This window comes from Sminthopsis crassicaudata, chromosome 5 (assembly GCF_048593235.1).
Source record: "Sminthopsis crassicaudata isolate SCR6 chromosome 5, ASM4859323v1, whole genome shotgun sequence".
Lineage (NCBI taxonomy): Eukaryota > Metazoa > Chordata > Mammalia > Dasyuromorphia > Dasyuridae > Sminthopsis > Sminthopsis crassicaudata.
Genome location: NC_133621.1, coordinates 128,393,943 through 128,645,487, shown reverse-complemented (window position 1 = coordinate 128,645,487; position 251,545 = coordinate 128,393,943). Strand labels below are relative to the sequence as shown.

At 33.7% G+C, this 251,545-nt stretch overlaps 1 protein-coding gene across 5 annotated transcripts; it reads right to left on the bottom strand.

The window, feature by feature from the left end:
• Nucleotides 1-8,458: 8,458 nt before the first annotated feature.
• CTTNBP2 (cortactin binding protein 2) lies at nt 8,459-185,062 on the bottom strand. 5 transcript variants are annotated; one of them, XM_074268203.1, is made up of 23 exons: nt 184,931-185,062; nt 167,405-167,512; nt 114,157-114,378; nt 93,154-94,810; nt 86,603-86,806; nt 84,341-84,440; nt 82,065-82,215; nt 76,807-77,061; nt 70,622-70,739; nt 66,884-67,159; nt 65,963-66,058; nt 65,382-65,461; nt 62,114-62,200; nt 61,907-62,006; nt 48,359-48,511; nt 48,009-48,196; nt 43,658-43,836; nt 40,912-41,117; nt 40,269-40,454; nt 36,492-36,555; nt 33,616-33,748; nt 32,295-32,396; nt 8,459-8,836 (listed from the first exon to the last, which is right to left on the bottom strand). In XM_074268203.1, the coding sequence occupies exons 1-23, from the start codon at nt 185,045-185,047 to the stop codon at nt 8,585-8,587; spliced, it is 5,034 nt and encodes a 1,677-aa protein (XP_074124304.1). In that variant the 5' UTR covers nt 185,048-185,062; the 3' UTR covers nt 8,459-8,584. The 5 variants fall into 5 exon arrangements, with proteins under 5 accessions (XP_074124304.1, XP_074124305.1, XP_074124306.1 ...); XM_074268204.1 differs by lacking the exon at nt 184,931-185,062 and adding an exon at nt 184,498-184,768; XM_074268205.1 differs by lacking the exon at nt 184,931-185,062 and adding an exon at nt 182,791-182,887.
• Between the last annotated feature and the right edge of the window lie 66,483 nt (nt 185,063-251,545).

Below are 251,545 nucleotides of genomic sequence, written 5' to 3'. Positions count from 1 at the left end.
TAATACATATTGATTATTCTTTGTTACTTTTAGTTTTATTGTGATTTTACCTTGCTCTTTTGCTATTTTATTGCTGTGATTTTCTAATCTTTTAAAAACAGTTTGGCTAAAGATTTAACAATTTTATTAATCTTTTCAGAGAACCATTTTTAGGTTTTTTTTGTCATTTCTATGGATTTTTTTTTCTTCTAGTTGATCTATTTCTCCTCTTAGTTTTCATATCTCCTATTTTGTGATTACTTTAAGTTTATTTTTTGGCTTAAAAATAAAAATGGATATTTAGTTCATTCATTCACTCTTTCTATTTTGTTAATAGATGTTGGTAGGGATATGTTTCCTCACCCCCACTCCCAGAACTGATTTAGCTACATCTTAGAAATTTTGTGGTTTTTGTCATTTTCACTCATAATTATTTGTTGTTTCTATGATTTGGTCTTTGATCCTCAATATATAGAATTTTACTGTTAAGTTTCTATTTGACTTGGGTCTTTTTAGTGATTCCTGAACATGTTGTTTTGTTTTTGTTTTTGATATGTGTGTTACTTTTGAATGAGATGATATATCTAGTAATTTTGACATCTACTATAATTGCCAGATTTGCTGGTCTTTCAAAATCCCTTGTTAAATTGCACATGGATACCACTTTGGTAACTTTGGATTTGGAGGATACCACTTTAAGTCACTAGAAGAGATCTTGTTCTCATTAGAACAAGAATGAGAAAAAGAATGGGTATTAAGAAGGGGGAAGGAAGAGGTAGAGGTAAAGAGACAAGGGGAAAGGGAAAGAGGAAGGTAAAAAGAGAGAAGGGCAGTGAGGGAGGTGGAGAAGGTGGGAAAGAGGGAGATAGACATATACCATAATGAGAAAGAAAGGCACTGAGAAGGAAATAGGAGGGCACCAATGATGAAAACACTTATTCATGATTTTACCTAGGGCTCATACTGAATTCTATGCAGAAAAGGAGTATTCATTTATTTAAATCATAAACATAGGTGATTAAACATATTTCAGTGATAGATAAAAAAGCCAGACTTCTTCCTGTATAAGCACTTTTACTTTTTATTTGGGCAAGAATTAGTGGACTCTACAGTTATTCCTTTGGGTTCCTAAAGCTGAAGAATAAGTCTCTCTTTTTTTTTCCTATAAACATAAAAGTATTAGAATTCAGTGTCCATAACATTAAATGAACCAACTTCATCCCATATCTTGGGATTTCAATTACTTTATTCTACTTTTAATGGAAATGGAGCAAAGTCCAAAGTCATTATAGCAACCAGAAATCTGATGACTTCTCTTTAATCTGCCTCCAAAGTCTTTGGGAGCACATAAAAATCATTGACCCTCTCTGCAAATCAGTTTTCAGAAATGTAGGATAAAAGTAAATGTAGCAGGGATGATTCGAGGATCTACTTCAAAAAGAACCAAGTTGGCCCAGGGCCAATGGGGAAGTGGATACTTCTGAGTTTAAGAAGGTGTAGGGCTGTTGTGAGACAGGAGAAAAATGTACTTCCTCCCCCTGACTGCCATGACTTCCCAATAGTCCTCTTTACACAAAGGATTATGTGGTACTGTAAGTACATTAGGCAAATATTAGCTTGAACACCAGAGTTAGTGTGAAATTATTTACAAGATTAAATGAGGTATCACTCAATTTTTAAAGACTTCAAAGTGAAAAGGAAAAGAAGATGGTATCCTACTGTTTAGGAATCTGGCAAAAATCCTTGTGATCTTACTTTTAGAGAAAACTCGTGGTTAGTTGGCTGGATAGATTAGAGATATAGTAGAGAGTGTTGGAATAATTATGCTGTTCATTTATTGCAAGAATGGCTAATGAAACTGGTAATGGTATAGGAGATGGAGTCTATGTGCCTTGATTCCTGGAGAGATAATTGAGGAAATCAATATCTTTAGCTTCCAAATCTCCTTCCTTTTTTCTCTTTCCCCCAATGTTCAGTGTCTTCAGAACCTGTATCTTGGACGTCTGAGAAAAGGGTTGATGTTAGATCTCTCTCCATGCATTTGACAAGGAAAATAGGAACCTATACAATAGAGCTTCCAGACAGTTAGTAGCTGTGAGAACATGGGCAATTCACTTAATATATCTGTCTGCCTCAGTTTCCTTATATATAAAATGAATATAGGAGCATTTTCTTCCCAGATTATGAGATAAAATAAGAAGATGATTGTAAAGCAATTGACAAAGCTTAAAGTACTATATGAGCTAACTATTATTATGCTATCTATTGTACCTTGACACTCTTGGTGGAAGCTAGGTGCTATACAGCTAGCTCTCTTACCATTCTGGAAAAGATCCTGATTGTTGTGACACCTGAGAAAGGAAAACTTTTAGACCAACCTATTGACTACTCCCAGTCTCTGCTCTTGATATTGGCCATGATGCTTCCTGTTCTTGTTCTCACAGGAAGCTGATCCCTGGTTAATGATAACATTCTACCCCATTGATGTCATCTCTCAAAAACTTCCTACTATCAGGATGCTTGTGTTCCCTTGCCTTTGGTAAAAATTTTTGTGAAATCTGAAAAAAAAGCTGAAATCTTCCTCCAGTATTGGCTGGCTTCGGAGGCAGTTGTGGTGGAAACCTGGAAAGAGGCACTTAGAGAAAAGAGCTACTCACAGAGCAAAAAGGAACAAGCAGAGTAGAGAGATTGAGTCCACTTGTCTTAATAGGACCATATCCTGTGCAGTTGACATGTGAAATAGCCAGTGAGCAGTTCTCAAAGATGCTGGTTGTAAATGTCTCAATGAGACAGCCCCAAAAAATGAACCCAGGGGAAATCTTGAGGAAAAGAGATAGGGATTGGCAAAAATCTCAACTTGCAGCTTCAAGTTATCCCTGCCTTCCTGGCTAGCTGGTGTGCAAAAATGTAAACTTGAGATACAGTACCTGAATTCAGACTATATTTTACAAACTGATGCTCTAAGGGACCACAGGGGTTGAGTCTTGTTACATTTTTTTTTACTATTAAAGTATCTTTCTAATATTTTTTTCTTTCTGTACTTTCACCTACTATTAGGTTTACTCAAAGAAGGATAGAACCTAGGACAAAAGGAATATATGGCCTAATCTCCAAAAAAAGGACATTATTTCACATTTCTATTGTATTTTGACATTTATAAAAGCACTTTTCTTAAAACTATGGAGGATATTGATCAGATACTCCATTTCCCAGATGAAGAGATGATTCAGAGAGGAAGGTGTCATAAGAGGTGGCAAAGTAGAAAGAGTGGGTCTAGAATGAGGATGACCTAAATTCAATTCTGGCCTCAGATACTGGTTGAATGACATTGAGCAAGTCGCTTAATCCCATCTGTAAAATGGGGTTAATAATTACACCTACCTAGAGCTTTTATGAGAATCAAATGAGATATTTGTAAATTGTTTTGCAAGCCTTGAAACTGTTTTAAATACTTACCTACTACTGTTACCCAGAAGTTGCCTAGCCAGACATTCAAACTCAAACCTTTCCTAATGACAAAGTCTAGTTCTCTCTCTCCTAGGTCATATTGTTTCTTATCATGTTCAAAAATGGGCATCAGAGACTCTGGATTCAAATTGTTATTTGTTCAAATTTACAAGTGGTACAACTTTGGTAAGGCATGGAAGCTGTCTGGGTTTTGATTCTCTCATTTGTAAAATGAGGATAATAATCCTTGTGAGTACCTCTTCTCAAAGGATGATTGGATAACATTTTTAAGGTATATTGGCATGTAAATATCAAGGACAATTGCCAAATATTTAACTAAAACTTGAACTAAAACTTCTGCTCACTAGAAGCCTTTGCAGATCTTGGGGATTCTGTCTGTTTGAAGCCTTAGGAGGATTTAGGGGAAGAGCCAGTCGTTTTCAGACATGGTCATTGTGGCCCATTTAGGATTTCCTTGGCAAAGATACTTAAATGGTTTGCTGTTTTCTTCTCTATCTCATTTTACAGGTTAGGAAACTGAGGCAAACAGGGTTAAGTGACTTACCCAGAGTGTGGCAATTAATAATAACTGAGAGGGGGAAAAAGGGTCATACAACTGGCACCTGAGGCCAGATTTGAACTCAGGAAAATTATTCTTCCTTAATAGGCTCAGAACTCTATGTCACGCAGTTGCCCTTTGTTACTAATATGCCCTTAATACATTTATAATTTCATCAGAAGTTTTACTTAGAGTGTCAAATGGGGAAGATGAATTAAAGCACAAAAATCCTTTCCAATAGCCCCTGAAATCTTACCATATTTCCTATTCTCAAGGCCAAACTTGGATATGGCACTCACAGGAGGGAGGATTTTTCTTAGTTCTGACTTTCAATATTGTTACATCCATGGGTAGCTTTTTTTTTAGAGTATCTTTCAAACACAAAGAAAGAATTTGAAGAAGAGTTTGGAAAATTTTGGTAGAAAACCAACAGTGGGAATCTGCAAGGCAAGTTGTTTTGGCAAAGCTGAACAGTGCTGGCTCTGCTTTAAAAAAATCAATGAAAATATTATTATATTTGGACTTAAACATCCCCTGAAGGATTTGTCAGGCAAACACTGAAGCATTGTCTGGACTTTCCACCATGAGGAAGTCTGGGGCCCTCTAAACAAAAGGAACTTGATCAGTCTGTTTTTACTACCCAAGAAGAGTGAAGTACCCAAAATATATGAAATGATACCAGAGGGATGCCAGGTTTTGAACCAGGATAGCTGGCTAAGTATCCCTGTGTTCAATTCAAGATTTTTCTAATTCCTCCTGAATTAAGTGGAAGTCAGGTGTGGTGAACCATTGTCCTCAGAGACCATCATCCATTCCTTAGGTAAGAGGCTACTCAAATGGACAAAAGACTCCTGTCCACTCATCTGCTTTGGAATATGGAATCACTGTGAGAAGAGGTTCAGTGTTTGTCAACCTGAAACTCTTAGCTAGCAAACTCTAATTTCTCCAATTCTGCTGCTACTATTACCCCATTATATCCAATTACTCTTATTTGGAGAGGTAATTAAAAACTCTAGAATAAATATTAAAAACACCTTTATAGAAAACAATTTAAAGTGTCAGAATACTTTGATAGATGATGGTCTCAAGATCGAGAATGTGATAAATGTAAATCTTTCTTAACTATGCCCCTTTGTTTATAAGGCTTTTTTTAATAGCAAGGATATGGTTGTGGGAGGTAAGAGAGAAAATAAATGCTTATTAATTGAAAAAAAAAGATACCCTTCCTCCTTGCTAGAGGATGGGATTAGTGTCTTAATAATAGAAAAGTACTTAAGCACAGGCAGGCAGGTGGTAAAGTGGATAGAGCACTGAATTTGGAATCAGGAAGACTTATCCTTATGAGTTCAATTCAGGCCTCTAACACTAGCTGTGTGATACTGGGCAAGTCATTTAATTTCGCCAGAGCTCTTTATCTCAGGAAATGATAAACATTTCAGTATCTTTGTCAAAGAAACCCAAATGAAGTTATGAAGAATTGGAAATGACTTATAAAGACCAGAACTTCTTTCTAGAATAAAATTTGGAACTACTTTCCAAAGATTTATTTTTAATTAGTCTTTAAAAGTTTATAAGAAAAGGAATAAAGTCTTAGGTTAAACTCTTCATAGTTTTTAATGCCCTTTCATTAACAACTGTTATTCTTTTTAATAAGGAAGTCTAGTTCTCTCCCTGAAGACAGCATTAGAAAGAGAAAGGAATTCAAAATATAAAATATTGAACTTCTAGATGCTTTGATAGGTTTTTCCTATAATGATGAAATTTTCTATTCTTCTCTAGACATTACTCATTGCTAAATATCAGTAAAGGAGGCTGGAGGAAATCTCTTGATAGTTATGATAATTATTATTTTATTATATGATAATTATTATTTTATTTTAAAAAGGAGCAGTTGAGGGATTGCAGAGGTACTGAATCTAATGGTCTATTGAGGGATCTCTATGCATATTATTCCATTATAAAATTGCGTAGGAGTCAGGGTCTTCCTCTGACACATTGATATCACCTTGGGCCTAAGATATTTTTCTAAGATTAAATTGGTAAAAGTTGCCCATATAAAAGAATTTATATACTGGGAGTTTCCTATACCATTATGTGTTTAGGGAGATCCTCAATAGTTGCTAGATATAATTATGTATATATTCAGTCACATAAATTATTATAGCTGATCACTTTGTACATTGAAAACAATAGATTTTACTCTATAATCCTGTGATCTAAATTCATCAAAGATCTATAGCTTTGCCTAAGGGCCAAATGTTAATTTTACTGATCAACAATATTTTGAAATGTCATTAGATCAAACATATGTCTTTGAATTCCTAGTGAAAAGTGCTTGTATCATCTTTATCAAAATACAGTGGGTTACTTGATTTAGATAAAGATGTTATTGAAAGTGCTTTTCTTTGTGGTAGCATCTGAAGGATACAGGTGCTCTGTCTGGAACACATAGATTCCTTTATCTACAGTAAGGGGGATGCTATTTGCAAGCCTTGGGTCCTCCCCAACACTTCATCTCTTTTTGCCCTTTTCCATAACCTTCAATGACTTTGGCAGAGAGTTAGGTGTTGTATTTTTGCAAACTAGTAAGGCTTCAATTATTAAGATGTTGAGGTGGTACTTCTGGGCCCAAAGAGAGACCCTTTTTTGCTTCAGCCTTTCTAATGAACATTTATTAAGTAAATATTTTTGTTCGATGTACGGATGATGAGTCTTTGTAAAGGTCAATCCAATATCAATGAAGCTATATGTGTTTAAATATAAACAATTTGTCTATGTTTTATATCTGTATTAACATTTTAACAATAACTTGACATACAGTTCATTCTTTGAAATTAATTTTATAACTGAAATGCAGAAACCAAGCATGAGAAAATAAACTAGGTAATGAGTTTTCTATCTGCACAGAAAACAGAAAAAAATATGGTTAGTAGAGACATATTAAAACTGAACATGTGCTTGATTAAATGCATCAATGAGAACAGAATTAAATGTTTCTTAATAAATAAATATAAAATCATGAAAGTGGTTCACCTTCTACATTTTATATTCAGAAAATTGATATTTATTGGGAGGAAACTCATGGAAAGCTTTGTTCTTCTAAGAAAAGGCATTAAAAACCCAGGCAAAGCAAGGAAATTAACTTGTCCATTTGTTTCCTAAATAACTAGTGAAGTACCATTAGAAGAACAAAAAGAAATAATAATAATCATATTAGTAATAGTAACTTGCATTTATATAGCACTCAAAAATCTGCAAAGAGCTTTATAACTACTATCTCATTTTATCTTTATGCCAAATTTAAAAAATTAAATATAGTTTTTAATGTTCTTTTATCAAGCAGGGGAAGGTTAAACGATTTACTCTGATCACTCAACTTAAGTTTCTGAGGCTAGATTTGATTTGGGTTTTCTGCTTTGAAGTCCTAAGCTTTATTTACTGAGCCAACTAGTTTCCTCAATAAAAATGCAAATAGGTACAAAGGATTTTTACATATGTATTAAATGGCAGAAAAGTAAAGTTTGGTATGAAATGACTCAAGATGAGCAATTGATTATTTGCATTGGAACAAACATGGTGTCTAATTCATTTTTGTATTTCTCACTGCTGATGCTGAAAAAGTTGGTGAATAAATGAACTAAGAGTAGCATGTTTAAAGCAGGAAAATAATTTAACTTAATAAATGGATATAAGTAAAACTTTTATTGTAATTTTTATGCAATAGATATTTCATTAGTAATTCCAGAGGGGGAAAAAAGCTAGCATATATTCTTTATGTTTCCAAGAGTTTTCCTTTTACTAGATCTAATGTAGATACTTCAAATCATTTCTAGAGTTATTTATTAAATTGCTTTTTAAAATATACCGGGGAAATATAGGCATTTTTCATGTCCATTTAAGAGCAGAAATTTTATAAAAAAGATAACATATTTATTGCATTAGAATTTCATTCTTTACAGGAGGCATAATGCTAACTCAAAGAACTAATTTACATGATACAACCAAATAGCAATGTAAGCAATATAAGAAAATCACAAAATCAGAATTGAACAGGCAGAGGTTGTGGTTAATCAAAATATTTAATATGGCTTGTAATGGAAAGAAATTGTGGTATTTTCAAATAGCTTGTTATTGCCACATTCCATTCACTCCCCATCAAGTAAAGATAAAATCAGGATCTCCAGCTTTAAATTGCATGTACATTTGCTCTACACTAATGCTATACATATTTTGCACCACATAGTATGCAATGATATATAATTTCATTGAGTATATATATACAGTATACAGATAATTCTGTGGCAATACCCCTGAATATCTTCAAATTTAACGATTACAATTTTCATAATAGAAAACTACTTGAAAAGTTGGTGTAACTTCTTGATATTGAAGTTCAATCCTATAGAATTTCCAGAAAAAAAAAGCAATAAAACATTGGCTATAAACAAGTTCTTTACATAAAAATTGAACTGTGGTCCCATACGCATACAATATGTTACAATGAAGCAATTTTTTTTAAAAAAAGCTATTTACATTCTTTTCCCTTGGTTTTTATATGAAATATACAGTTAGTAAATGGTGAGAAAGTTGTAGGCAGATCTATTTGTTTGTTTTTTCTATTTGCACATTTTTGCGTAAGTTCCAAATCTCTTCTTTTGAGTTATTTGCTTCTATTTGCCTTGTATTACTGCTGCTGCTGCTGCTGCTGTTTCTTTTGGTGTTCTGAGTACACTGGGTGACTTTATTTTTAGGTACAGGGAGAAAAGATTTTACTCTTGAAACAGCCAACTCAGTTTTTGGTTTGCTGTTGCTGCATTCTCCAGTTGGACTGCTGCTGAGAGGACAGACATCCTATTGGGAATAGAGAAAGTGAGACAGGTTGATTTAGAAACTCAGCTGTGAACAGGTACAGATGTAAAGAAAAAATTAACTAACATTCACCAGAAGCATTTTGTTTTACATTTATGCTTAATTTATTTTTCAGTTTCTGATTTCTGCTTCCCCTTTGAGAAAACAAGAAAAGCAAAACCTGTTACAAATTGGTATAGGCAAGCAAAACAAATCCCCATATTGGTCATATTCAAAGGGTGGGGGAAGCTTCTATCCACTATGAGTGCGAGACCCTCTAGAGTTGGTGACAGAGAGAATATGCTTTATCATGAGTCCTCTGGAACTGTGGTTAGTCAATTTTTTTGGATCAGAGTTCTAATTCTTTCCAAAATTTTTGTCTCTAGAATATTTTTGTTATTGTATTAAGTATCATCCTTTCTACTCCTTTTCCTTTCACATTTCATAACTTATTCAACCATTCTTCAATTGATGGGCACTCCCTAAGTTTTCAGGTTTTTGCCACCATGAAAAGAGCTGCTATGAACATTTTTGTACATATGGGTTCTTCTTTTTTTTTCTTTGATAACTTTGAGGTTAGTTTCTTGAGCATTTGTCATTTTCTTTTTTTGTAATGTTAACCAATCAGATGGATGTGAAGTGATATCTCAGACCCATTGTCTGGTACTTCAGACACCATTTCTTCTATTAGTGATATAGATAATTTTTTAAAATGGATATTGGTGACTTAAATTTATTTCTCTAAAATTTGCCTATTCATATCCTTTGACCATTTACTACTTGGGAAAGAGCTCTTACAAATTTGACTTGGTTCCTTCCTTATATATCTTAGAAATGAGACTTTTTTTTTTCAGAAAAACTTCATATAAAGACTCCCCTATCCCATACATGCCAATTTTCTGCTTGTCTCTAATTTTACCTTTAGTGGTTTTGTTTGTGCAAACATTTTCGAATTTTATGTAATAAAAATTGTCCATTTTATCTCTTGTGAACTTTTCTATCTATGATTGGCCATGAACACTTCCCTTATCCACAAATCTAATTAGTAATTTCTTCCATACTTCTTTAATGCTGTTATCCTTTAAGTGTAAATCACTGTAATTATTTGGCTTTTATCTTAGTATATGATATAAGGTGTTGTACTATAGCTAGTTTCTTGCAGATTGCTTTCTAATTTTCCTAAGAATTTTTTGTCAAATAATGAGTATTTACAGCAATAGCTGGGATCTTGGGGTTTATGAAACACTAAGGCTACTAGCTACTACATGCATTTGTTTCTGTATACTCTGGACCTTCTTACTCCATTTCATTGATCAATCTATTTCTTAGCCAGTATCAAACTGTTTGGATAATTACAGCCCTGTACTATAACTTGAGATCTGGCCAGGACCCCTTCCCTCCTACTTTAAAATACAATTTCCTTGATATTCCTGATCTTTGTTAGATTATCCAGATCATAATATCTAAATGTAGGTTTTCTTTTCTTTTATCTCTCTATACTATTTCACTTGATGATCTCATCAGCTCCCGTGGATTTAATGACCATTTTAAAAATGATGACTTTCAAATTTACCTGACCTTTCTGCTGATGTCCAATCTTTTTTTTTTAATGTTAAACATGACAGAAATGTTAAATCTAATATATGTATACATATTTATACAATTACCATACTACACACACAAAAAGAGAAGCAAAATAAAATGCAAGCAAACAATAACAAAAAGAGTGAAACATAAGTGGTTCTGAAAGTTGAGGATGGTGGGGTGAATGTCCCAAGATCCCTTTCAGAGGTAAGTTTCTTTCTTGTTTTCCTTATGTAAGTGGTCTCAGCTGGGTCTCCAGTTACTAACTTAAGGTTCTTTCAATTGATATAGAACCTACATTTTCCTAATCATAATCTCAACTATGTTAAAGATGCATTATCTTTTGGAGGCTGTTTATAAAAAAAAATAAGTATATAAATGAATGATAGCTCTTAAGCTTTAAATATGTACCAGACCCTGTTAAGCACTTTACAAATATTATTTCACTTTGTGTTTTACAACAACCAGTGGAGGTAGATGCTACTTATAGTGAAGAAAACTGAGGTATACAGGGGTTTGTCCAAGCTCATGAAGCTGATAATTTATTTTAGGCCAGAATTTAATCAGATAGTGATAGCGGGTGTTTTGTATTGCTCCCTTCTTATATTGGCTTAAGTGCAATGTCCCTTACCCAGCTCATCACCACCAAGGAAGCTTTCAACAGAATAGAACCTAAGCTTTTTATGTTCACCATATTATGAAAATATTTGGTATCTTAAAAGAGTTGCCTCCTTCTTTTATTGACGAATATAAATAAGATTTGTTTGGTGGTTCTTCTATTCTGTGAAATAGGACTTAAATGAGGCTCCTTGAAGGTCCAGGGGCTGTTTTAGTGTGTCTTAATCTCAAATAAGTAGCACAGTTTCTGTTACATAGGAGTGTAGTAAATGCTTATTTGTTGGATTTTCTGCACACTTTTAGGTGAAATTTGAGTTGTGGATATATCTGTTCAAAATGTTATGTTAAGTTAACTGTCTAAAGGAGGAAATTAGTGGCTGACAAGGAAAAAAATTCTCCTGCTACAGAGAAACCCTGTGCCTCTGGTAGGAGATAGCTATGTCTCAAGAGTTCCACATGATTCAGTAGATACCACTGGCTTTGGTATCAGAAACATGGGTCTCAATTTCCTTCTCTGTTTAATGAAGGGGTTGAACTAGACAACCTCTGAAGTCTCTGCCAACACTAGATGGCCTATCACACTGAGCCTGGAATTTAGGAATGTCTGAGTTGGCTGGGTGACCCTACTAAGCAAATCATCTGTAAAATGGGGATAACACCTATGTCACAAGGTTATTGGGAGACTCAAATGGGATTTTATTTGTTCATATACTCTTTCTTCAAACTGCTACATAAATGTTAACTATTATCATAATTTGATTCAAAAAAGAAAAACAATTTTAGATCAATAATTAGGGTGATTTTTCTTAAAGAAATGGAAAACATTTATCTGGAAGTTTTATTAATCCTTAAAATGCGGCAGGATGGGGAGCAGTCTATTCTGCACACCCTTTTAAGGGGATGGTTCTAAAGTAGAACCCAATTCTCATTGTAAAGATAATGAGTTCCTTTTCTGGGCAGAGCAGAGGAGGAAATGGGTAAGAGGCCTTCAGATTGTGAATCTAGGAAGGTCATAGATACTGTGAAGTACTTTGGCTAAAGGAAAGCACTTTGCTCTGAAAGAGCACACCTCAGTCAAATAAACAGCTTTCAGAACAATACCTAAGATAGACTGATTATCTTGTAGGAGGCATAAAGTTGTGAAAATTGAGCCTCTGTTGTAATATAAGTGTGCATTATTGCTCTCAATAGCTTGCCAATTCTGGCCAATTGAGTTTCAAAGTTCAGGAGGTAATGATAATCCTACTCCTTTACACTTGTACAGTGACTTAGAGGCTTCCAAAGCATTTTAATAAACATTTTCTCTTTTTTTTCCTTCACAGTTATGCTATGAAGTAGGCAGGGCTCATATTTATAATCTCAGATTATAGCCAACAAGTGTTATATGTGACATAAAGGACTTATCCAAAGGTATACAGCTAACAAGGACTAAAACATAGTACCCAGGTCAAGGGAAGAGATAGTCTTTACTGGTCACACGATATGGTGTATCCTATTCAGTTCTGGGAAGTATTTTATGGGAGTATTAAGTTGAAGCTTGTTAAGAGGGGTAGAGATATGATGAAAAAAGTTTCAGAATACAATTCATGTGAGGAACTAGGATGTTTAATCTGCAGAGGAATCTACTTGAGGTAGAACATGACTGTTGTTGTAGAGTCATTATTTCAGATGTGTTTGACTCTTTATAACCCCATTTGGGATTTTCTTGGCAAAGATATTGGAATGGTTTGCCATTTTTTTTTCTTGAGCACACTTTATAGATGAGGAAACTGAACAAACAAGATAAAGTGACTTGAACAGGGTCATTCAGCTAGCATCTGAGGCTAGATTTGAACATAAACTCTCTGGGCCTCAGTTTCTTCATCTGTAAATTGAGGGGATTAGAACATTTCTTCTTGAGCTAAACCTATGATAACTCTCATAATAAAAACCACAATCAATCTATGTCTGCCCTTCCTGGTTATTCTTGCTCACATCCTCCTATAAAATAGGCTGCAGGTGGTTCACCCACTAAGCTAAGAACTACACACAAGTACCCTTCAACTTGAGCAGAAATCAACAGCTCATAGGCAATATAAGGATCATCTCTAACTTGCTATATTACTCTCTGGCTTCCCCCCCACCCCAGTTTCCAGAAAGACAACCCCAGGAGACAACCCCTCTTTTAACATTCCCATTGTCCAGAGAGCAGAATAAAAGAAAACCGGCAAAGATTATCTGATATAGGAAATATGTTGTCTTCAATATATCTGAAAACAGCTATCATGAGATCCCAGAGTGCTTAAGTAATAAATCACTTAGGTCACAGAGCTATTAAGCATTGGAAGTAGTATTTGAATTTCTATATTACAGAATCCAAGTTCAATGTTTGTCAACTACATTAAATTTCTTCTTGAAGGTATATCAACATGGATGGAATGATAGTCATAAAGATTATTGGAATTATGGGGAGCTTCATACCATAGAATTAGTTCTACTTACTAGTTAAAGAAGGCAAATTGGATTATATTGAGCCCTTAACCAAAGCCTAAGATCCCAGAAACTAACTTCCTAAAACCAGTCTAGGACCAGAGAGCACATAAGTGACACAGAACTGCCGGCTCCCTTTCCTTTCTGCCTCTCATCCACAACCATATCAGCCATACCTTTTCCCAGACTCCATCAGACTCTTTGCTTTCCCCTTTCCATTTTGTCTTCTGGAAGCTTCATTTAACTATTATTTTTCTCTTCATCACAGACCTTTATTTTCTTGCACATATTCCATTGATTCATTCATTTATATAGAATCAGCTCCCACAAAAGACATTACTTCTCCGCTCATCTTGATCTGCCTTCAATGTGCATTTGTGCACGTCACCTCAACAATTCGGCCTTAGAGGAGGAGAAAGCACATTTCTTTCCCTTCATTGTCTCTTCTTGCTCCTCAGTTTCCCTCACTCAACAAATTTTCCTTCTTGTTCAAGTTTTAGTGAAATGGAAGTATTCAGTGAGTACTGTCAAGTAGTTTAGTGCCTGGATTATAATCTATCTTCCTCTTCATCCCAAACCCTGCCTTTTATTGGAGGATAGCAGTTTTCACTTTAACAATGTCCCTTCAAACACTCTGGACTTCCAGTTCAAATTCTTCATCTCCCTTCACTTAATTCTTTACTCTACCTCAGTAAACACAACATGGAGAATCATGACTTTATCCTCACCACTGTCTACATGTATTCCACTTCCATTATTAAGAACTCATCAATTATAAACCCACATACTGAGTCTTTCCTAATTAACTCTAATATTGAAGGTCAAACACAGCACCCAATATCCTAGTGTGTCCCAAACCAGATTAAAAAGTAATTGGAAAATATTTAACAAAACATATAAAAATACAATAACATAGATAATATTATATTCAGGAACCATTTTAAAGGAAGTCTTAAGCTGGAGTTTGTCCCAGATGAATATATCTAGCCCTAATCTCTCTCCTGATGGACATTTGAAATCAGAGTCTCTACTGACATTTTAAATTTAGCATATCTAAAAACAGAACTCATCTTTCTCCTGAACCCTTCCCTCCTTCTAACTTCCTTACTTCTGCTGAGGGTACCCCCATCCTTCCAAACATCCAGTTTCATAGGCTCCAAACCATCCTCCATACTTCCATGTGCCTTATTTCCTTTCCACATCAAACTAAATGCCTGATATCCTTGGATCTGCCAGATGTATGCATAGAGCATGGACTTGCTCCACATTCAATGTATACCTCTACCCAGCTCCATAACATTGCTTGAATCTGTCTCCTTAGTTCCTGTAATTTTCTAGTTGAGCTCCTCATCAATGTCTTGTCTCTAGTTCAAGTTTCTCCTCCAACCCCTATGTAGCTGGCAAATGAATATTCTTAATATTCTTAAACTATAAGACTCTGGAAGCTCCCAATTGCCTCTAGTAGAAAACAATCCTGTGTTTGACATTGAAAGCCCTTCAAAACTGGCTCCAGCTTCCCTTTTCATACTTATTGCTCCTTAATCCCCTTTACAATCTACTTTCTAGCTAACCTGGCCAAATTGCTATACCTTTCTCTAAGACTATTACAAGATGTTGTTCCAGAGCATGAACACACTGGCTTTTTGTTGTTGTTGTGTTGTGATGGTGGTGTGTGTGTGTGTGTTTTTTTTTTTTTTAATTCCACTATTTGGTAGAAATCAATCCTAGCAGCTTTCAAGGCTTTGCTTGGTTGTCATTTCCTATATGAAAGGCTTTCTGGACTTTTCACTAGTACCTCTGCACATACTTTCGTTTATATTTAATGGCATATATTTAAATTTACTTATTTGCATCTGTTACCTCTTAATAGAACATAGTCTTTGCTCTCAAAATGTGTTCTATTTAATTTTTTTTTCTTTTTAGACTCAGAGCCTAACATGGTGCCCATAATAGATGGTTAAAAAAGATTTACTGAATGAATTTCTAACCATTAGAACTGATTATAAATCAGAGTAAGTACCACATCATTAGAAATATTCTAGAAATTCCACAATGATAATCGGTTAGGGATATTTGGAAGGCCTTTTCATAGGAAGGAAGGAAGTTGTAATAAGATGAATTTTAAAATAATTTATAAATACATGTTTTTTTTTCCTTTCTCTCTAGCTTCATGTATGGTTTTTATAATTTTCCAATTAAATGAAGATTAAGTACTTCTTATGACTTTCCCTGCCTTAGACAATTACTAGCTATGTAAACATGAACAGTCATTTAAGTTTTAAAATAGAGATAAAATAGAGTTTTTAAAATAGAGGTTTTATGAGGATCAAATGATAACATGTAGAATATTTTATAAATCTTAAAATGCTATGTAAATGATGGCTATTATTATTTCTAAGAAATGTTTTATTTCCTTTAAACAGTAAAAGCTAGGTTCAACAGATTCCAAACTTAGGGGGAAAGCAGTTATATCCTCAAGTTTATATCCTCCACCACAGAGAAAGTCATTTAAACAAATCATCCCAGCTCTTCCTTCAATTATGAGACCAGCCAAGGAAAATAACCATATTGCATCAAACTTGGAAAAAGTTGGACTCTGACCTTACCTAAACTCACACTATCGGAAATGTGAGCTGGCGTGAACATTTAACCGGAAAGCTCCTGAAGGCTAAGCTGTCTTATAGACATCTGAGATGGATAGATCAGTCAACAGGATATATGGCAGATCCAGAAGGGAGCTAAAGATGGACACTAGGATATTTACCTGTCCTATATCTCTAATAGTGAATAAAAAGCAAAACAAAATATGGCAGTTATGTCAACCAAAATACAGGATGTCTGGCATGGCCCTAGGTATTGTAAAGTTTGCTTCTAAATCAAGAATGAAACTAATACTTTCCCCCAAGAAGTTTATAATCCAGATAGAGAGACCAAATTAATATAAAACAATTATTTGAGAGCCATGAAACACTAGACTGGATGGTACCGCACAGGAGAGAGGCACAGTTGCCCACAGAGGTCAAAGTCCTCCTGAGGGGCTAAAACTTGGTTTTGGATGCCCAAAGTATAAGGAGAGCCATGAAGGAAATGAGAACCCCCTGCAGAAATACAACTGTGAGTTGAGGAGAAACTTCTCTGGCACTTTGAAAATAGGTTGGGGATATAAAAAAATCCTAAAGACACACAAATCAAAAGGTATCCTGCAAAACCCAAGATGTCTTTGCCTAATAGCAAAAACGAGGAAATTGTTCTCCGGTACTATGAGAACGGTACAATCAAAAAACTTTGAAAGAATAAAAATCAGTCGGCTAAGGAAATTTGGTGGCTAGTCCTTTTTTGTATGTCAATTTCAAGGAATAGAAAGAGCTTTTTCATTTCCACCCTAGCCATGTCACAATACCTAGCCCAAGGGTAACTCTAGGATTTATAGTGAAGATGCAGGAGAATTTATTTTCCACTCTTGGTTTCTTTAGCTTGCTCTGGTTTTTCTCATTTGTAAAGCAGACATGTTATAGCAAATTAAGTTATAGAGGAGGTGTGTGATCTGTGTCACTGGAGAAAATATTTTAAAACTATGAGTAATATCCTTGATATACTTCTTTAATATATTAAGTACTTAAAATAAACTAGGAATGAATATGACATTGAATTCCTTTGCCCAAATAAAGCTCAAGATTACTGATTTCACAATCAGTAGTTGAGATATCAAAGAAGAGTTCAAAGATTTATCCAAAATTTTCACTCTATCTTTTTTGCTTTTGCCTTTATGATTTGAGCACATTTATTCAACATTTTTGGGACTTAGTTTTCTCATCCCTCAAATGAGTCTTTGACACTTGATCTTTAAGGACTTCTAGCTCTAAAACTTATGAGTTGGCATCTTAATGATCTGGAAAGATGAGTGCAGGGTTTCTCTTATTAAATATCTATGTTATGGTAAAGTCTATCTTTCTGTGAATGCTTGGAGTCACTCCAGCAGAACTGAACATATTCTGGGTGAATTGTTTTAAGGTAAAGGAATTTCCCATTGAAGGAATTCTACTCTTTACTTAAAAAAACCCAAAATGATTTTTAGCTTCTAATAGTTAAGTAATTTAGCTATAGACACAAATACACACTCTCCCTTTACCTAGAACAAAGTTTCTTAGTCTGGGGACTATGTACCTATTTTTATAAATATTTCAATAACCATTTCAATGAAATTGATCATTGTTGTAATCTATGTATTTATTTTATTCACAAACATTATTCTAAAAAGGAGTCTTCAGACTTTGTGGGACTGTCAACAAGGTCTATATAAAAATTTTTAAAAACTACTGAATTTGAGTCAGTTCCTGTGTCTTATATGCAAGACAGATTTTTCATGCATAATGAAATAGGTTCCATGCACACCAAGATCACTGAGAATAGAGGAATCCAAAGATTACTCATGAAAGACAAAGTTTCCAGTCTTTAGTAACTGTGAGTTTAAAGGAAGAAGACAGTATACACGATCAAAGAATTTAGAGTTATAAAAACATTTTAAATAGTCTAGTACCACCCTACTTTCCCTGCACTTTCCCCCATGTTTTATAGTTAAGAAAACTAAGAGCAAAGAAGGCAAAATGATTTACCTATAGTCTTAGATGTAGGGGCAAGGTCCAGTGAAATTTAAGGGAAAAAACTTAAAGGGATAGCCAATATTGAAGGAATATACATCAAGGAATGTTAGGTAGGGTATTGTGGAATACAGAAAAGAAGCAGAAAAAATTGATGGCCTTTAGAAAGCTAGAGTCTAAAGAAAGGGGTATGTTTATATGATTGGCATGTTTGCCTTTCAGTTATTGTCCAGTAACTGCTATGCACATACAATGTCATAAAAGAGAAAGTAGAAGGTTAAGGGGGACGTCACCACTTTATCAGAGAGGATGAAATATTCCTTGAAAAAAAAGCTTTAAGGTAAACACAAGAAAGTGGGGTGATAGAAGGATCTAATGATACACTTGGTTGGCAGAGGAAGAAGGTCCACAGAACAGTCTGGGGTGGCTGTACCAGCATTTGAGCAATGGGATGTCTTAAACTTTTCATTTTGTCCAATTATTCATACCAATTTGGAGTTTTCTTGACAAAGATACTAGAGTTGTTTGCCATTTCCAGATCATTCTGCAGATGAGGAAACTGAAGCAAATAGAGTTATATGACTTGACCAGGGTCAGACAGCTAGTGTCTTGAGCCCAGATTTAAACTTGTTTTCATGACTCCAGGCCTGCCACTCTATCTCTTGCACCACCTAAATAGCATTCAGTAATGCAGCAAACAGTAATACATAAACATTAAATGAAACAGTAAATGAAAAAGTATGCAAAAAACATTTCCAAAAGAATTGTGAACAATGCACACTGGGAAAAACAACAACAACAGAGCCAGCTGTATATTTATAGCCTAAAACAAAGTGGAAAAAAATGGCTATTTGTTCTAGTGGATCCTAGAGCAAAACATTCCTCCAAGGTAATATCAATCATTAAGGGTTAATTTTTATTTCCAGTCAGCATTTGCCTATGTGGAAAATTGTTCCAGAGGGTCCCTATAGGTGCTAAAGGCCAATTCTAGTATAGCAAGCCCCAAATGTTGTCAGTACTCTGTCCTCACTCTCTCAGAGGCTAAGGTAATGTAGAGAATATTGTGCCTCTAAGTATTAAAAGTAGGTTTCTATACCTTTGAACTAACTCGCCTATTATAAAAGATAAGATCATTCACTAGAATTAGTTTGTTAATCATTAGCAGTTGGTAGGGGAAACAAAACAAGAGTACAGTAGAGAAATATATCTCATCTTCTCAGACATATCCCTAGACATTTAAATTCTGAGATAGTATTTTTATGTGGCTTATTATAATAGGGAAACCAAATAAACAATGTTTTTTTAGAACCCAGGAGAACTGGGTTTGATTCTCATGATCTTTATGACATTACACAAGTTATAACCTTTCTGGGTTTCAATTCTCTCATTTGCATAACTAAGATATTGGATTATATGACCTTTGAGGCCCCTTTCCATCGTTAGACATACCTAGATTTCAGCAAAGAATTTGACAAAAACTCATATATCTTTATGGACAAAATAGAGATATATATGCTAAGAAAGTCGGTGAATTCTAGGACTTACTGATTATAGTTATAACACATGTGGTCCATTTTATGTTTTTCCCTTCTTTTTTTTTTAAATACTTTCAATAGCCTTTAGTTATTCATGAGACTGTGATATTAGAATGTAAGTGGTCACACCCCTGTTCACAAAGAAAATTTGTTAAAATGATTTTTATAAGTAACTTCTATTTCCCTTCTTAATTCTGTTGGAAATAATTTGTTTAGCTGATTATATTGCCAAGCTTTCTTTAAATTCATTTTACCCTCCACTGCTTCTGTCTGCTTTGATTCAGCACTACCAATCATTCATCATCTTTTTATAAGATTAAAGATAAATTACACCCTTTTGTAGTATTGCTTTTGACAATCATTTCTTTTTGTTGGACTATCTAGGCTTTTTTGATGACCTTGTTTTGACAATTAATTTACATTAGTTTAACTTCTGGATGAAATTTTTAGCATTACTGTTGTAATTTCTATTATTCATATCTAATTTTTGATTTTTAGTAACTTTTAAAAATAATTCAAAATTGTTTTGTTATATGGATAACTATGTTTAAGTTGATACACTTGTGAGGGAGTTTATGGATATAAAAAGTATCTGAAGAAGAAGATATAAAAGGCATATAAAAAGGCTTGGATCTCATTAAGGGAAAAAGTGACCTAGAGGACACCAATAACTACCAACCTATATACTTTTTTCCAAACTGTTCAAAATCTTTGACAATTATATATATATATATATACATTAAGAGCAACTTCATTGAAGGTGTTAGGGAACAAATAAGGACTTGCAAATAATAATCAACAATGGACTATGTCTTTATCACTAGAAAAAAGTAGAGAATAGAAAATCTTTTGATTGCAAAACAAAAAACAAACCAAAAAACTCCACCTTGATTTGGTAGAACAAAATACCATCTTACACCTTTCATAGCAAGGCATTTCCACACTAATTCAGAATTTCTTTGGGGTTCTCTAAGTATACCATCATGTCATCTGCAAAAAGTGATAGTTTGATTTCCTCATTTCCTACTCTAATTCCTTGAATCTCTTTCTCGGTTCTTATTGCCGAGGCTAGCGTTTCTAGTACTATATTGAATAGTAATGGTGATAGTGGGCAACCTTGTTTCACTCCTGATCTTACTGGGAAAGGTTGCAGTTTATTTCTATTGCATATTATGCTTACTGAAGGTCTTAAATATATGCTCCTGATTATTCTAAGGAATAGTCCATTTATTCCTATACTCTCAAGAGTTTTTAGTAGGAATGGATGTTGGATTTTGTCAAATGCTTTTTCTGCATCTATTGAGATGATCATATGGTTCTTATTAATTTGATTATTAATATGGTCAATTATATTAATAGTTTTCCTAATATTGAACCAGCCCTGCATTCCTGGAATAAATCCTACTTGATCATAGTGTATTATCCTGGAGATGATTTTCTGAAGTCTTTTTGCTAATATCTTATTTAAGATTTTAGCATCAATATTCATTAAGGAGATTGGTCTATAATTTTCTTTCTCAGTTTTCGATCTACCTGGTTTAGGTATCAGTACCATGTCTGTGTCATAAAAGGAGTTTGGTAGGACTCCTTCATCCCCTATTTTTTCAAATAATTTATATAACATTGGGGCTAATTGTTCTTTAAATGTTTGGTAGAATTCACATGTGAATCCATCTGGCCCTGGGGATTTTTTCCTGGGGAGTTGATTAATAGCTTGTTCTATTTCTTTTTCTGAAATGGGACTATTTAAGCAATTTATCTCCTCCTCTGTTAATCTAGGGAGCCTATATTTTTGGAGGAAGTCATCCATTTCACTTAAGTTATCAAATTTATTGGCATAAAGTTGGGCAAAGTAACTCCTTATTATTTCTCTAATTTCCTCTTCATTGGTGGAAAGATCCCCCTTTTCATTTGTAAGACTATCAATTTGATTTTCCTCTTTCTTTTTTTTGATCAAATTTACCAAAGGTTTATCTATTTTATTGGCTTTTTCATAAAACCAACTCTTGGTTTTATTTATTAATTCAATAGTTTTTTTACTTTCAATATTATTGATTTCTCCTTTTAATTTTTGTATTTCAAGTTTAATTTTTGGTTGGGGGTTAATTCAGAATTTCTTGGAAGATATAACACTAGAAATTATCCTGTTCAATAATCCTCTGATTCCAAACAAAGACATATGTCAGTGTGATGGAGGAAATCTAGCATAGATTCTAAGTCAAAGAGGAATACTTTATGTGAGATCTTCTAGATGCTTCTCCTTGTAACTGGCATTCTGTAAGTTATATCAAGCCTCAAGACATTGCAGAGCATTTGGAAGAAATATATAATTATTCTAAGGAATTCAACATCTCCATCCTAAAAAGAAAGGCCAAATTGATGAAGGATATCTATTGCCCCAATTTCAACATGTATTTAGAAGGCCATTCTCCAGAGTCCATCCAAATATATGGAGAGATAATATTAATGAGGAAGGAGATGGGCCCAGACTTGAATAAGATGAATAAATGGGCTAGATTGTTTTAATAAGTCCCATAGTTTTTATTAACATCAAGTTTTTCATCAAAGTAAAATTTTATTTTTATACCCTAACATCTTATCTTACATAGCAGAAAAACATGGCAAAGCTATAGTATTATCTTTGTTGAAGAGCTAAAGAAAAATACACACATACAGAGGGACTCATTATGAGTTGCAATACACAAATGACATGTAGCTCCTTAGAAGAACAGGAGCAAAATATATCACCATACAATGGTATGGCGGGAAGACAAGATAGCTTGGTCACAAGACGAGAACAACATATGACAAAATATACAACTAGAGTGCTCCATGAGCACCTGCAAGATTTTGACAGGAGTACTTCCAGCATGATTGCTATTGATGAACTTTTTCAAGAATATAGATAGGATTCAAGGAGGATGCATTCTTTTTGTATCACTGGAGAGCACTTGCAAATCAACAAGAATCATAAATGGGTTATCTACTGGGAGAGTAATTTATATATTTTTTTAATTTTTAATTTTTCTCACAATTTTTTACCTTTTCTGAATTTGGGAATTGACAGTAATATAGTTTTATACAGAGTGCCTAAGACAAAAAGTACAAGAACCTTTGTGAGTAAAACAAAACAAAATATGGCTTAATCTATCAATTAGGAGGAAAAGTTATACCCCAGGTTTTTATGTTCATATGAAAATAAAATCATAGATTTGCATCTACAAGATGTAAATCACCCTCTCATTTTAGAGATAAAGAAACTAAGGCCCAAAAGATAAAATTGTTTGCCTGATGGCATATTAGTAGTAGGTAGCAGCAGCAGTATTGGCCCAAGTTGTTAAACTGCAAACACTGCTTCAACATACTTCTGCTAACTTAGAACAAAGTCTGCTAGGGTGTGGCTGGGATGTCTTCTGATTTATACTGTAACTACAGATGAAAACTGATAACGAGGATGGAACAATACGGAAAATGAAGTGTTGAAGCACTGGCTATTTAATTTATGTGTTCATAAGAAAGTTACTCATAAACATTGAGGCAAGAACTATGTAATATAAAATGCTAAATATGCATTTCATTGAAACTTTTTTTTCAGGCAATTGCGGTTAAGTGTCTGAGAACAAATTTGAACTTGGTTCCTCCTGACTCCAGGGCCAGTACTCTATGTACTGTACCATGTAACTGTCCCAAAGCATTTTTCTTTAAAGGATGATATTCATTACTTTATTCCACACTCCAACCCACTGAACAACACAAAACATGACTTGTGGGTCCTTTTTAATATTTTTCAAATATCTGTAGAAAATTAAGCTAGCTGCATGAAAAAAGGGAATTGATTTGTTATAGAGTCTTAGTTTGCATGCAGACATTAGGGAGACACAGTAGTGAATATATGAAAGGAGGTATTTATTATGTGTCTTGTGATTATCTGGTCATGGTGAATAATTGAGTTAAAGTGAAGGGAATGACCCATCTGCTAAGGCATTATTGAAAAACAGATGGTACAGAAACTGAGAACAGTTAAATTCCCTCCATGCTTGAATTCCCATATGAAATTACAGCTTTTAAAAATGTAACTAGCCTATTGGACTTATCAGCATCACCCCAACTTGCAATTCTACTGGGGAAAGTAGCAAATAAAAATGATCATAAAAACCTTTGAAAATATCATGGGCTACAAAATGACAGATTGAGAAGGATATTCATCATTGAGAACAACAGGGAGGAAGGATGATGAGTCTTAGATTAAAAAAAAATCTTGCCATTATGTGTAAATGGGAATTGGTATGTGTGATGATGAGGAAACGTGTCAAAGAAAGGAAAACAAAGCGTTCTGTACATATTGCTCATCAGGCAGAAATTGTTTATATCAAAGAAAACATACAAAAATCTCCTTCTTCAACAGATTTATGATCTTTTCAATGTAGGTATTCCCTCTTCTGAGACATGTTTCCATAACACATCCATGCTTTCCCATCCTGGGTAATTTGTGTCCATGTTCTCCAACAAATCCTCAAAAGCATCCACTTAAAAGGTTTTGTATATTTCATGGATACAATGTACCCAACACCCTTTTTGGTTAAATAACTAGTTTAAAGACTAGCATCTGTGTTATAGTCCTGATTCATATTCATAGCATCCCGAAGATAAGTGGTGGGTAAAAGACTGTCACCCCCTCTGCCTGAAACACACTTTCCTTTCACTTCCATTTTGTAGAATCCTTTGTTTCATTGTTACTCAAGGCTCAGGTCAGATGAAATCTTTCTGGATCTTCCAGCTTCTATTTTTCCATGCCTTACAAAAATTACCTTACATTCACTCTATATATTTTATATACATTTAAATGTATACATGTTGTTTCTCCCAAGAGAAATAGATTCCTTGAAGGCAGGGTCCATTTTATTTTCATTGTGGTCTTAGTACTCTGTACTTGACAGAAAATGCTTCCTGATTGATTACAATGGGAACAGACTGGACCTAGGTCAGTGAGATACAGAATGTGACCAGTGTACTCTCCATGCAGTAAGGAGAACTAATTACTGAAAAGTAAAAAACAGTCGAAATTATTCTTTCAGGAATGGTGTATCATTAGACAATTCAGAAATTGGAGAAGTAAATAACAATGTTTCTTAAAATTCCTATTAGTATTTAAACCTAAGACTCAAATGTTACTAGAACCATAAAATCATAAGATTATAGATTAAGAGCCAGGAGGAATCTTAGAGGCCTTCTAGATCAGAGGTTTCCCAAGTATAGCTGCACCCAGATGAAAATGTTACTGAGATATTAAACAAAAATAAAAATATAAAACAATACAATTCAGGTTAATTTATCAGTATGTAGCTCTATTTAATTATCTGTTTATATTTGATATCACTGATCTAGACTATTTCATTTTACAGAGGAAGAAATTAAGGCACAGAGAGTTAGTGACTAGTCACATGGATATGCTGTAGAATTAAGATATAAACTTGAATTTTAAATTCTAAATCCTGTTGTTTCCTTCATCCTTTGCTATTTTTTGGGGGGAAAGAACTTGTGATTTTGTTGGTGGAGAAAAATTTAAATGAAGAAGCTCCTTATGATGAAAGGAAAAAAACATTTATTTTATATGTTTACTATAGGAAGATCATTGTATAAAGCACTAGGAATACAAACAGAAAAGCAAAACAAAGAGCTTATATTCTGCTCTGTCACTTAATAGTCCAAGACAGTTGCTTAGGGATATTCCAAGGGCAACTTAGATGAGTTACCCAACTTAGAGCCAGTGCTTCCTAACTTTGAGGCGGGCTTTCCATCCAGAATGCTGAATCCACCCTTCTCCCTTCCTAATAGTCTTCTTAAAAGTATAAGATCACAATATTTATGAAATCATAAACAGATGTGAGTTTCAGCAGCAGCTTTTGCTAAGAAATGTAGATGGGAGATATAATTATTTGTAGGAGAAACAGCAAATAAGCCAGATTAGCTTGAAGTACAGCGTGTGAAGACAAATAATATTGTGTGATAAGTCTAGAGATGTAAACTAGCCAACCAGTCTATGGGAAGGATATCAGGTCAAGGTATAAGAGATTCAAGTATGATAACATAGGAACATTTTTATAAATACTGACCATGGTGTACAGACAGTAGATAGAGTTAAAGAAATTCAGAAAAGGATTGGCAAAGAATACAGTGATGGAGGGACTGAAGTTTCTATGAAAAGAGAGAGAAAGTACAGAGTGTAGAATAGTGTAAATGTGTTTAAAGGGTAATTTCATTTAATTATTTTGGATGCAAAACATTTCTGAATGATAAATTCTCAGGTATGGCTATATCTATGAAAGACTAATATGAAGAACAGATGGATGTCATTGGGGAGTTGAAGAGGTTTAAGAATTATGAAGCCAGGAATGAGCATCAAAGAAGATGCTGATCTTATAAAAGATGAAGTTGAGAAAAGAAATGTGAGCAAAGTGTTACAATAACTGAGGAAACTGATGAACTGACCTACAAGATGGAAAATAGAAGCACAAAGTGGAATATCATTTTAGTTCAATCATCCAACCTTTGATTCTCACAGAACTTCCCCCCCGCTCAAACCTTGTGATTTGAATTTTTAAGTTTTCTTTCTGCCCTACAAAACTAGGGTTAGCTGTGGGGTGGAGATAAGGAAAGTGAATTCCCCTGTGAAATCTAATAGTATTTCCAAAGTTGTTTTCTAGTCAAGAACAAAAAGGAAGATAATATAATTCCAATGAAATCAAGTCTTTGATTTGAAGGAGAAGGACAAAGGGGGGGGGGGAAGCATTCAACCAAGAAGATGCTGGTTTAGTCATAGTTACCTCCACTTTCTGAAAAAAAGAAAAGCAAAGGTATAATAACTTTTGCCCTTACACACAAGAAAAGATGACAAAAGTGTCACTTTGCCACCTGCTGGTTGGTGATATTATAAGTTCCTATAGTATGGATCACGACACAGGGGAAAACCCATGCTGTAATCTTTTTTGGAGGAGAGAGAAAGGAATACAATGGACATTTATTCATTTATTATTGCCTCAGTTTACATTTTCAATTTCCCTCTTATGTCGGTAAAATGAAGAACTGAAAGTTGTAAAGTGAAAGGTTATTATTATGAATTTCCTTTTAAGGCAAAGTAAGCTGACTTGAAATGCAATGAGTTTAGCCCACTTCCAATAATGTTCTATTTAGACAATATATTATTGTAACAAGTCCAAGATAAAGCTCAAAAGGAACTTACAGCACGAGGAATCAATACTAGATTGTCAAACAAGGTCACCCAGTCTTTCACAATCAATATTGTGGGTGGGGCATTGAAGTGTCTCCCCCACATAAATCAAGGGTTTACAAAGAGATGTCTCAGGCTAATCTAAATTTTCAAAGCTAGGGCCTCAGATACTGCTGTCTTAAGCTACCAGTTTGCTTATCTAGACAATGGAAGTGAAACAGATCTTAGAAACCATCAAACTTAACTGCCTTGATTTCCAGGTGAGAAAAAGAAGGACCAAAAAAACTTGCCTATGGTCCCATACCAAGTTGAGAGAACAATTAGTACTAGAATTTAGATTACTTTCTACTGCCTCAGCTTGACATCTTATACAGGATAGCTTTTCTATGCTACAAAAACAGCAAGTGTTAATAGCTCTTGTTAGATGGAGTTTCACATTGTAAACCTTGTGGTTTTAAATCCATTCCAAATGCTGGTTAGAGACTCCAGAATTTTCATATCATCTGAAATCATCTTGCCTAAATCACTTTATTTTTTAATATGCCCTTAGTCAAAATTTTGCTCATACAAAAATAAAAACACAAAATATGATAAAACATTATGGAATATCACCAAATAGCATTTAAAGAAAGAAAAAGTCTACATTTAAAAGAGAGAAAAAAAACCTTCTTCATGCTCTGATACTAAAAATAACTCATTTAAATCATTTCAGTTGTATCCCACTGGGACATAAGACTAATGAGGGAGTGAGAAAACTTTGGAGTCATGGTGATGTTATGGGGACAGATAAGCATTAATAAATGATTTTTCTCTCAATGTCCACTTCATATCCTGGTTGATTACACTGCTTCATATTGTTCTTTGTGTGACCTAGGGGGATGTAAAAAAAATTAGAACAGGGTGTAAACTGAAACCAGCAAAACCCAGTGTGTAATCCAAATATAGTGGGTGATTCTTAAGGCTCTTCTCCCACAAGTAATTTTGTATAATGTTCATAAATTGTTTCTATAAGAAATCACATCTAACTTTCAGTAAGTAAATCCAAAAGCTTCCCAACACTTCAGTCATGGAAACTATCAAAAATTAATTCTACTTAAATCTTTAATTTGCCTGATTTTCATTCAAGCCTCCATTATTAATGCACATTAATATATGCTTTTATATTTAGTAATTTCAATGTAAAATTGTAGATGGATGGTGTTGGAAAATATGGTTCAGAATTAATAAAGAAGGCTTGTAGAGTACACAGAAGCCTTGTATATCATGAATACATCTAGGAAAGATTCAGAAAAGATTGGCGGTGCCAAAGACCAAATAACTAAATGTGAAATTGATATATTTTAATAAAGAAGAAACAGCTTATTACTGATGGGGATAATCATTCTTCAACTAACTGTCCACTTAGAGTCAGGTTACCAATACATTAGAACAAAGATCAGAATTAATGAAAAATTTGAGGGAAAACCAAAAATGACAAAAGAAATGAGATAAGAAATTAGGACGGGAAAAAAGGCAAGAAATGAGAATGAAATTAAAATTATATATTTCATGAATGTAAAAGAAAAACAATGATCTCACTCTTAAGTACAGTTTTTTGTTATCTCCAGCCTCACATAATTTTAAGAAGACTACATTCCAAAAAAGGAGCAACTGAGAACATAATAATGACAGCTATATTTCCCACTCTGAAGTCTATCACTTAATCCATTTGCTTTTTAAAGCTCCATTAAATGTCTCTAAAACATCAGAAACAATTATCCAAAACAAAAACATAAACCAGAGCTAAAGTTCTCTCGCCTTCCTTTGATTATAGGAAAGATAAATTGTTCTCCTTGTTCTACTCTCACCACTTTGCATCATCAGTTCATACAAGTCTTCCTAGGTAAACTGTTATAAATATTGTTTATACATATGGGTCCTTTTTTCCCTCTGATGTCTCTAGGGTTAAGGCCTAGTAGTGCTGTTAATGGATATCAATTGGGGAATGGTTGAGTAAGTTGTGGTGTATGAATGTAATGGAATGCTATTGTTCTATAAGAAATGCTGAGTAGGCTAATTTCAGAAAAGCCTGGAAAAGCTTACATTAAATGATGCTGAGTGAAGTGATCAGAACCAGAGAATAGCAAGATTATGTGATAATCAACTGTGATTGGCTCTTCTCTGCAACACAATGATCCAGGACAAATAGATTTGGAATGAAAAATGCCATCTAAGTTCAGAGAGAGAACTATAGAGACTGAATTGAAGCATAGTATTTTTACCTTTTGTTTTTTTTCTCTCTCATGGTTTTTCCCTTTTGTTTAGATTTTTTTGTATGACATGCCAAATATAGAAATATGTTTAAAAGGATTGCATATGTTTAACCAATTTCAAATTGCTTGCTGTCTTGAGGAAGAAGGAAGTAAAGAAGGGAGGAAGAAAAATCTTACAAAAATGAATGTTGAAGAACTATCTTTACATGTATTTGGAAAAGTAAAATACTATTGAGGGGAAAAAAGAGAAAAAAAATCTTCTTGCAAAGACTTTTTCATAGTTGACTGTTCCCCTCCTAATTTTAGTTGTATTTATTTTGTTTGTGTTCAAATGTTTTAATATTGTATGGTCAAAATTAACTATTTTATCTTCAGTGATCTCTATCATTGACTGGATAGAGCATTGGACCTGGAGTCAGGAATACCTAAGTTCAAATTTAGCCTTAGATACTATCTGTGATTGATGTGGCCAGTCATACCTGAACTATTCTTTTTTTTTTATGTTTTAAAATTTTGTCAGCTCTTGTGAACATGTGTATAAGCTTTGTGAAATTATTTAGCTGTTAACTATATTGTGAATCTTTTTGAAGAAAAAGAAAACAAAGGAAAGTAGAGAAGAGGTGATTTTGCATATAAGGGACAACAAGAACTGATTTGCAGAAATATCTACTTAGAATATCATATGGAAAAATATTGATTTTGTTTAAATAATTTTAATTGGTGTGTATGTTAAAATTTGAAATGACTGTAAATTTCATAAGATTCCTATCCATTTTTGATAGGTTATATTATGTTTATGTGGCTATCAAATGTGAAAATTGTAAAATTGATCATTAAATAGGAGCTATGGTTATATTGAAATCTAAAAAAAATTAAGGATTATTAATTTGATAGATTATCGGAGAGAGAGAAACAGTACGTTGTAGTCAGAAAGAAAAGAGAGATAGAATTTGTTATTCCTTTCCCTTTCAGTTGAGTACAGCTGGTGTCCATTCCTAAGCATGTCCTTTCACTTTGATTTATTTAACTAATTTTATTGCTCATAAACATTTGTGTTTGCCTCGGGCCTGTAATCAGGAAAATCTGAAGGTTTGAATCTAGTCTCAAACACAAGTATGTGACCCTGGACAAGTAACCAACCTGGTTTTACCTCAGTTTCATGAACTATAAAATTGGAATAATAATAGCACCATCTTCCTTCCCTGGTTGTTGTGAGATATATGTAAGGTACTTAATCCAATGCCTAATATCTAAGTACATACTTAACAAAGCTTTACTTACTTCTCTCCCTTTTACAACTCAAGTTAAGTAATGAACTCTTCCCCTTTCTAGAAATATGAATAATTCATTCCTTTGATATGTTTACTTTGTGACTATATATATATATATATGCGTGTGTGTGTGTGTATATATATATATATATATATATACATATGTATATATACACACACACACACACACACACACACACATATATATATATATATATATATATATATATATATATATATATATATATAATCCTGCTTCAAAACATTCACTTAAGCAGCCCCCCCCCCCCCAGGCCTGGCACACATTTCCTTCTCAACCCTTTACCTCCAAAACCTTATCTTTCTTTGAATATTATTTCAAGAGCCATCTCTTCTTTTGAAAATTTCCCTAGTCTTCTTCCATATTTGTCTTTATATTTCTAGTACCTAACAAAATAAATCTTTGGGAATTCTAGGTATATAACATTTTTGAAAATTAAACTGAAATTATTAGTCTTCTTCATATCATTCTCCTTTCTATTCCCTACTCAATAGTAGGCAGTATAAATGGAAATAAAATGCTAGATTCAGAAATAAGAAAAACTGACTCTAAATCTTACTACAGATATTTTTCTAGTTGTGGGACTCCCAGCCTCCATTTCCTCATGTAAATGATAATAATAGCTCTCAAAGTGTTCTTTTGAGGATCAAATGAGATTTTGTGTATGAAGTATTTTTGCAAACCTTTAAAAGGCAGTTGGTAAAACTGGTTCCTAGGCCACCAGATTTTTATGCACTATTCCACATTTCACTTCTAATTGCTGTGTCAAAGGAAAATATATAAAATATGCAACTGCTTCCTATGTAAACCATGACTCAAATCATCATCCAAAAATTATCACCATACAATGATGTTTCCTGACAAGTTGGTCATTTTATGGTGTAGCATTGCTTCAACTTCTTGCCTAAAGCTTCCAAAGATTTTATATTTTTTTGTCAGCCAATAATATACATGATTATATGCTATTTGTCAGGTACTGGAATATGTCACGGAGACATATAAGTAAGGGAAAAACAGGTCCTGCCTTCAGCGAGCTCATTTTCTAACAGAGAATATAACATAAAAATAAATAACTAGTAAAATCTCTCAAGTAAATGATATGTAATTATGTAATTTCAGAAGTGAAGGCATGAGTAGTTGGGGGTACTGAGAAAAAAAATAATTTAGAAAACAGGACTTGAGCTGAGTTTTGAAGGAAGCCAGGGACATGAAGAGGCAGAGATGAGGAAGGAGAAAATTTCAGCCAAGGCAGACATTTGGGAACAAAGACATTAGATGCAATATTGGCTGTAAGGACTGGTTCAGGAGGCTGGTACGGCTGGTTCAGGGAATTTGTGTTGGGGAATAAATGATAAAAAGACTGGAAAGGTAGAAATGGGCCAGATTGTGAACAAATTTAAATATCAGAAGACTTTACATGAAATGCTGGATATAAGAAGGAGCTACTCAAGTTTACTGAATGTGTGGGTGAGGTGGGGGATGACAGTCATATTTGTACATTAAGAAAATCACTTTTGCAACTGAGTGGGGAGAAACCAATTAGGAAGCTTTTGAAACAGCTCAAGCAAGATGTTGGGTGCCTTACTGGGAGCCTGTATGAATGAGAAGAATAGGATGGGTAAACATGTAAAGATAAAAAGGATAAAGTTTAGAAAACAGATGCAAAACTGGAAATATAATAATGCTTTCAGCACTAATAGAAAAGATAGGAAGAACATTTAGAGGGGAAATAATGAATTCTTATTTGGACATGTTGAGTTTGAGATGTCTATATGTCATCCATTTCAAAATTGTGATCCAAAGCTAAGGATAACCTTTAAAATCATTCTCAAGGTGATTAAGTGGTAGAGGCAAAGGGCTCCTTACCTTTTGTGACACTGGCATTCTTGGATTAGTAATGACTGCTGAAAATCCAGGATTATTTCGTGAGCAGCCAAATATCCGCAAGTCATCCCTGGAATCTGCAATCTGGAAAAAATATACTGCCAGTTGAAGCATATAGCGTACATGCCTCAGTATAAAATAATAGAATTAAAAGAAGGGTAATTGAACTGATCCAGTAGATTGTACAATAAAAAGAGCCCACATTTCCAATAAGGCCAACTCCAATTTGCATTACAGATTGCATCTAATAAAAGGATGTAGCTATTTTTGTATAACCTAGCAAAGTCTCAGTTTTATCTACCTACCTACAATTTCCTCCCTGGCTTAAAGACTTTTTTTTTTTTTTGATAGTCTGGCAGATGGAAAATCTTAGGCTCTAGAAATAATGGCAAATGTGGTACTTACATACTTTCTCAAGATTTCGGGATCAAAAATGATAATTTTTGTATGTCAAATTTTGTGATGATTAAAAAGATTAGAGACATAGTTTTGGAGTAATTTAATTTTTTATTAATAAGGCCAGCATGTTGTCAATAAAAGGATGCATAAAAATTTTTTTTAAAAAAGGATGGCCATTTGATCTTCTTTCTTAGACCAAAGACAATCATGAAGGTGGCTCACATTTTATATATATTTCCAAAAGAGATTGATGTCATATCACTCTTGGACAGAGAAAATATTTCTATATCAGACCATTCCCAGCCTTGGATTATTTAGACAAAAGGACCTGTCTCTACTCAAATTTGAGTAGAACACTATGGGCTTCCCCACACTAGCAAGGTTGGGGAGGAATCTGATCAAGATCATATAGTCAATGCAATCGCATTACCAGTAATGCTTTTGAAGAAAATTGAACATTTTGCAATGAAGAATTTAGAAAATGGGGGATATCTCTTTGTAATAATCACCACCTTGGTTATTAATAATCATTGCTTTCATATCCTCATTTGATTCTCAAGAGTCATGGCCTCCTAAATGAATCACTAATTGATATCAAGGATTTCTAATTATGGAACTTATGTGAGGAGAAAATATGAGAGAAAAAAAGGACAGAAACTAATTTATGCACTGATAAAAAAAAAGGCCAATCCCCTTTAGCAAATAGATCTTACAGATAAAAGAGACAAAGGGAAAAAATAAACAGCAAAATCCCCACAAAACTATAGCTGTTATAATTAATGGAATATAGCTCGTCTGCCTATAAAATGATGTTCCAGAAGAAAAGGACTAATGTCATATCACATGATTCCATAATCTTTTAGCTTCATGAAATCTTAGTAATTCAGATCCATTCACTACTTACCTTACTGATATCAGATTCAGATTTGCTAGAACACATACTTTGAAGTTCTCTCACAAGGTCTACCTCATCATCCGAGCCAAGAGACAATCTCTGATCCAGATTCATTCCTTGTGGCTGATCATTTTCTACAGACCTATTAGAAATTAAATCAAAACCAAAATAAAATCAGTAATTAGTTTGGATATGTAATACATGTTATGAAAAACTGTACCACTTTTTAGTATTTGGTGGAAAACTTTAATACATTATTTACAATAATCTAAAAAATTTATTACCTGTCAACCTATTCTTAAGCCTTTAGGCTTGTCCAAAGAAATACAGCAAAAAGTTAGAACAAAATCAAGTAGGATGGTGATCTACAGCCCTATCACTTATTCTTGGTAGCAGTATCAACTGAATTTCAAACTGGTTTGGACACAATTCAGTTTGAAGGCAACATGATAGGAGTTTTTTAATAGAATGTATCAAGAATCTATTATTGGTCTTGTGTTAATCTTTTTATCAATAGCTTGAATAAAGGCAAAAATAGCACACATACTGAATTTTCAAATTAAACAAAACTATGAGGGATAGGTAATAAGTTATACAATAAAAGTCAAGAACTAAAAAGATAATGTGGCACTTTATTTTTCTTGAGAATTTATAGTTGTTACAAAGTCATCCAAAAAAATTTAATATAAATCTTAAGCTCCATTAAGAAGCATAGTATCTAGGACAGGGGAGGCTATAATTACTCTGTTTTCTGCCCTGGTCAGACCACATTTGGAGAATTTTGTTCAGTTCTGGAAGCCACATTTAAATAATGATATCAACAAGCTGAAGAACAGCCACAGGAAGGTGATCAGGATGGTGAAGAGCCCCAAGATCATGCATAGTAAAAATTTTAAAGAGAATTTAGGATGTCAACTGAGAATTTAAGGAAGAATATTATATCTTCATTAAAATATTTGAAGAATGGTGAAAGAGAAATTAGACATAGTCTACTTGGTCCAGTATGGCAGACTAATGCTACTATGTTTGAATTGTAGAGAAGATTTAGGATTGATCAAAAGGAACTCTACTGGACCAAAATTAGAATGGGCTACTATAGTTAGTGGGTCACTCCTTAATATAAGTTTTCAAGCAAGGCCTGAATTTTTGGAGATATAGAGGAGATTTTGTTTCAGACAATTTCCTATTCAGACGCTATAATTGAGATTCTTCCTTTCATGATTATTTCCAAATAAATTTTTTTCCTCTGACAAGCTAGAATTTCTCCCCATAGACATCATTGTTACAACATGTCTACTTTTTCCTCTTCTGATTTGCCCTTTGTGGTATCCATAAAACAAACAAATTAAACATATCTGCTCTCTAAAGTTATTCACACCAAAAAAAGGAAAATGTTGGATGTTGGAGAGGATATGGGAAAACTAGGACACTAATGCATCACTGGTATATCAAATCATTTTGGAGAAAATTTGGAATTATGTCCAAAGGGCTATAAAACTGCATACCCTAGCAATATATCTTAAAGACATCTAAAAAAGGGGAGAGGAAAGCCTATATGTACAAAAATCTTTACAGCAGTTCCTTTTGTGTTAACTAAGAACTGGAATGTATTGTAATATTATTGTGCTATAAGAAATGACAAAGCAGGCTGATTTCAGAAAAACCTGGAAAGATTTACATGAACTGATACATAGTGAAGCAAACAGAATGAGGACAATGTTGTTCACAGTAGCAGTAATATTGTTTGATGAAGAACTGTGAATGATTTAGCTCTTTTCAGCAATAAAAGGATCCAAGACAATCCCAAAGAATTAATTATGATGCATACTATCCACTTTTAGAGAATGAACTGATATTGATTGAATACAAACTAAAGTAGGCTATTTTCTACTTTCTTTCTTTTCTTCCTTTTTTATTGTGTCTTCTTTATAAAATGACTAATAGGGAAATATTTTATATATTTGCACATATATAACCTATATCTGATTACTTAACATCTCAAGGAGGAGAGAAGGAAGAGAAAAATGGAATCTGGAACTCAAAACTTTAAAGAAAGATGTTTAAAAAATTGGAAAAAAAATAAAGTTGATCATAATTCCAAATTGTATCTGCTATGTGATATGAAACCAAAAGTACCACTATTAGGAAATAAGATGGTACAATAATTTGCTTGTAAAAGGTTCATTTATTTAGATTGCAAAAAACAAATATACATTCCCTAATGTCCTGAAAAAAACATCTTTTTGAGGAGAAAAGACACTATTCTTAAATTCTGAACTTTCTGTGTAGCATGAGAAAACCCTAAGAACCATCCATCTTTATATCTTCAGGAAAATAACATCAAGAAACCCTCTCACCTATGCTGAAAGGACTTTAACTCTTAAGCAAATATGATACAATTTTATATCATCATTTCATAATATATTAAGAATCTTTCCCAAATTTAATATTAAAAATGAAGTCAATGCTAGTTAATATATCTCTAGGAAATTAGCAATAAGAAAAGCAATTGTCCAAAACCCACTTTAACTCTTAGGCAATGATAACACAATTTTTATATTATCCTTTAAAAAGGCATTAAGATTATTTTTCAAATTTGGAATAAAAAATAAGGCCAATGCCATTTCTGATCTGGTTGAAATGTACTAAATGCAATAATATTCAATTATATTAACTATTAAGAAATTTTTGAATGCTTCATACTGCATTTGTACAAATGCAGAATTATTAGTTCAATGAAATAAAATCACAAAATGAATTATAACAAGAAAGAACACAGTCCATCCAGCCATGTCCTTTTTTTTTTATCTTGCTAACAAACTCTATCACAAACCAGGTTAATCTTTCATCTTTGCTAAAGGTCTACAATTTAACAATGTACTTACTTTTGTTTCATTAGAGAAGTAATTCGATTGCGATTTGGCTGCAATGTGTTCTTAATTTTTGTACCTGTGAATAAAAAAAAAATTACTAATCTTCCACAGCATCTCAGTTTTACTTTACCACCAAAAATATATAATAGTGACCTTGGTGGCTAAGGAAAAGCTCATAGAGAAGGAATATTATTGTTCTTTAGGAAACAATGAGCAGCATGCAATCAGAAAAAGTTCTGGAAAATTCTTTGTAAAGTGAAACGTACTGTGTACATAGTGATAGTAAAGTTGTGGGATGATCAGCTATGAATAACTTTGCTACTGATGATCCAAGATATTAAAATTCTTACTCTAAAGGTCTTAAAATGAAAAATGCTATCCATACTCAGAGAAAGAACTAATCGTGTCTGAATATAGACTGAAGCATGGTTCCTTTTACTTTTTTTTTCTTGAGATTATTTTTTTTGGGGGGGAAGGAAATCTGTTTTCTTTTGCAATATGATTTTTATGGAAATGTTTTGCACAACTTTGCATCCAGAGAGAAAACTATAGAGTGTTTCCTCCCCTTTTTCTTCTTTTGTGATTTTCCCCTTTTGTTCTGATTTTTCTCTCCCAACATGCTTCATAAGGAAACATGTCAAAAAAAAAAGAATGGACACATATAACCAAAAAAAAAAATGTAACTGGGAAATAAAAGCAAACAAACAAAAAGAATCATAGCATCATAGATTTAGTAGTAGAAGGAACTTTGGGGCCATATTGGTCAACAACTTCATTTCACAGATGAGGAACTTAAGTGACTTGTCCATCATTATGTCTGGCTCGGGAATTAGATTAGATTGACAGCATTATGAAGAATGAGTGGCAGAAGGAATAAAGTTGCAGAAAATTCTTGCTTTTAAAGTCCCCCAGATTCTTTGTGCATACTGTACTAACCTAGACTAAAAAGGACAGACCAAAAGTTGATCACCAAGATTCATTTCAATCACATCATATTGCCTTTTCTAATCTTCTAAGCTGCTATTGCTTTTCCTAGCCCTTTCCTTAATTTTTTTCTTATGTTTCCTTATACATGTACTTATACATGTACATATTTTCTTTCTGGACAGAATGTAAGCTCTTTGAAGATTTTTTGGGTCTTTTCAGAACTTAGCATGGTATCTGCCATAAAGTAGGCTGGTCTGGTCATGGAGTTTAAGGATGTAAAAGATGAAGGTAGCTATAACTGACTGACATGATTAAAATATTAAACATAAAAGAAAAAAACGGATACCTGGGTCACTATTCTGAGAACATCAAGAAAATATTGATATTGTCTGAAAACACTTTGGAATTCTGAATGTAACTCTTATCCTTCCAAGTCAGCAGGGAACATAGTATCATTAGAACATAATCACAAAGGGGCATGAGAAGGGACACTGGATTTGGAACAAGAAGATGTGGCCTTGAATTTGAACTCTGCCACATGAGCCTTTCCTAATATTTTTGGCTGTTAAACATCCTATTTGTAAGTAATTTGTTTATATTTTATGTGCATTTGAGATTTCCCCCAATAGAATATAAGCTTCTTGAGAGCAGGAACAAGTTTTTTGGTTTGTTTATTTGTTTGTTTGTTTTTTTAATATCTCTATGTCCTCAACACCTAGACCAGTGCGTGGGATATAATAGATAAAAATAAGTTGTTTCACTTCCTTTGACCTCAGTCTTCTTGTATATAAAATGGAAGAAATGGAGCAGGCAAAAAACCCAACCAAACAAACATTAAACATCTCTGTGTTGAGCACTATATAAAGTTGAAATCAAGATATAATCCCTTTCCTTTAAGGATCCTCATCAGAAGGGGATAAAGGCTTTAATGGGAGAAAGTTAATAATTAATGTTATTACAAGTCAAGATTATTAGAGTTAAGAAACAAAGTTCTGAGTGAAGTCATAAGAAGAAGAAATGTTAAAATATTTCTGAGGTCTTTTACAGTTCTACCATTCTCAGCTTCTATGACTCTAAGCTTATCTTCAAATATATTATAAGACAAAAAATTCCACAGAAGTCATTTTGGTTCTGAGATCTAATAGTCTACCCCCTCTTACTAAAGTTGTTAGTAAAGAGTTCTTAAACTCACACACACACACACACACACACACACACACACACACACACACACACACACACACACGCATGTATATATACACATATATACACATATGTGTAAATATGTATGTATACATGTTTGTGCATATATACACATATGTAAAACCACATGCGATATATAATATGTCAGCTATTATATAATTGATATTTAAGTTTTATGATTAATTTTTCACAATGTATCAATTTCAGTGTGAGCATTTAGTAAGAACCACGTTTCATCAATAGAAATAGCTAAATTAATGATGCTTAGAGGAGTTTAACATTTTAAAAGCATCACCACTATTGTAATTGTTTTAGCATGACTGATATGTTTATTAAAATGAAATAATTATCTGGAATTTGTATTGGATGTTTTAGATTTTTTATTTTTTATTTGGCAAGAATGTATTGTTCTGAATTTCTCAATTTATATATCCATTTAATTAACTTGTGTCCCTTTTTTGCTTTTCTTTTTTTTTCTTTAAAACAATGTGTTATAGTAAATAAAAATAGCTATTACTATAAAGCCTGATATAGACTAAATATAACCTTGATAACTTCACAGTGAATTTACCTATATTGTGTTTTGGATAGAACAATCTCTTGTACATAATATGTGCTTAAATTATTAGTTTTTGTGCCCTTTCTCATCTAGGAGAACTGAGAAATTGTGAAAATTGTACACTATACCTGGTAGTCTGTTATTATCCAAATAATAGGATTCAAAGACAAAAAAAAATTTTCATTTTTAATCCCTGCTGCCTACCCTAGTTAGTAAAGAAAAACCTCTAAAATTTCAAAATAGTTAGCCAATAGCATATCTGCAAGGATAAAAAATTTCTCCTCTATTATAGATACTTAAATAGATTTTTATGAAAATTTATGAATATATCTTATTGTAAGTTCTTTAAAGGCAGAGCCTATTTTTTCCTTCTATCTGTAACCCCAGCATAATGCTTGCACATAGTAAGCACTTAATAAATATTTATTGATCATTTTATTGTTTGTTATTGATTGAAACTGGCTATTTTGAATGCATTACAAAATGACTTCTTCTATGTGACTATGTATCATCATTTCAATATGAAAAGAAATCAGTTTAATTGCTATCATTTTTTTTTGTCAAGCTTCCACTTTCCCCTAGGAATATATGTTCATGTACAGAGCTTTACACTATTAAAAAGGATCTTTGGGTCTTTATCTTCTTTCACAACATGACTAATATGGTAATATATTTTGCATGACTGAACATGATGTATAATCTATATCAAATTGCTTACTGCTTTAGAGAGAGGGATGGTGAGGAAAAGAAGAAAAAATTGGAACTCAAAAAATTGAGACATTTTTTAAAAACAAACATTAAAAATTGACTTTCCATGTAATTGGGGAAGAAGAACATATTAAAAATTGAACAAAAATGTAAAAATTTCTGTATAATATAGGCTCTACATAGAAGATGAAAATTAAAGAAAAAAGATGGGAAATTGTACAATGTTGTCTAAGTTGATATATAACATATCAACTTATATATAGTAATATAGTACTATATAATAATAATAGTAATAGTAATAATAAGATATATAGTAATAAAGGAATGTTTTTATTCAGAGAAAAAAGTTCTTTGCCACGCATCAAGTCACACTTCCAAAGGAAGCTTCTTACCTTCTGGACTTATCTCTTGTTTGCTCCAGGCTTGTGATGTGGAATAGCCAGACTTCTTTCGTGGACTAGTATTCACCTTTCTCCAGGAGTTGCTATCCCCCTTCTTCTTAATACAATTGTTGTAACTTGAAACCATGGAGAGAGGGAAGCTTCCTCCTTTGAAATCAGCTATATATTGATCTAGCTCTGAAACAGCACATTTTGCAATGTGAAGGATTCTGCACAACAAATGTATAGTATTCTGAAAAATTTCTTGAAGAACTTGATTCCTTAAATCATAGGTACAGATATTATCCAGATAGTAAGAGGTTCCCAAAAGTACATGAAAGGGAAGTGATTTAAAAATTGGCTAAATGGATAAAAAAGATAAGGAGGTTGAAAGACAGATTAGGAAGGAATTTGTTCCTTCCTAATAGAGAACAGTTTCCAAAAGTTTGCTTTTATATCCAGAAGCTAAATTAAACTTTTGCCACAGGTCAAAATGTCATTTCTTTTTATGAACTGGCTGACCATGAAGACAAACAATGAGATCAAAGAGTAATGAAAATGGTGAGTACAAGTATGTCTGTGATCAGATTTGGTAACTGGGAACTATTGTGACCTGTGATTCATTTAATAAGAACAAATGAATGAGAACTTGTACCTGCTCTGGGGAGAGGACAGCCATGAAGAACTGCTTTATTTAGCAAAATACTGAGAGCAGCCTTCACCACAGCTTGCTGTCCTTGGCTGGGATGCTTTCGAGCAGTTGCCTGTCCCAGACCAAGCTGCCTTTTCACAGATGCTCTTGACAATATTGCTTCTTGAACTCTGGGAGCAATGACAGCATTCCACAATTTGGACATCCACCTGGGAAAACAGAGAGAAGTCACCATTTGGCTTTGGCTAAGATAGAAAACACAATTTTTTATTCACATGACTAGGATTGTTCTAGGCCACTGAAGTAAAAAAGAATAATATTTAAGGAAACAAAAGTATTTAGGTTGTTCTGGAGATTTTGCCACCTTTTCCAGAGTGTTGCTTTCATTTTGGAGTGAGTGGGAATATTTAACATTTTAAAGTGCACATTTTTATAATCAGTGTACAGACAGGAAGATAATGGCATAATGAGCTGTTAATTTCCATAATTTCAAATAATGTGTTGATGTCAAAGAGTAATTATGTTTGCTTAAATGTCAATATTCCCCAGAACGTTAAAACACTGTGTTTATATTTTTACTTACAGATGAATATGACAATCACATCATGATAATTTTCTTCTTCAGCTCATCAGTGAGGAAAAAGAGCTGCTCTTATTCATGAGGCAGCTAGGTGGTGCAGTGGATAGACCTCTGGGCCCAGAGTCAGGAACATTTGAGTTCACTTCCCTCCTCAGACAATTAATAGCTGTGTGACTTATGGCAAATCATTTAACATTTATTTGCCTTACCTGCCTCAAATGGGGATAATAATAGTACCTACTTCTTAGGGTATCAAAGAAATCAGGACAAAATGAGATAATATTTGTAAATATTAGTGTAATATCTACCACATAATACATACTATATGAAAGCTAGCTGCTATTGTTGTTCTTACTGTTTTCCAAATATTCTACATGTAAGTAGGTTAAACAGTGTTTTGCACTATGTAGAAGTACATCATGGTACAAAAATATGCACAAACATGTATACATACATATTGAAAAATTGTGTAAATAATGTCATAGAAAGAGAATTTAATAAGCATTTATTATGTGCCAAGCACTATAGACATTTGCATAATTGTAAAATAAATGAATTAAACTGGGAACTTAATTGCAGATCAAAACCCTTTAAAAAAACAAACCCAAGAATATTTTTGCAAGGTGACTAATTATACTATAATTTCCTTTTTTCTGTTTAGGATTTTCATATATTTGATTTTACAAATGTAGAATATGCTTATGGTTCTAATCATAACTTGAAAATGGAAAATGTACCTTCTTCCACGGAGCCAAATTTAAAGGGTACCAAAGCACAGAAATAACTATCTAAGCAAAATTAATTAGTTCAAAAGTAGGAAGCTAGTGGGTAGTGAGCTCATTTACTACTACTGGGATAGTAAGTGTAACACACCACTATCCCAAAATCTTTGGCTCCTGCATCACAAGTTCCTCACTCCATGATCTTTTACAGACAGTGCATTTTGTGCATTTCCTGTAAGATGAGTATATAATGGTTGCCCAAAGTGAAACAATTCCTAGTTATGGCTCTGCACATAGTTGTATATTCCCAAGAATGAGAACATTTTGCTTAGTTCAATTGTCCATGGTATCGGAGGATACAGAATTAATGAATAAAGTAAGTCCGGAGATCATTTATAGCTTCATTTTAGCCAATATCTATTTCCTTCTCAATCAAATATTTTGTGAGAGACTTTTATAACTAACATGAATTTTGCTTTCTATATTTTTTCTGTGTACAAAGCAAGAGATGTTCATAAGTAGGTGGAAAGTAGAAGAGAAATAAAAGGGTCTATACAATGAGATTTTTAATTAGTGTTTTTTAAAATAATGTAAATATCTTTAACCTTAACTACAGTGGGAGAAGAATCCCTTTTATGAAATTTAAAATTATTTTAACTATTTTCCAAGCTTTAAAAATTATGTTATTAGTTTTTGCTAATAAATATTTTTCCAATATTTAAATGCAAGCTGAATAGCTTCCAAAAATACCTTTAATCATAATTTATTATTATTATTATAATTATAAATATATTATAAATAATTATAAATATGAATAAATATAAAAAATTATAATAATAATAATAAGGATAGCAGTTAGATGACGTAGTGGATAGTACACCAGCCCTGAAGTCAGGAGGACCTGAGTTCAAATCCAGTTTCAGACCCTTAACACATACTAGCTGTATGACCCTGGGCAAGTCACTTAATCCTAATTGTCTCACATAAATAAATAGATAATGATTGCAGAGTAGGTTTTTTGAAAGACAGGATCGTGTACCAGATAAAATGCTGGACTTGGAATCAGAGCCACAACTCTTCACTCCTAAGCAAACCGTATTATTCATTTAGGCTTCATCTAAACTCTCTCCTACTTCAATCTCCAGCTCCTATGACTGTTCAAAATTCCAATAAAAAAAGAAGTAGGTTCCTACTGACACATTTCCCCTAAATCCTTTGATTTAACAAAACTTATTTAATTCATTAAAATCGTTCTTTTTGAATATATGAAGAGTCTGAAATTCCAAATTCAGCAAGTAAAAAAAAAGTAGTTATAAGATTCTCCAACAAATATATCTCCACATAGACTTCAAATTACCTACAATTCCCCAATCTTCAATATGATTTTTTTGTTAGAAGCATTCATATTCACACTTTTGAACTTAAAACAAATAAAGAAGTCACGTACTTTACTGTCACCTGGGCATGTCCTGGAACTACTGGACAAGAGAGGAAATATTTTGGTCCAATCAGTGCTTCAGGTGTGCCTAATCGGGACAAGCAGGAATTTAGCTGATGCCAGACGGTAAGAGTCCAGTCTATGATCTTGCACACAGGGTCACAGGGTGAGGGCACTTTACCTCTGAACTGAAAACAAAGGAAAAGAAGATAGGTTTTAGTCTAGTCTTATTGGCTTTGGAAGGGTCCTTTTCACCTATTTAACAAGATATTTGTAAAACTATTAGTTAAAAAAAAGGTAACCAATAAAAATGTGTCTAATACTTTTTGATTTAGTGATACCTTTATTGGATCTATGCCCAAAAGAGAACAAAAAAAGAATAATGACACATGTATATAAAAATATTTATAGTAACTGTTTTTCTTTTTAGTAATAACAAAGAAATGGAAGCCAAGAGTAGTTTTATCAACTGAGGGAATCATTGAAGAAATTGCGGTATATGAATGTGATGGTAAGATATTGTGCTATTAAAAAAATGTTTAGAGAAACATGGGAAGACTTGCATGAATTGGTATAGAGTAAAATGAACAGAAGTAGGAAAACAATGTATAGCATAGCAAGACAAAGACCAACAACTTTTTAGAAATATTTAAAAAAAATTTTCTCAATAGTATTTTATTTTCCCACATACATGTAATATATTTCAACATTCATTTTTATAAGCCTTTGTTTTCTAAATTTTTCTTTCTCCCTCCTTTACCTTCCCCTTCCCCAAGACAGCAAGCAATCTGATATAGGTAAAATATGTGCTATCCTTTTAAACTCATTTCCATGTTTGTCATAAGACCAACAACTTTAAAAGATTTTTGAAACTTGGATCAATGCAATGGCCCAGCCACAATGTTAGGAGATTGGGATTGATGTTATAGATTTTGTTACAGAAAAGTTTTTGATTCAAAATGGAGAATAAGACTTATTTTTAAACATGTCCCATGTAGAATTTTTTAAATAAATAGATATAAATTTATATATAATATATATGTGTGTGTGTTTGTGTGCCTATGTTTATATTTTTTAAAATCCTTGTATTTACTTTGTTTCATTTTAAATTGGAGTTAGGGAAGGGTTTTAGAGATGGAAAATAAATATTTGTTAATTGAAAAAAAATGAAAACAAAACAAATTTTTTAAAAAATGGCCAAGTTTCAATTTACATATCACCAGACTGAAAGTGTACTAAGTACAGCAGAGATAAGAAAGATGGTAGAAGGCAGGTGACAGAAAACATTTATTAAGTCTTTTACTGTGTCTAGAACTTGGTGCTAGCTATAAAGGGAGGTATACATTTTAAATAATACATAGCCCCTGTTTTTATACAAGTTAAAGAGTCTATAAGGGATGGATAGGAAAACATATATAGAACAATACTGCAAAATATTATGACAACTATTTGAGAGAAGTAGAAAATGAAGTTTTATGGAAACTCTTAGAAGACTTGTACATTAGATGAATACCTCCCCTTTCAATCTGAAATGAATGCTAAGTGATGATACTTCTTCCAATAATAAACTACTGTTGGACAAGATTGAATGATAATCAATTCTGATGGAATGAAATCTCTGTGATGCCAAATAACCAGGATTAAATTTTGAAAAGAAAATGTGAAATAGAGTTATGGAATAAAAGAAAGTAAAGCAAATTGGAGGACCTGGGAGTCTGGGGGAAGTTATCCAGGAACACAGGTGCCATGAAAACTAGTTTTCATAGCTTATAAATATTTTTGTTTCTATTACTTCAATGAACAGCTACTCTGACTCTTTTCATATCTTTCTCATGGAAATATTCTCATGTGAATTCTGAGATCAAGATCTGAAGATGAGGAATATTATAACATCTAGACATTGCTGAAAATCAATTTATTTTTAAATTCCCACTCTATGGTATGGAGGTGACTTGAGGTTCTCAAAGGCCAGGCCAGTAAAATAACAACTTTGGCAAATAGTTGGCAAATAACAAATCCAGAAAATCTAGTTTAAATACCATACTAGTTAGCTTGAAAAAAGCTAATCACCAAAAAGTTGGCTGCTGATATATTTTTGGGGGGGGTGGTGAAGAGGAGGGCATTAACAACTCATGAAATCATCTATCAAGGTGAGGTGCATTAAGTATTAATGATGATGATGATGTAAACACTTATGTTGCATTTTGTTTTATAAAGTTCTTTATAAATATCTCATTCTATGGTCACAACCTGTAAGATATATATTTCTTATTTATCCTCATTGCACATTATTATTCTCATGATTATCCAGATAAGGAAAATGAGGCAAACAGAAGTTAAATAACTTTCCCAGTCTCACACAACTAATACATTTCTGAAACTGCATTTAAATTTAGATCTTTCTGACTAATGTCTGGTGCTCTATTCATTGTGCCAGTTAGTTGTTTCTGCTGATATGCTGAAAGGACTTCCAGAAACCAATGAGATTAAAAATCACGAGGAGTACCAAACTATGAAGAACAAATAAACTGAAAAATTTTAAAGAATTGCAGGGGGAAATAACCTTAAAAAAAACTCCAGCTTTCTTACATGATAGTAAGGTGAAAAAAGAAATTAAATCCAAGAGGCAGTTAAATGCTATGAAGATTCGTTCCATTTATTTTACGGTAGAGTTCTTAAATTTAAGTCTGTGAAATTATGTTTTTAAAAAATTTAATAACTTTATTTCAATATAATTGTTTTTCCTTTGTAATGCTATATGTTTTATGTTATGCAGGTAAAAACATGATTTACAATATCCAGTCATTGATGAAAATCAGTTTATGATTTAAGTCATACATATGGTGTGGAGGTGACTTGGGGTTCTTGAAGGCTAGGTCAGTAGAGAAACAAATCTAGCAGATAGTCAACTCTACTTAGAGACCAGACTAGTCACCTTTAGAAAAGCTTATCACCCAAAAGTTGGCCTCCTTCAGAGTCCTTACCAGACTACCAATGGGGAATCAAGAAATTTTTAAGAAGCCCTGAACCTCCAACCCATCCCAGCTAACATTGTTGATATGCTACGTTGCCATTTATTCTTATATGTTTTCCTCCAGGATGAATTATATTAATCTATCTGATCTGCTTCTTTTGTCAATGAAAAATACTGCTTGTCTCTTCTTTCCCTATTACTCATTCATAATAGAAAAGCCAACATTTTATGAAGTTCAGAATTGTCTTTTCCAAATAACAACAAAACAAAACAAAAAGCCAGCATTTTGCCCATTGCCTAAAATAATACCAATATTGCAGGATGAAATCTGGCTTATTCTCTATGTGGGCATGTGATTTGAAGCAATGTAATTTATATTTAAGTCATAATGAGGCTATAAGAATATCAATAATAGGAGGAGTTCAGACACATATTACTGATCTCTGCAACCTGGTTTGTAGGTTTGTAGTGCCTTTAGTTATAAACAATAAAATCCTGCTTGGGCAATCAATTTTCTGATGGAAAGAACTTTTTAATAAAAATTCTAATTTTCAACCAGCAACTCTATCTTTTTCATGATGCATGAGACTAAGAGAACTGAAAAAATCTTACACTAAAAAAATCTTACTTTCATTTTTTATATAGCTGAATACTAACCTGTACCCTTAGACTAAGCTTCAAGGGTATAATATAGCCCTTTCCTAAACATTTAGTGGCATTTTTTTATGGAATACTAAAATATAACATTCTATAAAACATGGATTTCATATAACTTCCAGTCATATTATTGCAAAACTCAACTTAACCAAATCTAACAAAACTATTGGATTTAATGAAGAATTTTAAATGGACAATCATAAGGACATGGTAAAAAATTTATTTTAAAAAACAAGCCATACATGTAATATATATTTTAAAAATTTTGGTCCAAATCTGTGATTTTAACAATGTATGAGACTCCCAGTGTGTAAACTTTATTAAGTGATGCAGATAGGCAATTTCTTTGCAACTTACAGTTTAACAAATCTGCCTGGAGCACTGAGGACTTAAGTGAATGATAAGTGCCCATAATCACTCAGTAAGTTTGTATTAGCATCTAAATTTGAACCCAAGTCCTCTTATCTCCAAGACTGGTTCTCTATGCTATCATGCTTCTCGTGTAAAGTGTGTGTGTGTGTGTGTGTGTGTGTGTGTGTGTGTGTATTTTATCATATGTAAAAATCTATATGAATGCATATATGTACTTGGCACAATTGATATATTAAAATAAATATGGTAACACTTTTAATGATTTGGTCAATATTAGAGATCACAAGCCTCAATAAATAAGCTTCATTAGAACACTGGACAGATAGGCTATTGTGTTAGTTGCTCCTTCTCCATTACCTTATTCATAACTTTCTTTCTTAAAAACCTCTGCAATAAGCCATGCATTGGTTCTCCATCCCATCTTAACTGAACCCAGCGGAAATGTTGCTGGACTAACAAATCAGAGCCCTGGAGACGGGATTTCGCAATTGTCCCCATCAGAAAGCAGTTCTCATGAAAGTAATAGGATTCAGAGGTTCCATTTCCTAAAAATGAACCAAAAGTAACAGGGATATAAGTTTCACAATATAAGTCACAATGTGGAACAAATGCAAGCTTAGCCATTAAAATAAGAACAGACATTTAAATTAACACATACACTGTTAGGAACCAAATGCAAGGAAATACAGGATTTGTTCTCCTTTTACCTTTTTGAAAAGTACAGGGGTTTTCAGTGCCACGATTTTCAAGTGGTGCCAGAAAATCTCCCAATAGCTCAGATAATGAAGCTTTTTCCAAATTTTCCAAGATAATGATCATTTTCTTACTCACAGGAGGCTGTTTCACTGGGATAAGACAAGCTATGAGAAAGAACAATAAAGGAATTAAAGATTTAATAAATTGGAGAGAAAAATTAAAAGAATCTAAAAGAAGAAAAATGATACAAAAATGCAACCATTTGTCCTCCTTCACATAAAATAAACAACTATTATGGTAAGCTAAGTAGCATAGTGGATATAGTAGTGACCTTGGAATCAGAAAGACTCACCTTTCTGATCTCAAAACTGGGGTAACTTTGTTACCCTGGAAAAGTCATATTTAATCCTGCTTACCCTGGCTTTTCATCTATAAAATAAGCTGGAAAAGCAAATGGTAAACCACTCCAGTATCTCTGCCCCCCAAAACCCCCCAAAACCCAAATGGGGTCATAAAGAGTTGGATATGACTAAAATGGCTCAACAACAAAGTGTAGTAGAAAGAATATTGAGTTCTGAATCTTAAATTCAATACCTAACTCTTCTACTATATATGTAACATGAGACTTCGGTGAGTTGCATAACCAGTCTAGCATCAATTTCCTTATTTGTAAAATGAATAGAGTTCAGAGCCAATTAATTTTTAAAAATGATAAAACATTTACTATGTGCTTTGTAAATGTGATCTCATTTAATCCTTACAACCATCTTGGGAGATATGGGATGTTACTATCCTTATTTTACAGGTGAGGAAATTGAGGCAAACTTATGTTAAGTGACTTACTGAGTATCACAGGGATAGTATTTGACATTGGCTTTGATCTCAGGTGTTCTTGACTTCAGAATCAGCACTGGGATATTTACTTGTGCTTTAGGAAAATCACTTTAGCAGTTGAGTGGAACTTGGTTCAAGGAGGGGAAGTATTTGAGATAGGCAGACCAACAAGATGTTATTGCAATGATCCAGGTGAGATATGATGAAGGCCTTTTGAATGGAGAAAAGGGGACATAGATAAAAACTAGATTTAGGGCTAGAAAGGAGCTCCAAGGTCATTAGCTTCAGTCTTGTTTTATAATGGGGTAGAGAATTTAGTAATTCTCCTTCCCCCCTCAAAAAAAAAAATCTGTGTTGATAGTAAGTGGCAGAGCTAGCATTGAAATCTCAGGAAGTCCTCTGACTTTGAATCCATCACTGAGTTGAATGAGACACAATCCATTTTAATCTATGATTTTTTTCAACATGTCTGGTTAAATTCACCAAGCACTGACTATGGAAAAGGCACTATGCTAGGCATTAGGGGGCAAAGTATCAATGTAGAAATAAATTAGCACATAGAATTTAAGTTCCTTGAAGCCAGAAGCTGTTTGCTTTTTGATTTTGTGCTTTGTATCCCAGGGAACTAAGAGTCAGAGAAATTGAAAGATCTCCATCAAGCCATACAACTAGCTTTAGTGGAGACAGGATTTTGTATTCCAGTGGTATTCTAACTATTGTTTGCATTAATAAACATATATATTTGTACACATATGCATGTTTGTGTATATATACAATTCAACAGACAGAGGGAAGATAAACCTGTTACATATTAATTCAAAATGAAAGTCAAATAATTACAAAATTAATATTATATGTAAGAAATGGATTAGTTGAAAATGTCACATGTAATTTTATTATTTATGCAATAAGGTAGCTTTCTTTTCAATGAAAGATTCTGAAAAACAGAAATTAAAAAAAAAAAGATAGAAAGATCCATTTGAAGATCTTCACCTAACATAGGATTTCATCCTGTGTTATTCCAAGAAGCCAATGGCTACCTATTCTCTGTTTTAATAATTCACTTTCACATTCAGAAGAATTCCTAGGATGCTTTTAATGCCTACCCCTGAGCCTGAAATAGCTTTATGAATTTTATCAAACTCCCGGGGGGGAAAAAAAACAACTTTCTGTGATCTCAAAAAATGCTTGACTGCTCCCAAATTTGATTTGTATCCTGTAGTGGGCCATTGCATGAGTGTCTGCTATGTGCCTGACTAAATTATTTTCATCATAAACACTACAGAAGTGAGGCTGCTCCAGGATTCTAATTTTCAAGAGACCATGATATTTTCCAAAGATAGCATTCATTACCTAGATGCAATGAACCTGTTGGTATAAATAAACTATTAATTTTAATATTAATAATTAATTAATTATTAGTAATTAATTAATTAATAATAAAATAATTAATAAGAGTATATATCTGTTTATTTAGTCATTTATTTACTTATTCCTGGCAGCTGGAGGTCTTTATGTGGATTCCTTTCTCTATCCCATGTATATGTGTGATTCTCCTGGCTCATTTCAAATGAGAATGGAGCTGCTGGAAGTTAGTTGAATAAGCCCAGCTTTTAATATCTGTTTAATGGTGACCACAATCAATCTAGAAGCATCTATAGAAGGCTTACTTTGTGCCAAGTGCTATAAATAAATAGACGCACCAACAATAGATAATAGGTCAGAAAATAGATAACCTTAGATTAGGGAGTTTTTATTTGTATCATGGACACAAATTGTTTGTCATTCTTTACTTGTGTCACAGACTCCTTGGGCAGCCTGGTAACAATTCCAAACCCATTCACTGCATAAGGTTTTAAATGCATTAAATAAAATATATGGGATTAGAAAGAAAATCAATTATACTGTGAAAGGGTTTTCAAATTTTTTTTTTCAAAACAGCTCACAGACCCCAATTTAAGAACCCCTGACTTGACCATTGCCAATGACCTACAAGCTTCTAAATTAAATTTTTTCTCTTCTCACCCTCAGGAACGCATCTCAACTTCTCACATCTTTATAAGATATTATTTAAGAAAACACTGATGTGGTTTGACCTGAACACCCTCAGCTCCTAATCTCAATTCCTCAATCCCTTCTCATCCCCCTCTTTTTATCTATGTCTTTTTTTCCTTCCCTTCTTCTCTCCTTCCTTTCTATCTTTCCTCCCTCTTTTCTTCCTTCCCCTCTCCATATGTTCCTTCCTTCCTTCCTCTCTTTCTTTCTTGTCTTTGAAGAGATAGCCTTTATGCAGGCAGCCTTAAGGTGATTTTTTTTCCCCTGGGCCCTTCATTCTCTACCCTCCCATTTCCTGGTCATGCTCCAGCAATCAAATAAACCATTCTCTTGCTCTCTGGAATCTTTGTTTTCTTTCTTTTTATTGGTTCCTTTTAGCTGCCTATAAGTACCTTCATGTCCCCAATGCCCCCTCCCCCAAAATAAAAACATTCTCTTGAACCTAATGAGTGATCCTCATTACCATATGCCTAGATTGAATTAATAGACCTTGATGTTTTCATTCTCTCCTTTCCAATTCATCTTTGAAAGTTCTGTTAGCTTGAATTTTTCATATTGAGATCTGGTCAAACCATTCCTCTGTTCAAAACTCTTCAATTGCTACCTATTATGTCAAGACTTATTTAGCTTTATATCCTCCATTAATAATTGGTTATTCCATTTTTTTAGCATCATCTAAAATTATTCTATGCTCAGATGGACCAGACTACTCTCCTGCTCCAACTTTCCACTCTGATACCTTTTGAATTTTTCTTCCTGAAATCCTAGGATGATATTCAGAACAAGAAGGAATCCCTAGGAGTCAAATATAATCCAAGCTTTTAATTTTATAGATCAAAAATATGCTTAACAAGGTGAAGAGAACTTGTTCAAGATGAAAGAAGAAAGACTGGCAGATTTGAGGTCTAATCCAAGTCTTCTAACTCCAAATGCACAATTCTTTACCCATAAGTACTTTTGTATTATGGCAAAGACATCTCTATTAGTTGCCTCCTTGGCATGTTATATTTTTCCTGTCAAATTTTCAGGCTTCTACACATCTATCTTTATGCCTTTCTTTTTTTTAAGTATATGCTATAGCAAGCACATATCTTTATACATTCCTCAATGGACTTAATATCGTTTCTATTTGTAGAAAAAATGACCTGGGCTCATAAATGATGCACACCCATTCACTCCACATATTTAAAAGTTATTTTCTTTATGATATATCCTTAATGAATTACATCTTGATATTTCAAAAACAACTGTTATTGGCTTGGTGGGCACCTTTAAAAATACTGATCATGATAGCACAGTTATAGATGACGAGAAAACTTTTTCCCTCTTATGTCTGGGGTGTCATCCATAGGTTCACTTGTACTGGGGGAGATGACATTTTTTTAAACCCATACTCTAGAAATGGAGTCACTGAATTTAGGGTGCTAAGTATGTGAACTAATTTTTGAGGGATAGACTTAAAAATTAAGGAAAATCAAAGATCTATTCATGTAGAATTAAAAACTGCAGTATTACTCTACATTAATCCTAACAATCTAATTATTCACAATTAAAAGTTATTATTCTTATAAAATATATAATTGTTTTATAAGTTCAAATTCAAATTTTTACTTGTTCTTTTACCTCTTGTCTTTTTCTACTTACTTCCACAACTCCCCTACTCTGTATGCACACAGTTAGCATTTCACCAAAATAAAGTTGTCATTCACTCCTTGCTATAGTTCAGACATTCAGTCATGTTGGATTCTTTCTGATCCCATGAACTATTTTGTTTATCCATGAGATTTTCTTGGCAAAGATGCTGGAGTGCTCTGCCATTTTCCTTCTCCAATCAATTAAAATGAATTGGCCAGAATCACACAGATAATTTTAAAGCCAGATTTGAATTAAGGTCTCTCAGCATTGTATTCCTTGAGCTACATGGCTGTCCTTTATAATTTACTGTTGTATTTGATTTTTTAAAAATTGTCATTCACTTTTGCATTTGAATTTTTACCAAAAAAAAATCTGTTTTACTAACCCAGTTCCTTACTTAGACTTGGGTAGAAATTTGAATCTATCCTGCTAGCATCTTACTCAAAATGACAGAGCCATATGATTATCTCCAGATAATAGCAATGTGAGAAATCAGTGGTATTAAAAAACTGAATCTCATTAAATGCTAAATTCATTTTACATTTTCTTAAATTTTAGCTTTTCCATTTTTAGCTTTTTCTTCTCATTTTCTCAATTTTTCACTCCATTTGTTTTAGATTTTTTTTAAAAAGTATATTTCCTTTTCTTACCCCGTAAAACAGGCAGACAAGCCTCAAGGGGTTCTCATTTCAAATGCTAGGATCCCAGCATATTTGTATTCCTACAAGCTGTCTCCCATACCTGGAATGTACTACTTTCTCATATACCTGTCAGTCCTTGTCTATGTCCAAAGCTCAGCTAGGAGTCTATAAATTTCATGCTGTACTTGTTATACTCCTTAGATACATATATAACCTTCAAATATATGTATAAAATTTAATCCTATGCCCATTAAAATTAAGATCCTCGAGGGAAAGGATAGTGTCATTTTTGTCTGTGTCCTCAGTATACTGAACATAATAGGTACAATATTTGTTGAACTGAATTCCTAAAATAGTTACTTACTAGCTGCTTCCCCCCTCCTAATTTTCTCCCAGTCTCTTTCTCCTTCTTTCTTCCTTACTTCTTCCCTTCCTCTCCCCTCCTTTCATTCCTAAGGCCCTCTCTTTAGAAGTATTAAAACTAAAGGCCAGATGTTTTACAAATAGGTTTCAAATATAACCATCTGTATTCACAATTCTAATTACTGTTGAGCTTTACCATGCTAAGTGAGAGGGGACAAGCTCTTTTTTTCTGAAGTACAATTTAAAATTAAAGTGGTCCATTTGCAGTGCTTCACTGTCTTGTATACCATCTCCTCCTAATAAATACATTTGATGGGAAAGTAAAGTTTAAGATCAATCAAGTCAACCAGCATTTACTAAGTACCTACTAGGTGACAGGTATTTTCCTGAACATAAACCAGCACTTAATTAGTAAAAGGGAATGTTTAGTTAGATGACCACAGAATCACAAGAAGGCACCTCCACAAACCAAGATATGAAGCCAAATAAACTGATTTTAAGTAAACAGTTAACCAATTAATTAAGCAACTACTATGTGCCAGGAACTGTGCTAAGCACTGTAAGTAGTACACATTTTTAGGAAAACTACACCAGGATTATTCTTTTCTCCTTAAGATCCTGCTCAAATGCCACCATTCTACATGAGTCCTTTTCTGATCTATCCAAGAGGATGGATTCCCTCCATCCTAAATCATCATGTATATACATGATACATGATATCATACCATATCAGATGGTAGCATACATATTTTCTTTCCTAGTAGAATGTAAACTCCTTGAGGGTAGGAACTGTTTACTGTCTGTATCCCCAATATTCAGCTCAGAACAGACATACAATAAATGCTTGTTGAATGTTTGAAAATTAGTTGGGTTCTTGTTTACCAAAGGATTTGATCATTTACCATAATACTAGAAAGAAATTAAAATGGGGCAACTCATTGAGGTTTTTCTGTCTCTGTTATTATCCAGGATGGATTAGGAAATCTGGAGTCCCCCTTTTCAGAATAAAGTTCAGATACTAACTAGCTATTGGCCCTTAGCAAATCATTTAACTTCACCTTCTTCATTTGTAAAATGGGGCTAATAATACATAATAACAGAGATAATACTAAGATCTACTTCATAGAGTTGTGAAGATGAAAGGAAATAACATGAATGGCAGTTTGCCAACTTTAAAGCGCTATGTTAATTGTACCTATTATTTTATTTTCATTATAGTTTTAAGAAATTATTTTTATCACTAAGCTGACATTATTATTCTTTAGCATGTTGTTTCCTTACACTTTGAGCCTGTGCTCAATAGGATCTAGGAAGAATAAGGCAATTTCAATTCTCTTATTAGTTTTGAACTCAGCTTCCTCTGAAGAATCCCTCAGATTTAACTGACTTGCAATATTCTCAAGACTCCAGCCTTTAGCATTTGTTTTCTTGCCTTTTTTTTCTTTCAATTTTCCTGTTACTATTTTGCATACTTTATTATTGCTTCATGGTGGGACCCCTGACAGCAATGGGTCCCTGACACCTACTCTTGTGGTTCACTTAATAAAGCAAGGGAGTCAATGATCTGTTCCTGTATCTCATAGCCCTTGGAAGTATTTTCCTAAATTATTCCCTTTTTTCTTCAGCGTAGGAAGGTAAAAGAAGGTATACTGAGTATTTCATCAAGTCTATGCTAGAGCCTCAATTAAAATTTATAGCCCCTAAAATTCCAGGCTGTGGTTTCATCACTCTTGGTTTCTTTGCTTTGCAGTTAACTTTAATGCACAAAGGGCTAACTTGCTGAAGTTTCCTTTATAGATGAAAAAAAAAGAATGGTGATTTGGCACTTGTTATATTATTGAAATAAATGTAAGAAGCACAGCAGATAAAATTTGAACTTGGAGTCATGAAACATCAGAGTTCAAATCATATCTTTAACATTTATCAGTTATATGATTCTGAACAAGTTACTTAATCTCCTTAAATCTCAGTTTCTCTTTATGTAAAATGGAGACAACAGTAGTATTTACAACATAAGATTGCTATGAAATTCAGATGATATATTTAAAGTCCTTCACAATCTTAAGGATCAATTTTTAAAAGATCTCTATTATTATTATTATTAATAGAAACTAACTTATGTAATGTTCTCTGGTTCAGTTTTCCTAAAGGTCTATGGGAGCAATCTTCCTTTCAGTTCAGTAATCACTACAAGAGTAGCCAGGTGTTAAAGTCCAAATCCTTTATTATCTCCTTCCTAGGGCTGGGCAGCTTTCTGGAGAGCCTTTCAGATGGGTCTTGGTCTCAGTGGGGGAAGTGCAGGAGGCCAGGCCAGCCACCAGGAGCCTGACTGAAGGTGAAATTAATGTCTATCTTCTTTGTTCTAAGAGCTTCTCCTCTGCGCTTGTCCTCTGTGGCTCTCAGTCCCTACTTATATGCTCCACACTGAGTATAAACCAATCATTATATCACTAGGAAACCATTATTTGTTACAAGATTATATTAATCATACTGAACAATGCTAAACTAGATAACCATTGTCTCATCCATTCCACTTAGTACCTTGTAAGCATCCTTGTTTCAAGTTCAGAGTTCTGACAAAACAAACTTATGTCTTTTCCTTGTATGTAAAATATATAATTTTACTGCATCAATAATAAAGTCATAGATTGGGAATTTTTCCCATTATGTTACTCCTCTCCTAAAAAAAAAAACAAAAAAACAAAACAAAAAACAAACATACAAACAAAAAAACCACTAAATCAAATCCATGCAGGTCTCCATAAACCACAAGGCTTTCCATCAGTTTTTCCATAAGAGGCTGCATGGTTCATTGGAAAGAACATTGAATTTGGAATCAGAAGCTCAGTTCTGCTACTCAATTAGTTCTCTGACCTTGGGGAAAGGACACCTCTTTGGGTCTTAGTTATCTAGCTGTAGAATGAGGAGGTTTGAACTAGATGCGTTCTAAGGACTTTTCCAACTCTTACTCTATGTTCTTATGATTGTTCCTCACAGATTTCTCAAGTATTATTTCTCATTATCTTTCCATATGATTCCTCTACTCTACTCAGGCTTACTATATCATCAGAACACCATCAGCTGATTCTTTTTCTGGAAAGTCCTTTCTTCCACTCTCTTGACTGATATTGTCCATTGAATCTGTTATAACCCAGCTTATTAGTCAAATGCCCCAGCACACTCTCCAATTAACTCTATCCCAAAGAAAGACAAATTCATTTGCATGTTGTTTTACTTTATAATTGTTCTTAAGTTCATAGAATCATAGCTAGAAAGCTGGAAAGAACATTACAGGCTTTAGACTCTTTCTATAGTTTAATAACAGAATGGATCCATGATCTCATCATTCAACAAGCACTTATTTAATGCCTAATATGGGCCAAACACTAAACTAGGTGCTGGGAATACAAAATAAACAAACAAACAAACAAACAAACAAACAAACAAACAAATCCCATCAAAAAGTACTTCCAGCAGGGCATTCAAAAACATATTTTTGTATTATATCATCTCAACCATGTGATATTCTCAATATATTTGGTCTTCCTCTAAAACTTTTAATATGAAGATACCAATATACCATTAGGGCAGTCTATTTATTATTGACCATTCTCAAAACATGGTTAATCTCCTTTTCCAATCATAAAATACAGTAACTATTATTGGTCATATATTTCAGGCTGATCCCACAATACTTTCCTCCAATTACTTTTGGGTCCTCTGCAATTTTAATCTTAAACTAATTGCAAAGTACTATGACTAATAGTTATATAAAGTCATCAAACAACAGTAGTGTTAAAAAGATAGTTTGTTTTACATAAGCAACTTAAGATTGTTCTCTTCTTCCTATCCAGAGGAGAAGTATGACGCAGAAGAAAAAACACTCAAATTCTGAGTCAAAAAATCTAAGTGTGAATTCTGCCTTTGCTTTTGGGCCTCAATTTCCATGTATGTACAATCATATTGCTAAGTTTCCTATTCATTCTAGATTTATGATCTGATTGATCTGATTGAAAATTGTCTATCTGAAGTGTTTTTTTCAATCATCAGTGGCCATCCCCATGCAACTACATATCCTAGACTGGATAGTAAGAATACAAGGTCAAAGTATACTATTTTTTACTTTATTTTTTCATTTTTTTTTCTGTTGGTCTCTTTCTTCTTTCAGAACATGACTAATATGAAAATATGTTTTACATGATTGCATATCTATAAGCTATATCAAACTGCTTACCATCTTAGAGAGGGGAGAGATACAAAAGGGAGAGGAAAAAATAGAACTTAATTTTTTAACATGAATGTTAAAATTGTCTTTACATGTAACTGAAAAAAAATACTATTTAAAAAGAAAAAAAATATAGCATTGTTTTTGCTTAAACTGCTGAATTACTAGAAAAGGTTAAGGAAGGCCCAACTTGCTAAAAATTGGAGTGAGAGATATGCAATAAAGCTGAATACTAAATAAGAGATGGCAAGTGTAAAAGTGATAGCAAGGGTCGCAAGATCATGGAAAAAAGACTTATTAATGGACAAATTCTGCTTAAGAGTATTGGTTCAGTGGTGATCAAAAGATAATCAAATTTAATTGTATGTGGAAAACAGAAGTCTCATTTGAAATGGGGTGTTTGCTTTTTTCTTCTAAGTTTGCTTGAACTTTTTGAACTTCCAGGGAAGTTAACATATATTATGTACAGATGATTATTTCTAACTGGAATAAGCAAGAATTAGTGAGGAGTTAGCTGTGATGAGATATACACAAGGATGTAAGACAAAGTCTTATATGATGTTGAAACCTGAGGAGAGTTTTTAGATTCAAATTCATTTTGGGGAAGGTACATAAATTGAGAGGTATCCAGAGTAAGATAATCAGGATGTTGAAGGGCCTTGAGATCACATGAAGGAAAAATTGTTTGAATTAATTAGTAATATTCAACTTAAGAAATAGAAGACTTAGATGAACAAAAGATAGCATCTTAAAATATTGGAAGGACTATGAATGAGGAATCATTGGTTTGCAGTAACAAAATACACCACACTCTTACTAATCCAAACAGAGTAGGCTATTCCTCAGTGGAGTTCTTTGAACAAAGTTTGGATGGACATTTATTATGAATGTTAGAGTTTGGAATTCTTATTCAGATCTTAGTTGGATTAGAGGTCATCTGAAGTCCTTTACAACTCAGACTGCGATTTACTCATCATTTACTTGAAATATATTAGACAAGTATAATATTATGTATCTTCCTCTAAAAGTAGCAGAAAAATAAAATAACATGTTTCCTATATAGAAATTAAAACATTTTTTAAAAAGTTGAAACTTAAAATTTTGCTCTCTTATTGTACCATCCATCAGTCATATCAAGTAAAAGTATAACCCCAGATTAAATAGCCCTTATCACATAAATACTGGAGATATATTTTGCTATAATTTTTAAAAAATGGAATCTAGGAACTGACAATTATTTGTCATCTTTGGAGAGATCTTTGAGAGTCACTGAGAAAGAAAAGAAACTCAACTAATTCATTAAGAAACCTAGACAGTTAATTGTCATGAAGAAAGAGCATGTGAAACACTTGAGCAGTTAACTTTCTCAGAGAAAAGGTTTGTGAGAGACTGATAGTCAACTAACATTGGAGAACAAGTCTATTGGGCAATTGGAAAGTTTACTGTCATTCTTGAACAAGTCTGAAAAAGCATTTTGAAGAAAGTAAATGCAAGTGATTTTTTTTCATTTCTGATGAAAACTATACTGTTAATTTTTATTCTTTAGAGAAAGAAGACATTTTTATAAAAAAGATATTCTGAGGGGAATTTCTGAAATGAATTCAAACATATTAACATCTATTCAGACCCAAACAAACTTAAATGTCATATTCTTCAGAGAGATGTGCAATTAACTGACAATTTCTAAGCAAAACTGAGTATAACAACATTTTGAGAGGACACAAATTAACTATAATTTAAAGAGAATGAATTATTTGATTGTAGTTCCAGTGTCTGAGAGGAATCAGTAATGATAATGGTGAGAGAATTCTAGTCAACAACTTCTTTTGCCTATTTTCCAAGGCACAAAAGTGACTCTGGTTATGATTTTTCTTATATGTGCTAAATTATTTCAATATTTATTTCTGTTTTTGTATTATTTATGACATTGCTGCAATCAAACTGTGCAAACTCTTTAATATAGCAATACCAATACTAGGTCTGTATCCCAAAGAGATCATAAAAAAGGAAAAAGGACCCACCTATACAAACACATTTACAGGAATTCTTTTTGTGGTGAGGAAGAATTGGAAATAGAGGGGATACCCATCAATTGGGAAGTGGTTGGATCAAGTTATGGTAATGGAATAGTATTTTGCTATAAGAAATAATGAGTGGAGGATTTCACAAAAGCCTAAAAAAAGACTTACATGAACTAATGCAAAATAAAATGAACAGAACCAGGATAATAATAATGAAGAGGTACAGCAACGTAGTGTGATGATCAACTAAAAAGGACTTAGCTCTTCTCAGCACTACAATGATCTAAGACAATTCCAAAGGATTCACAACGGAAAATTCTATCCACTTCAAAAGAAAAAAGTGATGGAATGCAGGTAGAATTATACTATTTTCACTGTATCTTTTTCATGATTTGGGCAAGAGGAAGCTTGTTTCTTCTTTTATAACAAGACTAATATAGTTATGTGTTTTATATGCTTGCACATATAGAACCTATTTCAAATTGCTTAACATGCTATGTTAACGAAGGGAGAAAATATGGAAGTCAAAGTCTTTTTTTTTTTAAATGTGTTAAAAACTGTCTTTATATGTAATTGGAAAAATAATATGCTATTTAAATATTTATGTTATTGCTTTTGCATTTTCTTCATATCCCCAATACTTAGCACAATGTTTAGCACATAAGTGCTTTGTTATTTTTTGCTGATTGATACATTTATCTAAACTTTGGCATTTGCAATTTGAGTTTGGGAAAGGGGATAGTTTACAGGAAAAGAACATTCTACAGTCTTATTAGGGTAGGAAACTGGGGCTAAATAATTAATTGGAGATCTTAAGAAATTTCTGGGATAATGTTATATCTTATTTACTAGGAATTTAAGACAAAAAGAATATCTAAGGTAATATATCAGTCAGAATGGAGGGAATATATTTGGCATATGTAAACTAGAAGATATCAGAAAGGTTTTGATCACACTCTATATCATAATACTCTCACACTTCCAAAAAATCTCTCACCTATGAAATCTTTAGGTGGTAGTATTAAGAGTATCTGTTCTGACAGCAAATACTTTAATTATTTAAGAAATGCATCTACTAAAAAAAGAATTAAACAACTAACAAGAGAATAAATGAAGCATTTTTCTTCATAAAAAGGAATCCAAGTTCAATTTTCAAATAAACAACCTATTTCTGAAGCCAAATGCAATAATGAGTATTGCATGTATCAGAATTATTAGATTTAAGAGGCAACAATATCCAGGGGGAAAAGGACTGATTTAGAAGTAGAAGGTGTGGGTTTGAATTCTAACTTTACTTAATAACTATATTAATTATATATATAAAAACTATATATAATAACTTAATAACAATAACTCTGAAGAAGTCCCCAATCCACTGAAGTCTTAGTTTTTCAGTCTCAAAATGGAGTTTACCTATTTGCTCTACATATGTTTTAGCATGATTTAATCAAATAAGATTAAAAAATATAACTTATTTCAATAGAATAGAAATTACATAGGAAAACATGCCACCTAACCTGAATAAGATTAATCAGCAAGATTTGATAAGGCCTAAGATAAAGGAAAGGAAAATAGACTTTTAACTGGTAAACAAAATTATATTTACATAGATCTGGTCTGTCATTTTTCTTAAGAGCTTACTTGATTCAGTTATCTTCATCTCAAGAGCCTCTGAATAGGTAAAAATGTTATTAAAATCTGCTGGGGGCTACAAAAGTTTTTTTTTTCTAAACAGTCATTAAAAAACAAACAAACAAACATTGAAATCTATTAAAATGGTCTTACCACTACTGATGAATAATTCTATGAGCTGATGCTTGGAGAAATCAGCATCCACTTCAGCTCTCACTATTTCACAGGTGAATCCTGCAGCTGTTTGTTTTTGCTATGTTAAAAAACAAACAAACAAAAAAACCCAACAAATCAAATTTCACTAAACCTATATACTTTCTAATCTCTAAAAAAAGATGGCAGTATATGAACTGTCAGTACCTTTATGCATAGTGCAATCTGATGTGTTATGTAGTCTTGCAAGCTTCCTTCTGGGCCATGAAAGATAACATTATGATATTGCTCAACCTGTTGAGAAATTAAGGAAAGACGATTTATGAATATATTACATTGGTAGCAAATATATATACATATATATGTATATATGTAAATGAAACATTTTGTGTTTTATATATATATTTTTTTTTGATTTATTTTTTTGCAAGGCAATTGGGGTTTAAGTGACTTGCCCAGCATCACACAGCTAGTAAATGTTAAGTGTTAAGTGTCTGAGGTTGCTTTTGAATTCAGGTCCTCCTGACTCCAGGGTCGGTACTCTATCCACTGCACCATCTAGCTGTTCCACTATCTATCTAATTTTTTTATGTAATACTGGTCCATTGTAGTCTTTAGCTCTGAATGAGAACAGAAAGAAAATAAAGTTTGCCTCATTTTTTTTCCTCTACCCTATTTCTAAGAATAAAAGATGAGTCCTAGCTCAATCCAATGTCCTTTTCAGGTGCTAAACAAATGTTTATTGAATTAATACCAAAATAATATTAAGAAATTCTATTTTGGTGTCCTACATGTATAAAGTAGACATAGTAAAAATAATGTCAAGCTAGTGAAATCCAGCACAGATTTCCAGGACTTGCTAAATAGGTTGGCCCTGAGGTTTACAAATATATTGCTTAGTTTCTCTTGGTTCCCCTTTATCTGAATTGATGAGGGTGTCTCAGTACAGAAAACAAGAGTGTTCCATTCATTATCATCATCCTGTCACATTGCTTTCAGAGTCTGAAGATTGATGTTAGAATGATATAACATCAAGGCATCCAATCTCCGAGATAAAGAGTCTTCAATTTCAACACCTCATTTGTTCTCAGATTGTACATTGACTGGCATAGCTGGCTGGCAACATTCAATTCAGATTTTCAATAAAAGGGTCATTGAGGAACAGCAAGCCTTTTGTGTTTACTACATAAAGGGTGTACACTTCCAGAACACTCACTAAGTCACATAAACTATTATTGGACATTTTCTTCAACTGAGTACAACTGTGGTACACAGCAGTATCTTCTCTCTTATCAAACACATATGTATGTATGTTGGAGAGTGTTCAAGCTCTGACTTCAAGCCTTCTAATTACTTATGGGCAGTTACTTTTCTACAACAAAAATGGTACTGACCAGGGAATAGATCCATAATTACCACATTACTTCCAAAAGACTGATATACTGGGCATACAGAATACCAAAAGTTCATGCTGACAGCAGGGGGAAATCTTATGATTAAGCATCGGGATTCCTTAATTGCATCTTCAAATCTATCTTTTTGTAAATGATCATGTCAAAAAAAGCTGAATTGCTATTGTTCCACTGTCCCATCATGTTTATAGGTCTGTAATGCTGCATGTATTTTCAATTTATTCTGCACAGAATGGTTAGATTCATTGTCACAATCTGTACTGATTACTTTTACATGAATATCTTTAGAGTCTATTCATAAATATGATCACATTTCAGTTGGTTTTATGAGCCAAGTGGCTTCTGGAATAAAAGAAATTGGTTGACACCAACACTATGTTCTCTTTAGTTAGTTTTTTCTCATTCCCTACAATCAATGGCTTTCTTTTGAATAGATGTTATTAGAGAACATAACACATTTACAACTATTTTGGATTTCATGTTCACAATGTTTCAGCAGTACAGATTTTTTTTCTAACAGAAATACTTCTTTTAAAACTTTTGCTGTTCAAGAGGCAGATTTAGGTGAAGTTTTGATGACCAAGTAAGCTTGAAAAATAATAACAGAAAATGGATTTTATAAAGCTAATAAAAGTGAGATAACTCTAAATTAAGTCTCATGTTTCACAGCTAGTAATTTCATTCCAAACATGTCTGAAATTCCATTTAAAGAACTAATTTATTCATTATTTGAAATCTACACATAGATGCAAAAATATAATGGATTCATGTAAAATTCCTCAATGAGAAATTGGAACAGCTAGAGCTTAGGAAATAAACAAGCAGAATGCCTTACATTTCAAAAACCCGAAGCTTCTGAGAATCCAATTTCATCCAACAAGCATTTATTATTTATTCATGCAAGGCACTATTCTAAGTCTTTGAGATAAAAAGACAAATACTGAATGATATATATTTTCAAGAAGCTTACAATTCATTAAGCAACCATGCAGGCAAAACTGTGAAGTGGTAACATGGAAAGGGAGTTTCTACCTTGGAAGCTTACGCCTTTGAATTTTGGAATTTCAAAATAAAAAATATTACAAGCTACATAATGGGAGATTCTCTCACTTTTTTGCCATCTCCCATCTCCCTACCACCTCAGTTGCATTTGCCATAGGTAGTTATAGCACTGCCAACAACATCCTGGGGCAAAATAGAATTGTCAATTAAAAATTTGACAATTATTGTAGCTAAAATTGCACTCTTTGAAGTACTTGCTATAGTGTAAAAAAGTACTGGGCTTAAAGTCAGGAAAACTCATCTCCTCTAGTTCAAATCTGGCTTCAGACACTATCTGTGCAAGGCACTTAAACCTGCTGGCTCAGTTTCCTCATCTGTAAAATTAGCTGGAGAAGAAAATGGCAAATCAGTACAGTTTATGGGTCAAGAAAACTCCAAAGGGGATCATGAAAAGTCAGATACAACTGAAAATGACTGAACAACAATCATCATTATTTGACAAGTCACTTTTTAAAAGATGTTTTTCATTCTCTATACATTTTATGTAGAGGTAGAGTGACATTATAAAGTAAGCCTTTCCTAATTCCTCTTAATTCTACTGCTTTGCTTCTATTGATTACATGCAACTTTTCCTGTCTGTAAGTTGTTTGTACACAGCTGTCTTTATGTCATCTCTCCTATTAGAGCGTGAAGCCTTTTGCCTTTATTTGTATCCCAGAGCTTAGTACAAGATCTAGAACATGATTGACTATGTAATAACTGTATGAAAATAATAACTCACATTTTTGCAACACTTTAAAGTTTATCAAACAAGTTCCTTAAAATAACCTAGTGGTGTAGGCCATACATGTCTTAGTATCCCTTTTTTACAGAAGAGGAAACTGAGACTCTGAAACATGAAGTAACTTTCCTTAGATCATACAGCTACTAAATGTTGGTCCTGGAATTCAACACCAAGTCTTCTAATGCTCTCCAGAAGCCAAGGAGCCTCTTAACATAATAATAGTACAGCAGAAGCTAAGTACATGAACTATGTACATGATATTGCTGACCATACTTACCAGTCGGAGGTAGTTCTGTAGCATCTGGAGAGGGATCATAGACGCATAAGTCACACTGCTGAGGCAGCCTTCTTGAGGTCCTTTGGGAAATAATACATAGCCAGAATATTAGATGACGTCTTTACCTTCCCTGCCTTCTTCCTTCCTTATTCCCTTTCTAAAAATATGTACTATGATTCATTTTTTGCTAGATCTTATTGGCCAAATAAAAGAGGTTTTTCTGTATTCTGATGCCAAAAGATAAAACATCATGTCAGGTTTCAGGACTGCAGGTTTTTCCTTTTTTCTTTCTTTAAACTAAGTATCTCAGATTTCCGCTTTCCACATGTCAGATATATCCAGCACATATCAGATATAATATAAAAACTCAGATTAAAATCTTTATAAGAAAGATTTTAATCAAGAAGTATAATAAGCTCCCTGAGGGCAAAAACTATCTTACTTTTGTATTTATATTTCTAGTCAGTTCTTGGTACATAATTGGCAATTAATGAATGCTTTTTAATTATTAAAAGATTGTTGCAAAAACAGTCACGTAAGAAATATTTTTCAACCATTCAATTTGTGGGAAGAGCCTTTACCTGACAAAAACACAGTTATATGGTCAGCTTTATTTTTCCTTATAAAATCCCATGGTGATTGAGGCAAAATCTGGCCCGTTGACCATGATATATTTCCTGGTTGAAAAAAATTAAAATAAATGTTAAAGGGAAAGTGTATAATTAAACATCATCATTATCATTATTATTATTTACCATGTGGTCAAATTTATGAATCCATTTGACATGTGAAGGCAGGTTAATAGTCAAGTTTTTAGTCATATAAAAATAAACTATGTTAAGTGCCAGAGAAATGGTATCCCCACCTAACAAGATTTGGTCACAGAGTTTGACTGCATAACTCAAGACTCATTATTCACTGAATGAGCTGTCCCTCAAGTCTTAGATAACGCTTTAAGTAAAGCACTATATTTTCTGTCACATCAACCATTACTGGGTGACACCATAACTTCATTTAGATGGAATATAATTCAAAATGGTTGTGGGCTAGAGTTAATAGCCAGAAGTAAGGGGCTCAACAGAGCACTCACTCTGTGTGATTGGTTATATAAGAATACAGGCAATCCAAAAGAAGTACTTAGAGGCAGATTTTGAACCCAGGTGTTTCTGACTCCAATGTAGTGTTCTACTTCTGCCATAAGTCTCCTTAAAATCTAAAATTAGAACTAGGCTTTAAGACTTCGTTCTCAGGTTTATAAGATGGGACCTGTAATATCATCACTTGATTTACAATCAGCTAGAAAAACAAAGCCTCAAAAAGTATTACTTTTTGATACTTAATACAAAAACGTCTTTAATATGAAAAGGCTATAATACAAGCTTAGACAACTCGGAGTCAGCAGCTGCCCTAAAGAGGCACTGAATGTGCTTAATCAACAAATCATGCATTATACTTCCCACCCCACAGAGACAAAGAAGATCCCAAATTTAATTTTTTTCTACCTAGTTTGATGGATCCGATACTGTTCAGATTTAGGCCAATACTGGATTCAGTAGTGTTATTAAGTGTCAAGTCCTCTGGACTTCTCCATCCATCAGAAGAGATTGCCTGGAAATGGTTTGTCAGAGCCTGACTCACTGCTTTTGAAAGATCATCCCATGTTGTCTGTTTGCGGATATTTAAAGCACATATTGTGTTTTCAGTTTCAAAGTCATCAGAACCATAGTTGGCTAGCTGTTTTTCACTAATTGAGATCCTTAAGGGTATTTTAAGAGCATCTGTTAAGACAATCAGAATTTAAAGACAAAATGTGAGAGGAAAAAAGTAACAGTGAAAAAGATTGTCTTAAAACTAGTTATTGAAAAAATAGCTATCACAAGATTTTAAATATTGTTCAATAAAATTTATGTGCAACTGTTTGTATTGTCGTTTTCTTCTTCCCTTTAAATCTGTCTTTCTAGAGTTACTTTTCTTATACTTAAATCTGGAGAACACAACCACTGCTGCTACTGAATACCACAATCCTCCCATCTCCAAACCCTCCACCTTCTACCCCCACAAACAATTTATATTCTCATCCTTATCATTTCATACTTGTTCTGGTAATAGCATCATAGATCTGAGAACTGGAAAGGGTTTCAAAAGAGAATCTAGAATAGGTCTTAGGATTCAGACAAATATTATCTCCCCCCCCTTTTTTTTTAAAGATGAGAATTTAAATTGCTTGCCAAGATTGCACAGAGGAAGGGAACAAGGATTCCAGTCTCCTTCCTTCTTTTTTGGTGTTTTCTGATATAATGATCTCTTTTTGTTATTCTCAAACCCTCTTAATTTTGTCTTCTTTCTGAAAATTATTTCCTATTTATCTTGTATATTTGTTTGTATATTGTTTCCATTGTTATATTGTAAACCCTTTGAGGGTAGGAACCGTCATTTATCTCTTTTCTCTTGCTTTTAGCATGGTATCTAGCACTAAGTAGGTACTTAATATTTACTGAATGATTACATTGTTATTTGACTTATAGTTGCCTACAAAAGTCTACATTGGATTATCTTGTGATATTTTCAAAACTAAATCATCACCTCTCACAATTTCATATCCTTGTTTTTTCTATTTCCACTCATTCTTCTGATCTCAATAGTTCATAAACTGAGGCAGCTAGGTGGCACAGTAGATAGAGCACCAGCCCTGAATTCAGGAGGAGCCAAGTTCAAATCTGGTCTCAGACACTTAACACTTCCTAGCTTTGTGACCCTGAGCCTCAAGGGGAAAAAATAGTTCATAAACTTAGGGAATTTGTCTGATTCTTTTCTTGCTATAGCTGATGTCATTATTTATACAGATTTTTTTTCCTCTCAGATTTGCTTTGTTTTCACTTTACTTCCTAAATCTCACATCTGAACTGCTATAATAACTTCTTGATAATCTATCTTTGCTTTCAATCTCTCCTCATTCCAATCCATCCTTCAGAGATGTCTAATTTTCTTCAAACACCATCTTCATCATATACTTTTCCTGTTCAATATATGGGTCCTTTGATGTTCATTTTAAATCTAGGATTCTAAACCTGTAGTTCTCATTTTTCTACCAACTAGTCCCTTTCACCTCATATAATTTATTATTCTTCAACAGCTTTTCAACAATCCCCCTTCTCCTATATTTCCAAACTAAATCACTTGCCACCTTCCATATAAACAACTAGTTAATAATTACTTCTTTTGCTCACTCTTGTTTCCTTACTCAGAATTCACTTTCTCCTCTGTTCCATTGAACCATTTGTATGATCTCATTCAAAATCCACTTCAGAATCCCAGTTTCACTCTATCATAATCTTGGATCAATGCCTGTTTCTGCAATTTCCTTAATCTTAATTTAGTTTTTACTGTATTGCACTAAACATAACTATTATTTGTTTTATGTTTTAATTGCCATATTTTTAATTTTTCCCAAATAGATTGTATGTGTTGAGATCAAAAGTTTCCTGCCCTTCCTTTTTTGTAATTCTCCCTCAATACATCATATAAATATGGGAAATGTTCAGTGAATACTGAAATGACTTAAATTGTTTTTCATCTGGCATAATTTAAATATAAGTTATTAAATAGCCAAATGGCAATTTCCCTACTTTTCATTTTCTTTCTTAGGTGAACTATTGACTACTTTTATTAAAAAGTTGAAATATGAATAGAGAGCCATTGTTTCTGAATAGAAGCTACTATTTATAAAAAAGGCTTACTCAGCTTTTGAGGATGAACAATGACAAATGTGTAGGATCTAGAAATCTTGATTTCAAAAACATTTTAAGGAAAGTTTTTCTAATAGCAAAACTAAGGATTTAAAAAAAAAAAAGAAACTTGCATTTTCTCCCCATTATGAATCCACAAGTAGCTTATTTTTATGTATTATGTACAATTTTTCTTTAATAAGACAAAATCCTCTTCTTTTTGAAATGTTTTACAACATACTTTACACTGGAATATAAATCTTGAAAAATAAACAAAAGAAATTAAAAACCATATTTAAAAATCAAATTTTCACCATTTATACCTTAATGAAACTGAAAAGTAACTTCAGCAAAGTACTATCTTACTTGATTATATGTTTTCTTATTTTCTAAGTATTTTATTGATTTTGTTAGTCATTGTGGTTATTATTTATATGGTTATAATTTGTAATAATATACTTTCAAATAAGCTTTCTTCATTCTGCATTACTTTATAGTTATAGCCTTATCACCTTGAACATGTTCAACCTCATCTCTTATTCTCTAAAAGAATAAAAATTTATGCTTATAGAAAAGATGAAAACATGAGATCATTAATTTGGGCTGCTGCTAAATTACTGAATTTAGAGAAAAATTACAAATGCTTATGATTGATAGGAAAATGAGAAACATTCCTAGGAGGGCAGTTAAAAAATTAAGATCATCTTCCATATTGTGTAGATTAATGAAAAAAATTATGGAACCAAGCAATCCAGAAAATCGCTATGTACTGATATGCCAAAGAGCCTAAATAAATAAGTTGAATAAAATTAAATAATTAAAATTTTGAGATTTGGTCATTTGAGATCCTGGTCATTTAGCTTCTTATTTTTAAAGGCTAGGATATATTTTGAGATTTGAGAAACCACTGGTCAACTCACTTAGGGTCTTACTTTTGCAATAAATTCCCTAGGATATATTTACTAAATCAAAGAGCGGGTATGAGGTATATAGATGGAGGGAGTTTCCATACTGGGACTCTGCTTGCTGAGATGACAGTTCCTTAATGTATTCCTATTTGAGACTTTAGAGATCATTTAGTTCATTCTAAAGATAAGGAAACAGAGCAAGCTGTCACATTACAAATACAAACATTTATTAAGAAATCTGAATGGGAAAAAGAAATAAAGAGCAGTAGTTACTTATGGTGATGTCCATTTTTAGATTGTTTAAAAAAAAAGAAAAAAAAAAAAAAAGAAGAAGAAGACCCAGCCTTGCCTGAACAGCAGGAACTTATTCTTATAGAGCTATTTCATAATATTCTAATAGAGTCATTTTATAATTTCAAAATGGAAAGCAATTGCTGTATTTAAAAATCAATGAAATAGTTTCATATTACTTAGGATTCAAACAACCTATTCAGACATTAAGAAGCAAATGAGAAAACTGTGGTTAAATCAATATCCTTTCCATTCTCCCCTAGGCTCCAGGATTGTAAATATTTCATTGTGAGAAGGCTATAAAAGTGTCACTCACTCAAGTTCTCTAGGAGATGTTTGCAGTCATCAGTAGCAACATCATGCACAGTCCGATTGCACTTATCTCTCTTTTCAGCCTCAAGTCCACCGTGACTACATAAGATTTCTAGGCAGTTCTGGAATGATAAGAGCTCAATTACTTGCTAGTCTAATGAAATTAGCTTGAGTTACATTCCCAAGAGGAAGGCTATTGCTTTCAAGAAGTCACTGTGATAATCTTTCATTTCTAGCTTGCCAAAATACGCAGAATAAGTCAGTGTCAACAAAGGCTGGAGGTGAGAAAGTAAAGAATACTTCACTGGGATGTGAATTATTGTCTCAAATGAATTTCACAAGAAAAGTCTCTCATTTTCAAGTGATTAATGCTTATTAATTCATTTGTGAGAAAACTAAAGTGAAGAAAGCAACCAAACAGAACTCTCTATTACTGTAGCAGCAAAAAGCAAAGGCTGGAGGCAGCAGCATATGTCCCTATTGAGACTTTCTGTTACTTGATAATTCTTTATGCCAAAGCTTCTTAAACTGTGGATTGTGACCCAATATGGAGTCTCATAATGGAATGTGGGAGTCACAAAATTATGCTTTATTATCAGTACATGTTTGATTTGTATACCTATATGCCTATATACCCAAGATTGCATGAAAATTTCTCAAGCAAAAAAGGGTTACCAGGGAGAAAAGTTTAAGAAGTCCTGTTCTATACAACATTATAAAAATATCTATATTTGTCAGACAAAATCCCACAACACTATGCTTCATATTCACATGTCTTTTGAAGGCTACAACAAACTTGGAAACAAAAGACATTAGTTGTACTCATGAAGTACATGAGTCTTACTGAATAAATTGGTTGTGCTCCCCATCACTTGTAAGAATATTCTCTGTAGAGGCAGCTAGGTAGTGCAGTGGATAGAGCACCAGCCCTGAAGTCAGGGGGGCCTGAGTTCAAATCTGGTCTTAGATACTTAACACTTCCTAGCTATGTGACCCTGGGCAAATCACTTAACCCCAATTGCCTCAAAAAAGAATTTTTCTGTAAAGTGTATTGATGTTCAGTTATTTAAATCGTGTCTGACTTTTCATAAATCTATTTGGGTTTTTTTTTTGGCAAAGAACTGGTGTGGTTTTCCATTTCTTTCTCCAACATTTTTACAGATGAGGAAATTGAGGCAAGTAGAGGTAAGAGTCACAAAGGTAGTTAAGTGTTGGTTTGAACTCAGGAAGATGAGTTTTCCTGAGTCCAGGCTCAGTACTTTATCCACTACACATTACCTAGCTGCCCAAAGATACCATAGCAGTTTACCATTTCCTTCTCCACCTCATTTTACAAATGAGGAAACTGAAGCAAATAGGGGACACGCAAGTTGGATTCGAACTGCTAGAGCTTATCCTTTAAAGTTATATTTTATCTGCTCTCTATTTATCTCCTATGTGCTTTCTATTTAAATATCTTTTCTCCCTCTTTCCCCCCTCTCTCTCTCTGTCTCTGTCTCTCTCTCAAAAAATCTAAATTCTTAGAGAGTAGGGGCTATTTTTGCCTTTCTTTGTACCCCTAGAGCTTAGTTTGATATTGGGCATATAATGAGTTAATTTATAATAAGTTGCTTGCTAAAATACTGACTGATCAAATACAGTTTGAGAAATCAGCGGTAGAGATGGAAACATCCAAATTTCAAAACCTGTTATTGTCAACTGTCATCTACCAACTGTAGTATTTCAGCCACATCCAACTCTTTGTGATCACATTGAGGTTTTCTTGGCAAGAAGGCTAAAGTGGGGTCTGCAGCAAGAATTGAACACAGGAAAATGAATCTTCCTAACTTTTATCCCAGTGCTCTATCCATTTTATCACCTAGGTGTTCACCAAATATTTCTTGACTGACATAGCAGTAATGTACCCAGCAATTCTCCTGGCTCTACTAGATATCTAAATATATCACAGGATATCTATTTGTTCTCACATTATGATCTGGTTGGAAAAAACCAATGCTAATACATAAAACAGAAAAAAATCATGGGATAAAATTCAGACATTAATTTATAAAAAGACTCTGAGGAAGTGAGAGGAAGTCAGTACAGACTCAAATAGTCAATGACTGTTACATAGTAGGAAAGGTAGAATTTGAATTACAGATAGGATTTCAGTGCACAGTTAGGAAGGGGTAGCATTCCAGGTGGTGACAGATTATAAACCAAGTCATGGATATGGAAATGAGCATAAGCAGGTAGATTTTTTTTTCTTTTCTCTTTTTTTCTCAGCAAAGATGCATTTGAGTTAAGGATCACTGCTAATCAAAGGTTATACAAGCTGCTATGTGATAATCAGCCAGAAATACTTTATATTTGAAAAGAATGCATAGTGATGATGATGATGTTAATAACAATCTCTAATTTTATAAAGTGTTAAAGTTTGAAAAGTCCTTTATAACTACTATTTCATTTTATTCTCACAACTACTCCGAGAAGTGGATGTTATTTTCCCTATTTTTACATATGAGGAAATTGATGAAGAAAGAGGTTATTTGACGTGTCCAGGGTCATACATCTAGTGAGACTCCAAAGATTGCAATTCAGGGCTTCTTGACTCCAGGTATACAATCTGTCCATTGTACAGTAGAGAGAAATAAGTTTAGATAAAGTATGGGGACAATTTATAGAGTATTTTTGGAGACTACACAAAGAAATGTGGATTTAGTACACAAAGCAACTGGGAAAAATAGACTTGATTTAAAAAAAAATTATTGAATGCATGCTAGGAGATGGTTCTAGAATAGAAGAACAAGATAAGAAAACAATGGTTAATAAATCTTAGGTTATCAATGGTCATTCTGGAGGACAGGTGGAAGACAGAAGACAAAAATCCTTTGAGGTCAGGATTGCTCTAAAAATTTAGGGATATAGTGAAAGACTTGATGATGTTAGTTGATTCAATTCAATTTGCTAAGTATCTGATAATTATTTATTAAATGCCTACCTACTGTGCTAAACACTGTGTTTGGTCCTAGGGATAAAAAGATAAAAAGAAAATAAAAAAGTGTGTCCATATCATCAGGAACTTTGCATTCTACCAGGAGATATAAGAAAGTGAAAAGATATAAGATAGGAACATCTAATATATATGGTGAGGGAACAATAAGGACATTTGGAGATGAGGCTGAAGATAAAGGATAAAAGACAGAGGAAAAAGTCAAAAGATACAAAGCTAGTGAAGTAGAAGGAGCATTTGCCATGGAGTCAGAAAATGCGAATTTGAAACCTGTCTCTGCCACTTACTAGTGGTATCTTTCCCCATTATAAACACCTACTACTCCATCTACTAGGGATGGGGGAAGTAGCAATGAAACTCTTAAAGAGCTTACATTTTTGGGGGTGGGGAAACAGTGTGTTATATAAGTATTTAAAAATGTTTGCACAATAAATATATGGAATTTTTTTTAGGGAAAGATGCCAGTCACTAAGATGAATCAGAGAAAACTTCATGTAGAGGATACCATTTAAACTTTCTTTTCAGGGAAATTAGGGAGTACAAAAGTTGGTGATGAGGAGGGAGTACCCTCTAGGCACAGAACCTCTTTGTGCCTCAGTTTCCATATCTGCAGAATCCAAAACTATGGATTCATAGTTTTTTAGAACTAGAAAGAACCTTAGAGTCATCCAGTCTAACCCCTGAATTTTTCAGAAAAGTAAACTGGTGGCTAGTTAGTAACAGAGCTAAAATCCAAACTCAAATTCCAGAACCCTAGTTTGGCTACTCCTTCTATCATATCAGACTACCTCTGCTTACAGAATTGAGTGAAATGAAGTAAGTAATATAAAACATTTTGTATGTCATCTAAAATGCTATTATTAATTCTTCAAGATTTCTAACTAGGACGGCTGGAAGAATATACCTCTGGCAGAAAGGTGAAAGTTAGAGTAGAACTCTAACTTTGTTGGATAGGGGTTTTGAAAAATGATGATTTTATTTTGGACATATTGAATCTGAGGTAACAACAGGCTAAGCAAAATGGAATCTTAAAGAACTCCAATCCACGGTTCAACATCAGGAAATATATTTGCAAATCAGAAAGTACAGAATTTCTCTTGAGGGAGAAATTAAAACTCAAAAGCATCTGCCCAATCTGTTTCTCTAGCTAAAAACGATGTATCAGAGTACGGGTAATTAAATATATAATCACCAGCTAGGCCTCCTTTCCATTTATGCTAAATGTCTGTAAGTGACAGGGAGGATACCATTACCAGATCAGTAATCTCTCTTCAATAATAATAGTCAAGATATTAGGAGAATACTCCTATTGCCAAATATCAGGTTATTATTATATAGCTTTACCCCAAGAATTGCAACAATGGCTCAATAGAGAAAAAAAGCTAGAGACTAAATCACCTAAAAATCTGGTTTGGGGGTTTAAAGGATGAGACCTGATGGATTTAAAAACATATGCTACATAAAAATATATGTTCAACTTGCTCATGCTATTCAACTAAAATATTTTAGTTTTTCCCAGTAGAAATGTAAGATACTTAATTTTTCCAGAAGAGTGACACTTAGTTCTAGATAAATTATTCTTGAGCTGATGAAGCTTCTTACTTCAACCCAGTCAGGTTTTTTCCCTAAGAAAGGTAGTATATTTATATTTTCCCCCTAAGAGATTAAATCAACATGGAAGGCAGTGGAAATCCATGGAAATAGTCATGGAATAAGCCATGGTTTTAGCTCTACCTCTTTCACTAACTGGGATCTCAGACAAGACAGAACCTTGTTGGATTTTAGCTTTCCCATATGTGAAAGGATCATCAAGGTCCCTGTCAAATGTGTAATTTTATGATGCTTCAAACTTTTATGCTTTATTGTCTTCGAATTTTATCATTTCATCTTGCCTCTTTCTTTTACAAAATTGTGTTACATAACTATTACAAAGTAGATATATCTTATAATAGTATTTCATTTAATACTTCCATGCATTCAAAACAATGCTCTGAGAGAGGGCTTACAGCTTTCAGCAGATTGTGAAATGGGTTCAGGACCTCCTCCTCCCCAATTCCCCTAAAAGAATAAAAATCTCTAATGTTGAAGGAAAAATATTTCACAATAAAAGTGTTATTATGTACTACTATCTGAAAATTTACACAATGGTAAAGGGAAATAACTACTCAGTGAATAGAATACATGGCAGAACAGGAAGATTCATCTTCCTTAATTCAAACCTGGTCTCAGATACTTACTAGTTGTGTGACTCTGGACAAATCATGTTAACCCTATTTCCTCATCTGTAAAATGAGCTGGAAAAAGAAATGGCAAACCACTCCAGTATCTTTATCAAAAAACTTCCAAATAAGATAACAAAAGAGTTAGACACAACTAAAAGTACTAAAAACACACAAATAGTTTTAAAATTTTGCCTCCAAGATGACAAGTTCTGTATGAAGGAGCATTCACAAACTTGTAGAAAATGTCAAATGCAGGAAGAACTGGTAATTATTATTTAATAAATATACATTTTCATAATAATTTCTTCCTCTAAAGATTAAACTTGGATCTCCTGACATTTATATAGTTGAATTATATTGCATTCAATTCTTTGGGCATTTACTATTTACCATTTCCATGAATGATTTTAAAGAATGCATGAAGAATGGCCTGCTCTCAAACAATATCAACACCTTAATCTTCATATTGCTCACGGAGTTTCCCCATAATAACACCAATTCAACTGGGAGAAGAGATTATCTACATTTTAACTGAATGCTGGTAAAGACATATATATGCTCATAAACACACAGGGAATGATGAAATGAGAAGGAAGGAAAACATAAGCCTCTAACCCAAGTGGAATCTTTCTACTTGGCCATGTTCTAAAAATCAACTTCAGTCTGATTTTGATATTTTTTCTATGTTGTGAACATTAGGAAACTTTTCCAAAAAACCCACACATTTCCTACTGAAAACTCTATCCACAGATTCCAAGAAAAGGAGGAGATTTAAGGAAGAGTTCTGCTCCTTATTCCCTTTTCTCCATGCTCTTATCTCTATAAATATCTGTTGGAGGCTAAGAAGGGAATTTTTTTTAAACTTCTATTAGTAGCCTACAAAAAACTCTTCTTTAATTGTTCAATATCAACATGTAGAACTATTTTATTCCCAAGTCACTTGGGTCTACAAGAAGCAGGCTTAAATGAACAAACCTTAAGACCTTTTGATGCAGCTATGTGGGCAGCAGTCCAGCCTTCCTCATCAGCATGGTTGATGAGCTCTGTAGGAACAACAGGCTTGGCTCTACAGTCGGAATTCTCCTCTCTGCAATCCAAGTCAAAAAAGCCTGAATCTGGCTCTATATCATTCATAAGGTTTCCATTATCGGGTACCCTATAGAACATAAGGAGCTTCAGGCCATCCACATTACCAGAATCTACAGCAGCATGAATTGGAGTCCAACCATCCTGCAAATAAAAATTCAAAGTGTGGAAAAACGTATAAAATAGTGTATTATTTTATTTATCACAGCTTTGTTCCAATTTCACTGTCAATGAGCTTTTAGGATGAGTTTGCAAGCTGAACAAAGCATGAGTTCCAATCATGCCTAGTAGGATGGGTTGAAGGAAAGTGATTTGAGCTTGGTTAGTTATATTTCCCATTTTGCTATCACACATATTGACAAACAGGCCTACTAGAGAACAATCTGATAGGCAAAGTCATTTTTTCAGACACTGTGTATTTCAGGTCTATGTTGAATCTGGCATACTGGAATCTCATTCTATTTAGAAAACAAAATTTGATATAAAGCTGAATTATTAAGTTCTACCCCAGGGATATTTATATCATTTGCTGATGCAAGAAATGCTCCATTGTTACAAGCTAGTCCCCTCTATAAATAGTATTGAGTGACAGGGAAGGAATCCCAAGATAATTTTATAGTAAAGTTAAAAAGCATTTGATTTATTTATTTACATACATTTATATATTCAATTTCCTTTGTAATGATAAATTTCACAAACTAAACGCAACCCAAAGGGCAAAGGAAAAATATACCATCTTGTGAGTGATTATTTGTATGTCAGAATAGGAATAAAATATTTCTTTGAGGCATGACAAGAAAAGGAGGTATAGTCTCAATGAAAGTAAAGATTATAGTCATATCATCCACTTATTTAAGTAGTACATACACAATATTAAAAGGTCTAGATAAAGGACATTAGGGTTATATTAAGTGGATCTTCTATGGAACGTTGAGGAGAAGATGTGGATAATAACTGCTCAGGAGTAGAAGATATCCTTCTTATGGGCTTTGATCTTACTTTGTTGATGGAAAGAGCAACCATGAGATTACTCATTTAACATGTCAAACTTCTAGGGGACAAGTATTGGTTTGCTTTCTCATGACAATTTAAGAAGAACCTCTGACATGATATGCTAGAATTTAGGGGGATAAACCGACCCATATAAGAAAAATAGATACTCTCTTAAGAAAACAATGAATCTGAATTAACAATACTATATTGTATTAAGAGTAACTAGGTGATGCAGTAGACAGAGTGCTAGACCTGTCAGAAAGACTCATCTTTCAAATTTCAAATCCAGCCCCAGACACCTACTAGCTGTGTAATTTTTGGTGAGACCCTTGTGAAAAATGGATTTATTTATTTGATTTCCACAGTTATGAAAATCAAATTGGAGAAATGAAAATTGAAACCCACAAGGACATCAAGGAATAATTAGGGATGGCCTAAGAAGCTGTTAAAAGAACCATGGAAGTTGAACCTGAACAAAAGATAGTATTCATGTGGATAGGGGGATCTTGATAGCTATCTTGCCCCAAAAGAATGTAAGCTCCTTGGGGTCGGGAACTGAGATTTGAAAAGAATCTTTTATTCTATTACCTTAGCTGTCCTCTGTTACCCTTTTTCCTACTAGAATATATCCTTTGGGGCAGGAATGCTTTGTAATGAGGGTGGATTTATGTTCTTTAACTTCGGAATCAACCAATTAATGGAGAATCAAGGGAGAGACTTGTATTTCAGGATAAGATATAACTGCTTTTGGAGTTTCAAAGGTGTGATTACTAACTTAGGCATCCATTCTTGCATTCAACAGTGAGTCAGTAGATTCCTTGATATTTTTTTCTTACACCTTCAATCCTGCCTGCCTCAATTTCCTCATTTGGAAAATGAGCTAGAGAAAGAAGTGACAAACCATTCTAATATCTCTATCCCAAAATGGGGTCAAAAAGAGTTGGACATGACTGAAATAACCAGACAATAACAACTACATTCATACTATGAACACTTTCAAATGAGAACACAACCAGGATGCTAAAAGATTGGAAACTATGCAGCCTAAGAAGGCATTAAAGAACCATGAAAGTTGAACCTGAACAAATGATAGTATTCATGTGTGATAGGGGCAATCATGATAGCTATCTTCAAGTATTTAAGGGTAGGTAAGAAGGATTTGACTGATTTTATTTTACCTCAGAAGGCAGAATTAAGAGCAACGAATGGACGTTGCTTAGAATTATATCTTTAAAAAAAACCATTAAAAAGCCCCCTAAGAATGAGAGCTATAGATAATTGGAATGAGCTGCTGGAAAAAGGAATGAGTTCTCCATCTGTGAATGTCTTTAAGCAGAAGCCCCTTCCAAAACTCTAGACTGCTGTGATTCACCTTCACCTTATTGTTTATCTGGATATATCTTGTATTCTTCCCCAAAGTAAAATTTAAGTTCTTTGAGAGAAAGGATCTTTAAAATAAATAAATAAATCTCTACCATCCAATACAGCATTTAGCCCATATTAGGTACTTAATTAATGCTTGCTAATAAAAACTGAAAATAGATGCTTTTTACCTCTCCTAGTCCTTTCAGCTGCTAATGTTGGATAAATTCAGTAGATAAGAAAAGAGGAAAGCTAGGGGGGAACTAAATAAATGAGTCAACCTCCCTCATGCTTCAGGCAAGTTAATAAAACTTCATGACTCAATTTTTGTCAAGTTGCACAATGTTCTCAGCAGTGCAGCACAATGCAGAGTTCAGTATCCGACATCTGGAGTGACATGGTCTGAAGGCCTGCCCTTATGGCAACGTGAACTACAGCAAGGTGTGTCCTTTCTTGGAGCCTGTTTCCTCATCTACATATAAAACACGGGTAGTATCTGCAGCATCTACCTCAGCAGAGAGTTGTTATATGAGCAAACTCTCAAGATATATAGAAAGATAAGCTTATATTTTTGGGGGGGAAGGAGAAGAGATCAGTCCTTATTCATTTGTAGTTCTCTTTCAGAAAAGATACAATGTTAACTATTCCTTGAATTATCATATCAAAGGCAACACCATTGCTCCTAAAAAAAATTCCATCTTCCAATATCCTTTGACATCTTTATATTAAAGGGTCAAAATAAAAATTCATCATTCCCTTCAGCCACATTGTATTGTCTCATTTCTCTGGATGCTTCAACTTCTTTACCTTCAAACTGCTCAATACCTCATTAATATCTTCTTATTGTATAGGTGGACACCCTGCTCTTCAAACATAAGAAAGTTTGATAATTTTTCACATAATCATCATATAATTCATTTACTTTCCCTTTGTAAAGCAGAATTAACGGTGCATTTAGAGTTGTTTGTTATTGTGACTCATTGTAAACTCATTTGGGTTTTCTTTGCAAAAATAATGGAATGAGGCAATAGGGTAAAGTGACTTGCCTAGGGTCACACAAGAAGATTCATCTCTCTGAGTTCAAATCTGATTTCAGATACTTACCAGTTATGTAATCACAGGCAAGTCACTTAATTCTGTTTAATTTCTGTTTGCCTCAGATTCCTCATCTGTAAAATGAGCTGGAGAAGGAAATGGCCAAACACTCCAATATCTCTGCCAAGGAAAATCCCAAATGGGGTGACAAAGACTGAAATGATTGAACAACAACAATCTCCTGATGTAAACAACAAATACTGAATTACAAAAGAAAAAGAATTAGATGACGTGAAATCACCAAAATTCTATTTTAAAAAAAGCTATTGAAAAAAGTCTACAGAATATGTGAAATAGACAGTTTAGTCCTGACCTCTCCCTAGCATTATCCACTTCCCATTTGCTTAGAACTTGATACCATAGAATCTCTTTGGACTCTCCTTTATCCCTCACTTCCTACATTCAATCCGCTATCAAGACTTGTTAATTCTACCTTTGATGTTTCATTTCTGCTCTACTGCCCATTTCCCTTTACTACTTCATTAGATTAGGGTTTCATCACTTGTACTACTGTAATTGTTTCCTAATTAGCCTCCTTTTCTTTAGTTCATCCTTCATGAACAGTTACCAAAATCATCTTACCAAATGTACATACATGATCATGTAACATCATAGGACCATAGGGTTAGGGTTTGAGACCACTGAGTGTGATTCTTTCATTTTACAGATAAGGAAATTGAAGCCCAGAGAGATGAAATAACTTGCTCAGTGTGGGGTATGTAATAAGCATCTGACAAAGGATCTGAATCCAGGCTCTACATCCATTGCCTAAACCAACACATATCATGCTTATACATTCCATTCTTGGTTTCTTTTTTGGCTATAAACAAAATCCTTAAGCTAAGCAATGTTTAATCACTTTTTCAGTCTTTCTCCAACAACAATTCTCATCTTATTTCACATTCTATGGGCACTTTTCATTCCAGTAAGAATGAGCTTCTTTCTAGTAGCTGCTTCTCTATCTCATTCTGCCTCCTCTTTTCTTTGTGTATTTTGGGAAGTTAATCTTCACACCTGGAAATCATTCCTTCCATATTTTTTCAAACGGACAGCTCAGACCAGCTCCTTCATGAAATCTTCCCTGATTCCCTCACCTGAAGTGTCCACTGAGTTTTCTTACAATAATTAATAACACCGCTACTGTCACTACTCTTCATATCCCTCCTTTGCCTCTATCATATGTGACCTTATTTCATACTTAGATGTATTCATATTGCACTCCCAATTGTGTAGAGTGTTGGTTTTATTAATGGAGGGGAGTATTGTTGATTTTGTGCACATTGCCTTGCATGTAGAAGAGATCTCAAATATTTTCATATTGGAATTAGTATAGCACAAGGATATCCTTCTAGGATTGAGGTACCCAAGACATATTACTACTCTTGGTAAGGGGAATGGTGGTCATCCTACAACTCAAAAAGTTTTTCTAACACTCATCCCATGAACAGCTGAGCAGTACAGTGGATAGAGTGCTGGGCCTGGGGTCAGGGAGACCTGAATTCAAACACAGCTTCATACACTTACTAGCTTCATGGACTCTGGGCAAATCACTTAACTTCTATTCACGTCAGTTGCCTCATCTGCAAAGTGAGGAGAATAATATTTGTACCACTCACCTTCTTATTAAAAAAGAACTTTGTAAACCCTATATATTATTAAATGAGAATAATATATATATATATATAATATTTACTTACACTGGTTTTTACATTTCGATCTGTTCCAGCTTCCAACAACAGTTTAATACATTCATTATTTCCATTTTTACAGGCCAGGTATAGAGGTGTTTGTCCTCTTTCAGCAGCATGGTTAATGTCAGCATGATAAGCAATTAGTAATTCTGCACACCTAAACACAAAAATGGAATTAAAAAAAAAAACTTCTGTCTTTGAAAGCAAATGCAATATATGGTAATGATATTCAAATGAAAAGGCAATGTCATGTAATGTGTTCATTATTAATATGATATTTATGATCAGATATGCCACATGGTAAAATTCATACTACCAGTTAATAGGCACAAAATAGTTATAAAGAAAAATGCATTTTATTGAGGCTGGACAAAAAAATCTCAAAAAAAAAAGTTAGAACTGTGAAAATTTAAAAAAACTGTTAAATTAGCAGCTTTGATAAAGTATGAAGATCTGGCCAATAACTTTAGGATCATAACTTTTTTTCATTTTTTCAATATTTAAAATAGCAGTCTTGGGAAGAAAAAACTCTTTTAGCTTTTGAAATATTTTATGGTTTGTAATTCAAAATAGTATGCTGATTATATCTTTTGAGAGATGGGGATGGCTCCCCATGACTCCACTATAATAGGGGGGAAAAAAGGCATTTGCTCCATAAAGAATAAGGCTGAGTTCTGAGAATGAAGAGAAAATAAGACCAATTATAGAAAGGGATGGCTCTTATTAAGTTGAAAAGATCTACATTAAATCTTTTTTGAACCCAACCTTTCCCCTAACAAACCTCTTTACTTGCTTGTCACTGTTCATTGATTAATGCTTGACATGTAAGATGTTTAGCATCCTATTATAAATATATTTCTTTCCTTAACAATGGCATATATTTGTGCTCTGGTCCTAAATGTAATTGCACCAAGGCTTCTACGTCTGGCACGGAGATCACAGGCTACTTGGAACTAGGGGTAAGAACAAAATCAGGAGGAGAGTAGAAAGTCCAATTTGGGACACAAATCTTAGCTTTTTTCCACACACAGATAAGGTGAAACCTCACCAAGGGCTTTTTCCTAGATCTCCCCAATAACAATTGGGTACTCTTTCTCCTTGAAAATTGTTTTCTACTTTCATGCCCTGCTGTATCCCTTTCTGTAAAATGTATACTCTTTGAAGATAGGAACCATTTCACTTTTTGTCTTTGTACTCCCAGAGATCTAGGAGTCTTTTACAAATAGTAGGAATTTTAAAAATATTTGTTAAATTGTGTTGGATTTTTATGCCCCCAAAATCACTGTGACCTTTCTCTGTGACTTTATTTTTCAAAGTATCTTTAAGTAAGACAGGATATATTAGAAGATCTGAAAAATTATTGAAAATGTACTTTAAAGGAACTACCTTTTGAAATTTTCATGAAGTTAAAATATTATCCAATATACATAGGAAATAAGAATTTGTGCATTAAATTCAAATTTTCAAGTTGCACAAACAAAATGGTTCTAAAGTAATCTTTACCAAACTTAAAGGATAGAAAAGTTTGTTACCATTATTTCTTATAATAAGGATCATCAGCTTATATGCCAGAATATACATAAAAAGATGGGTGAATAATTGAATTCTATTTTCAATATAAAAGTATTGTACCCTAAATTACACCAGTTATTCAACTGGCCTCATAAGCTTAGAGAGGCAGTCACTCCTAAGGTCATATGTATTTTGGGGAATGCATGATTATTGCTTCTGGCTTTATGTTGACATCCTTTCAGAACAGTCAAGTTCCCGTTTCATGGTTTAAAAGTAAAAGCTCAAAATAGGATTTGTATTTGGAACATAATTCTGAACAAAATATCTATTACCATAAGTGTTCATTCATCAACTATAGCTCCACCATCACAACTACTTTGAAGGTCAAGCTCAATGCAAATATCCTTCTTTTTCTTTAAAAAAAATGATACTGCAAGAAATTTTAATCTGATGAGTTCTTTCAACATTGTGCGTAATCACTATAAAACAGAACATGCTAACATAAGATACCTTTAAAAGTATGGTTTTAGTCATGTTAAATTCTGAACTAAGACAAGTATGTGCTCTGTTCATAACAGTATTATTTAAATACTATAATAGAAGGAGTTTCAGTTCCATTGAATATATATATTTTTTAATTTATGGCCTCATTTATAAAGTTAACATATTTGTTTGGTATTGATTCACATTTGGACAGAACTCAAATGTGTATGTAAATTAAAGAAAGGGGCTCTTTTCATAAAAAAGAGAAATTTTAGAATATCACTTACTTGAAATGTCCCTGAGCAGCTGCTGAACACAAGGGTGTGAAGCCATTTTTATCAGCAGTATTAACTTGTGCTTCTGCATTCAGCAGCAATCTCACACAGTCTAAGGATTTTAACAGAAAACCACTTTAATGCCTCTAATTTGGTATTTAAAAAAAACACATCCCCAAATGATATTCAAGCTAAAGATATTTTCTAAAACCCACAGGGCCTATGGATGGGCTATTTGATCTGATAAACATGTTACAATGGATTTCTCATAATACTTAGCAGTAGTTTCCAGGGACACTCAAATTCTTTTTTCTAATATGACAACAGATTTAAGAATTTAAATCAAAATGGGAGTGTTCTGTTTAAGTCTGAAACAATTCAAGTTTTAATTGCTTTTTTTGGAAGATTATGATGATAACTGAAAGTACTAAGGGCTCATAAAAAAGGCTCAACTACAAAATCTTGCCTCCCCCTTCTCTACCTCCCACCTCCATTTAGACATAATTTTCTGCTTGCTTTGGGAAGGATTGGGTATAGACAGCTGTCACCTAAATTGGAAAGTCATCCTTTTACATAGTGGTTTACCAGATTTTATCACAATCATTTTGTTGAAAATGTTTTAGTATTCACAACTAAACCTCTACACTAAGTATTATGTATACTTTTGTATTGCGGCATTCTTTGAAGTATTTGAGATTTATCTTGAAAACACTTAAAATATGTTTTTTTTTAAATTTTTATTTATAATGTGTCTTATTTCCCTACCAGATTATAGATTTCCTAAAGTCAGAGATTGGCTTCTTAAATTTCTAACTCCCTAGGGCCCACAAAGAACATTTAATAAATATTTGTTGTCACATATATATCCTGTATCAAAGTGCATTCCTTTTAAAGGAGTGGAGAAGACATGGAGGGAAGAATTTTCAACTCAAAAATTATAAAAAAAAAAAAAAAGAAAACCATGTAAAAAGTTTTTACATGTAATTAAGGAAAAAATAAAAACATTCTTTATATAAATATTTATTGATTATTACATTGCAATAAAGTCCTTGGCACTGTTAAAATAGTTCAACATTAGAAGCCAATGAGATTTTATCAGTAAAAAAGATATTAAAGATGCTACTGCATCCTAAGGACACTGGGTGTCCATCCAACTTGTAGCTGAAAGCTTCCATTTCTTCCCTTAAGAGCAGAGACAATCTTGCTTTTTTATTTCCCATTAGTACTTTACATACTGTCAATGCTTAATAAAATATTTTATTAATTAATTTATTTATAACAAAAGAAAGTATAAGAGAATCAACTGGGTTAGACACAACTAAAATATTGGGTATCGTGTTCTTCAAGGTTAAAGCTCTGTTTAATAACAACACTATTATTCTGGGAAGTCTCTCAGATCAGTTTATGATGTATAGAGGAGCTCTAACAAAAACTTTCTCCTGATTGCTCTAATGTGTTGGGAGGAAAAAACTTTTAAAAATATCTTTCAGTTATCTAAATTATATCATAATCATTTGAACTGGATATTTAATGCTAATTTAAATGTCTATAAAGGCTGCCTCAGTAACCCCATGCTGTTTTCCCGCCTATATTAGCATAATGCTTGGTTATGGCATTCTTAAGAAAGAACAAAAATAATTCACAGATTTTATCACTATAGCATTTTGATTAATCATCACATTCAATCCTCTTAAAAACAAACAAACAAACATCTAATTAACTTTCCCTTTTGCCAAGTTGCCCTAAGACTCTAGGTCTTAGGACATTTTCTAACTTTTAAAAATAATGTAATTGAATTAGAAATTAGTGAGAGCCTAAAGCCTCTTCTTTAGTACATATCAGTTTCCTATTTTGTAGAATAAATAAAAGGCCATTTATTCAGGCTAAACCAAAGACATCTCAGGTAGAATGATTTATTGAACTAGAAACATACTTTGCACTGACGAGGTACTAATTAGTCTTACAGAAGTCATTAGTGCTGGGAATTAAGAATTAAGTTTTTTGTTAACTAATGAAAGGAGACATGTATGTATATGTATATGCACATATACATATATACACATACATGTATATGTGTATATATACACACATATATACACACACATTGTATATTCAGTTTGATTCTCACAGAATTTATTACAAGGATCAAGTAATAACTGTACACTGAATTAACAATATGACAGTAATAACAAAGTATTCTTTTATATCTAAGTTGTTTCATCCCTTTAGAGATATGAGTGGCAGAGGGAAATATTGAGATATCACATTCTTTACCTGTATGTCCATTCATAGCAGCAGAATACAAGGCAGAAGAGCCATCTTCACAGGAGTAATTAATGTCCAGTCCTTCTTCATTAAGCAGCATTGATAATAAAGTGACATTTCCCTGGGCAGCAGCTTGCTGAAGAAGGGTGGACCTGCCAGCCAGGGAGGCAGGACCACCACTCATTAGCAAAGGGGTTAGGGAGGGTGACCGGCCTGTGAGTTAAAGTGACCCAAGTTAGATGGGGAGGTGAAAGAAAATGAATATTATCCTCTTCTCTTTTAAACACACACACACACACACACACACACACACACACACACACTCCTCCAAAATAGGGATATTCAATTTCTGACCCTAATTTGTTTGTTAAGATTTATTTAGTTTCTATTGTTATTTCACTCCTATCTATCAGTCATTAATTTAATCTGTACACAGTGGTGATAGGTTATTTTTAGTTAAGACAGTCTCTCAGTTTATTATTATCACAGGTTAATGCAATGAGCAATTTTAGAAAATATCACAGATGCTAATTCTAAAATTCCTTTTCCAAATTCCAGTGCTAGTCAAATATATAAAAAAAAGAACATTTGTGTCTGTTCTATTTTTTTAACTCAAGATTTTAAAATAAAGTGATATTGCAGATATCAAAATATAATTTTGATATAAAATGAAGGGCATTTTTCCTCCCTTTAATTTAGCCCTTCACAATAATGAGAAATGTGATATTATTCATGAAAAGTCACCAAGCACTACTAAGGACTTCAAATATATACCTTTAAATTCTGTTTGGAAATAAGATCTAATTAATGTAGGATATGATATCATAGCAATGATCAATGGAATACAAATAACCTACAATTTACTAGAACATACATTCAGTATATCTCAAAAAATATATATATATATATATATAAGAATTACTTTATCAGTTGATCACTGTATGGAAAAAGCTTAAGTTACCCAACAAAATAAGACAGAGTATAGAAAAGAGTTTTAATAGAAATTTCAAGAGTTATTTTAGTTAGATAGTTTTTATCAGTATTTCGCAGCCTTAGAGAAGAATCTGTTGAGTGTGTGAAGCCTGCTATAAATGGTATGGAAAACTTTCTGAATTCTTCCTTGGTCAAAAGGCTGTAAAAAAAAAAGGGGGGGGGGAGTATAAATGTTTCATAAATGCCAGCATTTATGAATTCTGTTCAAACTTCCAAATGAATAATTTGTTATTCTCCTAGAAAACTCAATGAACCACACCCCTAACTAATGTGTTTTTGTAATATATTGTTTTCATATGTAAGACTGTGGTACTCTGACAAAACTCAAAATATAGTAGCAAATTTTATGCTTCTATTATATTATCAGGATAATGGTATGCCTATATATGTAGACATTATATTTATTTGGTTCTTATACTTGACTGGTTGATTTAACTAGCTTCCCAGGTAGAATTTTTTTGTTAAACATAGCTTCTGTTTTCAAAAGAAAATAGCAAAGCTGAAACTAAATTATTTTCCCAGCTAGAAAAGAGAAAGAAACAGAAGCTATATGTATAATTTAAGCTACTGTATTGCTTCAAATTAAAATCTGGGTATTAATTTAGGTACATTAATTATGTATGACTTTAATCTTCACTAGATTATAATGCCATACAGAACCCATGTATTTATACAATTAAATATTTATGAAAACATTACAGTCCTTTCTCCATATAAATACTTTAAATATTTTGCCCTTCAGGATTTTCTCTCCATGGAGCTATATAATTTTTTAAATCACAAAATTAAATCAGAATTTTTACTCATTCACAAAAAGTTTGCAGAGATGAAAATTACATATTAGAGAATTAACTAGAAAACAGGATAAAAATAATAGCAGGAGTATAGTTGGTCCCAAATGAGATTCCTTGGACTATCTTACTATAATCATCTTTAAAAATCTGTAGAATTTAGTCCAAGCTCTCTTGGACCTAATGCAAAGGGCTTTCATTACTGAAGTCCTGTTATGAACTGGAAAGCTCCTCAAGAGCACTAACATTTGCCTTTTACCTTAATATTAAACTTTTTTTGAACTATTACAAGACAAACATTTTAACAATGGTCTTTTAATGTAAACTACTGTGTCTTTTAGTTGTGGTTTCTTGAAAATATAGTGTATTTCAAATGTAAGCATCAGAAAGATAAAAGGTGTTTTTTAAAAAATAAAAGCAGTGTTTTGTTGTTGTTGTTGTTGTTTTAAATGAGTCCTTGGATAAATGAACAGTCTCACAATTAGCAGCCAGGCAGGTTTGAAAGATTAATATATTTTAATCAAACTCTCTAATTTTTTTTGAAGGTAGAAGCACATTTTCAAGACCTTTTTACAAAGTTATTAAAAATATCCAGGCTGACTATGGTGTTTTAACACAAGGTAAAATTTCATACCTTTACTAATTTTTTTGAGAAAGTAGATAAATGTTTTAGTTATTTTGATGAAACCCATTAAAACATAATAGATGGAACCCTTCTAAAGAATAAAATCAAAGACCACCACAGAAAGTTTATTTTTCATTTAAAATTCCTATATACATTGATTAAAAATGGTAGGCCTTTATTGATTTGTAAATAATATCTAGAAAATAACAAAACAGGACTTTGTTCATCCAGGATATTTTAGTAGTGTTAGGAAAGGTCAGTTTCATATCGAAAAGTTAGTAAATGTGAAGCCACTGTGAAAGCTTGCAAAGCATGCAACGAGGAAGGGCATGAGGACAGAAAACAGCTTCTGGCACCAGCTTCAGAATGTGGAGGTGGTTAATTCATAGCCCACATTGATTCCCTTTTTTCTGATTTAGTCCCTAAGCCAATCACATACAAAGAATAGAGAAATTATAATGAACTAAATTGAGATATAGAAAAAATACCAAACAAAGAAAATAGAAAGAAAAGAAAAAAACACCAAGGGTATGGAAATTCAGCTTCCTGAAGTAATTTCTATTTTGAACATTTGTTCATCTGTCAGATGAAATATGGTTATTGGAGGGGCCTCAACCATAAGAATTTTCATTCTCCTCAGAAGTACTTCAATTATTTTCCCCTGAGAATATTGCTAATAAAGAATTACAATTAATTTTCAGTACACTGTGCTTATTATGAATGTTGTAGTTTTATTTCATCTGGCCATATGATAAATATGACTGTATCGTCTTGTAAAAATGGCCTTCTGAAGTTAAAAAAATATTAATTAGAGTCAAAATATAATAGAATGCAGTGGAACAGCTTTTATCAGTAATGATATTATAAACAATATTTAGCAGGTTTATGATTACTATCTGGGAAAGAGAAGGAAAAAAGGCAGATTGTTTCCTACTTAAAACAGTAGGCTGGAGGAAGGTAGTTATGCTACCTTGTTTCCTGAAGCAATAAGAAAAGAATTGACCTATATGAGTAGTATGTGAGAAAACTTGGATTTTATACAGAAAATTTCAAGTAAGCCTACATACAAGGGATGATTTATATCTTGTAATACATGGTAGCAAGAAGAATAATTCCTGGCAAGGAATTATTTCAGAACTGAACACAATAAAAGATTGTTATTTTGTGCCTTGCAATCCAGTTTTTCTGGGGGAAAACAAGGGCACTGATAGAGAAACTAGTTCAGTTAATCTTGGGCTGCTGTTGTTGCTGCTCTGTTCTTAAGCTATATGACGTAGTTTTTCAAAGGATGGAGGACTGAAGCAAGGCAGGTGATATCTACAAACCAGGACTGCATCCTATCATTTATAAAAGCCCTTCTTAAAGACTAATGCCCATTTGTTGAAAGTTAACACTTTTAGAGAGCCAGTTACTAAAGATTTATAGCTCTTGAGAGCTATAACAAAAACAAAAATTTACAATGCAAGGTTGGATCATGGACCACTTGGACCCATTGTTCCTATCCCCCAGGGCCACAGGAGTAATATGGGAGACACCAGGCTAAAATGTGACTAGAGAAAATGTATTATTTCTATAGCATAGTGGTAAGAACACTGGCTTTAATATCTGATATCTGGAAAATCAAGTTCTAAAGATCTCATATCCTTCCTGTAACTGTTGGACAAGATGCTCCCTTAGGCATCTATTACCTCATACTCATAGGTATCTTCTAACCATAATGTTGGGAAGCTTAGCAACTTTTTCTACGGTGAAGGGTGCTGTTAAGTATTATAAATGTAAAAACACAAATATTTTAACATACAAAGAAGACAAGGGAGAAGTTCTATTACCACCTTGGTAAATAAATTTGGTAAACATATAGGATCATGATTCTAAAATTGGAAAGGATCCTAAGCCTTCTAAATAAATCCTGTTATTTTACAGATCAACACACTGAGACCTAAGGAGGTAAGATAATTTGTTGTAGGTCATTCAGCTAATAACTGTAAGATGTGGAATTTGAACTTAGGTTCTCTGACTCTTACAATGCGCTTTCTATTATATCGCACTGTTTTCTGAAACAGCCACACACTTCTGGGGCAGCTAGATGGGGCAGTGGATAGAACCCTAGCTCTGGTCCTGGAGTCAGGAGGACTGAATTCAAATCTAACTTCAGACACTTAACACTTACTAGTTATGTGTTCCTGGGTAAGTCCTTAACCCCAATTGTCACACCAAAAAAAAAAGAAAAAGGAAAAGAAAGGAGAGGAGAGGGGAAAGGAATGGAATGGGCAAAAGAGTGGAGAGGATAGGAGAAGACAGAAGAGGAGAAGAAAAGAAGAGAGGACCGAAGAGAAGAGAGGAGAAGAGGTGGAAGGAAGAGGAGAGAGTAAAGAGGAAAGGAAAGGGGAAAAGGAAGAGGGAAGGGGAAAGGGAAAGGAAAAGAAAGAAAAGGAAAGGAAAAAGGAAAAAGAAATGAAAGAGAAAAAGAAAAGAAAAAGAAGCTATGTATTTCTTTCAAAACTGCTATTAACCAATGCTCAAAGTATCTTCTTCATAAAGTTTCTTTGGTACTTTAGTACTTTATTTTTGTATCTCATTGGTGGCAAATTCTCATGCTCAAGATCTGGGGAAAGTAGGGGTTCAATATAAAGAAACATCAAAATGGCAACTAGAACCATATCTAACACACATATATGTGATCAAGCTAGGCAGTATAGACTGGGGCCAAAAATGGGATATGCTTTCATAAAAAGAGATGAATTTTCTTATGTGGATTAGCAGACATTTTTTTCCCAAAGAGTCAGTCCAAAAAGCCCTATGAACAACATATTACCACCCAAGATCTGAAAGGGGGTAATATTCATTTGATGTACAAATTCTGATATACTTTTTAGAAAGCAATAGCTCATTACCTTTTCATTAATTAAAGGATCATCATAGGACACCATAAACTTAGAGTGAGAAGGACTCTTGGAGGAAAATCAATCCAGTTCCCTTATTTTACAGACAGGAAAACTGAGGCCCAGAGAGATTAGCTGATTTGCTCAAGACCAAACAAAGGACAGCTAGAAAGTATCTAAGGAAAGATTTGAGCATAAGTCTTTTGGATTCCAAATCTAGCATTGCATCTGGTTATCCCTGTTTTTTTCTCCAAAGTCCCCATAATAATCTATAATGAATTTGGAAGGGATCAGATAGAATTATAATTTTCTTTTAACTTCACATATTTTCCAGAAAGTAGAATTTTCTTAATATATTCCAAAGTATTAAGAAGTCCATATGTGATAAATGATTAGGAAGAATTAAGATAAACAGCAATTAAAATAATCTAATTTAAACCAAGAGTGTGTAAGTATGTTGCATTTCTCTTTTTAAAAGAAACATAAAGTTATCATAAAGAAGTAAACAGTGAAACTTAAGTATTTAAAGACATTAATACCACTTCTTCTCCAAATAAATTATGCAGAATTGACCTCAGAGTTTGGAAAAACTGAGTTCACACTTTGCCTTTAACACAAGCTTGGGATCTTGGACAAATCTCATAACTCTCATTTCCCCCATGTAACTTTTTAATACTATTATTTGTTGATCTGCATCAGTAAAAAGAATTTCCTTATCATAAGATCCCTAAAGTGAATACATTAAAGGCTTCAATTAAAGATAAATAAATAAAAAAAGAATTATTTAAATTTCTAAACAAGTCTAGTTGGTACTTTCTAATCGGTAATAGTGGAAAGTGCCATGATAATCCACTTTTAGAATTCAAAGAAATGAGAATATATTAATTTAAGGTATCTTACTAAAATTCAAGGCTTACAAAATAAATGTGTTAAAGGAAAACTTTTCATTTTTCCTGCTGTTTCAAGTGACCCAAACAAGCATCTCTGTGTGCTTTATTTTTAGATCTCTATTTTTAAAGAAAAGAAAGTTTATGAGAATGCTAGATTTTATTTGGCAAGATGAATTACCATATCCTTGAAACTTCAAGGAATAAAAGAAGAAAAAATAAGAAAGGGAAAAGGAAAGAAAGAAAAAATATCACAAATGTCAACTGAAATCAAAAAGGAAAGATTTCAAGACATTGTAAAGGAAGTTGAAGCAACTGAGAGACCAATTGTACAGGACAGAAAACATTCTCAGGAGAGGTTGCAATATTTCAATCCCTTTACCTGATGCTGTTACCAGGAGGCTGTCTGAGGCACATGGTCTACAGGATGAGGCACTAACGGGGTTTATGGAGGAACTACAGGCAATGGTGGTGGGAATGACAAGGGGATTTTCTGAACATGCAGGTTGGCTCAGTCCAGGGGTTTCGGAAGGCCAGGCACCCACCTGAGAAGTGGCCATGGCTGAAATGGCACAGCCTGCAGGTGCCACAGTTAAATCTATGGTTGGTTTTGGTGGCAGCTGAGGGGAGGGTGATTTAGAGAGGTTTTCCTCATTTATTACCCTAATTCCTTGTGGTGAACTGGAAGGAGATGAAGCTGTGGTTTTGTTATCAACTTTGGCCCCTGAATTAGAGGATCTGCTGCTATCCATAATAACTTTGATCTGAGGGTGTGGTGGTGAAGGAGTTTGGGAAAGCCCTGGCTTTTTTGGAGGGATAGGAGGAGGATTTCCTCGGTCAACTCTTGGTACATTGGGAGTCTTTAAACTCATTCTACCAACAGGGGGACAGGTGCCAGCTTCTACTGGATGGGGTGCTCCAGGTCTCACTGGAGTCCCTGCTTGAGGGCTTGTAAATCTTGACAGTGCTTGGGTTACAGTATTCCGGGCTAGCTGTTTGGCTACTAGGTTGTCACGACTCGTGGGAGAGACATCTCTTGATGGAGGGCTTTGGGTAGTATTTCCATTTTGGTCCTGGTCATTGGCATTGCCCTGAAATCTAAATCTAGCTGCTTGGACACGTGGGTTTGGACCTGGATGCAAAGATGCATTGGCACATGGTGAATGTGAACTGTGCATAGATGAAGCTAGTGAATAGTTCTGAGAAGCTATGCTTGGTGCTGGAGAGGTGGAAGGGGCAGCATTACTGGGAAGTGGGGATGTGCTACTTGGTAAAACTGGTGTTGAGCCAGTACTTGGTCCATTTTCCTCGATTCTGTTTGTACTCGGAGATGGGATAGTAGGTGTAAGGGGAGCAATCAAATCACTGTAGGAAGACTGCCTGTCAATAACTGGCTTTACAAAAGTGGCATTGGTGCAAGCGCTCCCTTTTGCACTGCCAGAAACGAGAGGACTTGCTGTTGAAGGCTTTATGGGTACAGTCAAAGGCAACTTCTTAACATGGTCAGTACTATCCACCACTGTGTCGGTTTGGCAAGCAACCGACCTTGATGTAGGTCCTTCTGTTCCCACAGATATAGAAACCAAACGTTTGTCTTTTGTCTTGCGGGGAAGAGAAAGGCTCGGTTTGCTGTCATTCCCCCTCTTCAGTTGCTCGATCATTTTTTTCATCTTGTCTATCTCTTCTTTGAGGTCAGTCGTGTGTGCTTCCTCTCTGTTAAGCTTGGCCCGGAGTTGCTCCCTCTCTGTGTCAAATTCAGAGAGTTGTTTCTCCATCTGTGCTTCCATCTCGGCACTTCTTTGTTTCTCCAGAGAAAGTGCTTCCTCTAATTGATTTGTCTTTTTCTTTTCCTCTTCAAGACTGGCCATGACTTCTTCCAGCTTCTGGGCTTCTTCTATGATTTTTCCAGATAACTGTTTGCATTCCTTGACCAGCATTAAGACTACATGCTTATTTTTGCCACGTTCATCCTCAAGGCGAGCAGATAACTTTTTGTGCTCCTGCTCCAGGGTCTGTAATTGCAGCTTTTCCATTTCCAGCTGAAAGAGAATGAAAAGGAGATTTTTAATTAAGGTATAGGAAACTGTACAGAATGTATAGGAAGGACTACATACTAGTATATGTGTGTATTGTATCTGAATAATTATTTTGGTTTCTGGTATCCTGGAGAATTGTGGGGGTTTTTGCCATTGGAGTGACTCCTGAAAAAATTACAAGATTAATTTGCAACTTCAAAACAAAAAATTGAGGTCAGGAATGTATTTCCCAATCCTAATTTAAGTGACTATCTGCATATGATTTTTCTGTCTTACTTTAACATAACTGACATTGTCTAACTGTTCATTTTCGACTACAGAATATTCTCAATATAGATGTAGGCTGTTTCACTGTATTAGCATGTATGCATGCAAACAAATAACTGATTCAAAGGCAAACATTTTAAGTAAAACTGATTAAACAAATATAAAAAAGTTTCTTTGTTAACTATACATATATATGTTCTAAATGTATATATGATGTGTATTCTATAGCCATCTGTAGAGGAAAATATTGATATGGAAAATGTGGAACAATTTATTCAGCTGGTTAAGAGTGTAGCTCTATGATTAACAACAGCAAAAATAAAGAAGCTTTCAGATTTCCATAGCTTTAGATTTTTTACATTTTAAATGTCAATAATTTTTTAAAAATTTTTACAATTTAAAATTGTAAATTATTTTTTAAAATTTACAAAGCATTTTCTTCACAACATCCCCTATAAGAAAGTGGCATGAATATTATTATCCCATTTTATGGATGAGGAAACACACTCGGAGAGATCTTTTTGATTCACACATTGTCACATAACAAGGAAACAAAATCTGGGACAAAAACTCAGATTTTCTGAAATGGTGTGTTCTTTCCACCACACTATAAATCAAAGTTAGGTATATGGTAATTGACTGATAATTCAACCACAAGGAGTACTGGATTTACTCAAAAGTAGTGATTAATGGTTTCATGTCAAATTATTCTTGGGGGACAAGTCCTCAGTGGATTCATCAGCAATTTATGCTTGACACTGTGCAGTTTTAAACTTTTCATCAATTACCTGGATAAAAATATAAATGGCATGCTTATCAAATGTCTACAAACAACAGAAAATTAGGAGAGACAGCTGACAATCAGAAGAACAAAATCTGGACACAAAAAGATCACTGAGCTAGATCTTAAATAGGGACAAATATAAAGCATTGAATTAACTACATTTAAACTTGAGTTTTAAAACTAAACTATAATATAAGATGGGAGGAGACATGGCTTGCTTGATACATCTGTTAAAAAAAAAAAAAGCTGGGTGAAGTGAGAAAGGGAACAAGATTATTGAATTTATGTCTTAACTTAGTGAGTCAACAGACAGTCAATTTGATAAATTTAGTTCAACTCAAAAGTCACCTGTCTGTTGTTCCTGTTTAGTTGTTATTCAGCTGTATCTACTTCTTCCTGATCCCTTTGGGGGTTTCTTAGCAAGAAAAATTGAAATGGTTTGCCATTTCTTTCTCCAGATTATTTTATAGATGTGAAAACTGAAGCAAACAGGGTGAAGTAAGTTGCCCAAAATTATATGGCTAATAAGCATCTGAGAAGAGATTTGAACTCATAAAAATGAGTCTTCCTGACTCCAGGCTCAACCTTAAGCCAGGGATTTTACAAGCCACATATAAATATAATCTTCCTTATCTTTAAAAAAAAAAAAAAAAAAAAAAAAAAGCAGGAATTGCCCAGCACATTGAAAGGAGACCTTCATGGAAAACTCATGGAAAAATATTTCTACAGTATATATAAAGAATAAATTACATATTTTTAAATTATTGTGTAAAAACAAGCATTCTGATTTGAAAACTATTTGGAAAGAGAGAGGAGGGAAGGGAGAAAAGCAGACAGTATATTTGCAGAACAGTGCTGATAATCAATTTTGCCTTTTTAATTTTGACAAGGTAGCTAATTTCCTGCAAGTTTGTCTACCATAGTGCTATGTATATATTAGTCCTTTAAGACATTCTCCAATTTCACCATTTCTAGCACTGTTTTTTTTAATGTGTATGCATTTTTTTCCTGAATACAAAATGCCACCATTTTAAGATATTATTTATATTTAGCCTAATTAATGAAGGCCAATTTTCCTGGTATTTAAGGAGCTGATCCCTTTATAAGCACCTTAGGACAGTTTTAATATATATGAACTCTTCCAAGTTTCTAATTGTTAATCTGAATACAGAAAAATGAAAAAAAAAAAACAGTCAAAAACTTTGCATCATTGCAGCACTGAGCAAACATTTAAAGGAACAGCTTGGTTTGTGAAGTAGAAAGAAGGATGTATTATTCATGGTTTCTTTTCACTTTTTTTAGCATTAAAGTTACAGAATTATATAGAAAAAAGACAAGGCTGGGAGAGTAGAGCAGAGCTGTAGTCCTGGTTCAAACATTAATTAGCTACATAAATTAGACAAGTGAATTTGATCCTTTGGGCTTTGGTTCCCTCTTCTATTAAATGATGAGATTGGCCTAATTCAAATCAAAGATTCTTAAATTGTGGGTTGCAACCTGTATGGGTTCTCTTAATTGAATATAGGGATCACAAAATTATGATTTGTTATCAGCAAATGTTTGATTTGTATGCCTATTTTATATACCTATGTCTCCAGGGTCATGTAAAAATTCCTCAGAAAAAAAAAGGGGTCACAAGTGAAAAAAGTTTAAGAAGTTCTTGCCTGGTGTTACTACTGGGCTTATATCCCAAAGAGATCTTAAAGAAGGGAAAGGGACCTGTATGTGCAAGAATGTTTGTGGCAGCCCTTTTTATAGTGGCTAGAAACTGGAAAATGAATGGATGCCCATCAATTGGAGAATGGTTGGGTAAATTATGGTATATGAATGCTATGGAATATTATTGTTCTGTAAGAAATGACCAGTAGGATGATTTCAGAAAGGCCTGGAGAGACTTACATGAACTGATGCTGAGTGAAAAGAGCAGGACCAGGAGATCATTATATACTTCAACAACAATACTATATGATGATCAATTCTGATGAACGTGGCCCTCTTCAACAATGAGATGAATCAGATCAGTTCCAATAGAGCAGTAATGAACTGAACCAGCTACACCCAGTGAAAGAACTCTGGGAGATGACTATGAACCACAACATAGAATTCCCAATCCCTCTATTTTTGTCCATCTGCATTTTTTATTTCCTTCACAGGCTAATTGTACACTATTTCAAAAGCCGATTCTTTTTGTACAGCAAATGCATTGTATTTAATTTATACCCTAACATATTTAACATGTATTGGTCAACCTGCCATCTGGGGGAGGGGGGGAAGGAGGAGAAAAATTAGAACAAAAGGTTTGGCAATTGTCAATGCTATAAAATTACCCATGCACATATCTGGTAAATAAAAACTATATATATATACATATATATATATATGTAAAAGTTCTTGCCTGGATAATCAATAAGATTTCCTCCAATTCTCAAAGTCCATGACTTTGACTGTTAAGATCCTCCCTACCTTTGACATTCAATGATTTTATGAACAGTTATTTCATCTTTCCTAGAAATAATCAATCAGCACTCAAGACACCCAACATGTATTAAGTGCCTATTATGTACAAAGAACCCTGTTGGCACTGAGTGTATCAAAATCAAAATGTCATGCAGTTCCTACCTGCAAATAACTTGAATTCAGGGGTGGGGAGGAGGTGAGATCCCAGAAGACAAGTAGCAGGACAAAGGCACAATAAACTAAATAAAGGAAGGGAGCACAGGAGACAAAAGATCCAAGTGCTCTCATTTCACAAGATTAGAACATTTTTTTTTGTAATGTTCAGGTAAAATATTAGAAGATTATCTACATTTGCATCAAATCAAATAATTTCAGTATAATGTTTGTGTACATTCTCTGAATGATGTTTAAAAGGAACAATTTTCCCATTCATTCAATACATTTTTTCTCATCTCAAGTCAGGAGATTTTATTTCAATTCAACAAGCACAATTGATGGTGACAATGATAACAACTATGATCTTAACAACTAGCATTTAAAGAACATTTCTAAATTTGCAAAATGATTAACAAATAGTATCTCTCTTGATCCTCACAATCACCCTAGAAGGTCAATGCTATTATTCTTATTTTCAATTGAAGTGACTAAGACAGTTTTTTTTTTTTAAGTGACTTGCCATGGGTAACATAACTAGTAAATCTGAGGACAGATCTGAATTCATGTATTCCTTATTTCAGATCTAGTAGTCTCTCCACTAATTAGATTAGCAGTTCATCCACTATCCATTATGTGCAAAATGAAAGGCAGTGTAGCATAATCAATAGAGAGCTGGCCTCAGACCTGGGTTCTATGGGTGTGGGTTCCAGTTTTATCTTTCCTATATGCTGAATGTGTGACCCTAAGAAAGTCATTTAATTTTTTTTCAATGTCCAGGTAAAAACCAGTAAGATTTTAAATTATGGAGAAAGTGCAAATCTATATTGGCAGAGGGTATGATATTTATCTTTACACTGTAATAATCACAGGTCTAATTTTTAAAAAATGTGTAAAGCACTTTGGACACTGGGTATATAAAAACACAAAGGAGAACACTGCTGGAATATAGCAATGAATAAAACATGGTCAGTATTCTCCAGGGGTATTAAAATCTAGTTGAGAGAATGAAACACAAACTCAAGTACAGATTGGAGCAGTACAATGCGGTAAGTCAGTAAGAATTCAATCCTATATTTGAGGGAGATGGTAAAGGGGATTTTAGAAGAACTACCTAGGCTTTTTTATGTGCTTACTATCTATTTTCAAAGAGCCAGAACTATTGAGCTTGATATGGATTACTGCTAACAGCTCTACCTCATGATAGTATCTTTTTTGCATAGTTTGTGCTATCTAGCAGATCTATCAAATAAGCATTCTGTGGGATAAATGAAGCCTTCCACACTCCAAAATATAATGTGAACCAGATTAAAATGTAATTGGAAAATATTTAACAAAATTAAAAATATAGTAGAACATAAAAATCATTATTAATTCAATATATGGCATGCAGGAATCCTTATATAGATTAATGGCCCCAATTTCTATTTGAATTTGATACTACTACTAAAAAAGTACTTTGAAAAAACTTTCACTATAAAAGGATACTTGAAGGAAGAGAGGGAGCAAGAAAAGTGATAACATTGACAATGGGAAGCACTGGTTTTTTAAATATGCAGGGAAAAAAATTCTTTCATATATATGCAGAATGTCATTAAGTATGGTTATAATGAGATTACAGCTTGGACATACAACTGCCTGTGAAGTCAGGTCAAATCAACAAACATTTATTAAGCACCTACTTTATGCCATTTATGTATAGAACTGGAGATAAAAAGGCAAAAGCAAAACAAAACAAAAACAGGGACTATTTTCAGGGATTCTCAAGCAATTCACTTCAACAGGAGAGACAACATACCAAAATTACATACGGACAAAGTGCACACATATACATACAGACAAGATACACAAATACACAAGATACATTGAAAAGTATCTCAGAAAGAAGATACTAGCATTAAGGAGGATAGGGAGGAAAGGGTTCTTTTAGAAAATGAAATATTAACTAGGATTTGAAGGAAATTGAGAAGGAATTAAAAACTGCTTTTGTTATATTTATTGTTAATGTCTCACTGATATATGTGTAGCCACAACCACTTCTATGTAGTGGTTTGAGGTGGGTTTTATTTTTTGCAGTATGGGCCTTCACAAAAGAAAGATATTTTGCAGAAGGATTTGAGAGAATAATTGTTAAGTCGGTTGGAAGGGACCAAGTGGGTGGTTGTTTCAAGAATAGCTCACAAAGCTAAAGTGGGAGAAATGAATGAAGAGGAACACTGAACACGTGCTGTTGCAAATCCAGGAAAGAAAACTACGTAGGTGGATATATAGCAGCAAATGTAAAGCCAATTAATTTCAACTCAATGTGGAATACAAAGGAGAAGTCACAAACAAACTAAAGAATGTGAAATGATGTGGCCATTAATAGACTAGAAAAACATGACAAATACTCATAAAAGCAAGTCATAACTGTAAAAGATTCTTAATAATTACACAAACTCATTTTATTATTCACATGTATTTTATGTTATAACTATGGTTCTTTCTTGCTGTCCAACAATTTCCCCGTAGTCTGCATAAGTACTGTGGCCAATCTGGTCAAAGTTCTGCATTCCCAGGCTTCCTACTGCTATTATTGAGGAATTTCAGGGATGGAAAGGAAAGATACAGAAGAAAGGATCAGGAGGAGGTAGAAAAAAACTGTTCTTTCTTCATTTACATAGCATATGTCACTGTTTAGAACTATAAGCTAATGTCTCTGCTGCACCCTCAAAGGAACGATCCTCAATTTTAGAAAGTCTGATTTATAACAATGAATTGCACAAAAAAAAAAAAAAATCTTAAGAATGAGCAAAAAACAATTGCAAATGTAAAACATACCACAAATACACAAATACACACACACACATCTCATTGTTACACAAGATTTTATGTCATGCTATTTCTCCATATAAATCTCTATGGTAATCTTTATAAGATGTTTTAAGGTCAATATCATAAGGAGACTACAATGAATCCAAATATAATGGAATAAAACATTTATTTAAACGAAGTGACAAAACATGTTATATAAATAGAAAAAATTGAATCTGTCATGCAAGTGACCTAATTACACAGAGCTATCACTGAGGAAAAAGCTATATTTGATACACTAGGCTATTGTTAGCTCTTTCCTTGCAGAAAAAGAATGCTGGTTTTGGCTTCTTACTTTAAAATATTGCTCTCAAGGCCTTTTACTTTGTATAGGATAAAAAGAAGGCTAGATATTTTTCACATATTTTGGGAAAATACATAGGCCAGTTTTAACTTCAAATTAAAGTAAGAAATATATTAAAGAAGGGGACAAAATGAATGGCAAAGCTTTAGGTTATTGATAACTCCTTAGTTGGTTAAGAGAGACAAAGTTCCCAGGTAATTAAGACTTAATTCATTTCTAAATTGACTGCTGTACAAATTTTAGCACTATACAAAAAAATTGTTACCCTTCTTAGGAATCTCAGCAAAAATGAGTACATGGATGAGAGTTTGAGGTAAATATCCTAGAATTTTAGCAGAAGGATGCAAAGCTTTAGCTAAGAAGATTCTTCATTAGTACATTAAGAGGTCTTTACTGTCATAGTCATTCATTTTGTTACTGGCTACAAGAAGGGAATTAATGTACAATTATGTTTTCCTAATTCAAGCATTCCAGAATAGTAAGGAAAGACTTTATCTAAAACTCAAATAAAAATGAAAATGTATAGGTTAGGTATTTATTTTCAGGGAAAAAATGAGTAGGCAAATTTGGTTGATTTTTTAAAAAGACTCTCCTTTATCCCCATCCAATCAGTTCTTTTCTTATAGCTCTCTCGTTTTCCAGACATTTTATATTCTTTCTCTTTCTCTTGAAAGAATACTTCATTCTTCTTGGTTCTATATCTTCCATCAACATCATCCAAATCAGTCTTCAACTCAATGCAATTTGGTTTCGGTCCCCACCACTACAGAAATTTCTCTCTCCAATGTCACCAATGACCTGATCTCCATCCTCATCTTCTTGGATACTCCTATAATGTTTGTCACAGATCACCACCACTTTCTGCTGGTTATTCTATTTTCCACTGCCTTACTTCTCTCTTGCTTGTCCTTCTACGATGAACCACTACTTAATCTCCTTTGTTGTCAGCCTAAATGTGGGCTCTATCAGGCTCTTCCTCTTTTTGCTATACTTTCTTTTATCCATTTTCAAATAAAATTTCTATTCAGATGACTCCCACATATATGTAAGAAGTCCATTTATTTCCACTTAGCTCAAATTCCCTATCTTTAGTTCTACTAGGGTGCCCTGGTATGACCTCAAACTCAGAAAGTCCAAAACTATACTAAGCATCTCCCTCTCCCTCATCCCCAAATCTGCTGCTTTTGCTAATATCTTTATGTTACTTGAAGGCAGTCTCACTTTTAGTCATGCAAATGTGAAAGTGTCTTCTTCAGTTTTTCATGTCCCTTCCTTTCAATCATGCTCAAACACAATACTTTGGCCCCTCATTACTTTTCTGACTTAGGGGGCTGTGAAAACATCCTATCTGATCTCCTTACCTCAGTCTCTTCAATCTTTATTTCACTTCAATAGATTGGTGATCTTATCAATGTAGGTATGATTTCCCTTAGTACAAGAAAGCCCATGTATGTATCTTTAAAAATTTTTATCTTTGACTTTCAATAAATCCTACAAAGAGGACCTATTTATTCAATATAATGAGGGCTATCTTGAAAGGTTTTTTTAGTATTTTATAGATATATTGTTCATCATTCATTTTCACTGCATCACTGGCCATCTTCTTTTAATTCTCCAGTGATAACAATGTTGCACTATTGCTTCCATATAGCACCACTAGGAAGACACCAGTGTTAAAAAGATAGATTTTTTTGGAGCAGAGAAAATTTTGGATTATTAAAAGTACTGTGCAATTTTCCAAATGCAACCCAATCATATAATTTCTTCCAAAGTCAGGTCCTACCTAATAGTCAAAATGCTGTGCTTTTCCAAGATACATGGACTAAAATCTGATAGACTAAAATCATTGGGTTGTCCATTAATCTGCATGCCACAATCTCAGAATTATGAAATATTCTATTTAGTTTTACTGGGGCTAGAGGAGAAATTAACATTTTGATTTCAACAATATCTATTTCTTGCCAAAATCTTTACCATCCTTTGGTAAGCCATGGTTAGTTAATATAAAAACCAATTTAAAAATTAAAGATCAAAAACAAAGAATTCAATATCATAAATATTTATCAGAATTTGTATTCTAGGGTTCAATGTAATCAGCAAGATATTAACTATAAATAGGAAACTTGTTAACCAAAGGAAGTTTTCTACAATTTAGAATTTGCACAGGATAGCAACCGAATAATAAACATTAATAAATACCCACTATGTACCAGACACTATGGTAGGTATACTATGACAGTAGTCAACAACTCTGGCAAGAATATGTTTCACTATTTTGTGCCCTGCTCAATACTCATAAACAGAGGTTCTCTGAATAAAGTTATCTCTCCATTTGTATAGCTCCAAGAATCTTGAAAATCCTTACAAATACTAGGGAAACATTTTGTTAAAGGAGAAATCTCACTGTCCTCTGTTCATTCAAAACCAAAATGAGTTGCAAAAAAAAAAAAAAAAAAAAAAAAGAGTGGGAACTTGACTTTACTACAAATTTTTGATCACTCATATGACTGTGAAGAGAATGGTTTGAGAACCTCCTTAATATATGAATAGATGGTTTTTATTAAGAATTCATATAGATGGAAAAAAGGACAAAAAGGTAAGTGGTTATTGATGTTGTCTAGGTCAACTTATTCTCTCCATCTATGATTATTTAAAAAAAAACAGCTTTGCTCTGATTCAAAATTGTGTTGCTTCTACAATTTAATTATGATACATATATATGATCTGGTCTAGCAATTTTGATTTAAAATTGAGTTACTTATAGAATTTAATTATGCTACATGTATATGATCTGGTCTAGCAATTTTTCTGGAATTGAATGGCACTTCTATTTGTTATACATGCAAATGACAACCAATCCATGTTTGCCCATCCCTTACAACTTTTGTCAATGTGCTCCAAGCGTCACCACAGAAGGCTCACTCAATGGGCCTACTCATAGTTTCAGTTACAGAGTTTATAGTGACAAATTTGCTGATCTTATTCTCATTACTGATGAAAAAAATTAATATGGAAATGCTGTTAGAACTGTTTAATTTTATATCTCCTTGTTACTCTTCAAGTTTCATTTACAAATGCTCTTCAGATGTTCTAGTATTATTAAATCTTGTACCTAGCTACCTTATGACGTCTTATATTCTCACTACTTTCCCTATTTTGTGAAATGTTGTTTGTAATTCTCAAAACTCTTCTTCCTTAATTTTTTTAATGAGCATGCATTGTAAAACACTTAAAATGCACAAAACAGTTCTAAAACATGTTATATCAACTAAACAGTTCAAATAGTTGACTAAGAGATCAAGTATTTGTTTTATGTGGTCATTTCTAGATTCTTTTGAGGACCTGGTGGTAATAGCTGTTTTTAGATATGCTAAATATATCAAGGAATTTGAATTCTTTGAATTTGGCCAAAAATCAGTCAATGTATTTAATTACATATACTTGTCATCTGTCAGGATTGAGAACTAATTCAAATCTTAGTAAGAGAGCTATAATTAAGTCAGAGTTGTAACTAACTTACAGTGTCATTTTCTGGAAAATAATATGCTTTTTGGCTTTGTTTTGCATCATCATTATTTCCCAGTAACATTTCTTATTTCCAAGGAATCTTCTCTGATAATATAGAGAAACAGTTCAGCCAAAGAAATTAATACCACCAGTTCTACATGAGAACATGAGAACAACAACATTCCTCATTCTTTGCCAACTACACAACTGGAGAAGAGAAATCTTTCATTACCAGATCTCTGAAATCAATATTAGTCACTTATCTAAATTATGATGGCTTTTGGAATAGTTTTCCTTTATATGTTATGATTTCTGACTATATTATTCCTCTTGTATTTCTTTTCTTCATTCTGTATCAGTCTCTAAGTATATTTTTGTCCAACTGAATTTTTCACTGAAAAATCCTGTCCACTAATACATTGTGGGCTATCAAACTGTGCATACTCTTTGATCCAGCAATGTTTCTACCAAACCTGTATCCCAAAGAGTTCTTAAAGGAGGGAAAGGGACTTTGTAGGAACAATAAGTAGAAAGTCAATAAAATATCTACGTAGGGCTCTCCTGAACCCTGGAAGGCCAGACAAAAACAATAGAGAATACTGCTGTATCTTTTACTCATTCATAGGAATTACCTTGTGAGGGATTCCCCCCTTCCCATATTACTTTTGTGAATATTGATCTTTTCATTCATTGATCATCTTAAAAAGTACTGAAATGCTGAATGGATCTGTGATCTCACAAACTCAAGCGTTCTTACCAAATATGCAAAAATCAGTCAATCTATGTCTGCCTATTCCTTACAACTTTTATCAATGTCCTTCCAACTGTCACCACAAAGGCCCCACTCAATGTAACTGCAGTCTTCATCACTTACTCTCAATATTGTAAGAATACCAGGGGAATACCACTTAATTCAGCTACCTGTCATTCTTCCTTCTTACCACATGACTGCCTCATCTTCTTTTTCTGTCATTCAGTGGGAAGGGAAAGGAATAAGCACTTACTATTTCATTCAAATTCTTTTATGACATCCTTTATTTTTATTTTTCAGAATTCTTCATTAATTACATGTCACAGTCTTTTCACACCCATCATATATCTTTCCACTGCCTTCTGGATATTGCTCCATCTTTAAAATGTCAAAGGTAGAAGTGTTTAGTTTTCACTGTCATAAAGTAAAATTGGTAAAAATGATTTTATGTATATATGTGTGTATACATATATTTAAAATATATGTTAAGAAAAAATTGAGGTTCATTAAAGTGCTTTGTCATTTCTAGGAAACAATCCAAGCTATTCATCTCCTCATTTTCAACTCTGGGCCCAGAGTACTGACCATCTATTGGAAAACTCTGGAAGATATTTATCCATATATATGTGAGATATGGGCAAAAGACATTCTGCATCCATTTGGTTTTTTTTGTGTGGATAGAAAGACAGGTGAAACTATTTTAAAATCTCTTCCAAGTGGTTTTACAATGCCTTGGCGTTTGATGCCATTAACATAATGTCATCTACAAATAAGAACATTTAGAAATCCTTACAATCCACTGGAAATCCCCCCTTGTCTTGAATTTGACATTGGATTACCACAATCTCAGTGGTAAATACCCTTGATGAGTAAATATTTTTCTTTTCTTTTTTTTTTTTTTTTTTTGCTTTGCCAGACTTAAGGCAGGAATAATGTTGCATTTTTGGATCCTTGCATCCTGCACAGTGCTTTGTACAACTTAAAAAGTCAGTAAAAATAAATTATTATAAAACAGTATATTTTAAAAGTTTTAAGAACATAATTGAAATGCACTAAATCCAAGAAATACAAAATAAATTTCAATGACATCAGCTGAAATGCACTGGATCTTGTCAATGTGGTTTGTGGGTTGTTTAAAAAAACAAAAACAAAAAAACTCTGGAGACTTTAGTGATTTCTTACAAGGTTTTGTAGAGGTTTTGAAGACTAGAGTAAAATTTGTATGAATCTACCAAATTTCATTGGATAGAATTTCATGATATCATTGCATTACATGTTTTTTTTTTAAAGTTCCTAGGATCCTTCTTATGGCAGAAGTGTCCCCTTTCTTATCTTTACTCAGTCCTAAACTAAACAATACTTCGTGCTTTCTTTTAAATATATTTCTAAATGTTTTTGTATATATACAAACATGACAATAGAAGCTAACTGAATCAAAGTCCTTAATATTCAGTGTAGTGGTCAAATCAATCTTTTCTTAGATGTTAAAGATGAGATGTTAAAATCCTCTGAAAAGGAAAAATAGAAGAATTATTTCCTGGGAGGCAGGTACTACTATGATCCTCAATTTACAGATAAGGTAACTGAAGCATTCAAAGGTTAAGTGACTTATGGGAAATATACAGCTGATAAATGCCTAAGACCACATTTGAAATCGGATTTCCCTGACTTCAGGGCCAATGCTCTATCCATTACATTTGCCAAACTGTCATGAGGAAGCATCATAGTATAACAGTTTAATAATTTCTAAAAAATTAAAGGAAGCACATTTAGCTTCTTGGGTTGGGAAAGTTTGGAATTATTATGTTGCATGTATTATATTAGAATATTAATATATTACATTACTATATTGATTCCTTGTAAAATTCTGTCACTATTATAGTTTGTAGCCTTTTCAGTCCATTTAAAATAAGTTTTTGATTGACAGTTGTTTGACAGTCCCTGATGCTTTGCTCTAATTCCTAAATAGATATTCTAAGGTCAATGATCGGCAGTAGAACTTTAATGAGAATATTTTATATTTAACATCTAGGAATAGATTGACCTTATTACATTACTGAGCAGTTGGGTGGCATAATAAATATTATACTAAACTCAGTTAAAAAGACCCAAGTACAAATCCTGCCTCATTCATTTACCAGCTATATAACCCACAGCATATATCTTAAACTCTAAACCTCAGTTTTTTCTCATTTGTAAAGTGTAGATAATCTAATTATCTATTCCATAGGGTTATTCTGAGAAATAAAATTAAATAATATAGGTAAAGCACTTTACAAAATGTAAACTGTTTCAGTATTAATGAAGATTGTTTTTTCTCATAAAGTCAATAAATAATTCAGCAGCCTATTGGAATGCCAAAACCTGTTTTCTTAGGTTGTAAAATAATTAAAGGGCAGCTAGATAGCACAGTAAATAAAGTTTTGGGCTTGGAATCAGGAAGACTCATCTTTATTAATTCAAATCTGATCTCAAACTACTAGCTGTGTGATCCAGAGCAAGTCTTAACCCAGTTTGCTTCAGTTCCTCATATATAAAATGAGCTTGAAAAGACAAACCACTCCAGAATCTCTGCTACAGAAAGGGAACATGAAGAGTCATATAGGACTTAACTAAACAGAAAGACCAAAACAATACATAGTTTATATATGTAATAAGTTTATAGGCCCCAAAGAAGACCATGTCCAAAAACTCAAGCAGATGGAGAAAAGAAAAAGTTTTTGTTAAAGTTAAAAGGAGAGGTGAGAAGAAGAGAGAGAAGGGAAGGGAAGGAAAAAAAGAGGAGAGGACAGGAAGGAAAAGAGAGAGGGGATGGAAGGGGAAGGCAGGAAAGGAGAAAGGAAAGGAGGGAGAGAAGAAAGAAAAAAGCATAAGATTAAAGCTTTAACGAGGCTCAAATGTAACTCAGCAATCTTTCTCCTTTCAGATTTCCTTGAAGTATCCTTTTCCTTTCATTGATGATCTTACTATTAAAATTTTAAACAAAGTATTTCCCTTGTGTGTGTGTGTGTGTGTGTGTGTGTGTGTGTGTGTGTGTGTGTTGCTACACTAAATTCACTCTCTCTTCCAATGAAGTTACACTGCAGATCACTGATCTTAGAATATTTACCTAGGAATTAGAGCAAAGCACAGGGGACTGTCAGACAATTGCCAACCAAAAACTTAATTTCAGTGGGCTAAAAAGACTACTCATCACAGTAGCAAGCGAATCTTACCAGGAAACTATGTGCTAATATATGTAATATAATAATTCTAAACTTTTACAACACATCAATGACAACCTTGACTGAATGTTGGCTATGCATCAAGTATTATATCAGACTCTTTAAAAGTGATGAAGGAACTTCGATACTTGGTTCTTGTACTTGAAGGAACTTAACCTTGCATAAGAATGAGACATCAAACATCTAAAATTTTTATAACAATATTCACATATTAATAATTTCAGCCCAAAATGTACAAGTACATAAGAGGACTAGAGATTTCTTTCTAGAATAGTGAGATTAAGAAGAAAATTAGTGAAGAGAAGAGAAGAACAGTATTGCACTGGTGCTATTTTTGTAGACAACTAGTGGGAGGGAGGCCATGTTTGGCAGTGTAGCATGGCAGACATAGAACAGTTGGATTTTAGTGACAATCTACTGCTTTTATCTGAGGAATTCTGGGCAAGGCATTTAATTTCTATTCATCTATAAAATGACCATTATAACAATATTTGCTTGAAAGGAGAAGATGGACTGGATTACTTAATTAATCAAGAAAGCAGGTAGTCAGAAGAATGAAATAGAAATAAAGAAATAGAAATAAAAGAGCCAGACAATTATGAGGGTACCAAAAACTTTTAGTAAACTTATATACATTTGATTGATAATTGTACAATGTAAGAAAATAGTTTGGGGATGAAAGATTTTTTTCATTTCCTTAAATATGGGATAAGGCAGTAGATCTCACTATTACTCATAGAGGCATTTTACCTTGTTGGAAAGGTAACCGAGAGCTAGATGATAGCTAGGTGTACAGTGGATAGAATGATAGACCTGGAGTTAGAAAGATTCATCTTTGTGATTCCAAATTTGGTTTCCTATTTCAATTTACTCACCTATAAAATGGTTATAATAGCACCTAAAGAATCTACATCACAGGGAGGGTATGATGCTTATATGATTCTGTGTATTATTAAGTTGCAAGCTTAGTTAGCCACATAAATGTCAGTGAGGAGGTGAAATTGTGGTGAAAATAGAGCCAACCTCTGTCCATGTTCTAGTCCTGCCTCTGACCCATCCCACATTGGGTGACCCCTGGGCAAGTCAACCAGTCTCTTAGTATCCCTAAAAACTCTCTTAAATACTTTTAAGTTTCAGAAAGGTGAAGTTCTGCCCTTGCAGAGGCAAACTCCTTACTGTAAGATCTCTGCATTAGCAAAACCTTACATCTAGTAAAAAAATAATTAATTAATTGAAATTGCTACTAACATAGCAACAATGCAGAGAAGAGGAAAAGAGTAAATGAGAACCAAATTTGGGTACAGATTGGTAAAAATCTAGAAAAGGAAAAAAAAAGAGATACCCTAAATCCTTATACACTTTAAAAATCCATAACTTTATCAGTATAGGTATTCCTTTTACCTTCTGTATTTTAAAATAATGAACTTCTTTATGAACTTCTAGGGACAAAACAAGGAAATAGGCCTCTCTGAATCTAGCAAATATGGTTATTAATGCCCACCAGATCATCTATCACTAACATACCCATTTCCTAATTAATATCCTGTTGACATCATTTTTAAGAGGCCAGGGTTATTCTCCTTGTTGTGATTGAACACTGGAGCAGGACTTTATTGGAGTATCATAGAAGAAAAATGCCAGAAATTGAAAATGGAAGAGCTGATGAAGAAGGAGTGAAAGGGAAAAAAATGATGACAATAACTTAAGACTAGAAAGCAACAGCTGAAGCAATAAGCTTAGGGAGTTAGTTAAAATTATGCAAGCAGATGAACCACCACCAGAAGAATATCAGGAGAAAAAAGAATTCAAAACTAAATCACAGAGACTCAAAGTTAATCTTTAGAGGAAAAAAAAAACAACAAATGAAGGACAAATGAGCATATTTGAAATCAAGACATAAAGGGTTTTAAAGAAGAAATGGAATGACAGACCTTGTGGAAATCAGGTAATTCAATGCATTTGTCCAGTAGTGATTAAATGCTTGTTGTCCTTTGTTTTCAAAGAGGACCAAAATGACATCACTGTGTTAGAATTGAGTTACAGGGGGGTCCCACTGTGGCTAATCAGATCAACCTGAGCTCAGAATGCTCTGCCATAGATTGGACACAAATAGTCCATATGAAGCATTTGAAGAATGCATAATTTTGCATATTTCTTATTTCCTTTGGGTTAATTCCATTCTCCTTTGCTCATAGAGCATAACACCTTCACTGATAGACTTAAAAGTACAATATGCTGGGAGTTCCTGTGTCAGTGTCTCCAATGTCAAAAATTAATGCTAAAGTTCTTAAGAGATACCTTGAAAGTGTCCTTGTATCACTTTTTTCTGGTTACCTTGTGAGTTCTTGCCCTGTGTGAGTTCTCCATTAAATATTTTTTTGGTAAAAGTACATTTGGCATTTGAACAGTGTTGCCAGCTTGACAGAGTTGTGTTCTCTGCAGTAGAACTGGATTGCTTGGCAATTTAGTTCGAGAAACAATCTCAGTGTCTGGTATCTTTTCCTGCTAGGTGAGCTTTAGAATCTTCTTAAAATTTCAAAGAAAGATGGGAAGGAGGAAATGGAATGAAAAGATGCCATAAATAGTTGGGATAGAGGGCAAGGAGAAAGAAGAGACATTCAAAATTGGAGATATTCTTAAAGGAATAAGTCTGAAAAACAATGTAAGATATAAGGTCAGGGAAGATAAAGATAAAGTAGGGCATGGTTTCCCTCAGGTGGCAGAAAATACATTTTTAGTGTGTAGCTACTGACTATTCCCATGAAGGTAATGAAAGAAATATTCTGACCTGAAGCTCTTGGGAAATAAGACCAGTTGATATAATAAGATGGGGGTGGGGAAAGGAAGAAGATGAGAATTCAGAGACTTAAAGGCAGAGGAATTTATGTCTCATGGTCTCCATTTTTTCCAAGAATTAGTTACCAGCTGTGAAGGAAATGAGTTTAAAAGCAATTATAAAGCAGTTAGGGTGAACTGCAGACTAGAGAATCAATGATGCAGAAATGGTAGTAGTTCAAATCAATGTATATATTAGAGATGTTTCATGAGTATTCATTCAGTTCAACAAATATTAAACATGTGCATGACATATAGGAGCTGGAGAAATAGAGATGGAAGAAGACCCCAAACCTATCCTCTGGATCTTGTAAATCAAATAAATCTTCATCTTATTGGAATGGGATAAGTAGCAGAGAGTGATAAGAACAAAGGAAATGCTTATCAGATCCCAAACAATAACCCACTTCAGATACCATGACATCTGTTGCAACTTGTACCCTTTTCTCTCCCATCTAAATCAGTGACCCTTAAGATCAGACTTCTAGACCATTCCCCTAGTACTACTCCTTGTTTCAGACAATCCACTTAGTGTTGGTGCTTTTCACTGGGGCCACAAAGTCCTGAAGGAGTATGAACTCATCCTACCCACTTTATCCAGCTTACCTAAGACCATTCTTCACATTCCACCCACCCAACCTGTCATCCTCTCTGCTATTCACACATAACTTCCAAAAGTGTTCCTTTTTCCACTTTTTTATTTGAATGGTAATAGAATAAATACCATCACTGACTACTTTATGTCTTTACTTACCATTCACATAACTCCCTAGATTAGACTCCTTTTTCTATTACCCTTCCCTTATATGTATTCTCTTCTCTTATTAAAATATACATGTTATAATGGAAGAGTTTGCTTCATTTTTGTATTTATATACCACCTACAATACCTAGCACAGTGTTTGGTATATTGTAGGTACTTAATAATTGCTTTTTATTCATTCATTCATATATTGTAATTCATATGAGTAATCATTCAGTCAGCCACATAACACAATGTAAAAGCATGTTTCTTGGATTTGTCCCATAACACAGCAGGGACAGGAATAGAAGTAGCAAATGGGTGGGGAGTGGGGGTGGGAAGGATATAAGATTAAAAACTAGGATAGAAGGTGGGTAGTGAGTCCAGGGGCCTAGCTAGTTACTGTGAAGATAAGTTATTTAAATCAGAAAGGCAAAGCAAAGAAAGTAGTAAGAAATAGAACTGCAACTCAAAATATAACTACTTCAGCAGTTATATAATTTCTGTATAAAAAAGGCATTTCATGAAATTTGAATTTGCAAAAATGTCTCCAGGATTTCTATTTCACTCTTACCATTCATCTAAAAATACATACTGCTTGCTTTCAGTTTTAGTTACCTCAGGGAATAGACCAGGAGGGACCTAAAAGTGATCCTAATGAATAATCCTAAAGAAACTTTGAGTCCTTGGCTGCCAGCATTTGTCAGTTAACAAGAAAAACTATTAGCAGCTGTATCATATTTTAGTATTATTGGAGTATTTGGGCACAAAGCGGAATTGACTCTGGCCTATTATATATTCCTTTCTACATGAATAAATACAACCAAGGTAGGAAGTTGCATTTAAATGACAGAATAGCAGCAGTATTTCAGAAGATAAGGGTCAATTCTTCCATATCCACATGAAAGCTTTGTATATTGTAGTTTTTAAATCAAAGTTTCTTCTATTCCAATATTATTATAGTTTATAAATGCATTTTGTAAGTGTTAATTTAAAAATAAATTGAGAAATCCTCTAGAAACATTGAGATATGGATTTTGTCAGTAAATGACATTTATGAAAATAAATCAAAAGACGATTATATGAAAGTAATTTCTAACATATGTTAGAGCAGAAAGAAATTACTTAAGAATTGATTTTTGAAAACAAAGCATATCACTCAAAGGTTTCTCTATCTTGATACTAATGCTACATCTGAACTATATAAATGATGGTATGAGAGACTTCACTTTTATTTAATCAATTCTTATTCTCACTGCCCAGACACACAATACTGCCATCTGTTACCTTTCAGGAGTGGTAACATTTGGAGTTTTATCTCTACCACTTTGGGTTTACTAGAGCAGACCTGGAAAGACACTCACCTGCATGAACACAAAAGAACTAGCAGTTGGAAGTGAGTATTTCGACTAAGAAATAGGGGGGGAATGAAAATGAAAATTTTAAAAAGAGTAACTTAGCACTTAAAGTACCTTCTTTTGTCTGTTTTCAGCAGCAGCCAGCTGTGTGGACATTCTCGCCTGCATTTTCCTGCAATGAGCCATGACAGCATCCAAAATGGACAGGGGGTTGGTACAAACTGGCTTCTCTGCATCCCCGACACCTGCTTCATAGTCCCTCTGCAGAGCCAGGAATGGGTCATTTAGGTTAAACCTTCCATATCGTTCCTGAACAAACACCTCCTTCCTTCGTGCCTGAAAGAAAAATAGGATCAATTAAATAAATTACTTGTTTTCTGTTAAACATTATTAACAAGCAGATGTCTGGTGGTTTTTCTCTCCCATCTTCAAATGCTATTCCAAATGAATGCTGTTAGTAACGTCAGTGGTTTTTGTCTTTGACACATTCATGGTCTCCTACTTGCTCTGGGTCCAGTGTTTCTGGAAAATAAGGCAACTCAAAGATACAAATTCAGAGGATCCCTTCCTTAGCTCTTAAGATCATTAGTTCCAGATTACCCCAGAAGGAAACTAAGAAACATGTAATGTTAGGTGTTTAGGATCTGGAAGTATTATCTCACTTATTCTGTCCTTGAGTTTTACTTACTTAAGGAAAAAAAAAATCATTATTTAAGTGGCTTATTTTTGCCTTGACTTTTCATAGTCTTATAGTACTCTTTGAAGAGGACATTGTGGTTCAATTAGGACTATTGATTATAAGCATTTACTAAATGCTTGCTATGGGCCAGGCACTTTATAGAAGTGTAAAAGGCACAAAGAAAGGCAAAAATAGCTATTTCCCTTTTAATTAATCAAAAATATCAATTTAAAACATTGGACTTTGTAAAGGACTTTTTAAAGCAATTGTTTCTTTGAAATTAATAGAAAAGTAAAAACAAAAACACATTAAGAGCAAAGAAAAATGAGGTGCATACTTATTACACAGAGATATAAAATTATTTGATCGTACTTTAAAGCTCAAAACAAATTGTGTACATCAATGGCAGGAAATAAATCCAGACTGGAATTCCAAGCATTTTCATTTTTTTTAATTAAGGAAAAAAAAGCTTTTTAAAAAAATATAGTTTAGAAAGAACATTATTCATATTCACTAGTTCAGTACTTCCAAGAATGTCAAGATTCTGAGAAAAAGTTCTCTAAATTAAAAGAAAGAACACACTCCATTTGACTTGAAAGATGACAAGCCATCAGTGTCAAAGCCCATTTCATGCCCACTCAAATCACCAAATGCAATCTTCTCTAGTTAATCCAGAATAGTTACTGCATCACATGTAAATTAGACATTAGCAGCTAAGTGGTGGTACCAGAACTGGAATCAGGAAGACTCATTTTTCTAAGTTCAAATCTGGCCTTAGCTTACTTACTAGCTGTGTGACCTGAGAAAGTAACTTAACCCTGTTTGCCTGGTTTCCTTATCTATAAAATGAGCTGGAGAAAGAAATGGCAAACCATTCCAGCATCTCTGCCTCAAAAACAAACAGCAAGCAAAAAAACAAAAGAATCATAAAGAGTGGCACAGGATTGAAACAAGAGATTAGCTGATAGTGGTAGGAATATAATTAAATATAATCAAGGTTTCCCTGGTCCAAGTAATTCTTGAATAGATACATAAATTTAGAGTAAATTATTAATCCTAGAAAGGACTATTTGAAGTTATAATTATACAATAGGGTAACTGGTTCCAGCCCAATGGAAATATGTATCTTGAATTAAAAAAACAAGATTACTCCATGGGATTCATTATTCATACTCATAGGATCTAAATATAGAAGTAAATTCAATTCTGCATATAAAAATGAAAATGTTATATTGTCATCTCTAATAGAAAAACTACTCCAACCCAAAATCAAACAAAATTTCCAAGTTTTTTTGCTATTCAAAAAGTTAAATAATAGGTGTTATGAAAATATATTAGGTATTTTATTAGCATTTGTATTGAATAAATTATACTTTCATTTTTTAAATCCAGGTCAGAAAGACAATAATTACCCACTTTCACATTCTATATAACAAAGGAAAATTTAATACCCTTTTTATAAGCTATTATTAACTGTATAGCAAAATTTTGCTATACATTTTATAGCAAATTCTGCTGACTTTTAAAGGATGAAGCAATCTGAGTCACAAACAGAAGCAATCTTAAATGATCTAACTTTAGTCTATTACCATAGATGTCTACTGACAATCAATCATATTTTCTAATGTGCCATAATAACATAAGTAAAGCAGATTATTTTATGTTTCAGAGTTCACAACATAATTAGAAAAGTGTAATATTCAACAATTGATGAATTCATAGATTAAAAAATATTACTCCCATGTAAAAAGCAGACACACACATACTGAATCACAACTCATGAACTCACATACATTCCACTGAAGAATTAATGATTTTATTCACTTACACTGAGAAAGTAAGTAATTAGGTGAAGTAATTATTATTGCACTCCTTTTTTATTTCTATGAAATAACCTAATGCCTATTGTATATATATTGTATATATATATATACAATATATATGCAATATATTATATACAATATATATATGTATATATATACATATATATATGTATTGTATATATATTATTGAAAAACTATGAAAAGTATCAACTATAATGATATTCCCAATATTATACTGCTAATATCACTATCAACTTATAATGGAAAACAGAAGACCTTTCTTCCTGATTTCAAATCTGGTCTTGGTACTACCTGTTTGCCTCATTTTTCCTTTCCAAAAATGAGCAAAAGGAAATGAAAAATTTCTTTGCCAAGAAAATGCAAATGGGATCATGAATGAAAAAATTCTAAACAACAACAAGTACAATAGAGAGAATGCTATAGTTGCAATTGGAAAAAAAAATTGGATTAAAAAATTCTGATGAAGAGGCTAGGAGTTACTTTCTTTTAGCCAAGGGTAATCCCTTCATTGTGCTCTTGGTCTCCAAACTTTCCCTTCATCTTTTCTCCATTATCATTTCTCTCATGTAGAATCTCTCCTCACCACCACCACCCCGCCCCTCAATGTGTTGATTTCCAAAAGCACCCAGTTCTCCCCCTTCTTTTAAATGCTTTTATTTGATATTACTGTTTCTTTAAGCAATCATCCTGCATCTCTTTTCCTTTTGAAAGCCAAAAATTTACTTGGATATCTCTCCTCTTTGCTTTCATTTCCATCCCAAAGAAATTCTTGTTTCATTCTTGGCTTTCCCTTGACATGATGAGGGTGGGAGTAAAAGAAATAATATTTTAATTATTACTGTCTGATAAAGCTTTCTGGTTTTGCCAGAAACCAGGCCTCCATGATATTCCTGTAGTTTCATTACGCCTCCCACATAAGTGTCCTTCTCCTTTCAATAACCCTCTTAATGTGTTGTCCTTCTACCATTAAAATATAAGCTCTCTGAGGGAGAGGGCTATCTTACTTGCTCATATTTGTATTCCCAATATTTTGCAAAATCTGGCACATAATGAATCCAATAATTTATAATAAATCCTTTATCATTTCCCATTTCTTATTCCCTTGAACACTAATTTTAATACTATTACTCAAAAGAAATTGCTCTCTACTAGATTATGAATAATCTTTTAATTACTAGATCTTTTTTCTTAGTCTTCCTTTTATTTTACTACTCTTTAACTTTCAACCCAGTCACCCCATCCCTACTGGATGCACTTTCCTCCTCTGGCTTACATAACATTGACCTTTTCTTAGTTCTATTCTTACCTGTCTGACCACTCTTTCTCAGTGTTCTCCTTGGGATCCTCCTCTTCCTGCCAACTAAGTCTCCTAAGATTCTGGCTGAAGTCTTCTTTCATCTCTCTATACTCTCTTGGTGTTTTAAAGTAGATTTCTTTATAAAATATGAACAAGGAATTTATTACAGTGAAGAAGTTTTTACATAAATCTTGTTTGTTTCCTTTTTTCTTTTCCAAATCATTAGTCAAAAGATTCTGAGATCATTCTGGGTCAAATAAATGTCTAAAACTTTGAAATGTTACGCAAACCACCTAACTTGGATAAATTGCATACTTCAATATAAAATAAGGTGTTTTCAACAATTTCAATTTTCAATTTTTTTAAAGGACTTCTGCCTGAAATATAAGATATTTTTAATAGGGACAATGATTCCATTGTCTCAACTCAAGTCTCTGAACACTTTTCATTCTTTTATACCAGGCGCATTATCACTGTGGAGAAACCTCATTCAATGGTGACTCACTTTTCCAGACTACAACCTCAGAAATGATCCTAGATACCCTTCTCCTCATTTAAGACTCAACTCTCCACACTTCTTCTCCTTATTGTCAGTTTCCCTTTACCTGCTGTTTTTTTCCATTAACATTTAAGATTATTAAAGGTAGAGATTGTTTTGTTTGCTTCATTCTTTCTCTAGCACTTAGCACAGTGCCTGGCACATAGTAAATAATCAATAAATAGTTTGATGTTTTTGAGTTCATTTGTCTCAAACTAAATGGGTTATTAATGCTGAGAAGTAATCATCTTGAACATGAAGAAGATATTCTCTAAGGAAGTAGAAAAATGAAATCACAGATAACTTCTTGATTCAGAAGAATTCTGAGGATGAACTATTCATTAAGAAAAACAAGTCATTATGTTTTTATTAATGATTATAAAAATAGGTTCTTCAAAGCAAACTTCTATGATTGTCAAACTGTCTCTAGCCATTAAAAGAGGGGGTTTTCATCACAATTAATGATATCCTAAAGACCTATTAAGATTTCACATACTGTACATAGAAATTATTCACATATATGAAGTGCAGAGAAGCAGAGTTCCAACCTTTGGTTTTTAAATTGCTTTTGTTTAATAAAACTATTTGAACAAGTTGGAAAAGCAATTATTGTTATTAAAACAATACAATTAAAAAAACATACTATATTCAGTCAATTTTCTATTATGTAATTCTCCCTTCAGGCAAAAATTCAAAGGTATATGCTAACACATAATTTCATCCATATTATGAAACTTCTTTAAAATACATGAACATAAAATTGATGTTAATTTATTTTGGGAAATGAAAGGGAAAGTTACCATGATAAAATGATAGCATTTTAGACAATGATTATGTCCCTGTGTATTTAACCTATAAATAAAAAATAATGACTAATATTTCAGAAATTATTAGTGAGTTGAAAAGTTTTTTCTGAAATCCCTTCATTGAGTCCAACTGATAGAGCTACAAATAAAAAAAGGGGGTGGAGTGGGGGAAATCATTTGGTTTCTTCATGCCCTTGGATGCTTACATTTGATTTTCTTTGTAACTTCACCTTTGTTGACATTGTTTTGACCTAATTTTATCAGACAAATACAGAGGTTTTTTCCCTCAACTCTTTTAATAAAACATGTTAAAAACTAAACCTTTGTGATTTCTCTAAATAATGTCTGACTTATGGCAAGTAAAAGGTAGGAAAATAGAACTGTTAAAGATAGAAGCAAATATTAAAATGACAACAGCAATAACTTCCATTTATGTAGTGCTTTAAGTTTAACAAAAGCATTTTACAAACATTATTTCATTTGATTCTTGCAACAACCCTATGAGATAGATGCTACTACTGTTCACACTGATTGGGATGAACTGAGTGAAGGACCTTTCATAAGAATATGATCTCAACCTATGCCCTAATTGTGACTTGAGACTGCAATAACAAGTTGAACTACAGCTAAAAGCTGCAGGTGTTCGATTATTTTAGATAAACTTACATTCCTCTTCTGACCCTCTTCACTTTTTCATTAGCAATTAAGTACTTATGGTAAAGATTGTGTTATTGACTAGTATTCTTTGACTCTGGGGTAGATTTTCAGGTCAAAATGGGAGTCATGGGAAGAAGAACCAGAAAAGGGGAGGAGGGCTTTTGCATTAGAGTCTATGTGTTTTGCAGTTTGTGCTTTGCACTCCTTTGCTGATGACACCTTGCCTGTTGGAAGTTGCCTTTTCTTTCTAGATAGTAATAAATCCTTTTTTTGTCTGTTTTTTTTTCTGCCTTGGAAATCTCAGATTTTAATTTGGCTAGGGGTCATAACTGTCCCACACAATTTTTAAGGCTTGTTCAGGATATTTTCTGTTTGCAAGGTGTCTCTCCCATACCAAATCCTTGGGCAGGCACTTTCTGGAGAGTTCTCTGGTGATCCTTAGACTTGGCTTGGGAACTCCTGCTTTCATTGGATAAGTTCCCAAAGAAAGACACACAGAGAAAACAAAAATGACTAGCAAAGATAGAGGATTATTCTGGCTCAAGAGATAGGCCAGCAGAGAAAAGTTTAGAATCAGTCAGGTAAGTTATGTACAATGCAGGTAGACAAGAAACTGATGAGGGGAAAGAGACTCTAAGTGGTCAGAGACTGTAAAAGTACTCCTATTTAACTTTAATGTTGGGAAGCTAAGTGGACAGAATCCAAAAAAGTACTCCAATTTCTCTTTGGTTAGATCAGGTGAGTTTTCCACCAAAGAAGACAATCTAAGTTAGCTGGCTCTAAAAACCTATCTAGTGTCCCAGAAGACAGCCCTTTAGGAAGAACTGGGATGAAGTACCAAAATTTACAGGGAAGAATAAAATGAAGATGATTTGGGCAGGTGCTTCACTAGGAGCAAATGTCTTTTGTCCAAAGTATACTTATTGGGCATAAATTCAAAGGAACCTTTAGAATGACTATGCAGCCTAGTGGTTGCTTTCTGCAGAACAATTTGTTTGCCTTCCCAGCTGGCCAGCTCCTATGGCTGTGGCATTGAGTTAGAAAAGCAATGTGTCTGTGTGTGGGGGGGGGGGGAGGGGTGTGCTTGCAGGCGGGCACAGACAGTGAGAGCAAGATTGAGAAAGCATACCTAGTTTTTGCCTTCTAGGTTTCTCTCAGTCAGCTGAATTACAAAGGAAAATATCTGGCTATTTGGGATTTAATATGCAAATAGCTTTTAGCTAGGGAGAGAAAGGACTAGTTCTGAGATAGGGAAAGATTTTAACTGCTACATCAAAAGGAAAAAAAAGAAACCTGACATATCTGTAGCCTTTGAACTGACCAACTTAGGTCTGCAGAAATAGTTAAAGTTATAGAACTGCTAAAACATTTTAGCAGATTCTGAGGTTTTTGAGATTAATCATTAAATTGCTTGGCACTATCTCTCAGTTAGCTAAGGAGTTAATCTATCATTATTTTTAAGTAGGCCTAATTTACATGACTAAAAGCCTTCAAAGGGCATGAACCTGAGGCTTACAGAAATACTGTGAGACAAAGGAAAAGGAAAAGGAAAAAAGAGGAAGGGAGGGAGGGAGGAAGGAAGTGAAGGATGGAAGGGAAGGAGGGAAGGAAGGAAGGAAGGAAGGAAGGAAGGAAGGAAGGAAGGAAGGAAGGGAAGGAAGGGAAGGAAGGGAAGGAAGGGAAGGAAGGGAAGGAAGGGAAGGAAGGGAAGGAAGGGAAGGAAGGGAAGGAAGGGAAGGAAGGAAGGAAGGAAGGAAGGAAGGAAGGAAGGAAGGAAGGAAGGAAGGAAGGAAGGAAGGAAGGAAGGAAGGAAGGAAGGAAGGAAGGAAGGAAGGAAGGAAGGAAGGAAGGAAGGAAGGAAGGAAGGAAGGAAAGGAAGGAAGGAGGGAAGGAAGGAAGGAAAGGAAGGAAGGAAGGGAAGGTAGGAAGGAAAGGAAGGAAGGAAGGGAAGGTAGGAAGGAAAGAAGGTAGGAAGGAAGGTAGGAAGGAAGGAAGGAAGGAAGGAAGGAAGGAAGGAAGGAAGGAAGGAAGGAAGGAAGGAAGGAAGGAAGGAAGGAAGGAAGGAAGGAAGGGAAGGAAGGAAGGAAGGAAGGGAAGGAAGGAAGGAAGGAAGGAAGGAAGGGAAGGAAGGAAGGGAAGGAAGGAAGGAAGGGAAGGAAGGAAGGGAAGGAAGGAAGGAAAGGAAGGAAGGAAGGGAAGGAAGGAAGGGAAGGAAGGAAGGAAGGGAAGGAAGGGAAGGAAGGAAGGAAGGGAAGGAAGGGAAGGAAGGAAGGAAGGGAAGGAAGGGAAGGAAGGAAGGAAGGGAAGGAAGGAAGGAAGGGAAGGAAGGAAGGAAGGGAAGGAAGGGAAGGAAGGAAGGAAGGAAGGAAGGGAAGGAAGGAAGGAAGGGAAGGAAGGAAGGGAAGGAAGGAAGGGAAGGAAGGAAGGGAAGGAAGGAAGGGAAGGAAGGAAGGAAGGGAAGGAAGGAAGGAAGGGAAGGAAGGGAAGGGAAAGAAGGAAAGGGAAGGGAAGGAAAGGAAGGAAAGAAGGAAAGGGAAAGGAAGGAAAGAAGGAAGGAAGGGAAGGAAAGGAAGGAAGGAAGGAAGGGAAGGAAGGAAGGGAGGGAAGGGAAGGAAGGAAGGAGGGAAGGAAGGAAGGGAGGGAAAGAAGGAAGGAAGGGAGGGAAGGAAAGGAAGGGAGGGAGGGAAGGAAGGAAGGAAAAAGAAAAAAACACTTTCTGGGATTTCCCATGCTTCTCTCCCTTGGAGAGAATCTGTCCTGGCCAGGTTGGCCTTTCTGAATGGCCTGGACTCTTCTGGGGTTTTAGCTAGTGCCCTAAAACAATAAATCTTTTTTTTTTTTTTTTTTTGGCTTTTCTACCTTGAGAGTCTCTGGTATTAATTTGAGTGGGATCATAGCTGTCCCAGACAATATTATTTAGCTGAGGATACTGAGTCATGCAGAGATTAAGTAACTTTCACAACATAACACAGCCAGTAAATTTCTGAAGTCAAATTTGAACACAATCCAACTTGAAGTCCGAAGCCCATACTGCTTAGCCTATCAAATTCATTAGACAGAGTGGTTAATGAACAAAGACATTGAGATTTTGGCCAATAACCGATCCCCTAAATCTCCTGACACCAAGAAAATCACAATATACACTAATATTCCTTACTTTGCCTCCTATTTGTCTTTGTTTAAGTCATTCTCTAAGCTTATTTTTTGATAGTTTGGTTTTGTTTTGTTTTGCAGGCAATTAGGATAGTGACTTGCCCAGGGTGTATTAAGTGTCTAAGGCTGGATTGATGGTTCTCCTGACTCCAGGGCCAGTGCTCTAGCTACTGCACCATTTAGCTGCCCTATTCTCTAAGCTTAGAAAGTTTTTCCTCTATATTTCCTGTTGAAAGCCTACTTGTCCTAAAGGATTCAAGTTAAATGTCATTTCACTTCAAGAAAAGTCTCTGATAAATCCCTATGATCCCAGCCCCAAGAAAGAGTGATCTTTCTTTCCCATAAACTTTAATAACATTTTGTTTCTATCTTATCTTCTTATCATAGGATACATGTACTACTCATGTGGATACATATACACATCGAAATGCATCTATTTGATTACATCTTGTCAATTCAATGATTAAAAGCAACAACAACAAAAAGAATGAAGATTCCCTAGGAGGGAAGAAAAGGATGAGCAAAAGTTGGAGAAAGTGGGAGGCAATGAGAAGAGAGATTAACATCACTCAAGAGAGAAGAGTTCAATGCATGGCTTATTAGTTTTAAATAAAATATTGATGGGAATTTTAAAATTCCTGGATTTTCTTTATATTTTTCATTAATTTTTACTACTGCCAAGGGGGAAAAAAAATCTACCTTTTCCTCCCACATATTTCAAAACATTCTTTGTATGCTTTAGAATTCAGAATTTTGAAATAAAAGGGAGTGCCAATGCTAACTTGCTTGGCCACAGCCTCTTTGATGTGTAGGCCCTCACCCAAAGGGAGGTGCAGTGGAAGGTATGTCCAAAAAAAAGGTATTCTCCCCTCTATCTGTGGGAAGCTCCACTCTCCCCTAAAGTCACTCCCTGTTCCTCCCTAGGCAATAATAGTCAGCAAGCAATAATTTGTATAACAGAAATAAACAAAGTCTAGATCAAGAAGTATACTCAGACACTGGTGATAAAAAGTGGAACTTTTACCGAGATTAATTATCCAATTTTCACTCAGAAATGTGGACCAATTCATCCTACTGGGCATCTACATTGAATGCTTGTAAAATATTCAGCAAATTGTATATTTTCTCTGAAAAGGAGACTAAAAGCCATAATAACTCACTGAATGATTTTGAAATGTCAGTTGATCTGAGATTCAGTATTCTCATTTGATGAGACAATAAATGAAAAAAGATTTTGCAAATCTTAAAATGTTTGTTGTTATATTACACAGAATCATAGTTAGAAGAAAACATGATCTAGTCCTCATATATTACTGATGAGAAAACTGGGGCCTAGAGATGTTAAATATTTTGTCAAAGAGCACACAGATATTAAGTAAAAGGGGCAGGATTTAAAACCAGGCCCTCTGAGAAGCTATGTGACTTGTATTTTTATTACTGAAAGTGTTTGGAAGTATCCTTTATTTTTCCTATCATTGCAATAACTATATAATACTGGAGTTAATTGTTCTTTAAATAATAAAATTTGCTTTTAAATCCATCTGGTCCTGTCTGTGTTTGTTTCCTTAGCAATTTATGTATAGTCTGTTTTATTTTTTTAGTGAGTTTTCTATTTCTATTAATATTTCTGTTAATATTCATAAATCACTAAAATGATTATTTTTGTTTACATATAATTGAACAAAATAGTTTGACAGTTTTGTTTACTTCTTATTCAATTATGAATTCTTTTTCTCTCCCTCAAATATGATACAATTTTTCTTCTCTCTTTTAAAATTCATGCTGTTTTTAAAAGCTCCTACTTTTATTTATAAAATCATTTTTTCTTTTAATTTTAGCAACTCTTCTTTAATTTTCAGAATTTGTAATTTGGTGTTTTTGATTTGCTGTTTATTTATAGTTTTTTTGGTTGTATACCCAATTCATTGATTTGTTTTCATTCTCTCTCTCTCTCTCTAAATAATGAAAGCATTTAGATATGTCTTTGCCTAATAACTTCACTACATGCCAAAAGTTTATATTGTTGTCATTTTTTATTATTTTATCTATTGTTTCTATTAATTTTCTTTAATAAAATTTTTGTATTAAATCATTTCCAAATGATTTAATCCTATCTTCAAGGAGTCCTTGTTCATTGTAATTTTTATTATACTACAGTCAGTAAAGGATGAATTTAATAATTCTGACTTTTTATATTTGTTTGACAGTTTTTATGCCCTCAAACATGGTGAATCTCTGTCAAGGGTGTCACTTGGATAGTTGAGAATTCTGTGTGCTCCTTTTCTGTTTCCATCCAAAATCCATCATATCTAATTTTTAAAAATGCTATTTTTCTAAAATTCTAAAATTTGCCATTATTTATCACTAAATTTTCTTTCCATTTTTTGCCTCTTACTTCAGGTCTAAAAGGGTTACACTGAGATCCATTATGATTTTTGGTTTCATTACTTATTTTCCTTTAAATATTTTGATTTTGACATCAGGCACACACACACACACACACTACAAACACACACACACACACACATATACATTCATCTGAGAACATAATTTCTATTCCTGAGTTTTCTTAGTTTACCAGAAGAAGCATTACAGAATTTACACCAGCCTCTAGTTTTAAATGTGTGATTCTTTATTTTTCAAGTGTTTCTTGAATGAAACTTTGATTTCACTGCATATTCATTCATTAAATATATGAATGCCTACTGTGTGCAATATGTTGGGTCAAGGAACGATGTAAAAATAAATAGAATAGAATCCCTATACTCAATGAATTATGATATGACTCAGATAAAAGGAAGAGATACAAAATTAATTGGAATAGGGACTAAGCCTCCATTTTCATTTCATTCTTAGAATCAAGAAGCTCCTATACTACTGCAGATTCACATATTTTTCTGCCATTTGTAGTCTTAAAGCGATGCCTAGAGCAGTGACAAGTTAATTGATATGGCCAGCATGTCACAACCAGTATGAGTCAGGGATGGAGCATAAGTAATTCAATAATAGTTAGAATAGCTGTTTCTAAGAGAAAAATTAGGAAAGTATGAAATCAGTTAGAATAGATGGGATCAAAGAAGGTTTAATAAAAAAGGCATCATTTGAGCTAGGCCTTAAAGAATAGTTGTCAATAAATGAAAAAAGGGATATAGAGATGCTTTCCAGTCATAAGGAATGATATGAACAAAGTTCACAAGAATGCTTTAGTAACAGGAAATAGTTGCATTTGGTTAGTATGGAAGTAGGAAGTTGTAGATATTTTGAGAATGGAAGAGGTATTTTAAGGCAAAATTGGAGAAGTAGGTGGCAGTTAGATTGTGGAGAGCTCTGAATGTCAAGTTAAGAATATGAACTTTGGGGTAGCTAAGTGGCACAGTGGATGGAGCACTGGCCCTGAAGTCAGGAGGACCTGAGTTCAAATCTCATCTCAGACACTTAACACTTCCTAGCTGTATGACCCTGGGCAAGTCACTGAACCCCAATTGCCTCATACACCCACACACACACAAAAAGGAATATGAACTCATTCAGCCTGTGATGGGGAGTGAACTGAAGATTTTTGAACAGTAGAATGACATGATTAGACCTCCACATTCTGATAAATTTGACAGAGTGTGTAAAATAGGATGAAGGTAGATGAGGGTGGAGTGGGGGGAATGGAAAAGTGAAGACATTTTTGGAAGGTTGTCTTCTTAAGAAATAAGAACAAAAACATTGGTGGTATTAATTCTCTTAAACTGATAATTTTTTATTTAAATGATTCCTTTGAATGTAAGAACATAAAATGGAATGAAATAGTCATATGCTTTCTCAATATAAGGATCAAAGAAGAAGGGAACTCTACTCTCAGATTTCTCAAAGAATAAAAAGGTCAAGCTAGGGTGACTGATTTAAAATCAATTTTGCTTTGAAATATTTAATAAATTGTCCTGGGCTATAATTGAAAAGTCTAAAGTATGAAGAAAGAAATTCTTGAAAAGGCTGTACTATCCAATTTCATTTCCCATATGCTCCAATTTGTTCATAACAATAAAATATAACAACAGTTAGCATTTATGTAGTGTTTATGATATGCCAAGCACTGCATTTAGAATTCTATAAACATTTTCTTCATTTGATCCTCACAATCTGAGAGGTAGGTTTTGTTAATACTGTTATTTGGCAGTGAAGGAAACGAAAGCAAACAGAAGTGGAGGAACCTGACCCAAATCACATAGTTAATAATTATCAGAGGTCAATTTGAACACAGGTCTCCCTGATTTCAGGCCTACTGCTCTATCCACTGTACCACTTCGCTGCCTAGATAGCACTCTGTACAAATCCTAGATCAGACCTATAAGGAGGATCTTACCATAAGACTTAATTAGACATGCAAAAAATTTTCTCAAATAAGTTACAAAATGATAAGAAAAACAAGGCTAACTTTTTCCTACAGCTATTACCATTAGCTATGTGCCATAAACATTTCATCCAACTGAACTTTCTTGCTTTTCTCATATTCTCTCTCCAAAGACACTGTCTTTGATTTGAATAGGTGCCCACGTAGACACCCACATTGCAAAATAAATCAACAAATCTCCAAACACTATTGTTTCAAATTGGAAAGGTTTGTTTTCCTGTATCACTTAGGAAACATCTTAAGTCTACAGAAAACAGTGAATGTTACTAAATGTCTAAATCAAATAACATCTAGACTTATTATCAGGAAAGCCTGACTTTTCATCTTTTTAATAAAATAACATATAAACATACATGTCCCTACTAGGGGGAATTTCAATCTTATTAAAATTTAAATTAATTTTAAATGTTAAGTATTATATGTACCAAAACTCAGAAAAAATATTATAAAACACCCCAAGCTAATCCAATAAAGCTAATCAGGCTATTATATAAGTGGACTAAGCTACCATCTATCTTATCCTTTGACATTTCCTCTCTCACTACACTTGTCTTTCTTCCTTTAAAACTCCATTTAAACTAACTTTTCCAGGAGTAAATACTCATCAACGGGGGAATGGCTGAACAAGTTGTGGTACATGAACGTAATGGAATATTGTTGTTATATAAAAAATGATGAACAAGCTGATTATAGAAAGGCTTGAAACTGACACTGAGTGAAACAAGTAGAACCAGGAATACATTGTATATAATAACCGCAAGAATGTTCGATGATCAACTACGAAAGTATCAGCTCTTCTCAGTGGTTCAGTGATCCAAAGCAGCCCCAATAGACTTTGGATAGAAAATGTCATATGCATCCAGAAAAAGAACTATGGAGATAAATCAAGACATAGTATATTCACTTCTTTTTTTCTATTTTTTTAATCTCTCCCATGGTTTTTCCCTTTTCTCTCCCAACATAATTTATAAAACAAATATTAAAAATAAACTAAACAAATAAAGCATCTTTTCCAAAAAGCCTTCCCTGACCAAGCCCATGTAATCAGTCATTTATATTTATAGTCAACTCGGATATTAATTTATATTCACTTACATACTGGTCTGAAAGTTTTTTTTAATTGTGGTCTGTGTAAGTTTTTAAATTTTTATTTATTCTACATTCTCAGTAATACTTGTAAAGTTTTCTGTAGATAGTCAATAAATGCTGGCTGAGAAAAGCATATGACTAATGAATGTATGCTTGTCATATTATAGAATATATATATTTTAAAATTATATCTAAAAACTTGGAATAATACATATAATTTATATTCTTTAACTATTATTATTATTTTAATTATCCTGTGGAATAATATGAATCAGTATTCTCCACCGTGCATAAATGCCTTAATTTTTCTGATATTCACAGTTACATATGATGGCCAGGCACTGTAATACATCATTAGAAAAGATACAGAGGGATTTAACATTACACTGATAAAGAGAAAATGTATTCCTTCTGTTGCATGTAATCTGGGGATTGAGGGAGAATGCCTCTCCTTTTTCTGGTCTAATCTTTCTCTGTTCAACAAGTTATCTAGAATCCAGAATCATCTTCTGCTGGATACCCCTTCCTGCTGACCCTTTCAGGAACTCTCCTTTGGAATCTTCCAAACTTAGAATCAGCCAAGCTAAAAATTTAGTTTCTTGGGGGACTGACACTTCCCTGATATTATGAGTGGAAAATAAACTAATTCTCCCTATAAGATGCCTTAATCCTGGGAGCTGCACTGATGCATGTAATAACAACTGGCCCAAAAGTTCTAGCAAAAGCTCCATTCATAGAAGCAGTATCTCAAAATACCATCAGGAAATTTCCTTTTCTCACACTGAAGAACACTGTATTCAAGACTCCATGGCAATATCCCTATTGATTTTCCTTCTTTGCTCTTTCCTACTTTTCTTTTGAAATTTCAGACCAAGGTGTGGGAGGATGATGAGCTGCCTTAATGTAAAAAATGTCAATTGATGGTTCTAGTTTTGGAGGTGGTAGGTCCTCTGTGTTTTATGATGAAGACCATCCTAAACGTTTTTCTTTATTTCTATTCTTCAATTTAGTACTTATTTTTATTATATGACTTTCCTTTTAAATGTCCCAAGTAAAAGAAATGATTTCTTTTGGCACTGACTGTCTCAGTGAATTTACTTTCAGAAAAGTTCCTTTTTATACCAGCATCATACCTCAACCATTAAAATGTTGGTACTTGTCCTGTTGATTACATTACATAATACTTCTATAAGCAAAGTAAATTAATTCCTATTAAGTATTTTATTGTTATTCAACAAATTCAATTCAGCATTTATTGAATGTCACCTAAGTACAAAGCACTATGCTAAATAGTATCTTTTCAAAAGCACAAATGTGATAAGTGATTACATGGTATTCCATTTGAGTGAACAATACTTAGCAATGAATATGTAAATTATATAAGATACAAAGTTTTCTTAGAAAAGGATGTGGTTATTCTTGGTGTGTTATGTATTTATAGAAAGACAGACTCTTACTCTCATAAAAGCCTATAATCTAAAAACAAAGAACATCCAATCACAGTTTACAATAAGAAGTTGCTCTGGAAATATAACATTTCCCTGAAAATTAGCTCTGAAGTCGATAAGTATAAATGGTACATGTGTACCTCCTTCATGAAACTCTTCCAGATTAAATCAATATTAACCCAGGCACTTTCATAACTTTACTTATCTTCAATTCAACCATTTCTCTGTAGCTCTATTCTGCTTTAGTATCTTTCAATATTAACATTTATGCATTACTTAGCATGTTTAAAGGAACAGTAACTAATGCTCAAAATGAGTTTATATAGATGTAAATAGCTTATAATCAGGAAATATTTATTAAATGTCCACTATATGTTAAGACCTATACTAAGTGCAGGGATATGTATACAAAAAAGACAGTCCTTGACTTCAAGATGCTGAAAAAGAAAAGAGAGCATGCACATGAGTAGCAAGGCTAATAATTAGATTGTACAAAGTACATATTCATTTGGTCTCTTCTGCCACACCATAAACCCCTTAGAGACAAGAGCAGATCCTCCTAGTTCCTTTCCAAATCTCCAAAGAGACAAATATAGTGTGGGATATATAGCAAGGAGACTCAAATAAACTTTTAATGGCCTAAACACTTGTCAAAAAATTCTTCATTACATCTTATGAATACTATACAAATGGTACTGTACCAATACTATACATGTAACAAGGATCTGTGATTTCATTTATACAGATAGTAACTCCATTGATAAAGACTACAATTATCTCCCCATACTTTAAGTACATGATTTTGTGAATTACTATATCTCCAAACACAGCATGATGGTCAACCTTGTGGCAATCTGTCTCTCCAAAACATCAGACTAATCAGTGCATGATTGCTATACTGGCCCATGTATGAAGTCTTTTTTCCCTTTGATAGAATCTTCAAAGATTTATCTTCTTCTAACAAGTCATTGAGAACCCAGAGTCATTCCCTTGACACAATGAGGCATATCATTGAAACAAATATAATTAAAAAGCAATAAGTGACTTTAAAGAAACTATATTTTTTTCAGAAAATAAAGGATGACTGCAAAACAAAACAAAAAAAAAGATTTGAAAAGTATACTACCTATTATGCATATTAAATACATTACAGGTAAAAATTCATGTAGGTCAAAACTTTGAGGGGGAAGCTTTTAAGGTACTTACTGCTAGTAATATAAAATATAGTCAGACAAAGAAAGAGGTACAGAGTTGATGAGATCTTCAGAGTCTCGAGTATCAAGAATGAAAAATAGAAGGAGCAGGACAGATTGCATAAACTAAATACTACTTCTTGAATATATATATATATATATATATTACACATATATATACAAAATATGCATATATATACATATATATAAGAACTAATATTCATTAGACACTATTATTACAAAAATGCAAATTATACTCTAGGCAATTAAAGGATTAGTTGTCCTTATACATTATTGGATAAACACCCTGATTTTCTTTGAGAAGAAAAAAAAAGAATAAGACACTTTCCCATTTCTTCTAGCTAAAACAACAAATTTCCTCAAAGCTTTTCATTGTGTTAGTTCCAAACCAATGTCTTAGAGTGGTTAATTCTCCTAAATTTTCCATTAAAGCTCTACTTTGATGCTTCTTATGGCATGAAGGTAGCATGAGTTCTTGAGCTTTATGAGCCTAATCTGTTACAGGTAGTCAGTCCCAAGCTGGAAAGGATTGGAGTGTGGGTCTGAAGGCCACCCCTGTGACAGTACCAGTCTTGAAAAATTCAGTGGCCACAAAACAATGATTTCTTTTTCTCTTCTCTCTCCTTTTTCCTTCTTTCCTCCTTCCTTCCTTCCTGTCTCTCTTCTTCCCTTCTTCCTTCCTTTCTTTCCAGATCTAGGACTTTTATTTTACAGATGAGAAAACTGGGGCATAGAAAGTTGGCCTAGGGGCACACAACTCTCTGAGACATACCAAATAGTATGTAAATGAAACATAAAGTCAACTCTACCACAAAATTTCCCACAGAGAATCATTTTAATTAAAATAAATAAATAAATTAATTAATATGGAGGCAACTAGGTGGCACAGTATTATATTAGGTTGGAAATAGGAAGACTTGATTTAAAATTTCAGTCTCAGACACTAGTTGTGTGCTCCTTGGCAAATTATATAACATTTCTAGATGCTAAGTTTCCTCAGATCTAAAATGGGGGGGTTGACCTTGATGCCCTAAAAGGTTCCTTTTTGTTCTATATCTAGGATCCTAAGAAGTGGTAAAGGAACAAATCCTCAGCATTTAGGCAAACTCAACAATTTAATAATGATTGAGAAGGGAATGAAGCTGGGATTGATTTTAAAATGTAAAAATTATTTGAACAATATTCCAATAGATGTGCTATCTGACAGGAGTACTTCTTCCAATAATGCTCTTTCCAATACTCACCTATTTGAAAAAGATAGTTTGGGAGAATGTGGGGCAAGTGATTTGATATCACTGAGGGTGGACACTCTTAGATTACTCCTACAGATGAAATCTCAAGCCAAAAGTTTCTTACAGAGGTTACTTCTTAGAAAAATAGAAGCATTTCTTATTTTATTAAAGGGATCAGAATTTAATAATAACTTGAAGAACCCAAATAAATCAATAGATGCAGTGTATTTGTTTAACCCATAAAGCAAGATGAAACATTGTATTTCCAAGTAAAATTACATTTTTATGATATCAATTAAGGTAGGTGACCCTTCTAGTATTAAAAACTATACTTGTCTATTTGTGGGGTTTTTTCAACCTCTGATAAACTTCTCAGCTTAGATGGGATATCTTGAGCATAGCACAATAGAATCTCAAAGGAATGAAAAGTGTCTTTTCTGAGAATATGTCAGTCTTCCAGGGCTAAACAGAGTTCATCAGGGGATAATTCTGGAAAGCCCTGTCTATTCGTGACATAAGAAAATGAATTGAAAATTATAGGGAAGTGGGAACAGTAATGACATAAGTTTCTCCACACTGAAATGAAAAACCATGAATGTCAAGATGGTATCTAATCCATTTGGGGATAATATAGCAGATAATCTCTGTGGGTAGAAGTTGTCATTAATCTTGATGAAAATCTTAAGCCATGGTTTCTCTTAGCTATCTCAGGAAATATGACTTAAAAAAGTAAGAGTGGGTTTAGTCTTGGTAATTTTCCTTACAGAATCCAACCATCATTACCAAGGAATAATTCACCAATGACAAGAATTGCTGAGCAGCTGGAAAAATAAACAAGAGTTTAAAGTGTTCTCCATCTACCAGCTGAAGATGACTCACTCGGCATCAAAACAATGAGGAGAAAAGGAAAGTCAATGATTTCAGTGCCATTTTTATTCAACCCCTGCCAGGGATTTTATCACCACCACTTCCTTCCCCCTTCTTGAAAGAATCCACACCTTATGCCACAGTGTACATCACAGCATAGAATTTGTAGATGCTATAAAGGGGCTCTTGGCCCTGCACAGACAGGGTCACTCAAGGAAAAAAATACTCTCTATATTAAAGGACATTGAAGAAGATGAATACTTTATCCAGACTGGGTGAATGACCAGTTCTTGGAGTGACTATATCTGTAGTTCTTTTATCAGAGCCATAAAAAATGAAGGCAGAGTGTTATGTGTGGGAAAACAGGGGAGAATAAGCAAGACCTTTTTATGTGTGGAAGACATGGCAGTTTGAGGGTTTTGTTTTGACCCAGTTGTTTTTATTAACTGATAAGTTTACTTTTGACTATTCTATCAGTCACACTGATAGGATTAGAACACAAAATAATGGAATGTCAAAAGGTAGAAAAAAATTTTAAATCACCTAAGGAAAAATTAATTTTACAGAATAAACTAAGGCCCAGGGAAGAAACATGGACTTTATGTCACAGAGCTAATTAGTTGTTCTTTACCTATATTTTCCCCAATAACAATTCTTACACATCTGCTATTTCCAAAATTAACTGCATCTTGTTCTTTTCCTGTTCTTCCTTCACTAAGAGATACATTTGTCTTTAATTTAAATTTAGATGTACTGGAAAAGATATTGCTGAAAGAGTAGGAAGGATAGAGGTACAGGTCAGTTTTCCTCTTCCCCCCCTCTCCCCACTATGCCCCTGGGATGCAGACTTTTCCCTACCTTTCCACTTTCTTACCTACTTATTTCTCAGCGCCCTGTTTTCTCTCAGCATTAATTAAGTAATTCATAACAAGGAAGATAACTAAATGAAGGGTTGCAACTAAGTCTAATTTCCCTTTCTCAACCAAGTAATGGTGATGGAAGTATGGAAGTTCATATGAAAATAATCCATATAAAATAAAACAACATTAAACATAAGGAAAGCACACAACACACAACAACAACAACAACAACAACAACAACAACAACAACAACCACCTCCCAATAGAGAAACGGAAAAAAAAAAAAGAGAAAGCAATAAGGGGTTCTAAAACTATGAACAAACATTACAAAGTAAAGAAAGTTAAGCAAAAGATGTAGAAGAAAGGAATAATACTAAAATTATATTAGGAAAACATATTTGGAAAATTAATAGCTATAATTAATAATGTTTAAAACATAAACAAAATCACACCATTAGAACCACAAATGCCTCTCCCCACCCCCACCCAAAGAGCTTTATATAATACAACAATCATTTTTTTAAAATGCTAAAGAGTAAAGTGTTTGGAAATGTATTGATGATGAAAAGTATTTATTTCAAAAGCAAGAATTAGTATTATTGGTAAAGTAGAAATATTGCAAACTTTCCCAATAATATTAGGGGTAAAATGAGGATCCCAACTCTCTCTATTATTGTTTATTTGTAACAGTTTAAGACAATAAGGACAAAAAAACTAGAGGCAAAATTATCTCTGTTCATAGATGATAGGATAAATTACTAACAGAAACTTAAAAGGTGAATAAGAAATATTCACCTAGAAAATAACTACAGCAAGGAAAATAATCCAAAATTAATCTACAAAAATCACTGTTACTAGAAAATATTAAAAAGAAATAACAGAAGTAGAAATTATAATTGAACTAAGATGCACTAAATATCTGGAAGTTCACCTTACAAAATATACACAGACCTTTTAAAAAGACAGTTACAAAACAATTTTAAAAGAAATAAATGAAGACTTAAATAATTGAGGATTTAGTAAAATATTCACAGCAGGACCATAGCAAAATAATAAAATGACTATGTTATTTAAATTAATTTACAGATTTAGGGCAATGCCAATCAAATTACTAAGGAGATACAAGATGGAATTATTCAAATGACAATTTATATGAAGAAATTAAAAGTTGGGAATATCATGGGTAAAAATAATATAAATTTTAAAAAAAGATAAAGTGGAAGACAGTTTGTAATTACCACATCTTAATTTATGTTTGTGAGTAATAATCAAACCAATATGATTTAGAATTTTAAAAAATTACAATCCCATAGGGAAATAGATTATATAAGCAATATCTAAACACAGATGTGTTGCAAATCTACTCTCTGAATAATCCCAAGATCTTTTTATGTGATAAAAACTCACAAGAAAAACAAATAGTCTGATATAAGTTGAGTTGATAAATGTATAACATCTATTACAAAAAGTTTCAAATGGATTTTTAAAAGATCTATTTTTAAATTACAGCACTAAAAAGTGAGATGAGAATAGTTTCTCTTCTCTATTTTTGTTCAAATATGAATAGGGGGAAAATTCATAATCAAATGAAAAAGTAGAAATTATAAAAGACAAAACAGATAAATTATGATAAAATGAAAAAGATGTTGCACAAAAAATTAATGAGGCTACAATAAGAAAGAAAGGTATAGATTAGGGGAAAATCTTTTCAGTAAATTTCATTAATAATATGAATACAAAATTAATAGCAAATTTACATAATTATATAAAATTGATGTTTATTCCTCACTAGATATAATAAAAATATAAAGAATTATTTTAAATACTTTTTAATGACCAGATTAAAAAATATTCAAAGTAAACTAAAGTTGTATTATATCATACCCATCAAATGGATTAATGGAAAAACACTGTAATTCTTTTAAATTAAAGCAAGTTTTAAGGAGATAGACCAATTCAGGGCTGATTGAATTGTGAATTTTGGTTAAAAAAAAAAAAACCCTAAATTAATAAGATGTCTATCTTATCTATATTCTAACTAACTTATCTATATTCTTTGAACCAGCAATCTCACTACTTGATTGACCCTCATGTACAAAATATATTTATGTACAAAAATATTTCAGGTACAAAATATATTCACTGAAGTACTTGTAATAGCAAAATGCTAGAAACACTATATGTGAAGGGGATACATAGATTATGGAATATGAATGTAACAACATTACACTGTTCAGAACAATGAATATTCAGAATATTGAATACAGAAAGTATTTTTTAAGTGATAGAGTGAAAGATGCACAGTGCTTATTGCTGTTGGTCATCCTTCATTCTTGAAGAGAACTAATAACATCAACCCATCATGTCTTGGTTTGCATGTGAATTAGATTTGAGTGAGGCAGAATAGAATACAATAAACACAATAATGACAACATTGTAAATAAAGATAAGTCATGTCAAATATGATGAACAAGGGTGACACTGATCTTTTCTTTGTTTTAGCCAATATAAATAAATAATAATATAAATATTATTATAAATAAATAATATAAATACAGAAAAGTATATGTACTATTTGTGGCAATAAATTAATTCTACTAAGTAGTTCTGCTTAGTTCTTTTTTGGAAATTTCTTTTTGGAGTGGGGCTATATTTGGATGTGAGTTGGTAAGTGACTATTGGATAAAGAAAAAATGTTATTATTGACAGTTTGTGGAGCATAATGTAGAACAGAAAAATGTCATGATAATAGTATAAGGAGAATAGTAGTATTTCAGAATTGGAAAAACTTTAATAGTCCAATTCCCTCATATCTTTAGAAATTAGGAAGTTGATGTTCAGCAAGCCTAGATGACTTTCCCAGGATCACAAACCTAGCAAGTAGCAAAGCCAGTACTAAAATACAAATCTTCTGAGTTTTCTTAAAGAACAGGTTTTTAGCCTTTTGGTGTGTCATGGATCTCCTTTGACAATCTGATAAAGCTTATAAATACCTATCACAATGACATTTTTAAATTAAAAAGACACAAATTACATTGAAACAATTTTATCAAATTTTTAAAAGGAAGTCAAAGAACCCAGGTTAAGGGCGCATGTTTTATAGTATCCTTTATATTCTAAGTGATAACTAACTACCACTCCCAGAGAGTTTACAGTATTGGAAAATATTTAGCTTTCCTTTGAATCTTTTCCTCAGAAGCATTAATGGCTATACATTTTTGGAGGGGGGGGCAGAGTGGGGACCCTGAATAGAGAGCTTTTTTTAGTGTTACAAGCAAGAATCTATTTTTTTTTAATTCTTCAAGTTCTGCCACCCACTTTATAATAGAAAGTAGAGTGCAAAGTCTGAAAGCATTGGTGGCACAAGCCCAGATGATAGCATTTTCTCTGTGTAGGTGGCACATTACAGCTCTCACTGGAATCCTATGCAGGAAGTTCAGGATCCTTCCATTTCCTCCCCCACTCTCCTGGATCAGCAATTCCCTAGAATGGAGACATCTGTTTATGTACTTGAATATCCTCAGAATCCCGGTAAAAGTCCTACTTTACAAAAGCAGAGCATTTAAAATAGAATCAAGATCATCCCTAAAATAGTGTAATGGGTCTATTGCATATATCTCAAATGATAAGAAGAATAATGGGTTGCATTCAGATAGCACTTTAAGGTTTGCAAAGAGCTTTACAAATAAGTCAAAAGAATGGTTCTGAAGGGGTTATTTATGTGGGAAAAAAAAAAAGAACATTTCTAGAAAATCAGTGCTCATATTTTTATTCCTAATGCCCTTTTCCATACCATTGTGAAGATACTATCACAATTTGTTTTATTTGTAGTCTGAGAGTTGTCCTATGCATTTAAAAAAAAAATGTTGATACTAACTCCTCTTCTCAGGATATATCTATTAACAGTGGTTAAAAAAAAGTAATTTAAACATCAATTTGACTAATGAACAAAGTCACATATTCATGGAAAGAATGGAGGAGTAATCTATAATTCTTAAGTGTTATTTTTTTTTGTTTATGTGATATCATATAAATATAACACAGCAAACAAACCTATCAATTCAGCCTTCTTAGAACCATGCCCATTTTAGGTTATAAAGGGATTTTTGTCTTTGTTTTTTAATTTATTTTGTGTTCAGATGGGGTCTTTCTTTCTCATCCAAGCTTAAAGTAAAGCAGCCACTCATGGACTACTCCATTGCTTCTCAGCTTGGAAGCTCTGTACTGTTCCTTTTTTGACCTGGCTTAATTTTCCCCTTCTTAGCCCACCTGCTATCCCCTAACTCCTGGGTGCTCAATATATTGGTTCCAGATTTTCTGTAGACATCCAACTGACTTTACCTTAATGTAGTCTAGAATTGGGGGCAGCTAGGTGGTGCAGTGGATAGAGCATCAGCCTTGAATTCAGGAGGACCGGAGTTCAACTCTGGTCTCAGACACTTAATACTTCCTAGCTGTGTGACCCTGGGCAAGTCACTTAACCCCAGCCTCAGGAAAACAACAACAACAACAACAAAAATATAGTCTAGAACTCCCAAAATCCCATGGTCTCCCCTGCAGTAAAAATTATATATGTACAAACGGCCCAATTATATTGGATTTTTATTAGTGGCAACTGGACATGAAATGATATACAAATTATTTAGAAGCTCATCTTTTAACTATATTAGTATTACTAGTGGAAGTTCTAGATATCTTCATCTGTCTATGTTCTTCCATTTTTAGATCCAAATTCTGTACAGATGCAAATTCCCTATGTCTTGCAACTGTGTGGGAGAAGTTTAATAGTACATAAAGTTGAGTATTAGCTTAAGACAAATCCTACTCCACTCTATTGAGAAAGCAAAATTTTCACTCTCAAATACACACACATTCAGAGTTAATCACTGAAGAAATGAATCTCAACAGCCTTTCTCCTATCTAAAGAGTTCCAAAATTTATAGCTGATTTGGTTCCAGAAACACTGTTTATACTGTATTGTTGTGATATGGAAGCCACCTGCCAGTGGCTGTTGGAGGTCTAACTCAGACCTGTAGAATGGATCTCTTCAAGTGAGCAGATGATGATGATACAAGGAGACTGAGAGGCAGTTGTTCTCTGATCTCCCTCCTCTTCCCTCTTGCCTCCAATTTATTTCATTCCCAGTCCACAAAGAACACTTGCATCAGCAAAGGCTGCTTTGCAACTCCTTCAAGTGTTATGATCCACAGCTGAGGAAATTCTTGGAGAATTGACCTGCCCCTTCACCCAGGCATGGTCCTTAACACTGTATCCCATTATTGGTCAAGAATCACATGCTATCAAATGGCAAAGACATTAAACTATAGCTATATATTGATATTCCTCCTCCCTCTCTCCACCAAATATATTTGTTGAGTTGCCAATGAGGAAAGAGAATGAAAATGGAAAGGAAAAAACCCAAGATGTTTTGAGGTATTTGAAGTAGTATGTGAATTAAAAGAGGCCAAGGATTAAAAGAAACATTTGTAATATTATGGCTCACAATTACTAACTACATAAATATTGAATAAAATGAAAAACTGAATTAAATGTCACTTAAGACAATTAAGAAGCACTCTCTCAAATAGTTAACATACAGCAATAAAGAGGCTAAGTAAGTTTTCAAGGCCACATAGAAACAGAAGCAGGACACAAAGCCAAGTCTTTCCAACATCAAGACCAGCTTTCTATCTACTATCCTATAAGAGATAATAGGTAAAAACACTAAATAAATTATTCAACAAATATACTTGAACTTTAAATTTGCTTTGGCTGTATTAATTACATTATATGTTCTGTTGAGCAACAGGGATACACTAGAGAGCTGGCTTACAAGATTTTAAGACTGCCATGTCAGTACCACCATTCAAAGCACAGCACAGAAGCTAAACTAGGATTAACCAAACCACTTAGTATCTGAGTCAAACACAGCAGGGATAGATTGAAGCCCAACAGGCATTTGGCATTCTGATGTCTTTCCATTCACTTTCGTCATGTAAAGATTGGATTTGGGAATGAGAGCATAGAATTAGATAATCGGAATACTGCCACTCTGAGAAATTTTCTTCCACAGAACAGCTACATTATTTAGAAATAGAGGATCAAGGGAGGCATTAGATTCACTAAATAGCTGATTGTTTTGCTACAGCACTTGCTTTTTATTTTTCCAGTATGAATGTCCCTTTAGTTGAATAAACACTGTTCTTCCTTGGCTGTATGACACTGCAGGCCTTATCTACACAGGAAGTTAAAAGGCTTCTCAGTCTGAATCAGTTGAGAATTTCACAACTGATTTTGCTTCACAAGATTACAATCTGAATTTATATTCCAATTTTCTTCTCAAGGTAGGCCACAGGGATGTCTTAATGGTCCAAGGATCTATACAGGCTAGAAATAGGGTAATGATAGCTCCAGATATAAATTGTGAAATAAAAAAAGCTTCTGGGTAGGCAACGGCATATTAATCCCAGTTATAATTTAAAAAATCATTTATGCTTCTTACTAGCTTTACTCAAATGCAGAAGGGAAATTATATCTTCCAAATAAAATTGGCATTTTATGAGACACTTTTCATAAACTGAAATGCTTGTGATTAATCCCAAGTTTAATGGTAGAAAAGGTACTCCTCAGAACTTTAGAAAAGAATTTTCAAATGAACTTTTATTTTTCTGGTTGAAAAACATTCTACTCTATTGTGAATGAAAAGAACTAATAGCACAATGTTCAATTATACATTAGAAAATTAAAGACCTAGGTAATCCTCAATAGCAGATATATTTTGATTTTGAAACATCCTTTTATATTTATGTTGAATATATTTCTGATAACTACTCACATTTGCAAAGCTAGTGCTTTCAGGTGTACAAGGTATTTTCTTCACAGTTATTCTATGAGATAGGTAGTATTTTATTTACTGGATTGAAAAGGATTATTTATATTTTACAGATAAGAAAATTAAGAATCAATGACTAGGCCATGGTTATAAGGCAGGTAAAATGTCAGAAACAGGATTTAAAACCCCAAATCTATAGATTCACAGTCTAGTTCTTTTTACTTCTGAAATAAGATTCTTTTCTAAGATACAGAAATGCAAAACATTAGATTTCCAAGGGGAAAAAATGAAAGCACACAATTAATATCTGATTGGGGGAAATGAGAAGTTATGTAGTTTTTCATATTAGCTTTTTGACCAACTCTCTTTATATTACTCTCTAGCAATAAGCAGATCAAATTGTCAAATTGAATGAAAGCATCAATATGAGCAAAGATATCATCCTTCCTTGAATAGGGACATATGTGTAGGTTTCAAAGTATTATAGTCCATTCAGCTTCTAGCTGGGTAATAATAACAATAATAATAATGATAATTATAATAAAAATTTTAATATGTCAATTTAATTCTGTGCAACGTAAGTTGGTCTATAAGATATAACGATTTTAGAGAAGTATCATGGCAAGATAGATAGAATGTTGGTTTTAAACAAGAAATGACTCATGAAAACCTGGGTTCAAATATTGCCATGGACAAACTCCCTATATCTTAGTTTTCAAATATATTAAGATAGGGATAATAATGTCAATGAATACCTCGATAAACATTTGGTGTCAGACTTTAGATGGGGTACTGGGGTTGTAAATAATAAAAGAAATACATGTTAACTTCCTCATCGGGTCTTCTCAGGCTCAAATGATAAAAGGTTTATAAAGTACAACATAAATGTCATATCAGCACAGAAGCTATTTTGCTTATCAGTATCATAAGTAAAGAAGGAGAAATGAACAGGTATCCCACGAAATGAGGTTTCATGTTGTCTTAAGGTATGGTGAAACTATTTTTGCAAACAATTGCATTTGCTTCTCTGAAGAGAACTAATGAACCTTCTTTCCAGTTAACTGCATTTGCCTGATGTCTTTCAGATTAGTTTGCAACAAGATTATAAATATTGATCCAGACAAATTTTCTTAGTTGCATATCTCCACATTTGTCTACAGTCAATAAAGCATTTATTAAATGCTTTTCATGTGCCTGGTTCCTTGCTAAGTGATGGGGATGGAAAGGAAGTAAAAATGAACAAAACTTACATGTGGAATATTAAATAAATACATATAGCTAGTCTAAAACACTATGTTTTTAGCACTCAACCATATCTATAGTTTTAAAATTAGGCCTATTTTTAAAAAATCAACTAGAACTATCCCAACTTTAATGAAATAAAAGAAAACTTCCACATGAAACTCCAAGCATGCTAGCCTTTCAAGAAATGTAGATAATTTTCCAATTTTGTTTAATTCAACTCTGTATGAAAAGAAAATATGGATAGCAAGGTACTTATCAAAGAAGTAAGGCTAGATTTGTTTGTCCTCTCAAAAACAAATAAGATGATCTTAATCTTTCAAAGGTCTATTCAAGAAAACCAGAACAGGTTTGACTTGTTTTTCCAGAAATAGCTCCCTGAATCCTCTTCAGCTGTGTGTGACTGTGTTTTTAATTTTCTTGTACTACATGGAGAATAAAATTCTTTGAACTTGTCTACTTTGCTAGTATGTAAATAGAAAATAGTTTGTAATAATGGTGCTCTGAGCTGAAATGCTTTTCCTAATGAAGCATATCCACTACATAAATTAGTCAAAAAAATGTAAAACTCCCAATGAGGCAAAGCTGAGACATGAACATCTTTCAAGTGTTTCTGACTCAGTCTCCTTCTTCTGTGATTTGAGGGCAACATAATGGGTCACTAGTATGTCTGGTCCACATGTCACATCTTGAAAAACAGACATGATTTCTGTTTACTCATTATCTTGTAGCTTAAGGCAGAATTCATGTGGGGGAGAATTGGGAAGAAAACTACAGTTATTAAGAATGAAAAGCTAGATATTTCAGGTGGGTTGTTTTTAGGACATAGGTACAGAGGTGGATCCATTTATCTATTTCTGGGCTAAAAGTAGTATAACAAAGTTTTATAAATTCTCTTATGTATTGATTCTTGCTGAGCATAAACCATTGTTGTAATTAAAAGTGGCTTATTTTCTTCATATATCCATAGGTATTCCTCATTATATTAAAAAATCCTATATATTTATCTTTGATACAAATAATTATATTAATATCAAATGAATCAGGCAATCAAATGTTCTTCCAATGTCATGTCTTTCAAGGAAACTTGAATCTACTCTTTCATATAAAGTTAAATATTTACTTACCACTATTAAGTGCTTTATAGTGCTAAAATTCACTGCTTCTAACATCCTTCTACCTCTGCCTTATCTGTTGATATTCTACCTATCCTTCAAAATCTAAGTTAAAAAGTCCACTTCCTCTATCCAACTCTCCTTGATTTCTCCAGATATATGATAGCTCTTTCATCTAATCTCATACTACTTTGTATTCCTACATGCACAGTTTGTGTTATATTTTTATCTATATACACAATTTATCTCTTATTAAATAGTAAGTTCCTTGAGGGTAAATTTGATTTATCTAATTCCAAACCTAACATACTATGTTTGTTCTCCTCTTTCCCCCCCCCCCCTCTCTCTCTCTCTCTCTCTTTCTTCTTCCCTCTCTCCCTCCCTCCCCCCTCCACTCTCCTCCTTTCTGTGTATCTCTCCCCCACCCACCCAGAGCATTGAAAAGTGATGTGACTTATGGAGTCTTAGTTGTCATATATCAGAAACAAGACTTCTACCCATTCTTTTGGATTCCAAAAGCTATTTAGCAATCAAGACTTCCTTGCTGACTATCATGAGAAACTAAACTTAATAAATGATGAATTAATATCATGAATGCTTCCACCATGATCTGGATCATTCTTTTTTATTTCCTTCCTGTTTTCTACTCTAGCTTCTCCATACCATTTTATTTAGCTCCCATTCATTCTTTATCAGTTGCCACTTGATAATTGAGTAGGCAATCAAGCAAAAATAGTAACTAGGAAACACAGGATAAACAAGATGGATTCATGGATCATGCTCAACCACCACATCTAAGTGAGCCACTTAAAGTCAAAATTAATGCAGCTGCAGCATCACTATGATATAGGTTTATTTCTATTATGATATCTAATTATTTTAATATCTTTTATGCAACATTTCCAAAGAATCTTAACTCCAAGATTCTCAAAGTTTTTCCTCTGCAACATTGTCTAGTGCACCTAAGAAGAAATTCAGATAATATTCTTTCTAAAAATAAGAAAATCAATCTAGCAGAACTAAAAATACTTTTGAAAAAATTTCATACAATTTTATAGGTTTATGACTTTGAATATGGCATGTAAAATGTGAGCATATTAAGGACAGGGTCTAGTTTTGCTTTTCATTACCCTCCACACTTAACAGTAACTGGTCCATAATAAGCACTTTAAAAATACTCATCGACTTAAATATCTAATGAACAAATCTATCAAATGCTAATGTTGACATATTCTAAAAAGACAGATTCAGAAACCTGCCTTGGATATGTTTTAAGCATCTCTGTTTTTAAATTTTCTACATCCTATTGTTGATTGAAATGTTTTTACATAAAAATCTGGACACACTACTGCACACTTTACAAAAAAGCATATTAAGGATAAGATTCTATGTCTTATGTTTCATCTGCAATTTTAAGTGACAAAATGTCTTTTATGGTTGACCCTTGTTTAGTGGCTCATAATCATGTCTTCTACTTATTTTTAACATCTTAACATTGCTCTTCCTTCCATTTTGGTCAACATTGCATGTATATGTCCTGAACAGGAGTTAAGAATAAATTTTCAAACTTCAGGAAAAGATGAACAGGATTTAGAGTTGATAAGAACCAACATAAATCATCTAGCCAATCCTCTTGTTTTAAAAATGAAAAAACGAAGGTGCAGAGAGATCAGGCAAATTGCTTAAGTCACATAAATATGTTACTGTGATCTTCTGGACTCAAATCTAGTGCTTTTTGTGCTTCTGTAGAGACAGAGCAACCTCTCAGTCTACATATTACTAAATATTTCATAGATTTTTGTGACACAATTCTTGAGGAATGTATTAAGATTTTGAAGACCACCTCCGCCCCTCTAAGGCTTCCACATAACCCTATCCCTCTATCCCCTAGCTCTGCTGCCACAGAGTGACTTTGCTGCCTGGGGCCCCACAGCAAAGAGGCTTTAGGGTCTGGAGTGAGGACCCCTGTTTCAGGGATATAGATTTCAGTGGGGAAGGGGGAAGGAGAAAGGAGAAAGAAGTGCATTTGTATAATGTGAATTTATATAAAGCAAGAACTATCTAATTACTCAATCATTCTCTCAATTTACTAAATGTCTAAAAGTGCATATTTCTGAGCTAGGCCTTACTTGAAGTCTTCTAGTCTTAAAATTGAGAATTTGAGACAAGAAGTAGCTATCAATTCTCTGATAGATAAACAGAGGCCCAAAAGAAAAAAAACAAAAACAAAAACAAAAAAACAACTTACTACACAAGCATTTTAAGGGTAATAAACATTGATTCTAGTGGCATTAAGAAAAGTTACCTGGTTGTTTTTTTAAGATCTTTTTTTTAGGTTTTGAAAAAAACCCACAGAATTAACTTAACATATTTCTTCGAAGAAAATCATCAAAAAGCTTCTCCATGTAGGTTAAATTCATCAAGAATAAATAAACTAAAATGAATTAGATATGCATATAATTTCAAGAAACATTATCTTAAAATTAAGTCAATTTTAATCTTAGTTTCATTCTCTTTAATACACTCCATAACCACTCAACAAATATATATCAGATTTCTATCTTATAAATATTAATTATTATTAGCTAACATTTTCATTGTTGTGTTGTTTAGTCGTTTCAATCATGTGCAACTCTTTGTGACCCCATTTGGAATTTTCTTGGCAAAGATAGTGGGGTGGTTTGCCATTTCCTTCTATAACTCATTTTTACAGATGTGGAATTGAGCGTAACTGGGTTTAAGTGATTTACCCAGGGTTATACAGATAGTTAATATCTGAGGTCAGATTTGATCTCATAAAGATAAATTTTCTTGATTTCAGGCTCAGCTCTCTATCCATGCAAGGTGTGTCCTGATAGCATTTCCATAATTATGTTATATATATATATATATATAATGCCCAGCACTATGAGAAAATATACATATGAATAAGATATCAGTCCTATTCTTTAGGAATTTATATAATCTAAAAGATGTGGCTAAAGATATAAAAATTTGTTACTTTTCAATTATTAAAGTTATTTCCTCTCAAAGAAACATATTTAAAATTTAAAATTTAAGAACCAACAGGACATGGTGGGAACTAGATTAGCCATCAGAAACACAAATCTTAGTCATTGTTTGATTACTATGCAACTCCTCGGTTTCAGTTTTCTAATTTGTCAAATGATGAGTTTGTCTTGGCTAATTCCTTTCATATCCCTGATTCTCTGGCCACTACAACTCTTAAAATTTTGAATCAAAGATATCCTGTGGGAAATTAAAATGAGGTCCTTACATAACATTGAATTTGTAAAATTCATAAAACACAGACAATAATTCACCATTAAACAATTAAATTTCCAAGTATGACAAATGAGTAAAATGATTTTAGTCTGATTCTTATAGATATTTGGGAATTTAATAAATTTTTAAAATTTACTTTGAAAAATATTGAAAGATTTCTAAATAACATATTCTGAATTAGTTCTAAGTCTGAAAAAAGTGCATAAATAAGTTTCTGAAAGTGGAACAGTAGCCCTTGAGCACTCACAAACAAATAAGCATAGATTAGAAAAATTAAAGGCTAAAAGCTTACATGGGACCACATAAGCTTCTTTCCCCCATTTTGTAAATGAATGATACTAAGCTGACATCAGGGACATTTTCAATTAAGCTATATCCTATGGGTTTGTCATGGAAAAAGAAAATTATTGGAGATGTCTATTAAAAAAAAATGCCAGTACTTCCTCACCCTCCTTAATCCCAAGAAGCCTGGGAGAAGCAATCAAGAAATTGATGCTGTAGCAGAATCTATTGTACTGAAGCTGAGATTTTTAAAAAGGGAAGGGAGGCAAGAGGAGAAATCAATCTCAGACAAAAGAAAAGCAAAAATGGACCTAATTAAAGAAAATAAACAGGGAAACAATGTTTTACTAAAACATATCAAATACAATGAAATAATATCATTACTAAACATATATGTATCAAATAGCATAGCATAAATTCTCAAAGGATAGTTACAAGGAGAAAACAGACAATAAACCTATACTAGTGGGGACTTCATTTGTCTCTTTTCAGAGCTAGATAACTATAACAAAAAAGAGAAAAAAAGAATAGAATCTTTAGAAAATTAGATATGAAACACCTCTTGAGAAAACTGAAGAGAAATGGAAAGGAGAAACAAACAGGAGACAGATACAAAAATGAAAAAAAAAAAAGTAGCAGTGAAGGTGATGATCAGAACAGGTGACAGAAAATGAGTAACAAAAAAAAAAAAAAAATCTGATAGTGGAAGAAAGGCAATGATGAAGAGATAGAAGACTGAACAACTCTGCAGTCTGCCTGGGGGAAAGAAAGAGCCACGTCTGTATATTTTAGGGCTCTAACCCTAGAAGGCAAAGAATAATTACATATATGGCTGAGGACAGGAGTGTGAAAGAAACTGTAGTTTTAACCACAGTGACCCAAAGCTGCCAATATACTCTACCAGAGGCACACCAAGCAACACAGTCTGGGATATTGTTGTTTTATAAAGAACATTGAACAATGTAAACCAGAATATGATAAAGCGGTACATCCTCTAAAATGGCAAATATAAAAACAATACAACAAAACTATTTATATTATAGAAACCATTTTGTGACAAAGAAAATAACACAAAGGGAATAATAATTTAAAGTTGTTGCTAACCATACATAAAAAAGGTCAATGGTCCATTCATGACTTGAAATGGAAGAACATAGGGAAATATTAAAGAAACAGCATATTCTATCCTAAGAAAAGACAGCTGTTGGAAAACCAATTCAGAATTTAGGAAATGCAAAGATATGGGCAATGAATTCAGCCCAAAGTGTCAATAATAGTTCTCAGTGAAAAGATCTAAGGGTATCCCTATCTCAGTGTTCATTAAAAAGACAAAAAGGGGTGTGTATGTGTGTGTTTAAATAAAATTCAGTTGACTGAGGTACATTCTGCAAGGGCGGCATTGGTACTTCAAAGTGGGAAGAAAAAAAAAAGGCATTAAAAGACAAGACATAGTGAAAGAAATTTGCAAATCATGAGCCTACAAAAGAAATGAGTAGTTTTCATATGAAAGTTATTTCTTACTGCCCTCAGAACATTTTTGCTATAAAAAGAGAATTGGTCTAAATTGATGTTTGCCAATTTCTATCTTGTCAGTTGAGAGCAAATCAAATTTCCTTGGGTAGAGGGAAAATAAGGACAAACTGAGTCATTTTCATATGTGCTAATAATACAGACTCACTAAATAAAAGCTTTATTCAATAGAAAATTACATTTCCCAAGATTTCTTAAAGGCGTCCCTTTTGTTTAGGGCATTTAAGATATAAAATATGATAGTTGGTCCTTTTTGTAGGTTCCATGAAAGATTGTGTTAAAACAAATTTATCAAAGGAGAGTAGCAGTATTCTTTTGCTGGACAATTGTCAAAACTCAACTTGTAGAGCAACCTTTTATTCAAAACATAAAATGTTATTACAAAAGAAATCTCATGATAAATTTGACCTTTTTTGGCACTCTTCAGAACTTGCAATCTTAATATTATACATACATTTTAATTTTGCTTATGTCTCAAATTCTGTTCAAAGTCAAATTCCACAGAAAACTAAAAGAAAACTGTGGTCTGGTGATAGAACCATAGGAGTGAAGTGACAAGAAAGAGCCAAAGGCCTTCTCTTTTAATGAGACACAAATCCTAGATATTCATATCTGAATGGGCAAAGAGCACTAGGGGCAATCATGAAAAGGATGTCAGTTCTACAGAGAGCAAAAAAAAAAAAAAACATTTGGGGAAAAGACTATTTTTGGCCCATAGGGTACTAATTAATTTTAAAGAAAAGCAGCTATTAATACTGCACTGGAGATTGTGAAATTACTTTCCACTTTATGAAAAAAAAAAAAAAAAAAGCATAGATCAATCACTGCCAAGACAAGATTAGAAGAAACAAGAGGAATCATTAATATGTATCTGAAGAACATATCAGGATGAGGGTAAGATGAACTATTTCAACAAACAACTTAGAAAATTTATTTAGGCGATAATTTTGTTAGCATCTACAGGCACATATACAACATACATGTGGTATATAATGTTTCAGTAGTATTGTGGTATCTAATTCCATCTATCAGGAAATATTTATAAAGCATTTATGCCAAGTGATGGAAACACAAAAATAAAGCAAAAGTATCATTTTTAAATGTGGAAAATTGTAATTTTATCAACCACATGCTTCAATTTCCATTCATTGTCTTTGTATTATCCAGTTTTATCTATTATGGGTGTCTGTCTGTCTCTCTTTTAAAAATCAATTTGCTGTTATAATATCTTGCTAGTGGGCAATGTATGTTTTCCAAACTCCAAAAGGGTTTAAGACGGGTCAAGCACCTTTCTTATAATGATGTATTGAATTTGGAGAACTTTGTTGCTTCTCTTGAAAAGAAAATTAGGTAGCTCAAAGAATTAGGATGTTGGATTTGAAGTCAGAAAGATCTACATCTGAATCCTACCATTTCCTAGTTGCATGAAGATGTACAATTCACTTAACCTCTCTAAGCTTCAGCTTCCTCCTCTATAAAATATGCATTTATGTCACAGACCAAAAGATAAGCTAATATCAAGGCTCTTGAAAGGAAGCAAGTTTGGAGCTTTCTGATTAGGTTAGCTCTACCTTGGGATTCACCTTTAGTATATTTGAGGCTTGTAATGATAATCATTAGGAAAACCAGGTGACACAGTGATGGAGCACTGGGCTTGGAATCAGAAAGATTCATCTTCATGATTTCAAATCTAGCTTCAGATACCTACTAGTTGTGTGACCCTAGGTAAGTCACTTAAAGACTAAGGAACAAAAATTATAATCTTAGATCACTTTTAAGGAGCTATAAGGTCTAATATATTCTATTTAAGAAAGGAAGTCAATGCATTTTTGAAGATTTTAATTTTTTTTAAAGTTATATCAGTACTGAGGTAACTGAAATATGTGGTTATCCAGAGTATTTCATTTCCTAAAGCTTCTAAAAAGCTATATATATTTATTCCTACATATATTTTTATATTCCTAATATATATAAGTACATATATGATTACATAATAAATGAATATAAATATAGTTATATAATAAATAAGTTACATATTTATATATTCCTAAATATCAATTATAATTTTATTCTTAAATAACACATATAATTTTGAAACTATTATAAAACTTTACACAATTCATCTAAGCAGTCATACTAAAATTTTTTTAAATGATTAGTAAAAACCCCTCTAGAAAATATGTATGTGTTATAAAGCTGTTATCCAAAATCATTATTTATAAAGTACTAAAATCTTATGGTTTTACTAAGAAAGGAATCTAAGAATTTGAAAAACAATTACAGTTATTTTGAAATACTACTTCTAACTCCAAAGTAGCATCATAACAAAATATATCCTGAACAATTTGATTTTTAAATGTCATTTTATAGGGGTAGCCAAGCTTATTAGGAAGCCATAGTAACTGGATACTGACCAAAGTATATACTAGACCAGTTATTATTTGAATACTAATTTTCTCATCATTTCCTAAAAGAGTAATAGTAGTAACAGTTACATTAAGACAATAACAATAATAGCTAAATTGATTTAGTGCTTTCATGTTTGCAAAATATTTTATATGTGCTATCCTAGGTGATGTTCACAGAAACATTGTGTTTTGTTTTACATAGGAAGAAACAGAGGCTGAAAGATGTTAAATGAATTTTCAGCCTCACAGGCTTAGGAAGTGACAGGATTCAAATTCAAGGTCTTTCTAAATCCAAATCCAACACTCTAATCCTCTGAGCCACCTATCTTTTTTAAAAGAAGCAACATGGTTCTCGTCATCATAAGAAAAGTGCTTGAGCCCACTTAAACCATTTTCAATTAAGAAAAAAAATACAGCAGAGGCATTCCACAGGTAAGACATTATGATTTTGAAAGAAGAAAAAAATAGACCTATAATAGATGCAGCTGATAATACAAAGACAAGTGAATGAAAAGTGGAGCATACATTTGATAAAATTACAATTTTTCTACTTTTGAAAAATGTAGCACTTTGCACAGCACTAGGCACAGATGCTTTACAAATCCTTTTTCATAGACTGAATTAGCTAATACTGTACTACTGAAAATTATATTCCTTAAATGTCCGCCTAGATTTTCTCATAAAATAATTGCCTAAGTAAATTTCCTAAATTGTTCTTTGAACTATGTCATTTTCCTCTCTAGTGCCCAGGTTTCCGAAATGTTTGCCAGGTCCAGATGTTTTCCTGGTTGTGATATATGCCCATTTTGATTACTCAAACACCATTTCTCAGGATGTTTTGTTGTTATTTTCCTTTATTTAAAAAAAAACCCAAGCCACAAATGGTTGAGAGTAAATGTCACATTCATAAGCAATTCCTCAGTGATTAGAGTGAACTTATGGTTGCTCCAAGTTAAGAGAAATTCTGTGTGTGTGTGTGTGTGTGTGTGTGTGTTTTCTAGGTAGAAGGGACCTCAGAAGTCAATCAGTTTCAACTGTATCATTTTATACTTGAGGACTGAGACTCCAAAAGGTTAAGTAACTTGCTCAGTGTCATAAGATGAGATTTAAATCCCAATTCTCAGGTTTTATATCCAATGTTCTTTCCACCATGCAATTTTGGCATTGCCATATTGACTATATTTTTGAGGTTCATCTTATGGGTATATTCTGATACAATTATAAATGAAAATCTTTTTGTTTTGAAAGAGAGCTTTATTTTTGCAATTTGATATTTTGATATATGTATGTATGTATATGTATATATACATATGTATTACACATATGTATAACATTTAATATCATTATATATAAAATAGTTATAACATGCATACACACATACATCTGTATATTTCAAAGATGAATTAGAGTAAAAGCTATCACTGGAGAAAAGGTAGATTAAAAAGAAGATGGTGTGATAATAGCAAGAGTAAGAGATAATAAGTTTTATAATCGTGCTCTCTCCATGTCAGAAAAAAAATTAAAGAGGTTTCTCAACAAGTTGGGTGGCTATGATGTGGATGGACATGGGTCAAAAATCAAAAGCATGGACTGATTGTGATCCACTTAGTAGAACATATTCAAATTGGTGAGGTGACAGACCAAACTGGATATTATAACATAAAGGTTTTTCCAAATTCCTCTAAATTACTCACTATACCATAATATATATATGTGTGTGTGTGTGTGTGTGTGTGTATGTATGTGTGTATATATATATATATATATATATACACACATATATATATGTATGTATTTTAAGTATTGAACTTTTGTTAGATATTTAGGTGGCTTTCACTTCAATTATAAATAATTGTTAGCTTTAAGATCTGCAAAGTGTTTTACACTCTAACTTAATATAATAACCTTAGAAAACAGGTACTATTATTATTCCCATTTTATATGTGAAGAAAATAAAACAGAGAGAGCTTAAACGACTTGTCCAGCATCACAAAGCTAGCAAATATCTGAGGCAGAATTTCAATTAAGGTCTTGAGTCCAAGTCCAGTATACTGTGCCACCAAATTAAGAATAGCTATATATAAAACCACTATGGACTTTTTGTAGGCAGCTTTTGTTGTAGTTGTTTTTGATAACACTTTCAGTAGATTTTTCCCAAAAAGAATTACTAGGTCAAAGATTTATTAAGTACTGCTAAAATACCTGCTAAAAAGACTTCATAAGTTCAAAATTCTACCAACACTGAACAAGTGTATCTATTGCTCCACATCATAGCCAACACAGTCTTAATATTTTTAATTAGTTTGCCAACGAAATATTCAATACAGCAAGCACTTATTTTGTGTATTTTAAAAGTACAGAACTCTTAAATTGAAAGGCTTGCGTGAACATACAAAAATGAACTTGAATCAAGGGAAAAAGACAATGCATTTTATGGCAATTTATATATGATTTTAAATTAAAATTTACTTTGTGATAGGGTAACACCTTTTTAAACAATTTATAAGTTCTAAATGTATTAGATTCCATAACAGTTAACCTTAAACTGAATAGTGTTTTTTATTACTGATTCTGGATTTTGTCATAAGAAACTAATTGGAGTATAAAAGCTAAAGAAACATATTTTTTCTCTCAGTAACTATACTCAACAGATGAAAATGAACTTTTATAGAATTGGTAATTGGTTTCTTTCTTGTTTCCTATTAAGGCATTATTTTTAACCAAAACAGGAGGAATATACATTTTTTCATAAATATTCTATTTTTACAAGAATTACTATTGAAGTTCATGACAAAGTTATCCTGTAAGTCTTCAACAAATAGGGGAAAGAGAAAAAGAGGAAGCATTTGTTTCAAGTGATAAAAAATGCAAAGATCATTTATAAATTGAGAAGTTTTACATAAATTAATCAAAAAAATGCATCCAGGAATGCAAAAGGAATATGTCAGGGAAAAATCTTTGTGTAAAATACTAAGAGAAGGGCCTAATATCAAACATATTTAAGGATCTAACACAAACATGTAAGACGAAGATTAATGTCTCAATGAATAAGATTAAAAATTATGGACAAACAATTCCTAAAATGAAATTGTTTTGTCAAACTAGTTAACATTTTTTCTTTTTTTTTCTCCAAAGAAGGATTTAGTGGGGGTAAGGAGTAGACGGGGAAGAGAAATATTACCATTTACAAATACCATTAACAAAATCAATAAAACTGGTGAAAAGAGAAAAAAATGTTAAAAACATAATCATATAAAATGATGCTTCAAACTACTAATAATGAAAGAAATGTAAACCAAAACCAACTCTGTTTTCATCACAACCAGCAAAATAGCAAAGATGATGAATGATGGAAATACTTAATGTTGGAGCAGCTGAGCAAAGGCAAGTAAGGTGGTGCCTTCTTGGTACATCTGTGAATAAGTCTAAAAAGGAATTTGTAACTATGCTTTTTTAAAGTTACTAAAATATCCCAGATTTGAAGCAGTTAATCCACATTTAACCCAAGAAGATTAAAAACAAAAAGTAAAGCCCCAAATATACCATGGCATTTTTTATTGCATCATTTTTTTGTGGTAGCAAATTAGCAAAGATATGGAACCAAAGAAGAAGCCCAACAGTTGTGGAATGGCTAAGCAAACTGTGGTCCACAAACATAAAATAATATTATTATGCTATACAAAAGATGAATATGAAAAAAATTTTAAATTAATTGATGCAAGTAAATGATGCAGAACCAAAAAAATATAAAAAATACAAAATAAAATAAAAAAAACAAAAGCAGAAAATAAACACTAAATCCAATTTATGATAAAAATTTATCTAATAGACTCATTTCTAAAATATATAAGGAATTGACTCCTATGTAACACTAATAGTCATTCCCCAACTGACAAATAATGAAATAATATGAATAGACAGTTTTTCAAGGAAGAAATTGAAGCTAATAAAAGCCACATTAAAAAAAATACTTCAAATCATTAACAAAGAAATGCAAACTCTGAGTTTCTAACTCATTCATCGTGTTGACAAAGCTTAAAAAACGGAAAAATGACAAATGTTGAAGGAACTGTAGGAAAACAAGCCTATTAATGTACTTTTAAATAAAAGCTATAAAATCATATATAAGTTTATAAATTATATAAGTATTTATACATATAGAGTTATCTACATAAATACATATGTTATAAATTAAAGCTATAAAATATAAAGGGTATAAATAGGCACAGCTATTCTGGAAAGCAATCTGGTACCATGCCCAAGAAGCTCCTTATGGTATATCACTGTTTGACCCAGTAATACCCTTAATGAGCCTATATTCCAAAGGGATCAAAGGAAGAGGAAAAAGAGTCACATGAACAAAAATATTTATAGCTCCTTGTGTAGTGATAAGGAACTAGGCTCTAAAAGGGATAAGATTTAATAACCTTATATGATTATATAAAAGTAATGGATTTCTATGGTGCTATAAGAATTGATGAAAAAAACAGTTTTAAAGAAACCTGAAAGACTTGTACAAACTAATACAGAAGTAGCAGAACCAAGAGAACAATTTATACATTGACAACAATATTGTAAAGACAAATTATTTTAAAAGACTTGGGAATTCTTATCAATAAAATAGGCAAGCATCATGCTAGAGAACCAAGTGATGGTAAGAGTGGGTAGGGATCCAGACATTTTTCAGACATGGACAATGTGGGGATTTCTTTTATTTGACAATGCATATTTGTTACAAGAGTTTTGTTGTTCATTTTTTTCTTCTTAACGGGTGCATTAGGAGGAGGGAAAGAAAGAAAATGTTCTTATTAACTAAAAAAAAAAACAAAATTTAAAAATTATAATCAAAGTTGGCTCTACAAAAGAGATAAATAAATAAATTTTCTTCTCTTCTGCACAAAGGCTGAAGATTACAGGTGTGGAACACCGTATATGGCCAGACTACAGATTTGTTGGCTAATTTTGCTGAATGCCTTTTTCTTCTCCTTCCTAGTTTATTCTTTCTTACAGTAAATAAGAAGTGATTTTTTTTGTTACCTGAAGAAGGGGAGAAAATACTTCAAAATGAACTAATTTTTAAAAACTGGAATAGTTGAATTAAAAGAATATTAAGTTTGAAATCAAAAGGCCTTGTTTAAGGTCCAATTCTGCTAAGTTCTAACTACAACACCTTAGACAAGTTGCTTAAATTCTATAAACCTTGGTTGCCAATTAGAATCATTACACTTTAAGTAGAGGTATACCTAATTCAAAGGAAATGTAAGGAAAGTATTTTACAAATTCTAAAGCATTTCATCAACTAAAGTGTTTGGGTGCAGATATTGCTAGGTAGACTGAAGTATTATATTTAGAAGGAGTTATAGATTCACTCCCTCTGAACTCACTTATTTTAGGTATGAGAAAACCAGTTCCCCAAAGGGCAAATGTCTTACCTAAGTTAGCACATCAAAAGGAGGAAATAGAAGAGTTCTTTCTGCAGGTCAGTGCTTCCTACTTATGAGCATACACTGCAAAGCAAATCAGACTCACTCTCTTCCTCTGTGGGCACCCACATACATATCTCTTGGTAAGAACCTATCCATTTCACCTTGAAATAGAGCTAATCTCTAATCAATGTGAATCAGTGATTAAAAGTATGTAAAATATTTAGATACATCTACTATATATAATCTTAAAATTGTTCAATCTCTTATTTTTATGTTTCTTTTTCATTTTTTCAACATTCATTGTTTATGATTTTGAATTCCAAATTTTCTCCCTTTCTTCTTTCCCACTTCCTAATAAGGCAAGCAATCTGATAGAGGTTATACATGTGCATTCATGACATGTCATATTGTGAAAAAGGGAAAACAGAAGAAAAAAGACAAAAAAATAGTGGAAATATGCTTTGCTCTGCACATAGTCTCCACAGTTCTTTGGATGTGGATACCTTCTTCCATCATGAGTCTTTTGGAATTGTATTGAATTGTATTGCTGAAAAGAGCTAAGTCAATCATACTTGATCACTGCACAACACTGTTGCTACTGTATACAATGTTCTTCTGGTTCTGCTCATTTCATTCAGTATCAGTTCATTTAAGTCTTCCCAGATTTTTCTGAAATCTACCTGCTCAACATTTCTTATAGCATAATATTATTCCATTATATTCATCCTTCACAATTTGTTCAGCCATTCCCCAACTTATGATATCCCCTCAATTCTGAATTATGTGCCATCACAAAAAGAGCTGCTATAAATATATTTGCACATGTAGGTCCTTTCCCTTTTTTATGATCTCTTTGGGGAAAAGACCTAGTAGTAGTATTGCTGAATCAAGGGGCATGCACAGTTTGAGTGCCCTTTGGGCACAGTTCCAAATTGTGCAATGACTTCTAAAATCATAATAAATGTTAGAAACTCTTCTCCAATATATAACATTGACACAAAAATCCCATTTGTAAGTAGCTGTTAGCAAATTGTCTCTTATAACACATTATCAGATCTTTGAGATAAAGGACTGGTTTTTTGCCTTTCTTTATATCTCCAGAGCTTAGTACAGTGTATGGCACAGAATGGACATTTAATAAATTTAACTAAAGCCACCCAATTATACAAATATGCCCTTCCCATTTTTATTTTGTTGGAGTCCTTAGATGATCTTATGGTCAGGTTTAGGTGAACATACAATTGAATGAAAGCATATTTAAGGAAAGTATACAATAGAACCTCTGATTCGGTTGTCCTAGAGATATTCTGACTTTTTTAAAAAAATCATTTTGAGAAAAAAAAAAGATTCAGATGTTTAGAAGTTCCACTTAGTACATGATCTAGCAGGGAAGTGAAATCTTCTCAGGACAAAATTTTTTTTGGGAAAGAGATGCTTTTCATTTCACCCAGAACCTAGAAATCAGAAAGCATAATGAAATTGAAGGTCCCTAAGTACAAGAGGGGAGAAGGCATTTTGACAACCTTGCTTTAATCCTCATTAGAAATACAGGCCAACTGAAAAGAAAAAAAAAAAAAAAAAAGATTTAAGTAGCTCTTGGTTTAGAGCTCTACTAAAAGATTCTAATCTTCTTATTGTGGTTCCTGCTTCTAGGGTAATTCTAACTAGAAAGACACATTTCCCTAAAAGCTATACAAGGAAACTAATCACACTGGCTGGTCTACAATCAACCAAAGGACTACTTTGAGTCTGAATGACATTTGTTATCACAGTTATGTCTCATGTACTTAAAAATGCTCTAGAATATCAGATGTCATCCAGTTGGGGAAAATTATTTCCACAGCTTTCCCTCTTCACAGATATACTGCTAATGGTGAGATTTTGTCTTGAATGGCTAAAAAGAAAATGCTGGTAAAATTTAGTTACTATTGCTTCTATGGAGAAGAATGGCAACATTTATACCAACAAGCACCAAATGGAAGGACCAATTACCAATTTTAATAAGGTCATCCATCTCATTTCACTAAAATAAATGTACCAATTATTCTTCTAAAAGAAAAAATAACAATCCTAATCGATTCACATTTACAGATTTCTTTAAGCTTTGCAAACTTTGCAAAATCAAATTTCTTAATGTTGAAGCAGGATCAGAAAGAACGCTCACTCCCTGTATTCAAATGAGCTACAGAGTAGGAGAATTTACCACTGTTTTCAAAAATTAGCTCTTGACATTTTGGGAAACACTAGCTTTTTCTGTGAAACAATGGGATGGCTAGATTTGACACTCCTTTTCTTTTTCTCAAAAAGAAAACAAAAAGGCCATCAGAACAGAAGCAAACTTAAGCAGTTTTCATTTCTATAATTTCAGATTTCCTCAGCAAAAAAAAAATAATTTCTTCTGAAGTTATAAGGGAATTTCACATTACAAAATAGCTACATATTTCTCAATTCAATCTAGTATTTATAAATTTACTATGATGCATGAGGCACTTTGTTAGGTGCTGAGGAAACAAAAACAAAATGAAGAAAGAATGTCTGTCTTCAAGCAGCTTAAGTGAGTTTTTCTGGGAAAACACAACAATATAATAAACTTTATTAAATATATATCCTACTAATTATATTTTTAGTAACACAATAATAAAATAATATATTATTGAATTTATAAAGCCCTTTAATGTTTGAAAAGTGTTTTACATATATTAATGCATTTGAGTCTCACAACAGTCTTGTGAAATTGCTGCTATTCTTATCTCCATTTTTCAGATGAAACTAAGATGAGGATAGTATGTAAATATATAGGGCTATAAATTATAATTAGGGAAAAGGGAGAGAGCATTTATAAAAGGATAAGGAAAGACTTCCAAATGGAGACAGCAATAAGCTGAGCTTTTAAGAGAGGGATTCTAAGTTCACATAAAAAGCATAACATTAGACTGCCACATTTTTCAATAAGCAACTTAACCAAAAAATTAATAAGAAAAACAGTAGAATACCATATCATTTTATAGCTACTCAGGATACATGGTCTAAGAGAAAAACATATAGTTAATTCTCTCAGGTTAAGATAACCTCTTTCTTCTGTCAGATTCTGGGACAAAGATTTTTGAGGTTTTTTAACTTTTATGGTTTCATATGAAAGATGACAAAGTCAAGTTTTCCTGGATCTTCATAATTATTTCAATGGTATAACCTTTTCTTTCTTTTGAAAATATGTAAAAACTGGTAAAAAGAGTTTTGAATTGCTAAATTTGAGTATGCAACTGAAGGAAGCAAACAATACTCTTCAAGGAAAAATGATGATTTGTGTTGTCAGCATCATAAAACTGTACCAGGTTTATTAATTTAGTTTGAAGATGTGCATGTCTTTAAATGACATTACCTTGAAATGAAATCATAACCTTTTTTTCTTTGTTTCAACTTAAAAAAAAAAAAAAAGCAGTTCAGATTTTGCAAATAGGAAAAAAGATGCAAGGACATGAATATTTAAAAGCACTAAATTACTGTCTAAACTCAGTAAGTAAAGCTGAATTAACATTAAAGCATCCATTCAAACAATTTGCTTTAAATGCATAAAAAGTTTTTATGGCCACAATTTGAATTTAGCAATAAATTACAGCCATTTAAGTTTCAACAAAACTTTACTATAAATTTGTCTTCTAGGTTCATGCCACAATGTTGCACAACAGAGATTTTGAGATAGCAAGTCTTTTTAGTACTTGCAGTAATGAAAGCCCTTAGAAATTAGAAAAAGTAAACTCATACTTGCAAATCTAGTATGATTCTGGAATTTGATTATTTTCTGCGAGAATCATCATGATTACAAATGCTCTGCTCTCATATGTGGGATCAACACAGCTTTTGCTGTAAAATAAAAAGTGATTCTTTAATGAAATATTTCACGACTGGATTGCTAGCCCACTTACCTATCCAAGTTCAGAATATCGTTAAAATTTTTGACAAGTGAAAATACTATTTTTGTACAAGTACAGAATGGTCTGAGCATTTAAAGAGAACTTTTAGTGATTTTAAAAATATATAACTTTTTTTCATTATTATCAGATAAAAACAGTTCATCATAGAACTGAACAGTGACTTTCATTAGAAATCAGGCCATTTTAATTATTATTTCAGACATTTTATCTTTTTTTTCATAATGCTAAATAAGAATAAAGATTAGCATCATTCTTTCTTTCTCCAAAGACATCATTTACTTTAAATGGCACTTTTCAGGGGCAGCTAGGTGGTGCAGTGGATAGAGCACCAGCCCTGAATTCAGGAGGACCCGAGTTCAAATCTGGTCTCAGACACTTAACACTTCCTAGCTTCATGACCCTGGGCAAGTCACTTAACCCCAGCCTCAAAAAATAAATAAATAAATAAAATGGCACTCTTCACCTAAAAGGGGGCCATCATATTGTTGGTGAAGTTGTGAAATGATACAACAATTCTGGAGAACAATTTGGAGATATACCAAAGAACTATAAAATTTGCATATCCTTTGATCCAATTAATGTCACTACAAAAGATCATAAAAGAGGAGAAAGAACCCACATGTGCAAAAAAAGGTAGTGGCTTTTTTTTTTTTTTTTTTGTAGTGGCAAGGAATTGGAAATTGAATAGATGTTCATCAATTGGGGAATGGCTGAATAAGTTATGTTATATGAGTGTAATGGAATATTATTGCTCTACAAGAAATGATAAGCCAGCTGAATTTTTAAAAAATCCTGGAAAACCTTACATGAAGTAATGTTGAGTAAAGTGAGTAGAACCAGGAAAACATTATATATAGTAACAACAAGATTAGGTAATGATCAACTGTGATGGACTTGGCTCTTCTTAACAATGTGGTGATTAAAAGTAATTCCAATAAAGTTGGGATGGAAAATGTCATCCACATCCAGAGAAAGAACTATGGTAAATGAATATGGATTGAAGCATAGTATTTTCATTTTTTTGTTTGTTTTTTTCTTTCTAATGTTTTTTTTTTCCTTTTGGTCTGACTTTTCTTGCACAACACGACAAATATGGAAATATGTTTAAAAGGATTATGCATATTTAACCTATATCAGATTATTTGCTGTCTTGGGGAGGGGGAGGGAGAAGAAAAATTTGGAACACAAAATCTTACAAAAGTGAATATTGAAAACTACCCTTACATATATTTGGAAAAATAAAACACTATTGGAAAAAAAGAAAAATGACAGAGAATTTTTTTTTGCTGGCTTCAAATTTTTCTTAATGGTAATGAATTGATTGCTAATAAAAAAAAAAACAGTCATTAAATCATAAAATTGAATTTTCGGTAATTTTATTTTCCCAAATATTAATGATATGATAAAGCCTCCCATCTTTTAGATAAAAAAGTTAGATGTGAATGTTCTCCAGTGTTCCTTCACTCTCTAACATCTTCTAGTCTTAATTAGCATTTGATTCATAAACTAATCAACAAGAATTTATTAGTAGTTAGTAATTGTCAGACATTGTACCAGGGAAACTAACACAAAAGCAGACCCTTCTTGTCTTCAAAGTGTTCACATTATATAAAGGAAAAGGAGATTCACAGATTCACAGATTCACAGATATATAAATACACATATATATATATAAAGCAATAAGTATAGAGCATATATCTATATATTCACACATATAAAAACATGTACACATATAAAGAGCATATGCATAGAGAACATGAGAGCAATACTGCACATATATATGTACACAATATGTAAGATTTATTAAACACCTAAAAATATAAAGTATTTTGGAGAAAGTAGGAAAAGGTAAAAAAGGAATAATTATCTCAAAAAAAAAAAAAAAAAAAGACATGACATTTTCCATTTGACCAAAATGGTCAAAGGATATGAACAGCAATTTTCAGATGAGGAAATTAAAGTCATTTCTAGTCATATGACAAAATTCTCTAAACCACTACTGATTAGAGAAATGCAAATTAAAACAACTCTGAAGTACCCATTTCCCATGTCTCAGATTGGCTAAGATGATAGGAAAAGATAATGATAAATGTTGGAAGGGATGTGGGAAAACTAGGAACACAAATATATTGTTGGTGGAGTTATGAACTGATCCCATCATTGTGGAGAGCAATTTAGAACTATTCCTAAAAAGCTATCAAACTATGCATACCACTGTACTGGGTTTGTATCCCAGAGATCACAAAAAAGAGATTTTTTTTTAAAACCCCACATGTGCAAAAATGTTTGCCGCAGCCTTTTTGATATTGACAAGGAATTGGAAACAGAATGGATGCCCATAAGTTGGGGAATGGATGAATAACTTTATAGCATATGAATGCAATGGAATATTATTGTTCTAAAAGAAATGATCAGCAGGATGATTTCAGAAAGGGCTGGAGAGAATAACAAGAATTGATGGCTAAGTGAAGTGAGTAGAACCCAAAGAATACTGTATAAAGCAACAACAAGATTATGTGATGATCAACTGCAATGGACTTGGCTCTTTTCAATAATGAGGCAATTTGAGCCAGGTCCAATAGACTTGTGATGGAGACAGCCATCTGCATTCAGAGAGAGGACTATGGGGATTGAATGTGGATCACAACTTAGTATTTTCACCTTTGTTGTTATTATTATTTGCTTGTTTATTTTTCCCTTTTTGATCTCATTTTTCTTGTACAGCATGATAAATGTGGAAATGTTTAGAAGAATTATATATATATTTAACTTACATTGGATTACTTGCTGTCTAGAGGAGGAGGAAAGTGGGGATGAAGGGAGGAAAAATATGGAACACAAGGCTTTTCAAGGGTTAATTTTGACATATATTTTGAAAAATAAAAAGCTATTATAAAAAAAATGTTATCTCACTTGAAAAAAATAAAATTAAAGTAGGGCATGAAAAGAAGAACTAATCCAAAGGAAGCAAGTGGGGATGGAGGGCTAATAATACTGGAACCTTACTTTCACCTAGGTTGAAGAAACAATGTATACATCTGGAAGAGGATGCAAGTCTTCTGAATTTGTAAAGATTTGAGAAAATTTGTAAAGCTTTGGTTAACAGGGGAGGATATATAGATTAACCTATTGGGGGGACAAGATAAGGGAAAGATTTTTAGAGGGGTAGGTGAAATAAGGATATATACTTTATTATACATTTCAAAAGATTTACAAATAGTACTATTAGTTTTGCAGTTTCACATGTAATTATCTTTTTTTATTATACAAAGTTATGGGGGGGGAAAACTAGAAGCAAAGAAAAGGACTCTGGAGGGCCCTAGAACCCGAGCTAACCCTTGAAGGGAGATTGGAGTTTCTAGAGGAAAAAGAAGAAGGGAGATCATTTTAGTGATTATGGAAAGCTTGTATAAAAGGACTAGCATTGGGGGGAACATCATTTATACAAATCAGTAAATGGGCCAAAAGAACCACATAGTGCATCGGGGTAGTACTGATTGGGGAGATAGGATGAAACTATTATAAAGGGTTTACATTTTATGCACTTAGGAATTTGAAATTGAGGGGATGTCCATCAATTGGTGAATGAATGAAAAAGTTGATATATTAATGTAATGGAATACTATTGTTCTATAAGAAATGATGAGCAGGCAGATTTCAGAAAAACCTGAAAATATTTATATGTACTGAAGCTGAGTGCAGTGAGCTGAATCAGGAGAACATTATGCAGAATAAGAGCAATATTGTATGATGATCAATTATGATAGGTAAACTGAGCTCTTCTCTGCTAGATATGGTAACCCAAGACAATTCCAATAGATTTGTGATGGAAAATGTCATCTATCTCCAGAGAAAGAACTATGGAAACTGAATATAGACCAAATCATACTATTTTCACTTTTTAAAAAAATTTTCTTCTTGATGGCTTTTCCCTTTTATTCTGATATTTCTTTTACAACTTGACAAATATGGAAATATGTTTACCATGATTGTACTATATCAGCTTGCTTGTTATCTCAGAGAGAGAGAAGGGAAAGAAAAGAGAAAATAATTATAACTCAAAATGTTATAAAAATGAATGTTGAAAACTATCTTGACATGTAATTTGGAAAAATAAAAAGTGAAAATAATGTGAATAATTAATAAGTGAAAAATGTATTAATAAAAAATAAATAAAAACTTTTTTTTAGTCTAGACACAATACAGAGCTACCAGAGTTTCCTGAACAGGGGAATAAAACTGTCATTTCTGTTCTTTAAGAATATCAATTTATCTGCTACATGGAAGTTGAATTGAAGGGGAGATACTGGAGACCAATTAGGAAACTCATGCAATAATACAGTAGAAAGAGATGAGGGAGAAAGATGTTGGAGAAGTAAAATCAATAAGATCTGTCAACAAAGTAGCTAGAAAAATGGGTGGGTTTGGGAACAAATAGGTTCTGTTTTAGATAATGCAAGTTTGAAAGGACATCCAGGTGAAAGTACCCATCAGAAAATCTGCAATGTAAAAACAGAGTTCATTGAGAAGGAAGGGCTGGATAAGTAGTTTTGGAAGTCATCTCTATAGAAGTGAGAGTTGAATCCTTGGAAACTAATAAAATCAACAAACAGAATATAATAGAAAAGAAGAGAAAGTGTACAAAAATATAAACATACTTTTAAATACCTCTAATCACATCATTCAGAAAAATCAGCATCATTCAGAAAGACATGTATGCAGAGTGGAAAAAAAATCCAACTAACTCCAGTTCTAATTGCAGTTCAATAACTAACCAGGTATATAACTAATTCTTCACAAGTTAGTTAATTACTCTAGGTCTCCATTCCTTTATTTGTAACATGGAGAGGTCAGATTAGATGATCTCCTAAATCCCTGAGCATATTAATATTGCTTTTTGCTCTACTGCATTTTGGATTTAACAGCATTGACCTTTAAAGTCTACCAAAAATCACATACATTAGTTTACAAAACATGAATACACAAATTGCATTAAGTTCCTTCAAGGTATGTATTCCAGGTGCAGAAATAAATTATCATGAGAAGAGTTACACAATAGACAACATGTCCCGGGATAATTGTGAAAAGGATAGATAAAAGATTAGGCTATGGATAGATTATTCCATTTTTATTTAGTTAGACAAATGACTCAATCAGCCTCAATAGAAAGCTGTGCATTTGTTCCTTCTCCAATCCAATCCAATCTATGATAGCTATTTGGATGGTCATCATTCTGTTCTGTGCCCACATTGCTGTAAATATATCTTTACTCAGCCATCATTATACATTGATATGGAAACGATTCAACAATGTAATCCTCGAAATTTTGAATCATGTATTACTACTCTGAATACATTCCCTCTTTCCTGAAGTATCTTTCTTCTTTCTTTGTACCAAATAACTCTTACAAACACTATTGTTCCTAGTTCACCAATTCTAAGCAATATTTTGCTGTAACCAATTTCAGAAGGCACTTACTTTCTCAGACTTCCATGCCTGTTTTCTTCATGTTCTACTTAGTAGAGGTTAGCCTATCCTAAGATTTGCTACAATCTATATCTTTCGACCCACTTAGCCCATCTTCTCACTTATTTTTCTTCATTATTAGTTGGAAAAGAAAACTCATTTTTGGCTCACCAAACCCACTTTTACATGTTAAGCAATGAAAGGAACAAAATTCAAGGCAAGTATTTATTAAGTACTTATGCATGCCAAGCAATATACCAAATGCTATAAAGACAATGAAAAGAAAAATAAACAATTAATCCCTGATCTCCAGGAATCATAATCTAATGGGGATGATAATGAGAGGGCAGGGGTCAAGAGAGGTGGAACAACCTCCAAATGGCATGTACAAACAGGATCTATAGATATGGGATTAGTTGGATATAATCCCAGAGGGAAAGCATTAAGGATTCTAGCAGAAGGTGTTACTTCCAAGGAAACCCAAGGAAACCAGGAGGCAGAAGCAAGGCAGGAGGCATGTATGGGGACAGCCAATCAGAAGTTCTGGGGATTAATTATCCAAGAAGGAATGATCAAATCGAATACTGCTTGCTTAAATTCAATGCCACAAAATTATAATAAAGCACTATTTTAAAAGTTATGTGTGCTTATAAAATATAATAATAATAACAAGCAAAAGGGGACATTGATGAAGGTGATGAGCTAAGCTATCAATCATTAAAATGATTGAATCAGCTTTCCTTCCCTTCAGACCTTTGTCAAATCTAGCAAGAGTTTTAGGACTCATTCTTTCCAGACTCATATATGCTAGGGAGAATTGGGTCTCAGAGGCTATTATCTTTCCCCTACAAATTATCTCCCTAAAGGAATAAAATATCTTTGCCCTTTGACTGAGCAAAGGCATTGCCAGGAATATAATTCCAAGAAGGTCAAAGATGGTAACAAAGATTCCACCTAAAATATTCATTTTAATACTTTTTGTGGTAGCAAAAAACTAGAAACAAAGTAGAAGCCCATTCATTTGGGAATGATAGATGATTTTTGGTACAAGAATATAATGAATATTCTTTTGTCATAATAAAAAACAAGTATATGGAATTCAGAGAAATACAGAAAATGTTCTATAAACTTAAACAGAGTGACTAAAATTAAACCAAGAAAATAATATATGCAACAAGTATGACAATGTAAATAAAAAGAATAATAATGGCCAATTTTGACCAAAGAAAAGATGAGAAAATATACCATGTTCCTTTCACTAACGAGGTGAACAAGTGTAAACAAGAAATATTTCAGATGCTGTCAAGATTAATATCTTGGGTAGTTTTAAAAAAAAATCTTTGTTACAAAGAAAGATTTACTGGGTAGAATAGGAGAATGATACATTACAAATGAATGTAATATGAAAACAAAAGTCATCAATTAAACTTTTTACAAAAAAAAAAAAAAAAAAGCACCCCAGAATCACCATACATACAATATGACATTTAAAACTGTTTGAATGGGGGGGGGGGGGGGGCAGCTAGGTGGCACAGTGGATAGAGCAGCAGCCTTGAATTCAGGAGGACCAGAGTTCAAATCTGGTCTCAGACACTTCCTAGCTGTGTGACCCTGGGCAAGTCACTTAACCCCAGCGGGGGGGGGGGGGGGGAACGGACTGTTTGAATAATTAAAAATCAAAGAATCTTGGAAGCTACCTCTTGGTAGAAGAATAATTATACCTGAATTTTAACATGCAATGGACTGTGAAAAGCAACTTACCCTCAAAGCTTCTATGACAAGGTCTCTAGCTTCCAGTTCTCCTTCCATTACACTGAGAAGCATTCGCAGCTCTGGTTTGCTGAGTGTGTCCACATCAAATTCTTTTTTCTGCAAAGGAGAAATAAAGTGTTGAAAACACCACTTTTTAAAAGAAATATGTAGCACAGCTCAACATTTCCATTTTCCAAATGTTATAAAAATAGCCTGGCAATTTTTATTCCAATTGTTTGGCACATCCATGGCTGGACTATCCCACCAGGCATTTGGATATTTGCCCAGTGGCAGCTGGGTAGTCCTCATTCTTCAGGAATGGAAGGTGGAAATGGAATGGCCAGCAGCCAAACTCCATCTCTGCCCTTAAATCCATCAACCATCATCAAAAAGTTTGCCTTCCAAGGAGCTTCCTCAGCATATAGACAATATTTTCCAAATGGAATTATTTGTATGACATCAACATCCATCCACCAGGCACACATTTAAGGTTCCCAGAGCCCAGGTTAGTACTCAGGCCCACTTAGTTTAACTATAACAACTCACATTCTCACATCATTTTAAGGTTTACAGTCATTTCCTCACAACCACTGTGCAAAATAAATTTTGTGATATTATTAATCCCATTTTTACAAATAAAGAACTAAAGCTCTTAAAAACTAAATTGTCTTGTTATTATAAGCTGAAAGTAGAGTATTACATAGAAAGCAGGTACATTTCATTCCAAGGAGGATCCAATTTGATTTCTAGAATGAACACAATATGAAAGAGCTTCAAGATTATTCAATTCCTGAATCTTTTATGATCTGAACAGAACCTGCCACCTAATAATACATATATTCCTGTAGACAAGTATGTAATTTGAGTATCTGTAAATCAGATTTCTATTTGTAAATAAAGACTTGCAGTAGATATTTTCATAAAGCTATTAGTCTCTCATTTTTATGTCATGAGTTCATTTTCTACCCACAAATTGTCTAAAAGTGGCAAAGATATTTTTAACGACAACAATGATAATCATAGCTAGTATTTATGTGGCATTTAAAAGTTTTCAAAATGCTTTACAAAGATTATCATGCTAGCATCCTCATTTTATAGTTGAGGAAATTGAAATAAACATTGGTTAAGTGACTTTCCCAGGCTCACATAGCTGTTAAGTGAGCAAGGTAAGATTTGAACTCAGATCTTCTTTACTAGAGTTCCAATACTCTATCCATTGTACCATCAAGCTGTCTATTTTAATGGGATTAGTCAGGACATCTTCTCTGCAAGAACTGTCAGGTCATCAAATTAATTCTATTTATGCTCTTACATAATTCTTTAAAGAACAGGAATAGAGCTAGGAAGTTTCTAGCAACCACCAACTGACTGCTCTAAAACAGCACTGTGCTATGGTAGAACAAGGTATAAGGTTCCCAACCCTCAAATGGTTTATCTAAGGTTAGTATCTTTCTCGATTCTTCCTGCTATCTTGACATGAAATTACACTCCTATCATAGGATCATAAATATAGAGCTGAAAAGGCCACCAAATGAATCAAATCCCCCTATGATAATGTGCAGGCTTAAATCATAGGGAGGTTATAAGATTTGGTCAAGTCCACATAGTAATAGGAAACAGAGGCAGAATTTGTCTTTTTTATCTGTATTTGCTGAGGCAATTGGGGTTAAGTGACTTGTCCAGGGTCACACAATTAGAAGTGTTAAGTATTTGAGACCAGATTTGCACTCAGGTCCTCCTGACTTCAGGGCTGGTGCTCTATCTACTGTGCCACTTTGCCCCAGCTAGTGCCCCTTTCTCCTTCCTCCCCCCTCCCCCCCTCCTCCGCTGCTGGCAGAATTTGTACACAGGTCTTCTGACTCAAATCTCAATATTATTACACCATACAATGCTATACCAAGGTATTATTTAAAGTAAAAGAGACGAGAACAAGTTAGTAATCTTTAGGGGGTGGCTCATTGTTGTTAACATTCTTACAGCTTCTTTTAAAGACTTGAATTAATTATTTCCAAAGCTTCTATAAACAAAATGCTTTCATCTAACCAATGCACTTGCTTCTCATATTCTCTGTTCTAGCTGAACTAGCCTATTAGTTGCTCTATGTACAAGATATTACATGTCCCCCCCTCCATGTCTTTCCATAAGTGATCTATCACATTTGGAATATAATCCCTCTCCACATTAGCTTCACAGAATCTTTGACTTCTAGGGGTGCCCAAAGCCTTTCCTGATCTCCCTAGATAGCTGCATTCTCTTTTTTGCTTTACTAGCTTATTTGTTATATTTCATAGAAGAATATAAATTTTTACACCCTCAACACCTAGCACCATGCCTTACACTGAATGGGCACTTAATAAATGTCTGTTGAATTAAGGAGTGACAAATAGTACAATGCACTACAAGGATTCTGATTTGTGTTGGAGATCAAGGCATCTGACCTGTATACCATTTCATTACTTGATCAAGAGTAATAAATATACCTCTCTAGTTTTCTATCAATAAAGTGAAACATTAATAGAATCCTAGTATAATCAATCTTGATATAGCACAAATTCACAAGTCCAATGCCTATGAACAAGAGATATTACATATATTTCAAGAATAAAAACTACTGTAATCCTTGTTCTTTCAAGAATGTGCTTATACTAGAATAAAGTATATGATATTAAACAAGGTATACAATTTTTAAACTCTTTATTCCCATAGGAATGTTTTCAGCATTAAAAAGCATATAAGAAAATAATTAAAAATTACAGGGTATTCTACAAATAAATTCAAGGTATTTTGACCAAATTGAAAAGAAACAAAATGATCATTTATATGGCACCTACAATACAGACACTGTCAAGTACTTTCACAAACATTAGCTCATTTGATCCCAACAACAACCTTGTAAGGGGGATACTATTATTATTCCCATTTTATAGTTGAGAAAATGGAGGCATAGAGAGATGAATTGATATGCCCACAGTCACATAGTGAGAAAAATATCTGAAGCCAAATTTCACTCCACATCTTCCTGATTCCAGGCTCAGCACTCTAACCCCTACACCACAAATTATGAGTAATAAATACAACTTAAAATTATTTTTTCTTGGATGTGGGTTTTATCAATATAGACAGTCAATGGTAAGAAAATATCCTCTTATCAATCACTTAACAAGCATTATTAAGGATCTTATATTTTATCCAGAGAGATAACATATATATATAGATAGTTAAATATGAAATAAATATAACAAATAATTGGGGGGAGGGGAAAAGGGAAAGGAAAAGAGATGCTACCAAGACTGCTTGAAAGGGGATCAAGAAAGACTTTGTGTATCAAATACACTATTTTCACACTTAAACTCAGGCCTTCATGATAATAAGGACAGCTTTCCATCTACTATGTCACACTGATCCATTTACTTTTATAAAAACAGAATTGCCAGATTAATAAAATATTGAGATTATAAAAAAGAGAAATAGGTTGAAATCTGTTTTTATTGTTACCATTAAATCTGGGAGTTTTCTTCTTAAACTTTATTTTTCAAATTATACATTCTTTCTCAAGAAAAATTATTAAAACATTCAGAAAAGAACAAAGAAAAATTCAAATAAAAATGAAATTTTCTTTATCTTAGGATGCTAAGAAAGGCTGCCTAAATTCATTTTCCCCTAAGTCTACTCAAAAGAATATTCTCTATATAGGAAAAGACATAAATAAATTATTGTGTAATGTTGTCTATAATCTAGAAGAAAAAAAATCATACATTCCTATTTTTCCCCATCTTAAAACAAAACAAAACAAAAAAATTCTTCATTTCTTCAGCTACTAACACATCCTCCTTAACTATCATTTTATCTTGTATCCCTTCACTAGAGATCTAGCAAAAGCTATTAAGCCTTCTCAACTCTTTTCAATCTGGCTCCCCATCTTATTGCTCATTAAACTACTCTCCACATTACCAATGATCTATTAATTATAATAGTTCACAGCAATTCTCTTTCATCTTGCTTTTTTGGAGGATTTTTTTTTGGGGGGGGGTATACTGAAATGTTGGTTGCTTTACAATCAGTCTTTTTAAAAAGTGCTTACTTTTTTCACAGTGCTTACTCTTTTGAACTTCTCTTGGTCTTAGAACATCTGACACCTCTGATTATCCTTTTCCTTCTAGAGTTTTTATGGCATGGCTCTCTCCCTGTTATCCTGTCTATCTGTCTGCTTCTTATTCCTCTTTCCTTGACCATCCCTATGCCACTTCCACATCTCTGAGTTCCCTCAGGACTCAGCCCTGGGCTCCTTTCTCTCCTCTCTAGAAGAACTCATTAACTACTATCTTTTTAATGATTGTCTCTATAAAGATATTCCCAGAATGGAATGAATCTCTCTAGCTCATAACTCTCTGGGGCTCTTGCATAACCATCTATTGAATATCTCCAACTGAATGTCTTCTTAAAAGTCCCAAACTCACCCTTGATAAATATCTGAAAAGCACTGGACTTGGATTGAAGAAAATCTGGATTTAAATCCTGTCTCTTACAATTACTTGCTGTAAAACTCTAGGGTAAGTCACTTAATCATCTGAACCTCAGATTACTCATCCCTAAAATGAGCGAGCTGGAATCAATGGCCTTAGAGATCCTGTTCAATTCTAAGCCTAGGATTATATGATCTATTCCCTTCTTGCCATTTGTACCACCACCACCCTAGGTCAGATACTCCCCAACTCCCCATTCTGCTGGACTACTACAATAGTCTCCTAATGGGTCTCTCAGCATCCAGTCAGTGCCCTTTCCAATTCATCCTACACACAGTTGCCAAATCGATATTCTTAAAGCACTGGTCTGACCATGTCATTCCCCTGCTCAAGAAAATTCAGAGGCTCCTTCTTTATATTTGTTAATAAACTACTTTGTTTTTTAAAGTCCTTTGAATCTGCCTCCAGCTGACTTTTCCAGGATTTTCTCTCTCTTTCCAGGATGCTCTCTCTCTTTCAAGGACCTATGATCTAGCCATATTGGACAATGTGCTGTTCTCCATTCACTTTGTTCCATCTTCCATCTCTAGCCCTTTGAACAGGCTGTCTCACATATCTGAAATGTATTCTCTCCTCACTTCTAATTTATAGGATCTCTAGCTTCTATCAAAATTACAGCCTAGAAGCAAGCCTCTTTCCTTAAATGCACCCCATCTGGGTCCCTTCAGCTACTAACACAACTAGCAATTTCTACATGTCTCTTCCCATGAATTAAATACTTTATTTTTAAGAGCAGAGACTGTTTAATTTTTGTTTTGTTACCCTAACACGCAGCATATTTTATGGCATATAGATTCTTTTTTTTTTTTAGAATTTTTTTCACAGTATATATGCATGAGTAATTTTTTTATAATATTATCCCTTGTATTCATTTTTCCAAATTATCCCTCCACTCCCTCCCCTAGATGACAGGCAATCCCATACATTTTACATGTGTTACAATATAACCTAGATACAATATATGTGTGTATTTCTTGTTGCACATTAAATATTAGATTCCTAAGGTATAAGTAACCTGGGTAGATAGACAGTAGTGCTAACAATTTACATTCACTTCCCAGTGTTTCTTCTCTGGGTGTAGCTATTTCTGTCCATCATTGATCAACTGGAAGTGAGTTGGCTCTTCTTTATGTTGAAGATATCCACTTCCATCAGATTCTTAATCTTAATTGTACCTGCTGATTTTAACTAAAATAGTGTTTACTAAGTCATTCAAAATGACATTGATCAGCAGATCCAACATAACCATTTATTTGATGACCATATTCACTATAAAAGAAAATAATATTCAAACACCTAATTACAATGAATGCAATGTCCAATTGTGATTTAGGCAGGCTGATGGTAAAGCATGGCTTTCACCTCTTGGCAAAGAGGTGTAGATTATATGGGCAGAGTGAAGCAACATTTTTCAATTACAGTCAAGGCACTGAGTTGTTTTGCTAGATTGTATTTATTTGTTACCGGGAAGGTGTGAGGGGTGGCAGCTAAGGGGCAATTATTAGAAAGTGATAGTGATGTTAAAAAAAAAAAAGGGGGGGGAGAGAGACTTATTAAAACATTAAGGGTAATCTCAGTGGAAAGTTTTTTAAAAATAAGCTTTATAGATGATGCTTGATTCTCCCACTTCCTTTCAATTAAAAAAAAAAAATTACTTCTCAATTCTACAGAGGCCTGAAAAGCACTCACACATTTCAGCTCTATACTCTATTTCCTGGCCTGTGACATCTATGAAGAAAAATTCTCAGGAGAACAGGGTGAAGGAGGGAGGAAGCTTTTTTTTATTTTATCACCCAGTTGTAAAGTCTATATGTAAAGTAAAAGTATTCTGGAGGCTGGCTTCTGGAGAACAAGTGGGGGACATAACGCACCCTTATAGCACAGCACTTAAATACAAAAGTACATCTTAAGAAAAGGCAGCCCATTAAATCCACAGAAACCACTCAGTATAGTTCTGTTTTCAATTTCTCAGAATCACTAGTGAAGGAAAAAAATATCCTCTGTTTTGGCTTTCTCTGGGTGGTCACATATCAAATGCAGATTGACAAAAAACATTATCGAGTTAAATGCCTCCTAAATGCCATCGCCAGATTTCCACAACACCAAGCTCCAGGTTTGCTAAGTGTGCCAGAAGATGAAATGGTAATAGCCAACTGCTATCGCCATCAGAGAATAAGAGGATCATAGGTCTCCATGACCTAAAAAAACCAGATAATAATCCCTTCATTTTACCTCTGAGGAAATGAAAATCTAGGGAGACTAAATGGTCAAAGTCTTAATACCATTTCCTTTTCCCCAACATACACATACACACACACACACACACACACACACACACCTTTCCAATATTCTTACACTATATACCCCACCTCACATACTCTTCAACTCACTGGCAAAGGGCCCTTGCTATTCCATGAGCAAAAAATTTCATTTTCCTTTCTGGCTTCCTTGTCTTCTTTCAAATCTCAGTTTAAATCCCAACTTTTCCAGGAAGGCTTTAAATCTCCTAATTCTAGTGTCTTTCCTTTGTTGATTATCCTGCTTCTAGCTTCTTTATAAATAGTTATTTGAATTGAATGTTGTCTCCCTCATCACAAAGTCTTCCTCCCAGAGGAAGAGACTATCTTTTTACCTTTCTCTATATCCTCAGAACTTAGGAGAAGATCTGACAGTTTGGGGTACTTTAATAATGTTTAATAAATGTTTCCAAGGTCATAATGACAAGTTTCAGAGGTAGGATCTGAAGCCAGGTATAGTGACTGCAAGGGATCTTCCCCCTAAACTACAACTGCCTCTTTGCTTTGAGAAGTATCCTGTTAGAGATGGCAGGGCAAGACTGAAGTCAGCCAGTTGAAAGATGAAGTTATCCTAAAGTTAAGTCATGAGGCAGCTCAGTAAAGGAATCATCTCTTAGATCTACTCCTGGGCAGTATAGAAACCATGAAGTCCAGTTATACTTGGAAGCAAAAAATGACCTACATCTTCCTACATACTACAATAATGAATTTCCCAATAATCAATTTAGAACCCAGTTTGTTTTAGAAAATTAATAAAGAAAGCTTCATGTTGTAGTAGAAAGGACAATGGAACAGGAGTTAGGAAATATGGGTTCTAGTACCAGGCTACTTGGGTAATCTTGGGTATGTCCCATCCACTTTAAGTCTAAATATCTTCATCTGTAAAATAAGCAAGGGTTGAGCTAAATCAACCAATTTTTTCCCCACATGATATGAAATTCAAGTGGGCAGCCTGCAGCCTTTTTAAAATTACTAACAATGACACACAGCCTGTTAGCTGTTTGAAAATATGGATTCTTTCCTCCCTCCTTTCCCCTTCTCCCCAGTGATATAAAAGCAATACACAAGAGAATTTGAGTGGCAGCTGACCTCTAGAACATTCCTTGGGGCTATTGTCCCAGATAGACCAGTAGATTGCGGGTTACATAATTATCTGTGCCTAAACTGTTATTCTAAAAGGCCTAGAAAATTCATTTAAGGCACTTTCTACAGAATCATCTTTTTATCTTAGTATGTCATTCTTTAGTAATATTTATTATTCTTAGATTAAAAAGTATGGGATAGTGGAAGTCCAGATTTGAAGTCAGAAGACCTAGATGTAAATTCTGGTTCTGTCACTTCCAATTTATGTGACCTTTGGCAAATGCTTTCATCTTTCAATGGCACAATTTTGTCATCTTATAAAATGGGAATGACCACGAAGGTTTCTTCTTAAAGCTTTATAATTCCACAATCTGTGAGCGTATGACACTAATAATTGTTGTAATATTTAGAAACTGCCCACGTTTTCTTCTGGATGATTCAATATTTTCATTTAAGGATATGTGATTTTGCAACAACTGGGAAGAAGTGGTAGGGAAAAGAGAAGAAAGCAATAATGAGTCTTTTGAAATTTGTGGGCAAAGATCAAATTTTGAATACTTCGAATAAAGAGAAATACTAATATTCTAAAATTCATCTTTTCAGCCAGCAATTAAGCACACATTTTCTCTAAGTCACAAAATTTGCACTGTATCCAACTACACTGCTGGAGTGCTCTTGTAGAATTAATTTTTCAAGAAAAATGGAGGGTAGCACTGCATAGGATATTTACTTCTAAAATGATGGATCCTTTCAAGGCATTTTCAAACCACACAATCCTTCTTTATATCAACACTGCTTCATTGATAAATACCTCTGTCTTCTCTTTTTTAAGCTTAAACTAGGGCACAAGGAGACTATAAATGACTTAGTTAATGATATATAGTCAACAAGTGCTGCACTAGAATCTGGGTCTTCAGGTTTTACAGATTATTACTTAGTTCATTGAAAACTAGATTAATGCTTCCTTCAGGTGAGATAAGATGTAATTTGTCTATTTGATAGAAAGCAAGAAGTCATACCAATAGTTCTCTATGCAATCAGAGAGAAAAGCATGTCAGTCTTGATCTATTGCAAAAGCATACCCTTAGTTTCATGGATAGTTCTTAGAAGTAACCAAGTAGCCAATCTCTATTACTATAAATTGATAAAAACTGTACATTGATTAGGAATTAGCAGAATGAACATAAGTTCACTGCTTTAAGTATCATAAGGTTAAAATTAATGCATCTGAAGATTTCAAGTTTACCCATTTTAGCTCTTCTCTGATTTTAGAAACTCCCTTCTCTGAAAAAGTATATAACCACACACACACACACACACACACACACACACACACACACACACACACACATATACACACACAAATACCATATATATGTAAACATATACATGCACACACAATTTGGACTTATATTTAAGAGAGCTATTTAGCTGCTTATAGTATATAATCATGAAGCAATAAAATTGACTACAAAAGAGAAAACAATCAGAACCTGCTACTGGGTATAATTAAATCTGACTAAGAAAAAAATTAAAATGAAGTTCAGAGAACAAACAAATAATGGAGGTCGTCTCAGATACATAACCAAGGTTACTTACTTCTTTCTCTATAAGTTTGTCACTCTTAGAAAAGGGCATTTCAAATAGTACAAGGCAATATTTCCTATTTCTATCTTGTGTCTTTTAATGTTAGAAAAACCTTGTGTCTTTGTTTAAAATAACCTGCACAAGCCAGCAGTCAGTTGAAATAAATGTTTTTTTTAAGAAGCTCAAAATATATTTATAAATATTCTATCCAAGTTCCAGCTTGAGATGGCAAATCCCAACAATGATCTTCAAAAGAGTAATCTGAGACACAGAAAGATTAGATGCGCTTTCAGCTGGAATTCAGATCTTCTAAAGAAATTCTGTTGTTTAAATACATTAAAATTTAAAAACCAGGGTACTCAGGAAACAAACCTCTAATCCCCACAGTAATATTAACTCAGCTATCTTACATTTGCTGGACATAACATTTTAATTGGCATTTTTCCTACTGAATGGATTCAAATATTTAATATACTCAGTGCAAGCAAATAAAAAGAATTAAAAGATTACAGATTGGAAATCACATGGTATTAAGATAGTCCTTAGTTTTTGTGGTATGGTTCTTACTAACATCAACAGTCAGATCCTAGTCACATTTATGACAACAGAATGACTACTAACACCCTTGTTTTATGTATGTCTCCAGCGCTTAGAACATAATAGATACTTAATGAATACTTCTTGTTGATAAACTGCTTATTTTCTTTTCATTGTGCTACCTACTTCTTACTGTACAATCCTCAGCAATACTAAAGTTTTCTTCTGTTTGCTGTTGCTCATATTTCCAAAAAGAACAAATCAATACTGGAAATTTAATGATATAGCAGCCTTGCTTATGGTATTCAGAGGAAGCCAGCCTCTGTACCAGTACTTGTGATAAAGTAAGAAACAGAGAAAGACATAGAGGAAGATAGTTTCAAATTCCTCTTTAAGTGCATTTAATTATTGAATTTTGCCCGACTATGGACTAGAACATAGGATCATAGATCTAGATCTGACTGAAAGGGACCTCACAAGCTACCTAGTAATCCAACCTCCCTCATCTTACAGAAGAGACAAAAAGGTTAAGTGATCTCTATGAGGTCACACAGATAGTAAGCATCAAAGATATTATTTGAACCTAGATCTTCTGAATTCATAGTCAAATCTTTCTGCTGAATTATAATATCTCCTGAATTATTCAGTCTTTTCTACTTTCTCACCACTTCTTGTTATCTATATTTTTCCCAACTCTCAATACCTCATTGACAACCATAACCCATCAAAAGTCCTCCCAAGACTGAATGGAGAGTTTGCAATTGGAAGTCAATGGGAGAAGAGGGCGAAAAGGAAAAATCATTATTTCTACATAGCAATCCCTATTCTTAATGAAAGAATTTTTAAAAATTTTTTCAAAAAGGAAATGCAAAGGGAGGCAGAAAGCAGACAAAATTAGCCAAGTAAAAAGGGAAGGGAAGTTAGACATGACAAAAGGACAAGTTTTAAATTGTGATAAGAGAGTCACCTAGACAAAGGAAAAAGCAGTAATGATGTTCATTGAATTAGCTATAACAATCCATGGCCAATCATTCATTAACTCTCTGGTCAATATTTCTCTTAATCCTAACATATCCATAAACATACAAAGTTAAATTAAGAAACTTCAGTAGCAATGCATATTCCTTATTTATCTGAAGAGATATTGGTAACGCAGACAAATACGCCTACTCCTTTCTGATATCTGTAAAATCTTTATGAGAACCTTCTATGTAGAGGGTCACTAACAGTGGGGAAACTCTGGGTAAGGTATAAGACCCTTCACTCCAGAGGAAACCTGATGACAATGTCTAGTTGGGTTCCCCATCTCCCCTAAGGGCTCTTGGCCTTCCTGAGAAGTCAGGGGGTGGTGATAACCTGTGTTGTGATTGAGTGATACCAGGTGGCAATCTATATATAATAGCAAGTTGTTCATGTGATCCCATTTGCTCAGTACATACTTTGTACATGCCCATTGTGGTTTTGGTTACATAAGGATATATAAGGATGAAAGAACTGGGAATAAATGAACTCCGTATTTTCACCATCTTCAGGAGTCCCGCCTCATCACTTATCCACTGAGATAGTATATTTTAATCATCCTGGTGTGGGGCTCCAAAAAGCATGGTACATTTTATCATCCCAACTTGGGGGCTCTAGAAAGCAGGACACACTTCTATGTCTATATGGAGGATAATCTTGTTAGAAATATGAGAAGGAAAGAGATGGGCTTTTGCAGATAATTCTATATAGCAGACCACATGTTTCCCATCATTAACAAGATTAGCAGGAACAGAGTATACAAGAAGTATTTATTTTCTTCTGATTACAAAAAGCATTTGATTTGGCAGGGCAAAATATTGCCTTATAGGATATATTTCAACAAAGTGTTATTTATGCATATTTTAAGATGATACAAGAAGCCTTGAAAGTTAAAACTGCAGTGATAATTTTGTTCAGTGATACTTTAATTATTAATGATAAACAAGTCAGAAAGACAGTAGCACCCTATACCTTTGTATGCTCAACAAAGTTTACACTATTGTCATGGAGGACATCCTGCAGATATTTCCTATAGATGAAAAGCATGGTCATCTACAATGCTACCGTTTGCAGATGATAGTGCACAGATGGCATCATCTCAGAATACGACAGGTCTCCTCCTCAATGAGATCCATTACTATTCAAAAAAATGTTACTCTTGAAAGTCACACAATAAACATGCTGATGAACAATACATATTGTCCAAATGAGAAGAGGTATTTAGATGTATAGTCCCATGTTAGCCCATAAATATATCAGTAAAGCAGTACAGCTCAGCAATGAGCCAGGCCCAAGACAGAATACAAGGAAGAGTTATATTTGAAAAGTTAAGCAACACTTTCAGTGATCCTTAGATGTTCTCTGCCACTAGTTTGTTATTGTTGTTGTTTTAACTTAGTATTAAATGGCTTCAAAACCAAGACAATTGAAGAATCAAAATGCACAATAGTGTAAAAGGCAATGGAGAGATGAATGGGTGCATGTAAATAGGCAAAAGCAACCAGAGATTTCTTGAGAACATCAGAGAGCAATAAAGATGTAATCAGGGCAATGTGATATTGGAAAAGTGGGTCAATCAAAAATGAAGAGTGAGAGATGCTAACATATAGCCAATCTAAGTGCTAGTCTAGTATTCATGAAATGTTTTATCATTTAAATTTTCTATGGAGAATTTATGGGAGGGTGAGGGCAAAAATCACATAGGATTAAGAAAGCATTGATAAGCTATGATTTCTAGCCATGGAGAGACATGAAGGCACTAAGGTATGCATAAAGATACTTATGTAACTAAATTTTCCACACTGGACTGAAGCTCTGCTGTTTAAACTCTTCAGAGAATCATAGACTTGGAGCAGTAAAGACCATTTCAGCTGATCCAGTCTAGTTCAACAACTATATTTCATAGATAAGTATACTGGCCCAAAAATATCAAGTGACTTGCTTAAATTCACACAACTAATAAGTACCAGAGGTAAGATTTAAACCCATATATTCTCTGACTCAACTCCTCTAAAATCCAGTCTTCATTCCATTGCACCATGCTGCCTACCTGCTACCACTCTGGTATACAGTAAAGATTACAGAGTAAGAAAACAATTTAAATCTATATTCAAGTTATACAAGCTGAGAATCCAGTTTGTGCATTAATTGCTGTTGACTTTGATCAAAGCAGACACTTAGGGCCTCATGACTATGTCAACTGAGCATTTCTCCCTTTCTCTAGGATATATTGTTCCAGGTTACATGCATTTTCACTATTTCCCATGCCTGAGAGGCTCCCCTCCTTCATCTCTACCTCCTGGCTTCCAAGTTCTGGCAAAAATATAATTTTTTTTAATAGGAAGCCTACATGCTTTGCTTAATTTTGGTGCCTTCCCTTGCAGATTAATTCCAATTAATCCTGTATGCATCTTGTTTGTACATAGTTGTTTGTATAAGCATCTTCAGAACAGGGTCTGCTTTTTGTCATTCTTGATATTCCCAGCTTTTCGCACAGTACATTTGTAGGCACTAAAAAAAAAATGTTTATTGTCTGTAAAGAGATAATGCATCCCGCAAAGCACTTTTTAAACTTCAAAATGTTAGTGAATGTCAACTATGATTATTAAGGAGAAAAATATTAAACCTTTTAAAAAATGCTAAAAATCATGTCTTTCCCATCTTTGCCCAAAAAATGTAAGTCAGTAATTCCATAGCTTTTAATCCAGTAAATTTTTGTTTCCCCCCTTTGATAAAGAAGGCAAAGCAAGATACCCATCACATACAAGCTGTTTAATTACATTTTTGCAGTGTTTTGAAAGAAAATGGCTTAGCAATAATTTTTATTTCAGTTAAGACAGATCTTTTCATTGTTGGCTTTACCCCAAAACTCACTTGCAAGACATCAGGAAATTTTATAAAATGTGACAGCTATTTTTTGATTAATATGTCATTGCAGGTGTAAGTCATTCAGTGATATTTAGCACTTTTTAACAAAATTATTGCCTAAGTTTTCCCTTGGTACAATCTCTATGACAATGAAGGATACACACTAAATCTTCTGCACACATAACCAAATCCTGCATTTGGTCCAGGAACAACCAGAATGATGTCTATCTCCCCCCTTACTCAAATTCTTTGATGACAATAAATAATAAAGCATTTTTCCAGTCTATCCTATATGTTAAGAGTTATTTCCCCAGTGGAATAATAATATGTATTTCCAGAGTCACAGTATTTGGCTAAGGAATTGAAAACATTACTGGATTCCTGAAATGGTTGACGGCACTTGATAATTGATATGATAGCACCAATGGTACTGGTTGTCTAAATTGTTACCATCCCTTTCATTCCTGGCTATGCTTTTAGGATTTAAATAGCTAAACAAAACTTTCACAACCTGAATTAAAAACACTCCCCTGGAAATCATATTAAGCTGAAAAACTGTAAATTTAACTTGTTTCCAGGCAACCATCCAAATAAGTCAACTTTCAGGGGGAAAAAAAGAAAAAAAAAAAAAAGCAAAAACACACCAGTTTTTTTAAAAAAAGACTTTTTAAGGATCATTTAAATCTTCATTAGCAATAAATAAATAAATGCCCAAATTGAAGTAAATTTTTTTTAAAAAAAGATATAAAAGCCTTACTTTCCAAAATATCCAAAATTTAAAACATGGAAGGAAGGACTCAATCAGCCAAGAATATGTAGGAGTGTGAAAATATCTCTTGCTTTTAAACACTGAGTGATAAAAATCGCATTTGTGTGAAAATATCACCTCTTCATTTCCCCTGACTTTAATATAAAATTAGCCTTCAGGGCATCAATAAACTGACAATGGAGAGTGGCTGACATAATGAATAAACAAACCTTTTTTTTTTTTTTAATAAAACATTTTTTAAAGGAAAAAGCTGTCAAAGCTATCAAAAAAAATGAAAAAGGAAAAAAAGGGGGTTACTTAAAAGATAAATTGCAAAATGTTAAAAGAGTAACCTCACCAAAATATATCTAATCTAAAGGAATATCTGGAAATAAACAGCAGGTTAAGATTTTCTCTGATCAGTCTCAGGATTAAACCTCAAATTAATTGCATTCACACACACAATCTGACTCCTAGGATTTTGAATTGCTAAACCATAAGAAAGAGAACTAACATCAACATCACAAAAATCAACCTACCCCTGCCCACTTGGATTTATGGCCTAAACAAAAATATAAATCAGATAGAGTTCACAAATCAAGTGTTTATATTTTGCTTTACTTTCAGTAGGTGATTAAAGTCAGGAGGGTCAAAACAAAGAAGCCCATTTTAAGTAAGCAATGAGACCTACAAAGTAAAAATTTTTTAAGGAAAAAAAAAAATCTTTCTCACCTTCAGTACCTCACCTTATCCATCATCACACTAGGAAGATTCCTGGTCATTTTCAGTAACACATAATTGCTTTCTGACTTAATAGCAGCCTCCATTGTGTTTCACATGGGGCTACAGGTTTTCCACATCATAAATTGGACACTTTCACTTGCAGTCTTAAAGCCTTTTTTAAAAATTTCCTATGTTAATAAAGGAATTCTTCTAAAAACCTCTTAAGACCAAAATCTAGCAATTTCCTAAATCCTGCTTCTCCTCCCCCAAAGTCTCACTTCTCTTGCACATTTCTTTTCAGTCCTTGTTACCTGCAAGCATGCACTACCTCCCTGGTCCCCACTACCCCACTTCTTTCTTCTTTCCCATAATGGCAAGGTACTAAGGGAATGAAATAACATTAAGCAGACTGGCTAGGGAAAAGTTGAAAAAAAAATTAACTATTTACTCTTGCCCCTGTCTCTTGTTTCTGACTGAAATGTAAGTTCAGAAGAGTTGACAAATTTTTATTTCCTTCATTTCATCAGAAGCTTACACTGGAAATAACTAAAATAAGAAAGGGGCCAAGGGCAGACAGGGAAAGCTGTCCTCATTTTTTTCCCCCAACAGGCTCCATGCTGCTCTAAACAGCTAGGCTGTTTCCTCAAATATTGAAAACATTTTCCACCCATTACGTGAGTTTAGCTCTATTCAACAGCAGGGGCTAGCTAGTCACCTGCTCTGTTTCCACCCACAAGGTAAAAAGATACAGGCGGAGGAGGAGAAGGGCAAGTATCAGGGGGCAGAAAGGAAAAACAAACAAACAAACAAACCAAAAAACGGAGGTGATTTGCTGTCAAAAACTCGTCCAGCAGTGGGCTTTCTGTCTCCCTCCCCCACCGCGAGCTTCTATCAATATAACCCTAAAAGGGGGGGGGGGGGAGAATAGGATAGTTAGGAGGAGAGGGTGAGAAGCTTCAAGAAGTCACAGTAAATCCTAAAGCCGGGTCACTGGCAGCCCCAAGCCCAAACCACCCGGGGATTTCGGCGGTGACTTTCCCTAGAGGCATCTCCAAGCATCCTCACACACACAATAGGCAGCCGCACACCTGTCCGACAGCTAACCCTCCTTTCCCATCCCCTTTCTCAAAGATTTCTTAGATCCCTGGCCAGGTGATAGGGATCCACCTCTAAGGCTCGCCTGTACAAACATACACACACACACACACACACACACACACACACACACACACACACACACACACACACAAACGCGCGCAGCAGAGATGCAAACAATAGGGGGTCAAGTTCGCTGGGAAATACACACCACCATTCACCCTTCGCCAAACCTGCAGGGGCCGGGGGAGAGGAAAGGCTTGGGGGAGAGGAGGAGGAAGAAGAAGAGGAGGAGGAGGAGAGCGTGCTAAGAGGGTGGGATCGGGGAAAGCAAGCTTAGGGAAAGGGTGCGGGCGGCCAGGGGGGGCGGGCTCCCGAGAGGTGCCCCGCAGGGGAGGCTCGTGGAGGAAGGCGGGAGGAAAGCACGGGTGCCTTTCAGCAGCTAGGGACGATCGGGAGCAACCTCCCGCCACCTCCCACCCCTCCAGTTGCAGGGGTGTGGCGAGGGGACGAAAGGTATTCCCTGGAGGGAGGAAGGTTGCAGAGCCCAGTAGATCGCGGAACCCGCCACCTTTAGCCGCACCACCTCCAGCATCGCGCCCGCCCCAGGAGCTCGGTTACCGCCGCCGCTGCCGGGGCTCCCGCCGGGTCCTCCGGGGTGCGGGAGAAGTCGGGCTCGCAGCTCGCCCCGTCCGTCGCCATCTTCCTGCTCTAGCGGATCTGAATGCGAGCACCGAGCAGCAGCTCCCCAGCTCAGCCCCCTCGCTCTGCACGGGAGGCGCTTAACCCCCTGCGTGCCAGAGAGCCGGGCACACAGACTGGGCGAGAGGCGAGGAAGGAGTCTGGAGCGCCGCGCTCTGCACACCTCCCCAGCTCCGCACCCCCAGCCCGCAAAGCTCAGCACACTCCTCCCATTGCCTGCCCGCCCCCGCCACGCTTTAACCCGCTGCGCGCTGGAGCCCAGCCCAGCCCAGTTCGGCACCCCGGTGCCAGGGAGGGGCCCGCGGGCAGGGCGCGGGCAGGCACCCCCGCTTTCTCGTGCTGCACGTCTCACTTCTTTCTGGCTCCAAGAGCCCACGCCGTCAGGCACCGCGATGGAAGGGACTCGGGGAGAATGGGTGACCTTGATCCTCAGTTTGAAAGACAACCCAAGTCTTCCCATACCACACATCCCCACTCCTGTCTCTCTGCAGTGGAATAGACTAGACATAAGTGGGGCTCTGGGGTTGTGAGTCTATCCCCTAGGAAAGGAGGAATCTGAGGCGCTGAACATCAACTGTTAATATTTCACCCTTACGAGGAAAAAGGTGCAGAGGTAAAACTCAGTCTCAGGTCTCCCAAATCTTAACTCCGAGCTAAGTAAAGGATAGTCGCCCTCCCCTCCCCTGCCCACCCCAACTGAGGACTACACAAAAGATAAAGCATTGTATTCCTCTTCAGAAATTTCCTTTTATGCCTCTAACAAAAATCACTTGTCAATCCTCACAGCCCTCAAATGATCGTCTCGTTCCTTCCTTCTCCCTGTGGTCACCAATTCTAAACTAAAGATCCTAGTCTCCTATGCATAGTATCGTAGGTTTAAAGCAAGAAGGACTCTTGAAGAGCATCTATTCCAACTTCCTCATTTAACAGATCAAGAACCAGGGCCCAGAAATGCAGTGACTTGCCCAGGCACACTAAAATGAAGACGAATTTGAATTATGGTCCTTAGACTTTAATCCAGAAGACTTTGCACTGAATTGATTAGTCATTCCTCTACTCTCTATCCCACTTCATTCTTGACGGTATTGTAGTCACTTAAATTTTAGAGACTACTTCAGAAAGTGCCCTGGCCTCAGAGTCAGGAGCTACATATAGCAAACTGAACTCAGGAACTAACTTGTTAACTTGAACTTGGACAAGTACTTCCCTGGATCGGTTTCCTCATCTGAGAAAAGACCTTTTTTCCATTTCTAATATTCTGCAGTGGATAGAGTGCTAGACTTTGTGCCCAGAACATCTGGGTTCTGGTTCTGCTATTTGACCTCTATTTTTCCTCACAGCCCTCAAATGATCGTCTCCTTCCTTCCTTCTCCCTATGGTCACCAATTCTAAACTAAACATCCTAGTCTCTTATGAATAGATTTAAAGCAAGAAGCATCTATTTCAACCTCCTCATTTGTAAGTGTAAAATGAAGATAATAATACTACCTGTATTATGTAATCATCAGTGTTGAGTGAATATGAAAGGAAATAATTAACTTTCTAAACCTTACAGTTTTATGTGAATTTTACATTTATATGATGAGGATGATTCTAGCACTAACCAAGGAATCCTCATATGGGGACAAGAGTGGTCTACTTCACTCTTTAATCTTTTCTTGGAAAAAATGTGATATAGTGGGAAGAGCACTAAATTTGGTGTTAGAAAATCTGGGTACAAATCTTACTTCTATTTCTTACTAGCTGAGTAATTTTGGGTAAATCACAACCTCCCTGGTCCTCAATTTCTTTATCAACAGAATTAAGAGACTGACCACTTCCTACTAACATTACTTGGAAATGATGTGCTGCAACCTTTTTAACATTCCAGTCAATCACTCACAGACAGTTATCCAATGCCAACCTTATGCCAAGCATTGGTCTCTCTATTGTGATCACTAAATGAGTAGTCTGAGGAAGTTAAACTCATAGTATGAAATATTGACAATTGGGAGGGGCATTTTAATGAAAATTTTCAAACATGAATTTTAAAAAGATGTTTTTAAAAAAGAGATCACCTTTTTTTCTACATAATTCACCAACGGTCTTGCATAACATTAGAGAATTTACTCCTTTGTCCCCTCCTACACCTGATTGAGTTCATGCCCTTTCCTGCCAACTACCATATTGTGAAAATCTATCCCCTTTTCAGAACCATATGGTATAAAACCTTCCAGAATTGCTAGATATCCTAAAAATGTGTTGAAAGCATGAAATCAAATCCAAGCATACAAGCTGTGTTTCAGTAAAGTAGCAATGAACTAGTATTTATTGGCTCCTTAGGAAAAAATAGACTTGAAATTCTAAGAGATCATTAGATTATAATTTCCAACCTTGGGATCTGACTAAGTGGGACCAATGTTCCTTTTTTAGACAGGTACATATCCATATTGGGACTTTTAATTATAGGTTCTTTATACTCTAATCATTCAATTTACAAATTGGGCCCAAATCTGATACAAACCAGGGTAAGGAAAGTCTTTCCTGTAGAATCTTGAATTGGAATTGATTCATTGCCTCAGAAATGTTAACTCTTTAATTTCAACCATCTGGAAGATTTTCAAAGCAAATGTCAGGGCAAATGAGTGGTCAAATGATCTGGGTACTTTCTTAGTGCAGAGACTGGAGCATAAATAATTCTTGATAAGGATAAGCCTTTATTTTTTTTTTTTTTTTGAGGAATGGACAGATACTTCTTTTAGCTTTATGGATTTACCGCCTCTCTTTCTCAAGGAAAAAAAAAATCTTTCTTTGAAACTTATGCCTTACCCCAGAATCCTATCTCTCCTGACAAGATAATACAACAGTAAGAAGTAAAGTTATTTATTGAAGAACTTGGAATTAAAAGACATGGAAGAAGAATCCTCTTTCTTTTCAAGAAATGTTTTCTTGCAAAACTCAGAAGTGAATTTTCTTGTGCTGCAGTCAGATTACAAATTAGAGGGTTAACTATCTCATTGCTGAAATGGAAAATCTTCAAAGAGGAGTTAAGAACTAGACATAGTCTAATGTGGCTACATAGTTTCTTCAGGAAGTAGCATCTGAGGGCTTTATGCTATTATTACTAAAACTTTATGCTATTATTACTAAAACTTCACTGGTGATCCCACTGAAAATGTTCACTGACATGAATTAGCTACATTATCCTAAGATTATTAAAAAAAAAAAAAAAAAAAAAAAAAAAAAAAAAGAAGAAGAAGAAGAAAAGAATTATTGCCAAAATGATAGGTCAAGAACTTTACTTAGCATGGGTCAGAGGAGAAGAGTGGACTTCCAAATAAAGATAATTTTACTTCTAAATCCTACTTTCATATTGGTTAATTGACAACTTACTTTAACCTTCCTGTTCTTGAGATTCAAGTATTTTGCAAGAATTTTGCTCTGCTCACCCGACAGCTAGACTACTATGAGTTAATTCAATTACTACTAAAATGGCCAAGTCACAGTAGCATCACCATTAGGACACCAACTAGTTTAAACTCTTTTCTAAGAATCAGATTGTGTGGACCCTGAAAAGTAACCCTTTCTCAGAAAGAGACTTTTCACAAAGCACAACTTCCATTATTGGGAAGTTTCACAAAACCAAAAAACCAAAACTAACTGAAACAAAAAAATCAGCTACTAACTAGTTCTGTAAATTAAATCTTTTGAAGCTTCATTAAATACTTAAATAGAAGGCACATCCCAGTGCTAAGGAAATAATCTATTGGCAAGTTTGGAAAAATAGCAGGACAAAAATGGAGGGGGAGGAGAAGGCAATGAATAAGAATTAATCTTATTTTTAAATTAATTCTGTTTAAAATAGAAAGATCATGAATTCTGTTTATCATACTGAAGAACCAACTATTCTCTCTTGTATATGTATCCAAGATGACTGCTATTTCTTTTTGGATCTATTTTTATAGTAGGATGAGTTTCTATTGAATCAGTCTTCCCTGTGATCCATGAAATCTATGAGATGACAGGCTAGAATCAAGAATTCAGTGTGTGACAAAGGAACAGTTTTTGTTGTTGTTTTCCCAAGAATCCATGACTTTGGCCTAATTGGCATTATTGTCCAACTAAATGAGCTAAACAAACCAGATAGTTCTATATGATAAAGTTATTAGGATGCCCAACATCCTTTGCAGAGATAAAGAATCTCTACTGATCTTAAAGTAGTTTTCCTCTTGCAAAAAGAAGATTGTAATCATTATAATCTCTGCTGCACTAAATTGGGGGAGGGGAAGTATTATTAGTTTTATAGAGCAAACCAATTTTTATTCAGACTTTGTGTTTATCAAAGGACAAAATTACTAATTATCCAATCAACTTTGGCTATATCATCAAGGCTTTACTAATAAAATCTAGAAAATACCAGATTACTGTTATTCCTCTCTAATCCCTGGCATCTGACATGATATAGCTCCTTTCCTTTTCTCATGAACAACAAAAAAATAGAATCTGAGATCTAAGCTCCTTATATCTGTTTTATAAGTGCAAAATTCCAAGCACTAGGAATTAAAGTGTATATACATACATATATAATGTAATACAGATTTCTATTAGTTGAAAAAGTAAAATTCCTTCTCCCACTTTTATTTTTATGACATCCATAATTCCATAACAGTAAATTTGGTTATTCACATGTGGTTTGGATATTTGTTAAATTTTACTTAGGAAATTTGTAAGTCCTGTCTCATTTATCCTTGCTACTCAATATAGCATGATTTGAGAAGTCTTCCACCACAAATATCATTTGAAATATGCATAGGGAATAAAAAATACTTTTAATGTTAGCTTAAGCAAAATATAATTGGAAAAATAAAACTCCAGCATATAGTGCATGCTAGAATCAACTACAAATGACTTTAGAATGATCTATTATTATCACAACTGCTCCTTTCTAATATAGACAATTGAGAATAGACTTGTCATCCTTTGGTCAAAATGACAAACAAGGAGAATTACAATGTTACATGTGTCCTGATACAATGATTAGAACTGCTTCCAAGGTATGCCCCTTCTTCTTTTTCTCTTTCAATAGACTTTTACTGATCTCTTTTGTGCAAGATTTTCTATATATTTGTCTCTTTTCCCCTCACTCATAGAAAATCATCCTGAATAACGAAGAATTTTTCCTACTATCATATTTATTTCTTTTTAAGAATTAAGCTGAATATAAAATAAGAAAAAATTTTTTTAAAAAGACAGAAAAGGAAAATAAAAACAAAACAAAACATTGTCATGTGCCCAGCAGAACATCAGGGAAGATTCAAAATATGGAACAATAAATTTCCATTTCAAGAAACATATATGATAATGGAAGAGATTATAGTCTTGACAATCCATCTTTGCTTCCCCCTAGATTATTCCTTTGTTCTTTGCTGTGCATTTTTCACTTTATTCTTTTTTTCCTTTTTTATTTCCCCTACCATCTCTTAGTAGACTACAGTTAACAGTGACATAAAGGTGTATACACATACACACACAAACATATATATATATAATTCAGATTTTTTTTAAAAGAAGAAAATGGACAAAGCCAATAAGTACATTAAAAATACTTAACATATTGTAGAATATCTTCTTTGGAACAAGCTTATTCTTTATCATTTCACAATTCATTTTCATTTTCAATTGTTTTGTAGTAGTTTTTTCTTTCGATTTTCAGTGTTGTAGTCATTGTATATAATAAAATATAAAAGATGTAAAAATTTGCTTTCTTGACTCCATTTACTTCATTTTGTATCAGTTCATCTAAGTCTTTCCAAGTTTCTCAATATTTATCATGTTTTTCTTTTAGCTTAGTAATATCCAATTACATTTCTATTCCATAATTTGTTTCAAAACAGTGAGCACCTACTTTGTTTTTAGTTCTTTCATACCATAAAAAAATCCTGCTATAAATATCTGGGTGTGTATATGGATTGTTTCTTTTTGTCAGTGACCTCCTTGGGATATGTGCTTAGGCATAGAATCTCTAAATCAAAAGATATAGACATTTTAGCCCCTTTATTTATATAAATCTAAATTGTTTTCCAAAACAGCTATACTATTCAAATTTACATATTATATATATCAGCCTTTCTATAACTTCTTCAATATTGCCTATTTCCATCTTTTTGTTTTGTTTTATTATCATCTGTGCTAATATTCTGGGTGTGAGTGTGACCATTCATAGGAGTGAAACTGTTCCCATGTTGAAAAACTATATTACAATTTCAACAAGAGTAGAGGAATCAGAACATGTGGTCCACTCACATGACCCATAACTTTGCCCCATCTGGTGACCCAAATACTCTGACCCCTTCATCCTTGTTACACAATCAAAACTATCACACATTGGAGAATTTGGAGGCATTGCCTAATTTGGGAGTGTCTAGACTTCCTGCTCAAATATTCTACCTGTAATTTTATGTGTCCCAAAAACATTTCTAGGATTTTGTTAGTAGAAAAGACTTTCCTATGGTCTTGAATATTTATTTGTTCAATGTTAATAGGTATATTTTTTGAACTGTAATCTAATACTTTATAGTTTTCTCTTTTTAAATTGTTTAGAAGCAAGAGACAACAAGGGAATTTATTTTAATTATTTATTTATTTTAAACTGAGACAAGTTCAGTTTTGAACTTATATATATATATAGAAATTTAACACAGAAATCTGTCCCAGAATCTACCTGAATTTAAAATTAACTTAAATCTCTTCATTTATTTGGGTCTCTTTAGCAATCCAACAGACCTGCAATATATTAGTTGCTAGGCAACTACTAAAGCAATGGTATTTATACCATTAGGCATTAATTATATCCCTTTTTTTCCTTAGAAAGTTTAAAAACTATATAAATAGGTCATAAGATTAGGCATTCCTCCTCCCTGATGAGATAGTTCAGTCTTTAAAAAAAAAAAAAAAAAAAAAAAAGTCAGAGATACCAAGATTTTGCTTTCCAGTTTACTAGAGGAAGTATAATGTTTAAAGAGTTAATGAGAAAAACTAGAACTGAGCCCTTCAATCTTAATGGCCAAGTAGACAGTCTTTAAGATCGTCTCACTGAGGATTTATTTCTGTTGCAACTGAAAGGAGATTGGCCATAAATGTGTGTCCCTCCAGTCTAAAATTGTGAAATAAAGTTAATATATCAGCATCAACCAGTCCAAGAGAAGCTATAACAATACATCAAAAACTACCTCTCAAAGCCTGGCATGCCTCTGTTACACTTGAGCCCACTTATTACCATTTTATATAACCCCAAACTTCACCTGTGACAAATTCTTTTACATGGGCCTGGCCATTTTTGTGTCAATTGGATAAAGCTGCAACCATTAATATCAACTAGAAATGCTGATCCTTGCTTCAAATATCACTCTAAAATATTATAGGCAAAAGATTCCATAATTCAATTTGCCAGTTAGATATACACTTTACTCTCATCTTCTCACTTTAGCTACCCATTTTATACATTCAAGAATTCTGGAAAATAAAGACTTGAGAAGACTAGAAGGATTAATTTCCTTTTTTAGGATTAAAGGGAGTGGTTTCTGTGATGTCATATTCATTCTGAGCAAGGTCAAATCACTTACTGAGGAACAGTAGCTAATGTCAAAATGTTTGTAGCAAATTAATTCTATGAATAATATTAAGCAGCCTGCCCTGTACTATGATCAACTCTGGCATTGCTGAGAATATATCTAACTTTTTATTCAAATGATTTTGCACTGAAATCATTTTTTCTCCTCACTCTTTATAGGAGAGATTCCAGACAGAATCATAGCTACATATCAGTCATCATTATCAGCTTAGTTATCTTCTTCCTAATTGCCGCTCCACAGGTCTGTTATTAGTGAGAAGATGAAATCCTGACACTTCCCTAATGACCTCTATCTTCAAACAATCAATCAACTAATAATCATTTACTAAGTTCCTGCTATGTGCTAGGGATACAAGACAAAAGTAAACATTTACATATTGATGGATTATAGCATGTTTGGAGGGGAGTAATATGTAATGAGATTGGAAATATAGGAGCAGAGCTGCAAATAATAGGAGTTCATATTTCATTCTAGAAGGAATAGGAAGCTCCTGGGGTTTCTTGAGTAGACAGAAAAAAGACTTGGATTTTAGGAAGATCACTTTGACAATGATATGGAAGATGGGCTGACATAGGGAGAGCTTAGGCAAGGAGAGCAAATAAGAAGCTAAAACAAAAGCCCTGGTGAGAAGTGTTTTGGTACTTGCCTTATTAGGGTAGTTGATCTTGTTTGATCTGACCTTGATCCAGGTCAGAGTCTGATTCCTTTTCCATACTTCAGTGTTTACTGTCACCTTCCCTCCCACATCTGTCTTATTTTCTCCCAATCTTTCAACAGACTCTCACATGGGATAACCTTAAGAGTTCATTCTTCAGACTACTCTCTTCTGTATGTTCTCCAGTTTAGCAACATCCTTCCTAAATTTGGTGCTCAGAATTAAACCCAATTAATCATTATGATTTAACCAAGAAATAGTATAGCAGGCTTTTCTTAATGTAGACAAAAATGTTAATAACTTCTGTAGCTGCCATATATTGATGATTCAGATTGAATATACAATCTAGCAATAGCCCCAGATTCTTTTTCAGTTGACTTACTGTTGGGAAACATTTTATTTTATGCTATTACATTTAATCCAATTAATCATTAAGTATTTGTTTAATGTTTTCTACCTATAGAGCATGCCTTTAATGATGTTCTCTAGAATTTTCCCCTTCTAAGCAAGGTCAAACTCACTGGCCTATAGTTTTCAGAGTCCTTTTAGGATAATTTTTTCCTAGCAGTGTCCCTGGAATGGCAGCAATTGTCTATACATTTGGCTCCCCAAATGTAGCAGTATGTACATTGAGAGCCAAAGATAAATGAGACATACTAAAGAAAGCCAGTTTCAAGACTCTACTAGGAACCCAGGAGCTATGCCTAAGGAGAGTTTCATGAGTACTTCACAATGAGGAGAAAGGTGTTTCCAATATCCAGGATCTCTTCATTGCCCCTTTACCACATGTGGTCTTTAAGTTTTATCCCATTTTCTCCTAGACTCTGTATGTACTGGTAAAACAGTAAGTCACAGAGTTTGGGAGGGTAGAAGGGAGATGTTTTTGTGCCAATTGTTTTTCCTTAATAAATATCCCTTTTCTCAAAGCTAATTAAGTAGAATTAACTAATTGACTGGTAATCATGGAGTTTGGAGTGCAGGAAGAAATTATACCAGTGAGGGCCTCATAAGCTATAATAGTAGAAATCTGTCTTCAACCTCTCAGAGTTCCTAAGACTTGAGGAGAGAAGTAGTCATCATACTTCCAGAGACCTAACCTGTCAGTTTGGGTTGGAGGTAGGAGAGTTGACTACATACTCTGTACTCTAGACTATTAGTATTTTAGGAGCATAGATTTAGAGCTGGGGAAACTAGAGGTCACCAATTCCCATCCTTCATTTTTCAGATGAGAGAAGTGAGAGAAATTAAGTAACCTGCCCAAAGTTATACAAATACTTCCTAGACGGTTTTTGCTTAGGGCATTTCTGTTTAGTGATTATCCAGAAAAAAAAAATATTTCCTAACCTGTGCTGAGTTTTTTTGGTTTTAAGTGGACACCCAGCTCCTTCTTGCTGATCCTTCTATATGAGAGAGACTTCTTTTTTCTAGTAGCACTTTGGAAAATGTAACACTTTGGTTCCCATGTTACTCTCTAAGAAAAAGCCTGAGTAAACTTGAATTTGTAAAAGAGACAAGGCATATTTCCTAGGAATTTGGCTTTCTCTTTTTTTTTTTTTGGTGAGTGAGTAGCATTGGCTTGCACTATGATACCACCAAGATTCTTCCAAGGCTGCCATTTTGCCTGTTCACAATTTCACAATCCCTGATCCCTTAGATTCTCCTTGATTAGCATACCAAGCTTCAATCTAACTTCTTATGTAATGAGATTACTACCTTATTTTGAGCAGCTTCTGTTACTTGAGATTCTGGCTGGAACTCTAAGAACATCTGCCTTTATGTGTATTCCAAATCTCATATATGCCTTGTTCATTCTCATCAAAATTATAAGCATCAATTTTCTTTCTCTTTAATCTCTGTGTTTATCCCAAGGCATGAATCTCAAGGTTTGAATATCAACTACCCACCTCCCACCCCTAAAGCTGCTATAACAGATCTTCTTCCCCTTGAAGAGGGGCAAGGAGCTGCAAGACCTCAATAAGCACAACCCACAAAAGGAACCACAGAGAGTTCCTTTCCCACTTGGGCCTTGCTCCCTGAAAACCAGCAAGTCTCTTTCCCAGGACCATGATCATTCAGGATCATAAAAATAAGGAAGCCAAATTCTAATTTTATAGATGAGGAAACTGAGTCTCAGAAAAAAAATCAAATGACTTGTTTGATGTTACAAAAGTTAGGAAGTATCTAAGGTGAAATTCAATCCTAGGTTTTACTGACATCACTACAGGATCAGAGTAGAATTGTGCAATATTTTTCTCAGAGGGCCCCATTTTGTCCCTTTCGAATCTTGAAAAGATCACAAACAATGACTCAGCAATTATATCTTCAATTTCTTTCAGTATCTGAGATTGTAGGTCATCTGAGTCTGATGCCTTAAACTCATCAAAAGCAGCTAGGTGCTTTCTAAATGTCTCTCAAATTTGTATTAAATATTCATTTCTTTTAAACTCACACTTAAAAGGAATTATACGATAGAGCAGGGCTTCTTAAAATTTTTCCATTCACAATCCCTTTTTAACCCAAGAAAATTTTATGTGACTACAAGTATATAGATATATAAAATAGACACACAAATCAAATCTTTGCTGATAATAATTCATAATTTCATAACCCCCACATCAATTATGAGCTCTCATATGGGGCTGCAACCCACAGTTTAAGAAGCTGGGAGTATAGAATGAATTCTATGGGAAACATATGGCAGAGCAGGGTGGGAATTGAGAAAGGCAGTAGTGAAGCTGGATAAAGTTTACCAATCTCAAAGGCTCTTAAGTCTTAATCCTTATCCAGTGTCCTAACATCAGAGAACTATGTCAGTTTTTCTTTGCTTCCTTTTTCCTTCTGATTGACCTCTTTCTTTTTTAGAAACATTTTTAAATTTTAAATTTGAATACAAAATAAGAAAAGAAAAAAAAATATTGTCATGTGCAATACAGCAGAACATGAGAGGATTCAAAATATAAAGCTATAAATTTCCTTTAAAAAAAAAAACTATTTAATAAATATTATACCTCCTATTCAGACCTATCCATCCCATACATACATATAAATAAGTTCAAGTCTTTCCATATTTTTCTTAATCCAGCAGCTCATCATTTCCTATGGCACAGCAATATTTCAACCTTGTAGTGTCCAGTTATTTTAGTCAAAAACAATATTGATTAATATGGCTGAAATATAGTATAGTTTCCCTATTTTTGCTTTTGGTTAAATCTATTTTAATTTTCACTTTAAGATCATAAGTGCTCCTGCTTTTTTTTTACATAATAAATTTTACTCCTGATTTTTATTTTATGTTTATATATATCTTTTAATTTTATAACATTTTCTAAATGCAACATATTATTGAATTTGAAATTTAATCTATTGCTTCCATTTTATGGGTAAATTAATCCCATTCACCTTCTAAGCTATAATTATTTGTATATTTTCATCCTTCTTGTTTTCCTTTGCTATTCTTCTCACCTTATTCCTCTCCCTACTTTACTTCTACCCTCCTTCTTTGCCCTCCTATTTCTTCACCTATCCACCTTTTCAAGAATCCCTCCCTTATCCTCTCCCCGAATTCCTCTGCCCTCTTATTTTTTCTGAATTTAGAAGACTTTTATCTCTTTTAGACATATATGTTGTTTTCTCTTTAACCCATTTCCAATGAGAGCAAAGTTTTAGTACTACTTGCTCTTTCCCCATTAGCTTTTTCTGTATCAATTTTTCCTTTTTTCTCAATTGTTTGAGATAATTGTTCCTTTCTATTTCTCCTTACACAGTTTGATTTTTTTTTTAGAATCACCTCATCACATTCAGCTCAGCCCATCTTTCAAACTACCCAGATAAAAATGACAGTCAAAAAAGAATTGATAATACTTTGATATATAAGAAATAAAATATTTGACCTTATTGAGCCCCTTATAATTGGCCTTTAATATTTATACGTCAAATTTCCCCTTAAGTTTTGCTATTTTTGTCACATATGCCTAAAAGTCTTTCAATTCATTAAATGTCCATTTATTTTCATTCAGGATTATACTTTGCTGGATAAGTTAGCCTTCATAACTTCTCCTCTTTTGCTCTATGAAATATAGTATTCCAAGACCTGTGACCCTTCAACAATAGTAGCTGCTATGGGACTGATCTTTTTTTGCAAGTTTTTGTCCTTGACATTAGCTCAATTCTAGTCCTCTTTGTATTCAGCTCTCAAGGGCCTAAATCTTAGGATCTGTTTCCACAACCCTCACTTATGAAAGTAGGAGCCAAAGGTTGCCACCTTTTTATTTCAGCCTTACCACTTTGACCATTCCACATGTAGTATTCCTCACTAGTTAGTTCTCCAACTCCCTCTGGCACTAGCAGGTTGAGTTCTCCATCAAGTATAACTACCTTTAGGGTTCTATAGATAACCCTAAAGAATTGCACCTTCTAACACTATAGCTTCTATATCCCCCTTGGTATGTTTCCTGTTATCAATCAGAATTGGTTGAACTCCATTAAGTTTTTAGACAAAGGATTTACTGAGCTGTCCCAATAAAAATAATTACAGAAACAGTCTTCACCCCCAAACTATGGGCATAATCTCTCTCTGTGCACCAAAGGGCCCTAGAAAAAATGGGTTTAAATTTAAAGTATAAAGGTAGGGTGGAGATTCTTTTGTCTTTTCACAGAGTTCTCCTAAAGTTTCTCTGAACTCCCAGAAGCACCATTAAACTCTAGTGATTGCCTTTCCACATCCTCCATCAGGTACTTCCTCTGTTATCAGTTATAGATTCCCTGGCCCCCCAAACTAATCTGATTCTCATTAGTCACTAATACATCTAAGTCCAAGCCCTATTTGGTCATTGTTTGAGTCATATTGACTGATGGAATGTAAATAGCATAATTTCTGCTTTGTTCAGAAATTCTGAGAATCTTACCCTCCCAGATTCATTCATTTAGATTTTTTTTTGGACTAGGTGAAAGAGGAAATTCTTTGCCTCAATTGCTACCCAGCCTTAATCACTGAATAGGTACAGCTTCAGTCAAACTGAGACCTGTTAAAGACCTTAACTTAAAAAGGCCAAAGTCTTCCATTTTCATCCATTGGATCCAGATGGTTCTGGAGGGGAAAGTGAGGTGACCTTGCACAGCCTTCTCTCATTTAAATCAAATTCATCTGTGCTTCAGAGCAGAGCATCATCTTGTTGAGAGAAAAGAAAGGGGGAACCCTGTTTATCGGCGCAAAGATGCCATGAGGCGCAGTGTCCCCTGTAAATGAATTTACAGGCCCAAAACCCTAGATTGATAAAAAAGGTTTATTGTAGGAATTTGGAAGTAAAGTTCAGTTAGAAAGATGTCAGGGCCAGAGGTGGCCGTTGGGCGGGGAGGAACCCTTACATGGCCAGAAGGCTACCATGTGTTGGGGGAAGGACTCCTGCAAAGAGAGCGCTCCAGCTTGGCCCTTTTATATCTAAAAGGGGCTTTGTGGGCTGGGCCCGGATATTCAAAAGGGTGCTTTTTGATCAGGATTTGTGAATCAAGTTCAGCTATGGGGGTTGGGCAATCAGAAAGGAATCTTAAAGGGACCTCAACCCCTATCAATCTCCCTGATATCATGGTCCAAGAAGGACAAACACCATCACCACTCTACGGCCACTGCTATTGTAGATAGACTCTGCTACCTATCTCTAATTATCAGTGGGATTCTGATAATACTATGTGTTCTCTTTAAGACACAAGATAGCTACTAGACAATTCAATTACTTTAGATCAGAGTTTAATAAACACAAAAGAAACAAAAATGTTTGGTTATGAACTTATAAATAAGAAAATATAATTTGCTACTGCTTCACCACTTGGTAAATCACAGAAGTTCTTGCCACACAATTCTAAGAAGTTTGAGAAATGAATTTATTTAGTTTCCATAGTATAAAAATTAAATTGGAGAAATGAAACTTAAATTGAAACCCCCAGGGCAGTTGGGTGAAGGTTTTCTTGCCAAAAAGTAGATAAGAATGTAAGCTCCTTAGGGGCAGGGACTGGGCTGTGTAATCAGGGCTGGTGGCCCCAGGTTGGAAAAGAATTCTTTGATCTTTACCCCTAATTTTCCACTACTATCTTCCCCTTCTAGAATGGAAGCTCCTTGTGGGCAGGAACTGGATTGAGTAGGAAACACCCTACCCTGTTAAGCATTTGATTAGCCTCAGACTTTCCTACCTCATTTTTAAGAAACTGCACTTTAGAAACCCTAGCCAATGGGGAAAGGATCCAAAGGATTGATTAAGGGAGCTCAAGTTGGGGAATAAAACAGGGAATGCCCTTTGCCTATCTGTGTGTCTCTCTCTAAAACTTTGTGTCAGAGATTGCATCCTTTCTTGTGAGAAAGAATCAAACTTTTTCCTTTACTCATACTTGGACTTCTGATTATTTCTGTGGTTGCTATTGTCCCATACAGAAGGAAAGAGACTTAGAGATCTGGTAACTATTCCCTTGGTGTGCAAATTGAGTTCTGGTTTAGAAACTCCTGAGTCATCAGAAATTCCAGTTTTTCAGTCAATTAGAAGGCATCATCACCATACAGCACCAGATCTTTAGTCATGCATGGTTGGAAATAATTCCCTCCACTTTTCTTACCTTCACTCCCACTCCCGACTTAACACATGGCCACTCAAATGGGAACCAGGCAAGGAAATATCTGCACATGCTTCAAATACTAAGCTTTCAGTTTTCTACCCTTCATTACATTTTTCCCTAGCCCTCCCTTGTTAGAAATGTTCTACTCAGCAAATCAGCTGGAATACATTTTGAATTAGTTGTTCATATGTCTGATCTGGAACAGGTCTCTGAGGTCTCATGAAGACTCAAGCATTCAAATCTTTTTTGACTATACTATACTAAAGAATCGCAGTAAGTTTCATGTGACACAAATCTTATATTGACCCCAAAAAACAAGCTGGAATTAAAATCATTCACAAATATAGAGTTATGAAGATTGAACAAAGATACAAAACTTACCAAAGGCCATTACTTGCCTAGTCCTCATAATGGATCTGTCTTGGTGCTTGAAAGGCTGACATAGAATCAATCCCTCACCTCATGGAATGAACTGAACTGAAAGTGGAAAATGGAACTGATAATAATTTCCTTTACCTCTAGCTCCCAGAAGAGAGCTTAGCTCAAGGCCTTCTTCCCTAATCCCCTTTCCCAGATACTAGAGCCTTCTCTCTTCCAACGACAGCCAAGGAATTAGCTTTTATATACTTTTTTTTATAAATTTCATGTTTATTTATGCAACTTTACAGACTCCAGTGTGGAATGTGTTATATATGCTCTACTATGCCAGATGGAGGTAGCTTCCCAAAGCTCTGAAGGTTCTGGTGAATGGAACCATCAACTACTTTCATCATGCCCATTTCCCTTTTCTATCTGTCATTCACTTTCCACACTGCTTCCCAAGGACTATGGTGTGGAAGGAAGAAAGATGCTTCTGGTGGCTTGATCAACTCTGTAATTCAATGACCCTTTTCAATATTAGATAATCTCTATAATACTGCTTTGACTATTTTATGGTACTTTTGCTGGGTAGTTGGAGGAAGCAGTTCTGTAGATGCTTTATCCTTCTCATTCAAACCCCCATAAGTTCTTAGTCTTGCCTAGGACTCACTTAGGCTACGAATGAAAAAAATCAGCTAGATATTTCCCCACTCTGACTCTTCTGGCAAATTATTTTCCATAACTCAGCCCACAATATGATTCTCTGGACCTCTGATTGATTCAAGCAAGGGAAAAAAACAATTTAACTTTTAAAAGGATTAGTTTATAATTTAGTAATCTTTAAACTCCATTGTTTCTTCATTATAAAGTACAGCATCCTTTTTTAGCTAAGAAGATAAAGCTAAAAAGTTTTTCTATATTTCAAGGTAAAGGGAGGAACTTGGTTAAAAGAAATCCCTTGAAAATTTTGCATTTTTAAAATAAAATTTAGCTATTCATTTTTAAGAATTTGCTTTGATTTCTTTAGGCTAAATTTTGAGTTTCTTAATCCAAGACAGAAATGGGTCATTACACAAGAGAAGGCCCTGGTTTAAGGCAAAAAAAAAAAAAAAAAAAAAAAAAAAAAAAAAAAATCAATAAAAAGCCACTACTTGAGAATCAGCTGAGAAGACTCAGAGAAACTCATACAAGACCCAGAAAAGAAAAGCTACAATGATAAAAGCTAGTGAAACTGAGAAGTTTAGAGGAACTGAGGTTGATTGGAGTCAGGCTCTGAAATTGATGTGGGGAGCTGATCTGATTGGAAGAAAGTATGGATGACAGACTGATTGGAAAAAGTAGCATCTTTTACTCTTAGGAGCACTTTGGAGAAAGTCTGTCTTTGCTCTTTAATGCTATCTGTAACTTGAGAGAAGGAGACCAATGGATGACTTGCAATTCCTTTAAAGTTCAGCATAAGTAGCACTACCTATATGCAACTTTTCTATATTTCAATCTTCCACAAGTTATTCTGGCATCCTGAAATCACTTTGTATATGTTTTGTATTTTACGTGTTTTTGAAACAGATATAAATCGAATAGATCATGAAGATTATCAGATTTTTTTATCATCTGTTTTAAATACTCATTTGTTTTAATTAATAATTAATTATTAAAATGGTTGACATTTACTGCATGTAGTACTTAAATTTGAAAAATATGTGCTTATGTATACACTTGATTTTAATGATAATCCTGTGATTTATATCTTCCTGGTCTTATATTACATTTCACAGATATAGAAACTGAAACTCAGAGAGAATAGATAACTTGCTCATGGTCACCCAGCTTATAAACTTTAGTGTGAAAATATGAAGTCAGGGCTTTCCTAACTCAGTCCAGTTTGTTATCTACTACTCTATGTTATTTCATTAAACTCTAATTCACATTTGTATCCCAGTATTTAGCACCATGTCTGCACAATAAGGGCACCCAGGTGGCTCAACAGATAGAGGCTGGAGTCAGGAAGACCTGAATTTAAATCCTACCTCAATCACTTACAAGCTGTGTGACTCTGAGCAAATTATTTAATCCTGTTTGCCTCAGTTTACTCGTGTGTGAAATGAATTGAAGAGGGAATGATAAACTGCTCTAGTATTTTTGCCAAGAAAACCTCAAATGGAGTTATGAAGAGTCAGACATGATTGAAATACTTCAAAAACAAAAAAAATTTCATGGTAAACACTTCATAGAGCAGCTAAGTGGCACAGAGGATAAAGTTCTGGGTCTGAAGGGGGAAGGATCATTTTCCTGAGTCTAAATCTGGCCTTAGACAAGAACTAGCTGTGTGAACCTAAGCAAGTGATTTAACTCTTATTTGTCTCTCTTTCCTCATCTGTGAAATGAGCTGGAGAAGAAAATGGCAAACCTCTTCAGGATCTCTTCCAAAAACCCTCAAGATCATAACCCTCAGATCATAAAGAGTCAGTTATGACTCAGAGACAGCAACAACAATAAACACTTAATAAATCCTTTAAAATTCTTTCATTCATAACCAGTACTATAGTTTATGTTCACTGGCCCTGAGACACTATACTAGACCATTACAGAGTTCAATATTGATATAACAGGGATACATAAGTTGTCACCCAAATGGCTAACAGCCATCCCATCTCATTATTCCTGATGGCTGAGGCTAAAGAGCAAACCATTCATGAAGGAAGCTCCAAGGCATCTGATTCCCATAAGACCTGTACCTAGACACAGAACTTTGAGTGGAAGGAGCTAACTGTTGGCAAGCAAAGAAGTCTCATGCAGAGAGAAACTTTTCAGAATATAGGGGATGGTTCCCCTCAGAGTTCTCTTTTTGGCCGCTAGAAATAAATTGAGTTTCTTGAGAAACAGAAATAACTTCTTGAAATGATCAAGATTATTGATTACCAAGGGCATGGTGAGAAGAGACATAGGAAGAGCCCTCTGGTTAAGTTCTCAGTGGATTTCTCAAAAGTGTACAGATAGAATCCTAAAAACCCTGGGGCAAGTAAATCAAATGAATTTTGATGAGGTCCTGTGTGGCTAAGTGGGCAAAAAATCTGAATCATTGATAGGATTATAATACTTCCCAAGGCAAGTGTCTCAGCCTTAAGTAGGCCTTTTGTTTAAATAGACTTTTAATTATAGTTCTACTCCATGTAGAGATCTTTAGAAACCCCACTTCACTGTATCCAATCAGAAAGTCAAGTTTTGATATCAATCTTCCCTTTCTCTCCCTCTGCTCCCCCATTCCCAGCCCCAGATTATATTTCCCCTATCTACATATGGTGTAGATCTTTGCTTAATCCCTTTTTCCTGTCACTCAGCCATGACACCCAGCTCTAGTCTTTCTTTTCACCCATTCTCCCATCATCTCATCTTCTTTTTTCTTGTTATAACTCTTTTAGGGTTAGTGTAATCCCCTTGATGAGGTCTTCAACATTAGGTGTTGTTAGTAAAAGAACTGATAAAAATTAATTCCTGAGGCTGGGAGAAGGCTCAGATCTAGATCAGTTTAGCTCCACAGTCTCTCACCCTCTAGGGAGATCATCCAGTCAGAAATCCAAGTTATGTCAAACCCCTGAGACTTTCTGTAGAGTTCTCTGAGCACTCTCACCTTGCCATGCCCTGTTGAAAATCCAAATCATGTCCCTGAGGTCAAATTTTCCCTGTAAAATCTACTTATGGACCATCCCATAGCTGCTGCCTTCCTTTAGGTCAGTCTGCTATGACACTCTTCCTCATAATTCTTTCCCCTTCCCTTTCCCCCTTGCCACCTGGTATCTCTCCTAAATCCACTATGCTTCCCAATCCCACTTCTCCTCCTTATAGCAAACTAACTCTTTTAGGGGGCTAAGTCCCTTTCAGAAATTAGCCTGACAATAAAGGCATACTCCTATCTTATGAGCTTCTCCCTTTCTATTGGGTAATTGTGACTTCCACTGAGGAACTTGTCTTTTATATACTCTCCCACTCTATTTCATATTTAACCATTTCTGGTGTCTATTATATTCCTTCATTCTGTCTGTAATCTCTTCCCTAAATAAATAAATCTTTTTGTCAAAGAGAATGGCCATTGTGAATTCTTCACATGACCAAACCCCAACTTTTGGTGTCTACCATTATTTGGTAGTTACATCACCCTGAACTCAGATCACCCTTACCCTGCTAACCCCCTTTGGATTCACTGTGCTAAATTCCTCCATGAATTTAGCCTGCCAGTCAATGGCACATTCCCATCTCATGCATATTTCCTTTAATGGTGTCTTCCTTCTAGTTAATTGTGAGTTCCACCAGGGAAGTTTTCCCCCTTGTCCTCTTTACTTGCTAAATCCCATGTATTAATTCACATGATAAATAGTACTCATTTGTAACCTATGATGGATACCATAGGATAATTTTTTGTGTGTCATGAAATGAATCTCTATTATACTATTTTAATGTAATATTCTTTTCACAATCTATTGCTTTCCTAAATCAATTTCATATTTATCAGTCTTGGTGCTTATTTTACCTCTTCAAATTTGATCAAGCAAATACAAGAATTATGTGCAAAAGTTCATGCTGACCATGCTGAAAAAGGATGAAAAATGCCTGAAATTTCCTCCAGACCTAGTCTTTCTGAAATTAATTCTGGCTCCTTATCAGCTAAGTAAAACCTCTTCTCATAAGTAAATATTAAAAACTTCCCAGAGATATGTAAAAGTCATAGCATGAGCAACAGATGATTGAAATGGATTGGCAATTCTAATTGCCTTCCACTACATTTACAGAATATTTCTCTATCCCAGTGGAAGTAAAAATTCTAACTAGAGTCTTCCATATAATAAATGTCATATGTAAATTCTGTCAGACCTTGCCCTCCTCTAAGTGAATAATAGCAAATGTGAACTGAAATGAACATAAATCAGTACCAAAGTAGAAAAAAAAAAAAACCTTGAGTTCTCTTTGAAATCTAGGATTCTATGAATCTTTCAGCTGAGATTAGCTGATATTTACCATTTGACAATGGCAATTTCAAGAGAAAACAGCCAATGTAGCAAAAATGGAAATCTCTAATCCGGACAAGTGAGTTGCAATTCAGGGTCCTTCACAGTAAGTACTAGGATATCTGAGAAGGGTACTGGGAACAAGGTGTATATAAAATACTAAGGCAGAGCAAATGGTCAGACATGCAGATGGGAGGGATTAGGCACAAGGAATGTAGGGAGAGATTAAGGATATTTCATAATTGCAAGGTAAACCCTTTGGTATAACAAGTGAAAGTCCATAGAGAAAGTTTGGGAAACTCTAGAGGGGGAGAGTTTAAAATATGTACAAAATAGAGACTGAGTATTCTAATGCCTGGTAAGCCTTAAGCAATTGATGGGTCTAGAAATAGGACAAGATATCTTTTAACTAGTCTTGGGTCCCCTTCCTTTGGGTCCCCACATCTTAGAACTTCTATGCAAAACACATTTTAGATTCTGATCCCTTCTTTCTCAATGAAGCCCCATTAGTTTCAAGTACAAGAGGCACATATATATACACACATGTATGAGTTATATACACACACCTCCCTATATAAGCATACACATACATATATGTACATAGGATTCTTAAACACATATAAAGATATGTACATATACACATATAGAAACAAGAAGAGGAAGTCCTTTTTGGATTGGATAAGTTTTATATGTGTAGATGTAAAGGGATAAAAAAAGGTTCCATAAGTGGTAAATAGATTTGGGAGAGCATAACTGTGAAAAAAAAATATATATACATACATATATATATATATATATATATATATATATATATATATATATATATGTATGTATATATATATATGTGTGTGTGTGTGATATATTATATAGTATAATTTATAATATATAATAATTTATATATATATATATATATAGTATAATAGACATTTGGTTTGCAAAATAAAGAAATTATGTCATAGGCATCCATCACACGTTACAAAGGTTTGTTATTTTGTTTGATATGTATAGTACACAGCCTCAACCAAATAAAACTAGGCAAAGCAGTCATAATAAACAATTTACTCTTGGGAAAACACAATGTTTAAAGTCTCAGGGGAACAGAGGCAGAATCTATGGAATAAGGGGGAGGAACCAGGAGAGGAGTCAGGGAGGGTTTTTAGGATTAAGTTTTAGGCCAACAGAAAATCCACATACAAGTTATTTAACAATATTGAAAAGAATGTAAGGGATAAAAATTAAATACAAAATCACAAGTCATTAATAGGAAGATGGGTTGAACAGGATTAAGGGGCAAAGATTATTGAATTTGTTAGCCTTGATCATTATGCTTTTTTCAGTTTATGAGGAGGAAGCTGATAGGTGCTGCTACTAGCCATAACCTGTCACTGAATTGAACCACAGCTAACAAAGTTCAGGGTGGACACTGATGTAGCATTTCCCATAGAGGGAGGATTGTGAGGTTCTTACATTAAGGGTCTCTAATATCTTGGAGCCATCAAGAGGGTCCCAAGTATTAAAGGAGTTAAAAATAAAACCTTGAAATCTTCCCAATATTTTCTAAGGATTTTCTTCATTGAAGACTCTTTATCCTGTTCTTTATCCTGTTAAGGGTGGGATATCATTAGATTGTACAACTTTAGTAATTTATGTTTCTTTATAAGTGAAGCCAAAATGCACTTTATTAAGCACTTTCTATGTACTATGCTAAGGTATTGTGCTAAGCACTGAGTGTATAAATACAAGAAAAAAATAAAACCAATCCCTAAAGGAACTTATGATCTATTTGGAAAGCCAAGATGTAATGGAATTAATGGGTAGCCAATAGTGGATAAAAATGTTTGGAGATTCAGGAGTGAAGTACAGAGAGGAATTAAGACGTGTAGATGAGGGCCTGAACATTTTCCTGGAGGAACTGACCAATCAGAGGAAGTAGCTGCAAGAGTGGTGTGATCTTCCAGGGTAAAAGGTTGCTGGGTCACAGATTTGCCCAAGCCAACTGTTCTAAATATGGAAAGTGAAGCTTCAATCTCAGACAGGAATGAAAAAGTGAAAGTTCACAGATTTTTTTTGTCAAATTTATGTTGCTTAGTTTAATATTTCAATATTCCACTGGCTCTATGACTTCGTTGATGTAGTACTCAAGCAGTCAATAAAAAAGCATTTGATAAGTATAAACTATGAGCCAGGAACTGTCCTTGTTCTTAAGGGTCCAAATAAAAAGAATGAAAAAAAAAAAAAATACCTAAGCTTCTAATGCGCAAGACATGAATAATATAAACACAAAATAATTAAATACAGGTGTCACAAAAGTCTTAGTTTAAAATTAAAGCTACTAATGCTTAGAATTGTACTAAGACTTTTGTGACACTATGTATAAAATGTTTTGGAAAGGAAAGGTGTGTGTGTATGTATGTGTGTGTATGACTTTTATTTCTATACTTTATCACCTTGAGATATATGACTAGCAGTAGGAATTCTTGAGTTGTAAGGCATGGACATTTTAGTCATTTAACAAAATTCCAAAGTACTTCTAGACCAATTAATAACTTCACCAGAATATTACCAGTAACCCTGAAGCCCTTCTAGTCTTTTCTCAGCCCTTCTATACTCCATTTTTATATTTTTCTCTTTGTCAATTTTCTAAGTAAAGGGTAACAACTCAATTATTTGAATTATTTTATTATTAGTGTTTGCAGTGATTTTTCACATAGTTATTAATAATTTATAATTATTTTAAGAACTGTTTGTTAATCTCCTTTTACCATTTATTTATTTAATCAATCAGCAAATTCACTAAATACACTCCATCTGCTTGGCATTGTGTGTATTGATTAGATAACAAAGATAAAAATGGAATAGTTCACACTATCAAGGAGCCTACTTTCTTTTTCTTTTCTTTTTGATTAAAGCTGTTTAATTTCAAAACATATGCATAAATAATTTTCAATATTCACCTTTGCAAGACCTTGTGTTCCATTTTTTTCCTTTTCCTTTTCCTCTATCCCCTCCACTAGATGAAAAGTAACCCGATATGTTTAAACAAGTGCAATTCTACTATATATAGTTACACAATTATCATGATACATAAGAAAAAATCAGATCTAAAAGAAAAAAAAAAAATGAGAAAGGAAACAAAATGCAAGCAAACAATAAAAAAGGTGAAAATTCTATGTTGTGATCCACACTCAGTCCCCACAGTTCTCTCTTTGGGTGTAGATGGCTCTCTTCATCACAAGACCATTGGAACTGGCCTGAATCACCTCACTGTTGAAAAGAGCCATGTCTTTCAGAACTGATTGTTGTATAATCTTGCTGTGGCTGTGTGTGATATTCTCCTGGTTCTACTCACTCCACTTAGCATCAGTTCATGTAAATCTCAAGAAGCTTACTTTGTAATGAAGAATTCTCTTTCTTGAACAATGAAGAACTTCCTAAATGATTTTATAATCATTCAAAAGCATTCAGCTTAAGAAATCCAACTAAAAGTTAGGCACCCAATTCCTATTCTTTCTTTTTTTTCTCTCTATGCTTTGATTAAACTACACTTCTATGCTAGTTGAGGATTCTTAGCAAATAGATGTATGTCCAACAAGGGTGAACATATTATTATTGCTCACACTAAGTGCTCTTGAAATAATCCTGATGTGGTAGAAGAGATATAATTTTATTACTAACAACTGTAGTTCTGAGACCTCATTGATATGTTTGTCATTTAATAAATCAGTCAATATACCAGCACTCAATCAAAAATATCTGTTACAAAGTGGATAGAGCACCAGCCCTGAAGTCAGGAGGACCTGAGTTCAAAATCTGATCTCAGACACTTTCCTCGCTGTGTGATCCTGGGAAAGTCATTTAATCCTAATTGCCTCTTAAAAAAAAAAAAAAAAAAAAAAAAAAATTGTTACAGTGAAGGCAAAGTGAGAATAATTAAAACATAACATTCTATCCTTAAACTGAGATTAGTCTTCCCTTCCCCCAGGGTACACAATGTCTGTGTGGGAGAGTAGGCACAAACTTATAAATAAATAGTACAGAGGCACATGCATAGGGAGCGCATGTGCCTTGGGTAACATACAAATTCATAATGCAGATCTTGATGTTTTTGGTTTCTTTCAGAAATAATCTACACTCCAATTTACTGACAAATGGGGTTGCTCTTCTTTTGGTCTTCTCTATTCTCAAATTGGATAAGGTGTTTCCCTGCTTGTTGCTGTATGCCATGGAACCTTCCATCTGAAAACTGTAATGTTTTTCCAAATTCATCTTCCTAGGTGAGCTCTGATGGGTTTTGCCTCTCAGGCAGTAAATCACAGAGCAGAAAAAGGCTAAGGCTGAACTTCCTCTCCTCTAATAAGTTGTGCCAGGCACCAAAGCCCTGCAGAACTTTTCTTTCAAAGAAAGAAAGAGGCAAGTGGTAGGGTAGGCTCAATAATCTTGTTGGGACCCAGATCTGAAGTCACTTCTTGAATCCAGATCTGAGGTCTCTTCTTGGACCAATGGGAAAGTCACACCTTGTGTCTCTGGAATATAATTTTACTCAACTCTACTATTCTAGCAGGATTTCTTATGGGAAATGGTTCATCTCTATCCTTTCGGAAGAAAACAAAATCTATATTTCTGTCAGCCTGACACAAATAGGCAATTAATAATCATCCCATAGTAACCAAATTATTCTAGGTACCTGGGTTTTCTAGCTTTCCACTGTAAAATAGTCATATGTATCACATATAAATTAGAGTTTGGAAAACCAGACACTTTGGTCACTTTCATTCTGGAAGAGTATCTTTTTTCTGTGGGATTACTTTTTCACTGTATCTTAAAAACTTGTCTTTCTTTTTATATTTTTGTATTAATAAAACTGTCCAAATAATAAAAGGTCACCACTTTTTTATATCTAATGGAAAAATAAATGTAAAAAAAAAACCTTTTGTCAGTAGAATCCATTAGTGAAATAAAAGCAATATGTCTCTATCAAAGTGCAATAAACACTGACTAACTCTGCATTAACTTTTCTACCTTAATTTCTCTTGCAATGCCACTAATTGCCTTAATATTGAATCACAATTTTTCAGTTATTAAAAATGTTTTTGCATTAATACCACATGCTTCTGTGGGGGAAAAACTCATTAATGTTCACTTATAGGGCTTCATTCCAAGAGCATTCTGAATTATCAAGTCTCTTCTGAGTAATGGTAGGTAGGGGACTGTGTGGTCAAAAATTGATGAAGAAAACAGAATATATAACAAGTAATTACTTTCAGCTTGTTTTCCCCCAGTATATGTTTTTCCCCTTTCTTATACAGAAGGAAAATCTGAAGAGAGGTTGAAAAATCCCCAGTCTATCCAATATTTGTCATTTATGATAGTCTGAAGCAGAATCTCAGTTACTTTAATCTGCATTCCCTTTTAGTGATCTGGAGAATTTTTTCAAGTATTTGATGGCTAGAGTCATAGGAGTAGTTTAGGTTTTTTTCTTTGAAAACTCTCTACATATTGAGTCTTTTCCTTTTTCTGTGCTGAGGCAATTGGGGTTAAGTGACTTGCCCAGGGTCACAAAGCTAGGAAGTGTTAAATGTCTGAGACCAAATTTGAACTCAGGTCCTCCTGACTTCAAGGCTGGTGCTCTATCCACTGCACTACTTAGCTGCCACCCATATTGAGTCTTTTTCTACCCAATTCTAAATCTCAAAATCCTTTGACATCTTCTTTCACTTTCTACTTTGATTCAGTCTCTAAAAATAAATTGCTTCTTCTTTTCAAGTCTTCAGCCCTTTTGTGTCTGATCTCATCCTTTCCCATTTCCTCCTGGAATTTGCCCTTTTTATCTCTCCAATCTTCAGTTTCTCCTCATTCACTGATTCCTTCTCTGCTGCCAAAAAATATAGCGCCATTCTTATAAAATCTTCATTTGACCCTGCTATTAATTACCTCAATCTACTCTTCCATATCCCTCTTCCTCTTCATACCTCAATCCTAGAAAAAAACTCACTATGCTCATTTCTCCCTGTTTTCTAAGGTCAGATGGGTGGAACAACTAAGATTTAAATAAAAATCTCCTGAATGCATGTCTAATGCTGCTTCTACTGTACTATAACAGTAGTATATATCTGTCTACAATGTAATATATATCTACTATACTACTATATATATATATATATACATACATATCTTAAGTGCTTCCAGTTCCAGAATGAAATGTGATTAAGAAACATTTAATAAAATAAATAAAAAACACAATAAAATATAGATCATTTTAATATGTAGTTTCCTAAGTCAATATGTAGCCAGGGTATGAATGGATGGTTTAGTGTCTTTCATTTTCTACTTGATTGACATTACGGGTCTAGAGCACTGAGAAGTTTTGACATAACCAGGGTAGATATATATTATGTCTTAGAGATGGAAGCTGAATCTAGATATTACCACTTCAAGGCTGTTTTTTTTTTTTTTTTTTTTTAAACTACTATACCATGTTGTCTCTGAGGTAATTATATGTTGCATATAAAATTAACACAATAGTATCTAATTCTCATTTCTTACTATCAATTATTTCCTTCTCCAGTCTCTTATATCTATTATAGCCAGAACTATATTTCTAGTAGAGTTTTTATGTCACTTTTCTATCTAAGAAATATCAATTTTTTTCTACATCTGATGTATCAAATACAGATTCTGTGTCCATTTTTCAAGCCTCACTCTGTAATGGGGCTTTATTTTACCTATCCATCTGACCATTATGGACTCTACAAATGGCTATATTCAAATATATTCTCTTGCTCTCATCATACTCAAATTTTCTCATTTCTTACTCTATAAACTCAAATGACATAATATTTATTTTTAAAAATTGCTTTTAAAAAGGCACTTAGCATAGTTATTGGCACATAGACTCTATATAAATGCTTATTCCTTTCCCAACTTATACTTTCCTTCATGTTGTTCTTTGTACTCAGAATTGTCACCATTTCTCCTCCTCCTATACCCATTATTCAAAGTTCAATTTAAGTTCTTCTCTACAAAACCTCAAATACGCCAGTGATATTCCCCTTCTCTGAGTCCCTGTTATACTTATACTGTATATAAGGTTTCTTGGCAAACAAATTGGATTGGTTTGCCATTTCTTTCTTTAGTATTATATACTTATAGCCAATACCATATATCTTAATGATCAATTGTTTTCTAATCATGGAATAGTATATTCTCAAATAAAATGGATGTTCCTTTTTTTAAGTTTTAAATTTTATTTTAAACTTACATACAAAAGAAAAGGGAAAAAAAAAAAAACCACTACCATGTATACAGCAGAATATATGAGAATGTTCAATATAAAGCAAAAAAATTTCCATTTCTGTAAAATCTATATAATAAAAACTATATTTTATTTTCAAAGGTGTCAAGCTTTCTTTTGCTTCCTTGAAGATTTTCTTTTATTCTTTGCTGTACACTTTTTGCTTTATTTTTCCTTTTCTTTTCCCCCCAAAGAAGGTTACAATTAAGTGCATACACACACACACCCACACACCCACCCACACACACATATATATATATACACATACCATACACACATTCATAGTATCTATCTATTCATACACACATAGATATCCATAAGCATACATATAGATACACACATATGTATATATATGCACACACATATATACATTTCCTATACCACAGTAATATTCCAACCCAGTCCCATTCTATCTGAGATATTGTCTGTGATTTTCTGTATTCCTTCCATTCTTGGCTTTATAGATTTTATTTATACAAGAGAATTTTAATTAAAATATTATCCATTTTATACTTCAACTTATAATATAGCTTATAGTCTTAAGCCACTGAATCTGTTTTTTTTTTTGTCTCCCCACCCCCATCCACACTTTAAAGTTTTTGACCTTTTTTTTTTTGTTCTTCTAAGTCAACTTTGTTATTATTTTTTCTATCTTAGTAAGATGATTTTTTTAGTAATTTAATTGGGATTGCATTACTTAAATAGATTAGCTAGGTAAAATAGTTATTTTAAAAATTATATTGGCTTAATGTATCCCTGAACAATAAAAATTGCTTTAATTATTTTATTTTAATTTATTTTCTCTATATCAAAATGTTTTATATTTATATTCATATAATTCCTGCGTTTCTTTTGGTAGGTATATTCTCAGGTATTTTATAAATTATTTTAATGATCTAAAACAATATTGAATAATATGACTGATACAGTGTATGTAGTTTGCTTATTAAATGAATTTTAGCTTTCATTTTGTCTGAAATCATGATTACAATCACACATATATATGTATAATTATGTTTTTATTTCAACTCCTGATTTTTGTTTTAAGTTTATGTGTGTCTTTGTTGTTGTTGTTGTTGAGGCAACTGGGGTAACTGACTTGCCTAGGGTCACACAGCTAGGAAGTGTTAAATATCTGAGATCATATTTGAACTCAGGTCATCCTGACTTCAGGGCTGATTCTCTGTCTACTATGCCACCTCGTTGCCCCAGTACCCCTCATTTTTATATCATTTCCTAAAAGCAACATATTGTTGATTTCAAATTTTTAATCTATCAGTTTTCATTTTATGGATAAACTCATTCCATTCACATTCTAAGCTATAATTTTATATTTTATTCCTATTTTCCTATTTTCCCTCACTATCCTCATTCTATTTTTATCCTTTCTCATTCTCAACATTTCTTTCACCTGCTATCTTGTTCCACTATTTCTTAATTTACCCATCCCTCCAAAAAATCCCTTCCTTATCCATTTCCCTCACCCTATCTCCTTACTTTTATATTTCTTTCTGAATATAGAAGACTTTTTTATCCTTCTAGATATATATGTTATTCCTTCTTTAACCCATTCCCAATGAGAGAAAGGTTTCAGCACTAACTGCCTTCTTCCCATATCTTCTTCTGTATATTTTTTTGCTTTTTTGACTCATTTATATGAGATAATTGCTCCTTTTTAATCTCTCCTTACACAGTTCTTTTTTAATTTATTGACCCCATCATACTAAGCTTAGTCCAAGCCTTTATTTCAAAGTATCCAAAATGACGATCATAAAAGAACTGATGTTTTCATATATAAAAATGAAAGATTTGACAATGAGTTTCTTATAACTGAGCCTTAATTTACTTTATATTTCTCCCAGATGTCACATATCAAAATTTCCTTTGTTTTGCTGTTTTTTTCTCCACAAATACCTGACATTTTTTCAGTTCATTAAACATACATTTTCCTGCTTCCCTCCATTGAGGAAGTTACTCATTGTCATAACCCCAGTTATTTTGCTCTATAAAATATAGTATTCCAATACCTACAATCCATAATATTTAAATTATTTTTTTCTTATTGTTTTCAATATTTTCTCCTTAACTTGAGAGCTTTGGAACTTGGCTATAATATTATTATAAGCTTTTCTCCTGTGATTTCTTTCAAATAGTGATAATGATTTTTTTTTTCTATTTCTGCGTTGCCTTCTTATTTTAGAACTTCAAGGCAATTTTCCTTGATAATTTCTTGTAAAATTATATAAGTATTCTTTTTTTTTTATCATAATTTACAGGCAGTCCAACTACTTTTATATTATTTCTATTCAATATGCTCTTCAGATGAATTATTTTTCTGATAGATGTTTCACATTATCTCCTATATTTTTACTCTTTTGATTTTGTTTTATTATCTTTTTGTGTCTTAACATGTCCTTAGGTTCCATTTCCCCAATTCTAGTTTTTTCTTTTCTTTATTAGTGTTTGGTTTTCTATTTCGTATTAGTTCACTTTCTTTTCATGATTTTCATGATTTTCTTTGATAGGTCTTTTCTCCCCTTAATTTTTTTTTTTAACATTTCTTATTCAATTTTTAAAGAACTTTTAAAGTTCTTCTAAAAATAGTTTTGTGCTTGGGAGCATTTGGTGTTTCTCACTTGAAAAAAGAATGACCTTCCTTCCTCCCTTCCTCCCTCCCTCCCTTCCTTCCTTCTTTCCTTCCTTCCGTCCTTTCCTTCCTTCCGTCCTTTTTCTTCCTTTTCTTCCCCCAGGGCTTGTTGTTAATTGAATCTGTAGAATTGGCCTGCAAGTGTTTGCACTTTAATTCAGTTGAACCACTGCCCCTGGATGTCATATCTTTCCTAAGGTCTTCTTAGGTTGTCTTAGTGGAAAAACTGCTGTACCCTAACTTTTATTTATTTCCACTGCTCTACATTCCCTCTGAGGCAATGTTCTGTATTTTTCTGTGGAGGAAATTTGGAGAGCTGAATTTTTTCTGACCTACTCTGCCATCCTCAGATTGCATACTTCTTGAGGGTAAGGACTATATCATGCATATCTTCTAAATATCCCAGATTTTCCAATTAAAAGATAAGTTCAAGCTTCTGCTTGAAACAAGGATGCTAGATGACTATAGTTCATGGAATGCCACAGATTCTGAAGAACTAAAATGATGGTTCATCTGAAGGACAATAGTATGATCCATGGTGAGTAGATTGCAACCCATTACCAACCAAAAATTATTGGAGGGGACATAAAGGATATCATCAGAATAATATATGAACATATTAAAGGAATGAGGGAGCTTGTGTGATGGTAAGAACTAGAAATAATGTAGAGAAATATAGAATCAAGAAATCTAGAGGCATGTTTCCAGCATGTGGAATGAAGGCCCTGGGGAAAATTTTTGATAAGACATGGACATGGGTCGTATAGAATAAGAAAATCCAGATAGCTGTAATGTGATAATTGATAAAGTCCCAGATCCAGAATCCTTTTCTGACCCCTCTTAATCTAGTGCTTTCCTTCCACTGAATGTCTCAAATTTATCTTGTGTATAACTTGATTGTATGAAATTATTCACCCTACCTTTCCCATTAGATTATGAGCTCCTTGAGAATAGGAAGTATTTTCCTTGTATCTCCAGCACTTAGCACAGTTTCTGGCACATTGTTGCTTAATAAATTTTTATTGGCTGATTGCAGGATACAATAGTACTAAGCAAATAGTGGGTGCTCAATAAGTAATTGCTGATTATTCTGTGAGAAGGTTCTAGTGTACTACATTGCATTGAAAAATTTAGCTTTGAAACACAATCACTTCATATGAAAAGGATTCATAGCTTATTATTATTATTTTATTTTAATGGTATAGTATTAGATTTATGACTATGAAGTCACACCTCTGATTCCACAAACCCAACATGAAATCAGTTTCAGCACTTGAGAATCATGCATTGGACTTGTTCATGCACTGGATACTGGTAAGAAGACTGAAGATCCTACAATTGAAGGAGTTAGTTCACTACAAAATCCTTACAGTTATTGATTTGTCTGTTTAGGCGTGGTTTCCCCTTTCACTACTGCACAGTATTATAATACTGGTTTAACCAAAGAATACAATTTAAACCAATAAATATGTATTAAGTGTGTGTTATGATGGTTGGTTGTTGTCCTTCATACTTGAGGAGGACTAAAATGTCTCCACTATGTTAGAGTCAAGTTACAGTATGTCTGACTGTGGTTAATCAGACCAATACAAGCTTAGAATGCTCTGCCATAGATCTGACACAAATAGTCCATATGAACAATTGGGAGAGTCTCTCTAACTTTGCATATTTCACATTTCTTTTGCACTAATTCAATTCTACTTTGTTCATAGTACACAGCATTTTCTCTGATGAGAGCATGCCATGCTAGGCAGTCCTGTGCCAGCATCTCCTGTGTTATACAATTGATTTTAAATTTATTAAGATATAACTTGAGAATATCCTTGTATCTCCTTTTCTGACCACTTTGAGAAAACTTATTCTGTGTGACTTGGCCATAAAATAATTTTTTTTGGCAAGTATACATTTGGCAATTGAATAATATAGCCAACCCAACAGAATTGTGGTGTCTGCAGTAGAGTTGAAATATTTGACAATTTAGTTAGAGAAAGACCATAGTGTCTGGTATACTATCTTGCCAGGTGATCTTCAGAATCTTCCTAAGGCAATATAGCGCTGGTCCTGTAGTCAGGAGGACCTGAGTTCAATTCAGGCATCAGACATATAACACTTACTAGCTGGGTGACCCTAGGCAAATCATTTAACTCCAATTGCCTCTCAAAAAACAATCAAACAATAAAATAAATGCTAGACTTACAAAAAGAAAGAAAATATAACTCTTTAAGGGCAGAGATTGTGCTGTGTTAAAGGCAGCATAACATAGTAGACAGAAAGCTGGCTTCAAAATCAGTAAAACTTAGGTTTAAATCATATCTCTGACATTTACTGACTTATGAGTAAGTAACCTGGGAAGGTAACTGAAACTTTTAGGGATCTAGGCAACTCTGTAAGACTAAAAATTGCAGAGATGGCATCTATCAATGTTGGTAAAGGAATTTTCCTCTTATAAGAGTATCCTAAACTAATGGAACCACATATACAAAACCTATCCTTATCTTATATGTACTGTGCTAGACTTGGGAGTAAGTGAGAGATAGATTAAAAAAGAAAAACAGTCCCTGACCTTAAAGATCTTATATTTTAGTATATTGTATAACAGTACTTTTTAGTAGTAAAGGAAAGGTAAACCGCTTTTCTTTCTTTCTGTCAGTTCATTAGGAAATGTAAGTAAGATGACTGCTAAAAATGATAGTTTACTTCTTTTGTATAAATTTCTTTTTTAAAAAACCTCGTGAAATTGGATGGAAAATAAGTGGATGCTTATTGGTAATTTGAACAATTTGTACTTTATGAATTTAATGAAATATATTATACTTAAGAAATGAAGGACTCAGGGAAGCTTGGGAAGCCTTGTATGAACTGAAACAAATTGAAATGAGCAGAACCAGTACAACAACTTACAGCATGACCACAATAATATAGAGGAAAGCAATTATGAAAGGCTTTCAAAACTTTGAACAATAAAGAAACCTACTGTTCTTTGGCAAAGAACATACCCAAGGTGTTGACTTACCTTGCTGGGTATAATTAGTTATTGTGTGAAAGGGTTTTTATTTGAGATGAGAATAAGTTAATGGGTAGGGACAAGGATAAAAAAAGAAATAAAAGAACACTTTAAAAAAATGTGAAAAATGCAAGGAAAACACAAAGGTTCAGAAGAGGACACAAAAAGGCAATTTTGTTACTTCTTTGTTAAATTTAATAGACACTTAAGAAGCCAAATTATATGTAACAAAATAGCTAGCATTTATCTAGTGTTTCAGTTTGAAAATCACTTTACATGCTAACTCATTTGTTTCTCAAAACAACACTGTAAGATAGGTGCTATTATTGTCACCATTTTACAGATCTGGAAACTGAGGCTGGCTGAAATTAAACGATTTGTTAAAGTAAGATAACTTCTAAGAGAGTAAGCAGAATTTGAACTTGTTTTCTTGACTTTGAGCTCAACACCATACACTGAACCACCTAGCTGCCTGTAGGTCTTATATGATCATAAGATCACTGATTCAGATCTGCAAGGATCCTTAGAAGTCATCTAGCCCAACATACTTATTTTATTGCTATGAGTAGTACTAAGTGACTTGCCTGGATTCACACAGTTATACTAAGTATCTGAAGCAGGAGTTGAACAATGGTCTCTCTAACTCCAAGACCAATGCCCCATCCACTAGGTCATGTTGTCTTGAAATCTTTTTTTCTCCTTTGCACATTAACATATTTATATTTTTAATGATAAAAAGGAAATGTTTGAAAAGAAATAAATCACCTATATTTTGAAGATATAGCCCATTAAATAATATCTCTGAATTTCCTAATTAGTTAACTTCCTTCTGTCAGAAGAATGGGGCACCCTGCCCTTTCAGCAGAAAAGAAACTAGTTAACCCTTTTTTTTTTTTTTTTTTTTTTTTTTTCTTTTTTGACAGGACAATAATAAAATCAGAACAATGGAAAGAGATTAACCTGCAGCAACCAACTAGATAGCAGAGAGAAACTGTTCATGCTTTCTGCTCTAACTCATTCTGGGAATTATAAGATTATCACTTAATAACAGCTTTCAGTGGCTGTTGTCACAGGAGCTGGAGAATGCCAGGGTTGACAGAGTAAGAACATTTATGCTTTCAGTGGCTTTATGACCTAGTGTGAGGAAAAGAAATAGAAAGAAATAGATTTAAATTTGTTGAGGGCTTTTGTAGACAAGATTCCTGGGTTAAACAAATAATTCAATTTTCCCAAGTAGTGCTTGCTAGGCATTTGACCTCTTAGCACATAATTTCATGATATTTCTTAAACTGTGCTCAAAAGTAGCATTGTAAAGATTTTACCATAATCCCATGGGACCTCTGCTCTTTTTTGGTTCCAGAAGAACCTCATGTTTCTTATCCAAGGATACCTGTATATGTTACTGATCATAAATGACTCTCATATAAATAAATAACTAGTGGGATGATCAGACCCCACTGTGCTCTTCTCAATATAGGTGTGCTCTGTTTCAAGAAAGCATGACCAATGAGAATACACATCAAATTGATCAGTCAATTAACAGACATTTATAAAGCACCTATTATGTGCAGTCACTTAGAACAAATGCTATGAGTACAATGAAAGGCAAAAAATATCCTTTGCCTTTAATGAGAGAACATTTTATTAGAAGAGATAATTTATAAATAACCAGAAATACATAAGACATAGATACATACATACTACACATATATATGTATTTATAAAAAAGAAAAATGATGATGATGGCAATCTGAAAGTGGAAGACATTAGATTAGCTATGGGGCAGAATTAAACTATTAGTTCAATGAGAATTGGAGTGGTGGTAAAGGTTGAGAAATGATGAAGATTTATCTTATTTTTTAGTAGAGTTCACAAAAATACTGGGCTTTCTAGTACAATGAAAACATGATTCAATTTAGAGGAAAAAATGTTATACATATAATTTTTCAGCGTCATGTTTGGTATAAAATAAAATATGTTTTTAACATGCCTGGGCTGTTATGATACTTTAGCTAGTGCCAACAGGGAAGGTACAATATCAGCAAGAGCAGACATCACATTTACTCATTAATTATTTTACTTATAATTTGCATTTCATTTAGGTACTGATTTAAACTAGCTCTGTTAGCACATACATGCTTTTTCTTAATTGTTCATTTAAAAATGGAGAAGCAGTATAATCTAATAGAAAGAGCACTGTCAATCATTCAATAAGCATTTATTAAGTGCGTATTATGTGTTGGGAACTGTGCTAAGTACTGGACTTAAAACTAGAAGACTAAAGTTTAAATAGGAACTCTATTATTTACCTGAAATGTGACCAATTCATTTAACTGTTCTGTCTTAGGTCTCTCATCTGTAAAATAATAGTTGTATTTACTTACCTTACCAGGTGATTGTGAAAGAAAAATCAAGTGCTCTTAGAAGTGAACTGTTATTCAAATTGAATCTAGTTAGAAAATGGTTGGCACTGCTAACTATTGCAGTGGACAGGACACTGGATCTCGAGTCAGGAAAACCTGAATTCAAATCTAGCTTTAGAAGCTTACTAGCAGTATCTTTGCCAAGAAAACCTCAAATAAAATCATGAAGAATTAGACACAACTGGAAAATGCCTGAACAGCAACAATAGACAGTGATTACTGAAAAATCCATTCAATCAATGCACAAGCATTTATTAAGTGGTTGTTATATTCCAGACATTGGATTAAGTAAGTTTGATAGATTTTAAAATTTATAATAAGCCCAATTGCTTATTGTCTTAGTGTCCTCCTTGCCCAAGATAAATAATCCTGAGAATGAGCCAGGACTGCCTTTCAATCCAACAAATTCAATAAAGATTTATCAAGCACTTACTAAATATAGGATAAGGGACAGGAGATATACTTTGGATAGGAGAGGATCTTTGTCTTCATGGAACTTTTACTGTAATTAGTTATCATAAAATCTGCACATATAACTGCAATATAAAATGACATTTAATATTGATAAATGGATGAAAGTAAAAAACAAACAAACAAAAAAACCCAAAAATGTTATTTGATGCCAAAAAAGAGGCCATTATTGATAGGATGGAGAGGATTAGAAAAGCTTCATGGAACTGGGTTTTAGAGATTGAGGAAACTTTCAGTTGGTGGGAGAGTTTGGGGAAGAGCACTCCAAAAAGGAGTAAAGTGATTAAAGATGCAGAGGTAGGAAATTATGGGGAGTGGAAATATATTGGGGAACATTAAGTAGTTCTATTAAGTTATGGAATGTAAATAGAGTAATATGAGATAGATCTAGATAGGTAGGTGTGTATGATTGCCCAATGTGCCTTTCCACCCCCACTTTTCCCTCAAGGGAAGGGAACTGGGAGCAAGCTCAGCTGATATAATTCAGATAAGCATTATTAAATGGGGTTTGGTATTATAGTTTGATTACCACTTGTTCCCACACTTAAAAATGTTTTTTCTCTCTGGGCTTCACAAAGTCAACACAAACAGTGGGGTTATCCTCTGTGCACCAAAATTTCAGTTCAGTGGGATGATACAAAAGACTAAGATCTTACACTAACTACTTACTTCCTAGCTTCTCTGGATTTCTTCCTCACCAACCAATCATTCTTCTCACTCTTCATATCTTTTTTTGTTTTTGTTTTGGGCATATTCCTTGATTATTTCTGCAATGTTTTAATACTTTGTCTATTCTGAACACATGATGACTGACCTAATTCAATCTACATGTTGTACACACTCTTCATGGTATTCCTAAATATCTTAATGGCACTGCAATAGACCATTCCCACCCCATCACTATCAGTGATGAGTGCTACAGATGGAACTTTCCCACTCCTCCTACCAGTTTTACAGGATCCTAATCTCCTAACAATCTTTTGTCATATTGAAAAACCTTAAATAGGTTTTGGCATATGAATTTTCCTTATTAGGGAGTAGGGAATAATCAAAAGAAGGTAGTAAGGTGGTGCAATGGAGAGAATGCTGGGTCTGTAGTCAGGAAGACTCCTCTTCCTGAATTAAAATCTGGTTTCAGATATTTGTGCTATGTGACACTGAGCAAATTACTTAACCCTGTATGCCTCATGTTCCCCATCTGTAAAAATGAATTTTGGAGAATTTTGGCAAACCACTCCAGTATCTTTGCTAAGAAAACCCAAATGGGGTCATGAATAATTGGACATGACTGAAAAACAGCTGAACAAAAAACATCAAAAGATTTGAAAAGAAGTGTAGTATGACCCAGCAATGCCCAGGGAATAATAGTCTTATACTCATGTAAAAGGTAGACTTGTTGAGAAAGAGAAACATATCCTAGGAGGTTATAAACAAGAATCTGATGAGATCATCAGAATGCTAAATTGGGCAATTTGTATTGATTCTTGATTGTCTCCTCCTAATTCCCTTACCATACATTGAATTAGGACTTAAATAAATTCCCAAGTTCTGACTTGTCTTAGATAAGAATAGCACTTCCCCATCCCTGATCTTACCTATACCTCAAAGTTTTCTATCAGTTGTTGCTATGTGGGCATAGGATCATAAAACTTGGTTTTTAGAAATATGATAGGTACTTCAGAGAATGTTCAAAAGACTAATTTCCTATTAATGATGGTGCTTGGCAGTTCAAGGCAATCATCCATTGAATAAGTCTCTCAAAAGCAGTCAGGATCAGTCTAAATCATGGGTCATAAAATGGGATGTGGAAGGGAGATTAAAAAAAAAGAAGAAAAAAAGAAAATCCATCTAAAGGTGAGGTGGTACTCATGGAAATGAAGAAATAAGTAATCTGTACGAAAAGACTAATATTATGAGGAAGAGGGCCAGTGAGAGAAGAAAAGCAGGAAAAGAAGAAAAAGATAGTCAATGAAGCAACCAGAATCTAAAATCTTGTCAGGGGAATAGAGCTACTGAAACCCAATTTCACTAGTTTAGTAGGGAGAAATCTGTTTCTAAAAAGCAAGTCCGTGAAGAGCAGATGCAAGATATGATTGGATAATTTCTGATATCTGATTAGTGGTAAAAGGAGAAAAGAAAATCAAAGGTATGAGGAATGTTTTTGAAAGTTAGATTTTTACATACGACTACCCAAACAACTGCTAAGTACAACTACTATTTTCATTAGAGAATTTGAAGAAAGTTGGGATTTGCAGATCAAACACCTGAAGATCTAGCAAGTAGGATCTTTTCAGAAGAATAAAGGCAGTAAAGGAACAAAAGTAGTATCCAGACCCTTGATTTTATTGGTTTAGGGAACGCCCATGTAGGAAGCTTCTTCTTCCAGAGCAGAGTTTGATAAGTGTTTTATACTGTTATCTCAGAAAGTTGCCTGGGAGCACTGAGAAGTTATATTCAACTTGCCTGAGTCAGTCCACCAGAACTTCTCAGAGTTTTCTATTCACTCTCCTCTGAATAATTTTATTTAATGGGAGAAAAAAAAATGGTGAAAATTCACTGCAGGTAAAGCCTCTTTCAAGACCCATACTACTTCTTCCAACTGTAAGCAGGAACAAAAAACAGTTAGCTAGTATAATTAGGAACAATTATGGTAATAAAAGACAGAGAAAAGTATGGAGGCCAAAAGGAATTTTTCATTGACCCATAGAAATTGAGCTATATTTGTTTTTCTTTCAATACCAAATACCAGCTACATGTGCAAAAAATGGAAATTGGTTTTGCTTCAACAGCCAAGAGGGAATACTTTTCTGCTCCTTGCTTTATCATGGAGAATGAAGGATTCCTGGAAAGAATGAGGGGAAGGAGGGGAGAGGGAAGGGAGAAAAGAGCTTCAAAGAGAAAGCTAAGAGAAAAAGAATTAGAAGACACAATCTCTTCCTATGTTGGCAATGTTATGTAGTACAAAGAACATTGAATTTGAAGCCACAAAGTCTAAATTATAATCCCTGTTGTATTACTTATCGCCTTTGTGACTTTGGGAAAGTCACTGAACCAATCTGGTCCACAGTATACTTATCTGAAAAAAATGGAAAGTTTGGTCTAAATGACTTTAAAGGTTCTTTCCAGATCTCAATCTAGAAACTTATGGTCTTAGAATGTAAGAAGAAAATGAAAAAAGACCCATGAAACTTTGAAGTCAACAGATTTAAGTTTCTTTTCTTAGAAGGTAGAACTCTGACAAAGAAATAGCTTCTTGTTTTGTCAAAGAAAATATGATCAGGAATTTCAGTTGTCGGGTGACAGGCAGAATTTCATAGTTGGAAGGTACAGAAGACAACTATTTCAAAAAGCAAATGATCAGCTAACCTCTGACTGAGAACTTCTCTTCATGGGCTGTTCATTATCCATTCCATTTTGGATACTTTAAATATTAGAAATTCTTTCCTTATAGTGTACCGAAACCTTCTTCATTGATAACTTCTACCCATCCTTTCTTGTTTTGCCTTTAGGAAATAATCAGAACAAGTCTGAACACTCTTTCATGAGGCAGTTCTTCAAATACTTGAAACTAGCTATCATCCAATCTTCAAGTCTTCATTCTAAGCATTATTAGTTCCTTCAACTTTATACAGTATGTTCTCCAGTCTTCTCACCATTGTAAATATCTTCTAGATGCAATCATTTTTGTTAATGACCTTCTAGCCTGAATGATCTAGTAGATAGAGGGCTAGGTTTGGAGAAATAAAGACCTTGATTCAAATCTTGCCTTAGACTCATACTATGTTTTCTTGGGTCATTTATCCTCCACTTGCCTCAGTTTCCTCCTCTATAAAATGGAGATGATAGTATCTATCTCTTGGGATTGCTATGAAGATAAAATGCAATCTTTGTAAAGCACTTTGAAAACCTTAAAGCACAATATAAATGCTAGCTATTAATTTGTCCACAAATCTTCAGCCTCTAGAATAGTGCCTTATATTACAGGTACATCATAGGTATTTAATAAATATTAGTAGTTGATTGGATGGAAAAGAATATTTTGGATATTGAATAACAGGATAGAATATCAGTGGTATTTTTACCCTGTTCTTATTTTTTCCCTGAATACTTGGTCTCTTTCAGTAAAGGTTGCTTTAGATTTTTTGGTCTATATCACACACATCACTGGTATTAACTTTGAGAAAATATTAAGGTCTCATTTGTACAAATGATTTTTGTACTAACATTTATTTATATTTTAATTTATCTTATTTAATGTGATCCATATCTGTAGTTTTTTAAAGATCTTTTTAACTCTTCACTTCATTACCAGTATGTTAGGCTAACCACTACTGGACAGAGAAAAGAAAAAATGAATTACAAGAGATAGCAACTTCTTGTTGTGGGGACAGTCGGTGCAAAAGCACAAAGATGGGAATTGGAGTGTGGTCATTTGTCTACTTGACATGAAAAATAGGGAACTGTGGTGTTTTCCTAGGATATTCACCTGAGACATGATGAAGAACTCCCCCCAGATTGTCAGATCTAATAACTATTATCTACTTTTGGTGATTCACATGGGGGATTAATGATACTGCCAGGAGGAATGTAGAAAGCAAAGCTTATTAAGTAGTGAGCAAGAAGTTAAAGACCTTAGTGGCACAGCTAATGTATTTGATTTCTTTTAACACACCTGCCAGTTGAAGATACGGAGAGCCAAAAAGAAAAATGGATATGAACAGTTGTCTAAATGTGACCAACAAAATGGAGCACTGACATTTTTTTTCTGATGTGATTTACTTTTCAAACCTCTCCAAACCAAAAATTATGCTCCTAAGACAGAGCAACATGAACTGTGTCCATGACCTAAGACACTCAGAACATAAGAGAAGATTTTTAAAAAAGCAAAAAACAATGAATTGATGACTATTTTAAGCTTACTCAGTAATTCCTCCTTGATTACTCATTATATTACCAAAAGCAAGGCAATAATAGCTGATGCAAGGACTCAACAAACAAACCCAACAACAACAAAAAACAACAATTTCCCCAGGGAAATCTGAAAATCAGAAGGGAGGGGGTAACAAAATGAGCAATAGAGGAAGTTAAGAGAGGAAGTGAATAGTCTGAAATTAACAAAGATCTTGGCAAGAACAAAACTTGAACATAAGTATAAAAATTAGCAGAAAGAAACATGGCCTTTAGATTTGGTATACAAGTTCAGATAGAGAACATTGTGGAATTTGAGGAGAATATGGAACTACAACATGTGATTACTTAGTGGTTTAAATAAGAACGATGAGAGCAGAATTTATAGCTTACATAGCCAAAAAAGGGAAAAAAAAACAGAAAAATTGAAATCTGTGGTGGGAAATCTGATCAAAGAAGCAAAGAGAGAATAATAGATTGAAAACACAAATACATAGAAGTGAAGGATAATCTAGAAGAGAAGCAAAACCCAATATTATTTTAAAAATTTAAAAATAATATTAATATTAAATAATATTTTAAAAATATTTAAATAATTAATAAATTATAATTTTATATATTTAAACTAATATTAATTAATAATTAATTAATATTAATAATATTTTTAAAAAATATGTTCCCTATCTAAACAAAACATAATGATCTTGAAGACAAGGTATATAGGAACAATCTAAATGTCATAGGTCTTCCAGAAGAATATAACAAAAACAAAAAGCTTAATATGGTAACACAAGAAATAAAACAAGAGAACTTTCCAGAATTACTGAGCACAGAAAGAAAAATACCAGTTGAAGGATTTCACAGATTATTTTAAGGAAAACAAAAACAGAAACTAAAACCAAGGTTGTAAACTCCAAGTTACACAATGGGTAAATATTATCGTTCAATTTAGAACAAATTTTATAATCAATCATGAGGAAGACCTCATATATAAAGTAAAGGGGAATTTAAATAACACAAAACTATTTTATACCCACCAGAAAACACAGGAGGAAATGGTATTTTACACACCATAATCCAATAAAACTAGTTATTGGTTCAAGGACTACAGATACAAATGGAGATATAGCAATGAAATCTTAAATAATGAGTGAATCAAAGAACAAATATAGAATCAATACAAAAGTATATGAGAGAAAATTACAGTGATGAATAGCTGATTTTAAAAATTGTATATGATTATGACATTTGTATTTCTAGATCACAGATTTTCCTTTCTTTTCCTCCTTTATTTTAATCAATTATCTTTTATTAAGTAACAACTATATACAAATAATCTGAGTACCATGGTTGGAGGAGACAAGGTTAGATGTAGTTGATGGCTTTTAAACTGAATTCTGATGGAAACTAGTGTTTCTAGAAGGTGAGGAGACAAGGAATCAGTGCATTTTAGGAACAGGGAACTTCCAAAAGTATGGAGAAGGGAAATAGAGTCAAGTTTGAGAAATAGCAAGAAAGTCAATTTGAAAGGACCATAGAGGAAGGGGAATACAATATAAGTCTAAAAGAATAAATTTGAACCAGGTTGTGAAAAATTACTTTAAATGCCAATCAAGGAGGTTTAATATTTCATCATAGAGATAACAGAGACAAAATCAATAAAGCTCTTTTAGTAACATAATTAGATTTGTACTGCAGATGATCATGTTATCAACTGTATGAGAATGGATTAAAGAGAGAAAATGTCAAGAAATCTATCAAAAATTTATTATAATTATCTGTCATCAAGGTAACCCGAGCTTCTTATGATGGTGTGATATGAATAAAGAAAAAAATGCAAGATGTGGGGGAAGTAAAACTGATCAAATTTTCAACTGATTGGAGTAGAAGTAGGGTGTGGACTCAGTTTAATTCTGAGATTGTGAACCTAAAAGATGATAGGAAATTTGGAACAGAGGTAGGTTTGGAGGTAAAAGATAATAAACTCTACTTTAGATGTGTTGTATTTCATATTGATGGGGGCTGTAGCCCTTTAAGATTTCTTTTGTGATCTCCAACCCACTTTGGGACTGACCTTTAATTTACAAGATCTGGTCAAAACCACCCTTTTGTATTCCAAGGGGAGAGATCTGTATCTGAACTAACTTCAGCTGTACCCAGCCCCCATTCTAATGATCTGCTCAGATTTCCCAATCCCCACTTAGTGGGTTCTGGCCCTTGAAGAATCAACCTGGGACTTCACCTATAGGCCCCTTCAAGCAAATAAAAGAGCCAAGCTGGAATCATCTCTTTGCAAAGGGTAGAAACATGCAAGCACCATACTTTGCATCACAGACTCTGCCACTTTTGGTGTATTTCTTCCTCTAATACCTTTAACTAACCAAACTTTAACCTTACTTCCAAACCCTACAATAAACATTTTTTATCGATCTAAGTTTTCAGGTTTGTAAATTCCTTTACAAGGGACTCTCATGCCGCCACTAGAACTCATTTAACTTTGTATCCTTGCGCCGAATCCAAAGGGGTTGCAGGGGAGCTCCATTTGACTCCCTGTACCCTGAACCTGCCACTAGACCTCAATTAATCCTAATTTTATATAGGTATCCCTTATCTAGACCTTACCATTTGGCTAGACCTCATCAATATGTCTATGGAACATCCAGTTTAAAATATCCAATAGGAATATGATGAAATGGGAAAAGTGTACAAAAGAGATCAGGACTGGGATATATAGATGTGGGTTTCTTCCAATCCTTCATTCCTTCTTCAAGGTACAATGATGATTTTATTCATTGTTCATCTGTGTGATGAAATCAAATGGGAACTTGAACTGGCTTAAATCAGTTTTCTAAAATTCTTAAGTACTAATTAAATTCCTGGATTCATTCATTGATGACATGCCCAGTGACCTTGAGAGTTTAAGTTTTGTATACTTAGGCATTCTCAATAGAGAAGTCCAATTATTTATAAAATTGGATATTTATAGAGAAATATGTATTTTAAATGCCAACAAATGTGTTTCTTCCTAAACAACTTCTCAGTTGCTTAGAATAAAATTGTTAACCATATTAGTCAGTTCTTTAGATTATAGTATTGTAACTTCCCAGTTATGTCTTTGAAAATTTTCTGGTGTTTATTGCAAATCTAGATCACATACATACAATATGATACAAATACCCTTTTCTATATGCCTTTTTTTTTTTTTTTTTTTTTAATATCCCTGTGGGATTCTGTTATCCTGCAGAGCCCTGTTTTGTCTGTGTGTGATGTGTTTGCAGGTAAATGTGAAATGTGAAAATACAGTATGGTACTGATTGTCTGATCACTCCTTTACTTTACTTTTATTTTTTTCCTGCACTCCATCTCATTCTTTAAACTTGTGATAGTATATTGTCATAAAAAAGTTGAGAGCATTAAAATGTACTGATGCTGAAAGCATTAGGCACATTATTCTTTTTCCTGTATATTCTCATAGAAACTCCCACCTCCATGTGGCACCCTATGTGTGAAGCACAAAAGCTACCAGCAAAGAAGAACTGACTACTGTGAAAGTCACAATAAAATCCTTAAATTTCCTCCAAAGAGAATTCTTCTAACAAAAAAAAAAAAAATAAATAAATAAAAAAAAAGAAAGAAAGAAAGAAAGAAAGAAAAGAAAAAGGAAGAAAGAAAGAAAAAGAAAATTTCTCTTTTTAGCATTCACAGTGAAACATGCATAATGGCATGGTGAACCACAGAGCAACCACAATGAGAGTCCTACAGGGAAGCTGCCTTTTAGGAAGCTGACCAGATGTAAGTATCCTAATTTTAAAAGCTGAACTACACATATATTGTAATCTTCTTGTCTCAATATATGGATAATCAGAATTGTTTCTAATTTGGATATGGCCAGGGATAGCTATACTTTAGACTATATTTCCTGAAGATAGTTAATACTTAAAAAAAAAAAAATTCTCTGACTTCCTCCTCTTCCCCTCTTTTCCCCTTTGTTCCCTTAAGAATGCCTCAACATCCAATCAAAGCACACTTCCAATTTCTCAGACTCGCCATTCAGTTTCAGTCAAAACTGTACTTGGGAAATCTTTTTGATTTGAGTTTGTATTTATTTAAGCTACCATCTAATGGCCCTACATTATTAGGTAAATTACTGATTCAAGAACAGACAGAAAAATGTAAGCCATATCTAAGCACATGAAATCCACAGACCACAATGAAGCCATTCATTTCAATAGCCTTAAGTGAAGTGGGGAATCTTCATCTATTTGGTTTGGCTGTGGTGAGAACAGCCAAAATGAATAAATAGATCGATCAAACTGTGGTCTACTTGTCCTTCTCTTTATTCATGGGAAGCAGTCCATTTGCAGATTTATGTGGCTTACTTCAGCTAGCTATACGTTCTGCTTAAGTTGGAAGGACCGTTTTGGGCCATTCGAAGCTAAATTTCAGCACAAATTGGTGTATGGAGATGACAAGGTTTTTGCCTAACTAAAACATGATGTCAAATTAGGAGGTTTACTGTTGACAAATTTGTATGGGTACAAGCCAGGTGGATGTATCAATGCGATACATTACAGTTATATTACAGATATATATAGATACACACACACACACACACACACACACACACATATATATATATATATTCATATTCAAATACAACCAGATATATTAAAATGCCTACTGTACTCCAGCTACTTTTCTAAGAACTTGTTGCTATCATTGTTCAGTTGTATTCCATAGTGGTTTGCCATTCTTTCTCTAGCTCATTTTACAGATGAGAAACTGAGGCAAATGGGGACAAGTGACTTATCCAGTCATACAGTTAGTTTAGTCTCTGAGGACAGGTTTGCATTCAAGAAGATTGGTTTTTTTCTGACTCCAAGCCTAGCAATCTAACCACTGTACCACCTAGGCACTAATGATACAAATATGAAAGTGAGATACTTCCTGTCTTCATTCTATGGGATGACTTTGTGTCCTTTTCTTCCCTTTTGTCCTTTTTCTTAGTCACACAAAGTCAGATAGGATCTTGGGAATTTATAACCCTAAATTAGATAGTTTTCTGGGTAAAAGGACTCTAATCTCATACCTAGACACTGGGGTTAAAACAAAGCATTTAATCTTGTGCATTTCCTGTCTTTTGTTTGCTGGGAGGGTTGGTTTACATAGCCTTTGGCTACAACTAAAGAGCTGCCAGTTTGTTCTTATCAGAGAAAAAGCTTTCTAGTCTAGTAGACTAGGCAAGAGATGTCAGATAGGGGAATTGAAGAGATGAACCTTAGATGTCTGTAGGAAAGAGGGAGGGAGGGAGAGGCTAGAGAGAGAGAGACAGAGACAGGGAGAGATAGAGAAAGAGATAGAACAGAGAAAAAGAGAGACTGCGAGAGAAGGAGACATACAGACAGAGACAGAGACTGAGAAGGGGAGAGGGAGAGGAAGAAGGGAGAGACAGAGAGACAGATAGAAACATATGCCCACAGGAGAGAGAGAGAGAGAGAGAGAGAGAGAGAGAGAGAGAGAGAGAGAGAGAGAGAGAGAGAGACAGAGACAGAGAGACAGAGAGACAGAGACAGAAATACAGAAGAGTTAGAGAGACAGAAACAGAGACAGAGAGATACACATATACACAGACACAGTGACACAGAGGGAGACACCACACACACACACACACACACACACACACACACACACACTCACACTCTCACACAGATGCACAGCATTCTATCTCCAGCCTTCCTGCCTTTACCAAGCTATCCTCAGGTTTGTTATCTGCACTTTTCTTACCTCTGATCCTTGGAATATTTAGCTTCATGAGATGCTCAATAATTCTTTCTTAATCTCCCTAGTTGTTAGTGCCCTTCCTTTCTTCAGATCATTTTTACTTCTCTTAATATTTGCCATTTTCCTCAACTGGAACAGAAGTTTTAAGGGCAGGGACTATTTTACATTATTTTGTTTTATTATTGTATACCTGACACTGGGCACAATGTCTTATACATAGTAGGAAGCTGATAAATTCTTGTGGAATTGAATGAAATTAAGTCACTGGATGGATTTGTGTGACATAGGCTATTAGAACACCATTTTCAAGGAAGAGAATGGCAATGAATTAGTTAACACTGAGGCAAGGTTTATCTCATTGTTCAGTCAGAAAATCATGTCTCGGTAGAAAGGTCAGGTTTGTGTCTAACAATTTAATGGTCTGAGATAATTATTTAATTCTCTAATAATCAAAGTATATCCTAAAAAGATGGTATACCAGTACTATGCTAACTTTGGGATATGTCATATGTTATGATGATTTGGTAAGTTGATATACCATAATTTAATTTTCAAATGTTTTTAATCTTCCTCCTTCCTTCCTTCCCTTGTCAGAGAAAAATCTGTGTCTAATACATATTTTATTGAGAAATGTTATCAAGCAGCTATTGAAACTACTTCAGTATATCTCATCAACTGAAAGCAATTGTGTTAAAGCACTTGCTTTTGAAGTCAAGTGCCTCAAACAAAGGCAGCTTTTAGAAAGAGAGATAACATGGATATGTTTCTAGCCTGGAGGTTCGGCATGCTATTCTTTTAGGAAAAAAATAAACATTTTAGGAAGGGGGAGGATGACATTGTTGTGTATGAATGAAAACACACTTTTGCCCACTCAGAAAATGGTGATGTGTTCCCAGGTTGAGAAAAATGTATGGAAGAGCAAAAGTAAGTTCTGATGGTCTAGCAAGCAAGACATGTTGGTATTGCTTTAGTGATCTTTAGTGAGAATTAAAATGATCCTCATATCCTTAATTGAAAATTCTTTTATTCTGTGCTTTTTATGTTATTCATGAGATAACATTGAGTGGTATGACCTACAGGAGAGAATAACTTTTTTTTCCTGTTATTATAGTGATTTTCTTTGAAGTAGCTTGTTAATTAGAGTAATTTTTCCACATGTTCAAATCATCAGACCATACAAAAATGAAAACAGTAGGAACAATGAATGTTCTGAAAAAATGGCCAATATCTTTTATCATATCATTCCCCCCCCCCCCCCCATTTAGCTTTTATGCCCATACTTTCAGGAAAGCAGATATGAACTATTCACATTTGTACTCCTAGGCTAAAAAATTTACAATTACCATTTGAGTTGTTTCTCCTTACAGCCTAGAATCATTTATTCACTTTGTCCTCTAAATGCACACAATGAGAAGATGAATCCTTAACTAAAGCAGGCAACCTGGGTTGTGAATTTAAGACCTCTTGATTTTGTGCTTTCTCATAAATCATGTTGCTTTTTAATTTAATAGAAAAAAGTGGAATTTGCCTAATACTGAGAGCATGAAAATAAGCCATACTCCCTTTGACAAAATTACTTTATTTTTGCAATGGAAGATTTTTTTTTTCCATTTGTAGTGAACAATGTTGTCAGGTAGGATGGATCCTGCCAGTCTTTTTGTGTGTTACATTAGCTCAATCAGAAAATAAAAAATAACGAAAATTTGGTAGCATTTTATAAAGTCTTTTTAGAATACTATTTGAAAAGAGAGATAGATGTGCACAGATTTCTCAAATTCTATTATATAGAATAGCTTCAAATAGAATTGCTTTGAGGAGTATACAAACTAACAGTATTAATTATTCTCTTACTGTTGTATGAAAGGAATTACACTTGCAACAGAAAATAATTACTGGCCATATTTGAACAGTTAAAGCCACTAGCTGTTGAAATAGAGAACTGAGCTTGGAGTCAGGAAAAATTGAGTTCAAATCCACCCTCAGGCACTTAATTAACTATGTTATCCTGGGCAAAATCACTTAACCCTGTTTTCCTCAGTTTCTTTGCCATAAAATGAGCTAGAGAAAGAAATGACAGACTATTCCACTATCTTTGCCAAGAAAACCCCAAGTAGGGTCACAGAGAGTCAGGCAAAATGGAAATGAATGAACATTCATGAAAAGTCCATTCATCATTCATTATGATAAGGATGAAGAAAAATTTAAACTTACAAAATATATTAGTTTGGCATAGAAAAATATGAAAAGTATATTCAGAATTCCCTTTAACTTTTAAATTAAGTAATCTTTTTGATTTATAAAAGGATGGTGCTCTAGGAAAGTTAGAATAATATGCCCTCTCCTATCTCTGTGCTTTTGCAACAAATAGATTGGCCATCCTTGGCCATATATTCTTTATTCAAGTCTACCTTTCAGAACATTTCAGGAATCATCTCTTCCATGTAGCATTCTCTGATTCCTCCCATCAGAAAATGTCTCTCACTCCTCAAATATTCCTAGAATTCTTTTTTTGTTTTTCTGGATCCTTTGCTGCCAAATTCTCTGTCTTGTATTGTCTATGTATATATCATAGCTCTCCTGAAGTAAACAACCTGAGTGTAAACACTGTGTTATTTCTGTTTTTATAGTCCCAGTGCCTGGCACAGTGCTTTACTGATAAGCAAATTGGTTGTTAAAGAATGTTTCTGAAAGCTCACCTATAAAATTTATATATATATATATATATATATATATATATATATATATATATATATATATATATATATAAATGTACATTCCCCCTAGGCTCCACTGCCATTTCATCTTCATTGATCTTGCTTCTAATGCTGACTGTGCTCTCTAGCTTCTTTTCTTTCTGCTTCTGTTTTAATTTTCTACAATTATCCTTTGGCTGTCTTATCTTTCTACTACTCATTTTGCTTCATTCTTGTTACTACAAGAGGGAGCTACTTTTGGGCCTGGAAATTGTTCAGAATTATCACTAAGATAAATTTTTACCTTGTTGCTCCTGCTCTTGCTTTATGCACAGCTCCTGGGTCAGAGGAGGTTGATTCCTGAGAAGTTTCCTTGTTATATGGAGTGGAGGCAGGATAACAATACTTTTGCTCAGGGATGTCAGTCAGGTCCTTTGAGTTGGATTTAGTTTCTTGAAGAAATTTTTGTGGATTTTGTGACTTTAAGTGCTCAGTCCAACTCTTAACTGGGGTGTTAGTACACCGTTTTTTGTTTTTTTTTTTTTCTTTCTTTTTTTTTTTTTAATAGCTTTTTATTGACAAAACATATGCATGGGTAATTTTTCAACATTGACCCTTGTAACTTTTCCAACTTTTCCCCTCTTTTCCCCCACCCCCTCCTCTAAATGGTAGATAGTTCCATGCGTGTTAAATATATTAAAGTATATGTTAAATACAATATATGTATATATATTTATATAGTTGTCTTGCTACACAAGAAAAATTGGATTTAGAAAGAAGGTAAAAATAATCTGGGAAGAAAAATAAAAATGCAAGCAGAAAGCATATAAATGCTATGTTGTGGTCCAAATTCATTTCCTATAGTTCTTTCTCTAATTGTAGCTGGTTCTGTTCATCAGTGATCAATTGGAACTGATTTGGATCCTCTCATTGTTGAAGAGAGTCAGGTCCATCAGGATTGATGATCATATAGTATTGTTGTTGAAATGTATAATGATCTCCTGGTTCTGCTTATTTCACTTAGCATCAGTTCATGTATGTCTCTCCAAGTCATCCTGCTAGTCATTTCTTATAGAATAATAATATTCCATAACATTCATATACCATAATTTACCCAACCATTCTCCAATTGCTGGGCATCCACTTAATTTCCAGTTTCTGGCCACTACAAAAAGGGCTACCACAAACATTTTTGCACATACAGGTGCCTTTCTCTCCTTTAAGATCTCTTTGCAATAGAAGCCCAGTAGTAATACTGCAGAATCAAAGGGTATGCACAGTTTGACAACTTTTTGAGAATAGTTTCAAATTGCTCTCCAGAATGGTTGGATCTGTTCTCAATTCCACCAACAATGCATCAGTGTCCCAGTGTTCCCACATTCCCCTCCAACATTCATCATTCCTGTCTTTTAAGCCAATCTGACAGGTGTGTAGTGATATCTCAGAGTTGTCTTAATTTTCATTTTTCTGATCAATAATAATTTGGAACATCTTTTTCAAATGGGTAGAAATAGTTTCAATTTCATCAAGTGAAAATTGTTCATATTCTTTTTCCATTTATCAATTGATTTCTTATAAATTTGAGTCAATTCTCTCTATATTTAAAAAATGAGACCTTTATCAGAACCTTTAACTGTAAAAATGTTTTCCCAGTTTATTGCTTCCCTTCTAATCTTGTCTGCATCTGTTTTGTTTGTACAAAATCTTTTTAACTTGATATAATCAAAATTTTCTATTTTGTGATAAATAATGATCTCTAGTTCTTCTTTGGTCCCAAATTCCTTCTTCCTCCACAGGTCTGAGAGGTAAAAGATCCTATGTTCTTCTAATTTAGTTATAATTTCATTCTTTATATCTAGATCATGAACCCATTTTGATCTTATCTTGGAAAACAGTGTTAAGTGTGGGTCAAAGCCTAGTTTCTGCCATACTAATTTTCAATTTTCCCAGCAGTTTTTGTCAAATAGTGCTTCTTACCCCAAAAGCGGGGGTCCTATCAAACATTAGATTGCTATAGTTATTGATTATTTTGTCCTGTGAACCTAACCTATTCCAACTAGTCTTATATTCTTATATTTTTAGCCAATACCAAATGGTTTTTGTGACTGCTGGTTTACAATATAGTTTTAGATCAGGCACAGCTTGGCCACCTTCATTTGATTTTTTTTTTTTTTTCCATTAGTTCCCTTGAAGTTCTTGACCTTTTGTTCTTCTAAATGAATTTTGTTGTTATTTTTTCTAGGTCATTAAAATAGTTTCTTGGGAGTCTTATTGGCTTAGCACTAAATAAATAGATTAGTTTAGGGAGTATTGTCATCTTTATTATATTCACTTAATCTATCCAAGAGCACTTAATATTTTTCCAGTTGTTTAGATCTGACTTTATTTTTGTAGAAAGTGTTTTGTAGTTTTGCTCATAAAATTCCTGACTTTCTCTTGGCAGATAGATTCCCAAATATTTTATACTATCCACCTATTTTAAATGGAATTTCTCTTTGTACCTCTTGCTATTGGATTTTGTTAGTGATTTATAAAAATGCTGATGATTTATGTGGATTTATTTTATATTCTGCAACCTTGATAAACTTGTAGATTATTTCTAATAGCTTTTTTAGTAGAATCTCTGGAGTTCTCTAAGTATTAGTATACCTTCTTAATAGCCCACTCTGGAGGAGTGGGAGGAAAAGAATAGATAAGTTTATTATTTAATTAGTCTTCAGAATCTGTATGTCTCCCATTTATCACTTTGTTTAAGACTCAGTAGCTCTGTCATTAAAGAGAATTGTTCATATATTGACAGAATTGAAATGGGACAATGTCATGGTATCTTTCCAAGAAACTTGGAAAAGTTGGAAAAGAGATATTACAGGACTAAGAAAAAATGTTACCCCATTCTTTAAAACAGGGGAAAGAACAAGACTGAAAACTATAGACCAATGAACTTGATTTCAATTCCAAGGAAAATCCTAGATCATTTGAAACATAACTAGTGAACATTAAGGATACATTATGTCTGACTAGTCTTATATACTTTTTTGATTTATATTTACTAAAGGTATAGATCAGAGGACTACTGTAAATATAGTTTATATCATTCTTGTGAAAAAGAAAATGAGCATGGATTAGATGACATGCAAATATTCAGAGTACATAAAGTTTGGAGCTATATCTGGCACTGTGTATGATTATGGGTCCAAAAGATACTGACAAATTGAAAATGAAAGTGATTAAAAAACAAATGGCATTGAATTGGACTAAATCATTGAAGTCTTTTCCAACTCTCCAATTTTGTGAGTCATTGACCATATAAAAAGTACATATATACCTTCATTTCTTCCTTTTATTGAAAGAAATCTCATCATGTTAAAGCCCTTCAAAGTCCAACCCTGAAAACAAACTTTTTTAATGTCAAAAAAAGCCAGTTAAAAGTGACAAATGTACAAAACTTATTTAAAATCATGTTGCCTATCCCCTTTTTAAAAAAGTGATTTTACAGAATTAAACTCTTTTAAAAATTGAATTCTCCCTACTCAGTTTAGCATTTCAGTGATCTGTGAATCACTGATGCTGATAACTTCTCCACTAGTGCCAATTACAAGCCCTCCATGATCTATCCTGCCTCTGGGGTGATTGTTCAGCCCTTCTGCCAGTCCAGAAACCTCCCAGATGCATTACATGTGACAGCATATGCAATCAACTGAAGTTTTAGAGAACAAGATACAGAATAGAATATGCAGTCAGGAGAGACATTTGTTTCAAGCTGTATAACTGTTCTCAATATTGCTTTTTAATGTTTTGGGAAATAGAAGGCACTCAAAAATATAGACTCTGTATTTCATCAAATGCTCATTAAAGGATCTTCTATTTCAGTACTTGGAAACTCCTAGAGGATTTTTTTTTTTTTTTGCAGGAAATCTGATAATAAAAATGTGGTTCTGTACAGAAAAATTTTCAATCAAATTAGGTGTGTTGTACATGTGTGTATGCATGTATGCATGTAGATACAGTTTGAAAAGCATATCTGAATTTCTATCTAAGGTGTCTCAAAGCGAAGATAAAAATCATCACATACAAATGAGCTACAAACTGATATTTGTGCTCAGAGAGGCTGGCAGGTCTCTGTGCTCAAAAAGAACATGATTTTATTACCCATGAGAAAATAAAGGAACATGACTCTATCACAGCAATGTGTTTTTCAGAAAGGTCTCATTTCCAGTCAAACATAAATGTGCTTCCCACAGCTTATAAAATTGGCTATTGCACATGTGTGCATAGAGAGGAATTCACAACCCCTTTCTCTACAGGAGATTAGAAACAAATTCCTGGCATTTTCAGGACATCTGCATGTTCCACAGATTTCATTTTACTTAAAAATAGATTGACAAACCCTTTAGCTGTGGAACTACTTGGGTTAAAATGCATTCTGTGTTTGCTTAATTTTCTATCCCTCTTTAAGGGATGCAGTTCTGAATTCCAAAATGTGAAGGAATGGAGGTAAGAAGGGAGAATATATAATAACAGTATGTCAAAATGCCAAGGATCTCTGATTTTGTGGGTGCAGAAACACCCACAGATGGAAAATGAAATTTATAAGGTAGCAAACAAGGTTAACAATAGTTAGCATTTTATATTTGCAAAGCATTTCATATGTCTTATCTCATTTGATCATCTCAACAACTCTGTTTCAAAAAGATATTATCCCCATTTTACAAATGAGCAAATTAAAGTTGAAAGAGGTTGAATGACTTATTCAGGATCACAGAGCTAAGTATCTGAGGCAAGATTCAAATCCAGTTTTTCCTCATTCTAAGCCCAACACTTTATCTCCTAACAATGATAACTAGCATTCTTACAGCACTTTCAGGTTTACAAAGAACTTTACTTAGATTATTTCACTGGATCCTCACCACAAACCTCAGAGATAGGTGCTATAATTATCCCCAATGTATAGATAAAGGGAAACCAACATCAATGAATCATTGTCATTGAATTACTGGTGAGTAGGTAGAATTTTTTTTTAAAGGATTTTAATTCTGTATAATTGGACTACTCAGAAATTCCATGCACATATATCTTAAACACTTTTTTTCCCACAAAAAAGAGAATCACCTACCCGGAAGAGCTAGAAAGAGAAATTTATGTACATTCAAAATAACTACAGATGCTATAAAATATTTGGGAATATATCTACCATGATTAATTATAAAACTGTATAAATTCAACTATTTATAAAATCAGCTTAAAAAAAAAGAGATTCTATGTAACAAGATTTAGTCTTAGGTTAAATATATTACCCTATGTCACATAATTAATACGTATCTGAAATAGGATTAAAATATAAATTTTTATAAGTCCAAGTTCAATGATCCATGCATTTGATCAATTAACTGCTAATCTAGAACTATGAGAAGAACATTATTAATATTATTTATTACAACCTATATTAAGTCTACTGTTTAATATGTCTGGATTATTCTTATGTTGTCATTAGCCTGTGGCATAAACATATAGGTATGTAAATCCATTTATGTCTAAATTTCCTAGTGTCCAGTATGCACAACCTTGCTCTTTAAAATGATTATGTAAAGATGAACAAGAACTAGACTTATGTAGAATCTTAAAAAGCAGTCTCTTTAGAAAGTGATAAGCCTGGAGTCACAAAGACTTGAGTTCCTATCTGACATTGGATACTCACTAGCAAAGAATCACTTAACATATACTTGCCACAGTTTTTCAACTACAAAATAAAGATAATAATAATACCTGCTTCCCAGAGTTCTTATGAGGATCAAATGAGATATTCTTAAACCACCTAATATAGTGCCTTGCACATAATAGGCACTATGTAAGTCTTATACAGGAGGACTTCTCATACAAATGGGGACTTCTTATACAAAATACAAAATGATAATTTAAGTATGAAGGTGGATTTTTGTTCAAATGCTGATAGTCTAAATGATGCTAATTTTTATTACTTTAACAAGTAGGAAAGTTGGACGTGATGGATTATTATTGCCTAAGCTTAAAAAACCAAACAAACCACATTTCCCCCTCTCTTAAAAGACACATCAAATGTCACAAATAAAGATTTCATGATTCTTCATGAGAACTTAAGGTTCTGTCTTTAGGGTGTTTTACAGCGAAGGTAAGATTTTCGAGATATATTTGTCATGTATTTTTTTTTCCTCTTGTTCTTCTGTAGCTAAATTATAATGTGAGGGGAGGGTGGAAATAATGAGATTGGAAGGAGAAGAGTTTTGCACATTGACAATAATTTTTAGATATCTTTGAGCACTTCTAAATATGTGATGCACAAATGACTACCAGGAATATCCAATCATCTATTCCCAGAACTCAGAAGCATTTCAATTGGAAAGAAAATGAAGTTGGTAGTTTTCTTTCTGGTAACACTATTTAGTCACTTTGATCTAACTAAATTAAGTAAATTTGTTGTACATTTTTGCCAAATTTGTTTGAGGGAAAATATTGTACTCTTGCAAGAAAGTATATTTAACTAACAAAAAAACCCCTTGATCCTAATATAAAGAGACAGTACAGAGGTAGGTGAGGGAAAATCTGTGTTGTGTGTATGTGTGTGTGTGTGTGTGTGTGTCTATGAGAGAGAGATGGAGACAGTAAGAGAGATAGAAAGACACGGGGGAGGGTGGAGCAAGGAAGGAAGTGGGAAGGAAGAAGAGAAGGAGGGATAGAAGGAAAGAGAGAGAGGAGAGAGAAAATCAAGTCCCTAAATGCAGAAAAAAAAAAAAAAAAGAAAAAAATTTGCTTGTTTTTTTGCTCTTTAACTACTTCAGTAAACAACAATATGTTCTCAGGAGGCAATGTCAATGAACCATATACCAACATGTCCTAAACATACATCATTCAGACTTTTTTTCCCCTTAGGGTGTTTTCCCTTGAGAGCAAACTTGGACTTAAGGCTTGTTTCATGTTTTAGATTATGTGTTTAATATTTTGTGATTCATGAATGCTTTGGTACAGGTTCTTATTACAGGTTCTTATCACCTCATGCTATTACTACTGAAATAACCTATTGGTTAGTCCCTTCCTATCTATCTATTTATCTATCTATCTATCTATCTATCTATCTATCTATCTATCATCTATCTATCTATCTATCTTTTATACTTTGTAAACTTGGCTTCTTCTTATGTTTCTAGTTATCTTATACCTTACTCTCTTCCACATATTTTGGGCTTGCACTATCATTGGCTTCCTTACTGTTCCTTGAACAAAACACTCCATCTCTTGACAGGGCATTTGCACTAGCTACCACTGATATCTAGAACTTACTCCTTCCCTGATATCTAGAACTTACTCCCTCCTTAATTCAATCTGTTGTCCTTTCTGGCTTCCTGCAAGTTTTAGTTAAAAGTCTTAATTCCTGCAAGAAAGCCTTTTCTAGTGTTTCTTAATCTTACTTTAAGACTACAACTAATTTATCTTGAACATCTTGTTTGTACATAGTTGTTTGCATGTTGTATTCCATCATTCCACTCTGGGCTGTATGAGGTAGATCTCTTTTTAGCTTTTCTTTGTAGTCCAGCACAGAGCAGGGATTTAATAAATACATATTGACTGAAAAAAAATCCAAGGGCATGTGGACTACTAGGAAATTTCATGTGTACATATCATGAACACTTGCTTCAAGAAAAGAATCACCAGGCAGGAAAATCAAGAAAGAGAAATTATGTACATTCAAAATAATTACAGAAGCTATAAAATATCTGGAGTGCACCAGGAATTATATGAATCCAACTACTAACTACTCTTTACAGAAATAGTCATATCTAAATAATTAGAAAAACATTAATTGTCCATGGATAGTTTGAGGTAATAGTAATATAATACTACTTAAATTTATTTAGGGCTAGATCAATAAAACTACCAAATGAATATTTTTCTAGAACTAGAAAAATAAAAATGAAATCCACATACAGTTATAAAAGGTCTAGAATCTCAAAGGTTAAAATGAAAAATGGTGGGAAGAGAGGGAAATCTATCAAAATTATATTTAAAAAAAAGTACTACAAAGGAGTAATCATTAATTTGGTACTGGTTTTTTAAAAAAGAGAAAGGCAGCCCATTGAAAGTTTAGATGACATAAAATATATTGAAGCAAATTAGTTAGTAAATTGGACAAAAATTAGATTTAGACAAACATTTCATACCATACACTAAGTTGAGTTTCAAATGGATTCATGGAACTGGACATAAAAGGTCATATTATAAACACATTAGAGGAACAGTAAAAGAATTTCCTTTCAGGTTTATGAATAGAGCAAGTAATTGAGAGAATTGCACAAATATGGATGATTTTCATTAAATAGGTTTTACACAAAAAAATCTAACAATTAAAATCAGACTGGAAATTGGTCACTGGAAAAAAATTCTTTGGAGCAATTTTTTTTCTGATAAAAGTCTTATATCTAAGATCTGTTAGGAAATAATTTGATAAGACTAAGTAGTATTCCCCCCAAAAATATGAACAAGTAATTTTCAGAGAAAGAAATTTAAATTATCACCAACCATATTTCAAAAAATATTTGAAATCGCTGATAATTTAAAAAATGCAAATTAAAGCAATTCTGAGGGTCTTCTTAATACTTATCAAACTATCAAAGATAGCAAAAGAACAAAAAGATAAATGTTGGAAAACAAATACACTAGTATACTTTTGGTGGTGTTAGGAAGTTGAAATTCCAATTGTTCTGGAAAACATGCTGAGAAAATTACCAAACTGTCCATATCTTCTTTGGCAATTGGTGTTAAGTGACTTGCCCAGGGTCACACAGCTAGGAAGTGTTAAGTATCTGAGACCAGATTTGAATTCATGTCCTCCTGATTTCAGGCCTGGTACTCTATCCACTGGGGCAGCTAGGTGATTCATGAACAAATTGTGGTATGATAATATAGTAGAAGAATGTATTGGAACTGGACTCCACCCTGTGAGTGGCTAGACCTGAACAGACAAGGCTAGAGACAAGAGAGTCAGGGATCAAACAGAAGATTAATTAATTTCAACGTGAGGAAAACATTTGCAAACATTAAATTCTGAGAAAGAAGGCTTAACAGGCTGGGGCAAAATTAAAATTTATATACATGAAAACATATAAATGGCTAGACCGGGACATAATCATTCTTAGGTTTCGAGTAGCAGGTCTCAAAGAAGGTTTATGTTTGGACAATGCAGGCATTCTTGTGTGAAGTCTCCAATTTTATTGTCTCACAGTGGGGTATAGAACTAGAGTTAATGTGTCAGGAACAGGAGTGCAGCAATTGGTTGGTTCACTTGACAGTTAGATGAATCAGGGATGCAAGCATGTCAAGAGATGTGATGAATCACCTGCTTCTGGATGTCAAGTTCCTGGGAAAAAAGGGGAAGCTCCCTCAGTGAACACCTGATGCTGGTCAAAGCAATACATTTTGCCAGAGGATGAGATCATCTAGAATGCAAAGTATTGTAATGCTAAACTCAAGGAATAGCCTTCTTGCTGGGCCTTAGCTGTCGGAAACAGAGTGTCTACAGAATATTTTGACATGCCATAAAAATTATGGCATAAAAAAAGAAAATTAAGATGACTCTTTGAACTAATGCAGAGATAATATTATAGTAAAACACATTTGAAAGAGTTTTTAGAACATTAATCAGCACAATAATAAATCACAAACCCAAAAGAATGAGGATGTAACATACCACTCAACTTCTGTTAGATACAGAACTATAGGAACATAGTTCTGTTAGATAAATAAGAATTTAAAATTCAGTAAGAGATGTAGTTTTTTGCCAAACTATGCATCTATGTATTGAGAGTTTTATTTTTAAAATTTGCTTAATGGGGAGGTTTAGTATTAGGGACACATTAATAAAAGAAACCATTCTGTGTGAATGTATGTGTGTAAATAATACATACACATATGTCTAAACATGTATGTGTACATATGGTTACATATGTATATAATGATTTTTTTAAATAACAGAATTAGAAGATGATGGACATCGAAAATAAGTATCACACTTAGATTTTAGAATCAGTCGTATGCATTCAATCAAACCAAGGACATTTACAACAAAGGTAAAAAGTGATGATAAATTATATGATAATGATGAGAAGAAAATATGATGTCCATTTACAATAGCTCTAAATTGACCTATTCAAACAAATGGTTGGAAATGGATAAAGGAATAAACATTGCCATAGGCTGTAAGAACTTTAATGGGGAATGAAAAGTCCAAAAGAGCACAGAAATCACCTCAACTGTCAAACATAATGTCTTTTCCATATATCCAAAGCAACACTAGTTTAGAATATAAACACATGTGTAAAAAAAGAAAAGTTGGCAACAAATTTTCTAGGAAAAGTTGAAAATAAATTACATGCTTGGATATTGGGGAAATGGCTCAAAAATTATCATATAGGACAACAATGGAATAATACTGTGCTATAAAGAACAATATAAAGACCAAACATGAAAACTTGTGTTAACTGATGACAATTTGAGAAAGCAGAATCCAAAGAATTCATACAAAGAATAATAATATAATTTAAAACAATATTAAGAAATAACAGAAAAAAATAAATAACAGAATTCAGGTGAAATGTAATTGTTAATTTTAGTTAAGATAACCAGTTAAAATACTTTTTTTTTTTTTTTTTTTTTTTTTGGCATGAACTGAAGTAAAATAACTAGAATAAGAAGAGAAATAGTCAATTTGGGGAAGTGGAATATCTGTGCATCAAATGTCTCTGATAAGAATTAATGTTAACTATATCAATATCAGCTCAAGAATAAGATTTTACTAAAGCATAAGTCAAAGATTAAAAAGAAATGTTGCATTACCTTAACATATGTGTAGAAGGTACCTTGCTGCAGAAGAGCTTCTATAGCTAAAGTAAAACCTTATCCAATTAAGTTAAGAGCATTTTAAAAATAATCAATATCATTCCAGTGATGTCATATAGCTTCAAAACAAGGATCATCATAATTTCTGAAGAATCAAAATTGAATATGAACCAAAAGGTGATGGAAGACATATGCTAAGGATACTAGGCTGCATCATGTTATCAATGATAACTTGAAAAAAAGAAATGATTTAAAAGCCTTCCTCAAGTAAATGTACAACAAAAATGGGGAGTCAGACATGGCATAAGAGTGGGTGACAGAGATCATAAAGGAGAGGAAGGGCCTACATGTACAAAAATGTTTGTGGCAAAAATTTTTGTAGTGGCAAGAAACTGGAAAATGAATGGATGCCCATCAGTTGGGGAATGCATGAATAAATTATGGGCATATGAATGTATTGGAATATTATTGTTCAATAAGAATCAGTCAGCAGGATGATTTTAGAGAAGCCTGGAGAGACTTATATGAACTGATGCTAAATGAAATGAGCAAAATCAGGAGATCATTATACACGGCAACAGAAATATTATATGACAGTCAATTCTGATAGATGTGACTTTTCCCAACATTGAGATGATTGAGGCCAGTTTCAAAGATGTTGTAATGAAGAACAGAGAGTAGTCTGTGGGAACTGAATATGGATCACAACATAGTATTTTCTCTCTTTTTGTTGTTGTTCACCTGCATTTTCTTTTCTTATTCATTTTTTTCCTGTTTTGATCGGATTTTTCTTGTATAGCAAGATAATTGTAAAATATGTTTACACATATTGGATTTAACATATATTTTAACATATATAACATATATTGGATTACTTGCCACCTGGGGGTGGGTTGAGGGAAAGCAGAGGAAAATTTGGAACAGGAGGGTTTTGTAAGCATTAATATTGAAAAATTATCCATCCATATGTTTTTTTAATTATTTTTCAAAACATATGAGTGGACAATTCTTCAGCATTAGCCTTTGCAAAATCTTGTGTTTCAATTCCCCCCCCTTCCCTCACACCCTCCCCTAAGTGGCAAGTAGTCCAATACATATTAAACATGGTAGAAATCCATGTTAATTTTAATATATACATACATATTTATACAATTATTGTGCCACACAAGAAAAATCTAATCAAACTAACCAAAAAAAAGCAAAATAAAATACAAGCAAAGAACAACATAGAGTGAAAATAGTATGTTGTGAACCACACTCAGTTCCCACAGTCCTCTCTCTGAGTGTAGATGGCTTTCTTTATCACTGAACAATTGGAACTCATCCATATGTTTTGAAAATAAAAAGCTTTAATTAAAAAAAAAAAAAAGAGTAGGTGAAAAAAAGCTCCAAATCACTAATGATTAAAAAAATACAAATTAAAGCAACTCTGAAGTTCTACCTCATAAACCATTTAAATATTTGTATTTAAATTAAATTATATTGTATTTAAATCAAATTAAATTAAATGTATTGTAAAAAACAAAAAGAGTTTCTTAAATTTTCTTCTGTATTCAGTTAGAGTCAGAATGTCTCAATCAAAAAGCATTTATAAGACTTATTGTGTGCCAGTTACTATGCCATTGGAAGGGAGATTGTAATTATCTATACTTCTCTTCAGAAACATTTTCCACACAGTGACTAAATGTCATCTTTTAGCTAGTTCATGGTGAATCAAATATAGTTCCAAGAATTTACAGAAGCTATTTTGGATAGCTCTATTGAATTAACCAATCAAAAAAATTATGTCAATCCATTAAAAAATCAAATGAATTTAGACTCAATGTGTCCTGTACCAGGAACCAACATATTCATTTAAATGTGATGGGTTATCTAGGCTTACCTCAGTCTGAAGTGAATGATTCCTCTTTTTCCCCACATTCAACTATCAAACTCACTCAAAAACATTGCATTTTTTTTTAATCCCTAGAGAGATTTGGTCTGTGGAGTTTCCTAGAGGCTACCTAACTCTAAATGGGAAGTATGGTGATTTTATTTTTTAGGCTCTCTACTGCACAGTATAACCTTAGAAAGTCCTTTCAATGAGTAGAAAGAACTACTTTTTCAATCTGAACCCATGACCAAATATAATGATATTATATAAACACAACCTCAATGCCTATATTTGAAAGATTTTTTGCTACTTTACTATTTTCATATTTTTCAGTTTGATGTCCTAAAGGTGGGATAAGGATATAATATATAGTATGTTTATAATGTTTATAAACTACAATATCAGAAATTTAGAGATGGGAAGCCCATTAGAACTCTTTGAAGGCAGGACATGCTTTTTGCTTATTTTTGTAGGTCCAGCACTTAGTACAGAGCTGGCACATAGCGAATGTTTAACAAATGTTTACTGTTTGAGTTCAACATGCTCATTTTAAAGGGGAGGAATCTGAGGCCTACTCAAATTCAGCCAACTACTCGAGCAACAAATCTATGGAATTTGAACTGAGGTTTTCTATTTTCAAAACTGTCATTCTTCACATAATATTAAATCTTATTATCTCATTTTTCTTGGAATATTTTGACTAACTAAAGCTGTTTTCTGTTAATATTAACCCCTATCTGTCTAAAATCTGACTCATGAAATAATAGTATCAAGGGAAGGCTTTTGATATTTCTCAGATAAGAAGACAAATAGAAGTTTGAGCTCCCCCAAAAGATTTAGGATTCTCCTAGCTCAGATTTTTGTTCTCTTTATCATATGCAAATCTTTTCTTAATCAACCCACTGTGAAGCTTCTAAATGAAATTTAACCTGTAATCTCACCTAATTTACCTATAGAATCTGTTTAACCAGGTCTGTTTCCTTAGGGGGTATATGAGATTATTATTTTTTTAATTGTTTATTCAACTTCTCTGATCTAAGAGGATGTACTAGATAACTTGGATGTCAAAAATAACTTCTTTTTCTCTCTGATATAATTTTGCCTATAAACTGCTTCTTTAGAATCCAAATTTTTGTTCATGGCTATTTTTTTTAACCTCCTGAACCTATGCTAAAACATAATAAAACCTATATTTTTAACTTTATAATTTCTGTGTTGTGGAAGATTTATTTGGCAGCAGTAACTTACTTTATCAATTCAAAGCGGAGATATTTCTTCTATAACACCAAGCTGCTTCTTCCAGTTGTAGACTGTTTTTATTCTAAGTCTAAGTAACTGCCAAATACAAATTGTGGTGCCAGTATGCAAAATGTAAAATATGAAAATAGGTTCGTGGTATAAAATTGGGACTTTTTAAACATAGGCATACTTAGGAACTAAATTCCAATCAAATTCCAAATCATGGAAAGTTCTATTAGTCAACACTTCATAAATGGAAGTTGTTTTTAAGACTTAGACCTTGAGCTGAAAGCTTCCCCCAAATGCCATTTACTAGGGGTGGGGGAGAAAGAAGGCAACCATCTGTCCCTCTTAGGCACATTTGCTATTAGGTGCCAGATGGAAAACAGAGACTTTAGTCGACAGAAATGGAATCCAACACAAATCAGTGCTTCCAATGTGACTCCCATGCCCCGACAGCTATAAAACACAAGTAGCAGGTTATGGAGAAGACAGAGCAATAAAAGGGCTTTCCACCGAAAAATGATTCAAATAAGGGATTTTAACAGCTGGGAGATGAAGCATTCACTGAAACTAAAAGTGGCAAATAGATGAGCAATGAGAAAGATAGTGAAAGCTAAGCCCCAGCAACTTATAGAAATGGAGGACAAATCACAGGACTGTTGCTTTTCCAGTAGCATCTACAGAAATTCAAGAGATAGTGAGCAGAAATCCTGAGCAATACTGAAAACCTAAAACATGAATTTCTGCTGAATACAAAGATTTAATGTGCACAAATATCAACACCAACACCAACACACCAAAACAACAACAAAATAAAACAAAACCACAAACTAACTGGGACTATTGAAACAATTACTTGGGCAATTCAGTCCCTAAATGCTTTTCTCCAATGTATCCATATAATTAAGACTGTTTCCTTTTGATTGAGATTTGAATTATCCAGATATTTGTCCTATTTCCCTTTTTTTATTTTGTAAGCGTAGCCTCTGTATTGTTCTCTCTGGAGTTGAAAAGAGGGGAAACTGGGCAAGGGAAATGGAAGGAGGATTGTTACTCAGATTAGAAAAAAAGCAAAAGTGTGAATTGATAATTTGAATTTATCTTTTGATTCTTGAATCAAATTTGATTCAATTAGAATTGAAATCTATTTAAAAATACTGATAAGCTATAGTTTAAACAATGCTATATCTAATAATTTTTAATTCTGGAAATAAGTTGGGGAGGGGATATCACTTGGGGTTTTTAGCCCTTAGATCTAGGAAAGCTAGTTTTTGAAAATCAGGAAGTTTCTGTGTTTCTGAAAGGGGAAAAACATTTTTTGGGGAGCAATAACAATAATAGCAACAAGTAGTAAGTACGTTCTATGGTACTAGATAGGGCCAGCTACTTGGTGAAGTGTATAAAGCCCAGAGGCTAAAGTCAAAAAATTTCTGAGTTCTAATTCGACCTCAGACACTTAAGTCACTTAACTGCTATTTACCTGTAAAATGGAGACACACTGGAAAAAAGAACTTTAGTAGTTTAATATGTCCATAGACAAAAAAAAGTTCATATTCCAATAGACTTGTGATGGAGAAAGTCATTTGCATTCAGAAACAAAACTATGGGGATTGAATGTGAATTACAACATAGTATTTTCACCTTTTTTGTGTTCTTTGGTTCCTTTTTCATTTTTTCCTTTTTGATCTGATTTTTCTTGTGCAGCATGATAAATGTAGAAATGTGTATAGAAGAATTGTACATGTTTAACATTTATTAGATTATTTGCTGTCTAGAGAAAGGGATAGAAGGGAGGGAGAAAATTTTGGAATACAAGATTTTGCAAGGATGAATTTTGAAAATTATCTTTGCATGTATTTTGAAAATAAAAGCTATTGTTTAAAAAAAGTTCATGGAATTACATAGAGTTTAGTGCAACTGAATAATAATAGTACTAGGCACCCGAAATATAAATTTGCAGATGAAACAATTGCCACTCCCAAAATATTTACATTCTAATGGGAGACAATAAGTGTATAAATATATATGTGTGTGGGTATGCATAAGCATATATTCACACATAAATAGCATAAATATAAAGCTAATAGTAATATTTAATGTTGAAATAGTGCTTATTATATGACAAGCACTGTGTTAGGTACATTAAGTAGTTATGTAAAAATAGGTTGGGAAGCTGAGCAGTGAGAGTAGGAAAGATGACATACAAAATGATGTATAAGCTGCTTATTGAAAGAACACATTGACAAGGAGAGCTCAGGAGGGAGCATGTTCTTGATAGTGAATAGCCAGTGCGAAGTCATGAAGAAGGAGCAATGAGTCCTATGTGAGGAATAAAGAAAAGCCCAATTTGCTGGATCACAGAGTGTGGGAGGGGAGTAATATATAGTAAGGCTGGAAAGATAGTGATAAGCTCAAAAAGGTCTAACTAAACAAAAGATTTTATATTTTATCCTGTAGGACAATAGGAAGCCAATGAAGCTGACTGAATAAGAAAGTTGCAAGGTCAGATCTGTGCTTATTAAGGAAAATTACTTTGATTACAGTGTGTAGGATGAACTGAATTGGTGAGAAACTCGAGGCAGAGAGAACATTTAGAAGGCTGTTGAGATAAACTAGGTTGGTTACCTAAATTTGGAGGTCATTTACATAGAAATGATAGTTAAATCCACAGAAGCTGATAAAGAAAAAAAGACTGAAGGCAGAACTCTACATTTAGGGGGCATTATAGAGACTGTGAGTCAGCAAAGAAGGTGGAGAAGGAGTCGTCAGGAGAAGCAGAGAAGAAAAAGGATTGCACATATAATAGGAAAGGTGTCAACTGTGTTAAAAGACCTCCAGAGGAGCAACCAGGTGGCTCATTGGATAAAGTATCAGCCCTAAAGTCAGGAGGACCTGAGTTCAAAATTGCTTCAGACACTTAACACGTCATAGCTGTGTGACCCTGGGCTTAACCCCAACTGCCTCAGCAAAAAAAAAACCCCAAACAAAACAAAAAAAAACCTCCAGAGACCAAGATGGCAGAGTAAATAATGAATTGCTCTAATTCTCCTATGTTCACCTCCAGGCAACCAAAACCACCACAAGACACATCCTGGAACAATGGGGTGAAACAATGTTAGCCCTAGAAAGTTAGAGGATCCACAGGAGGGATCTCTCTCACTTGGATAAGGACAGGAAGCTTCCCAGCCAGCCAGCCAGCAGCAAGCCCCACTTAAGCAAACCAGTGGGAAATCCTGAGCCACAGGGTGATGGAAGAGGGGACTGCCAACACCAGGATCCCCCCCATACTTCGACATAGCCAGGAGAACTCACAGACTCCAGCTCCATACAACTTTTCTATTTAGTTAGCTCCACTAGCTTCCTGTTGCCCTATAGGATAAAATATAAGTTCTTCTCTTTTAAAACCCTTTATAAGCTAAGCTCAATCTATCTTTTTAACTTTATTGGGTATTATTCTTTTGTCTATACTCTGACTCAGCCAAACTGCATTTCTCTTTATTCCTCAGATATTCCATGTGCTTCAGCGTAGCCCTGGGAAAATGCAAA

Coding starts and splice junctions, on each gene's coding strand:
- CTTNBP2 (XM_074268203.1), bottom strand. CDS start 185,047: ATGTGTGGTATGGGAAGACTTGGGTTGTCTTTCAAACTGAGGATCAAG. Junction 62,201..65,381: donor TACAGAACTACCTCCGACTG/GTAAGTATGGTC, acceptor ATTTCTCAACAG/GTTGAGCAATATCATAATGT. Junction 40,455..40,911: donor CTGTCCTCTCCCCAGAGCAG/GTACAAGTTCTC, acceptor GTGCTGTTTCAG/AGCTAGATCAATATATAGCT.